The following is a 288,358-nucleotide window of genomic DNA, read 5'->3' on the forward strand; positions in this document are numbered from 1 at the left end:
TTGTGCCCCATAACATATTCATATATATATATATATATATATATATATATATATATACACACACACACATTTCTTTAGATAAAACAGCAAACATGACCATGTCAAGATTTTGACTAAGCTAGTGGTCAGAACACGGTTGTTTATAATTCTCTATAGTCAACTGTATATTTGAAATTTAAAAGTTTTTAAAAGTTACTTTCTTCAGTGACGAGAAAGAAAGAAAGAAGAGAAAGAGCACTTTGGCATAATGTAGCCCTGACACGTCCAGGAGAGAGGTGACAGGGATGTGAACTGCTGTGGCAGCAGCTGGAGGGGGAGAGGATGAGAAGTGGGAAGCAGGTGACTGTGGGGTCATGGGAAGTAGGAGAGAGAGTAGACTCCAAATGACTCCCTGCATCTGGCTTGTGTTACTGAGTGGGTGGTGGAGCCAATCACCAAGAAAGGGAATGTGGGAGAAGTAACAGGTTTGCCCGGGGTGTGGGAGGTGGAGATCAGTTTCAGACATGTTCAGTTTGAGGTTCTCCCAGGAAGAAATGTCCAGTATGCAATTTGCTTATTCAGGCCAAGATTTCAAGATCTGGAATAGAAAGACTGGGGATATAGCTCAGTGGCAGAATGCTTATCTAGCATGCGTGAGGCCCTATGTTTGATCCCCAGTACCATTTTTAAAAGAAAAGAAAAGAAAAGGATCTAGAATAGAAATAAATGTAAATTTGGTTATTATCAGCATTTGGGGAAAGCCATGAAAAATAAACGATATTGTAGGTTTTATCCTAGGAATAAATACAGACTAGCTGGGTGTGGTGGCAAATGCCTGGAATCTCAGCTACTTGGGGGACTGAGACAGCAGGATTGCAAATTTGAGGCCAGTCTGGGCAACTTAGCAAGACTCTATCTCAAATTAAAAATAAATAAAGGGTTGGAGATATAACTCAGTGGTAGAGTGCTTGTCTTAGCATGTCTGAGACCTGGGGTTCAATCCTTGGTACAGCCTATGCTCACCCTAGCATACCTGCCCCACCCCACCCCACCAAAATACAGGTGTATACTACACACGAGCTATGAGCTCAGGTACTCTAAGTATTATATGTGAGTAAAATACTAATCCTGACTGTTACCCGTTGTACTTAAAACTTTTCCAAGATGTGGTAACCTGCTTCTGACAAATGACATATCTGTGATTAGAAATGTGTTGTCTTAACTCCTTATCACCATGAGGAGGAACTTAGTGATCCGTCAGCAAGAGGCATTGCCAAATCATCAATATGAAGCCAAACTGATGTTGGTCACCCAGCTAATGCTCAGAATAACCTGGGAAATCTATAAAAGCAATGCAGATTCCAGGCTGAACCCAGATCCAGGGGATGGAGCCCAGGAATCACAATTTTGAAGAGCTCACTGTGGTCATTGGCCCGGTGTGGGAGTAAAGAAACAGCTCCCAGACAGCAGCTGTCACCTGCACTGGAGGAACTTGTCTGTGAGCACTGATCCTCCAGTGGGAACTCCAGTAGGCTCCTTAACCTCTTTTGTCTGTTTCTTCATCCATAAAATGGGAATAAAAATAGTACCACTCTTGGAGTTATTGTGAGAATTAAATGAGTTAATTTATCCCGAGTCCATATAATAGTGTTTGGCATTCTAGTGAAAACATGCAATGAAAGTAAGTTACTATAATTATTATTCTTATTAACATATATATCACAAGGGTTCTGGAACACCATTTCTGCTACTATTTTTGCTAACTAAAATATTGGAATGCTATTCTTTGTGTTTTTCTAATAATACTCTTTATTTCTCTAAGGATATTCTTTAAAAGAATGAAATTCTGTACTTGAGTCTTTTCTACTAAGTTCACCACTTCTCCTGGCTTCTCAGCCTCCTGAGGTAGTTGCCTTGCCTCTTTTATTTCTTTGGCACAGGACACTTATCCTGGAGCTATTGGAAGCACCAAGGCATATTTTATGCAAGAACTAGTTTATGAGGGTTTTGGCATGCAGTGGAAGGTAGATTCTTATTCAAATGGCTCTTATTAGTATCCAGCTGCCTCTGCAGACCCAGTGATACCTGGACTTTCTGGCAATTTCAAAGGCAGTATTTCCATGGTTAAGAAATATGCTCCTGAGTAATTTGTTGAACTTCAGGGGCCATCTATGCCCTAAAGACCTAATTATATGGATTTTCTGAGTTAGACATGTCATATCACACCCAGTTTTCTGAAGGAAAAATTCCCCGAATTATTGTAGTACATATAGATTTAGTTCACACAGGTTCATAAAGATTAAAAAGAACACATAAACATTATAGACATACTTTTTTTAACCAATTATACTAATCACCTCATGCTAATCATGAACCTTGGGTATATTATATAAATATTGTGTTGGCTTATTTTGATAATTAGAATTTTCCTATACTGACAATTGCTTGGTAATTTAATTTTCATGCCAATAATTCTAAGATTTTCACCTATTAAGTGGTTAATTATTTCTAAACTATTACTAAAGCATATTCAAAGAACAAAGTGAAAACATAGCCAAGTGAATTAGGGCACCAAATAATGCAACATTAATATCTTGACATATAAGAAAGACTCAACTAGCCATTAGGGAAATGCAAATTACAACCACAAGGAAATACCACTACACAATTACTAGAATGGCTAAAATCAGAAAAACCAACAATGTAAGTGTTAACAAGAACATGAAAGGAGCATGTTATGGTTTAGATATTAGGTGTCCCCCAAAAGCTCACATGTGAGAAAATGCAAGAACATTCAGAGGTGGAATGATTGTGTTATGAGAGCCTTAAACCAATCAGCGAACTAATTCCTTAATAGAGATTAACTGAGTGATAACTGAAGGTGGGTAGGGTGTGACTGAAGGAGGTGGGCATTGTGGGCAGGCCTTTGAGGTTTATATTTTGTATCTGGCTAGTGGAGTCTCTCTCTACTTCCTGGTAATGTTCTGAGCTGTTTCCCTCCACCATATTTTTCCACCATGATGTTCTGCCTCAACTTCAGCTGGAAGAATGGAGCCAGCTGTTTGGACTGAGACTTCTGAAACTTGAGTCCCAAAATAAATGTTTCCTCCCCTTAAATAGTTCTTGTCAGGTCTTTTAGTCACAGCAGTGGAAAAGCTGACTAAAACAGCAGAATACTCACCCATTGCTGGTGGACATGCAAAATGGTACAACCACTTTGGAAAACATCTGACATTTTCTTATAGAGTTGAATATAAACAACTAATTGACCCAGAAATCATACTCTTAGGTATTTACCCCAAAGAAATGAAAACTTATATTCCCACGAGTGCCCTTATACAAATATTTATGGCAGCTGTATTTATAACTGTCCCAAACTTAAAACACTCCTATAGTTCTCCAGGGATGAGTAGATGAATAGTTTGTGGTACAGCCAAGCAGGAGTCTGATTAATGGCCCCCCAGAAGATAGCCATTCCCTAATACCTGGGACCTGTGAATGTTACCTTATATGGCAAAAAAGGACAGCAGAAATGATTTTTTTTCCCCAGTGCTGGGGATTAAATGACTAAGGAACTTGAGATTCACATGTATCCTTATAAGAGAAAGGCAAAGGGAAATTTGACTCCATTCAAGAAAAGAGAAGTCATTGTGACCACCAAGGTAGAGACTGGAGTGATGTGACATAGCCATAAACCAAGGAATGCCAACAGCCACTGCAGCTGGGAGAGGTGAGGAACAGATTCATCCCTACAGCCTTCAAAGGCATTGTCAACACCTTGATTTTGACCCATGAATACTAATTTTGGACTTCAACCCTCCAGAACTCTAAGACAATGAATTTTATGTTGTTTTAAATCACCAAGTTTTTGGTAATTTATTATAGCATTCATAAGAAACTTAAGTATCCGGTGGAATACTACTCAGCATCAAAAAGAATGAGTCATTGACACATGCCTGTAATCTCAGCGGCTCGGGAGGCTGAGGCAGGAAGATCACAAGTTCAAAGCCAGCCTCAACAACTTAGGGAGGTCTCAGCAAGACCCTGTCTCTAAATAAAAATATAAAAGGGTTGGGATGTAGCTCACTGGTTAAGCACCACTAGGTTCATTCCCTGGTACAAAAAAAAAAAAAAAATTAAAAGAATGAGTTATCTAAATACACAACAATGTACATGATCTCAAAGCATTATACTTAGTGAAATAAGTCAGACTGAAAGACCACAAGCTGTATAAATTTATTTATATGACATTCTTGAAAAGACAAAACTGTAGTGATAGAGTAGCTCAGTGGTTACCAGGGTTGGAGCTGGTTACCAAGGGGCAGCCTAAAGAAGCTTGGGGGAATGATAGAACTGTTCTGAATCTTGATTTTGATGGTGGTTTATACATTCTTATTAATTTGTCAAAACTCATAAAACTATACTCATAAAATGTAAGAGGGTAATTTTTAACGTATGCACATATAAAAATAAAAATTTTAAAATAGCTCAAATTTTAGCAGCCAAGAAAAATGTGGAAGTGTTAAACTTCAAAGATCACATAACTCAAATCTCTGTCCTAAAAGGCATTGATTTTTCAGCACAGATCTCAATCAGAAAATTTCTCTTTCCACCAAAGGATAAGTTAACTCTTTGGTGGCTGACAATATATATGACATAGAAGTTGGGAACCAAGAGAACATTTTTATACTCAATTGAGGAGAGAACACAAAGTTCCCAGACTAGAGAGAAGAGAAACTTCTGGGCTATGAGAAAAGATGGAGACTCATTCATAGGGCAGGTCTGCCTTTGTAGGGTGTGTTGAAGGGAAGAGACTTCAAAAATTGTCAGTGGGCTGGGGTTGTAGCTCAGTGGTAGAGTGATTGCCTAGCATGTGTGAGGAACTGGGTTCTCAGCACTACATATAAATAAATGAATAAAATAAAAGTCTATCAACATCTAAAAACAAAACAACAACAACAACAACAAAAAACTTGACTGTAAGGTGAATTTTAAACAACCAGAGACTGAGAATTTTGACCAAAGGCCTGAAGCCCAGGTCTAGTTCAGCAGACTTGAGCTGGAGCTTCCAGAAGCCTTTCTGCTTTCCTAATGAAGATGACAGATTTGGCTTACATAGCTTTGCCCTCCTCTTCCTGTCATGAATTGGGATTTAATTTCTGAAATGGCAACAGCCACCTTGTGGTCCTGAGGCAACCAACACTAGTGGAATCACCCTTCTGCTAAAGCATCATCTGCAGTGGAATGGCCTTTCCCAAATCCCGCCTGTTCCTCCTGTGGAACCTGGCCTTCGAAGCCTGGGACTCGTACTTAACTAAGAAAGACACTGCATACCTTAAAGAGACAAAATGAACCTTTTCCTTTACTATACAAGTAATGCATCCATTTTAAATAAATTACATATTATAGATGAGTTTTTAAAAACCTAGATAGGACCTCTGGTTTTTCAGTCAGGCATGTAAGGAGTTTATTCGTCACCTCTCTGTCCTGCCTGAGCAATCTGAAATATCATCAATCTTCTGGAAAGCATCAGAGAACAAGATCATAGGGCGATCTGCTGCCCTGAAAGCTGGAGAGACAGACAGATAGATACAGAGAAACACAGCTTCCCTACTGGAGCAGAAACCTCGTGGGGTTTCCAGAGTAGAAAACTGAGGTACTGATGAATTGAAATTTAAAAACTCTTTTTTAAATTTCAGGGTGACAACTCTGAGAGTTGTCACAGAGAGTTTTGCCTACAGGAGCTCCCCAAGCTCCTCATGGCAAATGTTGGTGGAAATTCTCCCGTGCCTCTGGCAGCGTGAGGGAGGAGAAACCATTTTAGACTTTGTCAGAGCATTTTCTCCTTAGCAAGGCCCACCTCAGGAGAAACCATTCCCAGAGCCTAAGCTGCCTGGGCTTTATCAGAGCCTGAGCCACCTGGAGGAGGGACAGATCAACTCTAGCGGCTCTAGTCTCCATGTGGAAGAAGGGAAGCATCCAGTTCCTCCACATTCTGCCCCATTTCAGGGGAAGACAGAGGTACTAGTGAAGTTCATAGTCCAGGGACATGGGATTTCACCAAAAGAGGCTAATTACAGGAGTGTAGAAGACTTTCCCCACCTCATACCTTACCACTACATTTCTAAAGACCTATCTGCTGCTATATATCGATCCTTCTACAAAAGTTTACAAGCCACAGTATGAGGAAGACTGTTGGAAGAGATTGAACAAACCTCAGAACCAGATTCAGATGTGGTAGGAAGGTTGTGGAATTATCAGGCTAGGAATTTTTTTTTTTTTAGAGGAAAAAAAAACTTATTTTGGCTCGTCTGACAACATTGTCGCACACATAAGACCAGAACAGCATTCAATATTTTAAAACAATAAAATACAAAAGCAAGTTTTTATGGTGGAAAAGAAATAATTTTCATAATGAAGATTTTAAGTCTAGGTTTTACTCTTTCTTATTAGTATACTTTTCAGTAATATTTAAAAACCAGTAAATTATACTGTTACATGAAAGGAATAGTAAAATTTCTATTTATATCGCACATACTAGGATACACAATTGACATGTTCTTAGTAAATGCATTTTTTTTTATAAAGAGAAAAGATTGATTTTGGTTCATGTTTTTATAAGTTCCAGTCCATCAGGCAAACCCAACTTTTAGGCATCTGGTGGAGGAGCAGGGTGGCAATGGTGGGGAGCATAATGTGGAGCAAAACTGTTTGTCTCAGGGCCAGAGAGGAGCATGAAGGGCCTGGGTCCCACTATTTCCTTCAAGGGCACACCTCCAGGGACCTGAAGACCTCTCACAGGGCCCCACCTCTTAAATGTTCTGCCACCTTCCAATGGTCATGCTGGAGACCAGCAGGTCAGGAGTTTTTTAAACTATGATGAATGTGCTAAGAACCTTAATGATAAGACACTACGCAAGAACAGATGAATAATGTATGCACAGAGGTGGAAATTCTAAAAAAGAATCAGAAATGCCAGAGATTAAAAAATACACTGTCACAAAAGTGAAAAATACTTTTGATGAACTCAGTAGATGGCACATGACTGAGAAAGGAGTTTCTGAGATTGAGGATATGACAATAGAAACTTGTAAAACTGAAAAAGAGGAAAAGGTTAAAACAGACAAACAAACCCCAAAACCTATGCTGGGGATGTAGCTCAGTGGTAGAGCGCTTGCCTAGCATGCAGTGAGGCCCTGGGTTCCATCCCCACTACAAAACAAAACAAAACAAAAACAAACAGAAAAGAATATCCAAGAACTGTGAGAAAACTACATAAGAGGTAACGTGCACATAAAGGGATTTTTCAGAAGAGAGAAAGGAAAAGAAGCAGCATAGTGGAGCAAAAATAAGTACGATGTTTGACTTCTCAGACATCAGACAAGTGAGAAAAGACTGAAGTGAAATATTAAAATTATTGAGGGAAAAAGAAATTAAAATTACTGAGGGAAAAAGAAAACACCAAACTAGAATTCTGCAAAAATTATCCTTTAAGTAAAGGAGAAATACTTTTTCAGATAAACAGAAATTGAGGGAATTTGGTATTATCAGATACGTTTTGTAAGAAATGTTAAAAACACTTAGAAAGAAGGAAAATGATATAGGTCAGAAACTTGGATCCATATAAAGAAAGGGAGAATTTCAGAAAGCAAATAAATGAAGGTAAAATGATTTGGCGGGGAGAGATGGGGATCTAACCCAGGCCTCAACCATGCTAAGCATGTAGTACTACAGAACTACACCCCCTCCCTTTATTTTTCTTCTGAAAGACAAGGTCTCACTATGTTGACCAGACTGGACTTGAATTGTGATCTTCCTGCCTCTGAGTAGCTGCTACTACAGGTGTACACCACACTCGGCTTATTTTTCTTATTCTTTTTTTTTTTCTATTTTTAGTTAATCCAAGAGACAACAGGTTTTTTTTTTTTTTCAAAATAACAGTAGCAATATTTTAATTACATATGCTTGTATGAGCACACACACATTTTAGTCTATTCTATACATAGATACTGTAAAAAAGTTTAATGACTTTTCCATATATTTATTTTTTCTTGTGGCACTGGGAATTGAGCCCAGGGCCTCCTACATGCTAGGCAAGCACTCTACCACTGAGCTACATCCCCAGCCCTTAAAAGTATGGTTTTTTGGGGGAGGAGGGCAGGGGTGGTGGTGCAAGTTCTCCCTAAATTGCCCAGGCTGGCCTTGAATTTGTGATTCTGCTTCAGCTTCCTGAGTAACCGGGATTACGAGTTTGTGTCATTATGCCAGTTTCCATCTGAACCAGCATCTTGCACAGTAGAGATAACTTTTTCAATTTAAGTTGCAATAGAAAAGCTAGCATGAATTTCTTTTTCCTTGCTCATAATTTTGTGGAGGGAAGATTTGTGTCTTACTTTAGATCTTAGCAACCTCAGCAAATACTTTTTTTTTCTTTCCTTATGAAGTTGAGAACTCTCACTTTTTCACTTAAAGGAAGCACTTTATGGCTTAATTTTTGGACTTCCAAATTGCCAGTATCATTACTCTTGCACTTTGGAATCATTTTTCCTTAAAATAAAGGTTATTTAAACACTAGCTCTGTGATACTGTGACTGATCATCACGACAGCTGCTAAGTGGTTGTGTTAGTTGACTTTCAGTTGCTATGACAAAAGACCTGAGTTAATCAACTTAAACAGTGAAAAGATTTGTTTTGGCTTACAGTTTCATAGGTTTCAGTCTATAGTCTGTTGGCACTGTTGCCCTTGGGCCTGTGGTGGCACAATGCATCATGGCAGGAGTATGTGACAGAGAGATCTATTTCCCTCATGGCAGCCAGGAAGAAAGGAGAGAGGAAAGGTTGAGTTCTCTCTCTCTCCCTTTTTGTGGTACTGGGGATAGAACCCAGTAGTGCTCTACCACTGAGCCACATCCCCAATAGTTTTTATTTTTTATTTTGAGACAGGGTCTTATTGAGTTGCCTAGGTTGACCTTGAACTTGAATCCTCCTTCCTCAGCCTCCAAAACCACCATGATTATAGACATGCACCACAGCATCAAGCTAGTTGAATCTTTTCATGCATTACTGAGAAATGCACAAGATGAAAAATACTTTTCTTGCTAAAACAAAGAAATAATGCACCCAGCAGTTACCCTTATCAATTTAATAGACACTGTTAAATTACAACTTCTTGCAATTTAGCCTGTGAAAATAACTATTTAAAGACATTCAACACAGCATTGTTCATAATGTAAAGAGAAGTAAAAAGAAGTCTACAATTTAATGTTAACCTGTAAGAACAAAGTGCATACATACAATTCCATAATAAAAAATGTTGATGTAGACCTGTTTTTACATGCAAAAATATTCACACCATGCTATCACAGGAAAATAAAAATCACAGGTTATAAAATCTTACAAAAATTTGCCCATAGTCATATATCATAACCCTAGATGCTAGAATTTAGAATACCTGCCAATTATCAACTTTTTGTCTTTCAGCTCCAAATTTATACTTCATTATCTGCTCTTCAAAAATGGAGTTGATTCCTTTAGATATTTTCCATTTGCCAACTGGCACGTGTTGAACTTTATCAGCACAGGGATCGGGGGTTACATTGCCTGAGGGGAATTTTCTTCCTAGTTCGGTGTGCTGCCTTGGCAGGCTTCTATGATCAGCAGCTTCCCCTAATGCCTGGCCTGTCAGTTTGTTCTGTAGAAGAGTGCTTCCAGTGAGACATCTCCCTGTGGGCAACTTCCCCAGCGTCCTAGAGAGCAAATTATAAAGAAGTTTCAACACACAGCAACATAGAACCTCATCTGCCAGCTACTAACCCTAGCCTTATACCCTTGTCAACTAGATCTGGAGCTCAGGCCTCAGCAGGACTTGGTTTCTCTATCTCAGACCTGGGTGATGTAGCTGCTCCTTCTACCAGTCATTCTTTTATTCTTTAGAGTTCTCTTACTGACTGACTGACTGTTTTTCTGTTCCTCTGTTATAATAGTTCTTTAATTAAACTTTCCCTGCTCAAAAATGAAACAAAACAAAACAAAAAAAAAACCCACCTAGATAAAATTTACCTATGACCCTATTCTTCCTGTGGAAACTACCATTCACATCTTGGTGTCATATCTCCCTGGGATAACTACTATTCACTTTATGTCTTTCTTTGTTCTGTGAGTGTGTGTAGGTATGTGTGTGTATGTATACTGATGCATATATATTTATATCCATGTACCTATACATGTTCTTTAAAAAATATGAACACATTATGTTATATAGTTTTGTGAGCTTTTCTACATCAATATTTGGAGTGGTTACAAAGCATACACACCTTAAGTTGTTAAAAATTTCCTCCTAGTTTGGCTTGTCCAGGTTATTTCCAAGCGCATGTTTTTATAAACAGTGCTGCAGTGAACGTCTTTATGCCAGCTGGTTCTTATTTATTCTTCCAGATATGCTTTCTGCTCTTCTCCAGCCCTAGCTCTACTCTCTTTTAGGGGTTAGGTTTAGATTAACTGGTGCCTTTACCCCCTGGCTTCCAGTCAACTTCAGCCAAGGGCGAGATACTTCCCTCCTCCTGAGGTCTCCTAGAACTGGCTGTGCCCCTCCACTAGGGGGCACTGTTCTCAAAGTGGCCTCCCTCTCCACAATGCCTTCGTCCCCCTTTTCTGAACACTCCCTTCCTTATCCTTCTGGGCCTAAGGGTGGTGATAGCTCTGCTGCTGCTGCTGCTGGTAGCCCTGGGTACTGGCATAATTTCTTGTGGTTTTTCTACGACTCCTCCATATCTTTATAAATCAACCACCCTTGAGTTAGTCTAACTGGAGTGTGCCAGTTATTCTCTGACCCATGCAGCCTTTGTATATATATATGCTCATGCATATTTAAATTATATTCTTCAAATGAATTCATAGATGGAAACTTTGCTAGGACGTTTAGTACACTTGTTTTAAAAATGTGTGATACATGTTTATTCAACTTAATTATTATTATTACATTTTTTGCACCGGGGGTTGAACTCAGGGTTGCACATATGGTGGGCAAGTACTCTTCCAGTGAGCTTTTTATTTTATTTTGAGGCAGGGTCTCACTAAGCTTCCCAGGATAGTTTTGAACTTGTGATCCTCCTTCCTGCCTTAGTCTCCTGAATTAGCTGGCATTACAGATGTGTGCCACTATGCCCAGTTATTGGCATTAATTTTAGATCGACTCTCTATGATCCTGGTTTTGCAGAGTCACCCTTCAAAGAGTAAGTAATCTACACTTCAGATACAACCAGAAAAAATATATACCTAAGGATTTAATAAAGATAAAGAAATTTGCAAGGAATATAGTTCAGCATTTACTCTGATCCTTGAAAGGTTCTAGATACCTTCAGATATTTCTGGGCTTTTAAACAAACTTATTTGTGAAGGATTATTAGTAGGATCCAGCTATAAAGTGGACTAAAGCAATGTTGGTTTATAGAATGGGTAAGGCTTCTACATGGCAGTTAAAATCCGGGCTTCTGAGACACGGCACATCAAATTCCTAACACAAGTAGTTAGGTCCCTAACTTTGTCTTCACTTTTCAATTTAAGGCCAGACTCATTACGAAAATTTCTTACACATGAGCTTTTCTAAGACAATAAAAAATTTAAGGCAAGTGTGGCAGTTACAAATGTTTTCTATAAAATCAGGGGGTGCAGAGAATATTGCACTCTTTCTCATTTGAAGCATACAAATTGGATATTTTTGAAAGTCAAAAATTGTCTAATTTTGAGCAATTCCAGATGCTTTACCCTAGCAATTTTTCTCTAAATCAATTTAATTCTATTTTGAATCTTTGCCTTGCCACATTGGATAGAAAGTTAATTTCAGTCATTTGTCGGATTTCTCGACACTTTTCCTTTTCACCTGCGCCACCCTACCTACCTCTGACCTCCTCTCCTGCCTGGAAATATGCCAAAGTTCCAGGGAGAAGGAGGTTTGGAGGATAAGAGTGAGCATCTAGTCGAGCTGGCACTGGATCTTCCGTGACTTTGTCTACTTCTTTTCTTCCTGTGCTGTTCTGGAGATGGGCAGCAAGAGGGCCAGTGTAGGGACCTGCCTGCCTAGGCACACAGGTCAGTGGTTTGTTTTCTGGGGTCTTATTTCCATAGTAGTACAACTCAGAGTGCAAAGGGCTTTCTGGATGACCATGACAAAGCTTACTGTAAAGAAAATGGATCATTGTCCACAGTGCCTGGAACATCGTAGGCATTCAATAAATATTGATGGAAGAAACAAATAAATGATCTGAGGTTTCAGTCCAAGCATAGCAAGCAGAGTGAGCAGGAAAAGAGCAATAGCTGAAACTCACAGGGCTCTTAATGTGGCAGGCTATTGTTTTTATTTCTTTAAATATTTTAACTCCTTCAGTCCTCAGAATGGCCATATGAGGTGCATAACTGAGCAGAGCTAAAGTGACTTTTCAAGTTTGTGGCAGACTCCTAGAGTCTGACTCAAAGCCAGTAGATTTAAGTACTTGGTCCATTCTGCAACCCAAGCAAGGATTCAAGGATGCTGTTTAACTTCGTAGGGAAAGAACCAGGCCATCGATGTCCTTGAATATTGCATGTAGTTTCTGCAAGATTTCACCAGTGGCATCTATCTATGATACTTAAGATCACTTACAAATCCTGGTCAACATGCTGGCATGCAGCCAACCCACTGGCATTCCTATTTGGCACAATTTGCAGGACTGGTCATGTGAGAAAGACAGCTAACAGCAACAATTGCTGGGTGATGAATGGCCAGAAGTAGGGCAGCTCAGAGCATGACGGGGACAAGGAATGCAATCAGGAAATGCTGACCTGGAACTTGGAGTGGGTAAGTGAGGCTGTGATGGATGGAAGGCAGCAGCTGCACGTACAGCATGTTGGCACGCACAGCCAGGGAAGCACTGCTTAATCTGAATCGAAACGGGCAGCTTGAGAGGCAGAGAGGCGAGCAGCGACCAAAGCCACAAACCGAAATACAAACCTTTCATTAATCTTTCCAACCACACTCACACTCTTGGGAACACAACTTTCCCAAGAGTTGAATGCAACGCACTGTTGTCCTGCATCATTTTTCAATATAATGAAGAACTGTGATACAGGGCTATGGGCCCAGCACCATGCAGTATGAGACTTCTGATAAAAAGAGAGAGGAAGTGGCAGAAGAGGCTTCAAGCTGAGACTTAATGGGCATGTCTGAGCCAATCTGTGAACAAAGAGTTTTTTGAAATAGGAGTTCTGGAATGTTTTGGTTTGGGTCTTAAAATGACCCCCCCCCCCCCACCGCAAAGAACTCATGTGTTAGGCAATGTGGCAATGTTCAGAGATGAAAAGACTGAATTAGAGCTGTCATCAGATTAATTCATTGGATGGATAAATAATTCGAATGGACTACTGGGTGTTAATTGTAGGTAGGTGGTGTGTGGTTGGAGGAAGTATGTCACTGGGGGCATAGCCTTAAACTGCATCTGTCCTCTCTCTCTCTCTCTCTATTTCCCCTCCCCCTCCCCTTCCTGGCTGTCATGAGCTGAGCAGCTTTCCTCTATCATGCCCTTCTGTTCATGATGTTCTGCATCACTTCAGGCCCAGAGCAATGGAGCCAGCCAACCCTAGACTGAACCTCTGATACCTTGAGCCCCAAATAAACTTTCTAACCTCTTAGTTGTTCTTGTCAGGTATTCTAATCACAGTAACAAAAAGCTAACACAAGTGAGGTGCTCATGAGCAAAAGGAGGGTATTGTTGGTTTCCATTCATTTCACATCTCAAAGTGGAAGTTACCTTTTGTTATTTCCCTCCTCTCTGTTGTTCTTACAGCTCTTGCCTCTCAGCGTGGGTCAGAGATCTGGGCCTCCCTGGAGTCAGGAGGCTCAACCCAGCAGAAACCAATCCTGAATTGCCTGTGCAATGCTATGTTCCATGTTTTTCTGGATCCACTTGCCCAACTTGCAGGAGGAAGGTACTTCATGGATCTGTGACTTCTTCTACCAGACCTGGAATGACCTAAAATGGATGCTCAAAGTGAAGAAAAAAAAATCTCATTTAATTTTTAAACTTTCTAAGAATTTTCATAGAGCCAACCTCCAAAACAAAATTGTAATTTGAGTCAGAGTGACTTCACATTTATGAAAGTAATTCCAGATAAAGGTGCAAAAGATTTTTAATTTCCTTTCTGAATAAGGTCATATATGATTTACTATGGACCTAGTAATTTATGCAACCATACAATTCTAGACCCAGAATAAATTTCAAAGATGACCTCACAAAACCCCTTGGTTCAGGCAGGATGATGATACATAGGGTGTTAGGTGACTGGTCTAGCATCACACATCTGAAGAGTGGCAAATCCCAGTGCCAGAGGGAACGTGTTCCCCATTTCAGGTTTTGGTAGGCCACACCCTGGGGAGGCAAAATGACATGCTCTACCTGGCGTGCTTTAGCTCCACCTCCTTCCTCTTTCCCTCCAGGGGCTTTGCCTGCAAGTGAAGTCTGCCCTGGCCAACAATGCTGGAAATTCCAATTCATTTTCATCAGTTATGAGGTTGATACTTTGGCATCCATGTGACTCATATTTGTTGTGTTTTTTTTTTTTCATACCAACCTACTTTCACTTTATTCTCCTGCTTATACATTCTCCTGCTCCCAGTTTTGAAAGCAGAACATCATGTGAGCCCAGCCGTCCAGCTCAGAGTTATGCACCATATTTTCTCAGTTTCACTTTCTCCCCAGCCCCACCACCTGTCAGGCCCCTTGCCTATGTGTTCAGGTAAAAGACCAGAGAGAAGACTGGGATAATGATCTCCATCCTGATGCCCAATTGTAAGAGCAGTCCTGGGTAGGAAGGATAAAATTCCAATGAGGGATAAGAGCCTCTTTCCAAGGCACATAGGGCCATCTCAACATGGCCACTGGTTAGCTCAGATGTGAATGGTGTGCTGGCCAGGAGCTGGGGGCTGCAGGGCCTCCAACTGACTGAGGAGGAGAGAAACGTGAGGGCGTTGCTGGGGGTCCACAGTCATCATGGAGGCCAGCAGTTGTTGCAGTGCTGAAGAATGCCTGGGGCTTTGCAGAATGCTGAGTTGGTTCTGCACATCAAGGGTCATACTGTCACCTTTCTGAAAGACCATAAGGGCCTTCCCCAAACATCATGTCAAAAAGTACACAGCCTAGGGACCAGACATCAGTCAACTCATAGGTGACACAGTAGCTCAGCACAGAGAAGTCTCTGGGGCCAGGTAGGAGATAGTGCACCGCTCTGCTGCCCAGTCCTGCAGGGCCAGAGCCTGGCAGGAACCCTCCACCTGGATATGTGCTTGATTCATAGAACCCAAGTCCATTAAAACTGGCTGCCCCTCATCTCCAAGCAAGATATTAGTGGGCATAACCTTTGGCATGAATGACCTCAAGGCCTCTGCAGATACCCAGCGTCAGTCAAAGGATTCAATCCTCAGTCAGGAAGTTGTCTTTGTCTTCAGACTTTATGTCTCATTCCACAGTTACCTCTCTTGAAGGAAGGTAGCAACCAGCCTCATGCTTAGCACCCAGCTGTCTCAGACAGTAACACACAGGGCGAAGGATGTTGGGGTGGTGAAAGAGGCAATGCATGTCTGCTTCTTGCTGAGCCTCCTCCTGGTCCTGTTGCTTGTGACACAGGATTCGCTTTAGGGGGTAGAAGTGTCTATCATGGAACCCCTCCTCTAGGTCCATATAGCTGAACCCGCCCTCCCCCAGTTTCTGGATGAAGAGGTAACACTTATTGTCAATGATGACAGTTCCACGGGAGCAGACACACAGGGCATGTCCCATAATGTCTCAGTCATCCTTCTCAAGGATGGACTTTGGTTGCCAAAGGGCTCATCCAGAGTGAATGGGCTCTTCTAGGTGATGCCCTGGGGACCCAGTGGATCATGCTAGAAATAAATGGCAGGTCACAGGTCCAGCATAATCCAGACAGCCTGACTCGGGCCGGAATGAAGCACCAGGGTCACATGTTTTAATTTCAAAAATTTCAGAATCTGTGCTGGGAAGAGGAATGGTATTAATGGGGTTGCCTTCAAGGCTACAGCATATTCTAGAATCTTCAGATTCACAGTCTTTCTCCTGCACTTGGATGATTCCTATAACTTTTTAAAAAATTGTTCTAATTAGTTATGCATGACAGTAGAATGCATTTTGACACATTGTATACAGATGGAGCACAACTTCTCATTCCTCTGGCTGAACATGGTGCAGAGTCACACCAGTCGTGCAATCATACTTGTGCATAGGGTGATAATGTCTGTCTCATTCCACCATCCTTCCCACCCCCACACTCCCTTCCCTCCCCTTGGTCCCCTCTGACCAATCCAAACTTCCTCCATTCTTCCCTACCCACCCCCACTATGGATCAGCATCTGCTTAGCAGAGAAAACATTCAACATTTGACTTTTTGGGTTTTGCTTACTTCACTTAGCTTGATATTCTACAGCTCTATTCATTTCCCGGCAAACGCCATCGTTTCACTATTCTTCTTTTTTTAAAAAAAATATTTTCTTTAGTTGTAGGTGGATACAATATCTTTATTTCATTTATTTATATGTGGTGCTGAGGATCGAACCCAGTGCCTTACATGTGCTAGGTGAATGCTGTACCGCTGAACCACAACCCCACCCCAATTTCTTTCTTCTTTTATTTTTTATTAAAATATTTTTTTATTTTTACAGACACACATTCCATTGAGTATATGTACCACATTTTATTTATCCATTCACCTATTGAAGGGCATCTAGATTAGTTCCATAGTTTAGCTATTATTAATTGAGCTGCTGTAAACTTTGATGTGGCTGCATCACTGTAGTATGCTGCTTTTAAGACCTTTGGGTATAAACCAAGGAGTGGAGTAACTGGGTCAAATTGTGGTTCCATTCCCAGTTTTCTGAGGAATCTCCATACTGCTTTCCAGAGTGGTTGCACTAATTTGCAGCCCCACCAGCAATGTATGAGTGTACCTTTTCCCCCACATCCTCACCAACACCTATTGTTGCTTGTATTCTTCATAATTGCCATTCTGACTGGAGTGAGATGGAACCTCAGTATAGTTTTCTTATGCATTTCTCTAATTGCTAGAGATGTTGAGCATTATTTCATACATTTGTTTATCAATTGTATTTTTCTTCTGTGAAGTATCTGTTCAGATTCTTAGTACATTTATTGATTGTGTGGTTTTTTTTGTATTAAGATTTTCAAATTCTTTTTATATCCTGGAGATGAATGTAGTAAAGATTTTCCCCTATTCTGTAGGTTCTCTCTTCACAATCTTGATTGAAGTTTTTTAGTTTGATTCCACCCCATTTATTGATTCTTGATATTATTTTTGTGCTTTAGGTGTCTAGAATAGTGATACAACATATTAAAATCTCTGGAACACCATGAAGGCAGTGGAAAATTCATTGCATTGAGCTCATTCATTGAAAGAACAGAAAGTCAATGAACAAAAGACCATTATGTCTCAAAGCCCTAGAAAAAGAAGAACAAATCAACACCAAAAGCAGTAGAAGACAGGAAATAATTAAAATCAGAGCTGGAATCAATGAAATTGATACAAAAGAAATCATTCAAAAAGTTGACAAAACAAAAAGTTGACAAAACAAAAAGTTGGTTCTTTGAAAAAATAAATAAAATTGATAAATTATTAGGCACACAAAAGAAAAAAAGAGAGAGAAAACTCAAATTACTACAATTAGTGATGAAAAGGAAATATTACCACAGACACTACTGAATACAGAAGATAATCAGAAACTATTTTGAAAATTTATACTCCAATAAAATAGAAAATCTTGAAGCCATTGACAAATTTCTAAAGACATAAGACCTACCCACACTGAACCAGGAGGACATATACAATTTGAACATCTCAGTATCAAACAATGAAATAGAAGCTGCCATCAAAAGTCTACCAATTAAGAAAAGTCTAGGACCAGACGATTCTCAGTCAAGTTCTACAAACCCTTTAAAGAAGAATTAACACCAAATACTTCTCAAAGTATACCATGAAATAGAAAAGGAGGGAACCCTTCCAAACTCAATCTATGAAGCTAGTATCACTCTGATACCAAAACCAGACAAAGATGAATCAAGGAAAGAAAACTTCAGACCAATATCCCTGATGAACATAGAAGCAAAAATTCTCAATAAAATTCTGGCAAATTGCACACAAAAACATATTAAAAAGATAGTGCACCACAATCAAGTGGGGTTCATCCCAGGAATGCAAGGTTGGTTCAACAAATGGAAATCAATAAATGTCATCATATTAATAGACTTAAAGACAAGAATTATATTGTCATCTCAATAGATGCAGAGAAATCATTTGACAAAATACAGCACCCTTTCATGTTCAAAACACTAGAAAAACTAGGAATAGTAGGAACATACCTCAACGTTATAAAAAGTATACATGCTAAACCCAAGGCCAACATCATTCTAAATGGAGAAAAAGTGAAAGCATTCCCTCTAAGAACTAAAGGAGACAAGGATGCCCTCTTTCACCACTTTTATTCGACATCATCCTTGAAACTCTAACCAGAGCAATTAGTCTAGAAGAAAGAAATTAAAGAGATACAAATAGGAAAAGAAGAACTCAAACTATTACTGTTTGCTGATGACATGATTCTATATTTAGAAGATCCTATAACTTTTCAGAAGGAAAGTAGCAGGGGTCGTCATATCATTTCAGTGTAAGCAGGATCTCTCTGTTCTTCTTTGTATTCCCCTAGTGTCACACAAAGCTAAACAAACATTTGGTACTCAATCTCATTAAATGAAACAGGCCCAGCTCTGGAAAACTTCCTTCAAATGGAAGCTTTAAAGGTGAAAAACAGTGATGTGAAAGATAATGTAGTTTTTGGACTCCCACTCCATGATTATGCTACTTGTATTCACATATCTTGTTTCAATTACTCTTCACACTAACCCTCAGCTTTAGGTTTTATTTTCACCCTTTTTATTTATGAGGGATTTGAGGTTCTAAGAATCAGGAAACTGGTCCACGGTGTACAACATTTGGGCACAGAATGTCAGGGAAGTGGAATCTGATAGTACAAACATTTTGTTTCAGGCTTTTTCCACTTAGCATAATCAATTTTTTTCATATTTTATTGTGGCAAAATTCACACAACACAACATTTACCATTATAACCATTTAAAAGTGAACAATGCAGTAGCATAAAATACATTCACATTGTTGTGGAACAATTGCTACTGTGTAGTTCTTGAACTTTCACTCCAAATGAAAACCCCATACATATTAAGAAGTCACTTTCCATTTCCTCTTCCCCCAACCACTGATCTTCTTTTGTCTGTATGGATTGACCTATTTGAAATATTTTATATAAAGTGCTGACATGCAACATGTCACCTTTTGTGTCTGACTTCTTTTATGAGGCCAAATCTTTTTAAGGTTTGTCCTTGAAATTTGATTCAGCAATTTATTCTTTTTATGGCTGAATAATATCCCATTTAATAGACATACAGCATTTTGTTTATCAGTTTATCAGTCAATGAACATTAGGGTTGCTTCCATATTTTGGTCTTTAAATATAATGCTATGAGCAGCACAATTCAAAATAGCCAAACTTTGGAAAATGTGGCATATGTGGAAAAAACGGGGTTCTGTCATGTTGATTAATCACTAAGAAACTTATCTAATCAAATAAACACAAGAGCCAATAATCTTTTCAAATGGAAGGGGGTGTGACGGATCGGGTCATGCCAAGATCTGGCCTCAAAACAAGATGGAGGAACCCACCTTCCCTTTATTTATACTTGCAGGTAAAGGGGAACCAGGAGTGGCTTCTTCTGTGAGGAACAGGATGGGGTGGAGTTAGGGAAGTCATTTGCTTAGAAAATTAGCATTTCCTCAGACAGTGAGCCAACTCTGTACAGGGCCACCTACCCCTGGCTGTCTGAAACAGTCTCCTATGACTGCCAGTTCCTGGAGTTAGACCTGTGTGTCCCATGGCTCAGCCACGCCCGCTTCTGCTAAACATGGATGACTTCCCACAGGGACATATACACAATGGATTTTTATTCAGCTAAAAAGAAAAATGAAATTATGTCATTTGCAGGACAATGACGAAACTTGAGACCATATGTTAAGCGAAATAAGCCAAACCCAGAAGGTCAAGGGTCATATGTTTTCTCTCATATGTAGAAGTTAGAGAGGAGAAAAGAAAAGAAAGATGGGGGAATCACATATAAATAGAAGGGAAATCAGTAGAATAAAGGAAAGGGACCAGGGGGAGGCAGGAGGGGAGGGAAAGAGGAAATATGGGGGAATAATGTTGGCCAAATTAGATTGTTATATTGTGTACGTGCACAAAAATGTAACTAGACCATCATTATGTACGTCTCTAATGCACTGATAAAATGTGGAAAAAAAAATAAAAACAATGCTGCTATGAATATTGGTATACAAATATTTCATTTTGAGTCCCTGCTTTCAATTCTTCTGGGTGTGTGCTAAGAAGCAGAATTGTCAGATTATGTAGCAATTTATGTTTAATTTTTTGAGTAACCTTCATACTGAATAAATGTCCAGTTATTCTTTTACCCATTTTTAAATCAGGTTTTTGTCCTATGTTGTTGAATTATAAGAGTTCTTTACATTCTGGACACTAGAGTCTTATCAGATATATTATTTGCAAATATTTTCTCCCATTCTGGGGATTATCTTTTCATTCTTTGGCAGTGTACTTTCATGCATACAACTTTTTAATTTTGATGGAGAACAATTAATGTTTTTTCTTTTATTGCTTGTGCTTGGGTATCTAAGAAATCATTGCCAAATGCAAGGTTGTAAAGATTTACTTCTTATGCTTTCTTCGAAGAGTTTTATAGATCTTTGATATACTTTGAGTTAAATTTTGTACGTGGTTGCTATGGTTTGAATGTTTTGTGATCCTCCCCTAACAGGTGTTGAAGTATCCAATGCAATAATATTGAGAGGCAGGGCCTTCAGGGGGTGATTAGGTCAGGGCTTCTCCTTTTGAGTGGAATTAAGAACTTTATCAAGTAGACTGCACACAGAGTTTGACCCTTCTGCCTTCTACCATGTGAGGACACAGCATTTGTTCCTCTGGAGGGTACAGTAACAAGGCACTGTCATGGAAGCAGAGAGTAGGCCCACATTAGACAATAAGCCTGCCAGTGCCTTGAACCTGGACTTCCAGCCTCCAGAATCATGAGATGCTTCTGTTCTTTATAAATTACCCGGTCTCAGGTCTTTTGGTATAGTAGTGACAATAAAGTAAAATAATAATGTCAAGTAAGGGTCTAACTCCATTCTTTTGCATGTGGATGTCTAGTTGTTCCAGCGCCATTTGTTGATGAGACTATTCTTTCCCTCTCTGAATTATCTTGATACTCTTATTGAAAATTGATTGACCATAGATGCATAAGTTTTATTCTAGGTTCCCAATTCTATTTCATTGGTCTACATGTCTCTTTTTATATCAGTATCACACTGTCAATTACTGTAACTTTATAGTAGGTTAAAAAATGAGGACATGAAAATCCTCTAACTTTGATTTTTTAAGACTGTTTTCAATATTGACCAAATTATATTGTTGTATCATGTGTATGTACAGATATTTAGCAATGAATCCCACTATTAGGTACTATTATAATGCACCAATAAAAATATGGGAAAAATAAATATGAGGTAAACACAAGAAGAATCAGCCAAAAAGATTTGATGATTATACCTCTGGGAACAAAAATTATCATTGAGATGTAGGGTAGAACACATTGAAAAATTTTATTACAAGCCTTGAAGATCTATTTGACCTTTAAATCTATGCACAGTTATTTAATAAAATTGAAATAATTTTTTTTTTAAAAAGATCATTTGGGGTCCCCTGCTTTCTGTTTGAAATTTAGAATTGACTTTTCCATTTCTGCAAAGAAGATCAGAGGCCTTCTGATAGGGATTGTACTGAAACTGCCATTTTAACAATATTAAGTCTCCCAGTATATGAACACAGGCTATCTTTCCGTTTATTTACATCTTTGATTTCTGTCAGCCAAGTTTGGTAGTTCTCAGCATACATGTCTCTTATCTGTAAGTTCTTGTTATCTGTGAATAGAGATGGCTTTACTTCCAGTTTGGACGGTTGTCTTCACAGCTTCTAAGGTGGGAAGGAGTGAAGAGCAAGGGTAAGAGAAGTACCCAACGTTCTCCCACCAGGCTTCTCTGGTCTTTTTTATGGGAGCATTTACTTGCAACTGCCTTCCAGTGTTCTGACTCAGTTGATTCTGAAGGGTTTTGACAGCTCTTCTGTGTTTCTGTGGAGGGAAGGTCCTCAGAGTTTCCTACTCCACCATTTTTGCTGCTTCCATGCCAGCAAATGCACTTGAGATTCATGATGGTTTTGCTTGTACCATATATTCATTCTTTCTTATTGTAGACTAGTGTTCTATTATATTGATGTGCAGCAATTTAATTATTGGTTAGACAGTTATGGACACTCATTGTTTTCAGATTTTGAGTATTATGGGTAAAGATGCCTTATCTACACTAGTCTATAGACCTTTGAGTAGATATATATTTTCATTCATCTTTAATTTTCCTGGAAGTGAGAGTTCTGGTTGTATAGCATTCTGGGCTGAATCGTGTCACTTTCAAATTCATCCTAGCCTCCAGTACCTCGTAATGATTACATTTGGAGATTGAGCCTTTAAAGAGAGAAGTTAAAATGGGAAAATGAGAGAGGGCCCTAATTCAATGTGATTCGTGTCCTTATAAGGAAAGATTAAAACACTCAAGGAGACACCAAAGATATGCATGCACAGGGAAAAAATCATGAGGGTACAGCAAAAAGATGGCCATTTGCAAGTGAAGGAAAGAGTAGTCAGAAGAAACCAAACCTGCTGCTACTTTCATCTTGGGACTTCTTGCCTACATAAAGGTGAGAAAATAAATTTCTAGTGTTGAAGTTAATCAGTCTGTCCCCTGCCTTTGGTAGCCCTAACAGACTAATATATGTGGTAAGTATGTTTAATTCTTTAAGTCAGTCTATTTTCCAAAGTTGCTGCAACATTTTGCATTCTCATTAATAATCTATGAGAGTTTCAATTGCTCTGCATCTTTGTCAGCACTTGGTATTGTCAGAATTTTTAACTTCAACCATTATAGCAGGTATATAGTAGGATTTGTGTTCTAAATTTCCTTAGTGAGTTAATAACATTGAATACTTTTTATTCTTCTTATTTGCCATTTAATTTGATCTGTATAATTTTCTGATTAATGATATTAGACATGTTTCTAAAGTTAACTGGCCACTTTTAAAGTGCCTATTCAAGTACTTTACCTGTTAAAAAATTTGGTTGTCTCGTTCTTTTAGAGTTATAGGAATATTCACATATTCTGGAAACAAGTACTTTGCTGGATATCTGTATTGCAAATATTTTCTCCCAGACTAGCTTGCATTTATTCTCTTAATGATGCTTTTTGATGAAAGTAAATTTCTAATTTAATGAAGTATGATTTTAAATATTTTGTTTTGATTACACCTTTAGTCTCCTATTTGATAAATTTTTGTCTATTTTAAGATCTTGAAAATATTCTTTTATGTTTTATTCTAAAGACATTATTTTCATATTTAGTCTATAATCCATTTCAAATTAATTTTGTGCATGTGTAATGTGAGACAGTCATCATATTTTCTTTGTCCAATTGATCCACCATGATTTGCTGAAGGACAGGATGCATGAAATTTTAACTCTAGATAGTACGTGAGGAACAGTAGGCAGTGGTATTCCAACATGAGGAAAATGGACCCAATACCAATGAAATAATTATTTAGGAAAGAGCAAGTAGATCTCTCTGAGGTAGATGCCAAAATTTTAACATCCATGAGTATGATCTATTAAAAATGTCAGTTCCTGCATCTGCCTCCTTTCCCTTCAAATAATTAAGATCAAGAGGTGGAGTGTGGATCATGACTAATTTGTGAATTACTTTTTGAGAAATGCTGGTAAAATCAGGTACACTATCTCTGTCTTTTTGAGATTAAAACCACAAGTTTTACTTTTAAAGCTTCGTGAACTTTCTGAGTGTCCATTTATATTTTTATTTCATTTTTGCGGTGTTGGGGATCAAACTCAGGGTCTCATGTATGCTAGGCTGTAATACTGAGCTAAACCTTCAGTCCCTGAATATCACTTTATAATCTGCTATATTATATAAAAGCCAAGCCCATAAATCTGTTTGAATTAAGCTTTTATTCAACTTGGACTCCCTGTGATGCTACCATGGGACAATGACCTTAAAGTCTGCAAAGATCTGTGAGGCACCATCATAAGCTTCCCTGACTTCTTAATAAAATATCTTACAACTTTTTTGCTCTGAAGCCATTTGAGACTTGTTTATAACTGACAATAGATTCTTACTGATGGAACAAGACCAACTAAAAGATGATTCATGAAGAGAAGCTGGGAAAGAGTTTAGGATCATTCAAACCTGAAATTTCTTGTAATGCTCCAACTGTTGATTTGAACATTTCCTTTTAATCAAAACCTTTTTTTTTCTTTCAGAGATCTCTGTTATTTCTCTTTTCTCAATACTGAATGACTTTGACAAGAGTATTCGCACAACTTCTCAGTGGAGCATTAATGCTTGGTCTGGGATTTTGACTCATCTTAACATTGTGTCGAGCTAGATGCTGAAAGAAGTTTGTTGTTGTTGACCTCTACACTCCTGTAATCTTGCTTTTTTTGCAAACTCCTGAACCAATGGAAACTGACATTTCCTATAACAGTCCTAAAGCACTCAAAAGAAGAAAATAAAGTTATAAACTAATAAAAAGTCAAAAAAGGATGTTTCTGGTTTGAATGTGAGGTGTCCCTCAAAAGTTTGCATGTGAGACAATGCAAGAAAGGTCAGAGTTGAAATGATTGGTTTGTGAGAGTCTTAACCCAATCAGTGAGTGATAACCCAAGTAGTAGGGTGTGGCTGGAGGAGGTGGGAATTGAGGGCGTGGCTTTGGGGTATATATTTGTATCTGGCAAGTGGAGACCTCCCTTTGCTTTCTGATCATCATGTGATCTACTTCACTCTGCCACACTCCTCTGCTATGATGGAGCTGGCTGTATATGGACTGAGAATTCTGAAAACATGAACACTCCAATAAGCTTTTCCTCCTCTACAGTTGTTCTAGTCGGGTCTTTTAGACACAGCAACAACAACAACAAAAAACAAACAAAACAAAACAAAAACCCCAAAAAATGGCTAAAACAAAGGAAACAACAACAATGAAAAAATCTTCTATTACAAGATTCCTTCCTTCCTTCCTTCCTTCCTTCCTTCCTTCCTTCCTTCCTTCCTTCCTTCCTTCCTCTCTTCCTTCCTTCCTTCCCTTCTTTCCTTCTTTCTGTCTTCTTTTATGGTACCGGGTTGCTCTACCACAAAGTTACATCCCCAGTTCCTTTTATTTATTTTTAAATTTTTATTTGCCCAGGCTGACCTCAATCCTGTGATCCTCCTGCCTCTACCTCCCAAGTCACTGGGATTACAGGTGGATGCCACAGTGGCTACTAAGAAAGGGGAACCCCTGTCTCAAAATAAAAAATAAAAAGGGCTGGGGATATAGTTTAGTGGCAGAAGGCCCCTGGATTCAATCCCCAGTAGCATACTCAGGCACAAGCACGTTCGCTCACACACACACACACACACACACACAAAAAAAAAAAAAAAAAAAAAAAAAAAAAAAAAGAAAGAAAAGAAATTTCCTTTCTTTTCTGGCAGTTTCATGGGAGGTGGATTCTAACAAACTGGTGTGAATTTCTAAGCATACTGAATATTTCTTGGTTAGTATTTGTAATCACAGTTAATTGTTTCTGCAAATTCTGCTTTTCTTTATTGTCCTAGATAAATTAGAGCACTGATTCATAAGAACATAATAGAAGACCAGTGATCTATTAATGCCTTTATTTGGTTGAGAGTAGCATCAGTGGTTTTGTGGGAGGGTATTGTTTTATCACAGTTGTTTCTCCTCTGAAATGAAATAAATCTTAATCTTGGTTTTCGAGTTCTATTCTGTGTTTGGTGCTGTAGGCCAACTCCATATGGAAGCAGATCTTTTGACAATCACAGATGTCATTACCAAGACACAATAGAAAATGGGACTGATGTACAATCCTCAGGAGACCCAGTCCCCTCATCAACAAGGTTTCATTGAAAGTGATATTTGATGAGAGGCTACAGGACACTGAGGTTTTGAAAGTCAGAGTTCACCATTATTATCCAAGTGAAAATAAATTATACAGTGGATAAATGTACAAGGATAATCTTTGGTTGGTTGAGGAAATGAATACCTAGTGAACATGACAAATCATAAACTAAAACAAAATAAGGATTTTTAAACAATAGGACAATTGCAATGAACATAATATATTTGGGTTGGGATTAAATGATTTCTATGATCCCTTCCGGAACTAACATAAAATTTCCATAGTGCTTGAGAAATTATATTAATAAGAGAATTCACATGTAAAAGTAAAGCTCAAGTGAGTGCATCATTCCTAGGAAATACTGGAAAATATGAATAAAGAGCTGAAGTGTGTGACATGCATCACTTTCCCTTCAAGTTGCCAAGGAAGTACTACTCTGTTCTGAAAGGCATACAGCCCCCAAAGATGATGTCTATGACTAGAGGTAAGTCACTGAAGGGCAAATGTGTGCTATCTTCAAACATTTCTCCCTGGGATGCAAAAAAAAAAAAAAAAAAAAAAGTTTGAGTGTCATTGAGGATTTATTTTGGGAGGTAGGGATGAATTCTGCCTGATATAAATAAGATCCCTTCTAAAGCAAATGTACTGTGTGTTTTCAATATCTCAGGGAAACTGGTTGAATAACCAACTGTCTCCGTTTGCCTGAGACTAAGGGATTTCCTGTGATGTGATCTTAGTGATAAAACCAGGAAAGTCTCAGGCAAATTGGCATGAATTTGTTACTGTAGTTATGAGGGAAGTAAGCAGAGGTCAAATCTCTGCTGTCAGAAGAGCACATTCCTTTTTTGTTGTTCAGTGGCTTGAGAAACACAAAATGGTCAGATGGAAGCTTTGACTTTCAGTTCAATAGAAGCACGTTTGTATCTTAGTGGAAGCCATTCTCCTTGGGAACTAAGATTTCTAAGCCTGTAGAAATTAGAAGTGAAATTTTTGTAAGTAGATCATTAAGTCAATAATAAGAGCCACTCCTTCTTTTTCTTATCTATTTACTCTGTCTGTGTGGTTTCTGCACCTATTTCCTGTCTGCATATTGGTAGCTGATTTGGAGCATACTTTGTATCTTATAGAATGGCACTCTAATGTTGTAAGACCTTCTGTCTCTCACTTGTCACTCAAACCAGGTCTTTAGTAGCCATTCTAAAATTTTATTATTTATTATTTATTGTTATCATCATCATCAGCATCATCAGCATCATCATCATCATCATCATTTTGTAGTACTGGGGATTGAACCCTGGGTACTTTACCACTAAGCTACATCTCCACCCCTTTTTATTTTTGAGACAGGATTTTGCTCAGTTGCTAAGCCTGGCTTTGAACCTGCAATCCTCCTGCCTCAGCTCCTAAGTCACTGGGATAACCAGCGTGTGCTATTGTACCCCAGCTATATTCCAATCATTTTGTAATGTCAGCTACTTCTGGTGAATCTTTGGGCCTTAGCCCATTGCCACACTCTTTTTGCTGGAAAATGAGTTCCCTTGTCAAAAGCTGTGTTAAGCTTTTCAAGAAATAATCAATGGTGGGACATATGCCTGAAGGTTCTACCAGATAGACTGATATGCTGCATTGGCATTAGTGGCAGGAGGGTCTTTGGGAAGTGTTTCATAACCCATCTGTGGGTGCAGAAGCTGACTGCCATAGTATAAGAAATGAATGGGTGCTGAGAATACATGGCCATTTTGTATTTCTCAAGTCACTGGATAAGGAAGTGCTTTTTTTCCCAATCATCCAACCAACCAGAAACCTGACTTTGCAGGGGATAACATAGATGGAGTGGTCTGGGGTTTGAAAGTACTTTTAGAATTATTTCCATTTAAGTGGAGAGAGCCCTGACTGTACTAATGGCTGATAGAGAAGGAGAGGTTGATGATGCAGGCAGAAAGGGCATTGCTGATGGAGTGAGGTCCCTGAGGAGGCCCAGAGGGCTGACATCCAGAACTCTGTGTCATGAGACTTGGCATCCACAGGAATTATTCTAGAGCCTTCACAGAATAATGATTTGTAATGGAGCTTGGAATCTGTTTACTTTTTTCTCATACATATAAAAATTTCCAAACAAGTACCAAAAGGTACTTGAAAAATTGTTGATCCAGATCAAAGAAATTAGTAATTTGGAGACATATGATCAGAAGTAAATGGAGCAAAGCCTAGGAGGGTCAATTACAGGGATGCTGTATTACAGGGAGGAAAAACACTGGGCAGGGACCGGCTGAGATCTAAGAGTTACCATGGAGGAGCTGAATACGAGTCAGCAAATAGAAGTGTGGTTTAAAAAGTCAGCACCATTCTGGAGAACAGAAAATTTTAAAAGAAAATTTTACATTGAAACATCTACCATGATGTTGTGTACATTGAGAATGTCTGCTGATTTGATTTGATTTGTTGCTACATATTTGTCTTACAAGGCCATAATCTTACAAGCTTTTTACTGGCAGCAGTGTGATGGTTTATGCTGAAATACTGATATTCTCTTGCTTGATTCCTCAAGCCATGGCTCAGTCCTGGAATGGGGTGGTCCGGGTGAAGGCTGTATATACAGTGGTGATGGGAGAGAGGGTTTTCCCCTTACAAGACACTATGCACTTTGTATGTGAATAAAACTTTGTATTCAGGCCTTACTGAAGAGCTAATACCAATCAACTGAGACTAATCTCATCTACCAAACAAATAAAAACTTGTCATGTGAAGAGTAAAGAACCACTAAGTAATTTCCCATAACCATGGAGTTATTAAGCAATCTTAGTAGTAAAAAGTGTACCAGCCACTATTAAAGCGACCCAGGAAAAATGTTTAATACAGGAACTCAAGATGAGTAGGGAACTGGAAAAATAAGATCTGTGACGATGTTAATAAGCTCTTCAAGTATTTACAAAGAAATGCATCCACCCCAAAAGATAAAGAAAAGATTGAAAAGGATTCTGATTTTTGTCCTTAAACTTTGTTTTCTCCAATAGCCATCTCTTCCTTTTTGAGTTTTTCAATATTTATTATGAAAAGTATCAAACATACAGAAAGATTGAAAAACAGTACAATGTATACCTGTGCATCTTCCACTTAGACTCAACAGGTGCTGACATTTTTCCATGTTATCTTTTATCTATCTACCTAACTCTCTATCTACTTTCCTATCTTTGCTGAATAAATAAAAAGTAAGTTATAGACATCATGTTTTTTATTCCTAAATAGTTCAATGATGGGGTGTTTCTAAAACATAAGGGTATTCTACATATTGTTGGGATTGTCAACAGCATAGAAACTCCCTTTGACTTAAATGAGATTTCTTACAGCTATTTAGAGAAGTGGAAGAAATGGAAGCTGTTCCATTCTTCTATTACTGCATGACAAACCATTTAAAAAACCCCCACAAAAGGTGTTTCATTTCTATGGGGTCAGAATTCTGTGGGGTCAGAGATTCAGGCTTGTTTGGTGATTCTTCTGCTTCATGTGTTATTAACTGGATACACCCAGTGTGATATTTAGTTTGTGATGTGGTTTCAAGAAAGCTTCATTTCTCTCTCTCTCTCTCTCTCTCTCTCTCTCTCTCTCTCTCTGTATGTGTGTGTGTACACATACACATCTGGTCCAATCTAGTCTCAGTGCCTCTCCATGTGGTCTCCTCAGCAAAGTAGCTCAGGGCTAAGATAGATGGTTCCAAGAGACTGATGTAACTGCCTGGGTTCAGAACATGGTACAGTGTTACTTCTGCCACTTTGTGTGTGTTAAATGAAAATCACAGAGCCTTACCAGATTTCAAGAAGAGGGGATGTCAATTCCTACCTCTTTATCCTTAAAGTGGCAAATAATTTGTAGCCATCTTTAATCTGTCATAAATGCACTTGGATGCCACATGCTTGAAAAGACTACATTGCCAAAGGAGCACAATGCAGACCTCTATTTATGTGCCAAATACTTTGTTAAAATAGCTGGCTACTTTTTGCTCTACAGCTGGAGAAGTTTCTCAGAACCTCCTCACTCTCAAGGGTGAAGGTGGACTTGGAATCTTCACTTCTGGTTCTGTGTCTTGCTTCCAATGTAAGTTCATCTCTGCCATCCCTGATCTGATGGCATCAGAAGATGTAGTCTGTTACTCACGTGTTACTCAAATCTCCACATAACTCTATTTCTGGGAAGTCCATCCTGGACAGGACAGGAATAGGCAAGCTTTCTCTTCATCTGCTGGAGAGATATATACTATGTGTCTTTAAATCTTTTCCAAAACTCAGCACAAAGGTAATTGTTGCATGTTGAAAGTCAGAAGATAGTCTCCAATGAATTGCACTTTTGTAAAATAAAATGGGGAGGAGGGAGAGAAAGAGAGGTACAGAAGTACTCTTTAGGTCACAGCATTATACCTTATATTGTATTAAAGTTCAATTTATTAGTTGTTAAAAGAGATAGCTCAAATGGTGGGCGCCCCAATTCTTTTTAGCAAGTTAGTTGTGGGTTTCAGCGGCATTGGAGGGTAGTAAGTACCAGTCAAAGTTAATTATACCTTAGGTTAATTATATGTGTTAATTATGGTTAATTATGTTATATTACATTTCAAAACTTAAGAGTGTTGTTCTTAATTCCTAATAGGTCTTGCCATGCATAACATTTCTAGTAAATCTTTTTGTTTTGATGTGAATAATTAGAAAGTTTATAAAGAATGAAGCATCCAACCACTTTCCTTTTAGAAGTCAAAGTTCAATTATCCACAAAAGTTGAAGTACTGGATACATTTATATTCCTTTATTTTAAACTACGCAACACAGAAATAAATGGTACTTAACTATAAGCAGCAGTGCATTTAGGCAAACCATGTCCCTAAACTTCAACTCATTGTCTTATTTACAAGTGTACCTGAATATTACTGTTTCTAAAATGATACTGTAGTTTTACTGAAGCAAGGAAAATATTAGAAATTTTTATTTTTTAAAAAATTACACGGTTGTTTATAAGCTAATCAAGAGCCCTTAAACTCCATTATAGAAATGACACATTTCCACTTTGTATTAAGACACCAATAGCTTCACTTTCCAACGAAGCTGGATCTTCTGCTTTGAGGGCACTGGAGTCACTGAGAGGCTGAGTAATTCTGAGAAAGGAAAAAACGAAGACACTCCTGAAGTTAAAATGCAACAGAAGGTATCTTTGGAGAACAGTGAGGGAAGACTGGAAGAATTCTCAACATTGCAAGGTGCTACATAATATTCAGTTTTTACTGTACTTTAGAGATACTCTAGAAAGGTTACACAAAAGAATAATTAGAACACAAATGCACAGTATACTTTTAACCAGGGCCTATTAAGGAGATTCTGTGTGCAAACTGTTCCGCAGTTCCACCTTTCAGGATTGCTCCTATTCCCACCTTGGCAGGATGGAGGGGGAGGTGTTGATGGGGAGTCTCGATTTCATGGATCTCTCTGCACATTCCAGAACCGTTTTGAATCATTTTGGACTTTCCTTTGCATTATTTAAGGAGAGTTTGGAGTGTTTGGTACATGTCTGGGCAGTACCCAGCACTGTGAGATATTAATAAGAAATAAATAATGATTATCAACACATCTCATTTGCCCGTGAACCAGGAATTTCGCTAACATCCTCTTAGCAAAAAGCAGACATAAGCAGGGATTCTGTTCAATCCCTCCTTTCTGCTGCAGTTTCTGGTTATTTACCCCGGCTTTATGAATGGCCACCAGCTGGCAGACACAACAGCTTCATAATATTTGCACACAATTTATTTGGGTCGGTTTCTATTCCTCTCTCTGTTTGCAGCTAGGATTGCCCCAAGGCATTCAATGAGAGAAATTCCGGAGGAAGGAACAGAGGATTTCGTTTTCCAGTGATTTCTGGGGAGAAATCCGAGACGGGCAGAGAGAAGTCTACTAGCATTTACTTAGGGCTAAAAACAAACAAACAAACAAAAAAAAAAAACCACCTGGTGTGCGAGCCAGGTGGTGCTTCAGTGCTAGGGCCGCGTGAGACGAAACCAGCCTTGGGGTATGGGGGATGGAAAGCGAGAAGGCGGTGCTGCTGAATGGTCTTTAGGCTGAGCGTTCAGTCCCTAGTTTCCCACCCCGCAAAAGTGGGCAATCTTGTCTCGGCAGGAAAGCCCGCTAGCTCCAAGTCAGCCCGCTGCGGGTCCGACGCGCGTGGGCGGGCGCGCGGGCGCCTGTCCCTTTAAGGGGCCGGTCTCCCGGCACCGCCGCCCGGACGCCGGGACGTGCCGGGGCCGCCCCGCCCCGAAGCCGCCCGTTTCCTGCGGGGCGGCGCGACGGCACCTGAGCAACTGCGGCGGCGGCGCCTTGGAGCGGGCGGCCCGAGCTGTGGTGCCGGCGCCGCCGCGTATTCCCGGTCTCCTTCACCGGCGCGCAGGGTGAGGGCGAGCAGGCCGCACTGGGCCCGGCGCCGGCCGCGGCAGCGGCGTGGGGAGGGCGACGCCGGCCGCGGGGTCCCGGGGTAGGCGGGAGGGCGGGGGGCGCGGCCGCGGGGCTCGGACGCGATGGCCGGCTAGGCCTCGGGCCCCGGCTCCTGCCCAGGCCGGACCCCCGCGGTGGGCAGGCTTCGGGGGGCCGCTCGGCCTCGCCGGGCCGCCCAGGCCCGACCCGGACTCTGCGGGCGCATGCGAGTGCGACCGGGGACTCCCCTGGGGACATCTCCCGAGGGCGAGGTCGGCCCAAGAGGGCCTTGGGGTGACCGAGGCGCCTATTTTTAGCCAGGCCTAAGGGCCCCGGGAGGGAAGGCGGATTACCGCTCCTCGGCCGGTGGACCGAGGGAGTGCGTCTCCGGCGGCTCCCTGGGCCGGAGCTGGGCCATGCTTACGCCATGCTGGAATTTCGGCCCTCGCCGCTCCTCCCCGGCACTTAGGGCACCCGCTCTCTGGTGCTCGCTTCTTCCCTGGCGCCCCTCCCACCGTCCTGTGCATGCCCGGGTAGTGGTGGGAGGCGAACCCGGACGAGAATGCAGCTAGAGAGGAGAGTTGGAAAAATGAGTGGACCACTCCCGAGACGGGCGAAGTTATCTCTTCCTCTCCCCGAGGGGTGTGTCTTCCTCATTGATTCGCCCTGAGCCCCCGCCACTTCGGTTTCCAACAGTGAGATTTTTGGCGTGGAGGACCTCGAAAGAAAACCAAACTGGCAGTGTCGAGTAGTCGTTCGTCAATCCAGCACCTGGTGTGCGGTGTGCAACCCTGCATATTGGTGAAGGAGCGTGAGTGCAGCAGAGAGGGTGGGTCCCCTATGCGTCCTAACCTTGTCCAGCTGCCTCTGGATTAGGTTAAAAGTGGGCTGTTGAAGGTTAGCTATTCCTTCTGGGAGGAAACCAAATTCTTAACTCTGCTGGGCCTGTACCAGAAACGGATCCCCAGCAGCTATTAGAATAAGAACTGCTTAAAAAGCTACAGTTGAAGTTAACTGTTAAAAGTTGGGTTTGTTTTGAGTTGCTTTGAGCAATTTAGATACCCGTAGCAAGCTAAAGATAAACAGAAACCTTGGGGATCAGCTAAACATTTGGAGTCCTGTAGCTGTTCACTTAGGGTTTGAATTTTGGTTGAATTAGGTTGCACTTTTTCTCCCTACCTCACCTAGTGGGCAAGTGACAACAGTATCTTAAAAGCAGTTGTTGATGAGAATTCAGATAATTTTCGTAAGAACAGCAATGGAGTAGTACTCTTTAGCTGATCTGTATTTTAGGATGCCTTGCGATAGACTTTCATATTTGATATGTTGCCTCATAAACAAGGCTTTTTTTTTTTTTTTTTTTTTTTTTTTTTTTTTCTTTTTTTCTTTTTTCCTTTCAAGGATCTGACACCAAATAGCTGGGCCTATGTGTAGGTTCTAAGAGAAAAGTTAATACCCCCGCCCCCATGTCATTCCAACATTGAGTTAGAAATCTCTCAGCTAATTTTGTAGCCCTCAGCACATGTTAAGTGTCTCATTTGTCAGGTGCATTTAGGGAATAAGGTGTTCTTAATTTCCTGAGACATACTGAGACTTGAACTATAATAAGATCTATTGAAAAATTTTCTTCGGTGTATTCAACACTTCAAAATTAGAAAGGATATCCAGTATTTAACTCTTTCTTGATGATTCAGGGTTAGTCTTATGAAAAGCTGTTAGTTTTTAATTTTGTTTCCATCCAGAGATTTCTTTGTCCTTGATATCAGAAATCTTCTGCTGAATTGAGTGCTTTCCGTAAAAAAAAATCTCACCCCAGGGAGATTAAAGTAGGCTTTCATCCATGTTTGGTAGGGAGAGATTTTAAGAATTGTATGTTAAATATCAGTTTTAGGGCTTTTCTAAAGGGCCTAAGAAGTGAAGGCTTTTTTTCTGAGACTTAACTTCTGAAGGACCTATGTCAAGATTGTGATTGCTGGTAAGTTCTTAACTTGAATCTTACTTGAAATACTTGAAATGTTTGTGTGTATGTGTGTGTACTGTTGAGCTTTGAATGCAGGCCCTGGCTAGGTGAGTGCTCTATCTCTGAGCTACACCCCTAGCCCTGGATGTATGTTTGTGTGTGCACCATAAATTTTTATAGCAAAGGAAGTTTTAACCCAAAAGATTTCCAATACTTTGTAAAAATTTTAAGTTGTTAATAAACTTAATGGCTCCAAGAAGGTTTTGGCTTTCTTAGGAATCTGACTTAATATTGTGCTTAAACTGTGCTTTGTGAGAACATTTAAATATTTGAAGAATACATCTTATGAGCTGCTTGTTCTATCTACTATTTATGACTTTAGTTACTCTGAAAGTAAATCCAGAGTATACTTACAGGCTAGAAGCAAATAACTTTCTCTGCAACTGACACTGATCACTATGAACAAGCAGTCAGTGCATTTCATTGTTTCCCCTTTAAGTTCTTTGACTATGACTTTGGGTGTTCTGATCTTAAAATTATAATTTATGTGTAAATAACTGGGAAAATGTTAAAATATAAACTTTTTTTCCCTGTATGAATAGAAAATTGAACACTGAGGGGGAAATCCTTAAGTGCCGTGAACTTTACAGTTAAGTTTAATTGACTTAATGTTGTATCTGAGATGTAGAATAAGAAAACTACTGACAATTTATAACTGTATGTCAGGTGATTGAACTGGTGCTTAAATGTATTTTTGGAGGCAGTGTAAACTGTTTACAGATTTTATTTTTTTACTTTTAAAAAATGATATAGTTCTTTTCCTTGTTTTGATGTAAAAAAGAAAATAGGCAAGATAATTTTAAAACTAAGAATAGTTTTAGTAGAGACTAATGGGAAATTTTAATATTCCTAGGAACTGTGTAAGAAATGCTCAACTCCTTTTTAAAAAACTGTGCTTTGGAATTTACATAACCTCTTAACTACTATAGACTAATTAAGAACTTTTAATGGTAACTTCAGTCTGTTTCAGCAAAGTGATTTGTACCCTAAATGTAACAAGAAAATTGTTTACAGTCTTCCTCTTCTGGGATAATCTACATTTTGGGTTTTCTCCTTACTAATTGCTCATTTTATCTTTATAGATCATTCTCCACTTTTGAAGTTGACATGTTCAGTCCTTTGTTTATTTTTCTTTTTATATTCTTCCATTGATCCCATCTAGTGTTCTGGCTTTCCATACTTACATGCTGATGACTTCTGTATTTGTTGTCTCCAGCCTAACTTCTCTCCTACACTCCAGACAACCTGTTAGGTCTATCCACTTGAATGTACACTGAGAATAAACTTCCATATTCTTTACTTCTGGTGCAACTTAAGTCATCTGATGGCAGCTCCATTCAGTGCAAATCAAAAACAAGGACAAAAAAAAAAACCAAAAAAACAAAAAAAACAAAAACTGGAAAACCAAAACTAGAGTTATCTCTGACTTATCTTTTTCAGACTTGGCATTCTGTTTTCTTTCTTATCTTGACAATATATCTAGAATCAGTCACTTTTTACCACCCTTCTCACCAACCATAAGAATGGTCTGAACCATTCTTATCTCTTACCTAGATTTCTGCAATTAGCCTTCTAACTGGTTGCCCTACTTCTATGGGGCAACCAGTCTTTTGAACACTGCAACCAGATCATATCAGAGACTTCTGTAATGACTTCCCATATGCAGAATAAAAACTGTATTCCTTATGGCCTATGAGGCCTTTATAGAAATGGGTACTTGCATTCCTCTCATCTTCATTGCTTCTTAAGCTACCACTCTCCCCCCTGCTTGTTTCCCTCCAGCCTTCTTTGCTGTCCTAGGGTCTTTAGCAGTTGTCCCTCCCTGGAGCACCTTTTCCATAAGATATTTGCACAGCTTATTCCCTTCTTTGAGTCTTTACTCTTTGTCACTTTTTCTAAAAGGCTGCCTATATTCAAAACGGCACCCTCCCCACTTCTGATTTTTGTATCCTGCTCTATTTTCTCTATAGCACTTGTTATCGTCTATCGTACTATGTAATTTTCTTGTTGTGTTTTTTATTGCCTTTTTTCCCTGTCCCCAAACACATACTATAATATTATCTCTTTGAGGGCAAGGCTTTTTTGAATTTTTATTTTCTTAAACTGAGGGATACCAAGAGTTTGGGGTGTTGTTAGGCACATAGTAGATGGTCAATAAGAGCTTGGCAAATTAATGAATTAAAAAATCCTTATCCTACAGTTCCTTCTTTGATGGATACTACATTCTTGGATGCATGTAGTTTTCTGTTTGCTCCTTTGCTCTTGTAGTAACCTTTGGAGAGCAAAAGAAAATGGCAGGGAGCCTTTGGGAACCCTTTAGAGAAGGGGAGTGGTGTTAATGTGGTAGAGAATCTCTTACCACACGATAAAGACTATTGGTTAGATAATTTAAAAAGTTAGCTAAAGCAAGGACTCAAAATTATGTGCACCTTAAATGTTTGTACATAAAACATATTGTCTGTCTTTTTATTTGGACCATTGTTTTTGGAGAAAAAGAATGGTAAAATTAAAAAAAGGTCTTCTGTTTTTCTTTCCATAATTTGTACCCTAAAAGCATTACCTATGATTTCTAGTTTGGATTCTTTAAAATGGAGTGAAAATGTAGACATTGAGACACTCCAAAAGTACTTCTAGATTTTTGCAGTCCTTCATCAAGGCCTTCTGAAGGATTTAACTTAGTTTTTATAAAGTAACACTTTTTGATTTTTCATAGGTATCATAAGATCTTTGAGTCTACCATTAGTAGAGTATCACCCACATTTCTTTATTTTGATTGAGTACCTTTGCAACTAATTATCAGTTAATTATAATTAGTTTTATGAGTTGTAAGTACACTATCAAGAGAGATGATGTTATTCTATACTCACTGGAAAATGGACAATTATTCTTACACATGCATTTTACCCATTTAAATTACAAAGGAAACAGTCTAGTTTGGTGTGATAAGCTGAGATAGTAGTTAGGAGACATATAGGTCTTACAGCTTATTATCTGTAAGGTTTTATGCAAGTTCTTTAACACTCAGTTTTAAAATTATATAACTGTAGTGGTAGTATGAAGAGAATATGAGTGCTAGGGATTCTGCAGAGCTTGAACTTGAATTTGGTTTTGCAAGTTAGTACCTCTTATTGCATGTGTGGTCTTATCTTAATCTGCCTGAGGCTCATTAAGGAATTATGTTCTTATCTTGGTAGTTGCTACATAAGTAATAGCTAACTTTGGAGTGCTTATTTGCTGTCAGGCTCTGTAAATACTTTATGAACAGTATCATATTCGATCCTTTTAACAATCTTGTGAGGTAGGTACTATTTGGTGAAAACTTGGGTGAGAGGTTAGTTTGTCCAGAGACAGCACAGGAGAGGAAGAACCTGAATTTTAACTGAGTTACTCTGATTTTAGAGCCCATTCTTACCCTTGAACTGTTTTGTAAAAGTGCTGTGGGTAGAAACATTTTTTAAGGGTTATTGTCTGATGTTAGGTGTTAGAAAGCAAAATTAAGATTACAAAGATTTTTTTCCTTCTAAGAGAGGATTGACTTTTAAAATTAGTGACTTAAATTTGAAGGTTAGAAGTTTTCCAGATGGAGAAAATAATTAATAAAAACTACTTAAAATCAAATGCTATGTTTTAGTTACTTAGAAATCAGTGGGTAGTCTGCAATCCTTGTAGTTTACAAGAATTTTTTTGTTAGTTCTCATGTATGTGCATTATGAGTTGCTTGTGATTTTATGGACATTGTTCAGTGGTTATCTCAGACAGGTCCATGCTTATCACCCTACTTAAAATGCATATTCTCTATTCTTTGTCTCAGCTTGACTTTTCTTCATTGCACTTTTAGTCACTTCCTGATCACTACAGTATATGCTTATTTATATGCTTGATGTTTGTCTCACCTCAGAGTAGAAGCACTATGAGGTAAGAACTTTGTCTTGTTCATCACTGTGTGAACTTTATTTTTCTGGCACTTAGGCAGTGCTCACTTTGAATGGATGGCCTGATTTTTGAAGATGATTGGGACTCACTGATAGTTTCATTTGTGCGATCCCTCCTGTTAACATGGTAATTGAGTGGTATTTGGAATGCCATGTAAAGTGAAAACTCAAGAATAAGGGTTTCAGAATTACATTTGGAAGAGTAGAATGGAAAACAATTCAGAGCCCAATTTCAGCAGAATACCTCTGTAGTTCAGTTAATCTTATTGATCAGTAATTTAATTATTCTGAGTGGAATCTATATAAATAAGGGATTTCACGTGTTTAGATCCAGTTAATATTTGAAATAAATTTGGACAAGCTAAGTGTTTTACACTGAGAGCTCCATAGTGTTCCAAATGCTATGTTGATGAGCATTTAAGATGTTTCTTAATCTTTAATATCCAAATATAGGTTGCATTCATTTATATATAGACCTGTATTTACCTAGTATTTATATATAGACCTGTATTTACCTGTATTTACCTAGGTTCTTTAATTATTTTATATAGTTTTCATACCTGGATGTTTGAGGTTGAGTGAATGTCATGATTTCTGTGAAGTGAAATTTTCAAGCTTGTCATTATTTAATGCTCTTATTTTTGGGTACCGTTTCAAATAATGTGCTTTATAATAATCTTTGTGGTTGGTACTGTTACTGATGACTGGGGAATCATTTCTTAAATTATTTCCAGTTTTTGCTAAATGTTTGTAGTAATTTTAAGTTTAATTTGGATCCTTTGTAAAGGTGGCTTAGTCCTTTTTTTTTTTTTTTTTTTTTTTCCCCAAAATTGGATTTAGTTTTAATTTGAAGGAAGTATTTCTGAATGTGAAGTTTTGGGTACATTTAAGATTAAACTTTATCTGTGAAATACAGCCTGTGCATTTACCTTGCCTGGAGAGAGGGGGAGAAAATAAATCATCCAGAAATATGAATTTTACTTAGTTGTAAAATGAGCTAAATTGAATTTTTGTGTAATCTTCTAGCATTATTTACTTTGTATAAATAGGTAATTACATTTTATATCCTTTCATTGTTATTTAACCTTCAGTTAAGCAAAAAGTTCCAGTAGCATTTAATGCTTATAACATTATGCCTTTGGTACAAAGAGAAGCGTTAGTTACTTTTCCTGGTGCTATGTCCATCTGATTTCTTAAGGCAGCTTTGTATAAGTCAAGAAAACCCTAAGCATTTTCTGTGAGATTTTTAAAAACAGAATTCTTATTTTTTATTTGCTTTTCTTTTTTGGGGGGAAAAATTTGTTCCAAAGTATAGGTTTCTAGAGTTATTCAGCACTATTAACATAATTATGTAAATTAAAGAAGTAAGGAAGTTTATGCCATATTACCTGTTTGCTTTAATTTGCATTTCTCTTCCTGCTTGAAAATTAAATGTTAAATAATTTAGAAGTACAAGAGAATACAGAATGTGTATGTACAATTTGAAAGATTAAATGTAAAATTAATTCCTGTGTACTGAATGCCTGTCTGTACATCTTTCTCTCAGCTTTTTAAGTTTTTTCTTTTACATATAAAATATTTGTGAATTATGTATAAAATGTAAATACAGTGAATAACTTGGTACCTAACATCCAGTTCAAGAACATTTTCTTTATTCTTTTGTATACTCACTGTTGTCCCCTCACTGCTCCGCTCCCCCAAGTAACCACTGTTTTCTTACCTTTTCATTTTGCCACATCTACTTATATCTCTTAACCTATTTTAGTTTTGTGTCTTTTTGAACTCTGTAAATGGGGCCCTTTTTGTATGAGTTTATTTGTAGCTTTCATTTTCCTCCTCAGACTTTATGAATCACTTTATGGATATGGTATTTGACCATGTTGTATATAACTCTAACTCATTTACTTCTCATGGGATTTCATGGTGTAAATATTTTGCAATTTATGTTTCCTGTTGATGGACATTTGTGTTTCCAGTTCTTTTTTTTTTTTTTTTCCTTGTTATAAGCAGTGATGCTGTAAACACCTTGCATAGGTACATTTGTGCACTTAATTATCTCCAGGATACTGTTTTTTCAAACTTTATTTATTTATTTTTTTTACCATTCACAGTAAGAATACATTTGACATTATGAGTAAGTACATTTTTAGGTATACACATATGCAGCTAAATTTCCTTAAAAAACCTTTTTTGTGTGTGATGATGTTCTTACTACTGTTTCATTAAAAACAAAAATGCTAGTTAAGACCCACTCTTTTGCCTTTGCTCTCCACTAATGAATTGTGATTTACAGTTTGAACAAATGGTTTTAGTTCTTATATCTAGTTAGGAATTGAATTGCTAGATTGTGGGGATAATACATTTTCATCTCTAGTAGGTAGTGCCAAATTTATTTTCCAATGTAAATGTACCATTTATTCCCCTTGTCAGTGAAGATGTATTACAATATCTCCATGTTTTTGCCTATACTTGATACTGGTAAAAACTCAAGTGGGAGAATCTGTTCTGTATGAATTGCTACTACTAGGTTTTGAATTTCTAATAATTAAAAAACCTTTATCTTTTCAAATGTTTGCTGGACATTTTTGTTTCCTGGTCTCACAAATGACTGTTTTTTTCTGTTGGGTTGTTTGTCTTCTTTTTGGCTGGTAGGAGTTCTTTATATGTTCTGAATACTAATTCTTTGCCAATTATATATCACAAATGCCTTCTCCCACTTTGTGACTGGTCTTACTTTTATGGTGTCTCTATTAATAGTATCTTAAGCGTTTTAATTTATCAGTATTTTCCTTTTGTGATTTATACTTTGTGTTCCGTTTTAAGAAATCCTTCTCTATCTCAAGTTTAGAAAGATAGCCTTGGATTTTTGTCTTAAATTTTTTTTTTTATATTGTTTCACAATTTTTCCCTGAAGTTTTTTAAAAAATTATTTTCTCTTAAACTGTTGTTTACTTTCTCCAATCTCTCTATTGCTTAACATTACAGTATTTTTAAAGGCTAAAATATATTTATTTACTGGGTGCCTTGAAGTAATTCTTCGAGTTAATTATTTGCTAGAACAATATAGGTGATTTTGAGGCATGCATCTACACTTTGCTTCTAAGGCTGTAAGAAAATAATTATGTAGGAGTGTTTAAAAAAGTGTGTTATGTGCATGAACAAATTGTTACAATCAATCCCAATATTATTTATGATTAAACATGTACCAATTAAATAAAAGTATGGATAGTTCAGTAAACTCCCCATCACCTCTTTTTCTTTTTTGGTGGTACTGGGAACCAAACCCATGGCTACATCTTGCTAGGCAAGCAGTATATCACTGAAGCTACATCCCCAACCCTAGTTGGTAAACTTTGAAGTCTCCAACCCAATCCCCATGACATTGTTAAGAGATTTGTAAACATTTTGAAGTGATGTAGTGTTTGCATGTTTTTTCTTAAATTGTGAACTTTTGTTGTAAAGTACTTGGTGTTTTGCATTTTCACCACAATGCTCTTTAATTGTGAATAAATTTTTATATATCCAACTGAAACTTAAGAGTATATTTACAGTCTGAGGAACCAGCATTTTCTTCAATTTTGGAGAATTCTCAGCTCTTTAAATACATATTGCTTTTGTTATTTTCATTTTCTTAACTTTCAATAGACCTATGTTGGAGTCTTTTGGTTTATTGTTGGTGTCTCTTAAACGCTTTGTTTTTTTCTCTTTATTTTCTGTGCCTCATGGTGAATTCAGTAGAATTAGCAATTTAGTGAACCTTTTCTCTACCCAGCCTAGAGTTTATTCTATCTATTGAGTCTCTATGGCAGTATGCATAATTTTCATTTCTTAGATTTTTGAATTGCGTTTTCATATCCACCTGTTTCAATTTTGTTTTGTAACCTTCTGCTTTAAAAACTTCTCTTGTTGCCGGGTGTGATGATGCATGCCTGTAATTCACTCTGGAGGCTGAGTCAGGAGGATTGAGAGTTCAAAGCCAGCCTCAGCAAAAGTGAGGCACTAAGCAACTCGGTGAGACCCTGTCTCTAAATAAAATTCAAAATAGGGCTGGGGATGTGGTTCAGTGGTTGAGTGCCTCTGAGTTTAATCCCTGGTACCCTTCCTCCTCAAAAACAAAAAAGCAAAACAAACAAAAAAAGACCAAAAAATCCTCTCTCTTATTGATGAAGTCAGAGCATGACAAGACTGACCCCTTCTTCTTTGAAAGTCCTTACATAGTGGACTGCTATGGGTGCACCACTGATGGGAAGAAAGGAAGAAATGTCATGGTCAAGACCATCAAGAAGAAGCAGAAGCACAAGGGGCGGGGCACTGTTAGGACCATCACTAAGCAAGTCCCCAGTGAGTCATTTTTTACCTTCAATCCTCTGAAAGCCTTGGGGGATGGCGAATCATTGGATGAAGATTCTGAGTTCACATTAATCTTGGATTTTGAAGTTGGACACTTCTTCCTTGAGTGGATAGTGCTCTAGGGAGGCCAACAATTTTGAGGAAGGCTAAGAAGGAGAGGAAGAGGAATTGGAAGGTGATGAGGAGGGAGAAGACAAGACAAGGTTGATGCTGAAGTTAATTCCAAGAAAGAGCCCAGCCAGCAGTAGAGTACAGGCAACAGTGAGAAGCTGTGACCCAGTTGGCAACAGTAGACAGTTGTCAGGACGGACCTGGTTAATGCCTTGACCAGAGGGTGTGCCAGTGGGAGCACTGTATCCTGCCATGCTATGAGGGCAGGAACTGGTTCTGAGACACACAAACCTGGTGCTGCTGTTTGTATGGGTGGCAGCCAGAGGGCCAGGGTTCCTCATCCTCTGGCGAGCACTGGGCAACAGTGAAAGTCACGTCTTGCTTTCTCAGTAACCATATCTCTGGACCTCACCATTCATCCTGTCTTAAAAGCCCTGGGTGTGGTTGACCAGTTAACAGAGTGTGTAGCCTTACCTGTTAACACATTTGTGCCTGGATACAGTGTTTTCAGCTTGTACAAAATAGTTAGAATATTCTATTAAAGTTGTGAAACATGAAAAAAAAATTTTGTTAGATTATTTCATGAAATCAGAACCATATAGTATGAATTGATGTTTTTATTGATGATTTGTTTTTTCTTGATAAAATTCTTAGTGTTTTGGATTAAAAAAAATTCTTATTAGTGATGGTTGTACCAATTCCTTATTTTGACAACTAAAGAGAAATAAGCATTTATTGTATGTTTTCTGTGTTGGTAGTTTGGATAACTGAATTGGTCTTGCAAAAAGTTTCTATAGATGTATTCGAGCTAATAAAGAAGTGACATCCCCTTTTTGTATCTCCTAATGAATAAGGTCTAGACAAAGATCACCGATAGGTTTTAATATACAAAAAGATGTCCAAATATTAGGTACTTCCCAATGAAAATCTACCACACTGCATGTTGGTCTTGCACTCAGAACCCTGCAATTTGATGTATCTAGCCTTTAAACTTAAGTACCAGTTGAAGAAATAGAAAAGACAAAAGATTTTGTTGAATTCTGTGGAGATATCATCAACCAAATTCTAACTGGGAAATTTGACAACTACTTGTTGTCCCCATTCCCATTCAAAGAATTGAACAATAAAGAAATATAGGGACAGTAGATAAAAGGAGACGGGAAGTACATCAATCAAAGAATAACAAAAAATGTTTACAAAGCAGATGGGGAAAATGTGAGCACTGATTGTAGATAATAAAATATTATATAATATATATTATTTAATATATAATTATATATTAAATAATGTTATTAAATAATAATAAATTTTAATACTGGAGATTGAACCCAGGGCCTCAAACATGCTAGCCAAATGCACTGCCATTGAGCTACATCCCTGACCCTTTTAAAAATTTTAAGAAAGGTTCTTACTGATTTGCTGAGGTTAATCTTGAACTGGGGATCTTCTTGCTTCAGCCTCCCAAATGTTGATTTTTAAAATTTTTTATTTTGATACTGGATATTCAACCCAGGGGCACTTTAACACTAATATACATCCTCAGCCCTCTTAATTTTATTTAGTTTTAAATTTTGAAATGGGTTTGCTTGGTTGCTTAAGGCCTTGATAAATTGCCGAGACTGGCCTCAAACTTGCAATCCTCCTGTTCAGCCTCTTGGGTTGGTGGTATTACAGGTCAGCACCACAGTGCTGGGCCCCAAATGTTGATTTTTAATCCATTTTGAGACTGGGTGTTTGTTCTTTTCCACTTTTTGCACAGAATTTATGTAAAACTATTAACTCCAGATTGTAGGTTTACAGATTGATTTTCATACTTTTTCTTTTACTCCTTCCTTCTCCCCACTTTAAAAAAAAAAATGGCAACCATGAAGCAGAAAATGAGATCCACTCACCAGTGACAAAATATAAACCCCAAAGGCATGCCCCTAGTGACCTACTTCCTCCTATAGTTACCTGCCTACAGTTACCACTCAGTTAATCCATATCAGTGGATTAATCCACTGATTAGGTCACAGCTTTCATAATCTAATCATTTCATCTCTGAAAATTCTTGCATTGTGAGGGACAACTCATACCTAACACTCTTATTTTGAAACTCAACTTTATGTATTCTGGGTAATCAGTGTATCCTGAGTGTTTTAGTTTAGTGATCTTTTGCTTAAATATGTCATCTTTGAATCTTGTTGGAGTCTATTCAACTCCACAAAAACAATTTGATTTTTGAGTATCAGTATAATTATAACTAGTTCATGTGGTTTAGCCTTGGTGTGGTTATTGTTCTGCTAGTTGATCTTAACTTATTCTGTTTCTTCAGTTTGTTTTGTAGTTTGTTTGATAGTCCAACTCAAGCTAAATAGAGTTTATTCTTTTATGAGGTAGGATTGGTATCTCTTGTTATCTGAACCCTTATTGCTTGGTGTTTCAAACTTGAGAATCACGTTTAATGACTTGAATACAGTTTTGGAAACCCTGCTATTAAGTGAAAAATCATTAAGTGAAAACATTTCCATTCATTTCAATGGGAAATTATGCGTGTAACAGGATAGGGGCCATTACTGGTTTCTGTATTTTAGGTTTCTCATAATGATCACTATTCAGGCTCTTAACTCATTTTTGTTGTCTGGGAGAAGGAGTCTTTGCAGTCACAAAATTTGAAGGTATGTAGTGTTTCAATTATATTAACTTAAACCAACTTTAAGATTATGGAAATTTAGTTAGTGAAATCATAAAGACTATGTTTTCTTGGAGTTCATTCCCCAAGATTCTTCTTAATAAGATCATTTTTTTCTCACTGTTTTTTGCTTAGATTTCTCAATGGGAGTGTTGTCAAAAGAATGGAACCCACCAGGTAGAGTGAGACATACCTGTAATCCCAGTTACTTGAGAGGATCACCAGTTTGAGGACAGCCTGGGTAATTTAGGGCTATCCTGTCTTAAAATAAGATTAAAAAGGGTTAGGGATATAGCTCAGTGATAGAATGTTTGCCTAGAAAGGTCTAGTCCCTGGGTTCAGATCCTAGTATCACAAAACAAACAGCAGAGAGCCAGTTTTAAAAATGTTTTTATTAGCACATTATAGTTATACATAACCATGGGGTTCATTTTGACATGTTCATATGTGTATATAATATAATTTGCACCATTCCAATCATCAGTATTTCCCCTTTCCCTCCCCTTTGACCCACCTCCAGATTCCTTTCCTCTACCCTATTGGTCTTCCTTCTGTTAATGTGTTGCTTTTTTAATGGGTGCATTATAGACATACATAAAAGTGAATTCATTGTGGTATATTCATATATGCACATAGCATAGTTTTCAGTGTTTCCACATATGAGAGAAAGCATGTGACTCTCTGAGTCCAGTATAATGTTCTCTAGTTTTATCCATTTACTCTCAAATGCCATGATGTCATTTTATGACTGGGTAAAACTCCATTGTGTGTATATACCTCATTTTCTTTATCTTTTTGTCTGTTTTAGGTGCACATGGGCTGGTTCCTTGACTCAGCTATTGTGAATTGCGCTGCTATAAACATTGGTGTGCATTTATCACTATACTATGCTGATTTTAGTACTTTTGAATAAATCCCAAGGAGTAGGATAGCTGAGTTGTAAGGTGGTTTCATTTTCAGTCTTTTGAGGAATTTCTGTATTGCTTCCCAAGTGGTTGTACCTATTGGCAGCCCCATCAATAATGTATAAAGTATACTTTACCCCCACATCCTTGCCAGCATTTATTATTTGTATTATTTTTGTGTGTGTTACAATGGGGATTGAACCCAGGGAACCCTGGGTGCTCTACTTCTGAGATACCTGCCCTTTTAAAAAAATTTTAATTAAAAAAAAAAAATCTGAGACAGGATCTTGCTTAATTGCTGAAATGGGCCTCAAACTTGTGATCATATTGCATCAGCCTCCTGAGTTGTTGGGATTATAGGCATGCAGCAGGACACCTAGCTTTATATTTGTATTCTTGACGATTGCCATTCTAACTGGTGTGAGATGAAATTTCAGCATAGTTTTGATTTGCATTTCTCCAGTTGCTAAGGATGTTGAGCATTTTTTCATAGATTTGTTGGCCATTTCTGCTCTTGAAAAATGTCTGTTTAGTTCATTTACCCATTTATTGATTTGATTTATTATGTTTTTTTGTGTTCTTTATGTATTCTGGATATTAATTCTCTATTGGAAGAGTAGCTGCAAAGATTTTTTTCCCATGCTGGTGGCTTTCTCTTCTTACTCTTAATCATTTCCTTTGTTGTGCAGAAGCTTTTTAATTTGAAGCTATGTCATTTATTTGTTGGGAGTCTTATTAAGAAAGTTGATGCCTGCACTGATATGTTGGAATGTTGACCCTGCCTTTTCTTCTAGAAGTTGCAGTGTTTCTGGTCAAATTTAGGTCTTCCATCCACTTTGAGTTTATTTCCGTGCATGGTTGAGCAATAGGAATTTAGTTTTATTCTTCCATATATGGATAACCAGTTTTCCCATCACCATTTGTTGAAGGTTGTCTCCATTGTATGTTTTTGGTACCTTTGTCAAGAATCAGATAACTATCTTAAGTGATTCCATCTTGTTTTCTGTTCTATTCCATTTATCTTCATTTCTTTTTTTATGCCAATACCATGCTGTTTTTGTTATTATAGTTCTGTACTATAATTTGAGATCAGGTATTGATGGCTCTGGCAATGTTCTTATTGCTCAATATTGCTTTGGCTGTTCTTCAGCATGAGTTTTAGAAGTTTTTTCCTAGCTCTGTGAAGAATGTTGGTGGTATTTTGATGGGATTTGCATTAATCTGTAGAACGCTTTTAGTAGTGTGGTCATTTTGATAATATGAATTCTGTTTATCCAAGAACATGGGAAGTCTTTCCATCTTCTGAGGTTGTCTTCAATTTCTTTTTTCAGTGTTTTATAGTTTTCATTGCAAGAGGTCTTCCTTGTTTAGATTTATTCCCCAGTATTTTATGTTTTTGAGGCTATTATGAATGGGATTGTTTTCCTTATTTCTTTCTCAGCAGATTCATGGCTGAGTATAAGAAAGCTGTTGACTTTCGCTAGTTGATTTTGTATCCGTTTAATTTGTTCAATTTGTTTATCAGCTCTGGAAGTCTTCTGGTGGATATTTTTGGGTCTTGTACTCATCGGCAACAGGGATAATTTGACAAATTATTCTTATTGGTATCCCTTTAATTTCCTTGTCTTGCTTGATTGTTCTGGCTAGAGTTTCAAGAACTATACAGAATAGGAGTGGTGAGAGTGGACATGCTTGTCTTTTTCCTGATTTTAAAGGAAACAATTTTGTTTTTTTTTGTTCAGTATGATGTTCGCTTTGGGTTTGTCATATATAGCCTTTATGATATTGAGGTAAGTTCCTTTATCCCTAGTTTCTAAAGTGTTTTAAACATGAGTGGTTGCTGGATTCTGTTGAAGGCTTTTTCTTTATCTGTTGATGATCTTGCGATTTTTTTTTTTTTTTGGTCCTTAATTCCACTTACGTGGTGAATTACAATTATTGATTTGTGTATGTTAGACTAATCTTGCACCCCTGGGATGAAAACCACTTGATCATGATGTACCATCTTCTTAATGTGTTTTCGAATGTGGTTTGCTAATATTTTATTAAGGGGTTTTTAATAAACTTTTTTTCCATTGTAAATTTCATTGTGTTAAAAAATAAGTTACAGTTATTTTCAATTCATGGTAATTATTATCTACTTCTGACTTTTTTTGTCATTTTGTGGCTTTAAAGTTCATCATACTAAAATGCCTTGATTTTGTGTTTCATAGTAGTAGTGAATACAAATAGGATTGATGTGTACTGTATTTACGAAGTTTCATTATGAAAGAAGGTGAAGACTCACCAGGACTACCTATTTAGTTCAGAGAAGTAAAACTTCTTTTTCTTCCCAAGATATATAGTGAGCGCAACAAACATTTGACAGTGCAATGCATTGGGCACTGTGCTGGGCTCCTAGATGGTAGACGGGAGATAACAGATAAAAAGGCACTTTAAACTTTGAGTAATATAAATTGAACCTTGTATAATAAGTGAGTAGAAATTCTTTAGTGAGTGTTTTCCTAATCCATGGTTATAAAGGTACATTTTCATGAAATGATGACCACATGGTTATGAATGCAAAAGCAAATGGCTCTTCATTTCTTTAAATCAGAATGGGAAAACTTCTTAATTTTTAGATTTTTTTTTCTTTAACTTCATTATGTGGATTAATAGTCAAATGAGAGTTTATAAATAGTTTTTTTTTGCCCAATTTTAGTTTCTTCAATTGTGTGTAGAGTATGTTTAAGATTTTGTTTATTTACATTTTTATTGTTTATATAGACTTTGTATCTTTTTAAATGACAGTGATAGGAATTCACTTGTGGAATGACATTAAAATCAAAACCAGCATAGACTGTGAAAGTGTAGAAATTGAAATGTTGACTACAGAATAGATTATAAGGTTTTAGAAAAAATAGGTTTTCAAGTATTATTTAATTACTCCACTTGACTGTAAAATGCTGTGGCTTTGTACTTGGAAGCTTGTAATTGAGGAGATGCTAGCACTCTTTATCCTGGCTTCCTGAAAAGTTTATTAGGAACTAAAACAAAACAAAACAAAAACAAAATGTGTGTATTGGAGTAGTCTCACTCATTTTAGTTGGAAGGAGATGTATTGCTTACTTAAAAATACTACTTTTTAGTTTAGCATATTTCATATAAGTATTGTTTACGGACATTAACTGTCAGTTTATTATACATAACTGACACTTCTGATAACTAAAATTTCAATATTGAGCTTGGGTCTAGAATCCTATGTTATTGGTTATTGTTTCTTCAGAGATTTTATTCCATTGTCCTCGGCTTCTCTTGCTGACTAACGTGAACTGAATTTTATTTTTTTATAGGTAATCTTTCCTGTGTTGCTTGTAAGACTTGCTTTACATCTTTTGAATTATACAGTGTTACTACAGGTATGTAAAAATGTTTTATTTATTCTGTCCAGATTTTGTTGTCCTTCTTGAATTGGAGATTCATATTTTTCAACAATTTTTGGAAATTCTTAGCCATTCTCTGATCAGATATTCCCCTCATTCTTTTTTCTCCTTGAATTCCCATTTGACTTATTGAGCCGTCTCATTATATCCTACTTTTAAGTTTTCTTTCATATTTTCTGTGTATCCTTATATGATGCATTGTCAGTTTTTATCTGATCTGTCTTCCTATTTGATAATTCTTTAATTTTGCATAATTGTCAGTCCTTTAGTTTTAATTTCTGGGTGCTTGTGTGTGTTGTGCGTATGTGTTTATACATACACAACATTTTTTTTTTTTTGGCAGAACTGGGGATTGAACTCAGGGCCTCATGAATGTTAGGCATTCTACCTGAACTACATCCCCAGCTGTTTTTTTAATATTTTATTTTGAGACAGAATTTCACTGAATTGCTAAGGCTTGTGTGGAACTGAAGATTCTCCTGCCTTTACCTTCCAAGTAACTGAGATAACAAGCCTTAGCCACCACACCTAGCACACATGACATCTAATTTGCTTAGTTTCTGCAAGTCTTTCTAATCTTAGTTGTTATTTTCATGAGTGTTTTCTGATTTCTTTTACAGTTCTAATGACTGAAAAAAATTAATAATTTTTCATATACTCTTGTCTGGAGTTCTTTGGAATATATTGTTTGTTCCTTTTATGGTTGTTAAGTTCACCTCTACAAGAGTATATCTGCAAATACCATACTGTGCAGGCTAGACTGGATAGAAGGAATTTTTTTCCAAGAGGGATTTTGTTTTCTTCCTAAAAGTCTTAGGCTTTCTTGACCTTTGAGCCATTTTTACTTTAATATTTTTGGTAAGTATGGGGAGTGGGTAGTCTGGATTACATACTGTAGATCTGACTCTCAGAATCCATGGTTATACAATTTTTTTAACTTTATATTTTTTTAAGTTTTTATGTGGTGCTGAGGATTGAACCCAGTGCCTCATATGTGCTAGGCAAGTGCTCCACCACTGAACCACAACACCAGCCCCCATTATACACATCTTAATGGAAACTTTTTATTTGACATTTGGAAAACCAGACAAATTTTCAGTCTTTGTTCTTTTTTTTTTTTTTTTTTTTAACCCTCATTGTATTAACATGGGTTTTTTTTCCCCTTTAGTCTCCCATTCACTGATTGTAGACCCCTTGGAAAGTCTCTGTTCTGTGTAATTTGTATCATTTCCATTTCTTCAAGAAATTGCAGGCCAACATACTCCTCTTTTAACCTTAAATAGACATTAGCAGTCTATTTGAGCTTTCTCCTCAAGATAGGACTACCTTTAATTTTAGAAAGTGTGCCTATTTTTTTCCCCCAGTACTGGGGAATGAACCTAGGGCCTCATGTGTACTTAGACAAGTGTTCTACCATTCAGCTGCACCTTCAACCCCATACTTGCCTATTTTTTATTTTATTTTTTTAGTGTTTTCCTTTATTTATTATTGGTTCTTTTAAAATATTGACTGTTTTAAAGCAAATATTTATTGATTTTTAATTGAAATAGTTTTTTATTATTAGAAATAGTCTCCAAGTTAGTTTTTAAAAGTCGTGATTTAATTTGCAATTTCAAATACATGAAATTTGACTTTGTATTATAAAAGTAATTATAAGCTCATGTTGGGGAAATGTGAATATTCTGAAGGATACAAAGTTAAAAGTTACCAGAAAGAATACCCAGAAGTCACCACAGAATTAATGGTTTCTAATTTGTTCTTCCAGGAGTTTCCTGTGCCTATGTGGGCATGACTGTCGTGTAAAAGAGAATTTTTTTGTATGCTGTTATGTAGTTAAACTTATATAAACTTATATCGCATATATACGATATAAGGAGATATATATATATATCATATATATAAAATATAATTTTTTGAGAGAAACTGAACAGCTGAATACAGTGATACATTCCTGTAATTTCAACTACTTGGGAAGCTGAGGCAGAGGATAACAAATACAAGACCATACTGGGTAGCTTAGGAAGACCCTGTCTCAAAAAAATTAAAAGGACTGGAGATGTAGTTTAGTGGCAGAGCACCCTGGTTTCAATACCCAGTGCTGGAAAAAATATATATTTCAAGTATCTACCCATATTACATGTGAAGGTGTATTTCAAGCTATCATTTCCTTAATACTAGGCCAAGGTTCTTTCTAGAATATAAGTTGCATTGCAAATAATGAACACAGAGTAAGTCTCTGTATTTGTGTGATTGTGTCTGTAGCATAAACTACCAATTTTCTCTATTGAAGAAGATGCACTATTTTTGTTTTTATTTATGTTTTATTATGGAAATTTTCCAAATTTCCCTTGAATATACTAGTTAATACTCAATTGATAAAAATACTGTTTTTCATACTCTCTGGCTTATGCCTTTAAATATTTGCCAACCATAGTAAAAAGAGATAAATTTACAAACATCATTTTTTAAAGATGTCTTTATTGAGGTATAATTGGCATACAACAAACTGTAGATGTTTGAATTGTACAATAAGTGTTCTCCTGTGTACCCTGGTGAAATAATCAACAACCCTCCAGGAACGAAACATAAGTATCACCTCAAATTTCTGGTTCCTCCTTGTGATCCCTCCTTCCCATATCTTCCTGCCCTGATAACCTAAGGGAAAAGAGGGTGCATACTCTTAATTTACTTATCTTTAATGTTACTGAGATTTGTTTTTAAGAAATACACTAACTGGGTATCTCCCCCAATCCCCCGAAAACCTCCTAAATATGTCTTCTTCATTTTTCTCAAATTTTAAGTGATATTTGTAGGTTAAGGCAACCAGACCTTTACAATTTAAGGAAAAAAAAATTTACTTTGCTTACATAATGTAAATGTGTAAATATTGTTTTGCTTTGGAAATATTGTAAGCTCAAAGGGTTTTTGAGTTTAGTCACTTTTTTTTTCCTAAAAACCTTTATAATGTTTTCTTATCAGATTCACCAGTCTTTTTCTTTGTCTCTGGGTTTTATGTGAGATGTGAAAAGCCTTTTACCAAGTAGAATTTTAAAAAGCCCATGTTTTTTCCTCTGGTTCTTTCATGATTTAACCTTTGAAACTTTGATCTATATATAATTGAGATGTAAGGACTTAATTTCTTTCTAAAATGGGTATCATTTGTGCCAGTACTACTAACATTAAGTTTATATATCCGTATCTGTATTTACCTATTGATTTGAAATGGTACTTTCATGATATACTGAACTTTTCATATATATTTGGACTATTGCTGTTGCATTTATTTGGCTATTCTTGGGCAATGTTTATAAACTCTTGTTTCATAAGCAAAGTTTTTTAAGTAGCTGCACTAGGGTCATTTGGGGTTATATTTTACATCCTTGTCTTTCATGTTTGTGAAATTATATTTTAAGTATTATGTCTTTCTGGGGATAGGCAAGAAAAAATAAAACATTTGACTAGTAGTTTTCATTGTTGCGTGACCTAAGGTTATGTACTTGAATTATTTTATCAGGCTGATCATGTTCAACTTTAATACCCTAGTCAAACTTCCGAAGGGACAGTAAATATTTGAATAACAGATTTCGAAGTAGGTATATTTGTTTTCTAACAAATTTGATTGAGAACAAGTATCGGTTGTTAGGACTACCTTGTGATGATGGGATTGGATATATTTGGTAAGATTAGGGTAGAGAGAAGACCACAGGAAGTCTTAGGGAGATAAGATTTTGGATTAAAACTATGAAGAACTTGTCTAAAGAGGGTCTTTATGTGATGTTCATCCCTGATTTTCAAGTATAGGCTGACTAACCATTCAGATGGGTCCAGTCTCTTTTGAGTGTCTAGTTGAATTAGATGGCCCTTTCCAACCTACCAATCTTGTGAAAAGAAAAGGTACATCAAGATCATAGATTGTAGGGGGAAAAAAACTTCCATACATGGTATAGTTGTTTTATAGTTACATTATTGGTATGAATTTTATGTTCTAATGTTAACCTTCGAATAGTTTTGAAGACTTTATATTTGTCTTTGGAAACCAATTTTGTGTATTGATTTGAAAGACTTAAGTATTTAAAAAATGACTAGGGTCTAGGAGTGTAGGTTAGTGGTGGAGTGCTTGCCTAGTATGCTCAAGGCCCTGGGTTCCATCCTCTAGCACTGGGGGGAAAAAGTTGTTAATTTCTTTGGAACTAAATCAGTTTGTCTAATTAAGTTATCATAAATTAATTTCTTTACAGAATAAAGTTTTAACCGGGTGGGTTTTTTTTTTTTGGGCAGTGTTGGGGATCCAACCCAGGGTCCTGTGCCTGCAAGGCAGGCACTTTTCCAACTGAGCTATCTCCCCAGCCCAACCAGGTTGTTTTCTATGGAAGTATTTATAAATGAATAATGTCTTTTACTGAGATCCTGAGAGAATGGGCTAGTTTGGTCTTGATGGGTACTCAGAAGTCTAAAAGAGATGGATTAATTTTCAGTAGCTATGAACTGAGCAGTTTCTTAGAGAAGACTGACTTACCTGTTTTCATATTAAAGGAAAAACATAAATTTGATTTTAATAGAAATGTCAAGTTTTGTGGCATGAGACCTAATGGAGAGATTAAATTTCATTGTTTACTTCATTTGCAGTAGCAGTACTTCAGAGTGGATATTGCTGAAATAACTTAGGGGTATGTTAATAAGATGTTGGTTTTACAGATAGCTATGTGTTACAGTTGTACCGCATCTTTGAGATTTCAATGTAGTCTGAAAAGTTAATTTTTTTTTTAGGGTACCAGGGATTGAATTCGGGGGCACTTGACCACTGATCCACATCCCCAGCCCTATTTTGTATTTTATTTAGAGACAGGGTCTCATTGAGTTGCTTAGTGCCTCGCTTTTGCTGAGGCTGGCTCTGAATTTAGGATCCTCCTGCCTCAGCCTCCAGAGCCACTGGGGATTACAGGTGTGTGTCACCGCACCTGGCTCTGTAAAGTTAATTTTTAATAGAAAAGATGTTGTAAGTGGAGTTCCCATGGCAGGGAACTCAGTATTTGATTTACTAGATTATTTTGTTTTTTGATTACTTTGAAATCTTTTCTCCTCTTACTTTAAGAGTTAATTTTATTATGCATTCTGGGGGTGATTATACTTTTGTCATAGAAACTGACTAGGAGGATATGAATTTAGATGAGTTTTTGTATTTTGATGGACATTTCAGGAAATGGTTAATGCTTTATTTTTCTCATTGGGTTGTTTGTCTCTTTCTTATTGATTTGAAGGAACAAGTTTTTTTTTTTTTAAATGCTTACTACAGATGTAATATACTTTTAAACATTTAAACATGTAGAACTGTGTAAAAGGAATAAATCCACCTATTTTCTTCAGGTGTATACTTTTTCTTATGTATAAAACTTTTATTTGGATGTTCTTATTTGATCTGAATGATTCTACCTTGTCTCTACTGATATGAAATACTTAAACTAAACTTTTGTACATATTTACATTTTATTTCATTTTTGAATTCCATTTTTATCTGTTCTTTTATCTTTACCACACTGCACTGTATTGCTGCCTACCTGTATTTAAGACTGTCTGCTAGCTTGTAAAATTTTGTGTATGTGTATAGAGAGAGCAGTTGCTGTGGAATTATAGAACTAGCTATAGATATGTCACTTGAACTGGAAGAGTAGGGGATCACATCAAAGCTTGTGAATTTTTTTTATTTTTTATTTTTCCTCTGGTTTATAGATAACCATGTAATTCCCTTCTAAGCTAAATCATGGATTCATTTAAGGTCAGCATATGTATTTGTGATCACTGCTAACCATCTTGTGTTCAAATTTTAAAGTTTAAGTGGAAAATAAAAGTGAAGGGCTGGGGATGTAGCTCAGTGACAGACTGCATTTGATTTATTCTTTTCAGATCTATCTGAACTATTGAAGTTATTTTAATTGGTCTTCCTGAACCTATTTTGAGCTGATTTATTGGGTTTTAAATTTTGATTGTTTTTTTTGTTTGTAGAATCCTTAATTCAAACCTGCAGAGTCACTTTTGATAGTTTTAGTTCTTTCCTCATTTTTCCAGTTTCCTCTTATTTATGTTGTAACTTGTATTTGTAAATTGCAGTCTCTTAAGTCTTTAGGGATTTTAATTTAAATATTTATTCTTTAGCTTGCTTCCGCTGCCTTTTGCTCATGGTGGCTTATCACATGTTCTTTCATTTTGAGTCATGGACTCATATCTGCATAATAATATTTGAAAATCTTGTTTTGAGGGAGGATTTCACTCAAGAGGATATGCCTTTGCTTCTCCCACTTGCACCCTTGTGACTTCTTAAATTTTTTGGTTTGGTATTTCCAAGATGATGCAAATAGTTTGGTCTGTAAAGCTTTGTAAGAAGAAACCTGTGTATATTAGTTTTTAGGGAATACACTGAGTGAGACACAATTGGAACTAAAAGCCAGGACTTTTGATGTCCATTTTAGTGCATCATTATAATGTTACTCACCAATCTTAAAATAATTTGCTTAGGACATATATGGAGTATAACATGCTTACTTTATTTGAAGGTGAGTAACTATACAATGTTTAATTTTTAAATTCTAGTTTATAGTAATATAAATAGATTTTTGGTTCTTTCTGGAGAAGTTTACAAAATTTAACTCAGTGAATTGCTCAGTTTTTGTAAGAGCAAGTGTAAGTTATATAAAAGGACGAGTAAATACAATTTTAAAACTAGTTGGTTAGCATTCATAGTACGTACTCTGATGAAATGCAGAACTTCATTATTGTTTTTTAGGAGTGGTGGTGCTATGGATTAATCCTAGGACCTTGTACACGCTGGGCAAGTGCTCTACCACTGAGCTTTATCTCCAGGCCATTTTAATTTAATTTAATTTAATTTTAGTGTGTGTGTTATTTTATTTTTTTAACGTGGTGCTGGGGATTGAACTCAGGGCCTAGTGCATGCTAGGCAAGCACTCTACTGTTGTGCTACCCATCCCCAGACCCTCTGCATACTATTAATTTATTATCTTTTGAATTCTTTATGGAGAATGTAGTGATGAAAACTCCCATTCTTGTTCTAGAGCAGGGTTTTTAACCTGGGATCTGTGCATACCCTTCTGAGAGTCCAGAAGCTTGAAGTTAATTATAAATATTAGTGAGTATATATGCCTTTCTTTGAGAAAGAAGATTGGTATCTTTAATCAGTTTCTGGAAGGATTTATGTCTGAATAAAAGATGAAAGAGACTGATTTGTAATGTGGTTTGAGAATAGTTTGGACTTGATTTCTTGTGATCTCATGGATATTTCACTTTTGATTCACTTGACAGAGAAATTTTGTTTAACACTACTGGCTGTTTATTACATTCAAATCAGTGTCTGTTATTTAGACGTGATTGGGTTTAAAAGATAATTAATATTACAAAGGGCATCTGATAATATGGGAAAAGCAATTAACATTGGTGATTTGTGCCAGCTCAATTCAAAACTTGAACCTGTTTCTGTCTTTCTGTTATCAACTCAACATACATTTATTGAATTGTGTACCGTGGACTTAGAAAAATCTTAATGAACTGGAGCTTATCACCTAGAACCACATTAGCTTTCTTTCAGCCTCTTTCCCCTTTATTTTTCCATTGCCCCTCCACTTTAAATGTTTCTATTTTGCTCCTCACCCCGCTTACCCTGTATTTTGCTCCTAGTCCCTTTTTGCCTCCTCTTTTCCCTTATTTTCTGTAGTCTCCTTTGTTGCCTAAGGGTGTAATGTGAATTCAAAGTATATTAATTGCTTTGTAAAAGGATTTATTCACTAAGCACTCATTTTACCTTTTTTTAAAAGAAAAAATCAAAAACAAAAACAAGGAATTGGGCATTTTATTTGAAATATTAAGCAAGTGAGGTTGTACCCATGATGCTGTCACAACTCTTTATTCATCTTTAGTTATCGAACTCATTATATGTAACATGTTTTGATCATAAAGTACAATTTTGAGTTTGACTTTTTAGAACAAATAGCCTTAGTATTTATATTTCTAATAGCTATACTTTGAGTTAATTCTGAAGTTGGATGTTTTATGTCTCCAGTGTTATGTAATGTTGCTATGAATATCCTTATGCCTTTTCTTGCAAATACATTTCTTTTTATAAAGAATCAGGCTTATTGTTTTAAAGTAATGGAAACGTTGTCTTGATTCTTAATGTTTCTGCATTCTGGTTAGACTCCTCTAGATGCAGAATGAAACCCAGGTGAGCTCAAGTGAAGGGGAATTGTATGAAAGGAATTCCATGAAAATCTAAAGACAGGAAACATGATTCCTCCAGTTATGTATGGACCTGGAAAAGAAAACTAGAAAATCATCAGAATCTTTGAGGAAAAATATGTTCCGGACTTCTTGGGGTTTTATGTTGTCATATCTCCCTGAACATTTGCTTCTTTTCTTTTCTATACAGGTAGACATGTTCTGCTTGAACTTAAATTCACTTTCCTAAGACCTAGGTTTGTATATGACTGTAGCTTGCTTCCTTAGGGCTTTCTGACTTTGACTTGACCTCTTCCCCCACTCTCCCCTCCCTGCCCTCGCCACCACATCCTAGTTCTATTTCTCTTCTTCCTCCACCACCACCTCCTGTTACGGCTGCTGCTTCAGCTGTTGATTCTTCAGGGTCTGTGTCTCCCTTAGCCTCTTTTCTTCTCCAAAACTTTAAATATTTTCCTATTCATTGTTCTTTCCAAACTCTCCAGCCAAGTGAACAGGTTCTCTATACTATGGATGCTATGCTTAAAACAAAAGCAACCCTCTTACCCACTCCAAAACTCTGCTTTTTAAAAGTAGACATAATAAAAATGCATGTAATAATTTAAAAATAATTCATGTTAACATGAAATTATCAGGGAGGAACAATTCTGTGTTAGGTTTCTTTTTCTTTTCTTTTTTAAAATTTTAATGTTTGTTTTAGTTGTAGGTGGACATAGTACCCCTATTTTATTTTTATGTTGTGCTAAGTATTGAACCCAGAGCCCTATACATGCTAGGCGAGCACTGTACCACTGAACCACAACACAACCCCAACCCCTAGGTTTCTTTTAGTATTTTGGTGATTCCTTTTTCCCTTCAACTTGTTAAAAACCTTATCTTAGTTAAGGGTTTTGTTAATGCTATTTTAAAAATTGCTTATGAAAATGTGAAATGTTAAATGATGTTTCAGTCATCAAGGTTTATAGCGTGCCTGTTGAACAAACTACTTTGTCCTTAGGATCCATTTCTGTCTCTTTGCAGACTTGGGTCATTGGTGATATAACTTGAGTCAAGCCTTACATTCAATAAATTCAGATTTATTCAACTTAAAAGCACGTTTCCTAGGGTCTAAGATAATTCTCAGGATAAATGGCTCTTCTGTTTAGGTGGAATTTTTTTTTTTTTTCTAATCTTCTTTTTAACTCTTAAGATTGATACCTTAAACTTTAAGAATTTTTAGATTTCTTTGTACATTAAATATGCAAAAACTAACTTGCTTAATCCTAAGTCTGTCCTGGGTTTAATTACATCTGCATTTACACATCTTACCTTTTTTGATAATATATTTTAGAGTACATAAGTATTCAAACCACTTTTATGAGACTTTATACATATATTCTCAGGAATATTGAGATTTAGAACCTAAACATCAACATCATTTTTACTTTGAGATGTATAGCAAAAACTACTGCTTAAGTAAGAGTTATGATATCTATATTCAAGGTAGATATGACTGGGTAGTCAGATCATACCTGTTTACTTCCTGTAACTCTTTGGTTAATGTGAAATTAGGGCTTATGCACTATTGAAGAGAGTAAGCCTTTTTCTTTTTAGCATTTGGATAGGACACTGATGACCAGCCTTACTTTTGCAATATAACTTATTTTTTGCAATAACGGGTGCCTTGAATTAAGGAAAGCATCTACTTTGTTGTATATTTTATTGTCAAAGCTACAACCTAACATTCTGATATTGACTTTATTATAGTTCCATATTCTTGATGTATCCCACCACAACATTATAATGTGCCTTGGTGTGGATCTGTTGTAATTTTTTGCATTTGGCATTCTATAAGCCTCTTGTAGTTGATTTTCCATTTCATTCTTCAGGTTTGGGAGATTTTCTGATATTATTTCATTGAATAGGTTGTTTATTCCTTTGGTTTGTATCTCTGTGTCTTCCTTAATTCTGATAATTCTTAAATTTGGCCTTTTCATGATATCCCATAGTTCTTGGAGGTTCTGTTCATGATTTCTTACCATCTTCTCTGTTGGTAAGCTTTATTTTCAAGATTAAATATTTTGTCTTCATTTTCTGAGATTCTGTCTTCCAAGTGATCTATTCTGTTGGTGATGTGTTCCATTGAGTTTTTTTTTTTTTTTTTTTTTAATTTGGTTTATTATTTCCTTCATTTCAAGGATTTCTGTTTGTTTTTTTTTTCCAGACTCTCTCTTTGTTGAAATGATCTTTTGCTTCCTGCAGTTGCTCTTTCACGGCTTATTGGAGTGATCATTCATTGCCTGCATTTGCTCTTTTCTCATCCTTTGCTTTGCTAATCATTTTAGTTAAGTATATTCTGAACTCCTGACATTTCTTCTACCATGCTGTCGTTGGATTACTATAGAATCTTGGTTTGTTTGAAATACTTTCTTCCCTTGTTTTTTCATGTTGTTCACATTATCTTCCCCTCTAGCAGTGCAGATCTGGGGTATTACAGTTCCCCCTTATAGGCTTATAGTGACCCTGCAGGTTTCCAAAACCTCTTCTTTAAGGGGGAAAATCAATATTAGCAGCACCCAGTACAGACAATATGCAGCCCTAAACCAAGTAGTCCCTATGAAGACATTAATGATGTCATAATAAACAGAGAGGATGAGTTCAATTATTATCTACAGTATAACAAATAGATTTGCAATGAGGTGTGCAATTTCTAATGGAGGACAAAGAGGTTGGGGAGGGGTATAGGATGTAACTCTTAGTGGAATAAGAAAAGAATACATAGTAGTTCTAGAACATGGAAAGAGTGAAAGTGTAATCAAAAGAAGTTGGTTGTTAGCATGAGAAAAGGGAGAAAGAAACTCTGATGAAAGAGGTAAACAAAAGGAAAATAGAGTAAGAAAAATAAAGAAATAAAAACTTAAAAATTTTCAAAAAGGAGAAAAAAAAATCTATACTATAACAGTCATATACTATTAAAACCTCCCAGTCTTCAGTAGCCTGATGCATGAGAGGTACCTGACAGTGAGCTTCCAGGCTTCCCACCAGGCATCTCGGAATGGGATTGGCCCCACCTAAAGATAGCAGCTTCTGCTTCCAGGATAATCCAAGATGGCTACACTGGCTTCCAAACATGTTGGCAAATGGGGAGTTGCAGCACAGGGCATGGACACCAAGTGTGGGGTGTGGTTGGTGGGCTGGGGGTCCTGGAGGCAGGTTGTGGTCAGTCAGGCCGGGAGTCCTACAGGTTCTAGCTGTTGTCCCAAAATGGTGGCAGCCGCATGTAACCAAACCTGTGGGTACTATGACAGTGGGCTTCTAGGCAACAGCAGGCAGTTGTTGATCTGCTGGTGGTCTGCAGGTGGACCTCTGGCAGTGGGTGATGGGTAGGTGAAAGGCAGGCCATGGGCAGGCAAGAGGCAGGCAAATGGGCAAATGGAAGATGATAGGCGGCAGTCAGTGAGCAATCTGCACTCAAAAAGTCGTCAATATGCTGGCAGACTGCAGATGATTGAGGTGGACAAATGGGGTAAACAGCAGGGGATAGATGAGCAGCAAAGACTACCTCACAGAGAAACAGATTTTCCTCTGCTTGAAACCCGAGTTAGGGAGTGATGAACACAGCCTCTCTCTAGTCTGCCATCTTGGATCCTCCCACCACAACATGAAGCTTTTAGTAACAGAATAAAGAGAAGAATGGAGGAACTTTAGAGGGAAATGAGAGGGAGAGGAGTATAAAAATGGAATGAGACAAACATCATTACCCTATGTACATGTATGATTCCACGAATGGTATGAATCTACATTGTGCACAACCATAGAAACAAAATGATGTACCCCATTTGTGTACAGTGAATCAAAATAGTCTGTAAAAAATAAAACAATAAATTAAAAAAATGGGGTGAGAGTGTAGCTCAGTGGTAGAGCACATACTGTGCAGGAGACTCTGGATTGAATCCTTAGCATCACAAATAACCCCCTCCCCTAACAAATTAAAAATGATATTTGGGAGAAAAAAATTTCAGTTTCCTCCCATTAGGATCTTTTCACATGATTAACAAATGGAAGGATCTACTATAAACGATCTTTTCTAGGTACCTCACATTTCTTTTTGTAGTCAGAATTGTAGTTGGCTGAGTAACCAAGTACGTGATTTAAATAGCTAACTTGTTTACAGTGTTTAGATTTGTAGATCTGAAATGCCATTTGAAAGAGCAGGGGTTTTGTAAATTTAATTTTTTATGAGACTGACTGGGCTCGTTTTGTTTTTGTCCATTTAGGTTTTATAGGTTCACATTAATAAAAGCACCATGGAGTTTTATGAGTCAACATATTTTATTGTCCTTATTCCTTCAGTAGTTATTACGGTAATTTTCCTCTTCTTCTGGCTTTTCATGAAAGAAACATTATATGATGAAGTTCTTGCAAAACAGAAAAGAGAACAAAAGCTTATTCCTACAAAACCAGATAAAAAGAAGGCAGAGAAGAAAAAGAATAAAAAGAAAGAAATCCAGAATGGAAACCTCCATGAATCTGATTCAGAGAGTGTACCTCGAGACTTTAAATTGTCTGATGCTTTGGCTGTAGAAGATGAGCAAGTTGTACCTGTTCCATTGAATGTGGTTGAAACTTCAAGTAGTGTTAGAGAAAGAAAGAAGAAGGAAAAGAAACAAAAACCTTCACTTGAAGAGCAAGTCATCAAAGAAAGTGATGTATCAAAGTTACCTGGCAAAAAAGTAGAACCTGTCCCAGTTACAAAACAACCCACCCTGCCCTCTGAAGCAGCTGCCTCAAAGAAGAAACCAGGGCAGAAGAAGTCTAAAAATGGAAGCGGTATTGTAATATATTTAACTTTGTTGCATGATTGTATTGAGTCTGAACCAAAGATTATTCTTTTCACTGCATGTTTGCCTTCATTAACATTAATTACTATTAGAAATTAGTGTGATCATAAAATAGCATTTTAAAATTCTTATGAGTATAGAAAAGACCTTTAATGGAAATTTTTAAATTTGACTTTGGTTGTTTATTAAAACCACAAAAGGCTTATAATTGTCAGCATTTGGAAATGTCTACATTTATTTTAACCAGCACTTTGTAATCAGTGTGATAAGAAGTCAGGATGAAAAGATCGTTTTTTATCATATATTAATTATGCAAACATTTATTACATGTCTGTTTTACACTAGGTATTGTACTAGGTGCTGGGGCTGCGGAGGTGAATAGTGCATTTTCCAGGTAGTCACATGCTAGCTGTAGACACAAACATAAATAGGTTATTATAAATAAAAAGTTTATTATACTAGTCTAGGTACGTCTTAACCAGTGTCAGAATTCTAAGGCAAACCATTTACAGCAAGTAGTATGGAAATTAATTTTAAACTTTGAATAAATGCTAGCTAGGATTGGGGTAAAATAGGGTTATTATTGGGTATGATCAGTTCTTCGTATCCATGATTCCATATCCTCAGATTCAGTCAACTGTGGAGTGAAAATATTAGAAAAATATTCCATCTGTATTGAACATGTATGGACTTTTTTCCCTTGTCATTCAAATATTCCCTAAACAATGCAATATTACAACAACAATTTATAGTATTTGTATTGTATTAGGTATTCTGCATAAGCTAGAGAAGATTTAAACCTGTGTGGGAGGATATGCATAGGTGATGTGTTAATACTATGCCATTTTATGTAAAGGACTTGAGCTTTTGCAGATTTTGGTATTGGACAGGGGTTCTTGAACCAGTCCTCCATGGATATCAAGGAAGTTATACAGTAGAAAGAACTTGAGAAATGGGAAGCATGGAACTGAAAACAGTTTGCTTGTCATTTGTGTATCTTAAAAGAATATTATATTAAATTGGTTTTATTGGATTTTAAGTATTTGCTTGCCAGCTATGACCAACCACAGTACTAGAGAAATACTATATCTTTTAGTGAGGGAAGGACATGTAAGCCAGTATCAAAATGTGTTTTACGAAGGAAATGTATAGAAGAATACAGAAGCCAAAGCAACTGTTACTTATAGGAAGTAAAGGAGGGTAAGTCTTCAGAGAGGAGTCAGTGTTTAGCTGGGTCTTCAGTATACATCACTTCATCAAGAAATAGTGAGTCTCATACCACATTGACAGCATTATTATGTGTAAGGTCACAGAGGTACAAGATTATAATATATTGTTGAGCCTTGAAATAGGAGGTAGAGAGCAAAGCTGAAAAGATAGCAGTAACTGTGATTATATCATGGTGATTTTTTGTAAACTGTCCCAGGAGCTGAGACTTCTTAGGATAGCCATTGTTGAAGATTTTTAAGCAAGTTAGTTACATGGTCAGATTTATATTTTAGAAAGATTTCTTTGGCAGAACTTGTGAGAACAGATTTCATGGGGCAGTAGGCAAACTACTTAAGAGGTTTTACTTTTCCAACGTTAACATGTGAACTGTGGTAGAAGAAATAGAAAGTAGAGAGGTATACAAAGGAAGAATGACATTACTGACCTCATTATATAGGTGTCTGGCAGATAAAGGAGACAGGATCAAAGCTGATCTGCCAAGTTCTGAGTTAGTTCAGGGTAGGCAAACTGTAATCTGGTTAAATATGGCCTTCTTCCCGTTTTGTTGTGGTCTGTGAGCCAAGAATAGTTTTGTTATTTTTTTCCTTTTGTGATGGTGGGTGTTGAACCCAGGGCCTCATGCATCCTAGGTAAGTACTCAACCACTGAGCTACCAAGTTGTTTTTACATGTTAAATGGTTGGAAAAAAAATCAAAGGAAGAATCATACTGAGAAAGGTAGAAATTATGAATCAAACATTAGTGTCCATATAGTTTTTTTTTTTTTTTTTTAGCACATTTACCTACATCTGTGACTAGTTTTGCAGTGATGGCAGACTTAAACACTTATGACAGAATCTGAATGACTTGCTACAAAGCCTAAAGTATTTACTATCTGGCCCTTGACAGAAAAAGTTTTCCAACCCTACACTGGTACATGGTTCTTAGCACTAAGAGAGGGAATGTTGGAGACTTTGATATGAATGGAAAGGAGAATGCTTTTAGTTTATGGTTCAAGTGTATATGTCGGCTAGTAGGGTGTGTAAGTGAGGGTAAGGCTATACAATACATTTAGAAGCCTTGAGCATGATGGTAGTAGTTAAAGTCATGGGTATAGATAAGATCATCCAGGGGAAGTATTTAAATTGAAGGTATTGAGAAGCAGTTCACAAAGGAGTATTATGAGTGGAAGAATAATTATTGGAGCTGATAGAGAATTTTTTTTTAATTATAGTAAAATACATATAGTATAAATCCTGCCATTTTAACCATTTTTAAGTTTGCAGTTTTGTAGTGTTAAGTAGATTCACATTTGTGTAATCACCACCAGCCATCTCTAGAACTCTTTCATCTTCTCTAGCTGAGGCTCTTGACCTGATCCATTTAACACAATTCCCCACTTTCCCCACTCTGGAAACCACCTTTCTACTTTCTGTCCTATGAGTCTTTAGGAAGTTCAAGTTAGTGGAATTATAAAATTTTTATCCTTTTGTGATAGGCTTATTTCACTTAGCATAATGGAAAGGAATTTTAAGAAAAAGGTGAAGACAACAATGAAATGTTCAGGAGTAATCAAATAAGGACTAATGATTATTATATGTAGAGTATGGCATTTGGAACACTGGGTACCTCAGTTAATCTTTCATGGAAAGGAAGAGCTAAAAACCAGGTTGCAGTTTGTTGGAAGATGATGGGTAGAAAAAGAAGTACAGACTATTCTTTTGTCAGTATAGAAGGGAATGGGTGTGGGAGACTGGGAATTACAGTAGTAGTGAATTTTATATTTGAAAATGATAGAGACTTGACCATGCCACAGGCTAAGATAGGGAATGGCTCTGGAATGGGATATAAAAGAAGAGGAAAGTATATTGAAGAGCTGATGTAGTGGAGTAAGAATGCTGGAATGAAAAATTAATGGTAAGAGCATTAAAATTTTTATTAGATTTTAAGATTTTATTGGTAAAGCATTCTAGAAATTATTCATTAATGATTGCATTGTTTGTGATGTGGTCATTGTTTGCTATGATGATTTTCTTTTTCTGTTTGATAAAGATGACCAGGATAAAAAGGTGGAAGCTCTCATGGCACCTTCAAAAAAGCAAGAACTATTACCCCTCCATCAGGAGACTAAACAAGAAAGTGGATCAGGAAAGAAGAAGACTTCATCAAAGAAGCAGAAGACAGAAAATGGTGAAATATGTAGATACATGTTTTATAAAGTATGCTAATTCTAGAGAAGTTCATTAGCATGCTGAAGCATGCTCTTTACCTCAGTGTATTATATGCTACAACAAATGTAATTCTAATACAAGTCCGAAATTCTCTGGCCTGTGGCTTTGCATTGCTTTGATAGATGGGTCTAGTATAAGTTTGTGATGAAAAATGTCTGAAATTTAAAAAGAGAACTATCTGTAAATGTTCTCATTCTTGGTTTTGAAAAATAGTAGCATATAAACTTGTATAGACAAAAAATATTCCTGAAATATTTGTACTTTTTAATATCACTTAAGATAATAGTTGAGGACATTTGCTAGCTCTGGCATTACCTTGTGTTCCCTATTTCCTAAACAAAATTTGTATGTGCATATATGAGAAACATAATTAAAAGTGACAGAGCAATCTTAGGGTTTCTGAAATTTTCAGGGAAAACTTGACTATTAAATATATATATATATATATAGATTAAACAACAACAATTGCCAAATAATATTAGACTGTGATATCAACTAGTACTAGAAAATAGTAAATTTGGAATGTGAAGAGATGAATTTCTATTCGCATTAAAATTAGGACATCTCAAACAACAGGTGGAAGGGAAATATTACCTGAATATATTTGATAAAATTAAACGTGATCAATTTTAAATAAAAAAGGATTACAGTACATGAAAGATCTTTTTTTCAGAGGTAGGAATATAGATTTCCATCTGCATGTAGAAGTCTGGATCTCTAACCAGTAGATGTCAGGCTTAATGATTAAACTCTTATTCCTCACATTAAATAAGAACTAAATAAAGAGGCTTCCTTCCTTCACTTTTAATGTTATTCTGGAAGTTTGGCAAGTGTTGTAAGAAGTGCTGTGGAAATTAGAAACAACTTTTAGAATTGAGAAGCTATGTGCAAGGAACAATGATAGTGATTTTTGTATTTAGTTTGGGAAAGGAATTAAAATTATCAATTGCAATAAATTCAGTAAATTATCAGCATAAATAAAATTTAAGTTTTTCATGAGCACTAATTAAATGTGAATAAATTCTTATGTTAAAAAAGACAAAAGAGAACTAAGAGTGTCTAAGAAATATTGGATACTATTATAGGAGGTGCACTATCCATTTTAGAATTCAAAAGTGTTCTACAAAACAAGAATATTTTGTAAGAATATTGAGTTCGTACAATTAGTGTTTTATTTGTTAAATAATGATTTAAATTGAACTAATATTAGAGATTTGAAAATAACTACATTTATCATTAAATTTAAGGGTATTTATTTGCATGTTGTTTAATCATTGTTTTTAAAAACCCAAAGTAATTATGATTTTGTTGAACTTAATATTGCAGTCTTGGTGGATGAACCCCTTATTCATGCAACTACTTATATTCCTTTGATGGATAATACTAACTCAAATCTTGTGGTAGATAAGAGAGAAGTTATTGATCTGATTAAATCTGACCAAGTAGAAGGAATCCAGAAATCTGGGGCTAAAAAATTGAAGATTGAAACTGACAAAGGTAATATAATATAATTAATTACATTGTAATGTTATATTTTTGAGTCATTATGGAGTTAAGTACATTTTCTCATAGAATCAGTGTGTTGCAAAAGACCAATAGAACTCTTGTAGTAAAAGATCATTTGGTAGTCTTCAGTCTTCTAGTCTGTCTTTCTCAATGTTTTAGGCCTGGACACTGGAATTAGACTTGCTCAACATCTCCCTGCTGTTTTGCTATCTGGTGACTTTTCCCTGCTACTGTTATCTTTTGTGAGATTTCTAGGCTAATTGGGATGGGTGAATAAAGGAGATTTTTAATGTGGATTGTTCTAATGTCAGGATTCCTTGCATATATTTGGTCTTTGTTGAATCAGATTTCACTTTTACAATTTGGAACTCATTTTCTCAGTATTGTTAAATGCAAATATTATGAATATATGTAAAACAGATACTAGCATACACTAGATGCTTAAATGATTTCTTTAAAAAGAGCGTGCTGGCATTTTAGAGCAAATTTTTAGTTAGTGTAATTTTTCCATAGTACAAATGATACACACTTTTTTTTCCCTGTTAATATTTATGATTATTTAAAGTATAAATTATTTTCTGGGTCATGAATTCTTGATGTTTACCTTTGTTGAAGTTATTGCTTTTGTCTTCTATGCCAATTGCTTTCTTTCTTTTTCTTTTTTCTTAAAAGAAAATGCTGAAGTGAAATTTAAAGATTTTCTTCTGTCCTTGAAGACTATGATGTTTTCTGAAGATGAGGCTCTTTGTGTTGTAGACTTGCTGAAAGAAAAATCTGGTGTGTTACAGGATGCTTTAAAGAAGGTAGGTGTGTTTATTGATTATGGGCACATTTGTGAGCAGTAATTAGAAGTTCATCCAGCAGTACTTAACCAAAGCAATTAATTATTTTCTACTTCCATTCTTAATACCCTAAGCTGCATTGTCACATCTAAATTTTGGAATGTCTTCAGAAATTATTTCATAAATTCGTGTTAATCAGTGTGCTTATTTAGTAAAACATCTTTTATATCAACTGGCAACAAAAAGCCAGTTGCTTAAAATAAATAAGGTGATTTTAATTGCTTTAAAGTCATTTGTCTAAGCTATATAATGCTTTGCTCTGTCTAGAAGTGTTGAAGTCAAGATCAGATGATTTTTGGACAGCATGTATGGAATGTTTTTGTGATTGAAGATAGTGCATTCAAAGAAATCTAGGGGCCTTTGTTGTTTTAGTGTGCACATTTGTGGGTAGGTAGTATTCCCTTTCAAAAATAAGTTATTTGCATTGTAGAATTACTGCTATGAATGATAATTTTAAAATAAAAACCCCAAATGAAACAAAACCCTATGGAGTTAACATTATTTTTTACAGATATGCTTATCATAATCTCATGTGTAGTATGTCATACTGGTAAAAGTGACAAGTTTTCAAGTGTTATCTTACATAACATAAGATGACATAGTGTCTGGTATTCAGTTAGGTGGTTGACTAAACTCTCTTTGTTCTGAAAACATAGTGTACACATACATGGACACTCTGCCTGTCTTCTTACCTTCTTTAAAACCTTGAGTGGTTTAATTTTTTTTCTTTAAAATAAGGACCACTGTAGTCAGTCATCATCTCTCAACCTGATTACCTACAGTAGTATACAAATTGATGTTTCTGCTTTTCCTCTTAGCCCTCTGTTTTTCCCATATATCTGCAATGTGACTTTTAAGAGGTAAATCAGGTTACCTACTCACTGCTTTAAAAACCCTTTGGTGCTTTTCTCCTTGCACTTAAGCGTATAATCCTAATTTCTTAACAGGCCTATGTCTACTTTTCTCTACAACCTCATCTAGCAACATTTTCCCTGTCACCTCACTGCTCATTCCGTTTTATCTGTACAAGGTCTCTTTTGTGTCTTCTAACATGCCACATTTTTTCTTGTTTTCCCCCTTCCCCAGTTTTTTCTCATGCTTAATTCCTCTTTCAAGTCTTCACCTTAATATCATTTTCTCATATAAACCTAACCAGACTTTGCAGTATAAATTGTTCTCCCTGCTCTTTGCTCTCATAACTGGACTTTTCTTGTCATAGCATTAGCATTCTCTTCATTCTTCCAAGTATCTGTTAACAGTGCGTTTTATAAGTCTGGCATTGTACAGTGTAGTATGCTGGTTAGACGTCTGCATGTGATGACAGCAGTGGTTCAGAGTAAGCAGGTGTTTGAGGGCAAGTCAGTAAATGGTAACTCTGTGTGACTTTGATTACAAAGCCAGATTTTTTGTTTCTGTTTTTGGCAAGGAACTTTCTTGATATTTTTGTTTGAAGAATTTGTTCTTTGGTTTACTGTATTATAAGTGGTGAGTACCTCTCTAAAGAGTTCTTAGTTATTTGTGGGATTGGGAAATGCTCCTAGCAAGAGAAAGCCTCCAAGTTAAGTTATTATGTTACTCCCTAGCTGTTTAAAATTACTGCCTTTTAAAATTAAAAACAGTGCTTTAAGAGTTTCTCTTTTTTCTAAAGATGTTGATGGTGACTTATGGGCATAAGAGTAGTTATTTTATTGTCTGAGACAATTTTGAACTGTAAAGATTGAATGATAAGTCAGATTACCCTTGATTTCTATTTTCAGTAGGTCTAGAAAGAAGTTGTGAAAGATAACATTTAACATAGGGCAGGTGTTTTGAGTGTTCACATTATCCCTGCCCTCTTCCTTGGAGCTATTTGGCCTTAGATTAAAATCTTGCTTGGTTTCTTATAAGGTGGTTTTGTTCTCTACTGAAGGGATTCTGCTTTTATAGGCCTCCTATATCTGAGAAAGTCGAGGTAAGTTTAAGTTCTCCCTTTTCCTGCCATGGAAACTAAGCTGTGGTCAGACTTTTTACGATTTCAGAGTCCCAGAGGTAAATGGATCCTCACACCTAATTGAGAGCATTTCAGAGCAAAGGGAACATTAAGTGCAGAGGCACTGGCATAGGACAGAGGGAAGTTAGAGATCTTGCAGTGATGAAGAGTTAATGACTCTTTTCTCATTAGAGTAACTGAATAGGTGTGGCAACAGTGGCATTTGTGAGTAGTTTATAGAGGAAGAGAAAGTAAAGGATCATGGAATTTTAGAAAGTTATTAGACATCTCATGTGCCATTTAGGTGGACATAATTTATTTCACAACTGAATTTCTATTTTTCTTTTTTTAAATTCATTTTTATTGTAAACAAATGGGATACATCTTATTTCTCTGTTTGTACATGAAGTAGAGGCATACCATTTGTGTAATCATACATTTACATAGGGTAATAGTTTTTGATTCGTTCTGTTATTTTTTTTCTCTCCCCCCACCCCTCCCACCCCTCTTATCCCTCTTGTCCCTTCCTCCATTCTTGCCCCCTTCCCCCATTCTTGCCCCCTTCCCACCCCCTGTGTCATCATCCGCTTATCAGTGAGATCATTCGTCCTTTGGTTTTTTTTTTTTTTTTTTTTTTGCGGTGCTGGGGATTGAACTCAGGGCCTTAGCGCTTGCGAGGCGAGCACTCTACCAACTGAGCTATCTCCCCAGCCCCGTCCTTTGGTATTTTGAGATTGCCTTATCTCACTTAGCATGATATTCTCCAACTGCATCCATTTGCCTGCAAATGCCATAATTTTATTATTCTTTATGGCTGAGTAATATTCCATGGTGTGTATGTGTGTGTATGTATGTGTGTGTATGTATATATGTGTGTGTGTATGTATATATATATACATACACACACACACCACAGTTTCTTTATCCATTCATCAATTGAGGGTCATCTAGATTGGTTCCACAATCTGGCTATTGTGAATTGAGCAGCTGTGAACATTGTTGTGGCTGTATCTCTGTAGTATGCTGATTTTAAGTCCTTTGGGTGTAGGCTGAGGAGTGGGATAGCTGGGTCAAATGGTGGATTCATTCCAAGTTTTCTGAGGAATCTCCATACTGCTTTCCAGAGTGGCTACACTAATTTGCAGCCTCACCAGCAATGTATGAGTGTACCTTTTTCCCCACATCCTCTCCAACATCTGTTGTTGCTTGTATTCTTGATAGTCGCCATTCTGATTGGGGTGAGATGGAATCTTAGGGTAGTTTTGATTTGCATTTCTCTTATTACTAGAGATGTTGAACATTTTCTCATATGTTTGTTGATTGCTTGTAGATCTTCTTCTGTGAAGTGTCTGTTCATATCCTTAGCCCATTTGTTGATTGGGTTATTTGTATTCTTCATGTAGTTTTTTGAGTTCTTTATATATTGTGGAAATTAGTGCTCTATCTGAAGTATGAGTGGCAAAGATTTTCTCCCACTCTGTAGGCTTTCTCTTCACATTGCTGACAGTTTCCTTTGCTGAGAGAAAGCTATTTAGTTTGAATCTGTTCCAGTTATTGATTCTTGCTTTTATTTCTTTTGCTATGGGAGTCCTGATCCTAAGCCAATAAGTTGAAGATTTGAACATATTTTTCTTCTATAAGATGCAGGGTCTCTTGTCTGATTTCAAGGTCCTTGATCCATTGTGAGTTGATTTTTGTACAGGGTGAGAGATAGGGGTTTAGTTTCATTTTGTTACATACGGATTTCCAGTTTTCCCAGCACCTTTTGTTGAAGAGGCTATCTTTTCTCCATTGCATATTTTTGGCACCTTTGTCTAGTATGAGAAAATTGTATTTATTTGGGTTTGTGTCCGTGTCCTCTATTTTGTACCATTGATCTACCTGTCTATTTTGGTGCCAATACCATGCTGTTTTTGTTACTATTGCTTTGTAGTAGAGTTGAAGGTCTGGTATTGCAATACCCCCTGCTTCACTCTTCCTGCTAAGGATTGCCTTAGCTATTCTGGGTTTCTTCTTCTTCCAGATGAATTTCATGATTGCTTGTTCTATTTCTGTAAGGTACGTCATTGGGATTTTAATTGGAATTGCATTGAATCTGTATAGCCCTTTTGGTAGTATGGCCATTTTGACAATATTAATTCTGCCTATCCAAGAACATGGGAGATCTTTCCATCTTCTAAGTTTTTTTTTAATTTCTTTCTTTAGTGTTCTGTAGTTCTCATTGTAGAGGTTTTTCACCTCTTTTGTTAGATTGATTCCCAAGTATTTCATTTTTTTCGAAGCTATTGTGAATGGGGTAGTTTTCCTAACTTCTCTTTCTGAAGATTCATCACTTATGTATAAAAATGCATTGGATTTATGAGCATTAATTTTATATCCTGCTACTTTACTGAATTCACTTATGAGTTCTAAAAGTTTTCTGGTGGAATTTTCTGGTTCCTCTAAATATATAATCATGTCATCAGTAAATTTCTATTTTTCTGAAGTTGAAGAAAGGTTTCCGTGGGAGTGATTTGATACAGTTCACTATTACTAGTAGTACACATGGATCTGGAAAGCGATGAAAGCTCAAGAAGGAACCCTAGGAAATGCCAGGCATTTAAAGGGCCAGGGAAGTTACCACAAAGGATACTGAAGAGGAGCAGGAGGAGAAACACCAGGAGATGGTGGGATCTCAGAAACTTAGGGAAGATAAGAGTTTGGGGATGGGAGTGTCAACAGTGATGCATGCTTTAGAGAGACCAAGGAAGATAAAGCTTGAAAAACTGGGTTTGATATACTTAGAGAAAGCAGTTTCATTTCAGTACTAGACTATATAACTGACAAATGAATGGGAAAGGGTGACAGTGTGTCTACTATGAGTAACCTTACCTGGGAAGGGAAAAGCAGAGTGAAAACTAGAATGATTGCAGAATTGGAGAGGAGATATTGTTTTGTGTGTGTGTATGTGTCCTTGTGTTTATGTTGCAAGACGCTTGTATTTTACGTGTAGAGTGTAGGTTAATATCCTGGGCTGTAGAGTCAAGTTTTCTTGAATTCACATCTGAGCTCTGTCACTTTAGACTTTATGACTTTGGATAAGTCAATGCCTCTATTTCTTTGTCTCTAAAATGAGAATGATAATCAGGCTTTGAGAATTAAGTGAGGTAATGCTTGTTTAGGTGCTTGTTTCTAGCATATAGTAACTGCTTAATAATTGTTAATGTGATTATTAAGAAAATATTTGATTATTATTTTTAGCTTTGATATTTAAATATACTTGCTTCAATTATATAAATTTTTAACTTTAAACTATTAAGAGTTTTGACCCTATGCTATATAACAGGAGGAACTTCTGTTTATACTCATTTTTCCCTACCTTCTCTCCTCCTTCCTCCTTGATATTTATATTTGTTAATTGTAGTATTTCCATTTGTCGGTTACTTCATAATATTTAACATCTACCCTGATTATAATTTCCATGCTTTAGTCTTAATTCTGTAGGTCAGTGGTAGCTAAATACCAGTTATTTTGTTACAGCTTTTTAACTCTTCTTTAGATTGGATAAAGTTGTTTTTCTGGAGTTTCTTCAAAAAGATCTCATGGAAACTCTTATTTCCAAAATTTTGTCAAGTTAAGATGTTTCTTTATTGTTTTGTGCTTGATGATAGTTTGGTGGGGTATAACATTCCTGCATTTCACTCTGTCACCTTGAAAATTTTTTAATGGATTTATTATTTTACTGTTTTCCATATTCATATTACCAGGTATAGATCTGAGGCTGGCCTGAATTTTGTGACTTTTTCATTTATTTTTTTGTCAAACTGCACTCTGAAAATAAAAACATTTTTTGGGTAATCAACAGTGTTTATTTATTGGATTTTCTTATTGCTGTACTATAAAAACATCGGGGGAGTCAGTTTCTTGGAAGTTCATCAGTAATTTAACTATAATATGACTTGACATTGACCTATCAGTTTTCTCTTTCGTATGGCTTACCTTTCTAGTTACTAAATTCAAGTAAACCATAATTACGAGAAAGTTTTCTATGCTGTCATTGAAATAATTGAAATCATTTGTGTCAGTTAAGCACATGGTCTCCTTTGCCTATCTTCCTTATCTTGCTTATCTTTAAAAAACCAAAACATTACATAACCAAAGAAAACTTCATTTCTCCTTTTTATTTGCTTGTATCCACTTTGGACTCTGTGAGCATTACTATTTTCAGTTGCATGTTCATTTCAGTTTGTTGTGTTAATTTAATCATTTCTTGGATGTTGTTACTTTTACTTTCAGTGTGAGTTTTACCAGCTTTGTTTCATTTCATTTTGTGGTCTTATTCTTTTCTCTGAGCTCCTTTTTGTGAGCTCTGCTCACTAGTACACCTTTCCAAGAGGAATGTACCCCTTGGATCTTCTCCGTGTTGGATGTTGATAATTGTGAATGTTCAAGACTAGTTGGTGTTCTTCTTAGGGTCTGTATGTACAAATGAGCCCTTTTGCCTTTTTTCCAAGATACAAGACTTCGGGTCTTAACTATAGAGTCTCTTTTCATTCTGCCTCACTGACGATCAGCTGTCTTTAGTATTGTCTGTGTGATTTATTTTTCATTTTTCCTTCTTGAAGACTGCTTTAAAATAAAGTTCCTGCATGGAAACTTTGCACTTGTTCCTCTTGTCAAATGTAGGATTTTTGTTTTTACCTTTCCAGATATACCTGTTAAATTGAGAGAAGTAGGCACTTCCATAGCCTTGGACATATTTAGACAGAGTTTTTGAGTACCTATGTTTGATCTTTGCTATTTTTGTTAGTCTTTCCTGGTATTATGCTTTGAGATTACAGATGACTGTTTCATTGGTAGTAGATAGCATTTTGTTTTCCTAAACTCTTTTAATCTTCTAGAAAGGAATGATGGGAATTACTATTTTGATTTGGGGTTTAAAACTAGAAGCTCTGTGATTCTTTGTAAAAATCTGTGTCTTGATTGGTTCATACCTAGTGAAATATTGAGGATATATTACATATGTGACTTTTTTGAATTTTATTTCACTGATCAGTTTTTGGCAATCTTGTATATATGTAATACAGAGCTCTACATGGACTAAGGAACACTTGATATCACATACTTCACTTTTACACACTTAATCAGACCATGTTCAGTACTACTCATTTTGTATTGATTTCTCAATTGTAGTCAAGTAAAGGAGAATTGGCTGCACTTCTACATCAGCTTCAGGAAAAGGACAAGTTGCTCGCTGCTATGAAGGAAGATGCTGCTGCTACAAAGGATCGGTGTAAACAGTTAACCCAGGTGAAGACATTCTTATGTTCAAGGGATGTACTTCTTGAATCAGAAGCAATGAAAGGTTTAAAAATTGTCTATATTCCTTGATTTAATTATCTGTATAATACATTTATACTCCCCCAAAAGTAATTTTCTTTTAGTGTTTTGGAAGAGAAGCGTCTTAACTGTTTCATGATATAACCTATAGTTGAATTATCAATTTAAAGTAACAGTACTGGATATTCTAGTTACAGAATAGCAGCAGCATTCTGTTCAGAATAATGTGAATTTGTTTTAATTGGATCTGACCTAGGTTTATTCTCCGTAAAGGCGCAAAATTGATCTTTATAAAATTCAATTTGTGGGGTAAATGTGAAGCTTTTTTGTAGGTGATTTATTTATGGAGATGGTTGTGATAAATTTTTATAATTTTTTTTTTGTTGTTGTTGTTGTTGGTATTGGGGATTGCACTCAGGGGCACTTGACTACTGAGTGATATACCCAACCCTATTTTTGTATTTTGTTTAGAGACAGGGTCTCACTGAGTTGCTTAGAGCCTCACTAGCAACTCACGATTCTCCTGTCTCAGCCTCCCAAGCTGCTGGGATTACAGACGTATGCCATCTCACCCGATAAATTTCTTTTTTTAACTTGTAAAATTTATTTTTCACAGACTGCATTTTGATTCATTGTACACAAATGGGGTACATCATTTCATTTCTATGGTTTTACATGATGTAGATTCATACCATTCGTGTAATCGTACATGTATGTAGGGTAATGATGTCTGTCTCATTCCTTGATTTTTCATACCCCCTCCCTCTCATTTCCTTCTACATAATATAATTTTTAATCATGTTCCTCAAATCTGAGAACTTTTAACCTGAGAGGAAAAAGAAAGCAAAACAAACCTTTAAAACTAAATGTAAACTGAGAGAACAGAATTTAAACTCTAGAGAAAATTGGGTTCCTATCCTCCTGAAGCACTTGTTTCTCCTTTTAGCCATTTACGACCCTGTTAATCTAGCTACTTGACAATATCAAAAGAAAGAATGACCTTGTTTGAATGTAAATCCTTATGTGATTTTTGAAGTAAATAAAAAAGTCAACAGAAACACCTGATTAGATTAATCAAAGTTTTAAGTATGTTTCCTTACAATTGTAAATCTTAGAAAAATTTTTTGGGGATGGGTGGTATTGGGGATTGAACTCATAGGCACTTGGTCACTGAGCCACATCTTCAGCCCTATTTTGTATTTTACTTAGAGACAGGGTTTCACTGAGTTGCTTAGCACCTCACCTTTTGCTGAGGCTGGCTTTGAACTCTTGATCTTCCTGCCTCAGCCTCCCGAGCCTCTGGGATTATAGGTGTGGGATATTGTGCTCAGCTAAGTTTTACTATTTAGTATAGTTTTATGTGATCATCATTTTTTGACTATTTTTAAAAAGCTAAAAATAGTTTAATTACTTTTTGGTTATTTGTTGTGCTGTGTACTTAGGATGTATGTACTTCTTAAAGTGTGTTATATTATACTTCAGTATAACAACTTCACACATATCAATAAACACATAAATAAAAATATATAAACTAACTTTGCAAGCAACCACAAATTATGTAAAACTTAAATTTTTCAGTTTCTTAGGTTAGGGACATAAACTAATCATACCTACAGATAACTTTAAATTGTTCAGCTTTCATAGACTTTGATAATTGGTATTTGTTTTAGAAGTTTGTGACTTTATAAACAATGAAATCACCCTTTTAAGATTTGATTTGGAAAGGTGATAAACTTCACTTTCTGACTTTCCCTATTTCACACTTCTGTTCTACCATATAGACATGTCCTCCTTTCTTTCTCTGGGAGAGACACTTCTTTTTTAACCCTTGTAGGGCTTGCTTTTTTTTATCTCCTCCCTTAGGCCTTTTCTGTATACTTAAAGAGAACTGGTACTTGCAAATAACTCTTTTTCCTTATAATCAGATTAGTGTGTAGGAATTATTTTACATTCATTCTTTAAATCTCAAACCAGAAAGTGCATTTGAAATAAATTAAAGAGTGGCAAAATGTTCATAAAGGATGTTGTTGTGAAGAGCAGGTGAGAGGCAGAACTTTTTTTTTTTTTTTTTAGCACTTGACTTTGCTTTTTGCACTTGTTTCAGCATTCATGAGCATTTTATTGATGTTAAACTTGTATTATAGTTTTATAATTCCTTTTTAACAGGTTTTTTAAATTTCTGGCTTATTCTAGGAAATGATGACAGAGAAAGAAAGAAGCAATGTAGTTATAGCAAGGATGAAAGATCGAATTGGAACATTAGAAAAGGAACATAATGTATTTCAAAACAAAATGCATGTCAGTTACCAAGAGACCCAACAGATGCAGATGAAGGTACAGTTTCATTCTTTGAAAATAAGATGAATTGTGTACATTCATTTATTTAGCCAATTTGTGAGCACCTTGTATATAAATGTGTTGGACCATCTACATAAAATGATTAAACCCACTCCTTGTTGTTAAGTAAATAAATTTTCTTTGTGCGAATGAGGTAGGGAGGCTGGAAAAGCAAGCAGATGAATTAACCATGTCTAGAGGTAAGCATTGTGTACTTTGGAGTAATGGAGATGGGAGGTACGAAAGAGGATTGACAGGGCAGGCTTGTTAGGTGTGAATCCAGACTATGTTGTCTTCTTTCTTTTGTTTTCCCCCCATTACTGAGGATCAAACTTAAGGCCCTGAGTTTGCTAGGCAAACACTGTACCACTGAGCTATGTCCCTAACCCTGTATTGAATGTTTTGAATTAGTAGGCGTTGTCAACACTGAAACTAGAGTTTTGAGATGAGACTAGATTCCCCACTTGACCAGTTTCCTTCATGGTTCTTCTTTAACAAATTTGAAGAATAAAATCCAGGGACAGTCAAGAAAAGAAATGAAGCAATATTTATTTGAGCAAGAAGAGAGAGAGAACTCCGGTCATGTGGGAGGGGGCTTGATAGCAGAAAAACCCATTTTGGTGTGCTAGCTAGGGGTTTATATGATCTGGATAGAGCATGGAGCAAAACTTATGTTAAATAAGCATTGGAAACAGCCCCAAAATCATTGATCAAAATCTGTGTAAAACAGGCATTGAAAACAGCACCAAGGCTATGTCTTTGAGTTTTAATCCTTCCTATCAATTTCCATCTGGGTTTACCACCACCTCCCATTTTCTCACATTTGTTTCTGCCTTGGGGACAAAGGAGGAGTTCCCAGATGAGCCTTGAGGTCTGTTATATTTGAAATAGGCCTTGATAGGGCCCATTAATATTTCTTTGGGTTAGCCTCCAGATGTAATTTCTGCATTTGAACAAGACCTCAGTTGTGGCCCATCATTTCTGATTGCTGACCATTGACTATTCTTATTCCATAGGAGATTGAAGAAATGGACACTAGGTTTAAGAATTACTTGGTGCTGTTCTTTATTCCCATCTTTAGCAATAATGACTTAGTGGGTTGATTTTGGGGCGCAGGATTGAACTTTTCAATGAGTGCACCCCACTCTAATGCAGATTGTCTAACCCTATCACTTTGTGAGATATGCAGTAAGAGTTGTAATTGAGTACCAGGGTTGAAATGAAGAAACAAAGATCTAAAGATATTCGATAGGGGCCCCATGTTAAAGGGCCTGTGTGTCTGAAGACTGGGGAACAAGGGGAGGAGTTTAGGCAGTGTGATTTGTTAGTATTTCTAACATTACTTGGGCTGTACTATGCAGAATGGAACAAGAGGTAGTTGGAAAACATGTTGAAACTCAGGTCAGAGAGAACAAGGCCCTGAAATCAGATGCTGACTGTGAGGAGAGGAGTTGCAGTAAAACAAAGGAGTTTGTTAGATGGGGCTTAGTGTTAGTGGAGGAGAGAGAGGATAGTGAACGATGACTCCCACAGGTTTGGTTTAGGTGACCTTTTGTCTCTTGTGTTAGTTCATACTCTTTGGCCTGTCTTCTGTCATTTTTCATGGAAGTTCAGTTTTTACCATGTTGTCTTTTCCATGTTTTATTCCATTTGTATGATTCTAGTTAGGTCTTGATGAGTGAATTCTCTCTGTCTTCTACCCTCACCCCCATCACTGATAAAGAGACATTGAAGAACTTGGCATGGCTCTTCTTGTGAGGTGGGCTTATAATACTCCCCTTAGTTGAATGCTCTGAGCCAGTGACTTTCTGAAATTGTTATTTCCATTTGCTGACTGAGGCTTCAATTCAAAGATTCTATCCATCCCAGATTTAACATACACTTAAAGTCAAATTCTCTGTCGATCAGGTTGGTTTTGTTTTCTAATAGTTTAAAGCATTATTTTCCTTATGTTTGAATCCTTTAACTTCTTTTTGCCAATCTACAAATTGGTCTGAATCTTAAAGAGACTTTAATGTGTAGTATTCTTGTTCTGAGATACCGCAGTTTATTTCATATGTTAATAATTATAGCTCCTTATTAATAGGTTTCTCTTTTCCATTCTAATCTGTAACTGGTACCAGATTATGTTTTATAAAATATTTCTTTGATCATATTGGTAGTCAGCTAACATATTCAAAATTATCTAGAAGAAACAAAATCAGCATTTTATAGTGATACAGCTCTATCAGTATTTATAGCTGTGCAACTCAAAATAGGAAAGTTATGGAACCAGCCCAGGTGCTTGTCAACAGATGAAGGGATAAAGAAAATGTGGTATATGTACACAATGGAGTTTTACTCAGCCATAAAGAAGAATGACATTATGGCATTTGCTGATAAATGAATAGAAGTGGAAAATATCACACTAGGTGAAATAAGCCAGACTCATGAAGTAAAGGGTTGAATGTTTTCTTTTGTATGTAGAAGCTAGACCAAAATAAGGAGGAGGGGGACAAAAGGGGCAGGTTGGGGAATCTTATAAAAATAAAAGGAAGATGAATATGAAAGGGATTGAGGGGGAGGGCAAAGGGATGGGAAAATTGAGGAATGGTGGAATGAAATTGACCAAACTCTACTGTGTACAAATATGAACATATCACAGTGAATTTTAACTATATATGTATCTATAAAGCACTGATAAAAAAAAAAAAAACTATAACTAAATAGAAGGATAACCAGTAGAACAGGAGAATGGAGGCGGGAAGGGAAAGGGGAAGTACTGGGGACTGAAGTGGACAAATCATATCCAGTGCTTGTATGATTATGTCAGAATGAACTCCAGTAGTATGTGTAAGTGTAATGGTCTAATTAAAAAATATTCTTCACTGCTATCAAAGTTCCAACTCTTTTCCATTGAAGTGTCACTGATAACAAAAACAAGTGAGTGACACTATTGTAAGATTGTTACTGTCCACTATGTCTAGCTTTTATTTGGTTCACTCTTCCTTCTTCTTGTTCCCCAGCCATTTGAGATGTTCTCTTTCACATCAATCAGACTATCAAAGAACCTATTTTCCTAGCCTTAGGTGATCTTTTCTTAATTCCTTTTTACTATTTGTTTGAAAGTTAATCAGATATTTGTAGCAACATCTTTTATTGAAGGTGAAAGATATTTAAGCGGTTCATCATTCTTTTACTTGATTACTTATAGAGGTGAGGATATAGATTCCATATAGGTTCTGAAGTAGAAATACATACCTTAGTTTCTTTCTTTTTTGGGGGGTAGGGTGTACTGGAGATCGAACTCAGGGGTACTTGGCCACTGAGCCACATCCCCAGCCCTATTTTGTATTTTTTAATTCAGAGACAGGGTCTCACTGAATTGCTTAGTACCTTGCTTTTGCTGAGACTGGCTTTGAACTTGATCTTTCTCAGACTCCCGAGCCCCTAGATTACAGGTGTGTTCCACTGCCGCACCCAGCCCCTTAGTTTCTTTTAACTGAATTATTAAGATTATCAGCAACAATTTTTCTTAAAGAATATTTTTACATAACTAAATTAAGAAATTCTTATGTGAATATAAATGTCAATTTTCTTTATCTTCTTATTTTGAAATTCTAAAATTGAAAAACTAGATATGAGAAGAAAGTGATGGCTGCTGTGGGGAGGGATTAATGAGGAGTTATTGGTTAATGCACCTAGAGTTTCATTTTAAAAGAGTTGTGAAGATGAATGGTAGTGATGGTTGCACAATAGAATGTATGTATTTAATACCGTTGAACTTTACATTTGAAATGGTTAAGATAGTACATTTCATTTTATTTTTTTAATATTTTTTTAGTTGTCAGTGGACTTTATTTTCTTCATATGCAGTGCTAAGAATCAAACCCAGTACCTCACACATGCTAGGCAAGTGCTCTACCACTGAGCTGTATCCTCAGCCTGAGATAGTACATTTTATATTTACCACAATAAAAATAATTTGGGGTCAGAATATTTTAGCAAGTAGATTTTTGTGTTATCACCTATTCAATTATGGCTCAGTTTGTACCAATATTTATTGAATATATTTCCAGTTTTAAACTTGAGGTTATTAAAAACTTTTCCTTGAAAAATATAGCTAATGTAAAATTGATATAGTCTAAGATCAGGGCAGGCTTAATTCTATATGAATCTGGTGGGTAGGAAAGAATTCTTAAGTTGTGTATTAGTTTTGAAACTATGTGTTTAATTGTATTTCAGATATGCCAGCTAACATCTGCTTGTATTCTCCAATGCTATAGCAGCTTCTGCTTTGCATATGTCACAAAGAAATAACAATTCTTCCTTTAAATGTGTTCATTTGAAAAGAATGATTTAGATTTCATTATTGATACTTATATTTTCATCACAATAGAATATCTTTTAAAAGGAAGTTTTTTGATGTTTGCTTTTTAAATCTTAATATATTTAAAATAATTAGTTTCAGCAGGTTCGTGAGCAGATGGAAGCAGAGATAGCTCACTTGAAGCAGGAAAATGGTATATTGAGAGATGCTGTCAGCAACACTACAAACCAACTGGAAAGCAAGTATGTTTCCAGATGTTTTATTTTTAATTAAATGTTGAAATATTTTCTTGGATTGTCAAAATGGTGTTTGATAGTAATCAGTTAGGCTTTTGTTTCTTACATTTGCTTCGAAAACTGTGTTACTTTTCAAAAACAATTGTTTTGCTGTTTGAAGAACTTGAGCTATTTATAAACTTCATATACTAATATATAAATATACATATAGTATAATACCTATAGCATAATATGTATTTATGTGTATCATGTAAATATACTAATAGAAGTTTTGTGATAAATGCTACTGCCATCTGTGGAACAGTTTATAAATTTATGAGACTGAGTTTACAGATTTTAAACTATCCCCTAATACAGCAGTTCTTAAATTTCATTATTCTGAATAGGACCTGGCATACTAATAAAAAAAGCATATTCTTGAGTTCTACCTCCAAAAAATTTTGATCCAGTGACCTGAGGTGGACCTAAAGAATGCATATGAAGACACATTCCTTATGATAGGAGATAATCGGTTCTGGAGCCATTCTTTGAGAACTAGTACTCTAGCACAACTAGTAAGATGCTTGCACAGATAAGTACTCTGACTGGTTGATTTTAATGCATTTTCAGAGGATCAGTTTGAGGTGACATTGTCTACTCTTGCTCATGAGTTTGTGGTTATCCATTTCTCATGATACTTTATAATAGAGTTTGTGTAATTATCATTAGAAATATTTGACTGCTGTAGTCAACCAAACTTCAGTGTTGGTAGTTGCTTGTATTCCTTTTCATTTGTCTAAAAGTGGAATTATTAGTTCAGTAAAACTAATGTAAAATATGTTGTATATATTTGTTATATGCATTTATAATAATGAAAGATTCCTAATCCAGTTACTGTTTTCAGGCAGTCTGCAGAACTCAATAAACTGCGCCAGGATTATGCTAGGTTGGTGAATGAGCTGACTGAAAAAACAGGAAAGCTACAGCAAGAGGAAGTCCAAAAGAAGAATGCAGAGCAAGCAGTTACTCAGTTGAAGGTGATCGGTTACGGATTTTATTTATCATTTCATGAATAGCATGGTTATTTATTGTCCTAAATGTGTATGTAGGTTTGAGAAATATAGTTTGAGTCTTTGTGGGACACATAGTCTAAACGTTCTACCTGTACAGAAGCATGTGCCTTTATGAAAGAATTGAATATAGGCTTGAATTTGAAGCAAAAGGCCAAAGATAGAAAAAGGAAATGAGCTAATTAAGAGGTTTAAAAAAATACATTTTCATCATATATGGGGTTTAGGGTATAGATGTGTAAGGAAAAAGCATGTAGTTTTTTACTTTTAACATCACCTTTTATTATCTGTAGCTTGACTCTTACCAGTAAGTTGATAAAACCTGTTTTTCTTCCAGCATTGGAATAGATGCTGTTTTCTTTGAGCACAAGATGAAATACTGCTCCAGTGGCTTACACTTGAGCTTTTGTATACAGAAATCACATACTGTGTCTTCAGACATCAGAATGGCAGTTGGTATCATGAGGTGCTTTTACTGTGAGGAGTTGGTTGGGGTTGCTCAGATTAATTGAGGAAGTAGCAGATTCATTTCTCATCTGCACTCTAGAACCTATGCACATTAAGTGTGGAAAATAGTATAACTTGTTTTTCTTGAAATTTTCTTGGAACCTCTGTGAGGTTGATATAAATGTCTTTTTATTTAAGACGTTTTGCTAGAAGATTTGCTTCATGTGTTTATAGATATGGAAATCTGTTCTCTATAGTTATGGATAAATAGATAAATGACATTAAAGATTACTGTCATAATTGGAGTGTTGTGCAATAAATACATATATCCCAAAATATGAATTTTAGATTCTCACTGAAATTTAGCAATAAACATACCATCATCCTGTCTTTTGGAAAGCTTATCAACTGAAGAAAGATAAATGGAAAGTAGGTCATAGCTAAGTGGATCAGATATGTACATAGTAGTAGTTATCTTGATCCAACAGTACAAATATTGAATTTCTGAAATAACCTTCACTCTGTTAATCCTGTGTATTGGAGGATAGGATGGTTGTGGCTGATAAGTAAATGACTGTCAGACTGTACTTATCTGCCTACCTTGTTCAAATGCTGTTGAAATGTAGTGAGCAGTTTTGTGACAAAACAGTAAAGGCAGAGGATGCTTTTTTTTTTTGTATTTTTAAAGTTGAAATCTTGTGTTGATGGTGATTTATCCTTTGTCCCTTCTGAAATATCAAGGTTCAGCTACAAGAAGCTGAGAGAAGGTGGGAAGAAGTTCAAAGCTATATCAGGAAGAGAACAGCAGAACATGAGGCAGCACAGCAAGGTAAGGGGAAGGGTACAGACAGGTGAACTGTGTGTATAATTTTGGGTAAATTTCCTTCTTTCTCTGTCTGTGAAAAAAGTATAATTTGGCATTTTGGTTATAGCTCAATAAAAATAGTGTTTGCCCTTTCAGATTGTCTTTATTTCTTTGACATTTGTTAGGGTTTTTAAAAATAAGTAGCCTACTAGCTTTGCCTAAAGCATTAAGTTGTAGGCAAAATTATTGCATATAATTGGATAATGGGACCATAGCTGTGGGGTTGTTTTCTGTAATTCTCATTGATTTAACTCTTCATTTTGTTTTTTATTTCTAAGAAAAGGCTCATTTCCTATGTTGTAAAGAGAGTAACAGCAAGAGTGCTACTGTTGCAGTTAGTGCTGTCCCTTAATAAAGGCTAACTTTTACTCCTTTATTCTTAATTTGATGGATCCATCTAGGAGACAGTAGAGCTTATGTGTGTTATTTGTCTCCACTACTCCTTTCTCCCACAGCGGAGGGAGCTGGATAGAATATAGTTCCAAATAATAGTGTAGATAGAATTTTATGTCATTAGACCTTTGCTTTTATTTTACTCCATATTTCTAGACAAACGTAATATTGATACTTATTCCTCTCACTTTCCTCTCATTGTCTTGATATGGTTGTGTATACTTTTTGATTATATCGGTATTCATTGTTTACATTGATATCACCGTATAATGGAGTGTTGAACCAAGATTCATGTTAAAACTGTGATTCTTGAGCTAGGCGCATGCCTATCATCCCAGTGACTTTGGAGGTTGAGACTGGAGGATTGCAAGTTTGGGGCCAGCCTCAGCAACTTAGTGAGGCCTCACTAAGATCTCTTAGTGAGATTCTGTCTCAGAAATGGCTGGGGATGTAGCTTGGTGGTAAAGCACTGCTGGGTTCAGTCCCTAGTACCTAAACAAGCAAAACTGTGATTGTTTTCTTGAATAACTTTATTTCCTGGAGCTAATTATTGCTTTGTTTTCACCTGCTTAATCTTTTCATTTAAAAAATTTTTACCTTTACTTACAGTTGAGCTTTCTGAAACCTTCTCTTGCAATCTGCTGCCTTTCAGTATGATTAGATAGTAGACAGAGTCTTACAGTTTTTTCCTGGTGACATTCCTCCTGGAGTCTTCAAGCTTTCTGTTCTAGTACTTGTTGATTTCTTGGTTGGTTCCACAGATGTCTTCCTGAGATTTGGTTTTGTCTTTCTACCCTTCTTTCTGGATCCTATGTCATTGTCATTTTTCTTGCTTTTTTTAGTAAATCTTTGAAAAGCTGTGTGAGTACCTTGAAGTACAATTGTGGAGGCCCTGTGTATCTGAAAATGTCTTTATTCTCTACCTTCATACTTGATTGATGATTTGACTGGTTATCACATTTTAGGTTGGTAAATATTGCCTCCACAGAATTTTGAAGACGTTAATTCAGTGTTTTAACTTTTGTTGTTGATAATAGGAAATATGTTCTTTTGTGTTCTAATACTAAAAATGACTAGTACACATTTAATTTTTACAGATTCTCTTTTGATTTGTGTTATTCTTATAGAAGTGATATCTTACCTTTCTTAAAACGTAGGAACATGTGTATGCACACCACACACACAGACACGTATGTACATATACATTTTCTCTCCCTTGTGTTGTCTTTCTGTATGTGTTGGTGGTGTTTTCCCCTCTCCCCATTTTGGAATTGTTGATAGTATGGGACAGGGAGGTAGCTCTCATGATACTTGGTATCTCCTGTCATTATCCTTGCTTGGTTTTGGAGCACTTGTCCTTTCTCTGCCAAGTTATGACCATCTTTGCTTTTACTTTGTTTTCATTTATTGTGATTTGGAATTAGATAGATGGTATTGTTTCTCATTTTTCTTATTATTTGGGGTTCTCTCTAAGAAGAGAAGCAGAGGATTTATAAATCAGGGCTTTGTCAGCCCTCGGGTAATGAATTTCTTTAGCATTTTTGTGTGTAGCAAGAGTATTTCCAGATAGCCGACTTCATTGAATTTATAAGAAATTCACTAAAATAACTTTATTAAAGTAGCTTTGGGGAAATAGGAATGCTTTCAGGAAATGATATAATAATTTTTAAAAAAAATTTGTTCACTTAATGTATTTATTGAGTACTTTACTGTGTGTCAAACCTTGGGTACATCTCTGGAAGTAGAGAAAAGGCAATCTCAAAAAGCTCACCCTAAGACAAGAAATGAATTAGTACAGTGTAGCACCTGCAGGATTATTATGAGGGGAAGTAGCAGGGATTTGAAAGGAAATAATGCCTATACTAAACACGAACTAGCAAAGGAACAGACTTTTTTAAGATGTAATGTATAATTACAGATTTACAGAGTAAATTTGTGGCCAAAGAAAATGAAGTACAGAGTCTGCATAGTAAGCTTACAGATACCTTGGTATCAAAACAACAGTTGGAGCAAAGACTAATGCAGTTAATGGAATCAGAGCAAAAAAGGGTGAGCAAAGAAGAGTCTCTACAAATGCAAGTTCAGGTATCTATTTTTACTTTTTTTTTTTTTTTAAAAAAATGATATGTGTGATTAGACAAGAGAGCAAGGAAAGTATACGTTGACCTAATTCTGAAGGGGTGGTGAATATAACTTAATCTTTGAGTGTATAGCATAGTATGTTGAAGATTTGCTCATCCAGCAGGTCTTAGATTCTTTGTAGATAAGGAAACATCCTTAAACTCTGTCTTATAAATTAACTCAGGATAGTATGTCTAATCCTTGTTTTAAATCTGAAGAATCTAAGAATGTTTTTTTGAAGATGAACAGAGAACTTGTAAAAATTGTTATATTCATTTATGTTGAGATATTTATTAATGGCACACTTTTTCCTTTCCGTTTGCTATTTATGAAAGGATATTTTGGAGCAGAATGAAGCTTTGAAAGCTCAGATTCAGCAATTCCATTCCCAGATGGCAGCCCAGGTAATGATGTATTCTTTTTGTTTATGACTTTCTATGACTTCCTAGCCATTTAAGTAATTATATGCGTACCTGTTGAGGACTGAGCACTGGATTAATAGTTGGGAGACTCATCAGTGAATCAAACAAATGGTGATACTGAGTGCCAAATACTGATAATTACATACATTAAGAAGTCCAAATTCAAATTGAAGACGAGGGAGTTAAAGAGCTCTTACCATATGAAGAAAAAATGCCCCCAGTCCAATCACAAAACAGGGAGAATTGGCTAAATGGTGTTTAATATAGTTCTTTATGTATAAAAGGTGTACACAAAACACTCACCGTGAAAAACCTTGTATCCCCATTGGAAGTGTAGTGTGTTAACCGTAATTCTCAGATTACATTTGCAAAAGAATCAGTTTAGGGACTGGGGCTGTAACTCAGTTGCAAATCACTTGCCTGGCACATGTGAGGCATTGGGTTTGATCTTTAGCACCATGTAAAAATAAATAATAAAGACATTCTGCCCTTCCACAAGTACAAAAAAAAAAGAAAAAGAGAATCAGTTTAAAGTTGGTAGTTCAGTGGAAAATTTATTAAAGTTTTAGAAAATGGTATTGTTAAGACCTGTTCTTCGGCAACATTGTTCTATGACACAACTGATTGGTAGGTAGATGTCAGAGTATAAATGATATGACATTAAGGAAAAAGGAGTGAAAATTTTCAAGTACTTATTTCCATAATATACACACTGTTAACTGCAATTTCAATTGAACTTTAAAAGCTATAGTCCAAAGCAGTAACTTTTAAATATCATTTTTCTGTTTAAAAAAGTGATTTTAATATTAAAATCTTGTTTTTAGGGTATAGACAAGTTCAGACTTCTAAAACTTTGAGCATGTAAACATTTTTTCCCCCAAATTGCTTTCTTGGTAGAAACCATAATCTAATATTAATTGGGCAAGAGCTATTTAATATAAGAAAGGGAGTGTGGTTATGTATGTATGTGACTTATCAACTACAATTGAATTGAGATCTTTATCAGCTGAGAGGTAGATAATAGAACATTTATCAGGAATTAAATATTTATAAAAAGGTATAAATACCTTCTATAGAACAGAGACAAGCAATCTGCTCAATTATCATAATCATGAAGTGGCTCATATTAAAAGTTAATGCTAAGGAAAAGAAGCATAGGGATGAAAAATGGCCTTTGTGGCAGTTTTTCTTAACTAGTTGTTGTTTGTCAATTATGTAGTTTCCAGGCCTGCCAGTTTGTTTTACTCTAAATGTTTTGTGACATGTAATTCCCTAATACTGGCTGTTGATCAAATTTGCTTTCATAGTGATAGCTACTCTTTATTAAATATTCATCATGGGCCAGATACTTCTTTTACAACTTTGTATTCATTAATTTCCCATAGTTTTAAAAACTGTGTTGTGATTGTTATACAGCTTTTAAACTTTAAGTGCTTTTATGTTGATGTTTTTTCTTCCTTAGACCTCCGCTTCAGCTCTAGCAGAAGAATTGCATAAAGTGTAAGCCTGCCTTTCTGCACTTGTCTTATAACTTAAAATTGTGTAGTTATCACTAACCGATACTTGTTAGATACAGCACTTATAATTAACATAAGTGACCTGTTTGGAAAATAAACTAGATTTAGAGCAACTTTTCCCAACTTAATGTTTGTGTTAGGTGCCTAAACATTATACTGATTTTAGAGTTTCATCATTAAAAGAGTTGGGGAAACTTTCCTCCATTTGGTATGTTGGAAATTATGTGGAAGAGGTAATTGTGTTGAGAGAGTAATGGAGATAAACTAGGTTTTATGTTTATAAGTAATTGTAGCTACTCTGTCTGGCTATTTGGTAGAATACACAAAACCAAGTTCTGTGTTCTCTTGTGCTTTATAATTTTACATAGACATAGATCACTTGATTTCAGAAGACCTGAAATATGATTTGACATTGCTAGATTTATGTGCTTAAACAAATTAATTAATTTCTTTTAAGTTTAAAATAGGGGTATGTATTTTAAGGAGTAATGCATGAGACAGTTATTAGTAAACTGAAAGGAACCATAGAAATGAAAGGTACAATTATATGGGAAAATAAGGATGATCTTTTAAAGAAAGCTTTAGTCCTTTGATTTGTGATGTGATTTCTAAGTATTTATTGAAATGTGCAAATGTGTTTTCTCTTAAAGGATTGCAGAAAAGGATAAACAGATAAAACAGACTGAAGATTCTTTAGCAAATGAACATGATCATTTAGCAAGTAAAGAGGAGGAACTTAAGGTACGTAATTCTTACAAATGACTGCAATATTTTGCAGAACTCAAAATTAAATTACCCTGATTCTTGTTGGTATGAATTTATATGAAGTATGGAAAATGCTCTAGAACTCTTTTGAAAAGTGTCTTTTTTAAACTGTAATACTGTTTAGTTCTCTAAGAAAAAAAACTCAAATGACTTTTCTCACATGATTTAATTCATAGCAATTTGGGAAATACACTAACAGGTATTGATGATTTCTCTTTCTGATTTATGATATTTATAATTTGAGACCTTTGCTTAACTTTTTAAAAAAAAAAATTTTTTTAGATGTTGATAGAGCTTTATTTTATTCATTTATTTTTATGTGGAGCTGAGAATCGAACCCAGTGCCTCACTCATGCTAGACAAGTGCTCTACCACTGAGCCACAACCCCAGCCCATCATAACTCTTAAATAGAACAGATATCTTGCTAACTATAAAGTTAATTATATTAAATACTTCTAATGTAGTATTCTTTTTCTTTAGGATATACAGAACATGAATTTCTTATTAAAAGCTGAAGTACAGAAATTACAGGCCTTGGCAAATGAGCAGGTAGATCTTTATTGCTTTTGAACATTTATCTCAAAATTTTGTCTTATTATTTTCATTGGTACTGTGAGTGAACTCCAGTTTTATTTGTGTAAATATTAATGGTTGTGTTTGGCTATGTGATATGTTGCTGAAAGCCTCCTCTTCACAACCAACCTAGGTGTTACTATTTCATGTTATTAATGTTAGATCCAATGATTTAATCATTTTTGAGATACCATAGGAATAAGTTCAAGCAGTCCTAATGTGCTACCTTGTTTTAACCTTTTTCCATTTAAAGAGGACAAACCCTTTATTAGGATAAAAGTTGGCTAGTTTTTTTTTTTTTTCCTTTGTAACTCAGAAAAAATCTTTTAGTAGTTTGCTGTAAGTACATTGGATTTTATACCTATATCTATATATATTATTAAGATAAAGGTTGACCAGTGAGAAGTAAAAACTTATTACAGAAATGTGTGATATTGCTATTACTTTACATTAAATATAGAAAATAAAACTTAGGTATCAATAAATAGTTTGGGTGTTTCCCTGGAAATAAAATTCTCATTTTATTCCAAACACAGGCTGCTGCAGCACATGAATTAGAGAAGATGCAAAAAAGGTGATTATTATTGTTGTATGAATTCATACATTAATGTTCAAGTATAATTGTTGTGGAAAATGTTGCTACTTACAACTGATAATTGTGCACATAGTTTGTGTAAACTTTTGAACGTGAAGTGTTTTGATGATTTTTTTCTTACAGTATTCATGTTAAGGATGATAAAATACGATTGCTGGAAGAGCAGCTACAGTGTGAAATTTCAAACAAAATTGAAGAATTTAAGGTGTGTGATTAAACTGGTACACTTAGCTTTCTTAGAACAGCCTTGTGAAATTTTCAGTTGTAGTAAATCTAGAAATGCTATTTTTTATATGAAGTTGCTCTATATAGTGTCTCTATAGTTTTATTTCTGGTTTATGCAAATAGTGAATTATATCATAGATTTTTTGCCTAGATTCTATCTTATCTGTTTTTATAATGGACTTTTGAGATTTATTTTGCCCCAACCTTTCCTTGGCAGTTATCAGCAGGTATTTTATATTTGTGACTAAAGTATTTGTCTCCACTGTTGCTGTAGTGCTAGTTTCTGGTCATGGCCAACCAGTTTGAGTATCTGATTGCCAGGCTATGGTCAGTGAGATCTGAATTCTTACACCAGCATGCAGTTCTTAAAAGTAATAAATAATATGAGTGTGATTGTTAAAAAAAGAAAAAATTGAAATGATTCCTTTGTTACCTTTTTTCCTTAAAAAATGTAATAAATTGAGATTCTTTGTTCCAGATGCTAAATGACCAAAACAAAGCATTACAATTGGAAGTTCAGAAACTACAGACTCTTCTTTCTGAACAGGTATGGCTTTTCATGAATTATAAGGTAGAATTATCCAATATACAATAAGATCTGATTCTTCTTAATTAGTAACCAGCTCACTAATTGAGAAATTTGCTTAAACTTATTTTTTAATTGTATTTCTATTTCTCTTGTATTTATCATGTTTCTAAATTAAAGAAAACCTTCTTCTGTGAGATGAAACTAATACTAAATCTGCTCATAAGTACTTCTAAAAATAAAAAAATAGAGAAAAAGTCCTGTCTTATAATTTTGGAGCCTCACCTTTTTCTTCTAGGCAGCATGGTTTAGTGAAAACAAAATGAATGTGAAACCTACTACCATCACTTAAAAGCAGAGATGTTGATCAAGTTGCTTAGTATTTCTGACACCTTTTCTTCCAAGTTTTTCACACCAAGATCACACTTACATCATAAATTTGTTAGGTTTAAATGCTTACTTTAGTGCTTTGCATATGGCAAGTGTCTAAACCTTTATTCCTTTCTCTTAGAATATTTACTTATTTTTCCATCTCATTCCCACCCCAGATACCATCACTCTTCTTTCTATATTTACAGCAAGCCATGAAAACTAAAGCAGCTTTGCTGGGCCTGGTGGCACATATCTAATCCCAGTGGCTGAGGCAGGAGGATTGTAAATCAAGGGCAATTTAGTGAGACCCTGACTCAAAATAAATAAAAAGACCTGGGGATGTAGCTCAGTAGTAGAGTGTCTTTGGATTCAGTTCCCAGTCCTGCAAAAACCAAAGAAATGAAAAATGAACAAGTAAAACCATAGCAGCTTTGAATAAGCACTGTTCTATAAACTAGGGCTCAGTGTTGTCTGTTTGACTTTTCCTAAATATTGCCTTCATTTCTGTCTCCAACATAACTTTAAATTACTGTTTTAAAAAAGAAACTTTTGATATTAGATGACACATTAAAATAGAAGCTTTGCATGTTTCCCTGAAAGTAAGTTTTTGGAATGGACTTTTATTAGAAACTGAAATTTAAGCTACTGTAAATGATAGCTCTTCTTTTGGCAGATGCATGTGCCCTTTTCTATTTTAAAATCCACATTTATGGAAGTATTGAATTGATATAAGTAGCTGGGCCACTGGAATTATTTTTGTTAACATGTTTGCTTGTCAAATAATTCACTTATTCCCCCTTCCTTTGCATATTCTTTATTGCTTTATATATGCTTTGTCCTTGCAAACTAAAGGTAATAGAGGAGAAAATATTAAAGGAGCATTTATATTTATTTAAATGGTATTTAAGTCTTCTTATTTCCCTTTGTTGTGGTATAGCTTATGAAAGACAAAATATTCCATCAGTTATAAGACTTCTTCCCCCATTTACTATCTCTGAAATCTGGTTATATCCTATAGTCTGATCACAGTTTGGCACTATTTTTAATTTTTAGTATTAAAATACCAGCTGAAAGATGCAACATTGGTAGCTCAGATTAGATAAAATATGATTAATATGTTTTGGGGTGTTAATTCATATCTAGAATAGCAGAATTTAGTTTCTATGTGTTATCTGAGATTGAGATATCTACTTCAATATATAAAGTTTTAGACTTTCTAAAATTAACTTCATGGAGGTAAAACAAATGCATAGGAACTTCTGAATCTGACCTAGAATTCTAGTATTCCAACAGTATCCAATTGCTGTCAACACTTACCTGTTTAAACAGCTTGAATCTTTAAAAATCAGTAAATTTCTGTCATTAATAAAACAGGTGTTTTCCATCATTAGATAAGATTGAAATCATAAACCTTAATTTTTCCTTTTTTTAAAGACAGTACAATGCCTTCAGAATTCCCATTCTGACATAAAATTCTATATCGTATTCATGGAAATTATGTTTTAAAAATTCATTTCCAGGGCTCGGGTTGTGACTCAGTGGTAGAACGCTTGCCTAACATGTGTGAGCACTGGGTTTGAGTCTCAGCACCACATACAGATCAATGAATAAAGGTCTATCAACATCTAAAAAATATTTTTAAAAATTAAAAATTCATTTCCATATTAATTGAGTCTGTCTGTTATAATGTTTCTATACACTCTTAGATGTTCTATGAAAATGACGGTTTTTAGTGTGAGATAAAGTTCTTTTACATTTTTAGAACAAAATTCTATAGCCACATTTTTTGATTTATTTAAAAGCATTGTTTGATGAGAGGAAAATCTCATTTTGTGATGCCAATTTAAGATCTTCTGGTACTAATTTAAGATCTGCTATTGGGTTAATTCTTAGAATTGTTCTTTTTCTGGCTCTAAACCTTTTTTTTTTTTTTTTTTTTTAATAATCTGGAAAGTATGTGACTCATTTTTGGTTGTAGTTGAGACTTCTTTCATCATGGCAGACCAGAAAATTTTGGAGAGGGAGTGCTTTTTCTCTAGTCATTTAAAAAATGTCTGTCATTAATGAAAGAGCTAAATAAAGATTTGTATCATTTTAGTTTTCTCATTTCTACCTTTCTTTAACCCCTTCCTACCCATTAGTCAGAATTCCAAGTGACAGTTGAAAGATGAACGGCTTAGTTATGTAAAAATTTCAGTCCTCTTGCCACATGGATTTTATCCTGGAGTAAAAGATTGAGCTTATTAAAGCAGAAACTGATAATGGTGCCAAGTTGTTGTTTCCCCAGGTGTAGAAAGAAGAAAGACAACAGGTACCAGGTAAGGTAACCTGTTCATACAGGAGAGAAAGGAAGGCTTCATTTGGTGTAGGCCTGCAAATGGTTAGTAATACAGATAAATCAGTTAAGATCTCATTTATTCAGAACAAAGTAATTTGGCAGGGGGATACCTCCTGACTTTCACTTGTGTTTTCTTTTTTGACCTCATTTGTGGTACTGGGATTGAACCCAGGACCTTAAACACAAGTGCTCTACCTCATTGAGCTACATCATTCCCCATTCCCCACCCAACCCCTGTCTTTTTGAGACAGGAGCTCACTAGTTTGCTCAGGCTGTCTTCTAACATGGCAGTCCTCCTGCATCAGTGGCTTGAGTAGCTGGGATTACAGGCATGTATCTTGACACTTGTGTAGGAGCAGGCTGACTTTTAAAATTCTCATTTCAATGAATTTTTAAGATTAAGTGGTCAAAAATATTAAGTGAAAAGTAAGAGAATTTATTTTTCCTTTGCCTGACTGCCTGGTTGTATTGAATTGCAGAAGAGTTCCTTATTGTGTAAGATACAGATTTGAAAATCTTCTAGGGAGGAAATAATAAGATTGAATTAGACCAGTAAAGTATGAAGTAAAAATGTTGCGTGGATGCTAAGCTGTGTTATATACAATGGAGTACTGATGAACTGACTAATTAAGCTATATCTTCTTTAAAGGAAATTCATTTCATCAACTTTTTATTTACTAGTTGAGTATATGCTAGGTACTTATCTCCATGGTAAGGCTATGGAGATGAATGAGACTTGATTCTTGCCATCAGAATGTGACTGAATGTATAGGCAGAGGTATAAAGCAGTAAGTATGATGAATAAAATTCCTTAAATATGTGTTCAGGTTTAGGGGAAGGGATAATGCATTCTGTTGGAAGAAGAGTTGGAGAGGCAACATGTGGGACAGTTAAATCTGATTTTGAAAAATGGCTGTGAATTTGCCAACCTTGTAATTGGTGATCTAGGCTGAGGGAACACTGTTCAAAGCTATGGCAGTGTGTGGCAAAATTGACAGATTTAGAGCATATTGGTATATTGCAGAAGGACAATGTACCAGGTATGGGGAATAGAGGAAGATTTGCTGGGGCCTAATTATGAAGGACTGTTCTTTGTGTAAAGTTCACGAATGTGATCTCACACTGAAGGATGCTTGTGAGGATGGATGAGTCCTTAGTCAAATATTTTAGATTACTCTAGAAACAATGAGGTGTTTGGATTTATGAGAGGGAGAAGCAAATAGGACTAAAAGTACAATACAACCAAATAATTAAGGTGCAGGTAACTTGGACTTCATAATGTAGTTTTTTGTGAGATGGCATTCATAAAAAATAAAGGTGGACAAAATCCATCTTCATGGAAGATTGTAAACTTACTGCATGTTTTTTTTTAACAGTATAAACCTGTCTCCTTTCTAATAGTAGGACAATTTTTTTCGTGGGACATTCTTCCTGTGTCCTGCACGAATCAATCCATATGAACTAGCAGCAGGAATAAGATTAGGACCTTGTGATATTTGAAATGAGTAAAGGTTTAGACCAAAACTTAGGCATTAAGGAGAAGGGGTTGATTTTAGAAATATGTGAGAAGTAAAATCTTAGGACTTGGATTTGGTAATGGGAAAATTTTTATTTGTGAGAAATAGTTGTAATAAGATGGGTAAAAAGTTAGAACTACCAAGATTTTAGGAAACTAGGGGGGGAGAAAGATTGACTAGAAAGGTTGAGGGACCCATCAGACAATAAAGAGAATGTTTGTTACAAGCTTTTTAAAGCATTCTCTATTTTTAATAATATTTATATACTAAAAATCCGTTGAACTGTAAACAGGGTTTGTGCGCTTGCTGTAAGTATTATACCTTAATGTGGGGAAAAAATTTATTTAAAGAAAGAAAAAAAAAAATTCTCTGACTTCCAGTGCTTTAGAGGCTTGGAGTTTTCATATTTGAAGACTTTAATTAATATAAAGAAAGTGAAGAAAATTCTCCCTGAATTTTGAGGTTAACTTTCATATTGATCAAAACTTATTCATAAAGTACTAGTTTTATTTTGCCAGCACCATATACTTCTTTATCTGTGTTTGTTGTGTAGGTAACTTCTCATTTGTCATCTTGTATCTTTTGAATTAAATTCTGTAATTATAATAGCAGTCTTCAAATAATGGTCATTTTCCTAAATTATGGATTTAGAATCCTAAATAATTTCCACAGAGTTCCGTTTCTAATCTAGTTTTATCCCATGCAAACTTGGTAGAATTAAGCTTTTTTTGGTAATTTTTATTTTCAGCCTAATAAAGATATTGTGGAACAAATGGAAAAATGGTAAGTTTAAATTTGTCCTTTTTTAAAACAAATTTTAATGACTCATTTAAATTTGTGATAATAGGATTATTAATGACATTAATCTAGGTTCTTAAAAGTCTCTTTGTCCTTTGTGGTAGAAGTGTGTGATATGTTGTTGATTTTTGGGGATTATAGTATGATCTGTGGGTGTCACTGTGGTAGTGATTGACCTTTTAGACTAGTACATAAGCCTGAGCTTATGGTACCCTAAAACCATGAGTGGAGATCCTCAAGAAGCCTTTCTTGCATTAAAGTTTGTAAGGAATGATGGACAGAGGGGTTGATTCATGTAAAATATTTAGGAATGATATTATTTACCTTAAAAACAGTTTATAATTAGTTTTTAATTCATAATTTCAGCATTCAAGAAAAAGATGAGAAGTTAAAGACTGTAGAAGAATTACTTGAAACTGGACTTATTCAGGTGGCCACTAAAGAGGAGGAACTGAATGTAAAGCATTTTGTAGATTTGTTTTCCTTGTGCTTACTCCATGAACACGAAGGAGTTACACTGTAATTGTAAAAGGTTTTCTCATAGCTCTTAAACTTAACATTAGTTAGTGACATTTGTAAATTTATAACTTGTTTTTTTTTTTTTAACTAAGTTTAAATGATTTTTGAGAAATAGAAAAATGCATAGTTGATTGTAGCATTCACTGATTTAAAAGAGGTTGATATTCTTGCTACGGTTTGTAGTATATGCTTCTCCACTTGCACTCATATTCAGATTATAAACAAATGATTACTAGCAGGCTTCATAAGTCTGTGGATTAGTATTGGAGGCCATTCTATGTTACAGTTATCATCGTAACATATCATCGTAACTCTATCTTGATGAAGATAGAGTTGCTGGGTAAAGTAAAATAAAAGATATATTTGAATTTAGAGAGGATTATGTCTAAATTGACAAGTGGTATACTCTGTTTTTGAGGTTGTGGAAATCTAAGTAGAAATATTTCTGGGATAATTGAATTAAAAAACCATTTCACTAGCTAAAGAAGTTAAAGAATTGTAGACATGCAACAAGTGGGGTTTTGGGACTTTACAGAGGGGAAAAGCAGCAGTTAAAGGAAAATGAGAAGTGAGTGTATTTTGAAGCTATTTAGTTCTTCAGAAGATAAAAGTATATTGTACTTATGTGTCTTTGAAAAAGGCAATAAGAACAGAAAATTCATCTCTGACGAAAGAAGTTCAAGACTTAAAGGCTAAGCAAAATGATCAGGTAATGCATATAGTAGATCCTACAACTGTTATTTTTTAAACAATAGAAAGTTACATAAAAACATATCAAGTCTGTTTTCCAAGGTGGAATTTCTCAATTACAGTTTTTTAATCAATGAATGACTAGTTATTTGATTATCAGTGATATTGCTGTAATTTGTTGAAAACTGACTGCTTGCCAGTCATTGTCCTTTATATAGGATATCCTTGCTTTTTACTGCAGTTGTGAGTATACAAATAAAAATCGAGTCTAATATTAGAAGAGGCTGCTGAAATTTAGGCAGTTTTCTAGTTGTATTTTTTTCTTGTGTAGTTAGAATGACTAAGTGATTTAAAAATTTAATGATTTCTCTTTTGGCCTACACTTACAAGTAATCTTCAAGCTCTTTCAATATGCTGTTATTTTCATCATTAAGACATTTAAAACATCTAGAAAGAATTCCTGGGTTTACTTTTCTCATTCGAATTTGATAGAGTGGCAAATTTAAGGGTGAATTGTACTTTTCTACTTCTGACGCATTTATAGAGCAATTCACTAGTAAGATATTTTTCTATTTCCAGGTTTCTTTTGCATCTTTAGTTGAAGAACTTAAGAAAGTGTAAGTGATAACATCATTATAACGTGGTCTTTTTCTTTTGGTCTATTTTCTTTGCACTCATAAATCTAGTTACACTGTTTGGTTGGGATAGCTGATGTACACTGGTTTACTTTTACGACAAAATTTTTCACTAATGGACTAAGGAAAGTTAGTTTTCTTTTCCAAAGTAAGTATAATCTTAAAAATGTTTTCATAATTGATTTATTTTTGTATGCCATCAAACTATTAATTTTCTGTCTTGCAAAAACCAGATAATATTGTAAGACATTTATGTCCTTGTATTTGTCCTCTTCTTGAGGTGTCTGTAAAGTTTGATGCTGTAATTGTGTACAGGTTCTGCCATAACTTCAAAGCCCTGGAAAGTTCCCACTGTTGAGAGGAACTTGTTTTTCATGGTACAAATCTTACATTCCCTATGAACTGTTGAAGCATATCAACCAAATTCTTGTATTCATAGGCTTTAATGATCTGATTCTCCATTTTAGGACTAGATTTAAGTTCCTCCCCTTTTTTTCCCCTGCAAAGTTAGATTGCTCTATTACTTAATATAGGAGTTGATTTGAAGAGTCTTTTCATGATTCAGTGTTGTTTTTGTGTCTTAGTGATGAATCCTGGTAATTTCTATACAGATTAATACTGTGTATGTTTATTAAGGATCCATGAAAAAGATGGAAAGATCAAGTCTGTAGAAGAGCTTCTGGAAGCTGAACTCCTCAAAGTTGCTAATAAGGAGAAAACTGTTCAGGTATTGGGAGAGATTTAGAAAACGGTGTGTTTGGCGTTCTGTTTATCAACTTTAATATCATTTAATTTCATTTGTTTGTCTGTACATTGCATTTATGTCAATTTCTGTGTTCCATTGTCCAATCTTGTCTGTTTTGTCATTGTTAAGGATTTGAAACAGGAAATAGAGACTCTAAAAGAAGAAATAGGAAATGTCCAGCTTGAAAAGGCTCAACAGGTAAAAATCTCAGAGCCATAGCATGACAGATTTATAGTGTATGTTTTATTTATGAGCTACTTTTTTTTTCTTTGTAACTCGGAAAAAAATCTTTTAGTAGTATGCTGTAAGTATACTGGGTTTTATATATATGTATTTTTTTTTGACTGATTTGAGAAAGTGTCTGATATTATAATCCATATATCTTTTAAAATTTCTGTCAAAGATTCTTTTCTGGAAAGCTTTCTTTTTTTTTTTCTGTGTTAGTGTTTTATTTGTTTACAACTTTAAAACACAAAACATTTGGGCTAATTTTTCATTACCTCTCTCCCATTTACAAAAACCAGCCAACCAACCAGCAACATAGAACAACTTTTTTATAGAATACATCTGCTCAAACCTCTTTATCTAGAACAAAGCACAAATTTTATTGGGGCATTCTAGAAGTGGGTGAGATTACTGGAAATAGATGGGTTTTATTGAATTTAATGTGATAAGTCTTCATTGAAAAAAGATGATGAGATTGCATGGAAGAGATGATTTGTTCATGCAAAAGATTCATTCAACAGTATCTCTTGAGTTCCTCCTACTTGTGAGAAGGTCATAATTCTCTAATATAGATTGAGGATTAAGGAGTGGCTCCTCCTGAGGAACTGAAGTCAAGATCTGAAGGGACTGTGAGAATGGGGATAAAAGATAGTATTAGATGGTACATAATTTTTTTAAAAAAGGAAATGTAATGAAAGGATAATACAGAATATTGTTGAGTTATTGCCTTTTAAAACTGGGCTGGAAAAGAGCTCTGATCTTACGAGGAGGTATGTGGAGAGTTAGTTAATAACTAATTTTTACAATTATAGAAGTTTCATATTTAAACTTACCATTTTTAACCATCTGCTTTGTCTTTCCTCCTCCCTGTTATAGTTTTAGTTTGTTACTTCTATTGAATTTAGAGTCAAGGGAAGGTGAAATCAAAACACATCTCGTTTTGGCATGAAAAGTTCAGCTGGGGTTTTTGTAATTTGAAGTGTACAAATTATAAATATATCATAAAGCTTATTGGTGTAACCAGTTGAAGGGACTATAAATTGCTTTTTTCTGTCCTTGTATTTCAGTTATCTATTGCTTCTCAAGTTCAGGAGCTTCAGAACTTGTAAGTACTATTTGTCTTGTGTTCTCTTTTTCCACAAGTTAAATACAGTGAAAGTCATAGCTTCTTTTTATTTTGATTCAAATAATATTTTAGAAAATATCAAATTATTTTATAGGCCCTTACAGTCTTTAAGTTTTTCATTATGCTTTAACCTCTTAAGTTTTTTGGTGGGAATGAAAAAAGACAGGAAGTCTTTTTTTTATTGTTTTACAGTCTGAATATGACTGTAAGCTGAAATGTTGCTCTTTGCCTATTTTATTAGCCACATGAAATTGATTATATATTTACCACTTCAACCAGTGCCTAAATTTTTTTGTTTTGAAGTTTGTTTTTTATTGGAGTGACATAGTTAAGAGATTCATTGTATCATATTTGTACATGCACATTTCATAATTTGATCAGCCTCATTCCCCAGTACTTTGCCATTTCCTTCCCCTCCTTCCTCGGTTGTCTAAATTGAACAGGGTCATACAGCGTATGAGTTGGAACTACCCTATTTTATATTCAATATCTGCATATTCATTGGAGAATTTTCTTTAATCAGTCCTATACTTCTTAATTGGATTATGCCACCAAACTCTTATGTGCTTTTATACTTATCATAATTTATAGTTTCTTTTAATCACTTTCTTTCTCTGAGTATTACTTGAAATAAGATTTTTCCAATCTTAAGTATTTTTGCTTTTAATGGTCTTGTTCATTTATAGTTCTTACTAATTTATTGTCAGATTAAAAGGAAAGGAGGAACAGATGAATAACATGAAGACTCTTATAGAAGAGAAGGAGAAAGACCTAGCCAATAGAGAGAAATGGTTACAGGTGAGACTTTACAAATAAAAGGTAAAAAACACCTTTTTTTTATATTTGAATATCAGTTCACACCTATTCTTTTTAAGGATCTGCAAGAAGAAAATGAATCTTTGAAGACTTACATGCAGGAAGCAGCACAACATAACTTGCAGGAGGTATAGTATAGATAAATTACCAACATGCAACATAGGAATGAAAAATCTTTATGTACTTGGAAGTAAAGAAGTTAAAATGTTCTTAGTTTCTTTACCAGAAAAATCATGTTTTCCATTGTTACTGTTAAAATATCTTAACTTGTATTCCTGTCAAGTCGTATTTAACAGCCTGATTTGTCAGCCTAAGTTTATAAGCATTTCCTTCTTCCTTTTTCAATGCACAGTAGACTCATTCTTAACTGTGTTTAGTTTCTGTATTAATCTGTAGTCCTTTGAAAAATAAATAATAAAAATTAAATTTAATCAAGAAAACTCATTCTGTCTTTGTTTTACAAATGCCCTAGTCTTAAATTTACCACATAATTATGTTTTTATTTTACTGGCCAGTGATTCTGTATTATTTTATTGTAAAACCAGGTTTACTTTGATGTTAGCGTTAAAAAATGTGAATCTATTTCTTAGGCATGTTCTGCATCACGCTTTGAAGAACTTGAAATTGTGTAAGTATACGTTTAGCGAGCTCCCTACATCCCATATGTTTTTTTTGGGGGCATAATAGTTGTACATAATGGTGGAAATTGTTGTTACATATACATGAATACAATATAGTAGTATAATTTAGCCAAATCATTCCCTAGTGTTTCCCCTTTCCCTCTCCTATTCCATTCCCTGGGACTTTTCCTCTACTCTTCTGATCTCCCTTCTGTTTTCATGAGATTCCCCACCCCTCCCACCTTTTCCTTTCTGCTCTCTAGCTTCCACATGAGAAAATATGACTCTTGACCCTCAGAGTTCGGTTTATTTTGCTTGACCTAATAATCTCTAGTTTCATCTATTTTTCCTGCAAATGACATAATTTCTTTTCTTTTTATGACTGAATAAAACTCCATTGTACACATATACCACATTTTCTTTATCCATTTATTTATTGATGGACATATAGGCTAGTTCCATAGTTTGGGTGTTGTGAATTGTGCTGCTTTAAACATGGTTATGCATGTGTCAGCTGTTACATGATGAATAATTCTTCAGGTTAAATACCAAGAAGTGGTATAGCTGGTTCATACAGTGGTTCCATTCTTATTTTTCGAGGAGCCTCCATACTGATTTCCATAGTGAGTGTGTTAATTTACAGTTCCCCTAACAATGTAAAAGTGTTCCTTTTTATCCACATCCTTTCCAGCATTTGTTATTGTTTGTTTTCTTGATGAATACCTTTTTGACTGGCGTTAGATGAAATCTGTCTAGTTTTGATTTGCATTTCCTCTTTGCTAATGATGTCGAATGTTTCTTCATATATTTGTTGGCCATTTGTATTTCTTCTTTTGAGAAGTGTCTGTTTAATTCATTTGCTCATTTATTAATTGGGTCATTTGCTCTTTTGGTGTTCTTTGAATTCTTTATATATTGTGGATATTAATCCTTGGTCAGAAGAGTAGCTAGCAAAGATTTTCTCCCATTCTGGAAGTTCTCTCTTCATATTTTTTTTTTCATTTGCTATGCAGAAACTTTAATTTGATGCCGTCCCAGTTATTTCTTTTGGTATTATTTCCTGCTTTAGGGGTCCTATTGAGAAAGTTGTTGCCTGTGCCTATAGGACTGTGGACTCTGTTTTCTTCTAGGAGTTGCATAGTTTCTGGTCCAATTTCTAGATCTTGAATCCATTTTGAGTTGATTTCTCTTTTATTCTTCCAATTAAATTTTAGGACTTTTTTTCTAGTTCTGTGGAGAATGTCATTGGTATTTTGATGGGGGTTGCTTTGAATCTGTATATTGCTTTTGGTAATATGGCCATTGTAGCAATATTAACACTGCTTGTCAATGAATACAGGAGGTCTTTCCCTCTTCTTGTGTTGTCTTTTAATTTTTCAGAGTTCTATTGTTTTATTGTAGAGGTCTTTCACTTCCTTGGTTAGGTTTATTCCTAGGTATTTTATTTTTCTTGAGGCTATTGTTAATGGAATTGTTTTCCTGATTTCTTTTTTAGTAGATTCATGTTGGTATATAGGAAAGCTATTGATTATTACATGTTGATTTGTAGGCTGCCGCTTTGCTGAATATGTTTATTAACTTTAGCAGTCTTTTGATGGAGCTTTTTGGATCTTCTAGGTACAAATAGGATCATATCATTTGTAAACAGTAATAATTTATCTTTTTCCTTTCCTTTTTTAAAATCTCTTTTATTTCCCTCTCTTGCCTAATTGCTCTGGCTGTAATTTCTAGCACTGTATTAAATAGGAGTGGTAAGAGTGAACTCTCTTGTCTTGTTCCAAATTTTATAGAAAATGCTTTTTTTCTTTTCCCACTCACTCTGATATTGGCTTTGGGTTTTGTGTATGTAACCTTTATAGTGTTGAGATAGGTTCCTTTTATCCCTAGTTTCTTCAGTGTTTTTTTTTTTTTTTTTTTTTTTAATCATGAATGGGTGCTGAATTTTGTTAAAGACATCTATTGAGATGTCTAAGTGATTTTTGTCCTTAATTCAATTAATGTGATGAATAACATTTATTGATTTGTGTATGTTAACCCATCCTTGCTTTCCATGACTGATTTGGTCATGATGTACAATCTTCTTAACATATTGTTGAATAATATTTGCTAATATTTATTAAGTATATTTGCATCTAAATTCATCAGGGATATTGGTCTGTAGTTTTCTTTCCTTGTTATGTCCTTACCTGGTTTTGGTATGGGTGTGATATTTGCTTCATAGAATGAATTTTGAAGTATTCCATCCATTTCTATTTCATGGTATAATTTGAGGAGTATTGGCATTAGTTCTTCTGTAAAAGTCTGATAGAATTCAGCTGAGAATCCTGGATTTTTCTTTGTTGGAAGACTTTTTCTTATTGTTTCTATCTCATTGCTATTTATTGATCTGTTCAGGTTTTCTGTATCCTCTTGATTCAGTTTTGGAAAATTGTATATGTCTAGAAATATCCATTTCTTCTAGGTTTTCCAATTTTTTGGAGTATTAATTTTCAAAATAGTCCCTAGTGATCCTTTGGATTTCTGTGATGTGTCTGTGGTGATTTCTACATTTTCATCTCTAACTTTATTAATTTGGGTCTTCTTTTTCTTTTGATTAATTTGGCTAGAAGCTTATCAGTCTTATTTATCTTTTCAAAGAGCCATTTCTTTCATTGATCCTTTTGTATTTGTTGTGTTCTCAATTTCATTGATTTTTTACTTTGTTCTTAATTATTTCCTTCCTTCTACTGGATTTGGAATTGGTTTGTTCTTGTTTTTAAAAGGCTTTGAGATGCATCATTAGGTTGTTCATTTGGGATCTTTCTGATTTTCTTATGTAGGCATTCATAGCTATAAACTTTCCTCTTGGAACTGGCTTCATAGTGTCCCTGAGGTTCTGATGTTTTTTATCACTATTCTCATTTGATTTTGAGAATTTTTAAATTTCTCCCCTGATTTCTTCTCTTACCCATTCATCATTCAAATGTGTATTGTTCAGTTTCCATGTTTTTACATAGTTTCTGTAGGATTTTTTTGGTGTTAATTTCTAAATTCATTCCATTATGCTTTGATAAGATCCAAGGAATTTAATCATTTGTTTTGTATTTGCTTAGAATTGCTTTGTGGTCTAAAATACGCTGTGCTTTAGAGAAGGTTTCATGAGCTGCTGAGAAGAAAGTGTATTTAGCTGTTGTTGGATGAAGTATTCTATAGATGTCTGTTAAGTCCATTTGATTTATAATATTTTTCAGGTCCAAAGAATCTACTGAGTTTGTCTGGACGACCTATCTAATGGTGAGAGAGGTGTGTTGAAATCACCCAGTATTATTGAACTAGGGTCTGTGTGAGGCTTGATTTCAAGTAGTGTCTCTTGTGTAATTAGGTACACCAACATTTGGGGCATAAATATTTAGTATTGTTATATCTTCTTGTTGGTTTGTTCCCTTTATCAGTATGTCTATTTGGGGTTCTAAATGCTTCCTGTATCTGAATGTCCATCTCATTTTGAAGGTTTGGAAAATTTTATTTCTCTGAAGAGTTTATCATTTCCATTAGCTTGTACATCACAGCCCTCTTCAATTCCAATGATTCTTAAATTTGAACTTTTAATATTCAGAGTTCTTGTATATTCTGATCATGATTACTTGTTTTCCTTTCTTTAAAACTGTCTGAATGCTCAATGGCTGCTTTGTCTTCCAGCTGCGATTCTGTCTTCAGCATGGTCTATTCTATTAGACTTTCAGCTCAACATTTTATTTGATTGTGTCTTTCATTTCCAAGATTTCTGTTTGGTTCTTTTTCAATATGTCTATCTCCTTATTGAATTTCTCATTTGTAATCTGTACTTTCTTAATTCAGTTTTTCTGTGTTTTTGGAATTCATTGATCATTTTAAAAATCATTCTGTTGAATTCTTTATCTGATATTTCTTCCACTTGAATATCTTCAGAGTCAGTTGCTGATGAATTATGAACTTTAGGAAAATTCATGTTTTTTGTTTTTGGTTTTTTTTTTTTTTTTTTTAATGTATTCCTATGTTGGGTTTTATGCATCTGTTGGGATGGATTTCTCTTGCTTTCTTATGTGGGCCTTTTTAGAGCACAGCCTTCTCTTGCCAGAGTGTCCTTAAGTGATCTAGATTGAGACCCCATCATAAGTGTGATATCCACAGCCATTGTGTTAATTCTGTTTTGTTGTAGGTGTGGCTATCTGTGAGTGGGACTGAAGGCCCACCCCTTGGGCCTTCCAACTTGGGACCTTGTCTTTAGTTTAAGTTTTTTTGTCCCTTCTATTCTTCGTATTCAAGGATAACTGAAGTTTGAGTATTATTAATTTGTCTGTGGAACAAGGTGTGCCATCTTTTGGCTGAGTTTAGTTCCGCAGCATTCTCTACCCTGTGAACTTGTAGTGACCCAGTAGGTTGCTAGCACCTCACAGAAAAGGGGGAAATAATATACAGCATTCAAATATGGGCTGGGGTTGTGGCTCAGTGGTAGAGCGCTTGCCTATCATGTGTGAGGCACTGGGTTTGACTCTCAGCACCGCATGGAAATAAATTAAAAATAATAATAAAGGTCCATTGCCAACTAAAAAATATTTAAAAAAATATATATATAGCATTCAAATAAATACCCAGTGCCTACTGTGACTTTTACAACACTATCACAAAAACAAGAATAGTGGATGGAGTTTGCAATTGCCAACAGCACAAACAATAAATAACTCTAAACTAGATCTGGCATTAAAATAAACAGCGAGTGTCAACTATGGCATCCACAGCAGTAATAATTACAGTAACACAAATGGTGGAAACTGGAGTTATATAAAACAAATAGTTCTAAAAGATGGTAAAAATACAGTTCATTGAGAGAAAAGAATATACGATGAGGTAAAAGAGTTGAGAATGTTTAATTTACCATATCCATAGCCAGGCCAGGGTCTGTATCTTAATCTCCAAGCTTCCAAAGGCCTAGAGACAAATGATTATCTAGAACTGAGGGGTTCTGGGCCTCCCCAAGGCTGAGCAGCCAGAGAGCAAGTTTTCCTGGTCAAGGGGATCCCTGAGGTACCATCAGCAGCATAGCTGCCATGCACGGATCTTTTGGATAATGTGACTCATGAACCCTGGCCCTCTGGCTTACACTCAGCATGACCCCTGAACTGCATTCACAGCTGTAGAATATGAACATGCTGGGTAATTAATTAATAAAGGGACTATGTGCTGGTGAAAAAAAATGTGAACAGATAGAATGCAGAAGAGATAATAGCAAATAGTGGTTACAAAGAGGGGAAAAGTATGAAAACAAAAGGAAAAAAAAGGAACGAAAATTTGGCTGTTAGAAGAAAGGAGAAAGAGAAATAAGAAAAAAACAAAACAAAACAAAAAAAAACACAGATAAAAACCCTAAACCTCAAGAGACAAGGCAAGGAAAAGTAACTATATTTAAAAATACTAAAAATGAGAAAAAAATAAATATGGGTGTATGTTCACAGCTTAAAATTAGTATTTGAAGGATAACATCTCTAGAAAATAATTATAATCAATATTGGTAAAATAGAACTTGTCATATTCATAATTCTGTGCTGAGTAGTAAAAATATTGACTCCAGTCAGCATAGCAGGTGTAGATGCTCATCCTGGAACAAATTTTGTATACTATAAAGTCTGTTTTCTTAAGCTAAATGAGTTTGCACTGGTGAGGAATGGAATCTGGACCTCAGCTTTTTGCATCTCTCTAGAGTCAGTTCAAAGGGAGTTTTCTTTGATGTGATGCCCAGCAACCTTTATCAATGTTTGTTTTTAAGAAGTATCCCCTTTTGAAACTGATATCTTTAAAAATAAGTTAATGTGAATATTTACTATCATTTATCTTTATGAATACAAAGAAGATGACTTCTTGACAAGATGTCTTGTGTGTGCAACTAATTTTTCTCTTGGGCATTATGTAACTGTCAAGGTGCTTTTCTCATCTGCTTTCATATTTGTGGCCTCTTTGTAGTTGGTATATAAATTATGAAAGTATATAATTTTAGGTTCATTCTTGTCTTATATTTTCCTTGTATTTTCTTTTATTTTTAAATTAATAGACTTTATTTTGGGGGATGCATATTTAGGTCACAGAAAAAAAAAAAGAGAGAAAAGTACAGAGTTTCCATATCCCTCTTCCATTTTCCCTTGCATTAGCAGAGTACATTTAAAACAGTTGGGGAGCCAATAGCAATACATTGTTTTTAACTAAAGATGAATTTTTGGTTGGTATCTGCTCTAGGTTTTAACAAATGTATAATGACAGTATATTCATTATAATATCATACAGAATAGTTTTGCTATCCTAAAAAAATTGTGTTTCACCTGTTCTTTCATCCCACCCTCCTTTCATTTACCTCCCAACCCCTAACCTCCTCACCCTGAATTCCTGGCAACCATTGATCATCTTCTATCTCCATAGTTAATGCCTTTTCCAGAATGTCATAGTTGGAACCATATAGTATGTAGCCTTTTCAGATTGGTTTTCTTTCACTTTAGCAATATGTATTTAGTGTTTGTCTTTTCATTCTTTTATCCCACACTTATGTATGCTGCTTTATTTTTCATATAGACTTATAAGCATCTTGGTATTCTTTTTAGATTTAAATGGGCTAAAAACAGTGTCCCATTCGGTAAATAACCTGAGAATCTTCAGACATTGGAGATACTGAAATAAATTAAGATGGGTTCCTGCCCGAATGAAATGGATAAACCAAACAATTAACAGTGTCAAGTGTTAGCTGGTTGCTGTGGCACACACCTATAATCCTGGCTATTCAAGAGTTTGAGGCAGGAAGATGTGCAAGTTCAAGTCTAGCCTCAGCAACTTAGACCCTGTCTCAAAATGAAAGATAAAAAGACCTGAGACTGTAGCTCAACAGTAAAGCACCCTTGGTTTTAATCCCCAGTGGTCTGCTCACTACCCATGGAAAAGGTGTTAAATGTTGTGATAGAGGCCTATTGCTTAGATGACAGTCTGGTGGGATTTGCTTGGGCTTGATTGAGTAAAACTCATCAAGACTGAGTGACGGTGTACCTAACTAAATTATATGTAGCACCTCTTTCCAGCATAAATGTTGGGTATATTCTAACTTCCAGGGCCAGTGAATTATGGCTAACATTCTTGGGAACAATACTGATTTCTTTCTTTCTTTCTTTTTTTTTTTCTTTTTTTATTTGGGTGTACTGGAGATTGAACTCAGGGGCTCCACCACTGAGCCACATTCCCAGCCCTATTTTGTATTTCATTTAGAGACAGAGTCTCACTTTGTTGCTTTCCACCTTGCTTTTGCTGAGGCTGTCTTTGAACTCATGATTGTCCTGCCTCAGCTTCCGGAGCTGCTGGGATTACAGGTGTGCGCCACCTTTTAAGTGATACTTTTTTAACGATTTCATGAAATATACTTTTGCTTTTAGTTTTTGTTTTAGAGTTTCCTCCTAGATAAAATCATATGTTACATGTAAAATAGCAATTTTAGGATGTTCTTGACTTTGAAATACTGTCTTTTAAACAAACTCAGAAGTTTATAATATGGGGAGAAAGAGCTTGTAGGCATCGTTTGTGCTATCATTTTTCTTAGGGGTAATTTTGGAATCTAGCTTTCCTTTTCATTGCATGTTAGTAAAATAAGTTGTTTGTAAAAATTCTAGGTTGAAAGAGAAAGAAAATGAAATGAAGAGACTAGAAGCTATGCTAAAAGAGAGGGAGAGGGATCTTTCTAGCAAAACAAAGCTGTTACAGGTGAATATACTTAAAATTATTGGGTGAGTTATTATCTTTGGTGGTTTTTAAAACATTTTTACTGCTGTGAAAGGGAAGAGAATACTGAGTGAGCCTTCCTATCCATTTATTGCATCTCATTCCTTAGGGATAACTACTGTCAGTATTGGCTACTGTCTTTTGAGAAATTGCCAATACATAAAATATGTGAATGTATATTTACTTGTATTTAATTATATACAGTTTTTCATTTTGCTTTCTTCCATAATTACCAATGTTTTTGAGATCTCTCCAGGGTAGTACATTTCTGACTTTAACTTTAATAGCTTCATGGTATTGTATGATTGTATTATTTATATAACCAATCCCACTTGATGGATACCTAGACTTTTGAGTATTGTTTTTCCTGTTACAAACAATGCTGCAACGAATATCCTTGCACACACATTTTGAATACTTTTATTCGTATCTTTTGTGTTTTAAATTTCTAGATTCTGGGTCAGAGGTTTATGCAGGTATTTTGTTTTGAAAGAGGAATAGCTTAAATAGGAAGTCAGTATCTTGTCACCTTCATGTAGTTAATGTTTAGATACTTATAGAACTTTGATTTGGAGTGATTACATATTTGTAGATGCCTTCAGTGTCTTGAACTAGTTTTGCTCACATTTCATACTCTTAAGGTTTAGTTCTGTTACATGCCCTCTCTCCCTCCCATATTCAATTTTGTTGGTAGTTTTGCTCACATTTCATACTCTTAAGGTTTAGTTCTGTTACATGCCCTCTCTCCCTCCCATATTCAATTTTGTTAGGTAATGTTAAATTGCCCTCCAGAAATGTTCTTACTGATTTACACTCTTGCTAACAGAGGGACACTGCCCCTTATTTCTTTCCAAAACTGACAAAAGATAAAAACATTTGATATTATTCTTTAAAGATGGTAAAAGACCATTTTATATTTGTGTTTGATTATGAGAGAAGTTAAGCATTCTTTGTATGTTTACTTCATTTGTAATTTAAAAAAAATTTTTTTTAGATGTTGATAGACCTTTATTTTATTCATTTATTTTTTATGTGGTGTTGAGAATTGAACCCAGTGCCTCACACAAGCTAGGCAAGTGTTCTGCCACTGAGCCACAACCCCAGCCCCTATAATTACATTTTATTTAATTTTTTCCTATACTTTTTTTCTGGAATGACATTTCATACTAATTTATTTATTTTTTACTTAAAAAAATTTTTTTTTGGTTGTAGATGGACACAATACCTTTGTTTTTTATTTATTTATGTTTTTATGGTACTGAGGATGGAACACAATGCCTCACTCAGTGCTAGGCAAGCACTCTGCCACTGAACCACAACCCCAGCCCCCATTTCTTACTAATTTAAAAGGTACTTTTTACATAATAATGGAAATTAACCTTTTGTTATTATGAGTTGATTTGTTTGCCTCAGTTTTTCTTTTGACTTCTTTTGTGTCTTCCACTCCTTTGAAAGTTTTAAAACTTTCTGAGTACTCAAATAATAGTAATTTTCTGAGTTTAAAAGTCTTAGGAAGAAAAGTATTTCTTACTCTGTGATCATAAAAAATATTTGCTCATTTTGTATATTCACAATTTATTTTTTATTTACATTTTTAAATTTATATATAATTTATTTTGGTAAATTGTGAGAATAACATTTCTAACCATTAACAAGAAAGGCTAAGTACATTATTAAATAATCTATCTTTTCTGCAGTGACTTTATTCCCCAGGGCACATTTAGCAATATCTGGAGATAATCTTTCGATTGTCACAACTGGAAGGGTGCTACTGTGTCAACTGCTTGAAGGCTATGAATGGCTTAGTGTCTTATAGTACATAGGGCAACCTCCTACATAAAAGAAATATCCAGTCCAAAATGGCACTAGTGCTGATTGAGAAATGTAGTCCTACTAATGTGAAATGTCACTCTATACTAAATTCCTATAAATATTTGGGCCTATTTCTGTCTTCTATTTTGTTTCATTGAGTTGTACCACTGCCAGATTAGTACTAAATATAATTACTGTAATTATATACTTTAAGATAAGGCTTATTGCATCCTTTTTAATTGTTACTATTGTGGAATTTTTCTAGATTGTATGGATGTACTTTAAAAGCTTTTATGGAAAATAAAAATCTCTGTTGGGTATTCATGTTTTATTTTTGTTTAAACAGGAGGTACAAGATGAAAACAAATTGTTTCAATCCCAGATTGAGCAGCTTAAGCATCAAAATTACCAGCAGGTAGGTACTATTAGATGTCCTGCCTTTTACTTTTGTGATTAAAAAAGAAAAAAAAAAAAAAAATAACAACCAGTGACTATAAGTATACTTGCCATTTTTTACATTTTCATTGAGACTAAAGTGTTCTTTTCTTTGTAGAAGCATTTATCAAATTTCCTGTAAAACAAAGCAATTTTCTATGCCATAGCCAAGATAAAATAATCTACAATGTATAAAAATATACCCAAATAATGTTACTGTCCTGTATTCAGCTCTTTTTATATCTGTATGTGTGTTTTCTGATCTTCTACATTGCTTTTCTTAGGAAGTTAGTTAAAATCTTAGAGGTCAGTTTAAACATGTATACACTCTGTTTTTGCGTTCTCTTAAAAAAAAAACCAATAATTGGAGAAAAACAATTATTTTGTAAGTCATGATCTACCATTATTTAAAATATGTATTCAAGGTGGTAACTCTGCTTGGTCAAAATAAAGTTAAAAAAATTTAAAGGGCATATTCCCCACAGTTTAATTTATAAATGTAAGGATAGAACAGTATGTATTTTGAAGGGCAAAGAATTAGAAGCCTAGCTGACAGGAAGCTTCTAACAGTTTAGTCTGGGAGATTGTAGTCATCAAGGAATAAATAATATGTGCCTTTGCATATTAGGTAAAAATTAACTTTTGTTACATGTTAGGAAGATTTCCAAACTTTACTTTTGATTACATTTAAAGATTTTTTAAAAATTATTTTGGAAGCTTAAAATTTTTATATAGTGATACATGCATTATAAAATATGAAATTTAAGGTATTTCTGTTAGTGGAGTCCTAGACCAGAAGTCTGACTCCAGGGATCCAAACAAATAAGATCTGGCTACTTGCCCCCCCAACAGAAAAGTAATGGTGAAAATCAGGAAAGGAACTTAAATCTTGGTGACCATACCAGACAGTAAAAGGAAAATCAGAGTTTCTAGCCCTGTCTTGTGGGGGTACTGGCATGAGCTTTCAGATTATATAGACCAGGGGAACCAGAGATATGCGTAGTTAAGCAGTCTTGATCAGATTGTTGTTTGGTTTATCATTATTTCAGAATTGGTCAGGATGGCATCCTTGGGATAAGAAAGTCATTGTTGCCTAGGGAGTAGCTTTGACTCATTACAGGCTGTCTGTAGATTACATGTGTTGTGCCTGTAATCCAAGGTGATTCAGAACAAAGCAGACAGATGCAAACTGGAGGCAGAGATGCCAAGTTTTTCCTATTCAGGGCCAAGTGAAAAGTTAGCATTTTAGCAAAAGCAACCTGTAGTCCTTATTAGATTTCCTCAGTGCTTTGTCCATAGGAAATTAATAAGTATATGTTAATTGAAGAGTAAATATGTAATGACAATGAAGAGTAGAGTTGGTACTCAGTACAGTGTACAAATTTGAACATATTTTTATTAAAATTACAAAGTTAAGGTGCTAACTTGGGGAATAATGATATTTTTCACTTCTGGTATTGTCTTAATTTATATCTAAGAAGAATTTAACTTTTTTGTCTTCTAGAACATTTTGTTTGAAATAACATTTAAATCTTTCAATAGGCATCCACTTCCCCCCTCATGAAGAATTATTGAAAGCGTAAGTAATAAGTTTGATTCATACTTTGGGAATTGATAATGTTTTATGTGTTAAACAGTTCTCAGAGAAATAATTTAATGGAAGTAAAAATGATCTCCTAATTTTTTACAGTTCTATTTATATATCTTGAACTACACATCAGTAGAGTTCAGCTGTGTCTATGGCTGGTGAATGCTCCTTTTAATTGTATTTGGATTTCTTTGAATATCTTGTGAAGGGAAATGATTAGTTTCTTATTTTTTTTTCTTTCTTTTTTTAGGCATTAGGAAAATATCAAACTACACTTTAACAACTTGAATATTACCTCAGTTATCCTACTGAGTCTTCTTTATTCTAGATCTCATTGTGAAGTATAATGGTGCACATTTTGGATTAACTCTTGGATTTTAAAGAAAATTTATAATCTTTATAGTTGCTCTCTTTTCAGTAGAATTCTTTTTTTTAGCTGCAAGTTCTTTTTACCTATAACTTTTGCTAAGAGGCTATATTTAAGGTCGTTTAAGTTATAGCATGTGTCAACATGTTAAATATCAGCCACATTAAGAATAGGAGGTATAAGTAATCTAAAAAGTCTTTAATCTTGGCTTGTTTATAAAGTTGGTCATTTATTAGGTTAGAGTTATTTAGTGTTTAAATTTAGTCTTGAACATGGGTCTGTAAAGTTTTTCTGTGAAAAGGGTCTGATAATTAATATTTTAGATTTGGGGGTCCACATAGGTCTCTGTTTCATACTAATTTTTATACCTTTAAAAACATACAACAGGAGGCTAGGCCTGATGGTGCTTTCCTGTAGTTCCAGCTACTTGGTAGGCTGAGGTGGGTGAATTACTGGAGGTCATGAGTTTGAAACCAGCCTGAGCAATATAAACTTAAAATAAATTTACATACATGAACTTATTTTAAGTTTAAAATGTTGTATGAGCAACATAGTGAGACCCTGTCTAAAAAAACAAACAAACAAAAAGTTTAAAACGGCTCTTATTTCAAGAGCCATACTAAAACAGACTATGGGCTGGACACCTCTTATATAAGGCCTTATTCTTAAGAAGGAGCTATCTATGATATAACTTTCTACCCAAGCCACTCTTAACTATAATAGAATTGAATTATGAATCTTTGCCATTGCTTTCTGCATTTCTGGGAAATAACTAGTTTATTGGATAGAACCAAGGGGGGAAAAAAACCATAAATCCTAAAGATTGGTGTGAAAATGACAAAATTACCTTGCTCATTTTATATCATGCTTTATTGCCTTCTGGGGGAAAAATACATGTAGGGGACTGCCTTTGTATCAGTTTTCACTCCTCTGAAAATAGCTGATCCAAGTAAAAGAAAATAACTATGATGATGGTGGCTCATGTATTCATGAACTATTTCTTAAGAATTATTTTCTTATTAGAGCAAACCTTAACATGTCATGTGTGTAAACTTTATTTGAAAAGCATTTCTGAAATTAAGAATTCTTGGGTGGACTTTCTATGGTAAACAGAAACCAAGTAATGCAGTTTTCAAACATCTACTTGCAAATATCTATTTATAATAACAAATATTGATATATATCGGTATCTAAATTACATTGCTGTTTACTTAATATCTAAGTTTTGTTACTATTTATCTAAAATCACTGTTCACCTAAAATATGTACTAATGTTCTGGTTTAGAATTTCAGACAAAGAGAAGGAAATAATTGGTCTCCAGAATGAGTTAGATTCTTTGAAAGATGCTGTTGAACACCAAAGGAAGAAAAATAATGTAAGTAAATCTTTATCAAAATGAAACTTTTCTTTTTATTCAACATTGAAAAGTTGGTTCAGGAATTTTTTTTCTTAATCTGTGTAAGAAAGTACTATTGCTTTCTGTATTTTAACTTATTTGATTAGGTGCATTATTAATCATTTAATTAGAGAACAGATTTTTTTCAATAGGTGAAAGACAATTTTTACACTTAGAAGTATTTTGGATTTTTTAACTAAAAATGTAATTGACTTTTAATTGAACTTTTATTTGGAAAAATAATTTCTTTCAAACTCAGTATTTTCAAATCAAAGATATTTTCTCCTGTTTAGATCAGGCTAGCCTTTTTGTAGATTAAAAGTAATGCCAGTATTTCTCAATAATTAAGTTTTCAGAGCCTTCTATATCTTTCCTTTTTTTTAACCGAGAGGCAGTGCATATTTTGGTAATTAAGTTGTTAGATGCCTTAGAGCCTGAGTGCATTTTTACTAAAATGGGAAGGAACAGTTCTTTAGGAGCTCTATGTCCTAGTACTCTTTCTGAACAGACAGATGGTGAATTTAGGTGAATGTCATACATTCTCTCTTACCAGAAGGTGATACCTCTAAGTAGAGTCCAAGAATTGCTAGAGAATACATTTTTGTACATAAAATCAATAAGACTGAAATATTATTGAAATCTAAGGAGATATTGATAATAAATGCATATATTTTCTAGTATAGTTAAATGTTTTAAAATTTGTGTTAAATTGTTAATTTAACAAGTTGGCATTTTCCTGCACTCGAGTTTGTCAAAATTAGGTATGTGAATCGCCCTTTGTATGTCGTGTAACATTACTAACAGCATTGCTTAGCAACAGAACTTGAGGTGAACTTGCCAATAACCTGCTAACATCTTAATTATGTTTTATTATCGGGATTCTGAGATAAGAAAGGCATGGTAATGCTTACCAATTTAATACAGGAGCAGCAGCAATGGCAGCAGCTCTGGAGGCCTTGAAGCATGTAGAAAGAACCAGGACACTGGAGGCCAGCAGAGTGCAGTGTCAGTCCATTCTAGTTCTGCCACTTCATTTACTATGTATCTGTGGCCAGACTTCTTAACCTTCATTTATGGTTCCCTGTGTATAAAGTGGGAATAAATACCATAAATTGTTAAAAGCATTAATGAGAGTTTGTGAAGTGCCACATGTAGTATTTGACATCTAAATATTCAATACATGGTAAATATTGGCTTTTACTTTGGGGTTATATTTAGATTTCTGATTCTAAAATAAGACTGAAAAATAGCAGATTGTCTTTAATTATATTTGCTGTTGAAATGCTGTTAAAATCTAAATCTTTTGGAGCTCAGTTTTTCAATGACCTCTGTTTCTCCTGTAAGAGAACATGTTTTACAGCTTTCCAGCTGCCTTATTTGCCTCAGTCAACTAGTTTGTACAGTTTGTGTCAGGTTGGTTTTGTGGTATACACATTTGACCATGCCATGAAAGAAAGACAACACAGTGTTTTACTGTGTCATTCCTAGGTATATTGGAAATGTATTAATTTTATTAAAACATTTAAAGGAAAAAATGTTGTGTTATAGTGGAAAGTCCCATGATGATATTGGGCCCTTTTAAAATCCCATGCAAAGCTTTTTGCAATACTAGTGTACTTGCTCTGTCCTTAATCTTCTAATGTTCAGTGTACCTGAAATCATACTTGTAATCTTGGTTTGTGTGTTACTTTTGAATGCTTTCTTCTTTTTCATGCGTGCACAGTAATTATTTTAAAAGTTGGCATATTTGATGTGTATACTAAAACGTGGAAGGCGGGCATCTTTATTTTCTCATTCAAACTTCTAAACATTGCTTTTTATTTTTTTGCTAATATACATATTTCCCCATTGAAATGATTTTGCAGTAACCAGCATTTAAATGCAGTGCAAAATACTGATGAAGTGAAAAGCAAAAATCTTTCAATAATGGATAAACTGAAATCATTCTTTCTAAAAATGATTAGGACCTTCGGGAGAAAAACTGGGAAGCAATGGAAGCATTGGCATCAACTGAAAAAATGCTGCAGGACAAAGTGAACAAGACTTCCAAGGTTGTAATGCTAACTCCTAGAAACAATCCACTGAAAGAGAAAATCTGCAGCTTGTCTTAAAATCAGACTAAAGCATTTAATTTTACTGCAATTTAAATATAAAATCTTATCATCCACATTTATCATCTGTCATTTCTGCTTTTTTCATATACTCCTTGAGGCTTTAGTTTTGGGCATGCCAATTTGTTGAGATGATCTCTTTGTTGGAACTTTTCGGACATTACTTTAAGTGGAAGACTTTCTGAAGGCCTTTGAGGCACATAGGTTTCTTTCAGAGAGTATGCCTGCTGGGGAAGTTAAGAGAGAACCTCAGTGAAAACCCCAAACCAAAGAATCTAACTGTCTTAGCAAACACATTTAAGTACCTAGCATGTATCTGTGATGCTCAATGGACAAGATTTTGGGGGGTGCATCAGGAAGACTCAAAGTAGAAAAATGACATATCTTAAATATAGGAAAGATATCAGTTCTCAGTATGTTACTGGGGATGGTTCCTTAGAGGAAAGGGGCTTAAACTTTTTACATTTTGAGGCAACTGGACAGTAATGACATGTGTCATGTTTAAAATGGTATATTAGTATCAAGCGTAATTCTTTTGACCAGAGTTTGTAAAGTACTCCTGAAACATATAACCCCCATTGTCTTCAAAACAATGAAGGACATTCTCCTTGAGCTTAATTTGTCCATTGGCTATGAAGATTTGTAATGAATTATAATGGAGTAGTTTTTAAAGATTGAGAGAATTAAGTCAGTGTGGAATAAGAGTATTGAATTTTGCAGATAGGTTAATGAAGGAACCCATATGATTTACTTCAGCATTCTTAAAGTGGTTTATGTGCCAGGTAATTGCTGAATTTTAAATACAAGTCTTAAGACATTTGAAGGGCTTTTCTTAGCAGAATATAGTTCTACAAAACATTTTGGGGGAGATCAACTTTATGTAGTTACATTTTCTTTAGTGCAGAGGATTTGTTATTTACTTATATGCTTATTGACCTGAATTTAATTTTCACTAAAACTTAAATTTGAAATAGTTGGCAGGTATTAGGACTGGAGAAATTTTAGGCCACAGCATAGAAAAATCTAGACTAGGCAGGCCATTTTGTTTAATCGTGATTGGTTACAGTTGTATAGTCATGTTTCTGCTTGTTTCTGTACCTTCGTTTTTCACTGTTAAGAGCTACCCTTTAGCATTTATTTTGCTAGTAATACTGATGTCTAGAAAGTGCTGATCTTGCCATTCCTATAAGAAGCTACCTGCCACCTGCGAGAGGCATGCTTTCGTATTATGATTCTAAAGAAAGCTTGAATTTGTATGCATGATGGCTTTTACACAGCTAATGATCTACAGAGAATAGAATTCAGCTTCTCTATTCAGCAAAATTTAGACAGTCCTTAAATAGCATAGGTGTCAAATGATGTTGATTGACCCAGTGCCACAGATTGTATTGCAAGAAGTAACCATGTAAAACATTTCAATGATGTTGGTGCTAGAAATAAGTAACAGTCAACTTACCTAAAATGTAACAAAGGGTGGCATGCTGCCTTTCCAGGACTATTTTTAAAGTAAAGAATACTTTTGAGGAACCATTATAAATGACAGGTTTACATGAAAGATAAATATATATATATATATATCTTTCATTTAAAGATGGTAAGGAATTATAATGCAGTATCGAACATTAAATCTTTTCCTGGTGTTAAAGTAGAATAATGGATTACAACCAAACCATTATGTCAAATAAAAACTTTTTAGCTAAAATTGTTCATTCAGAATAAAAGTAACTTCTTGGTGGGGTCTGTAGCTCAATGGTAAAGCTTGCCTAAGCTTGCCTTGGATGTGTAATACCCTGGGTTTGATGCCCATCCATGAGGGTTGGGGATGGGGAATAAAAGTAACTTCTTATCTTTGTGGCTTTTGTTAAAAGTCGACACTTATTGCCCTAGTCGGGGACTCTGTTGGCTTAGGCAGGAGGATCGCAGATTCTAGCCAGCCGTACGTAGCAACTTGGTAAGACCTAACCCTAAAATAAAAAATAAAAAGGATTGGGGATGAGGATGAGTGGTAGAATGCTCCTAGGTTCAGTTCCTGCTACTACACAAAACAAAACAAAAAATGAAGTTAAACACTTACTTTAGATTCTTTTTCTTTGATAAGTTATCAAAAAGTTTCTGTTCCACAGTCTTGTCCTAACTAATTTTCTTTAAAGATTGCTTATGATAATCACTGGTCAAATGATAAAAAACTACCTCAGAATTGCCTCTGAAGTAGCAGTTAATTTTTTTATGAATATATTTTCTGCAGTTGGATGCATTTCTGCAATTTAGTGAACTTAGTTGAGTTATTGAAAATACTCCAGTAAAACACCTATTTCAGAATATTGCCACTAGTCTCTAATAAAATAACAGCATTTTGTGTGTATAGAATATGATGAAATCTGTAGCTTTCTGTTGTACAAATGTAGATTTTCATGTAATTAGGTTTTCTTAAATTGAAATGTGTGTACTTAAATCAGTAATGGATTTCAAAGATCCATCTTAAATGATCAGGAAAAGATATGATTGAGATGTTGCTAGCTTGTTTGCCTTTCTTGTCCCTTGTTGAACCTCAGGAGTGTTATTTTGTGATTTTTTCCTTTGCTTGGTGTGATGTGCATTTTTATATATTTTTTAAGAGATAATTTGTTAGATTTTGTGTGGGGGGGGCGAGGGGTGTGTGATCAGATCATTACCCTAATTTGACAAACCATGGTTTGAGTTTATAATCCATTGAGGTTGGATTTACAATCAGCAACTTTAGATTTATGCATTTGTAATACTTTAAATTTGCACTCCATGTATGTGTCCTCTTGATGCTTAGCATTACTTAGCATTAGTGAAATAATGTCATCAGTTTTTCCCTGTTCACTTTTTTCTTTTTCCATTTCTTCCACCCATGAAAATTTGATTGTTCTTTTGTTTAGCATAAATAGCTTCACCTGATACTGAAGATGGAAGTATGCAACTTCCTGTGGTATTAATTACCATGGCATTATAGTCCTACCAGTGATGCCTTTTTTTTTTTTTTTTTTTTTTAAGATAGAGATTAAGAACCAGTAAACTTCAGTTATGTTGCCCAGATGCATATTTCTTGGTATTTATAAAGTTTTAGCTCTAGGGAAGTATCTCCCCTGCCCCCGCTTTTCTTTGTGGGGTGTGTGTGTATTTGTGTGTTTGGAATTGTTCCTGGAGAGACAAATCACTTGATTTCTAATGCCAAGGAAAATGTCCATATTGTCAGATATTGTTTTGGCTTGATTAATATAAAACATTATTTGCTCTTTAGGATGCTTTAGAGATTTTGCAGATTTTTTCTAATTTTAAAAGCATTTTAATATTTTAAAATGGGAAATCCTGACATTTGCCAGTATTAAAATAATTTTTAATTGACTTTTTCCTCCTTTAGAGCTTAAAAGATCATAGGTTTTTCTCTTCTTTTTAAAAATTCTGTTATTTGCTAAGTTTGATTTTTTTTTTTTTTTTTAATCTTCTGCTTTAGGAAAGACAGCAACAGGTGGAAGCTGTTGAGTTGGAGGCTAAAGAAGTTCTCAAAAAATTATTTCCAAAGGTGTCCGTCCCTTCTAATTTGGTAAGAATAATTTATTACTTTTTTAAAATGACATTATTCAAGAAAGTTGCAAATGCACAGTATATGATATCGGCTCTTTTCCATCATTAGCCTAGGATGCTTTTGAGTAGTTAGAAAAAGTAACTTGGTTCAAAACTCATGTATATATTCACCTGAAACTTTTGTTGTATTCTATAAAATTTTAGAGAATTACAAACATATCTGGGGAAGAATGGTTTCTGAATGGTCAGTAAAATTAATAATATTCTTAATGGTTTTGCTCAAAATAGGACTTCATTTTAAGTGATTACTTCCTAGTTTTAACATTTTATTTCTTTATGTATTCAATACTCTGAACCTGATCTCTACATTGCAAAATTCAAGATTTTGGTCATCTATTCACTTCTTCAAGCAAAAATCTTAAAGATAATAGAAAACAATTTGATTTATATAAGGTTGTACATGTTTTAGTGGGAAAGAAAAGTTACTTGGCTTCAGAAAATTAACATAAAGTATTTGAGGGCAGAGAAGTCCAGTGAATATGGATGGATTTCCTTCAGTGGTGGGGTAGGTCTTTTTTATTTTAATGGAAAATGGTTTATGTGTCAGAAGAGGAGATAATAGAATAGTGAGTCCAGTATCTATTTGAGCAGTTATCAATTTTGCCATGCATCAGTATATAAAGTCTTGTTTTACCTCCCATCTTGCACTCCCTGGATTATTTTGAAGGCATTCCAACAACAGAGTGTTTCTAAAAGATAAGAATTCCTTTAAAAATAGAATTGCATTAAGAAATATACTCTTCATTTTGTATGTTTAGTTAATGCTTGCATTTCTCTAGTTGTATAAAATTGTTTCAATTGAGTAGTAACAACTCATTATAGTTTATTTTAATCAGAACCAAATTAAGGTCAACAATATGAGTCTTTTAAAAATTGTATAAATTTTATTCTATTTATCAGCATTCCTCCACCCCCATCTTTTAAAGTTGGTAGGTTTTCCTTTGCAGTTTCTGTAGTTTGAATTTAGCTGACTGCATTCCTGGCGCAGCATATTTCCCTGACCTTTGTGTTATCATAGAAGACTGATCAGATTCAGTTTCATTATTTTCCATTATGAAGTCAGTAATGTCTGCTTTTTTTAAAGACCCTTTGGAACTTATTTAGGCTCTGCTACAGTCATTTTAACACTTTGATAATGTCTGTACTTTGTGTTATAACAAGATGCTTTCATTTATTGTACCCATTTCCTGCCCAAACATGGCATGAAGTTTTTCCAAAGAGTTCTGGTTCCTCTAAGTGTGGGTGCTTGGGGTAGTGTAAGTAAACTTAACAGGCTGATCTGTGTGTAGTCTGAGTTTAGCGGCTTTGTCTCTTATACTGTCTACATTTAATTCAAGTAAAGAGAAAATTCTTTTGTTTCTATTTTAATTATAGAGGATACATTCAGGCTTGACCAACTTAGTAAGATTTCTACCACTTACTTTGAACTGGTAAAATATGTTGCCCTGGGTAAACGTATTAAATTGCGCTGTCAAGTCAAGTGCTGTTACTGCATTGAATCTAGGAGATGGGGTTAGCCTTAGTATATTTCATAATTTTCTTTTGTGGCCATGATCTGTTTTTGTTTCTACTTTATACTTTATTAATGGAAATATAAAGATTTATTATTTGGTGGTATTTTATTAGCCGATAGAGTTAATGATTGGTAGTTGCTTTTTTTCAAAGATTGTGAAGACTACAAATAGCAAAAATTTTCTTTTAAATGTAACTTATTGTTTTTTTTTGTTGTTGTTGTTGTTTTTTTTTAATTTTTGTGACAGGGATTGAACCCAGGGACCATTCACATGCTAGGATGTAGCTCTACCACTGAGCTACATCCCCAGCCCTTTTCTTTGAGACAGAGTCTTACTCCATTGCCTAGATTGTCCTAGAAATGTGTGATCCTCTTGCCTCGGTCTCCCGAGTATCTAATGTTACCAGGCATGTGCCATTGTGCCCAGCACAAATTCATTCTTTTTTTAATGTTTTTATTAGTGCATTATAGATATACATAATAGTGGGGTTCATTCTGACATATTCATAGATGCATATAACATAATTTGCTCCATTCAGTAAATTCATTATTAATAGTGGTAACCCATTGTCAGTAACCAAGTGATTAAAAATTTTGTAAATCACCAGTAAGATATGGATGATATTCTTTGGCTTTTCTTCATATACTTATTTTTTTATTTTTTATTTTTTTAGTTGTACATGGACACAATACCTTTATTTGACTTATTTATGCAGTGCTGAGGATTGAACCCAGGTCCTTGTGCATTCTAGGCAAGCACTCTACCAACTGAGCTACATCCCCAGCCCCTAATCTACTATTTTTGGGTGATGAACTGTTTACCTTATAATGTAAACTTCATTTGCATTAGCATAACTTAACATAATTATTAAGCATTAAAAGGCTTTTAATTTTTATTTGCTGTTGCTGTTTTTTGCTGAGCTGCTCAGCATGGAAAGATTAAACTGTATGACCTTGAGGTGAGGGAGATTTACAAATGTTAAGCAACTAAATCAGTTTTTTATCTAATTTTAATTTGTGTTAAGTCCCAGTATTTGAAGCTGTTAAGTAGAAGTTTAATCATATACTTGGAGTTATGGTTCAAATTTATAACGTGAGAATCTCATTCTTTATAAAATGGAAAGACTGTGTAAAAAATGTTGTATTGAAGATATTATACTATGGGGATGATCTCAGCATCCTCTCTTTATTCTTATTTGATAGTTGATAGAACATCCCAAATTCAGTTACATAAGTAAAATGCTCTGTAAGAGTTAATAGAAACTTAGTGTTCCTTTTTGAGTTAAACTAAACTGAAGACTTAAGAGAGATATAAGAGGAAATTTGATTTGTAGTGTTGAACAAATACTCCTTCATCAGTTTAAAATTCACATAGGAAGCTTCAAAGATTAGAAAATTTACTCTAATTTAGAATAATGGCTAAAGTTAGAATATGTGTTCTTTGTGTCAGTTAACCTCACTCACCTCAAGGTCATATGGTTTAATCTCTCCATGCTGATCTACGTAGCAAAACAGCAATAAGAAGAGGTAAAAAAAAAGCCTTTTTATAGCTAATAATTATACTAAATTATGCTAACAGCGAAGCTTATTACTTGATGTTTTAAGGTAAATAGTTTCTTCTTCATGTCTTTTAAAAACACAAGTTGAGTTTTTGTTGGATTTAAGGAAATGTTCGCATATGCATATCATTTCTCATTATGACTTTTAAAATAATTTATAATAGTTTTTTTAAATATATATGTTTAGTTGTAGATCGACATAATACCTTCATTTTGTTTAGTTTTTATGTGGTCCTCGGGATGGAACCAGTGCCTCACACGTTCTGGGCAAGTGCTCTACCTCTGACCCACAACCCCAGCCCCTAATAGTACATTTTTAATTTGATGAAGTATTTTCAGGAACCCCTAAATGCTCTGAAATTTTAAATACCGTGAACAAAACTGAACTTTCAGTTTCTAATTCAAAGTACTTAGTTTTAAGAACTGTTGTACTTGAAAAGAAGATTTAAAAAGTTACTCAATTTTCAGTTGTTTAAAGGTTGAGTTCACAGGTGCTGTGCTAGTCAGTGGTGAAACCAGGTTTGAGCCTAGGTCTTCTGTCTTTGAGTTCAGAATTGAGTTGCAAATACTGTTTGTCGGAATAAATAAGATTCTATTGTGATAGTACGGCATAGGTATATTTTTAGTGTGTAATTTTAAGACTACGGTAATTTGCAACTTATGAAAGTTATATTCCTCTTTGAAATTTCTGAAGAGATGTTATTATCTATGGAGTTTTCTTTTATAATTGTCTAATTTGGTTATTTTAAATGTTTGATTTATTTCTTTTAGATACTTTTTGGAAATCAGTGACTTTGTCTTTTCCCTCACAGAATTACAGCGAATGGTTGTGTGGATTTGAAAAGAAGGCCAAAGAATGTATAGTTGGAACTTCAGGTTCAGAGGAGGTTAAGGTTGGTTTGAAAAGTGAATTTGTCTGTATTTTAACTAAAATGGAAAAAAAGGAGCAAATCAGTTTTCATAAACTCTGGAAAATATAAAAAGATTATGTACCAAGCTAATGTCTGCCCTTTCTCTCTGTATCATAATCATTTCTAAAACAATGTGTAATTATCTCTTACTCTCTTCTTAGTTTAGGTTTAAAAAGTAATGATCAGTTGAGGTAGGTAGGTAGAATCTTCCTGGTGTTCTGCAGTGACCCCATATGTTCCATTAGTAGTATTAAAAACTGGACTGGATTTTATCTTTGGACCATTGAAAGTGAGGGGATTTAATATTAATGTTTTTCTTGTATCTCAGGTGGCAGGAGTAAATCCCCTTTCCTGTCTGTAACATGGACATTGTGACCTTCATATGTGTGTCTGCTTCGATTTTACCATCTGACTAAAAAGCAATAAGCCCATTGATTGTAAATTGTGTAATCTATTTTGAGTGAGTTGACTTCAGAAGTAAACACCAAATGACCAAAAAGTCATTGAACTTCAATTTCTGTTTTAGAAGACTGAAATTTAGTGGCTTCATTTTTGAATAGTTTGAAACGGTTTATTGTAATAGTAGCATTAAATACTGAAACAAATTTGAAGCACAAATCTTGTAAAATTAGAATTTTCTTTATTTCACTCTTTGCAGGTTCTAGAGCACAAGTTGAAAGAAGCTGATGAAATGCACACACTTTTACAGCTGGAGTGTGAAAAATATAAATCTGTCCTTGCAGAAACGGTATGAAATGACTTTTAATCTTCATTTTGATTTTTAAAATTCCTTCATAACCTAAACAGTTTATCTTGGCATTATAACATGAATTTTTCCAAACAACCGTACCTTTGTCCATAGGAAGGAATTTTACAGAAGCTACAGAGAAGTGTGGAGCAGGAAGAAAATAAATGGAAAGTGAAGGTCGATGAATCACAAAAGACTATTAAGCAGGTATTTAAAATAGAAAAACTTAAGCAGTAGTTTGAGTGGTCTAGACTAGAAGCATCAGCATCACCTAGGAACATGTGAGAATATTCTTTGCCTCTCCCCAGACTTGGAATCTGAAATGTGTAGGAGTGGCAGCAGTTTAGTCTAATGAGCCCTCTGGGTATCTGATGCCCACTCGTTTGAAAGTCACTTGTTTGACTGAAGGGTGGTAATATAGAATGTAAAGTGCTTTGGAACTTAGACAACTACTGTGTGATACCATAAGGTGAAGAATTTTGGGTTCGAAGTTGGTTTTAAAACATTGATATCCATGATATAGAATAGTCAAGAAAAAGTTAATAATTCATTTTTCTGTTCGTGGGACCTGAATGTTCTTGTGCATCTTAATTCTTTTCCCATTTGCTTGAGGTGGAAAGATTGCCATCTGTTACTAACTTACTTTCTGGGCCAATGTGTGCAGACTTTTGGATTGCTGGTAGTACTCTGTGTTAATGCATTTAGGGATTAAGTACAGCTGATTATCAGTTACTTGTTAATTGAAAAATTAGCCACTTTTAGCATGGGTCTAATATAATGTCATACAAATGAAATGGGTTTTAACCAACATTTACATCAAGTTATATGTGACTTATTTTAAGTTTTTTAAAAACTCAGTGTGACTTTAAATGAGACATTCAAAACCTCTGAAATGTTTTTTAAATGATTCAGAATGTTATAGGTGTTAATTGTATCCTTGGTGGTTTGCTTGATCTTATAATTGTTTCACATTTCAGATGCAGTCCTCATTTACATCTTCAGAGCAAGAGCTAGAGCGATTAAGAAGAGAAAAACAAAGATATGAAAATGTATGCTGATTATTTGAGTTGTAACTTATAAACTTACATTTAGCATTGTGGGTTGTCCAAAGAACTGCGTTTTAAGATCACTTTTATCTAATGATAGAGTTATGCTCTTAATATCTTGGGCAGTGCTTGGTTTGATATAATTTCATATTCCTAAGTGTCCTAACTTTTCATTGTGGGGAATCATTATAAAAGGAAATCTTCACTGTTTAACTTTTCCTTCTTTGTTTATTGCTAGCTGAGAAGAGAACGAGAGCATTTGGAAATGGAACTAGAGAAGGCAGATAATTGAACGATCTACCTATGTTACAGAAGTCAGAGAGGTACTTAAAACAGAATTTTTCAACTTTCTCAATTCAATTAAGCTTATAACAGTGGTAAAATATTTCAGTATAAGTTGTTTGTGGAAGAAGCTTCGAGTAGTGTACTAAACATGGGATATCATAAGGAGATCAATCTTAACTCTAAACTTCATTGCAGCTGAAAGATCTGTTGACTGAATTGCAGAAAAAACTTGATGATTCATATTCTGAAGCAGTAAGACAGAATGAAGAGCTAACTTTGGTAAGAGCTTGTTCTCCACTGGGTATCAAGGAGTCTCTGAAACACTTGTGTTGACATGTGGAGAAAACCATCCAAACTGGTCTTGCTAACCATCTTTAGCTTGGCATTTTTTGTAAGTTTAAGATAATCTTTATATTCTGAGGACTCCTAAGATGATTCTTCTTCTCTTAGCTCCTAACAATGGCATGTTTGGCTTCCAACTCTTTTTCAAAGTTTCCTTCATTTTATAAAGCCTAAATTTCTCCAACCACAGTATTTTCAGTGAATAAGAAAACAAAGATTGACTGAGTTTTGAAGATTTTCTTCTTTAACTATCACGGTTAATTGGGCCTCTAATTTTCTAATCTGTGAGAAGATTATTAAGGTTAAAGGTACCTGCTCTTTATTCAAGGACAGTAACCTAGTTTCTTATTCTAACTAGTCTTTCTATAAGCTACAAATAACAAAAACTTATAAAATTCCTTATGAGTATATTATTATTTAGCACATAGTGATCCACAAAGTACAGGGTTACAGATGCCTACAATTAGCTAAATGCATTCCCATTTTTCAGTTTTCTAGAAATTTATACTGATCATTGACAGGCTCAGTTATTAAATGAAGATGGCCATCTTACTTTGTTTCAAAAAAAAAATCATTGTTTTTTTTCTGTGACTTGAAAGTTGTTACAGTATGCAGTTAGATTTTTTTTTAAGTGTCTGAACATGTTTTAGGAAGATTATAGTAAGTTTCTCATCAGCAACTACTTTGATATACCAAGATAAAACTTCTTCATTTGTGATTGTTCTATGTTATTGCAGTGATGTATGAGAATCAATTTTTTTGAGCTGGGCTATATGGGAAATACATATAGAGCACTATAACACACATACCCACACACTATTTTTAAATAAAAATATTGTTTTATTTACCCATGCTTTAATTTTAATTGAACTCATTACCACTGCAGTGTAAGACTAGTTCTATCCATATGTTTTATCAGGATTGTGGTCTGCCACAGTTGTAAGGTCCTTACCCTATATGTGTGTGTGGTGTGTGTTGTGTTCTTTTCTTTTTTCTTTTTTTCCTTTTTTTTCTTTTTTTTTTTTTTTTCTTCTTTTAAATCATTTCTAACTAGCTATTAAGAGATTTTGCTTTAAACTTTGGTGCTCTGTGGCTGATTCAGCTTCTACGTGCATCAACCTAGAGGATTATGGCTGACTGCATCTCCAATTAGCCTGGTGTTCTCTTTTGTAATATTTTTTGCCCCCTACTTCTGTCAAGAAACCATTTCAAGTGGTACTTGCTTTAATTTTTCTTGAGTTTTCTTGAGTTTGAAATCTTATTTTAGTCTTGGTTTGCTCGGGTTAACCATTGCCACATTAAAGATAAATAATTTTGTTTGCCTATACATACTTTGTGTGTTCTTGGACCAACAGATTAACCTCTCTGACAAAAGTATTAAACACAAGTTAAATAAAGAAGCAAACACTACTTTGGTATTTAAGTTGAGTGTGCCCAATACAATTTCCACGTGGAATGCCCACCCCAATTAATTCATCCTCCAATTTTAAATGTCATTATCTTTTATTTCCCTTTGTAAGTCTCCAGAACTGTTTAGACAGTCGTACCTATGGGTGGGAGGCAAAAAAAGTTAACTTGGTGAGTTTAAAATGAAAGTTACTTTGAGGCAGCATGTAGTCCATTCCCCTCATATTTTATTGAAACAGTTGTCAGGAAAGAGGCATTCTATATTGGCACTAGAGTTTTATAGATTTTTTAAAAATGTTTTGGCAAGTTGGTTATTGAGAAGTGTGATCTTGTATTGCTTTTTTAGTCAAGCCTTTACAAGATGGTCAACATTTAAGATCATTTTAGTGGATTTGTAATCTTCTATTCAATGTCTCTAAAAATATTACAAAATTGACTCTTTAATTGAACTATATAGATTAAGAAAGACTTTAAAAACTAATTGATAACATTTTATTTGCCTTTTAATTAGAATGATTTCAATATCTTTTTGAATAGTAACTCCCTTAAAGATGCTTTACAGGAATTTGATGGCTTTGTTTTTGCATTTGCAGTTTTCTAGTCAAACTCCAGTTCATTTCTGTAGCTTTTCTTACGTTTAGCTCTACAGATGAGAACCTCCACTACTTAGCTTTTCTGTACATCTGGTATAGCCATGTTGGCTAATCCACTGTGCATAATAACTGTTAGTGATCCTGTTCTTTCATATCTTTTCAGGTCCTAGAGGTATCAGTATAATCAAAGAAGCATGCAAAATAAGTTAATTGTGGTATTCCTTTATTTTTTTACAGTTGAAGACACAGTTAAATGAAACAGTCATAAAACTTAAAACCGAAACAAAGTGAAAGACAGAAAGTAGCTGGTGATTTGCATAAGGTAAGCATATTGCTTAACATGGAGACCCCAGTATTATTATCCTGTGTTGTGCCTTGTATCTTGTGAAAACAGAGTTATTATGGGCTTGTTCTTTTGTATCCTATAAATTTAAGCTGTTTGTTAAACAGTTACTTTTTTGGAACTAAATTTTGACTTATTTTTCCATTATATTTAATTCAGTTCACATCACATTTTTTAAAAAATTTATTGTGTAGATGGACACAATGCCTTTTTTTTATTTACTATTTTTTAAAATTGGGATTTCACATGTAAGTCCTTTACAAAGTACATGCCTGTTGATCTTTATGGATAATACTGAAAGATGTATACATTTCTGTTTCAGAAATTGCTTTATTTATTTCTTTGTACAAATACGGTTCTCTTAATCTCATATATTAATGGATGATTTTTTTAGGGTTGCGTTTTTTATTCTTTGTATTATGTTAAACAGTTTATTTGTAGTTCTGATTTTTTTTTGTACTGAGGGCTGAACCCAGGAGTGCTTTACAACACTCAAGTGCCTCCCTTTTTTAATTTCAAGGCTGGGCTACATTAAGTTCCTGAATCTGGCCTTGAATTAGGGATCCTTCTGCCTCAACCTCCCAAGTTGCTGGGTTTATAGACTTGCACCTCAGCATCCATCATACTTTTTAATAGTCAAGTTCATATGTGCTTTTATCAGAACTGCTTTAGAGCTGTGGTAGTGTTTATGGGAGATATAGTCATTAACAAAGCAAATATGTCACTTTCTTGGAACTGCAACATCAAGGGGAATGCATATCCTTAATCCCACCCCACTCAGAATTGGGGTTTGAACCCAGGGGTGTTCTACCACTGAGCTACATCCCCAGACCTCTTATTTTTTATTTTGAGACGGAATCTCCCTAAATTGCCAAGACTGTCTCAAACTTGCTTCAGCCTCCTAAGTCTCTGGGATTATAGGTATATGTCACTACACCTCAGCTTAGATTTGATAGTTACTATAAATTGATATCCCCAAAATCCAGTAGTGATTTATATTCCTCCCTGCATGGTCTGAAAGTTCCTGTTGCCCTGTACCCCCACTAGTATGGTATAGTGTCAAACATTCTAAATATTCAATATTGTAATAGATTTTTTTTACAAGTATTTAAAAAAAATGTTACCTTTAAAGCTTGAAAGGAGTATTTTTGATGGTTCTATATGCTTATAGCTCATAATTATTGTTAGGAATCCAGAAGAGCTTCATATTATTTTAATATTATTAAATATTAATTTTAACATTAAAATTAATGTATTAGTTAAATGTATTAATTTTAATGTAGGAAAAATGTGAATTAAGAGTTTTAGAGTATAAACCTTGATACATGATACACTGTCAGGGTTGAGCTATGAATTTTTTTGATATGTTGTTTTAATTTTTGATCTCTGAGTCAAAATTTAAAGCATGCAGTTTTAATCTCTCAGTGTAGTTTCTTAGAGAGTACTTCAAGGATGTTAAACAGGTGCTCATAGATGTGGATAGACCATGTTATTTATGATGGCTAAAATGGCAGTGATAGGTTTATCAGTTATCTGCCTTAATCTATTACAATAGAAATAAATTATTTCTGTGCAACACTCAGTTGGAAATGCATATATTTATCGACTGAAAAATGTTAATTGAATACTTTGTAAAATAGAAAAGAAAAACAGCATGTATGTTAAACCCATTTATATTAAAATTTCTGCCAGTTTCCTGTAAGCACATATTATGCACAGAGAGGGATCTAGATTAGGAGTCAGAATATTATAGAATATGTGGTTTCTCTCAAAGGTTCTTGTTTGTTTCTTTTTAAAAAATGTTTAAAAATTTTAAAAAACATTTTTAAATGTTAGCTATACAAAAAGGCTGGGCTAGATTTCGCTGACCCTGAATCTGATACTAACCTAAATATTTATCATGTTTCTTTCTATTTTTAATTTCTTCATACAGTTTCTGGATTTGAACTTTGAAACAGTGAGCGTGTGTTCTTATAATCTGGTGGGGAATGGAGCTATTTTCATTTTAATGCCAAAATTCTACATTGTCTTGAGTAATGAAGTTACATTGAAGTTACATTACAAGAAATTACATTGTCTTGTAATGAAGTCACTCATTTTGTATGAATTTATTATTGGCTACCATATTGCTTTCCTTGCAGGCCAACAGTCACTGGATCTTATCCAGTCCAAATAGTAAAAGCTGCTGGAGACACTATTGTTATTGAGAATAGTGAAGTTTCCTCAGAAACAGTATGTATTTCCTTTAACCCAAAATCTCTATGCTAATTACCTGTAAACTATGTGAAGATTAAACTTGCTTTCCATCAGATATTTTGCCTTGTTGTTATTGTTGTTTTGATGCAGAACTGGAATTGAATGTTTTGCTCTTAACTGAAAGTCTTCTTTTCTTCAAAGTATCCTATCTCTCAAATGCACTGTTTTTATTGATGTTTGTTTTTACTGTTGCTTAGTAAGATATTATGTTAATTTCAAGGTAAAATGCTTAAAGGTGAAGGCCTCTGGAGTTTGACTACCTGTTTGAATCCCAGCCCTGTGACTTCGTACCTTCACGTGTAATTTGGGCATATTGCTTCATTACTTTTGTGCTTTAGTTGCCCATCTAAAAAAGGCAAATAACCCTGTCATGATAACTCTTGTCTTGTAGGGTTGTTGAAAGGAATAAATGGGTTTATACTTAATATTTCTAGGATAGTGGGTAGCACTTAGAGCAGTGCCTCACACCCAGTAAGAGTTCAATGTATGTTAATTGTGATTTGTGCTCTTATGTCTATGACTCTGCTGTCCTTTGTTGGGTTAAGTTTTTTGTTTTTGTTTTTGTTTTTCCTGAAAGAAAAAATGAATTTATTTTTGATATTCTTAGATTGTAGATTTTTTTCCTAGGTGGTCAAGTGAGACAACTTTTTTTGCAACATAGTTTTATTTGCACTAATAGTTAGCAAAAATCACAGAGAGAAATGTTGTTTGCTGTTATTGATTTTCATGTAATTTTTCAGATTTTCATGTTTGTATTTGAAAACCATAACATTTTTTCTGGTTTTGGTTGCACATTCCTTTTCCTTGTGTTGGAGTTCATCACTTGTGTCTTCTTTTCAGGAGTCTTCTGAAAAGGAGAAAATGTTGTAAGTCTAAATCAGACTCTAACACAGTTGCAGCAGTTGCTACAGTCAGCAAATCACAGCTCACAAAGGAGAAATAACACTACCAGGCCTTTGGTAAGGAGAACTGAAGTACAGCTGTCTAAGGATAACTGACATAGTGAAGGAGGGTAATGTGTATTTACCACAAATAAAGGAAACTCTTCATTTCACTAAAGGAAATATTCATTCTTTATCTGTCTTGGAAGTTCCAGATTACAGCCTTTTCTTTTCTTAGAGTTTTAGTTCCCTCTTGTGTATATTTTAAAGGTCTTTCACCTTGGAGGGGGAAAATTTTTTATCTTTGCCTACTTTGATCTTTTATCAGACAGCCTCTGTTGTGACTTGGCTTTAGGGTTTGTTCATTGCCATAATGCTTACAACTGCTTCATTAGTTTATTATGCTCTTAGTTCAGGTGAACTATTTGGGTGATATCTTCTTGTTCCCCTTCTGTTTATGACTTGGTAAAATGAAGTAACCACAACATTTTTATTGATGTAAGATTGCTGAATTGAGAATCAAGTCAAAAGAATTATATAACAAAATTATATGCCTTAGGCATATGAAAAATTTATTATATGCCTAAGGCATGTATTAGACTTCCATAATTTCTTCAGGTCAGAAGCTGTTTTGCTTACATTTTTGTGGGTAATCTAAGAAATCCATTTTTTAACACCTGAAATGAGAATTTTGAGGATAAATAAATCCAAATGAGTCTTTATTGTCTATATTACCCTAGAAAGCGCTGATTGATTAGCACTTAAAAATGACTTGTGACTTCTAGCTGTGAATGCCAGTTTTGTTGTTGTTGTTACTTGGGTTTTATTGTTTTATGAATGACTCAGGTCACACTGCCTAGGGTAGAGTATTCACATATGCCCTGAGTATCCTTCTTTTGGGGCTGTTTGCCCTAAAATTATCATAACTTACTAGAAACAGACCTGGGGCAACCCCTCACTGAATTGTGCCTTTCAGAACCATACCTAAGACTGTGATAGCTACATAGAAGCCTCAGGGCTAGGTTAAGTATCCTGGAAAAGTTTACGGACCTTCCTTTTGATGTTGGATTTACTGTCTCACTTTTAAAGACTGCTCATCCTGTGGCCATTCTGAGCATATGCTCTCTTTAAAATGCGAATTCAAGTCAGTTAACTCTCACAAGTCTTTCCTCATTCTTTAACATATCAGCAAAAACAATGACTCTTATTTTCCCTCTTTTATCCTTGTAAAATGACCCCTTCAGTTTCCTGGTGTCACACTTCTGCTGCATTCTCCTGTCTGAAATTAGGAAACAACCTAGCTTCATGGGGAAATTCTTCTGTATCTCCTTCTGTGGCTGCCACCTCACCCTCTCTGCGTGGTCCCTCTGTTCGATATTGAAAACATGCTCAGTGTTTATCTTGCTTTTCCTTCTAGACATCCTCCTATTTTTTTTACTTCACTTTTAACAAGGATTCTTAAATACGAAACTCTTCTCACAGTGTATCTACTTCTTTCTTTGCAGTTAATTCTTATATCTACTCTAGGATGGCTTCTTCTTCTGGTCTAGTACAAAGAAAGCACTTTTGCTGCAATTGTTAATAATATCCTAAACTTGGATCCATATTCTTTGCATATAATAATACCAAAAGTTTGTATGAAATATGCTAAATGTTCTAAAGTTAGTCAACTGGCTTTCGAGTTGTAAGGGAAGGGCTTCATTTCTAGAGGCTTAAAGAATTAAAAAATTGTCTTTTATCCCTTGCCTTTTAGGCCTTATCAATATTTATTGAAGCGGGGAAGAGTTGTAAAATCAGTTGTCTTTCTTTTTGGTGCTACTTACTTGCCTTAGGTTTATGTTCTCTTCAGTAGGGCTAATAAAAATGGGTTTCCAATGTTGTTCTCTTAAATATTTCCTAATAGGATTTGATTTACATTGTTAATTTTTTACTGAAAACTTTCGAATCTTGACACTTATCTTTTTTTTTTTTTTTTTTTTTGGCAGGGGGGTGGCTACTGGGAATTGAACTCAAGGGCACTGGACCACTGAGCCACATCCTCAGCCCTATTTGTATTTTACTTAGAGACAGGGTCTCACTGAATTGCTTAGCATCTCACTTTTGCTGAGGCTGGCTTTGAACTTATGATCATCTGCCTCAGCCTCCCCGAGCTACTGGGATTACAGGCATGTGCCACTGTGCCCAGGGAACCTACTTGAAAGGACCATGCTAGATCAAATGGAATGCATACACAATGAAGGTATTCTGATGTCTTTTGTTGCTTTGTTTTAAAATGAATTTCTTTCTGATCTTTTACAGAGTGAAGTGACTGGGAAACCGTTCATTTGAGGATAACAGAAGGCATTGTATTATATTTTGCCAAATTAAAGCCTTATTTATGTTTTCACCCTTTCTACTTTGTCAGAAACACTGAACAGAGTTTTGTCTTTTCTAAACCTTGTTAGACTACTGATTTAAAGAAAAACATTTAAAAAAAAGCCAACTCTGTAGACACCTTCAGAGTTTAGTTTTATAATAAAAACTGTTTGAATAATTAGACCTTTACATTCTTGAAGATGAAATAAACATGTAATCTTTTACCTTATTTTGCTCAATTAAATTGTTCAGAAGATCAAAGTGGTAAAGACAATGTAAAATTTAACATTTTAATACTGATGTTGTACACTGTTTTACTTAACATTTTGGGGAGTAACTGCCTCTGACATCAACTCAAGAAAAAAACAGTTTTTTGTTGCTAATGTAATCAGTTTTTGTAATGGCAGTCAGCAAATAAAGGGTTGCTTATTATTCAAACTTGACTTATTCTAATTTTCATTGAGTTTTAACATTGCATTAGCACTACAGATCAACATAATATAGAACACATTAACTGCAATCATGGAACAAGGTAAGATAGGTTTTGACATTCCTGTGATCTTTCTAATTGGAGCTCTAGGTCTTTCTCTGCTCTTTGCTACCAACTGTGGCCCAGTATGCTGGGGGCTACACAAAGGATGGGGCAGGTATTAGGGTTTCAGACTTAACATTCCACCTCTGGTAGAGATTCTCTAGTTTATTTTACCATACTATTTTTTTAAAGTAATAATTAACTTTTTAGTTTCCCTTTTCAGGCAGTGTATTATATAGTTTACAGGTAACTTTTTTACTGAAAGTTTTTTTTTTTCATTGCATGAAAACCCTGCCCCTCCTCATATGTCAGTAACCATTGAGAAATACCTCATTTAGTATTGAAGTGTCTTTTAGGCTATATTATGGCATCATTGCTATTTATTCAACATAACAGCCCTGCTTCTACCACAGGGTCTTTGCATTTTTCTGTTCTTTCTGTTTAGAATTCTTTTCTTTTGGATATCATCTTTGACTTGCTCTTTTACTATCTTGAAATCTGCTTAAATGTCACTTTTCTTTATGAGTCATTGCTGACTAACCAGTATCCCCCGTCCTTTCTTCTGCTTTATTTCATATGTAATACCTGTAGTCTTATAAAATATCCTTGATTCTTCCTTATCCTTCAGTAAAGGCCAGACTCTTTGACTCTGTGTTCATTTCTAGCCCTGAGAAAGTGCTAACAATTGTGCTCAAATGTTAAATGAATGGATGAAATTCATTTTTTGATTTGAAGATTAACTGAAATGGTGCCTGCTAACCTTCTCCTGATAGCAAACACACCAAATAACATTTCTAAAGTAGGCAGAGATGAACTGAAGAGGCTGTTCATAGCCAGTGATGATTGGCCAGGGATTCAGGCCACCTTAGCCCTTGACTGACTGCTTGCAGCAGACCACTGGGAAATTGATCTGCAGGCCCAGAGAGTGTATTATCAGCCTCTCTGTTTTCCTTTACCACTGCCTATAAGGTGCTCATGCCTCTGCTATCTGAAACCAACAGCTCCTGCTGTCTACCGTACAACCTCTCTTATTTTTGCTCTCCCTTTAAAACTAAGCTTTTCAGAAGAATTGGATAATTGTATTATTTTCAATCTTTATGTTTTGAGTTTTTAAAAAAATTAACTTCAAGGGACTCTGGGGTTACTAATCTCTTGAATTCTACCCCCCCCCCCACCTGCCCCCCAATATCACAGCATCACAAGTCATGCATCTTTTGGTTGCGAAGTAGCAGAAAGTTCACAACATTATCTATTCTAATTTGATACATTATCTACATTATCTACTCTAATTTGTAATTTTTAATGGTTTTTGTTTGAAATTATATTAAAAGTATTTCCCCCTGATACTTGGCATCAGTCTGTCCTGTTTCTTCACTCCAGGATCATGTAGGAGAAGCTTGTCACATTCCCACTCAGTGATTGTTCAGGTATACAGAGGTAGCTCTGTGCTCTTAAGTCCATTTCTTTAGTTCAAATGAATTATGAAAGACCAGACACTTCATCTATCCCAACTGTCTACCTTTCCTACTGTCTATAAGGAGTATAGTTGGGAGCAGACTTGTTGATAACCCCCAAAGGAAATGGTGAGAGGGTGACACCTGTAAGGCAGTCTGTACCCTTTGGTTTGGTATGGCAAAACTAATCAGATTTTTGAAGTCAGTGATGCTGTGTTCTAAAGCATCCAGGCCTCTGCTGCCTTGAGATTGTTCATTCCAGCAGCAAGAAGTTATGGGATATGTGGCTGCAGGCAATAAACTATGCTAACTACAGATTTTCCCCATGTCTTGTACCCTGGGACGGAGACTGCATATGGGCACTGCCACTTGTGGAATCTCCCTACATGTATGGGAGAAGCCATGACCACCAGAACCTGCGGGTAGCAACCTTAGTTAAGGGATGGTTTGTTGCTTGACCCTATTCATATGATTCCCTAGAGAAAGGACAGTAATGGAGGAATTAACAGACTCCTTGAATGCTACTAGTAATTCAGGAGAACATGATACCTTGATGTTACCCTTGTCTGAACTGAGGGCAGATGGATGGGTTATTAGACTGAAGTTATAGGACAGCTGTGGGATTTGCTCAGGGTGTGACTAGAGGCGAGGGAGGCTCCACAGAACAAGTTGAAGACCATGAGTGCAAAAAAAAGATCAGTTCAGGCTGTTCTACAAAACTGGTTGGTAGTTTTTTCTCATTCACTGTGGTTTTGTAATTTGTTTTCCTAGAAAATTGGCCATTTCATATTCACTGGCAAAGTTCTATTATATAACAACTACCATCACTTATACAACATGCCAGACATTTTAAAAGCACTTAACATTAGTTCTTTTAATTATCACCGGGCTTTAATGGGACAGGGGAAGAGTGTTACATCATCCTCTCAGTTTACATCTGTGGAAACTTAATATAATTGCCCAGAGTCTTAAGCTGCTGTTAAGCAGAGTGTCCAAGATCCTAACCTTCGACCTAAGCTATCTGACTTGATTGCCTTGATACATAATGTGTGAATGTGTACATATACATACACTATACATATGTGTAATAGAATATTGAATATAATTTTGTTACTAGAGTATATATAGAAAAATTACTAGATATACTAGATATTACTAGATATATAGTATATATATATACTCTAGTTACTAGAGTATACGTAGAAAAATTTTCAAATTATAAATATAAGTATATAGAAAATAATTATAATATATAATTAATATATAATATATATTATATAATTAATATATAATATATAATTAATAATTAATAATATAAATATATTATAAGTATATAGAAAAATTTTCAAATTATAAATATGCATTTCTGATGTTAATTTACCTTTTCTTACTTGCTCTTGATTTTACTTTTTCAAAATATTTTTTTTAGTTGTTAATGGACTGTTACTTATTTATATGTGGTGCTGAGAATTGAACCCAGTGCCTCACCCATGTTAGGCAAGCACTTCACCACTGAGTCACAGCCCTAGCCCTTGATTGTACTTTCTAAGGGATTGTCCACCTTGCTGAAAAGTGTGGTCTCTAATCCACTGGGCATCCCCCAGACCCTTTCTAGGAATTTGCAAGGTCAAAATTATTTTCATAAGACATTATTTGCCTTTTTCATTATATTGACATCTGCATTGATGATGCCTCAGCAAATATCAAACCAGGGGCTCTGAACTAGGCTAGTAGTCACTCTATTTTCACCATTCCTTATTCCCAGTAAATCAGTATTGGTCACTGAAGAATGCACTTTTTGATGAAATCTGTAGTGGTAGTGATGAATGTGATTTTGTTTGTACATATGATGAAATGTGTCAATATTTGGAGATCTGTATAACTCAACCAATATTTTCCAAATAACTAAGACTCGTTTCATAAAGTCTTGCAGGAATAAAAGACCCCTTCAAAGAGCAGGATAAACCAGTGAGTTTCAGTGTAACACTGCATAAAGTTCCCTGATAAGTTTCAGACTCCAAACTGATTGATCTCTAAGAAACTGCCACCTGTGGGCCATTGTTTAGTCAGCTTTTTTTGCTGCTGCGACTGAAAAACTCAACCAGAACAACTGCAGAGGAGGAAACATTTCAGGACTCATGGTCTTACAGGTCTTAGTCCATAGAAGGCTGGCTTTATTCCTTGCGACTGGAGATGAGGCTTAACATCATGGCGAAAACATTGTGGCAGAGGGAAGCAGCTTACATGATGATCAGGAAGCAGAGAGGTCTCCACTCTCCAGATACAAAATATATACCCCAGAACCACACCCTCAGTGAACCACTTCTTCCAGCCACACCCCACCTGCCTTCAGTTACCAATCAGTTAGTCCCATCATGAATTAATTTACTGATTAGTTTAAGGCTTTAACCTTGCATTGGCTCACATGAGCTTTTGGAAGACACCTCACATCCAAACCATAACAGCCATGGTGGTGCATGTCTATAACTTCAGCAACTCTGGAGACCGAGGCAGGAGGATGGCAAGTTTGAGGCCAGCATAGGCAACTGAATGAGACCCTGTCTCAAAATATTAAAAGAACTGGAAATGTAACTCAGTGGTAGAGCACTTACCTACCATGTGTAAGGCCCTTGGGGTGGAGACTGGAGGAGAAATCACTTGTTTAATTTGGCTGTGGAATCAAAGAATATCCAGAATTATCTAAAATGGATTCTCTTATTCCAAGGACATAATCTCTGTGAGGCTAGAATTTCTTTTCCTCATTTTTTTTTCAACCAAAACAAAAGATCACTCAAGATTGAATGTAGAAGCAGATATTAAAAGACTTGTAAATATGTAAATATGCCACCCATCTCTCCAGATCTTTTTGTTTAGGAAATGAAGTTAAAATTATCTTGTTATTTTAAAATAAATGAACATTTTAAATTTTCTTGGTTTTGATTTCTAGTACATTGAATACCAGACTTCCTTAACAGGACCCCCAAAACACAAGAAATAAAAGCAGGAATAAATATATGAGATAGATGCAAACTAAAAAGCTTTTTCTCAGCAAAGGAAACAACAATGTAAAGAGAGACTATAGAGTGGGAGAAAATCCTTGCCACACTTCAGATACAGCACTAATCTCCAGAATCTATAAAGAACTCAAAAAACCTTACACCAAGAACAAATAACCCAATCAATAAATGGGCTAAGGAAATGAGCAGACACTTCACAGAAGAAGATCTAAGCGCAATCAATAGATACATGAAAAAATGTTCAACATCCTTAGTAATAAGAGGACTGCAAATCAAAACTATGCTAAGATTTCATCTCACCCCAATTAGAATGGCTGTTATCAAAAATACAACTAACAATGGGTGTTGTCGAGGATGTGGGGAAAAGGGTACACTTCTATGTTGCTGGTGGGGTTGCAAATTGGTGCAGCCACTGTGGAAAGGATCTTAGATCCTTAGAAAACCTGGAATGGAGCCACCATTTGACCCAGCTATCCCATTCCTTGGCCTATACCCAAGGACTTACAATCAACATACTATAGTGATGCAGCCACATCAATATTTATGGCAGCTCAATTCACAATAGCTAGATTGTGGAACTAACCTAGATGCCCTTCAATAGATGAATGGATAAGGAAACTCTGGTTTGTGTGTGTGTGTATGTATATACACACACAATGGAATATTATTCAGCCATAAAGAATAAAATTATGGCATTTGCAAGTAAATGGATGGAGTTGGAGAATATTATGCTAAGTGAAATAAACCAATCCCCAAAAACCAAAGGCTAAATGATTTATCTGATAAGTGGTTGATGATACATAACGGTGGTGGGGGGGTAAGGGAAGAATAGAGGAAGGATGGATTGTGTAGAGGAAAATGAGGGGTGGGGAGGGGGCAGGGGGGAAGCAACGATAATAGACATCATCACCCTATGTACATGTATGATTACACAAACAGTGTGACTACTTTGTGTACAACCAGAGAAATGAAGTTGTACCCCATTTGTGTATAATGAATCAAAATGTGTCTGTAAAAATAAAAAATATCTTAATTTAAAAAAAAAGTTAAAAAAAAAAAACTTTAAAGTAGCTGGACACAGTGGCACACGCCTATAATCCCAGTGACTGTAGAGGCTGAGGTGGGAGGATCGAAAGTTCAAAGCCAGTCGACAGCAACTTAATGAGCCCCTCTCTCAAAATAAAAAATACAAAGACTGGGGATGTGGCTCAGTGGCTAAGCACCCCTGGGTTAATCCCTGGTACCAAAAACTAAATTATTATAAAGTCTAAAGTAGTACTAAGACCAAAAATTCAAGAGCCCCTGGTCTGGCTCCCCCGGCCCAATAGATGTGATTGTATTGGGTAACACAGCAGCACATTTTTTTTAATGTATTTTGTTTTATAATGAATTAATGGTTTTGAAATTTTCATTCTTTTGTTCTTTGCCAACTTATCTGTAAATTTTACTTTCAATTCTTGTGTTTCTAATACATTTTATGCTGTATGTTTTTCTTTGAACTTTTGTGTCTTTATGTTTTGAAAAAAATCATGAATATTTCAAGCATGTAGGAAAGTACAGAAAAAGACAAAATAATCTATGTACTCTTTATAAAATATTAACATTTTGTCATATTTGCTTAGTTTTTTTTTTTTTTAAATAAAACTAGGTATAGTTGAAACATCTTATACTCTTCCCTGACACAGTGTGAAACCTCCCTCTTCGGATGCAGCTGCTGCGCTCAGGTTGAGGTTTACATTTACTCTTTGTTGCTGTAAAGTTTAATACCTATGATGTACCCATAAAACAACATAATATTGTGAATATTTCAAAATTTGCCTCATTTGCTCATTATAAGCTTTAAAATGTATACATGTAATTTTCATTTGTTCATTTTTTAACTGTGAATATGCCATGATTCTTTTGTTAATTCTTCTGCAGAGAGACTTTTAAGTTGTCTCAGTAGTTTATAAAAATTTATGTAAACTCTCTTTTTGATTTCCTTTAAGCTCAGAGGTTTGTTTGTAGATGTGTTTTATGTTTTTCTCATGCATGAATTTTCCTGGGAATGTTTGCTGATATTGCATTTGGTCAGTGAACATGACCTGAATGACATCAATTTCCTGGATTTGTGTTGACTTCAGAAAAAGAACAATTATAAACCAAAAAAGAAGGGGGAGGCAGGCTTGGTTTTCAGTAAAAGAAGCTACCAGCAAGAAAACAAATCTTTGGTAGGAAAGGATTTTACTATCTGAATTAGTTTGCATTTTTTAATTACTATACCATGCTGGTTGTTACTCTTTTCAGCGAGAAAATGAGAAAGGAGTTAAGGGATATTTTCTGGTGGTCTTAGGAACATGGCAAACAAAGACAGGTGGGGAAAGGTTGTATTTACATTTAATTTCTGCATTGTCTCTTGCTTTTGCTTTGAAGAATCCGGGAGTTAGAAGTTTGTGAGTTAAGAGTAGGTTCTGTCTGAGCTATTCAACATAAAGTTCTTGGGATTTCATTCAATGCCAAATGCAAAGTTCTTGAATACAGTATTCATTTCAAGATATAAAATAAGGTGTTGATTTAAGTCATAGACTAAAGTTGTAGGAAATGGAAGTTTGCTTCCCTAACTTCTATGAATTGTGTCGACAAATTGTACAGGCTCTTTGGACCCACGCACCTCATTTTATTCCTTGCTAAACTATGCAAGTAAAAATGCGGCCCTAACAAATTCTAGCCCAAATGTGATGAGTTTTCTTCAGCAGTCCCTTTGTTGCCAAGCATATAATCAATATTTTTGAGAGGTTTCAAACAGTTTAAAAGAATGGATATTTTCTACTTGTTAATTTAAATTTGTTAGTTGTATGTGTATGTATATTCACAGTTCTCAAGCTGTGTTTTTGGTTTAGGAAGTCTGGGGTGGGGCTCAGGATTTTCCAGTTTGAACTTATTTTCCAAGTGATGCTGATGCTGCTGGTCTGGAGACCACACTTTGAAAATCATGGATTATGTTTTTCAAACTTGCTTTCTTCTTTAAAATAACTTTTTGCAGTTTCTTATGAAATGAATTCTTCTATTTCCATGCATTTGCTAAATATTTACTCTTTATTTTATATCATTCCTATAAATTCTATGAATTTAAGGAGGGAGAGAGTGCAACATGTGCTCAGGCCTACTACTTTGAAATATCGAGTGCTCCCAAACCTAAAAAGGATAAAATGCCAATTGGTTTTCCTGGTGGTATTTCGTTGTTTCTTTCCTTCTTCCTTCCTCCTACCCTCCTCCTCCTCTCCTTCTCTGCCTCCTCTTCCTCCTCCTCCTCCTGTTCCCTCTCTCTTCTTCTCTCTCTTTCTCGGTACTGGGAATTGAACACAGAGGTGCTTTACATCCCCAACCTTTTCTGTTTTTATTTGAACAGGGTCTCACTAAATTGCTGCAACTGGCCTCAAACTTGTGATCTCCTGCCTCAGAGTTTGTTGGAATTATAGATGTGAGCCACCACATCTTGGTATATCCTCTTTATGCCACTCCAAGAGTGTATTTATTTATTTTACTTATTTTATTTGGTATTGGGGATTGAACTCAGGGGCACTCAACCACTGAGCTACATCCCCAGCCCTTTTTTATTCTGAGACAGGGTCTTGCTAAGCAACTAAAAAGTGTAGCATGATATAAAACCCACTGTTTTCAGACAGACACTGGACAACAGATCACAGGGCTATAGTGATTGAGAGAAGAGACAAGATGAGCTCTCCCATTGCCCAGAACCTCTGCCTGGAAGAGATGTCCAGAATATGGTGTAAAGAAGGGGACATTAAATAGCATTGCAGGTCCACTGAGTTGAAAAGATAGAGGTCGGGGCTTGGGATAGCCAAAGCAGCTAAGGTCCGGGAAGCAGAATACTGCTGCAACCAGTGCACCAACTCTCGGGTCTGGCAAGGGCGAAGGGGGATTGGAAAATAAAGATTCACAGACACAGATCTTGAAGATTAAGCTGGGATCAGGTGGAACTCTGTTCTCTGATGGAGATGCAGGTCTAAAGAGTTACGTCAGCAATGTTTGTTTATATATGTCTCATTCTCAGTTTAAAGACTATTCAACCATAATTCTTGGTATTCAGGAAAGTTACAGAAACTAGGACATCCTACATAGCTTTTCTGTAGTTGCAATCCACAGTTGCAAGGTGCAAAGTTAGGAGCTTTGTGTAGCTCTCAAGAAAGTCCATTGTTTAAAGTTACTGTAAGGCGGGCAGGAACTGGAGAAGCAGAGCTGGTAAAACATTGTGGTTGTCTAGCATAAGAGAGTCTTCCTTCCTGGGAGCTGTGTGCCTGAGATGAAGGTTAGGACTGATGGGGCTCTTGCAAAAGAACCTCCTCATGCAGGGCATTACCACAGCAGTTAGGCATCTTATGCCCTTGCACAGAAACATTCCTAGGAACCAGGCATGCCACAGCCATGAGGGCATCAGAGACCCCCAATCTCAGTAACTGTTCTGCCATCCTCCATTACCGCTCTCAACAGAATACCCAAGAGGAGGGAGTTTTAGGGAATCCAGAAATCTGAATAGGGATCCCTTTAAGTCTTTGGCTGAGTACAAATCTGCTTGTGCGCTCTAGTGAAACCCCACAAAGTAGCTGACACAACTTCCAGAGAAAGAATAATTATTGTTGATGAACAATTCAACCGGTTGCAAAACAATTTTGCTTATAAACAGATGACTTGATAACTTTGAATTTGGTTCCTGAGGGCCTGTTCAACCTCAGGGTAAAAGATAAAAATCTTCTATCTTACTCCTGAAGAAAAAAGAAAAATAAATAAGCATGTGATTCTGAGCCAGGAGAGACAACATCAGAATACACATCATTATCCCTAATATCTCCTCCTCTTCCTCTGTGAGCCTTTCTCTGTTTCTAATGATGGTAGTAGAATTCCAGCAGCCAGGCTCTTAACCTTGGCAGATCATAAGTGTTACTGGACTCTCCCCATCTTGGTACAGATGAGGAAACCAAGACAAAGCCAGGCTGTATCTTGTTAGAGATGATGTGAAGTATGGGCAGTGAGCTGGAAACCAGACTACTGGGCCAAGGTTCTCTGCCTCACTTCCCCGAGCCTGAGGGTTTGTCAAAGCGCTGGTCACCCAGGCTTAAAAGTGGACAATGTCTGATCATGCAATTCATCCCAAGAAAAAGTGTTAGAAGCATGAGTAATTACCAGGAAAAATTCCATGAATGGCATTCTTGCCCTTGGCTAAATAATCTGCCAAACAACTTTTTTGGGAGGGTCTAAGGGGGAAGCCAGGGATTGAACTCAGGGGCACTTGAACACTGAACCACATCCCCAGCCCTATTTTGTATTTTATAGAGACAGGGTCTCACTGAGTTGTTTAGTACCTCAGCAACAGGCTTTGAACTTGTGGTCCTCTTGCCTCAGCCTCCTGAGCCACCCAAACACAACTATTTGAATTATTAGAATGAGGTTACAATATGGATCATTTGTCTTTATGCTGCAAAAGAAATGAAAGGCAGATTCAGTTACTACCATGTTCAGGACAGCTGTACTCTTTTACCTGAACTGTTTTGAGTGTTCCATGTCCTAAGCTTAAATGACTCTGATCATGATAGAGCAAATAGGCATATTTTAGTGATAGTCACACTTCCTGCAACCCTGACTCTGCAATTTTAACATTTGCCAGACCTGAAGAGTGAGGGCAGAGTTTTAAAAAACTTCATTAAACACAGAGAAGAATGAATTTGCAATTCATAGGAGTTTAGGTTTGATGTCTCTACTTCCTTGAGCGTCTATTTGATTAATTCGGCCTGTTCCCTGGCCTGTCTGATGAGGTCATATTTTACATGCCTCCATCTTATGGAGGTGGCTGAGGAATTCAAGGTTGAGGCATTCCAAATGAAGCCTGGGAGGGAACTCACCAGTCACTGAATTATAAGGTGAGAGATGGGATTTGGCATGGAGGCTGTTTTGTGTACTAGGACCGAAAGAAAATGATTCATTTCCCAGTGGTTATAAATTGAGGGGTGACCTAACTGGGCCTAGGCGGATAGTGAGCTGAATGAGACAAAGTGTAATTTGATGTATTAGACATTTTAATTGTCGAAAAGAAATCTTTGGCAGTTTATAGTGAATGTTCAGGTGTTAAACATAAGCCTGGCCTTTGGCTCTCCCCAGGGCACAGTCTACACAGGCCGAGGGGCCTGCAGGCTCGGCTGGGGGTTGCTTGTGCTTGTGTGCACCACCCTGCACATCCATGAGCTGTGGCTAGACATGGTAACTATATTCTAGAATTTTTCTGGAAATCAAGACAGATAAACTCACCATCTTCATATACTTTGGTCACTTGGTCACTACCCCCAATTTAAGGCCCCTCTGTATCAGTTTTATTGTGTGTTAAGTCCTTACCTGTCTTTCATTGTCTGCTCTAAAATACAGCCAGATCTTTTTAATGTTTTATCTTTTTGCTGGTGCACTATTGAGCTTTGTCAGTAGAATGTATTGGAGGGACATGGCAGCAGGGGTAGCTTCTCTTCCTGGTTCTGGTGTTTTCCATCTACTTCTTGTCCCCATGGTACAGCTGCCAATAGTGTGTGGGGAGGGGGTACACATGGTGGTGCTTGCCCCTATTGAGCAGCCTCATTGGAAGATTCTCTGGAGCCTTGTAGCCACCCTCGTGGCAACTTCCTTGCCTTATTCTGCCACCCTAAGGATGTTTCCTGGTTTCCAGTGCAGTAGGCAGAAGAGTGGCCTCAAAATGTTCATGTCCCAATCTCAAATGTGACTGTGTTATGTTACATGGCAAGGAGGAAGTAAGGATGTAGTTGGAATCAAGGTAACTGACAGATTATTCTGATTATGGAGGTGAGCCCAGCATAATTACGAGAGTCCTTTAAATGTGAAAGAGGGAGGCAGAAAATTCAGTCAGTTCATGAGAAATGTCTGTGGAAGTGTTGTGATGTGAAGACTCGACCGACCCTTGCTGATTTTGAAGATAGAAGCAGGCCACAGTAGCTGAAGATGTAGCAGCCATCTTGTGACCATGAAGTAGAGACCAAACAAAAATTGCAGAATAGCCTTCCAATTACTGAAACTCTGTCCCTCCCTTGCAACCTCTCATCTTCAGAATTCCAGGTATGTCAAAACAAAACAAAACAAAACCTAAACCTCTAAAACCAAATACCATTAATTTTGTTTAAACCACTCTAATGATTTGCGGCCCAAATCAGTCCTGATACACTACACCAGGAAGACTCTAGAAATCATTCCTTTGAGTTTCCAACTCTCGTGAAGCACAGTTTTCCAGTCCATTGTCATCAAGTGTTTCTTGCTATTGGCTTGCTTGTCTGACTTTCCCAATTCTGCAAGCTCCTTGGGATCAAGGATCATTTTATCCAATTGGGTGACCATGAAATCTACTACCATGCCTGGCACATAATAGTAGCTTAGTGATATTCTGTTAAATAAACGAGTGGTTGAATGTGGGTGGGTGGAGGATGCTGAGGAGGAGCATTAGTGGCAGTGAGACCAGTGAAGAGGTGATAGCAAATGAGAATCTAGGCAAGAGGCAGTGAGAGCCTGTTCCACAGCAGGACCAGTGGACAGATTCAGAAGGGATAGGACCTGGTAAGGGGTAGGTCACAGGATGAAGGTGGAGAAGGACTCAAGGCTGGCTGGCAGATCCTTAATGCATGGTAGGCTTTGGCATCCACTAGCTGTGGTCTGGGGCAAGTTTTCGAACATGTCAGTGGCCCAGTCCCTTATGTGAAAAGAAGGAATGGCACTAATATGCACTTCAGAGTCTTCTTGTGGGAAGTAAATGACTTAGTACGTGAAAATCGATCATGGTAGTGCCTGGCACATAGTAGATGTTCAATATATGTTCTCAGTTCTCACAGTCACAATCAACACTGGGGCAGGAGAGTAGGCATGGGAGCAGGCTGTTGAGAGAGGAGGGGAGATGAGCAGAAGAGCCCAGGAGGAAGGAGGCAGCAGAGTTCGATTGCCAGGAGAGGGAATTCAGGATGCTCAGCACCTCCTTCCATCCCTGGAAAGAAAGATTTCATTTAAAGTGGGACTGAAGGTCATTTAATGAGCTCAAGAGAAAATGGGGATTAGAGGCAGCCTGCTTTTATTCAAAACTGGTGTCAACTAGTTATACTACTTTGATTATTGTTTTAAACATGTCCCAGGGGGTTTGGGGTTTGAAAAGAAGTTAGGATGTTCACTTTTAATGTGAAGAATTGTAAGCCATTCTGGGGCACAGAAGGCATCTCAGGAGGTTTCTACCTAACAGATTTCTGCAACAATTAATGAAACCTAACAGCAAGAATAGTGTAAGAGGCACATTGGAGGGTCATCAGCCTGCAGGTGGTGGAGGATCGGCCTGACTAGCAGGTGAAACGGGGAGCAGAGACCCTCTCACACGGCTGCAAGCAGGGTCCTTGCACAAGTTTACACAGGGACAATGGTGAACACTCCCCTTTACTGGGGGAGGGTCAAGTGTTTTGCACATGTAACTTTCATTCCCCCAAATTTCTCTGCAAGAAGGAGATATTCTTATGCTCACTTTAAGGATGAGCAAACTGAGGATTGGTGAAGTTAAGGAACATTTTCACCCACCAGGAGGAGGTAGAACCAGGATTCCCACTGGGTCTGGCTATTTCCAGAATTGGCCATTTCCTTCTCACCATGTTACAGACCATGACACTGCTGCCCTGGATGTTTCATTTGGGGAGAGTCTGGGTTTGCATTATGAGAGGTGTTTTTCAGCTCACACTCAGTCTGAGCGCTTACTTATTACCAGGAAGGGCAGAGTACCAGCCCTTCATCTTGCCTGTCACAGCTGAAGATGGAGGAGCCAGGAGGACACAGCTACAGCTCAGGGGGCAAACTTCACACGGCATGTGATGGCTAATTTTATGTCAACTTAACTGGGCCATGGGGTGCCCAGATATTTGGGGTGCTCAAACATTATACTAGATGTTTCTGTGTGGGTGTTTCAGGATGAGATTAACATTTAAACTGAAAGACTGAGTAAAGCAGATTGTCCTTCCTAATGTGGTGGGCCCCATCCAATCAGTTGAAGGCCCCAAAGAACAAAAAGGCTATTCTCCTGAGCAAGAAGGAATTCCTTCTGCTTGGCTGCTTTCAAACAGGGACACGGACTTTTTTCTGCCTTAAGATTTGAGAGGAAACATGGATTCTTCCTCAATCTCTAGCTTGCAGATTCATCCTGCAGACCTTGGGGTTGTTAGCCTCCTTAATCACATAAGCCAATTCCTTATATATAAATATACGTACACACATGCACCTGAGCCTATTGGCTCTACTTCTCTGGGGATCCCTGATAAATCCGCTGTAGTGCCCTCTGCATCCATGCCAGCAAGGATTGGTAAAGGGCTTTCTCCTTCAAAATGCAATGGATGGAGATATATTTACAGTAATCTGTGGGCTTGGAGCAGATATTAGTTATTCCTTGCATTTATGGACTGTGATTCAAGGAAAGGGACCAGTCAAAGTAGCCAGGCTTCCATGTGCAGTGCAATTGACACTCTCTTGCCCTGAAAATGGCACTCACACCAGACCTCCATCCCAGCCCCTGTGAAGGCTCCATTGATCACACTAGTGTTTGTACCAGGCTGGATGCTCTACCCTCCCCCGCACAGGGGTGGAGAGGGGAAGGGGAGAGTATGTGTTGTACAGAACAGAATTGGCACGAGATGCAAAACCAAAGCAAAGGAGGACCTTAAAGTTGTTCTTAATTCCTAGCAAGGAGAGTTTGGAAATGACCAACTGAGTCTACCCCACCTAGATTATTTATCTTTTGTTGTATGTAATTATGATGGTTGGTATTAATAATAAAGGTAAACCTTAATTGAATGATTGCTATGTTCTAGCTGCTGGGCTGAGTACCTGAAGTATGTCAGCTCATTTAATCTTCACACTAGATGAAGTTGCTTCTCTTGTAATCCCATTCTACAAATGAAAAAACTGAGGTTCAGAGAGATTCACTGACTTGCCCACGGTCTGCAGCTACAGAGTGGTCCAAGCAAGGTTTTATGGTGACACTAGAGCCTATGCTTTCCAGGGGGGATGTGGCCATTCTCATCTGGTTCTTTAGGCTGGCTTCATAAAGTTAAATAGACTCTTCAGATTCCTTAAAGGGGTGGCCTGCAACTGACAATTATAGTTAAGATTTGGGTGTCTGGGCTGCCTGATCAGGTGCATGGCTTGCTTATTAAATGCTGCCTTAGCCAAGCTCGTCTCCTGACTGGGTGTGCCATCTTCTTAGAGGACAGTTCCCACTGACAGTAACATTTGCTGCCACTCAGGATATCAGCGCTGTAACCAGACCTCCTCTGAGTGTCCATGCTTTGATTCCAAATCCTCGTTCTGCCCTTCAAACTGTGTGTCAATGGCAAAGTGTCCCAGCCTTTGCATCTGTCTCGTGGAGATTCTAGCACTTTCTCATAGTCACTGTGAGGAATGAAGGAGGTGCTCAGTGAGTGTTCATACCCCGAGAAAGCACTGTCGCCTCTCAGGCCTGCACAGAACCCTGCAGTTAACTGAAAAGACATTTGTTGAGTGCCAATGTGATGCTAACCAAGGCGCAGCAGGCCTGGGGTTCCCGAGTCTCCCCAGCTCCTGGGTGGGATCTGCACAGTAAGTCATTGGCTTGTTCTTGTTCTGTCCATCCATGGTGTGGACTTGTAGGGAGGGCTGGAAGCTCTGAAGGAACTGAGAGCTGGATGGATTCTGCTGCTTTCCTGTTAGGCATTGGCAAGTTATCTAACCTCACTGTAGAGACACATCTAACAGTCTTGTTGGGCGGCTGGTGTCTCATATCGCAGAACATGAATTTTGGAAAGGACTTTCCTAGTGAGCAATAAAAAGAATTCTAGTCTTCTGCATCTCTGGGGGGGGACAAGGGTGAGTTTTCTTCAGCACTGGGAAGGAGGCATGTGGATAAAAAAGTTTCTGGGCTTCCTAATTATCTTTTCTACTTTCTCCCTTGTTTATTATCTCAGAAGACTCCAGAGGGACATGGCAGACTCTTGACTCCTCCAGGAAGCAGAGACAGGCCAGCACCTGTTCTGAGGGCTGGCTGGGCGACTCCTGGTTATGTCAAAGGTGTTTGCTCAAGAACAAGCTGTTTGCTCTTCACCCTGACATCTGCTCAGTCCAGGTGCTTGAGCTATTTTTGATAGCTGACTTCAGGAATTACTTCCCACCATCCCCAAGCAGATCTCATAAGCCTATAATTGCTCTGAACCTTGGTGTGTGTGTGTGTGTGTGTGTGTGTGTGTGTGTGTGCGCGCGCGCGCACACCTGTATGCTTCATAAGTCAGGTGCTGCAAAAGCTTGCTTGGTGATAATAAGCCTGATTCGAAGTCTTAAAGCACTCCCTGCCTGGTTGTCTGCCCTTTCTTAAGTTTACCACTCTTCTTTAACCACCAGGGGATAAAGTGTTTGAGGAAGTCAATTGCTCTGAGCAAAGCCTTGTCTGAACGTGCCCTTCTGGTTGTTCTTGGCTTTCTAGGTTACCCCGGGTGACAGGCAGACTCTTACAAGATCTGAAGAAGCATCAGGAAAGGGCGACCTGTGGTTTTGTTCTTCCTGTAATGCCAAAGCTCTTCTCCTTTTGAAATGAACTGTAAGAAAGGTCAGAAGCCAGACCAAGAAGAGAAAAATAACTAGAAAATAAGGAAAACTGAACAAGAGAACGAAGACTTAAGTAGTTATAGCAACACATCTTTTTTTTTTTTTTTTTTTTTTTTCAGTTGGATACAAGAAAGAATTGCCAACCCGCAGGATAAGAAACCAAAAATGGGACTGAATTCTAAGGAAGTGAAAGATGACATTCAGGGTAGCAGCAGCAGCGACAACCACACAATGTCTTAGAAGGTCTGACCTCGCAGCAGCCACCAGGCTCCAGCCAGTGATAAATACTTGCTTGTTATTACATCCCTATGATATAAGCAGCCTCGATCCTATTTTACCTGCTGGAAATGGAGGCTCAGAGTTTAAGCGGCAGACCAGAAATCCCAAAAGGTGCACTGCGACACCAGGCTTCGAGTGCAGGTTGATTCCGGAACTCTGCGTTATTCTCTTTCTCCTGTCATGATTAAAAGGCTCTGGAGCAATGTCAGAATGACATGATTTGGGGGGTAGAACATATCCGCTCATTTTCCAGAGTTGTCCATATACATGGGGTTTCCTGCATGGAAGTGCTGCGCTGCCGGGGACGGTACAAATCTAAGCCGCGTGGGGCTGCTCACCATCCTCTTCCTCCTAATCAAGTCACTAGATTTTTCCAGCTGGGGCCGATGGATCGTTGGGGTATCTCACACATCCAATCACTAGGGGGAGGCAGTGGACAATGCATGCAAGCAAACTTGGTCTTGGGAGGAAAGAATATTTTTCTTTTAAATCATGCAAAGAGATTTAAGAGAGATAAGCAAAGGTTTGTGCTGGGGACTTGCCACCATGGCTATCAGGGCTTCTGAACAGAGGGTAAGGCCCCACAAATGAGCCCACAAGTGGACTTTCCCCCTCGACCTTGCCTTCTAGCCCTGTGTGGCTCTATCTGCAGTCATTTCTGGTTTTGCTGAGATGCAGTTTCCCCTTCATTCTCTCCTTCCCATTTCCTGGGTCATCGGAGCCAGCCCTAGTAAGGGATTTCCCACACCCACTATCCCATGAGTGCACCTGCCCCGGGCACCTTTACCTCCCTTCCTCAATCCAGGGGTCTCTCGAGGAGACCTGCTTGTCTATTGTGTTTGCAGACCATTCTGAGGCTATTTCTAAGTCTTTTTTATCCCCACTTTTGAGGAAAAAGATTTGTTCTCTTTGCATTCTTCTAAAATTCCGCATCTACCTTTCTCTTCTGCCAGGTAGAAAGAATGCAGACCAGGAGTTCCCGCCTGGTGAATATCAACCAGTTAGTGGCCACTTGACCTCAAGATCCTACAGAACCCTCTGAACCTTTGTTTGAAGACCAATAAAAACCACCATGTTTACCTCCCAGGTAAAGATTCTGGCTGGTCTTCCTGCTGCAGCCACATAGTCCATTTCTCCCCCACTTCAAGCATTCCTGGAGTTAGTCCCAAGGCTGTAATGTCACCAGCCCTCTTTGTGCTGTCTGCTCTTTCCCACCAGGTGCAAGGGATACTCCAACTGAAGGGGATTCTTCTGTGGCTTCCCTGGGAACCAAAGCTACATGGGCTCTGCCTTAGTCTGTTAGAGCTGCCTTAACAAAGTGCCGTAGAGTGGGCGGCTTTCAAACAATCCGAAACTTATTTCTAGTATTTCTGGATGCCAGAAGTCCAAGCCAGGGTGCCAGCATGGTCAGGTTGGGGTGAGGGTCAACCTGGGCTACAGGTGGCCCACTGTTTGTATCCATGACTATGGATATCTCAGCTCACTTCTCTACGTGGTGGAAGAGTGAGAGAGTTCTTTGGGTCCCTTTTATAAGAACACTAATCTCATTCAAGAGGGCTCAACTCTCATGACCGAATGACTGTCTCAAACCCACACTTCCTACCACATCACACGGGGGTTTTAATCTTAACACATGAATTTTGGGGAACACAGATATTGTGTCTATAACAGGCTCCATTGCATGGTAGAGTGACTCTCTTTGCCTTTGTGTTCCCCCTGGTAAGAGTTGCCCAGTTTTGCTTGAGCCTTTGTGAGCTGTAGGACTCACCTTCCTCTCCATTGCCTCCCTCACCTTCAGAGCTGACTGAAGGTGATTCACACCACATGGTGGCTCAAACACTTTCATCTTGAGAACCTCTGCTCTGCTTTACCAACCAAGGACCAAACAGCTGTGCTTGATTCCTTCTGCCTTAGGTTGAATCCTATGGTCCTTTAGCCCTCTGAAAATGGACTGTTTGCAGGCATATCTAAATATTTTTAAGGCCTTTAGAGGCCACATAGTGGGTTCTTCCCAGGACATACCCCAGGCATGTAGACCACCGTCAGCCCTGTCCCATGGTTCCTGAACATATCTGAGTCCCAGTGGTGGACAATTCAACCAAAGACAGTATGATCCTTAATTGGGTGGTAAATATTGGGGAAAAGTCTTAGGACAGTTGAGGAAATTGTGGACTATAATAGTAGTACATCAATGTTAAAAACCATAACTTAGTTAATAAGCAAAAAATTAAAATAAAAAAATACTATTCATTTTTTATGTCACAGTAAAACAACGTCTGTGTTGCTCTAAAAGTCTCCATGTCTTATGGTGTGGTAAATATTCCTGCGATCCTTACTCCTTGTCTGATGTTCTCTCAATTTTATTTCCTTGACTTCTCTGTTAAAGGGAACTCAGAAAGAAATGAAGAAAAATTGTCAAGAAATGGCAGTTGGAAGGCACCATAGTGTTTCCCTTCGGGACAATTGTGGGGGACCCCCAGTCCTCGATGGCAGGAGCCATTTCTGTTTTAACTGGCAGGAGCCTGTATGGCACGGGTTTGGGTTAAGTCATTCTTATTTCCTTTGGGTTCTGAAAATCTGCTTATTTGAAAAGCATGGAATTTCCTTTCTTTGCTCGTTCAACCTTTATGCCCAGAGTAGAAGCCTGGGTCCAGGGGGCTCCATAGATGGGTCATGAGGACCGTGTTGAGCCCTAGGCTGCACTACAGGCAGAGAAGCCTGCGGTCCTTTGCCAAGAGGAGGAAAGCTGTTGCTAACCTTAAATTATTCTGTGCATTCAAGTCCCAACAGTAATAGACCTGAAGGAGTTTAAAGTCGATTTCATAAATAACAGAATTGGAAAGAATTAATCATTATGCAAGAACTTTTTTTTTTTTCCCTGCCAAATACAAACCTTTCCTTGGCTTTAGAGTGGTTTCTTTGGTTTTGGTTTTGAGTTAGGAGGGGAGATAAATTGAATCGGATGTCAGGAGTATTTCAGAGAAAGGGTCGCACTGTAAGAGCCAAGTCCCAGGTTTGGGAGGATGTTGACAGCACCCCCAGGAAAGTCTGGGTGACCCCTGAGCACAGGGACCTGGGCTTGCCTGCCTGTGGTATAGTTCAAAGACACCATGGCTTCTTAGAGCTCTGCACAGGCAGCCTGGCCAAGACATGAAGTCACAGCTGACAGTGGGACAGGCAGAGGGCTCTGGGGCAGCCTTGTGGAGCCCTTGCATCTCTCGGCACGAAGGTCTCTGCACCCCATGGAGGGGTAGGGTGAGGCTGAGGGAGGCTGGCAGTCGGGGTGGGCAAGACAAGTGTGCATGGACTTTTATTTAAATTTCACATGATTAATTCCCTAGCAGTGGCAGAATGGGGCCTCAGATTCATCTATGTGGCATTAAAGTTACACATTGACAGGCTGTTCCTGAAAGTCAAATGGGTGTAGCTGGGTCCTGAACAAATGAGTGGGCAATGTTCTGGTGTTACCCACAGCAGACAGTACCTGGCTACGCTGGGATTGCTCTGGTTTACATGATGTCCCAGGACACTGGTCTCTGTGAGACCCGTTCTCCTGGTCCACCTGGAATTCCAGACACAGACAAGGAGGGTTTTAGGGTGGCTCGTGGTGGTTCCTCCTGCCCTTTCCGCATCGGTCTGCACCTGGTAGCCTGAGCTGCAAGATGATGGTGAGACCCTGGGGTCACAGGGACCTAAGAATGCCCACAGGGAAAGCCATCCACGATTCCTAAGAAGCAGGAGGCGCTCTTCCCCCCCAGATGTCAGCAGCACCTGCTGCACATTTTCTTTCAGCCTCACAAAGCCTGCATAGCTTTCCTGGTCAGCAGGGAGGAGGCGCCACAGTGAGCTTGGAGCATCCGAGGTAAGAGGCATTGGCCGCAGCTGCAAGCCCTGCTCCCCTGCACTTTGCACTATTTCTTTACAGCACAAAAGTCTGTGCTGGAAGGCTCCCAGCTTGGAAAAGTCACCAGCCTGAGCTGTGGGGGCCCTTTGGTAGTTGTAAAGAAATCACACAGGTGAGTGTGACCTTTGAAGACACAAGGAGTCACCTGGGAGTCTGTAGCTTTAGGAGTCTTAGGAAGACGGTAATTCAGTCTGTATCCTGTGGCTTTGAGTTTTAAAGCTCAAATAATAATCTATCCATTATCTGAAAGACTGTGTTCCAGGAAACAGAATGCACCATTTGGGGGAGGAGCAGGGGTAGGGAGGGTGCTCCTGTATTTCCAGAAGTGTTGTCTCAATGGCTTGGGGGTGGCAAGGATGGGGAACTGGCTTTTGGGGGTTTCAGTGCTTTATTTTTAGAGACTCTTACTCCCTCTCCTCCTCAGCACTCTGCTGCCTTCAGTGTGTGCCTCACGCGGTGACAGCTGGGTCCTGCCTGGCTGCCCTCCTCTTTTAAAGGAGAGGGCAGCCTTCTCCGTCACACAAAAGGAAGGGTCAAGCTCCTACCCCAGAGGGTGTTGGCTGTGGGGTGCAGGCCAGCAGCCAGCTCATCTGGAAAAATGGGAATGGACATGGGGCTGGTGGAAAGCCTGAGGGGAAATGGGGTAAAAAGTTCAGCTTATTATAAAGGACATACACACGACAATGCAAATATAACAGAGCAGGAAGTCAGGACAAATAAAACAGTATGTGGGTATGAGAAGGGCGAGTGCAGTTGAAATTCACCTCCCAAATTTGGGGCAGTTAGAACAAAAAAAAATCATCATAATAATGGTCAAAGTTATTTCTATTTGTTAATAATAAAAGCTAATTTCTCATGTCTTGTAGGTACAAGGCACTGTCTGGGCCCTTGACAGGGATGGTCTTATTTCATCCTCACAAGAACTCTGTGAGGAAGTACTGACTTACACCCATTTTACATACAAGAGGACAGAGAGATTCAGGGTCAAGTGGGGACCTGGTTACAACCACTGACTTCACAGCCCCAAACTTTAAACCCTCAACCCAGTGCTGTACTGCCTCAATATAGGGAGAAGTGAATGCATAGCTCATTTTGGCTTCAGCATCAAGTCAAAATCTAGACAGGAGTCCCCCAGTGGAGAAGCAAATCAACCCTGATTCTATTCAGTCAATAGGATACCTGTACATGGAGAGGGGAAAGCTTGTCTCAGGGAGCAGGTGTCACTCAGCATTAGGAATCTCTATTCCAGCAGGTTACTTAGAAAGGCAGAGGGGCAGGGAGCACTTGCTACCCAATCTTCGGATTTTGCCAATCCCAGTGATGGGTTCAGAATTAGTTACGTTGAAAACTAGGTGCAAGGGGGAAATGGTTTCCTTTAACCAGGTACCATGTCATTTTATCTGACACATTCTCTTGGCCTCTCCTGCTTCCAAGACTCAGACTTACTCCATTGCAATTACTGCAGTGATGTGTGATTCTGGCAAGGCTATGATATGGGGCTAGTGCCCAGTCTCTGTCTCCTCCCAGGACTTCTGGGCATGAATGAGCATCAGGCTACAGGGTGTGAGAATCTGGCTTCCCCATGGGAAATCAGCCATTTGATGCAACTCAGAAATTGGTCAGTGAGACTCAGGATGGGTAGATAAATCCTCTTCTCCATTCTTTGATGGACAGTCTGGTAGTACACTGTTTTCCTTTATATGGAAGGAGGTGACCTAGGTCACCTGCCTAGGGGTGACCTGTGTGGCTAAGTAGGTACATTTGTTGAGAAATAGCTGCATCTCATTGAAACTTGTTGGGAAGCAGCAGACAGCACTATAAGGCATCAAACTGCAATTACTCCCTATCCTTCCCTGGGTTTCTTTCCTTTTTCCTTCCTTTTAGTGCCCCGGCATTGTATTTCCTAAAGCATTAGCCCTTAGTCCTTGCTTTAGGATATGTTTTCAAGGAATCCAGACTGGGAGTCATTGAACATAGGCCTTAGAACTGAAAATGAAGTTTCTTCTGAATTTTTCCTCTAGGTTACTGTCCTATATCATTCAGTTTAAAGGTAAGATTTCTTTGTCCATGGACCATACTGTTCAAGAAGACAGCCCAGTGACTCTAATGTAAAAGGTGTATGCTCTGCTCATGGGGCCTGCTTACCAGTATCTCCATGACAAGTTTGATTGGACTGGGGAATCCAGAACCAGAAGACCATGCATGACTTTGGTTACCATCTATCTTTCCTTTGCTACTTACCCAATCCTGCCTTGATGGCCCCATCTTTTCTCTTTTGTCTGTGTACTAGTAGGCCTGCCCTTAGCCTTCACATATTATTGTACTGAGATGGTCCAAATTCCTCTGGCTGAGCCTTATATCTCTATTTCCTAATAAGCTAAATGGTGACTCAGGCCCCCAGGATTGCAAATCTCTGTTGTGAATTGGTGGTATTAGAAAGTTATGGCCATAACTTTCCATTCTAATCACTCTGAATGAGTTCCCTTGCTCTGATGTGGCTGCCAAATTCCTGTGGGACTTTTCACAGATGAATTCCAGACAGCTGAACATCTTGTCAACAAACAGAGAAATAAGATCTGGAACCCCACCAGATTAAGAAAATGGTAAGATAATGCCCCTCTTTAACTAGTCACTTGGTCATTGGTTGATTCCCAGTTATAGAAAAATCTCACTGTGAAAAGCCATGGGGTCACTAGAGGCATATGTTTCAGATCCCTTTCCATTGGCTCAGATACAACAATGACATAACCTAAGAGTTCATGAGCTCATGAATCTCTAAAAACTCAATATAAATCTTTAGGGTTTAAAAAAAAAAATGTCCCTGAGTTCTTCTGTGGCTACCACAGTGAGAATACCAGAGCCAAATCATCCCATAGCAATGTGCTGAACCTCCCTTCTGAGCATAACCATGAGGAGTTGCCTTAGAATATCAGTATGAAAGAACTGGTTCTATCTGGGGAGAAGAAAGACTAGTCCATGGCTTCAGAGTCAATTAGACTGGGTCGCATTGATGGAAAGATGGAAAAAACATCTTTGAGGGTCAGAACAAGCAACTATCAGTACAGAATCCACCTTAATGTCTTTAGGTACACACCTTTGAGGCAGAGAAGTACACTGAGGCACAATGTCCTCTTTAGCTGACACTGGAGCTTCTGCTGGAGCCACCGCTCAGGAGAAAAGACACTTAAACTGATCCTCCCTGGGGGGTCTTCAAAGAAGACCCATTTTAGCATACGGTGTCTTGGGGTTATAGCCTCAGAACAATGGTCACCATGCCCACTCTGAAACGAGTTCATCAATATATTCAGTATAGGAGCTCATCAGTATATTCATCAGAATAGCAGGAGTGTTGAAAGGCAGCCATCTTGGTAGACGGAAGGTAGGGGGATGTCCAGGATGCCCAAAGTAGAAGTATTAGTTTCCGCATGGAAGGGTTCTGCTCTGACTCAGGAGCCAGAAGCGGGTGCAGAGTTGTGAGAACCCATTTTCTAAACCTTGTCTCTCTCCATCCCCTGTCAACTCCACCTCCCATTACCTTCCCTGACTGATGTCACTACTTATTCTTGTCTGGTTTCTAGGAGAGAGGATAGATTTGGGGACCTCATGAACAAAAGGATCCCAACCCAGGGTTTTCTAGAATCAACAGGATCACTTTAGAGTCTAGATCCTTTTGGGAAAAGTTTTCGACTTTTCCACCATGGATACCAATTTCTTGCTTCATGAATGAACCTCAGAAAAGCACAGGTCCATTTTCTTTTAGATGGGTAAGGGCTGTGTTGTTGCAGGGACAACCAGAACAAAAACAGATTGATGCATCTGAAGTCAAAGGTTTTTTGCTAAAGGGTTCTTTTGGGATTACAGGCTTATAAACAGAGATGTGTTCTCAGTGTTCTCTTGGTCATATATTTGGTGCCAGAGTGTCTGCTATTTCGTCAGGAGCTGCATACAAGATTGACTCCAGACTACTCAGGCTGGGCTCTAGTTTCTGTCCCTTGGTATACTCAGTAGGACTGTGAGTCAATAGGTTATATTTCCACAGACGTTGTGAATGCGGACATTGCCTTGACTCAGCTTCAGTCTCCCAAACTTTCAGTCTGCGTGAACCTTTTAGTAGCTGGGCTAGATTTTTATTATAGAGAAGGCTGGGTAGATTCCCGTAAAGCATGGTAATAAGACAGCATTTCCATGGTGTGGTATTTCTGAAGTTTTTCTTACTTATTTTGTTGTTTCTGGCTGTTTTGTTTTGTTTTGGGTGGATTACTTGTGTATGGACCTTCTCAAGCTGTTGAGGCACCAAAGATTGCTGGAGTGCTTAGGGGTAACTAATATTCAGTGTCACGAAAGGAAAATACCTTACTCTGGAAGGGCATTTCCAAGACACACTAAATATAAATTTTATTTTTCTAATAATCTGGGTACCTCCTAGAACAGTGGTTGTCTCCTAAAGTGAAAAACCATAGCCTTATTGTATTTAAGTGATAGAGCAGAAGTCCTAGTTGTAGAGGTGGGATAGACACTCTACCCTTTTTTATTTCCTCCTTTCCCTTGGGGTCCACAACTTCCTTCATGACCTCTGACATTCTTCAGAAAGGTGGAAACTACTATGCTAGCTGGAAATGTGGTAGTTATTGTCCAGATCATGATACTGTTAAGACTACAAATATGTCACTATTTTGATGAAAATATGTCTGGGTATCAGAGGTACAGGTGCTATAGCCTCTATTCAAAGCCTTTGATGGTCAGTGTTAGTTCCTCCCTGGAGGGAAGTAACAACTCACTCCACTATAATTGTCATAATATGCATGGTGGTGATCTAGAACTCTGTGACCAAGCTCAGAAAAATACAAGTGTGAGGAAAACTTTGGCAGAGCTATAAGTGTGCTCAGAGCTTCATCAGAAGAGGTTCTTCCATCACTTCTGAATCAAGGCTCCTTGACAGTCAAAAAGCCAAAGGGCTTCCCTTTTGGTTACCTTGATCCTTTGTTGGTCTATTCCAGTTGACTATGAAGGTCATTGATAGCAAATTGATAACTTTGTTGACTATCACATAATTGTTTTAGAGCATATGAGTTTGGATTAACTTCCACCTCCTCCATGAATTCTCTGTGCCCATATGTTTCTGATCTCCATTGCTAATGAATCCCCTGGACAATTCTCCAGCACTGCTGGGTCTGTGTCTTTCTCTACAAGCACTACTAAGGAGGTGTGGACAGCAAGTGGAATGTATGTATGATCTGAAGGTTGTTGACTGACAAAGTCCAATATGAGATACTAGCTATAGTTTGAATGTGGTTTGAGATTATCCCCCAACGGTTAATGTACTGGCAACTTAGACCCTAATGTGGCAATGTGAAAAGCATTTAAGTGAGGCTTGGTAGAAGATGATCTGGTTAGTATGGGAGCTGTCTTCAGAAGGGATTAGTAATGGTTCCATGGAATGCACTAGTTTTAGTGAGGGTAGACCCACCCAGGTATTCTGGTTTCCTGTCTCAACATGTGATCACTTCCTTTTGCACATGCTGCCACCATGATTCCATCTGCCATGATATGACGTAGTCAAGAGAGCCTTCACAAGGGGCCAAACAGAGACAGATGCCTAATTTTGGATTTTCATTCTCCAAAACTGAGCTAAATAAATTTATTTTCTTTATAAAGTATACAGTTTCAGGTATTTTGTTATAGCAACAGGAAATGCATGATACACTAACCTACCCTGGTCAACTGCTGTTTCCTGTACAGCTTCTGTTCAGCAGTAGTGATCATTCTTTGTGATCACAGAAATTGATAGTTGCGACCTACTCTGTCATGTGAAAGACAAAAGAGCAAGGTCTTGGAAATGGCTTATGGGTTTAGTATCATAAATCACATCCCATAAATTCCAAATATTTCTGAGAACTCAGGAAGGGGAATCCAGTAAGTTCTATTAATTTATGGCTGAGCGATTGCTAATTGGTTGTGCATTTAGAACACACAGTATTACATGAAATGCTGTTTTCATCTGGAGAGAAATTCGTTTTGTCTGACAGAGTTTTAGCCATGATATCTTGGGGTTAATATAAGCCACTTGACCCTACCTGAAAGTTCATATGGAATTTTAAAATTTCCTTTAAGTATGTATTAGAATAATAAATACTAAGTCCTCTCTCTAATTATTGTTCCCATAACATTTGGAGTACCTGTCAGGCCAAAGGGAGTCCATTACTCTATCTGTGAGGTATCCTTCCATACAACTCTATTCCAAACCGTCTTCCCTGGTGTATAATAAGGCAGTGGTGCAGTGAAGTTCAATATGCAGAATCTGAACATCTTGTGTTAAGGGTCAACAAAGTTGAAATAATGAATTTCACTTATAAAGGGAGTGTCATTGACTACCATTTTCAATTAGTGATAGTGAATTTGTCAGTCACTCATTCAGTAAATATCAAACCAAATTCTTAATGTTAGAATCTGCCCCATTCTTCTGATCTTTCCTTACATGCTGAAGGACTTAATTATTTGGTGCTAGGGAGATGCTGAGTGTAACCAAGAACAAAAATAAAAGAGTCTGCACTCTTCTTCTGCTGTTAAGACATGGCATACAAACTCTTACTTCCTAGTTCATATAATCTCTTGGGTTCTCTATATACAAATATATACACACAAAAATATACCTGATGGCAGATTTTTCATAAATATTCCATCTATTATAAATATTGGTTCCTCAGAGTTGCTTTAGAAAATTAGTGCCAAGTATTAAAATCAAGTGTTAGGAAATTTCATGGTTTCACCTAAGATAGCTTTTATTTTGGAAATGAACTGTTATTAAATTGTATCTAAACCTGGATTACAGTTTAATTATATTCAGTGCTTCTTAAGGCTTCATAAAGTAATTTTTCCAACCTTTTTTTTTTTTTTTTTAAATAAAAGAGTATGTTTGAATGAGCCTACACTGTTTAGCACAGTCCTTTAAACCATGGAGAAATTGTGTCAGCCCCCATCCTTTTTTTCTGGTAAGTAGGATTTCAAAACAATGACTATAAGTCAGATCCATAATGCTAAGAGCATGGAACCCCAAATAAAATAGCCTGTGTCAAGTCTTGAGTCTGCCACTCACTGAATAGACCTTGGCAAGATTCCGCACCTCATGGAGCCTCTGTTCTCTCACCTGAAAATGAAATCATAATGTTACCTACTTTCAGGGTTAGTGTGAGGTTTAATGAGACAATCCTTGGGAAGTATATGCAGCCTCCTCCATATGTGGTACAAGGTAGGTTCTCAGTAAATGTTGGCCATTGTGATGGTTATCATAATTGGAAACATTACCTGATCTTTTAGATTTTCCTTAGCTAACACAGAGAATGTAGAGAAACGTTGCATAGAGAAATCACGGCATATGGAAGATGGCAAAACCCTCTTAGATTGCCTGATTCTTGTCTGAAAGCTTGCTGCCCAAGATGCTGTCCTGGGATGTCATATGTTGTCCTTTCTTCTCCTTGACATGTGTGAAAAGAAGGGCATAGCAGTGACGTGGAGCATTGTCAAAGGTGTTGTGGGACACCAAGTTGGGTCTGTTCCACCTTCTTGACCATGGAACAATTTCAAGTTAATTCTTTAATCACTTTCAGATGGCATTCCCCATACGCAAAACTGAACAGTTAGAAACCACAGTATGTGGCACCAAGAACCTTGAGGCACAGATGCACTGTGTTTGAATACACATTTTCAAGAATTTTTGTGTATGATGAGGTGCCATGAGCAAAAGTGTATGTCCTCTCGAGCCCACTGGGCTACATGGAAGTCTTGTCTTTTAACTTGGCAAGAAGTCAAAATCCTATCACTTATAGTATGTATTAAGGGCTTTATATTTATCAACCTATTTATTCTTCAGAGCAACTTGATGAGTAATGGTATTGTTCCCATTTTATAAGTAAGAGTCTGAGCTTCAGGAGTTTTAGTGAGCACTTCAAGTTCACATGGTTGGTGAAAGTCAGAGAAGACATTGAAAGAAAGACCTGTGGTCCACAGAAGCTGTGTGTCAGTTCCTGGTGCTATTTCCAGGCCAGAACATGTCATTGCTGATACAATTCTTCAGAGCACTCTTTGCCCTTCTGAGGTGGCGACTAGCTTCTACATCAGCCTTCATCCTTGACTGGTAATGATGAGTGGGATGCCCAGCCAGCCGGAGGTGGATCTGTGGAGCAGTACATGAAAGAAACCTTTGTGGTTTTCAGTTATTAGGACTTTGGAGTCTTTGTTATTGTGTCCTAACCTGGAAGATCTTGAACCTCAAATCTTAATGCTTGTTAGACAGATTAAATGCCTGGTACACAGTAGTACTCAAATATTTTTTGAAATAGGAAGAAAATCCAAAATCCAGGAAAGTGAAGTGTTGGATTCTAAATTCTGTTCTCTTTGTTACCAATTTGGTAAAACACACACACGAACCTCAGAAATGATGTTTAAGGAGGAGTTGTCCTTTAACCAAATAAATTGTATGAAACTCAATTTGTTAGTTTTAGCATCTCTTTAAAGGGCTTTTCTCTCCAGTTTCTTTTGGTTCTGTATCTCTGTGGCTGAGGATGAATCTTGGCTAGGATGTGGTTTGGGCCTGAGCAAGCAGATTGAATTTATTTCTGGTGGAGCCCATTCCTATCTGTCACCCAATTATCATCAATAAATATTTAAATATGAGCCAGCAGCCCCAGAATGGAGCCCTGGGTATTAGGCCTTTGCAAGTCCCAGCTGATCGTTATTAATTCAATGAATGAAGTTGTAAATTGGCTAAGCACGCACAGTGGAAGTGATTACGAGTGCTCTTGTCAGCGTGGGCTCACTCCATTGAAAGATGTTTTAGATTTGCTTTTGCCTCATTCCAAGAAAGTATGAGAGGCAATTTGCTTTAAACTAAATACTCCTTGCGTTTTTGGCCCAAATATTAGACGAGAATAAGACAGGTTGGAAGAGTATCTCTGGAATGCTTTGTTCTGAATGACTTGGAGGTTTGTAGGGTCACTCTTTGAGCTAATGTGAATTGGCAGGCAAAATGCTTTCCACTGAGATGAATTATGTGCTCAGGGCTACCTGGTTTTTTATCTGAGTTAGAGAAGTCGGAGTAGATAAAAATGAAATGACCCATTATCAAATAATCAATGAAAAAGCTACACTTCTGCAATGTTTCTGGATCAATATACAAGTTACTTTTGAGGTAGATGAATTATTCTTGTGTAGTTCTGAGCAGAACAAAGCCAGAATCCTCAAATGCACTGTGTGCAAAAGCAGAGAAAGAGGTCATTAACCCATCTTGGACAAAAGAAGAGGGGTAATTTGCATAGCAGCCTTGCCAAAACAGTGCCCAATGGGACTGGTTTGGTAAACACTGATCAAAGGCACAAGCCACTGAAGGTTATGGGGCTAGTATAGATGAAATTCTGGGGAAAGGGATGTTCGCACCCCAAGGTTAGGAGCATGAATTGGCAAAGACTTTTTGAAAGGCAAATTTCAGAGTACCCATCAGAATTTAAATTGCTGTGCTCTTTGACCTAGCAATCCAATTCTAAGAATTTATCCTACGTATGTAGTTATACTTTGAAATATATAAAGATATTTGTATAAGGGTGTTTCCTGTTTGTAATGGTAAAGCCATAAATGCAACTTGAAAATGTCCATCAAAAAGGGAATGGTTCAGAAAAGTATATCAAAATACTGTTGAATATTATCAACCACCAAAATGGAGGAGGTAGGCCTATGTGTTAAAATTTGACCTTGGGAGAGTCTAGGAAGATGGTGGAATAGAGGAGGTCATGTTCCTGGTTGCTCCATGACTTGAAACCAAGAAAGCAGACAGGCAGCTTCTCCGCAAGGTAGGTGAACAACAACAACAACAAAAAACAAAAACAAAAACAAAAAACAAACCCAAACAAACAACAAATAAACAAACAAAAAACAGTGGGAGGACTTTACTGCTTTACTGGAATCTAGAACTGTACATTCAAAGTAGACCAGGGACACAGGAAGTTGGATATAATAAAATAAGAAAAAAATCCTCAGCTGCACAACCGCTGCCATAGCCAGGCCAGAAGCTCCAGGCAGAGAGGTCCCTCTGTGAGCAGTAGCGGGATGAGGGAATTAAAAGAAGCCACATTTTTCAGAGGCTAGAGGTGTGTCTGGGTACAGAGGGTTTAGAAACCAAGGACATTGCCCAACAAACCTGAAGGATGTGCTGCACAATATTCATGTGTGGGGAAAGAAGTCGCCATCTCTCCAGGTGGCACGTGAAGGACAAAGGAAGGAACCATTTTGCAGCTATGGTGTAGGGGCTGGCAGCTGAGGAAGTTGATTCCTGGCAAACCCAAGTTTGGCCAGAAATACAGACCCAGTAAACACATGCTGCATGACACAGACTGTACTTAAGTGACCAGGAGAAAAATCAAATGTGGAGAGAGGTTTACACAGGGGACAACTGGTTGCAGAAACCCACCTGGTTCTACCTCTCCCCCTCCAATCTGACTGCTTCCAGGACCCGCTGGGATGGATGCATCCGACTGGGAACTCGGGAGGGTGGGTGTGGGAGAAATTGGAGACTGAACCCAAGACCAGGAAATGTGGGGTCTAAAAGTGACATCAGGGACTAAGAATAGGCTCTCCCACCATATGAATGGAACCCAGGGGAGATCTTGGGGGTAACATTTTCCAGTGTGGACCCGCAAATACTGGGCAATGGAGGGGCACTGATTTAAAATCTCCAGAACAATTAGCATTTAGCAAAGAGCCTAAAGCCCACCTAAGCCTAAACCCTGCCTCCAGGAACTCCACCTAGGGGATGACCTCTCTCACTCCAGCCACCCAGAGGGTGGAGCACCACGGTCCAGATGACCCCACCTAAAGCTGCTGAGAAGAGAAGCTGAGAATACTTTGAATTCTAATAGAAAGAATTATTTTAACTTTTCATCAAGATTTTTTTTCTTTTCTTTTAAAATTCCTTTTCACTGGTTAATTGTGACCTTAAAGGTACATGGACATTTATACAGTCCTCTATTTTTTTCTTTTCATATCTAGCATTTTTGAAGCCAGTTATTTTACATGTGAACTGGGATGTTTGATTAGCATATTTTAGTTTTGCTTTATATTCTTTTATTTTTATTTTTTATTTTTTTGCATTGCTGGGGATTGAACCCAGGGCCTTGTACTTGCCAGGCAAGCACTCTACCAACTGAGCTACATCCCCAGCCCTTATTTTTAATTTTTAAAAGCCTTTTTGCAAACTTGCTGTTTTTATTATAGGCAATAACTGATCATATCATTTCTGTTTATTGTGATAATTAACATTGTAGACATCATAGTAGGAACTGTTTGGTTTAATGCTGCATATTGTTTGCATTGGTTGTTGTTAATATTTGTCTCTCCTTAAACAGTGAGGTACTGGAAACCTTCAGGGACACTATAAGTCCACAGGGTAGAAACTCTACTGCCTCAGATCCATACTGTTAGATGGGTAGACACAAACAACAGAAAAAGGCAAGGGAACAAATTCTAGGGAAACCAAGATACTCCAATAACAGAATCCATCAACACCACAGTGGAAGAAATGTCAGAAAAGGAGTTTAGAATGTACATAGTTAAACTGATCTGCAAAGTAAAGGATGATTTAAGAGAGCAAATATAGGTAACAAAAGATCATTTTCAATAAAGAGATAGAGATTCTGAAAAACAAAAAAACAACAACAACAAAAAAAAACAAAGAGAAATCCTGAAATAAAGGAAACAATAAACTAAATAAAAATTTAATAGAAAGCATCACTTGGAAGACAAAATATATAATCTTGAAAATAGAGTTGAACACAGAGAAATCATAAACAGAACTTCCAAGAATTATGGAATAACATGAAAAAAACAAATTTAAGATTTATTGGGATAGACGAAGGCATGGAGATACAAACCGAAAGAAAGCACAATCTTCTCAATGAAATTGTATCAGAAAATTTCCCTAAAGGATGAAATGGAAAATCAAATACAAGAGGCTTACAGAACCCCAAATGTGCAAAATTACAACAGACCCACATCAAGGCACATTATAATGAAAATGCATATCATACAGATTAAGGATAGAATCTTAAAGGCTGCAAGGGAAAAATATCAGATTGCATAGGGGGAAACCAATACAGATCTCAGCTGATTTCTCAACTCAGACCCTCAAAGCTAGGAAGTCCTAGAACAACATATTTCAAACTCTGAAAGAAAATGGATGCTAACCAAGAATCCTATATCCAGCAAAATTAAGCTTCAGATTTGAAGATGAAATAAAAACCATCCACAAAAAGCAAAAGTTAAAAGAATTTGCAACCAGAAAGCCTGCATTTCAGAATATTCTCAACAAAATATTCCATGAAGATGAAATGAAAAAAAAAAAAAAGTGAAAATCAGTAAGGGGAGGAATTAGACTAAAGGATTAGTCAATCAATGGAGAAACTAACTCAAATTAAAAACTAGAAATAAATCAAAATGACTGGGAACACAAATCATATCTCAATAATAACCTTGAACATTACTGGCCTAAACTCATCAATCTAAAAAGACACAGTTTGGCAGATTGGATTAAAAAACAAGACACAGCAATATGCTGTCTCCAAGACACTCACCTCATAGGCAAAGACATCCACAGACTGAAGTGAAAGGATGGGAAAAAACATTTCACTCACATGGATCATGTAAACAAGCAGGGATTTCTATCTTTGTATCAGATAAAGTGGACTCCAAGTCAAAGTCAATCAGAAAGTACAATTAAAGACATTTCATACTGCTTAAGGGAATTATATGTCAACAAGCCATACAATCATAAATATTTATTCTCCAAACAATGGAGCCTTTTATTCAACTTCAAGAATCAAATAGACCACAACACAATAACACTGGGTGCTTTAATACACCTCTCTTGCTACTGTGTAGATCTTTCAAACAAAAACTAAACAAAGAAGCTATAGAACTAAATAATACAATAAAAAATTTAGACTTAACAGACATATGTAGATATTTCATCTATCAATGAGCAAATGCACTTTCTTCTCAGCAGAACATGGATCCTGTACTAAAATAGACCATACCTTATGCCATAAAGCAACTCTTAACAAATACAAAAAATAGAGATAATACTCTTTATCCTATCAGATTATAATGGAGTAAAATTAGAAATCAATGATAGACTAAAAAATAGATACTACTAACACGTGAAGACTAAATAATATGCTATCGAATGATGAATGGGTAACAGAAGAAATCGGGAATGAAATAAAAAAATACTTAGAAGTAAATGAAACTAGTGATAAAACATATAAAAATCTCTGGAACACCATGAAGACAGTCCTAAGAGGAAAGAAAGTTCATTGCACTAAGCTCACTCATTAAAAGAATAGCAAGTCATCAAATAAAAGACCTAACATTACATCTCAAAACCCTAGAAAAAGAAGGATAAATCAATACCGAAAGCATTAGAAGACAGGAAATAATTAAAATCAGAGCTGAAATCAATGAAACTGAAACAAAAGAAACAATTCAAAAAGTTGACAAAACAAAAGTTTGGTTCTTTGAAAAAATAAAATTGATAAATTGTTAGGCATGCAAATGAAGAGAAAGAGCAAAAACTCAAGTTACTAAAAATCCATGATGAAAAAGGAAATATCACAATAGACAATAGAAGATAATAGATAGAAGATAATCAGAAACTAGTTTGAAAATTTATAGTCCAATAAAATAGAAAATCTTGAAGACGTTGACAAATTTCTAGAGGCATATGACCTACCCACACTGAACCAGGAGGACATATACAATTTGAATAGCTCAATCTCAAGCAATGAAATAAGAGACACCATCAAAAGTCTACCAACTAAGAAAAACCTAGGACCAGACAATTCTCAGCTGAGTTCTACAAGACCTTCAAAGAAGAATTAACACCAAATACTCCTCAAATTATACCACGAAATAGAAAAGGAGGGAACCCTTCCAAACTCATTCTGTGAAGAATGAGTATTACTCTGATACCAAAACCAAACAAAGATGCATCAAGGAAAGAAAACTTCAGACCAATATCCCTGATGAACATAGATGCAAAAATTCTCAATAATATTTTGGCAAACTGCATACAAAAACATATTAAAAAGATAGTACACCATAGTCAAGTGGGTTTCATCCCAGGGATGCAAAGTTGGTTCAACATATGGAAATCAATAAATATCATCATATTAATAGACTTAAAGACAAGAATCATATGATCATCTCAATAGATGCAGAGAAATCATTTGACAAAATACAGCACTGCTTCATGCTCAAAACACTAGAAAAAACTAGGGATAATAGGAACATACCTTAACATTGTAAAAGCAATCTACACTAAACCCAAGGCCAACATCCTTCTAAATGGAGAAAAAGTGAAATTCCCTCTAAGAACTCGAAGGAGACAAGGATGCCCTCTTTCACCCCTTTTATTCAACATAGTCCTTGAAACTCTAACCAGAGCAATTAGAAGAAAGAAATTAAAGGAATACGAATAGGAAAAGAGGAACTCGAACTCTCACTATTTGCTGATGACATGATTCTATATTTAGAAGAGCCAAAAAAATTTTACCAGAAATATTCTAGAACTAATAAATGAATTCAGCAAAGTAACAGGATATAAAATTAGCACCCATAAATCAAATGCATTCCTATACATCAGTGATGAATCTACTGAAAGAGAAATTAGGAAAACTACCCTGTTCACAGTAGCCTCAAAAAAGATACAATATTTGGGAAACAATCTAACAAAAGAAGTGAAAGACCTCTACAATGAAAACTACAGAACACTAAAGAAAGAAATTGAGGAAGAGCTTAGAAGATGGAAAGATCTCTGATGCTCTTGGATAGGCAGAGTTAACCTTGTCAAAATGGTCATACTACCAAATGGGTTATACGAATTTAATGTAATTCCTATTAAAATCCCAATGACATTCTTCATAGAAATAGAAAAATAAGAGACCCAGAATAGCCAAAGCAATCCTTAGTAAGAAGAGTGAAGCAGGAGGCATCACAATACCAGACCTTAAATTATACTACAGAGCCATAGTAACAAAAATGGCATAGTGTTGACATCAAAACAGATTTGTAGACCAATGGTACAGAATAGAAGACACAGAGTCAAATCCACATAAATATGGTTATATCATACTAGAAAAGGGTGCCAAAAACATTCATTGGAGAAAAGATAGCCTCTTCAACAAATGTTGCTGGGAAAACTGGAATTCCATATGCAGCAAAACGAAATTAAACCCCTATCTCTCACCCTGCCCAAAAATCAACTCAAAGTGGATCAAAGACTTAGGTGCTAGAACAGAGACCCTGTACCTAATAAAAGAAAAAGTAGGCCCAAATCTCCATGCCAGCTTAGGAACTGACTTCCTTAACAAGACTCTTAAAGCACAAGAAGTAAAATCAAGAATCAATAAATGGGATGGAATCAACTAAAAACAATCAATAACGTGGAGAGAAAACTTACAGAATGGAAAAAATCTTTATCATACACACCTGAGATAGACCATTAATCTCTAGGATACTTTAATTCAAAAAACTTAACACCAGAAAAATAAATGACCCAATCAATAAATAGGCAAAGAAACTGAACAGACACCTCACAGAAGAAATACAATCAATGAACAAATACATGAAAAAATGTTCAACATCTCTAGCAATTAGAGAAATGCAAATCAAAAGTACACTGAGATTCTATCTCACTCCAGTCAGAATGGCAATCATCAAGAATACAAGCAACAATAAATGTTGCGAGGATGTGGGGAAAAATGTACACTAGTATATTGTAGTGGGACTGCAAATTGGTACAACCATTATGGAAAGCAGTATGGAGATTCCTCAGAAAACTGGGAATGGAACCATCATTTGACACAGCTATTCCACTCCTTGGTTTATACTCAGACTTAAAATCAGCATATTACAGTAACACGGCCATATCAATGTTTATAGCAGCTCAATTCACAATAGCTAGATTGTGGAACTAACCTAGATGCCCTTCAACATATGAATGGATAAAGAAACTGTGGTAACAATGGAATAATAGTCTTAAAGAAGAATGAAATGATGGCATTTGCTGGTAAGTGAATGGAACTGGAGAATATTATGCTAAGTAAAATAAGCCAATTCCAAAGAACCAAAGGCAGAATGTTTTCTCTGATATGTGGATGCTCATTCACAACAAAGGTAGGGGGTGGATAGAAGTATTTTGGACTAGACAGAGGGCAGTGAAGGGACGGGAGGGGTATGGGAGTAGAAAGGATAATTAATTGGACATTATTACCCTAGGTGCATATATGATTACATGACCTGTGTAACTCTACATCATGTACCACCAGATGACTGAGAAGTTATACTCCATTTATGTATGATGTGTCAAAATGCATTCTACTGTCACGTATAATAATTAGAATAAATAAAAAATATATTTAAAAAGTATGACCTCTGGAAGTTATTCAATCTCCCACTGCTTATTCCATTTGTAAATTAGGTATAGTAATAACATTTAATATGTTTTGTTGAGTGATAGACTAAATGACTGTGTGTATGAATGTATGTGTGTATCTGTATAATTTTTTATTTTGGAAAGACAATTTTAGAAAAGTAACCAAGAAACCCACTAGATAGAGCTAAGCTTAGAATCCCAACTCTCAGCAGAGCTGGGGAGATGCAGGAAGAGGAAAACTAGCCTTCATTGGGTACAACACTATGTCAGGCTATCTGATATCTACTTTACATAATCATCTCGTTAAATTCCCAAAATTATCTGAAATAGGTGTATTATGGTTTGGAGGTGAAGCATCTCTCACTCAAGTGATAAAGGCTTGGTCCCAGTGCAGCAGTGTTCAGAGGCAGGGAGCTAGGAAAGGGACTGAATCACAAGGACTCTGAACCTCATCGGTGGTCTAATCCATTGATGGATTCATATTTGATGGCAGTATTAAGAGGTGGTGAAAACTATAGGTGGTTGCCAGATTGGAGGAAGTAGGTCATTGGGGGCATGCCTTGGAAAGACATATATTGTTCCCAATCCCTTCTTCACTCTTTCTTTCTGCTTCCTGTCTGTCATAACGTGAGCAGCTTTCCTCTGCCATACCCTTGCGCCATGATGTTCTGCCTCACCTCAGGTTCAAAGGAATGGAGCTGCCAAGCATGGACGGAAATCTCTAAATTCTTGAGCCAAAATAAATCTTCTCTTTTCTAAGTTGTTTTTCTCAGGTATTTTGTCCTGGCAATAAAAAACTGACTAACATAAGGTATTTCTATCACCATTTCACAGATGAGAATAATGAAATTTTGAGAAACATGCCCAAGATCATACAGTTGTAAGCAGCAGAAGTAGACTTCTAATATTGGTTTAATGTCAAACAAAACCCAGGCTTCCCACCACTTGCTTCCATGCTGAGACCTTGTCTTCTTCATTCTTGAATATTTGATGCAATAAAAGCACAGAGCCTGAATCTATAGTGCTTGTTACATTTAATTAAACATTTGCTGAAGAAATCGAGAACAGTGACATAGATTACCAGTTGATTTATGTTCTTTAACACATGGGAATAATTATTACTATATTTTCTTTAATGTTTAAGGATTCCTTTTGTATTTCTTTAATCTCACCTGTATCTAGCAACATAGGCTAAGATGCTGCAGTGACAAATAGCTCAAAAATCTCAGTGCATTACTACTTTTTTACATGTATTTCATATTATGTTTTCAGGCTACCACTTCTATCTCATGGGACAGAAGAATGCAGGACTATGCAATGGCTCTATGAGCTTCTGTACAGAAGTAGCACGTTACTTCCACTCCCATTTCATTGCCCGCACTGGGCCTTATGGTCAAACACAATGGGGTGGGAAGAGCATAATCTTCCATAGGGAGCGTCTTTGTAGACAAAGTCCAGTAAAAAGAAGCTGGTAAGACAGGTAGTGAATGTTTTGAGCAGTAATGCAACACATATCACTCCCTTACTGCAAAATAAATAATTAACTCCTTAGAATAGACACTGTATTTTCTATTGCTGTTTAGCTTAATATCTAGAATGGAAGTTTTATTTTTTCTAATTTCAGTGCTTTCTTCTCTAGATTATAAACTTAATTTTCCTTTTATGGGAGTCAGTCTTACTAAAAATCAGCAAAACTCAAAGTACATCAAGGGAATCCTAATACTCCCTGGGACATTCTCAGTGGAGTTGTAAGGTCAAAACTTTCTTAATAACACATAGATGCTATTTATTTGTTCACTCCAGTTCTCTCCTGAGTGTGCAGTGGGATTATCCAGATTCTACATTTCATGTGATATCAGAACAGGTTGAGTACAGAAGCGGATATGAGAGCCCAGCAATCTTCTATGAAGCCAGGCGCAAAAGAGACATGCAAAAATGTAAAAATTCCACTCTCTTCACTAATGTTTTTTGTTCTGTAGTTTTTTTTTCTAAAAAAAAAAAATTACCATGTAAGAGTTTTTTAAAATTTAAAATTTATATATTTTTTTTATTTTTTGCAGTGCTGGGAATTGAACCAAGGGCTTCGTACATGCTAGTGAAATACTCTGCCACTGAGATACATCCCCAGTCTGTTTTTTTAAAAGATAAGATTAACAAATACATGTTTATTTATTTTCTTCATTTTTCATTTCTAACATGGCAAGTATTAATTCTTATAATACTGTTACACAAAGGCTCTTTCAGGTCCTTTATAACTTATCAAAATATGAAGGATGTTCGCGAACTTACGTTGTAAAGTGATTGTGGCAGGCCCTGCCTATCTCAATGACAATGTTGGTTGGAAAGATCATTAAATACAGTTGAAGTTTTCTTAGCAATACCAAAGATAGCACTGAGCCCAATGGATTCTCAGAAATGTTGTTATTCTCCATAATCATCACCAGTTTTCCACACCTTGTACTTTCTAAAGGGGAGAGATGATTAGTTTGTTAAAGAAGATTGGTTGCATGCATTATCTCCAGCCTTGCAGAAGTTCAGTTTGATGTCGCATCAGTAATGAATAAGAAAAATGGTGGTACATAGTTCCAAAAAGAAAAATGCTGATTTGTAATAAGAGGCACTAGTAATTTAATGTTGTTTTGGAACTTTGTTATTGCATCTCACTAGCTTCAACACAGAAGAAATGAGAACAAGCCACACGTTTACACTGAGGAACAATAATGAGGAACACTTTGTATAGAGGCTGTGTTCAGAATCTGCAGTGCTTTTCACTTATGAACTCAGTAAGCCTCCTTTCACGTTGTGCCCAGGCTCGGCTGGTTTTTATCTTCTCACTGCTTTTGTCTTAGCACTATGCCAGTACCCACCTCCTCAAAGAGATTCGCCCAATAAAAGCAGTGGAAGGACTTAAATGTATGGGCAGAACCTTTTACTCTGTTGCAGACTTTTTTTTCTCTTTTATGCATTACTGGGGATCAAACCCAGGACTTGTGCATGCTGGGCAAGTGGTCTGCCACTGAGCTACATCCGTAGTCCCTGTTGCAGGCTTCTTATCAAGTAACTTTGCGTGGGACAATTCTGAAGGAGCACTTGGAGACTCTGTGTATGTGTGCATTGGAATTTAAGGTCAGGAAAGTCTTTGCTTCTTGTGAAAAGACATCAGTGCTGTTCACCAAGCAGTGAGCTATCCAGTGTGCTGCATTTTGTATTCTGCCTTCACTTCCAGGAAACTCAGTACTCCCATGATATTAAATTTTAGGGATTTTTATTGCTAGTTACATCCATTTTCGATGCAGGCACAGGATGTAATATTGATAAATGAATAACAACAACACCCCAGTCAGAAGACAGACTTTAAACATTGGTAGTGGTGTTAACTATGCATTTGAAGGACCCAGGTAGTGCAGAAATTCCTTGCCTAGCTTACTGTTTTAGTCAACTTTTTTGCTGCTGTGACCGAAAGACCTGATAAGAACAACTTTAAGGAGGAAAGTTTATCTGGGGTGGAGGCTCATGGTTTCAGAGGTCTCAGTCCATAGACAGCCAGCTCCATTTCTCAGGGCTCCAGATGAGGTTGAATATCATGGTGGAATGGTATGATAGAAGAACGCAGTGACGAACATCACACCAGGAAGCAAAGAGAGAAAGACTCCACTTGCCAGGGCAAAATATATACTCCAAAGGCGTGGCCCCAATGACCCGCCTCCTCTAGCCACACCCTACCTGCCTTCAGTTACCATTCAGTTAATCCCTATTAGGGGATTAATTCACCAATTGGGTTAAGGCTCTCATAACCCAATCATTCTACCTCTGAATCATGTTACATTGCCTCACATGTGAGCTTTTGGGGGACATCTAATATCTAAACCACAACACATACCATGTATCTACCACTATTACCTGAAATTCCTTTCATTGAAGTTACTCCTATCTGGTAAGATTATTTTGGTTTCAGAAAGATGGTACAAAGCAAACATGTTGTTGGGGCAGAACCTGCTTCAACTCATTGGTCCTTACCAACGTCCTGGTGGGGGTGTGTTTATCTACCCGCCTGGACAGACTAAAAGTTTAGTCCTGAGGGCAGGAGTAGGGAGTTACTGCAAATGACTGACAGTGGACACGTGGGGACATCTGAGGTTCCAGGGAAACATGGAGGAACTGACTGGGGCATATGGGCTGTGGGAAGGTTGGGCTAAAAGTGTGGAGAGATAATGAATATCAACATTCTTCATTTCATTGTTGTGCAAATTATAAGGCTATGACAGGTGTAGGCAGAAGGTGAGGATCTGGAGGATGAAGATTTGGTAATTTAAGACTTTTATAAGTTTCCTGCTGGTTCCATAGAGGTATCTACTAGAACAATGGCTGACACTTGTTGAGAACTTGCTAAAACTTGTATTTGTCTTCTTGTGTAACTTCATCAATGTCACAATATTGCTAGATAATAGCAGGATCAGTGGACAACTTTCCTTCTTTCTAATTTTGGCAGAAATATTTCTATGGTAATTCACATTTAAGGTATTAAACTGGCTCTTTTGAGATCTACATGTTTATCTGTTTTTCTTTCCTCTCTAAATGCTATTTTATAGCTATAACCACATATTCCTATACCCATATCATGCTACCTCTTTAAGAGTCTTTATGAGAAATGAGTATTAAATTTTATTAACTTCCTTTTTAAGCCTCTATTTATGTGATCACATGGCTTTTCTCTTTTGGCCTATTATTTTGGGTACTTATATGAACAGACTTCTCAATACTGAATTGTTTTTATGTTTTTGGAATAATGCTTGCCTAATATATTTGTCTCTTAATGTATTGATAGATTCTCTTTGCTAAAAGTCAGTGGTATCCAGATATTCTAAAATGACTTGGAGAACTTTACTTCTTTCTCTGTGTTCTGGAACAGATAACATTGGAATTGTTAATTCCTTGAATTCATCCATCTAGACCAGATTTTTTTTTTTTTTTTGAGGGCACTAATTTGCAACTTTTATAACATGTTAAAGGTATTGGTCATTTTTTCCTATACCACTTGTTTGAATTTTGATAAATAGTTTCCTAGGAAATTTTTCACTTTATACAGGCTTTTAAATTTATTAACATAGAGCTATATATTATATTCTTTTATCATTGTTCTATACAACTGTTTTTAATTCTGCATAACATTCTGTTGTGTGGATATGCTATGATAGATATAATCAGTTTTACATTTTTCTAGGAGTCTGAAGTAGCTGTTGACTGATAAATGAAGTCGGATTTTTCTTCTTGAGCTCTACTTACAGCTCTGCCCTGTGTAATCTTGCTGAGAAGATTTTGACCTTTGGATTCAAATCTTGGTTCTGCTACTTGATATCTTGGGTCCTGGTGGAAATAAATTAGTTTCTCTATACCTTGGTTTTCTCTTCTGGAGAGTGGGGGTAATGATAGCAATTCCTGTCTCAACCAGAGTTCAGTATAAGAAACAGAAACCCTTCCAGGTGTGTTAGCAGAAAGGGATTTAATATAGGGATTAATGTCCTTGTGCAATTTTTGGAAGGGCTGGAAGAGTAGTCACTGGTGTGGACCTCCTGAATGACTCCCCCTCACAGAACTGACCTACCAGGGGAGCTATTGCCTCTGAAGCCACTACCAGGGAAATTGTTGGGACCAAGAAGCTCAACTGAAATCTCTTGCTGCCACCACTTCTGCTTCCATTCCCAGGAAGTTGGAGAATTGCAGTTCTGCTGCAGAGAAAACTTACCTACCCCATCCTTGCTTGCCAGAACAGAACTTCCAAAAGGGTCAAGAAGCCTCTGCCTCACTTCCACTTCTTGAACCCATGCTTACATACTTATGACTTAAATACCTATGACTAGCGAAACTCAACTTCTATGCAAAATCTGGGCTCCAAAGACATCTGGGAAACACAGTTTTCAGCTTTCCAGTCTGAAGGTTTGTACAAGTCAATCCACAGTATCTACTGCAATATATTTCAGGAGATTCTTGCAGAGATCAAATGCAATAATTCATGTGAGTGTCTAGTAGAGAGTACAATGTAACAAACATGATTTATTATTGTTTACAAAGAGAAAATCATGTGCCAGGGATGGTGCTTATTTATTAGGCATGGAAATATTAATAATTTCTTTGCAGTCTTCAAAATATTCCCAGTAAAATAGGAAGTAGATATGGAAGAAATAATTATGTCACAACAATAAAAGCGTGCTAAGGCAGGGGGCTGGGTAAGTCTGTTGGCAGTTTGTGTTAATTCACTTATTCATTCATAAAGTAGATTTATTGACATGACTCAGATGGGCCAGACTCAATGCTAGGATGTAGAAGTGTTGACCCTGCTCTGTGCTGCATGTTCTTGGGGACAACAAGGGATATGGGGAGAAGCTGGAAGAGAAGGCTTCACAGAAAAGGGAACATTTGGGCTAGATCTTTCAGGTTGAAGGAGATTTGAGGCAGAGATGAGAAAGCAAGCAAGTGCAGAATTACCTAATGCCATATTTATGAAGGATTTTAGGATTCAGCTCAGGGTAGCATTTCCAAGGTGTGTTCAACAAAACACTAGTCCCCAGAGTGGCTCCAAGTGTCAGTTCTGGGGTAAGACAGCATTTGGAGACCATAACAATTATCAGCACTTTAAAACATTGAAAAAAACTTACCATAAAATACTAACTTAAACTCAGCATTATATATTTCGACCATGGAAACCTTCTTTGATACAATACCTATCAGCATAGTCTGCACTATGCAACACACAGTCCCAAGAGGATCAATACTGCAGTCTATGAAGTGAAAATGAAGCAAGGGGTTAAGGGTCACACTGCCGAAGGGTCAAGGAGCCACTGTCTCACTTCACATGATAAACTGAGAAGTCGGGCACTGTTTTTCTCCAGCACTTCTATTTCCCCAGCAATGAACCTGGAACAGGGTGTGTAGTCGATGTGCCAAGAATATTTGGGATGAAAACTTGATGAAGCAATAAGCAAGTGATCTAGAAGAGAACTCAGTTATCTCAATTCTCAGATTTATGATTTTATTAATACATATACCTCATTTCCAAAAGGCCACGAAGATAAATTCTCCCCACGAGAATTATGCAAAGCTTTTTGTTCAGAGGTAGGGTTGCAGGATAAAACGCAGGGTGTGTGCAGTATTTGGGACATACTTATACCCAAAAATTATTACTTGGCTATCTGAAATTCAAATTTAACTGGGCATCCTGTATTTGGATTTGCTAAATCTGGCAACCTTCTCGTCAGGGGAATAATACAGAAACTTTTCTACTTCTTAATATTACTCAGTAATCACCTGGAAAAATTATTAGTAGACTTGTATTTTACTTTCCAATATATCACAGGGCCAATCCTTTTAAGTGGATCTGAGAAAATAAACCGATTATGGGCAACTTAGTTTCTTTCAGGTTCCTGCTGAGAGGGAAAGCTTTTGTGTAAACAGGCAGGTGACATGGCTTTATTTCATCAGCCCATGCCCTACCACATGTAGGGAGTGCCCAGTGAATTCTCCTCTCCAGGGTGGCCTGTTATAATTCATCCAGAAGAAAAGTTTAGGCACAGACCCATGTGCATTTGAAGGAACAGCGAATATAAACTAAGGAATGAGGCAGTATGCACTTCACGAAGGGAAAGCACTTGCTGTTACACACCCCAAGCCAGGTTCATTCACCCAAAAGGTAATATTTACGGCCACAAAATTTCTGGAGCCTAGACCAGTGAATTCTTCATTTTGTGCAGCATAGACCTGGATACAGATGACAAATTGTACTCTCTTGAAAACTTTGCTGTTCCCCATTCATCCTTGTCCCACCCCACAAAGACACACTGAGACCTCACACAAACTATCCATTATTACTTTTCTGGGAGGATCCTGACCTTAAGACAATTAAACAATTAAAAAAGGGCAGTAAAAGAGAAAGATCCTCCTCTTTCTTTTCTTGGTTATTTAGGCTGTGCACTTAGTTTTCATTCTCAGTTTGGGTGGGAATTTGACATGTTTTTGTAAGCCCATAAGTCGAACCTTGGTGTCTTTGGATAGCTTTTTGCATTGCCTGCTTTTGTGTAGGTGATTTCTGATGATGCATTAAGGTGATTCTGCTTCTCCAGAGAAGGGCAATGATTTGCTTAAAGTATTGATTAATTGCACTTTCATTCATTGGTTTGCTTATTTTACAAACATTGAAAAAATACACATGATGCCCCAGGAACCACGTGCAGAGCACAAGGGAAACAGAGATACATAAGGCATAGTCCATGTGTTTAAGGAGCCATAGGGTTACGCAAATATTTGCAATTAATCGTGATGAGTCAACAGCAGTAACAGTACAGAGGTGTTGCACAAGGGGCAGGCACAGGGATCAGCTCCACCTGTGGGAGGTGGGTGGGAGAAAAACTGCACAGAGAAAATTTATGAGCTGGATCTCGAGAATAAATAGCCTTTTCCCGAGTGTAGAGAGGGAGGGTAGGAACAGCGTGAAAAGGCAGGTATAATTCGTTGTTCAGTGAGAGGCCTCCCCAGGCTAAAGATGATCCACTGGGATCCAGAAAGAAAATAGCATATCTTTTAAAAATTTTTTTTCAGGTAAAAATAAACTTTGCTAATATTCAGCATATAACTTACAGTTGGGCATATATAAATTATTAATAAGACAGTCCTGGACTTATGACTTACAGTATTTGGACTTTACAATGGTGCAGGAGTGGTACGTGTTCAATGAAAATGGTACTTCAGATTCTGAATTAGTGCTTTCCCCAGGATAGTGATGTGCAGGACCATATTCTTTTTTGATGCTGGGCAGTGGCAATGAGCTGCCATTTATTCCTAGTTGGCCCCGTGATCACAAAGGGAGATAACTGGCACTCTCCAGTGTACTATGTTGAAAAACTCTGGTGTTTGGTAGGTTAGGTGTATGAAATGTGCTTTCAACTTTATGATATTTTCAACTTATGATGGGTTTATAGGCATGTAATCCCATCATAAGTCATATAAGGGATATTTGCATACTGTACCTGTTTGGCAGGTTGCATGCTCAAAAATGCTTTAACAAAAGGGGCCTAATTGACTACCACTGCTGGAGTGGCAGAATAAGGGGTTCACTTCATGGCTCCCAACTCTGGTAGCAACAGAGCCTACAGGAGTTGAGATAATTAGATTTCTTTTAGTCCAGAGTATCTCAAAGTATGGTCCATGCACATAGAATCTAGAATGCTTATTTTAAAATAAGCAAAGTCCTATCTATCCCAGATTGAGGTAGGGTAGAAGAAATAAAAAGAAAGAAAGAAGACAAAAGGAAGGAAAAAGAACTCTAATTTTAATTTAGAGCTCCATATTCTTTTCCAGGTCTGTCATTCTCTGAGTTAGTTCTTCTCCCAGGACTATTACTCCCAAATTTCTGGGAATTTGTAAATTTTAAAGTTACAGTAAATTCACTCATTTATGAAAATTACTGTGTGCACTGTTAATTAGCCCATATAATAAAGAGATTAAGAGATATATGATGTTTTAAGAAACCTAGAATTTAGGAAACTTTTCAATATTATCTATCAGATGAGATAACAGAGACCATGTTGGGGATTTTGAGAATGACCAGACCACCATAGACCATCTTGTGACCCTAGACTGATGTCAATTCTACATACCTTCCCATGCTCACCCCTCCTTTAAAAGAGGAGCTGGAAACTCATTCTTGAGGTGGATTGCATTATTCCTTAAATGCATATTCCTCGATTTCCTAAATAGATCTCTGTGCCTCTACTGACACATGCTGAAATTCTTTTCCATTAGCTACATCTAGGATCCTACTTGTCCTGAGTTGAGTTCTTCTCTTCTCTGGGGATTCCTTGGGACTTTTTCATCTGCAGTGATGAGATCCATAGAATTAGCATCTTTCAGGAAATGAATCTAGGCACATGTGTGTCTAATATACTCCAGGTGATGTGTACTATCAGTTTATTTGGGCTGCTGTAACCAAATATTATAGATTGGGTGGCTTAAACCACAGACATTTATTTTCTCCAGTTCTGGAGGTTGGAAGTCTGCAGGGTCTGGCTCCTGGTGAGGGCTGCTGTCTTGGCTGGCAGATGCCCATCCTCTCACTATGTCCTTTTATGTCCAGGAGTGAGAACTCTGCTGTATCTTCAACTACTCACAGGGCCTCTCTCCTTTCAGATCAGGGCTCCATCCTTACAGCCTCATTTAACCGAAGTCACCTCTTGTAAAGGCCCTACCTCTAAAATAGTCACAATTGTTTTTCCTCTGGCAGTGATGGGAATGGAATTCAGGGCCTCATACATGCTAAGCAAGTTGCTCTACCTTTGAGCCCTATCACAAAAGATTATTAGTTGGATCTTTTATAATTTCTTGTGTGGAATCTTTGAAATTGTGTGTGTTTTATTTGGCACTTATAGCACATCTCAGCCTAAACAAGCCAGATTTCCAGCACTCAGTGACCATAGGAGGCTAGTAGCTACTGTGTGGGATAGGCAGCACTATACTATTTCAGCCCTTAGCTCACAGCCTGAACAGGCAAATCAGACAAGGTGCATTGTATAACATGCTGTACAAATAGCATCATTTCTAAGAAAAGCTTTATGCTTATGATTAGTCCTGAAATGTTTTGTTACTATGACTCTCATCTTACCAGCAGCTTATGAAGTCAAGTTCAAGCAGCCAACAGAACTTGACGGCTCATCCTTGCAGTTGAAGAAATTGTCCCCATTCACTGTTCTGTTTACCATTTACATAAGAAATCACAGGCTGCCAGAGCTGGCTGGTGACTGAGCCATGCTGACTTGATGATAGTTTCCTCTTAAATTAAAACTGAGTTGCATTTGATTTATCACCCTCTTGTCACTTCTCACCTCCACAGAACCTTTCCTGAGACCACAATAAATGTCACTTCAAAGGTTCAGAGCTGGATTTCAACTGCCAAGAGCATATTAATCCTGAAACAGGCTCCCTCAAACAAAACAGCGTTTGCCATCAGTTTTGGGAGTGGATAGAAGATATGGAGAAAGTTCCTTGAATTTTATACAGTGAGGAAAGCAGTAGACTAAACAGGAGTTTAACTTTATCCATCCTTCATACAACAAAACTTGGGATCCTCTGGAGCCTCAGATGTGCTGATTGTTCTGGGTGACTTGGGCCCTATTAGAGCCCAGAGTTTCGTTACTTTGGAGATGACACATTCTTGTCTTTTTAGAGGAACTTGTAGTATTTGACTGGAAAAAAAGTTTTGTGGGGAGGGCACTGGATGTCACTCTCATATATTTGAGGGCTTTTTGGAAAAGGAATTAGACTCATTCTGCTATAAGGGCCCCAAAAGAGCAAAATTAACAAACATCTTTAGCTGAACATGAAGAAGACTTTAAAAATGAGATTGTGCTGGCAATGTGGCTTGGTGATTGAGTGCCCCTGAGTTCAATCCCTGGTACTGCCCCACCTCAAAAAATAAATGAGGTTTTGATATCATTAATAAGACACAGACGTAAGATAGTATTTTCCTAAGGAAATATTTATTTATTTATTTAGGTTTGGGGGATTGAGCCCAGGTGTGCTGTACTATTGAGCTACATTCCCAGTTCTTTTTTAATTTTTAAAATTTGAGACAGGTTCTCACTAAGTTGCTGAGGGTCTTGCTAAGTTACTGAGACTGGCTTCGAACTTGCGATCCTCCTGCCTCAGCCTCCCTAGTTGCTGGGATTACAGGTATGTACCGTGTGCCCTTTCCTAAGGAAATACTAAATATCTACTTTAGCTCAAGCACGGTCACTTGTTTTATTTAATCAAATACACAATGTTCCTATCAAATAAGCATTATTATCTCACTTTTGTAGATGAAAGGGATTCAGTCCTTTCAGAATAGGTCCCAGCCATGAGGAGTGTTGAAGTCGAGGGGCCAGTGCTGTCTGCATTGTGACAAGCGAATAGTTATGCTCTTTAATTGTGTTTGTTTTGTGATAAAATATTTAGACATCAAAATGATCTGGCCAAAAAGATTATACAAATTAAACAATGATTTTTAACCATTTTTTGGATGCATGTTATGGTTTCTATCTGGAATGTTCCCCCAAGGCTAATGTGTTGAGCTTGGTCCCCAGTGCAGCCATGTTCCGAGGTGGGATTTTTGGGAATTGTGTGGATCATGAGTGTTCCGACTTGATCAATGGGCTAATCTATGGAGGGATTCATAGCCAAATGGACATTGGGAGGTAGTGGAAACTCCAGGAGGTAGGACCTACTTGAAGGGAGTAGGTTCATGATGATGTGCCCTGGGGGACTAGATCTTGTCCCTGACCCCTTTCTATCTATCATCTCTCTTTCTCTCTTTCCTTCCTTGCTGGCCGCCTTGAGATAAGGAGCTTTGTTCCACCACATCCTCTGCCACAATGTCCTGCCTCACCACAGGCCCAGAATCCAATGGGTGCAAGTGGCCACGGACTTGCATGAAGCTGTGAGCCAAAATAAGTCTTTCCTGCTTCAAGTTGTTTTTCTCAAAAACTGACTAACACAAACATAAATTCTTCTTCCCGTCCCCATACGGGAAGCTTCTGCAGCAAAAGCCAGTCCTGCCCCGCCCCCCCGCCCATTGGTCTGTGGTGGGGTCTAGTGAGACTCAGCCATCTGACATCCACATCCCTTGAAGGTGGCACCCGAAGTTTTCTCAGTAGCCAAAGGGCTCTGGAAAACTCAGTTTTAAAACAGTGAGCCAGAGTTCATGTTTTAGCCATATTGCCAAGTACATGACTATATACCTGGTTAATTTCTTATCCTTATTTTTTAAATTGATAATAAGAACAATAATAATAATTGTTGGGTACTGTGCCAAGCTCTTTGCATATTTTGTCTTCATTTAATCTCCACAACCACTCTACAATGTGGGTATTATTATTTGCACATTATAAAGAGAAGAAACTAAGGTTTAGAGAGCTCAGTAACTTGCCCAGAGTTGTACAGAAAGAAGGTGAAATTTGATCCTGATCTTTCTTGTTGCAAATCCTACTGCCTCCAAACAGAAGTGTTATTTTTCATCTGGACAGTTTCTAGCAGTAGCTATTGCTTCTATTTGCCTGAGTATTTCCACATCTACTTGCTATGCATCTAGGAAAGGACAGAAAACAGACAACCTGAAAGGGTGCTAAGATTGGTAGGGGAAGGAAACAGCAAGAATAATCTATTCCTAGCCTAGTTTATTAACTATTAGCCTAGATTATTGTATATCCTGTTCACATTGCAGGGGAGGGCGGGGTAATGAAAAACTACTTTAAATAATAAAATGAACATTTCAAAATAGTAATCCTCTGCTACCTTTGAGGAAGCTAACTTTCTAGATAGTGCTTCCAAAGTTCTCCATTCCACAGTCATTTTATTGGATATTTGGAATGAAGAGATCTGAGATTCACTTCTAGGAAACCACAGGCTCAGGTTACATCCTTTGTGTCTGTCCTCACAGGCTCACAGCAATGGAGGCAGATGACCAAGGATTGGAACCTCTGAAACTGTGAGCCAAATAAATCTTTCCTCCTTTAAGTTGTTTTTCTCAGGTATTTTGTCTCAGGGATGAAAACCTGACTAAAACAACCTTCATGATAGTCACAACTTCTATGTAGAAGAAGGTGGAGTGTGAGGATTGTAGGGCCAAGCTTTTCATTTAAAGACAGTACTGAATTCAAGCACATGAGGCAGAAGACTCTGAAATTCATCTGCTCTGGGACTTGGGTAATAAGAATGAAAATTCTCCTTGGAAAGGAAATTATTATCCCAAAGCATTATTCCCCTCCTGCTTTCTATTTGATTCTGGGTGGTAGACCATAGGATCAATTTCAAACATGATCCTTCTTAATACCTTTAAAAAGCCACCTACAAGGTGATGATTTGAGGAATGCTTGTTGTAAGGCACATGGCAATTTGAGTGCAAAAGTAGATTTGAGAGAAAGATGGATACAATTACCATAAAATCATTTAGTTTCTCAATGATTCCCCATACACATTCAAATATTACAATTGGACACCTGAATGATGAGGGCCCAAATTCTAATCTATAGACAAATGGGTGTTCCAGTTACCATCAGCTTCAGCCTCCTGTAGAAACTTCTCTCAGAAAATTCTAGCTTTGTCTAGTGTGTATTTTCAGGACATGTGTGAGCTCAGCACTTGCCATTAATCTTCCTCTACCAGGTTGGATGGGGACTTCTTAGAAGTTGGCAAATTGAGCTGCTCAAGAAAACCCCCTTGTCCTGCTTCAAATCTAAATATACCAGATAAAAGTGTATTGAAAAAATTGAGTATTTAGATGAATTTTCAAGTAACAAATCTGTAAGTGCCAAAAGTAAAGAGGGAATATCCAAGAGAGGGAGAAGAGAGAGAGAGAGAGAGAGAGAGAGAGAGAGAGAGAGAGAGAGAGAGAGAGAGAGAGAATCTATCCTGTAGCACAAACAAACATCCAGAAGTTGGAAAAGAATTTTAAATCCATTCACACTTTATTCCAACATGGCATGGAAGGGGAAACAGTTGCCCAGGGAAATGGGAATAGGAATTGGAAACTTGAGTTCTTATATTATTCAATTGGTGTGGAAAACCCAAGCAGGATCATCCCTAAAGCTCCCTATAACAACATCTTCACACACAGTACACATGTAGACACTAGTGAGAATCTTCCTATTAATGATGAACTCACAGACAAAAATTATAATGCACTAGAGTCAACAGCAGTCAAAAAAAAAAAAAAGGTAGATAGATAGTACTCTAAAGGAATCACAGATAAGAGGGTGATGTGAGAAGAATGTAATAGTAAGTATGTTTAAAAGAATCAAATAAATGAAGGGAAAAAATAGAATCCATATGAAAGAGAAATAGAAATAAAAACATTATTAAAATAAAATCAGTGCGCTGGGTTAAATAGTGAGCTAAATTAGGGATCAGCAACTTATGGTCTCTGAGACTGCTGTAAATAAAGTTTTATTGGAATATAGCCATACTCATTCATTAATGTTTTGTTTTAGGATGCTATTGAGCCACAACATGGAGTTGGATGATTGCCACAGAGACTATGTGGCCCACAAACTGAAGTATTTATTATCTGGTCCTTTAGAAACATTTAACAACCCTTTTTCTGGACTGAATTTAAGGAAGAATTAGTGTTTTGGAAGACAGAGATAAAAAGATGACCCAAGATACAGCACCAAAAGACAGACAAATGGAATATGAAATGGAGAGTTTAAGACATGAAGTACAAAATGAGAAGCATCCTGTGCCTATGTTGTCAGTATCTGCATCCCCCCTGTTCTGCCAGGGTACACTTCTAGATCACATAACTAGGCTGGTTGTGGTTAGGTGGTCTCTTGATTGAGTTCTGGTCAGTGGGATGTGGGCAGGAAGGAGTTCCAGTTTGCCTGGAAGACCTTTCCTCCAATCTCCCACACACTTGAAAGTTCTGGATTTCTGTGAGACCAAAGCTCCCTTCTCTCTGTTGACCTGCATCCAACTGTGATATGAACTATAAAGAAATCACTTTTAAACCACTGACATCTTGAGGTTGTTTCTTATGGCAGTCAGCCACCCTGTCTGGTACATTTTTGATAGAATTGCAGAAACAACTAGTGCTTTTCAAACTTTAATGTGCATATGGTCCACTTGGGCATCTTGCTGAAACGCTGCCTCTGATGCCGTAGGTCTGAGAAGGTGCCAAATACACTGAGTTTCTCACAAGTTCCTGTACAGTGAAGATGCTCTGATCCGTAGACCATATTTTAAGTAGCGAAGATATAGAGAACGAGGGAAAGCCAGCATTCAGAAAGGAGGGCAGATGAAGTTCCCAGAGTCTTAATATGCCAGAGACCATTCTTTGTCTGTTTTCTTCTGTGTTCTTATTTCCCAAGTGAATGGATACCTTACCTTCCTTTGACTATTAGGGAAACTAGTGAGTACATTTCAACAGATGGAGGTCTTTGACTCACTTTTGTCTCTCTGCAACCCACTGTGGCCATCTTGGTTACTCATGTTTGCACATAAATGGGAGTGCTTAAGAAAACCCAATGCCCATTTTTAAAAATCTTTTCCATATTTTATAATCGTTTCTCAAAGAGGCCTATCTAAGCATAACATATCATTTTGCCTTTCATGTCCACTCCATCTCAGGCCTAGATTTAGTGACTCTGGATTGCTGACTCTGTGGCCCCTGGACAAGAGATTGTCTAGAAAGCCTAGGTCTGCCTTGGTGTGTGCTGCCTGAGGCCCTGTCTGAACTGACATGGATTTTGAATGGGACAGGAGCTGCCCAGCTTGCAGGGGATGCCCTGAAACTGAGGAGGCTCGGTGCTGCCGCAGTCAACAATGCTGCACCTACTGATGCTCTTCCCCAAGTGTGGCCCTAGGACCTTGATGACAACTGCCAGGGGTGAGGACAGCATCAGCCCCATCACTGGGACCTGCTGAGTGCCCAGCTTTCCTGAGTAGGCTTAATGCCCCAGGCAGGAAATCCAATGTAAATGTCAGTTGCTATACACGTTGGATTGGAAAAGAGACAACTTGTGTATCTTGTGCAGTGGAACTTGAATTTCACAAATGAGAGATGCACGAAAACAATCTGTACAAAGTTGTAAATGGTTTTATTTAAAGTACTACTTTCCATTCTCTTGAATGATAATATGTGCCATTGGCAAAGTCTAAATTCTCATTTCTGTATACATCTGAAAGTTCTTGGTAGTCTGTTCAATTTGTATGTTCATAATAAATCATTTTTGCTAAACTATATCTTGCAGTGTCCATGAATGAATATGTTAACTCAGTTCTAAAACAGATATTGGTTTTTCTTTTGTTCTATCAGCAGAATGTATTGCTGCCCAGGCTGGCCTTGATCAGTATTGTAATGTATTGTAATTAGAGCTACCTCCAGTCTCTCGTGGCAGGAGGTGGAACATAAATACCCGTATATGATAAAAACATATAAAAACATTAATGGGTGATAACATTGAAAATTTATATCACAGGCATTATTTTAAGAATTTTAAGGGATTTAACTCATTTGTTCCTAATACAATCTTACCTACTGTATATACTGCCATCATCTCCACTTTACAGAAGAGGAAACTAAGAAGATTTTCATAGCTTGCTTAAGTTACATAAGTGGTAAGTGGTAGAGTCAGATTTGAGCCAAGCAGTCTAGCTCAGCAGGCTAATTTGCCTCTTGGTCCGGAACAGCATAATTTTTCTTCTTCCTTACCAGAAAGCAAGTGCACCAGAAAGGCCCTGCTGGAGTTTAGACTTGCATTGTCCACTATGGCAGCCACATGTGACCGTTGAGCACTTGAAATGTGGCCAGACCAAATTGAGATATGCTGTAAGAGTAAAATACATACTGTGTTTTGAAGACTCAGTGAGAAAATGAATGCAAAAATCTATTTTTTGTAATTACAGCATTTCATATTGATTGTTGAAATGATATTACAGTATTTCATATTGATTGTTGTAATTACAGTATTTCATATTGATTGTTGAATTTTTAGATAAAAACTGTCCCTGACTTATAGTGGTTCAACTTTACAACTTGACAAAAGCAATATGCATTTGGTGGAAACTGTACTTGGAATTTTGAATTTGGACATTTTCCTGGACTGGTGATATGTGGAGTGATCCTCTTTTCTAATGCTGGGCCACAGCAGTGAGCCACAATGCTCATGTGGATTACCAGGGGAAACACTACTGCGTGCAGTGTTGCTAAGTAAGATGTTTGGTAGGCTAGACACAGTTTTTTTTTTTTTTTTTTGGTTTGCTTTAGTATATTGGACATCTTTCTAATATAAACTATGAGAAAGTAATTCCAACTTAATGAAAGAGATGTTGAAAGATTCCAGATTAATGTTATCCATTATTAACATGTAAAACTGAGGGCAAGATCAATGAATTGTACTCATAGAATTCTGACCCCATGGGAAATGTAAGGGTCAAGTCCAAAGCCATTGATGGGAAAGATGACGAAAGGTGAACCCTCAGAGCTTGGGTTTCCTGCTAGGATTTGTTCCTTGCTCACTATGTCAATTTTTTCTCCCAACCCCCTCAGGCTGATTCTCTAGGTTAATATGGTGGAGGTCATGTTTGCTGTAATAGAGAAAGGAAGTGACAGGATAAACCCAGGGGCAGTTTTGAAAAGCTTCCCACATCACACTTGGCCCAGGCTTCTCCAGGGATGATGAACAGAGGGAAAGGAGGTGCTGGCACCAAGTGAGAGCTTGGCACAGGGCTCTGGAAAGTTCAGAGGAGCTGGAGGCCCAGGTGGCAGGATACGCCTGGATAGCAACAAACTCCTATGGCCATGCGAGTCTGCAATGCCCATACAAGGACAGCAGTCCAAACCCCAACAAAAAAAGCAGGGAGCCATATGGGAGATGACAAAGACTTGCCTTAAGCTGTTTCCCAGGTGAGACTGTCCCAGCCCCATTAAGCCCATGGTGGGCAACCCAGGAGTATGGTGGTCAGGGTAGCCCAGTGTTGGACAGGACACCATGGTAGACAGACCCCATCTGGTTTCGGAGGTGAACTGAAGTCAATGCATTTTTGACTTAAAATTTTCAGTTTATTGGGATGCAACCGTATGATAAGCCGAGGAGCATCTGGTACAAAGGAATAAATAAAACATTCTTACAATTAATTTTACTCCTTTCTCTTTACTTTTTAAAAACTGTGACTTCTAGAAAATTTAAAGTTCCATATATGACTGACCTTCATGGCTGGCATTTCTACCAGCTGTGCTGACCAAGTTTGTTCATTTACTTCTTCACCCATTCATTACATGTCCTGGACCCCAACCATGGTGAGATCAGAGGGTACTGCAGCTAACAAGGCAGATGTGGCTTCTGTATTCAGGTAGCTCAACATTTTAGAAAGGCTTGTAGGAACAGACCATATGGAATAATTATGTAAGTTGTTAATTAATTGCCATCATTATTCAGTGTTAAAAGGGAGGAGGAATAGTTGGGAGAGATTCCACTAAAGACACCTAATCCTTGGGGACCATTCAGTAAATATTTCATTCAATAAATATTTACAGAGGGAATGAATGAATATGGGAGATTAGAGGAGGCTTTCCTGAGGAAATAACTTCTGAACACTCAGGAGAGAGTCAGGTGAGACACTGGGAGTTTGTGCTGGGATCACAGGGTCTGCCATGGGTGACTGCTCTCCCTTTTAGGTCTTAGGCACACAGTCATGCCCAAGAGTTTTGTGGGGTGGGCAGAGACACAGGGGGCTTCCTTGGTATGCAGAGGAATGGTCCTCAGGCACTGGGGGCATGTGAGAGGTTGGACAGGTGGGGCCACCTTCCTATCCGTCTCCAGCATTGTGCAGCACCCAGAATACCAACACCTTGAGCCCAAGTTTCTCCCACGTTGAGGCTGCGGGTTGCTTCCTCTCCCTTTCCTCCTCACCCCCACTGGCTTTGCCTCTGTAGCATTTCCCTGCACTGGCACCCTCTGTTTGACAGGTTTTTATTTTGTTGTTCTTTCTGATCAGTGAAAATGAGATCTCCAGTAGGGAGAGTGACTTTTCAATCTTTTGTGACCTTAAAGTACAAAATGTTCCCAATTTCTTCCCCTGAGCAGTTTCCATTTCAGGGGCAAGTTGCAATTGAGTGCTTATTCTTGTCCATAATAATGTGGCAACTTGGAGAGGTGAGGGAGGCTCCCTAGCTGGGTGACAGGAGTTTGCTGCCTGCTACTAGCCCAAAGTGGGAGGAAGCTGGGAGTAGGAGCCAGGCTGGGGACAGAGGGCAGCTTTGGGTAACCTGGGAAGAATGTTGGGTCCCTGCACTTGGATCCCTGTGCAGACCCTGTAGGGTATTGATGGTTGGGTCTCCTTTGGTTCTTATAGATCTAACTCTAGGTTGCCAAGTCACCCAATGAGCCAGAAAATAATAGAACCACTCTAACCCAGTGGGGATGATTTTGCTGGGTTCTGAATTTGTGCATCTCACCTGGATATTATATTGTACTTAAATATAAAGTGGTCCAGCCCAGGGTGAGCAACTTTAGCAGCAGGAAGATTAGGTACTGGTATAATAATAGCTTCTCGAAAGCTATGGTGACAAGTAAAGGAGGTGACATTTCCAGAAAGGGTGTATTGTGACCCATAAATCCTCCTGTCTTCTGGGCTTCCTTCTCTTATCCACGTCCTTCTGTCTCTCTCTTTCTGGCTCCCAGCCAGTTCCCAGAGTACTCAGGTGCCCATGAGGTTGATGAGAGGTTGCCTCCTTTGACTCCCTATGATACCACCTGAGTTCCTGACACCTGGAAAGAACCAGTCCTGCACAGTTTTGAGGCACTGGACCTCAGACAGGGGCTCAGAGGGGTCTCCTGGCATGTTCCTAGAGACCAGCAGAGGGGGCCCGGAGTGAGCTGCCAGTGAGCATGCCTGACGGGGCTTGCTTTTATTTTTTATTTTTTTTAATTTTTATTTTTTGGGGGGTGCTGGGGATTGAACCCAGGGCCTTGTGCATGCGAGGCAAGCACTCTACCAACTGAGCTATATCCCAGCCCCTTGCTTTTATTTTTGAATGGGGGTGAGGATGGTGGTGAGGTAGGCCTTTGGGACAGATCTTGTGTACTTAGTAAGCCTGGGTTACCTGGGTCAGCTGAAGGTGACATGAAAGGGGGGTTCTATTCATTCTCTCACATGTTTCCTCTGAAGTTCTTTCCTTTTCAGAGGATCCCCTGCAGATGCAGACCCCTCAGAATTGGAACAATGCCTTGGTTATGTTTAACTAGGGAGTGATAAATAGCTTTGAAAAGAGTGCTGCTGTGAATATCTGCTGGCCCTCAGGGGGGCTACTGGCCAGAAACTAGGTTTAACCAGGGGTGAGTGGTCCTTGTGAACATTTGGCCTGTGCCCAAGTTGTAATGCTTCCCCATCCCCTGCACTGCCCGCTCCCTCCCACTTTATCAAGCACAGATCAGTAGCCAAGGATGTATTAGCATGCAGCGGAGTGGTCTTATAATTAAATACAAATGTGATTTCCCTAGTTCATTTTCTTCCCTTGAAATGTAGTATTTATTCAATGTAGGAAATGACTGTTTCCTTAGTTTACCAGAAATAGGATAGGTGATTTTTAGCCAGAAATTACTGGTAAATTCTTTCATCCTGCCTAAGAAACACATTATAAACATTTGATTAACCAATGATTCTCAACTGGTGATGATTTTGCCTTCCAGAGGACTCTTGGCAATGCTAAGACATTAACATTTTTTTATAAATTAGAGATGGACATAATACATTTATTTATTTATTTATTTATTTATTTATTTATATATTTATTTATTTATTTATTTATTTATTTATACCAGGGATTGAACTCAGGGGCACTCAACCACTGATCCACATTCCCAGCCCTGTTTTGTATTTTTATTTAGAAACTGGGTCTCACTGAGTTGCTTAGCACCTTGCTTTTGCTGAGGCTGATTTTGAACTCCTGATCTTCCTGCCTCAGCTTCCCGAGCTGCTGGGATTACAGGCGTGGGCCACGGTGCCTGGCATTATTTATCCACTTTTATGCAGTGCTCAGGATTGAACCCAGTGCCTTCCACTTGCTAGGGGCCAGGGCTCTACCACTGAACTACAACCCAGCCCTTAGTGACATTTTTGTAATTGTCACAACTAGGGGAGAAAAGACTGGTACAGAGACCCAGCGTGCTGCTAAACGTCCTGAAGTACACAGGACAGCCCCCACAATAAAAAGTCACCCAGTCCAAAATGCCAAGAGTGTTGAGGTTAGATGAAGGCTTGTCGCGTACAGGCTCTGGAATGTGAAGTTCAAGTGACTCAGACTGCCAGAATTCTGGCCTCACCTCTGAAACTGCTTGCTTAGCTTGGTGGCGCTCACAGTTAGATCTGCTGTGCCCCAGCCATGATGACAGCTGCATTCAGACCTCTATTTCATCAGCACCTACTCTGCCGAGTTCAGACTGGGTTCATTAGGGACATCACCTCACTGGATTCTCACAGAAGACCTGGACTTCTATGATGGAAATGAGGGAACAGTGCCTTGGACACCTGAAATCGCCTGGCTACTGCCACACAGCTGATGAGCACAGGAATTGGGATTTGTGCCCAGGTCTCCCTCTCCACAGTTTGGATCATCTAGTTCCAAGATCACCAAGGGAAAAGCAGTGGCTGAGCATCTGGATTCTTTCATTCAGGTTTGGGACAGAATTTGTCCGAGAGTTGGCTTTTCCTAGTTTCAGGTAATCTGCTATTGAATTAAGTCCTCACTTGGATCATTTTTTGAGTCCTCCTTTGATTCACTTCTTATGGATAGTGATTTTGGCCAGCATTCTTTCAGAAGTAATAATAATCTTATTTCACACCAGGGCAGGACTTGCCTGGGTTTCTCAAGTTGCAGGCTATCCAAGGAAAGTGGATGGTTGTTCCTGGGCTTTCTCTGGATACTTCAAAGTGTCCCTTATCAGCTGGGATGACGCTATTATTTTCCACATTGGCTGTGGGAGATGGAAGCTCAGGGACCCTCCAGGCTGCCCATGTGTGTTGCCTGGGAATATGTCTATCTCTCGCATGACTGGCATGGCTCTGAGGCAGCTCTGGAGAGGCCTCCTGAGACAATGGGCAGCCAGCCTAGATATAAGTGGTGGGGACACTTCTGAGGAATGTGCTGCTAGGAGTATTTGTGGTTGAACATCATCGAGTGTACATACACAAACCTCAACTGTATAGTCTGTCTACTACACACCTCGGCCATATGGTATCATTCATATGTGTGTGTGTGTGTGTGTGTGTGTGTGTGTAGTATAGTCTATTGCTCTCAGGGTCACACTGAACAAAACGACATTGAGATTAAACCAAGCACAAGAGAAAGATGTTCATTGAGGGTCAAATTTCATTTGTGATAGAACCTGGCAAGTCTGGATTGATCCTTTCCTGTCCTGATCATTGGCTGTATGGGACACTTTGGGGCAGACTAAACAAGTTAGCAAGGCCTCTGCCCTTAGCCCTGTGTGGTATGGGGTGCGACGTCCAGAAGGCAGTTTGTTTTCTGACTTGATCTTTGCTTAAAGGTCTCTTGGTGCAAGTGGGAATTTGGATTACATGAGGAATAGTAAAAAGCGTAAAATCCATTCTTTAAAGTCCAGCTTGGGGCAGGACCTGGGCAAAATTGTGTGTCTGTGAAGCTTGCTTCTAGTTCTACTAGGTTCTTGTTCCTGCCCTTTTCAATTTATTCTTGCATCTATTCCTCATCTATTCTTCCTGAGCTCCACAGCCTCCTTTTCCCCTTTACAGAATTTCCCTCTATAGTGAAGTAAAAATGACTGTTGAGACTGTTACTTACACACCTAGTAATTTCTCCTTTTCAGGACAAATGGCCTTAATCCAAGGAAAGAGTTGCAATTGTATAGTAGGAAGAACAATGCACTACATAAAAATAGTTAGCATTTATTCAGTACCTTCTGTGTACCTGGAGACCATGGTTGACACAGTTGCTTCCTTATCCAGCAACCATTTCACACCAACTCCTTCTCCCTGATAGAGGCCTGATATCCCACTTGACTCCTGACCTTGCTACCTTCTAGGATTGGTGACTATATTCCAGTGCTATTGTTGCCTGGGTCTAATTCAATCATGTGCCTGGATTCCTGTTGCCAAGGATTGGAGCAGGAATGGGAATGCAATGCCAACTGCCAAGAGACAAAAGGGGGCTCTGGGAAAGACTCTCCTCCTTGACAGAGATGGTCTCTCAGGGGAGAATCTGCCCTCCTGCTCTCTTGCTGGCTGTTGCCTGAGATAGTGCTGCTTGGTGCATCTTCAGCCATCTTGCGTGCCTTGAGGGAGACCCATTGAAGGAGGAAAAACAGAATGACAGAGAGTATCTGGGTCTTTGGTAACATTTAAAACCCTGCTCAATAGCCTTGGAACTTCCTGTTCTGTGAAATAATAAATTATATATATATATATATTTATACATATACAAATTTATACATGTAATTTTACATATACATGATTTTTAGTGATACCTTTCGTTGAGTCTTCTGTTATTTAGACCCAAATACATCCTAATGAATACTGTGGTAAATGGTTAATGTAGATCAACTCACTTCATCAAACAACTTTATATTGGGGCAATGGAGCTTTGAGAGCTTAAGTACCTTTCCCCCAATCACACAGGCAGTAAGTGGGGCCTCAGACCCAGTACCTGCCTTCAGTGTGCCTGATTCTCAACCACCATGGTCAAAAATCTCTCTCTTGCCTCTACCTCTGCAATCTTAAGTAATTCCCCTAGCTTTCCTGGAACTCAATTTTTCTCATCTGAGAAGAAAAAGACTATACCAGATGGCCTCAAATGTCTTTTCCAACTCAAGGTTTTTAGGAATAAAATTCTGACTCTGAAATTGTTGGTTCCCTATGGGGACCCAACTCAGGCACCAGCGTGCAAGAATGGAGGTGTGTATTTGTTGACTCCTTAGATGAAGTATAATGTAAGTAGAAAGAAATTTGTTGTAACATATCAGATGGATCAAAGTCATGACCTTGGAGTGGCCTGGTGAGGCAGTCACTGCCATCCCCCGGGGCTGCCAGCTGGATTTTACAGCTGGCACCCACACTACCACCTTGTTGGGCACTGGAGGCCTTGCTGGTGGCCTTGATCGTAATAGAGAATGTCCTTAATTCTTCACTTGCCCCAGGGTGAAAATCTCGGTTGGAAGTGTTTAGGTCGAATGGACTTAAGTTGTAGGCCCTGGTTCCCACACCAGGGAAATCAAGTGTCTGAGTTTGGCTTCTCCCAGAACCAGCACTGGAGCAAGCATTCAGTTATGAGTAGGTTGTACGAGAGGTAATTCAAGGAAACCCTGGTCAGGGAGTGGGGAAGTCAGATGGGGAAGGGAGTGAAACAGTGAAGGGTTTGTGATGGAACAAGTCACCCTATGAGCAACCAGGGCTTAGTCCTGCTGGGGAACTCTAGAAGACAGTGTAGTCCATGCCCCTCGGAGGGGCAAAGGAGCAGATTATTTATCCTTCAACTCTTGACAGTCATTGATTGAGGGCTTCTGGGTGCGGAGGGGAGGTGACATCCCCCGCACTCCCTGCTTGTCCTGCGTCTTGCACTAGCACAGTGGGCTGTGTGGGCCAGAGAAAGCCCTCTGGAGATGGCTCACCGGAGCTGCAGCTGGAAGTCTGCACAAGCACCTGGCACTTGCCCTTCTCACCAGAGTCCACACAGGGTAGGTGTGGGGGGCTCTGTCACATCCCGTGAGGATGAGAGGGAGAGTTTCTGTCACAGAATCATGGTGCCAGCGATCAATTAATTACTAATAAACTTATCTAATCAATAAACACGAGAGTTAATAATCTTTTCAAATGGAAGGGGATGTGATTAATCAGGCCATAGCAGATCTGGCCTCCAAAAACATGGAGGACCCTATCTTCATCTTTATTTGTAGTCGCATAGGTAAAGGGACCCGGGCCAGGAGGGGCTTCTTCTGGGAGGAACAGGATGGGCTGGGGTTAGGGAAGCCATTTGCTTAGAGAATTAGCATATCCTCGGGGCTAAGCCACTCTGTACAGGACCCTGCTGTCTGAAACAGTCTCTCATGACTGCCAATTCCTGGGAGTCAGACTGTGTGTCCCATGGCTCAGCCACGCGTGCTTCTGCTAAGTATGGATGGCTCCCCATAGTAGGGAGAGTGTTCAGAAGCCAGGTAGCCTGTGGCCAATAGCTATCACAGGGCCTGGGAAGTCATGTCAAATAGGAGGCCACACTGTGTCAGGGTCCCATACAGACATGGGTCCCTCAGGTGCCCCCAGTGACTGAGGCCTGTCCTACTTGCTAGCAATGCAGGATCATGGCATTCTGAGGCCTCCTACACGTAAGGACACACATGTGCACGCACACACACACACACACACACCCCTACCTACGTATATGGGGCCATAAGCTCCTGGAGGGCAGAAAGCATCTTTGACCTTTTTTACTCCCCTCCACCTTACCAATTTTGTATATAGTGCTAGGCACATAGCAGTCATGAATAAATACCATAATTAGTAGCGTAGGTAGGCTGGTGGGAAACTAGAATCATCAATATTTACAAGAACCCTATAAATTGTGTCGAGCGCACCCTTTCCACCCTGAAACCCTTTCTATAGTATCCTCGTTGTGACTCATGGTTGTTGCCCAAAGACAGTAGTAGACTGCCTACCTTGGATTCGTCCCCAAGACATTTATTCTATATTACTTCAGGCAAGTAAGGTTCCCAGCCTGAATTTTCTTATCTACAAAATGAGGATAATGGTATCCTCTCCTTATATAGGGTTATAAGGATTAAATAAATAGAAACATGTAAAAGTAAGTATATACACAAATAACATATGTCTGTATATCTATACCTGCATCCTTGCAGATACAGATATATTTATATAAATACACATACATATTTTTAGTTGTTGATGGATCTTTATTTTTATTTATTTACATGTGGTGTTGAGAATCGAACCTAGTGCCTCACACGTTAGGCAAGCTCGCTACACTGAGGCGCAACCCCAGCCCTGCAGCTACAGATATTTAACACAGAGTCAGCAAATAGCAAATACTATCAGGGTAGCTAGTAGTAGTTAGAAAGTGAGTCCACCTTCCCGAGTGTGAACTTCTTCATTTGGGAATAGCTGCTATTGATAGCGAGTGCTTGAATTCATCAAGCCCGAGTCTTTTGTTCTCTAACTTCCACACAAAGAATCAATATTGAAACAAAAATTTAAATTCCACTCTCTCAAATGAAGAATTTTGATACATGTGTTGATCTTGTTTTGCCTTCTGTAACTGTAAAGGATAATTTTTTTTTCCTTTGCATGATTTGCCTTCAAATAAGAGAAGTGAGTTATTGCCTCTAGGTCACTGTTCCCCAAACTGTCTTCTGAAAATGCTGCTCTACAGAAGACAGAAATCACAATGGCCATTTGTACATTAAAGGCTCTGAGAAGTCCTGCAATAAATGATTCCTGGGGGCTGGGGATATAGCTCAGTTGGTAGCGTGCTTGCCTCATATGCAAGAAACCCTGGGTTCAAGCCCCAGCACCGCACACACACACACACACAAATGTTTCCCAAACTAATTCAAACATGAAACTATTTTCTCCGGTGACATCCATTATTCATATCCCTGCGATTCCCTGGTATCTGTTTTGATTTGTTTGCCTTCTTTTCAGCAAGGTTCTCGGTATTGGCCACAAAGACTACAGACCTAGGAAATAAATATTTTATTTTCACAAAGACACAATTTAATTAACTTTTGTTTTTTAGCCTAAAAACATTTTTCCCACCTTTTCCTTTTTTCCTTTCAGGAGGACATTTTTCACTATCTGCACAGCTGAAAAGAAAAGGAAACGCCACAGGAGAGCCCCTGCTCTCCCTGACCCCTCCTGCTCCCAGGCTGCTAACCCCTGGCAGCCAGAGATCCGCGGGCTTGCACAGTGGAAGCCCCATGAACAATTACAACCCTGCTAAGAGCGCACATGAAAAATTATAACCCCCGAAAGAGGGCACATTTCACCTCTCATCTTCGACTTCTTCCCCATGCTCCTAAAAACCAGCGCTGGAGGAGAAAACCTGCTCTGTTCATTCAGTGAGTAACTGAGCTCCTCATCAAAGCTGGAGGTTAAAAATAGAAGGACATTTCCATGAACTGAACGACAGTGGCCCCTCCTCATTGTTTCTGCAGACAAACATGTCATCAGGTCTGAGGGACCAAGCTCTGGAAGGAAACCTGGACACCACCAAGCCCACACTTTCCTTTTTTACAAGTGAATCAACTGTAGCCCAGAGAGGTTAAGCGCTTTGACTCAAGTCACACAGCAAGGATAGATTCTTTCCACTGCTCTAAAGATACTTTTCCTTGATTTCTTTTCTGCATGTGTGTCTCTGTGTGTGTGTATGTGGGGCAGCTATGGGGATGTGGGGAACCTATGGCTTCACAATTTTTTTTTTTTTTTTTTTTACCTTTTCCCACTTGCAGCCAAGAAATGTATTGCTGTGCTTAAGATCTCTTTCATCATTCAGTAAATATTTATTAAGTGCTTACTGGGTGTCAGGCATTGTGCCAGGGTATGCTTCCACTGTGCTAAAAAACATGACTTATTTCCCTCTGATGCTGGTAGAATGAGGTCCTAGGCCAGCTGGATATGTACAAAAAATACCATTTTCTATTTTGGGGCATGAGATACTTTGGCTCCACTGCCAAAGAACCCCCTGCTCTTGCCAGACCCTTGGTGTTTCTTGAACCAAGTCCGTCTCTGCCTGAGACCTTTGACTTGAAACTTCACAGTGGTAGCCTGCAGAGTCTTTGTGCATCTGTTTCCTTGCAGGGGACAAGGGGCAGTCCCCTTCCTTGAGGACCAGGAGTAGGAAGGTGGTCCTGAGTTGGAGCACTTGGGCCAAACCCCATCTCCAGCTTGCAAGGGGCTTGGCTGAGGTGATTGGGACTGTCCCCCAGTCCTTTGACTTCTGGGGTTAGGGGTGGGGAAGGGAATGGAAGCAGCACGTTCTGGCCTGTAGGGGGCAGCACTGCTGGGCAGGTCTCAGCCTGAAGTGAGAAGCTCAATTTCCAGGAACACCTACCGAGCCCCTGCGGCTGTAGGCACTGGGATATGTCAGTGAACAAAACAGGCGCAGCTCTCCCGTCCTTGTGGAACGCACACGTGGTCTGGCTGGCACCTCCACGTGGGGTCACCTGTCACTGTAAGGGGGTTCCAGGACGTCTCTCCAGAGGCAGAGGAGACCTCTAATCAGACCTTCCAGACTCTTGACAGGTCTCGGAAAAAACTTAAGGACATGTCAGATTTGAGCAAAGAGAAATAACTTTATTAGAAAGTAAAAGGTTAAGACGAGTATTTTCAGGGCAGAATGTGGATGAGGTAGAGAGCAAGAAGCACTTTCTGGATCTCGGACTCTCCTTTCAAAGGAAACTTTGACATTACCCTATGTAAATTTATGATTACACAAATGGTATGCCTTTACTCCATGTACAAACAGAGAAACAACATGTATCCCATTTGTTTACAATAAAAATAAATTAAAAAAAAAAAAAAGGAAACTTTGTGGTGAGGGTGCACACAGAAAGGTCCGTGAAGCGGGCATCAGTCTGGGGACCACAAGATGGCCTTTAGTGGTCTGGCTTTTCTCAGGATCCACAGGTCCACAGCTCCTCTAGCTGATCAATTCATATCTTATTTGGAATGGACCTATATTAAGCATTTTTTCAAATATTGCATTTTCCTTTGCTTACTTTATTCTAAAAATACACGTGTTGATACATTGCACAAGTAAGTTTTATAAGTGAGTAACTTTAAAATTATGAATGAAGATTTATAGACTTCCCAGAAATTTGGGAGTGACAGAGCTAGGGGAGAGTGACTTGGGTAGTGACAGTGGAGAGTTAAGGAATGAGGAACTTTAGGACAAGGCTTTCAGGTTATAGACTCTTTTTCCTCCCATGTCCTTTTGGCTTATTTATTATTCTTATTTTTATATCATACCTCCATCCAGAGAAAGAATGAGACACAGGCCTGGCCCTGAGGCTGCTTAGGATGGAGTAAGGCAGAGACATGAGCCCTCCCACGGGAATAAACTCCCCCACCGCCCATTTTCTGGGTCCCGACTTCCCTGTACCCACTGGTTCTTTGTAACTGAAGACTCTGATCTCCAGTAGGAGGCTGCAGGAGGCCAGACTCAACCCCATCATTCCACCTGCAGAGAAGCTGGGCCTCTTTGGTGACTGAGGTCCACCTTATTTCTGCCATCAAGATGGAGAGGAATCCAGGATGCTCCTATAACATTCTAGATCTCAGAGACAGCAAGACCAACATTCCCCTGCCGAATAAAGTCGGGAGGTTGTAGAAGCTGATTGGTTAGAAGCAAGGTTTTCAGCTGGGTGCAGTGGCGCATGCCTATAATCCCAGTGGCTCAGGAGACCCAGGCAGGAGGATGGCAGATTCAAAGCCAGCCTCAGCCACTTAGCGAGGCCCTCAGCAACTCAGGGAGACCCTGTCTCTAAATAAAATGCAAAAAGGGCTGGGGATATGGCTCAGTGGTTGAGTAGCACTGGGTTCAATCCCCAATTACTGCCCACCCCCATTAAAGAAGCAGCAGCAAGGTTTTCGAAGTGTGTTCTTTCTGGACCAGCAGACTTGGCATCATCCAGCAGTGTGCTGGTCATACGTTATTGGCTCCAAAACTGAAAACAACAAACACTTCCTATCTTACAGCATCTGTGAGCCAGAACTCTGGTGTGGCTTTGCTGGGAGCCTCAGGTTCAGGATCTGTTGTCACGGGGCTGGAGTCCAGTGGCCACAGGGGCTATGGTCTCTTCTGAAGACTCGACTCAGTTGGGCAGATCACTTCCAATTCACTCTTGTGCTTGCTGTTGGGCCTCAGCCTCTCACCACACGAGCCTCTTCATGTGACTTTCATAACACGGCAGTTGGCCTCCCCTGGGACGAGTGATCCAAGACCCAACGTGCCCAAATCTGGGATTGACGTCCATCACTTCTGCCTTATTCTACCTGTTAGAAGCAAATCAGTTAAGTCCAGTCTATACTCAGGGAAGGTTTCCACCAAGGTGTGAATACCAAGAGGTGGGGATGATTGCCTGCCATCTCGTTGGGCTCCTTTTCAGACCTCCTGAAACCGAAACTATAGGGAGTGTGGTCTGTGAATGTGTGCTTGGACAATTCTGATACATGCTCAAGTTTGATAACATTGTCTTAGAGAAGGGGTCAGTGAACTCCATTTTAGGCATTATGGGCCTGACTTTATCTCAACTACTTGATTCTGCCATGTAGTGGGAAATGCTCAAGACAACACGTAAGTGAGTGGGTATGACTGTGTTCCAACCGAACATTATTTACAACAACAGACATGGAGAATATGGCCCCATAGGCTGCAGCTTTATGTGATCAGATATAGGAAGCATTACCTCCATGTTTCTTTTTTTATCAGACAAAGTTGTTTTCTCTTTTTCCTTCTAGGTTAGTCTAAGATCACACTACACCCTGGCTTCTGAGTGATTAGCAAAACTCAGAATAAAAGGTTGTACCTATGGCTGAGCTTTCTGATGCTACTTTTTGGTGGCTCCCAATAAATCATGAGTTCTTTGAGATAGGCTAGGAACATGGACTTTGGAGTCAGACAAATGTGAGTTTGTTGGACCCACCATTTGACCCAGCTATCCCACTCCTTGGCCTATACCCAACGGACTTAAAATCAGCATACTACAGAGATACAGCCACATCAATGTTCATAGCTGCTCAATTCACAATAGCCAGATTGTGGAACCAACCTAGATGTCCTTCAATTGATGAATGGATAAAGAAACTGTGGTATATATACACAATGGAATATTACTCAGCCATAAAGAATGATAAAATTATGGCATTTGCAGGTAAATGGATGAAATTGGAGAATATCATGCTAAGTGAGATAAGCCAATCTCAAAAAACCAAAGGACGAATGATCTCGCTGATAAGCGGATGATGACATATAATGGGGGGTGGGAGGGGTTAGCGTTAGGGTTAGGGTTAGGTTTAGGGTTAGGGTTAGGGAGGGGGGCAAGAATGGAGGAAGGAAGGACTGTATAGAGGGAATAGAGGGGTGGGTGGGGTGGGAGGGAAGGGGGAAAAATGGCAGAATGAATCAAACAACATTGCCCTGTGTAAATGTATGATTACACAAATGGTATGCCTTTACTCCATGTACAGAGAATCAAAATGTATCCCATTTGTTTACAATAAAAAAAAAATGTGAGTTTGAAAGCTGGTCCTACTGGTGTTGCGAACATGCTGTTACTTAGCCTCTCTGTGCCTCAGTTTCCTCATCTGTAGAGATAAGGAAAGCACGCACACCATACTCTTACCATAAGGAGTTGTTCTAATTACCTCTTATTGTATGACAAATCACCTCAAATTTAGTGACTCAAAGTAGCAACAGCTGGGCTGGTCTTCTGCTCCTCCAATGTACCATCTGGGGCTGCAATCATTTGTAGGTTGGACTGGGCTGCATCCAAGATGGTTTCCTCTGTCACTCACGCGGTTGCCAGTGGTGCTGGCTGTCGAAGCTCATCTGGAGCTGTCACTGGAGCAGCTCGGTTCTCTTCTGCATGGTCCCACCATTTGCTCTGGTGTTTCACAGTATAACATGGTGGCTGGTTTCCAAGAGGGAACATTCCAAGTGCATATGAGCCTTGGAGACTGCACAGCATCACTTTGGTAGCAAATCACAGAATCAACTCAGATTCCAGAGAGGAGTGGCAAAAAAAAAAAGAATTTGCAGCCATCTTTAGGTCTCTGTAGGAGTAAATGACATTAAACATAAGAAGGGCTTGCCGTGGTGCTGGGCTGTGACAGATAATAAGAATCAAGTACTTGGGTAGGAAGCAGAAGCTCTCCTGCCCACTCTGTCCCGCACACGAGTGCTTATTGTTTGCCCGAGAACAGAGTTTCTTCAGGGCCTGCTGGATGTGTCTGGAAGGTCCCAAATAGGATTACTCTTCTCTCTGTGCCCTTCACCCATTTATTCAGTTTCTCAACAACCCTTGAGTTTCCCGAGAGCTCTGCAGGTCTAGTTCCCCTCATTGAGTTTTATAAGAAAAGACATGAGGGTCTAGGAAGATGCTCCTTGGTGATTTGATCGGCTCAAGGTCTTGCCCTCCTTTCGGCTGATGAGAAATGGATCTTAGTCACAGACAAAGGCCCAGCCTGTGGGTAGACAGGGGGTCAAAGAGGACGTCAAAGAGAGAAAATGCCTTCTCATCCTCATTCTCCTCATTGGAGACCCCTGTGAAATCTGCCCTTTGTTAGGGACCAGTGGAGAGCAGCCACGGGACAGTGCTGATTATTTACATCCCACCTCCTAAGACTCCCCTGTTTGAGAATAAGCAGCCCCCAAATTTCACGGTGTAGGAAAATTAGGACTATATGTGGTAAGTTGATTTCAATTGGGTGTGAAGGTTTATTCCAAGCTAGAATAAAGTAATAGTTGTAAAGAAAGAACACAGATAGGTAATGTGAGTTAAGTGGTAGGGTGTGAGGCAGTGGGGACTGGTGAGGACAGGGAAAATGGAGCGTGAAGACCTCATTCAAGGGGCCAGTAAGTGAAAGGTGTCTTCCCTTGGGACCACAGAGGCCATTTTTTTTGTTTTGTTTTGTTTTTTTATTACTTTCTTTTTTTTTTTTTTATTATTGTAAACAAATGGGATACATGTTGTTTCTCTGTTTGTACATGGAGTAAAGGCATACCATTTGTGTAATCATAAATTTACATAGGGTAATGTTGTTTGATTCATTCTGTTATTTTTTCCCTTCCCCCCACCCCTCCCACCCCTCTTTTCCCTCTATACAGTCCTTCCTTCCTCCATTCTTGCCCCCCTCCCTAACCCTAACCCTAACCCTAAGTGAGATAAGCCAATCTCAAAAAACCAAAGGACGAATGATCTCGCTAATAAGTGGATGATGACACATAATGGGGGGTGGGAGGGGTTAGTGTTAGGGTTAGTGTTAGGGTTAGAGGCCATTGTTATAGGCTTTCACATTTTAAAATGAAATGCAGGCTTTCATTGAACTGTCCTGTTTACCAAATGTTGGGAGCTAATTTAAAATGTCAACATTACTATTCTGTCCCATTTTAAGCATCTGCACAGACACACATGATACACCCTAGGGGGCAAAGTGGCCCTGACTGGTGACCCCATACAACCAGCCAGCAATGCAGGAGGGCACCACAACGCTTCCTGAGAAGCCAGGACCCCATCACAGAGGAGGTGGGACGAGAGCTGGGAGACAGAGGCTTCTGACAGAATGCTTTGGGGCAAAACTTTTCTGAAAAAATAGTGTGAACCTTGATGCTTACTTAATCACCAGAAAGACGGTGTCGCCCTGTGCCAGCGTTGATCTCTGGGGCACCCAGAAGGGATTGAACCGAGGGCCCTGAACTTCCTGTGGAAGAGCAGACCAAGTCTGGGTCTTCTCCACCGGCTGTTTGCCGGCTGGAGGTGTTCCTGTTGTAGAGAGGAGGAGTCCCTGAGTTCCTCTGGGGACTAACCGGAAGTCCCGAGGGACTCCTGTTATTGACCCGAATCAGCCCTGAGCATCTGTGCTCCATCCAGAGTCCAGTGAGTGTGACTGATAGGAACTGGCAGAGACGGGAGGGCAGGAGTGACTCAGGCATAGGGAAGTGTTTAGAGATTCCAGGATAGAAGAGCTCTGAGACAATGGAAAGAAACTCTGAGCTTTTTAAAAAAAATTTTTAAATTTTTTAATCTGGAGTTTCTGAAAGAAAAAATTAAGCGTTTTCTTCTGATCTCCTCTACAATCAACCCAGTTCAGAGGGGGTGGGCCAAGGAGGCACCCTCTAGATCCTTCTCCATCCTGTGATTTCTTCTCAGGCTCAGCAAACAAAGGCCTCCGGATTTACTAACTCACAAAATGATTTACCAGCTGTCTCTTCCCCCAGGAGGTAAACAGGCAATAAAATAAATGAAATTCCTATTCTTTATGACTCGACCCCCATAAATCATCACTCACCCTGGGTGAGCATTTATCTCTAAAGCATTCCCAAATATTTAAAATGCTATTTCCTTTATTTTGAGTGAAATGTAAGAAGCCAGTGATGATGTGTTTTAGTGCAAGGACAATTCTGCCAGCAATGACTGTTGAGTTTCAGAAAATGGGAGACTTGGGCTAGGGATGTAGCTCAGTTGGTAGAGTGCTTGCCTGGCAAACACAAGGCCCTGGGTTCAATCCCCAGCACCGCAAAAAAAAAAAAAAAAAAAGATTTAGAGGTGTGTGTGAGAGAGAGTTGGGATGAGCGAGGATTCTTGAAGGGGGTCTTGGACTCTTCCATTCTGTTCCAAACCCTTCCTAGGATGACATTTGGAACTTTAGGCCCTCACAGAGAATTGCCAGATAAGATCATAAGGAATATTATTTGCCATATTTGGTTATTTGTGAAACCTATCTTGAACTAAAAGTTTATTGTGTCCAAATAGGGGATGTTTGTGTGGTGTCAGGGAATGGGGGGGGGGTGCTTTTGTGTCACCATGACAACAAACATTTGTTAAGAGCAGGCTCCTCAGGCCACTTAGAGTCATGTGGCCTGGAGGGACCCCTTTGAAGCCCTTGTAATCTTTTCCTAAGCACAATTGTTAACATCTGAACATAATCATTAACCATGTTCTGCAACAGATAATTATCCTCTGTAGTTAGCATCCCCACCCCAGAGTGCTCTGTGAAATTCAGGGAGTGCTAGACCTACTTGAGTTTTCCTTTGCCTAACCGAGTTCAAGAAAGCCATTTGGCTTCTCAAAAACTGGGAAAGTTTACATTTTGTGCAAAAATATTATGTTGATCCTGATGTCATGTGTATCTGTCAACCTGTGATCTGGGCTGGGTTTTGACCCCGTCTTTGTATACCTACAACAGGTAGCTTCCCCAGTGCCCTGGTCTTCTGTCTCTATCCCCTCTTTCTCCCAGTGATACCTACATGCTTATTGAACTTCAAGTACCAATTTGTGCTTTGGATTTATGGCACTCACTTGCTGGACATATAGGCTGTTTTTTTTTTTTTTCCTGTTTGTAGAAGTTCGCCTGTGAATTTCTCTTTATCACTTGATATCATTCCTTAAGACTCCTAAGGTTTGTGCCTTGACCCAGGGAATTCATATTTCTCTTTTGCCCCTAGTTTGCCCAGGAGAATCTTTCTTGCCCAGGGCAGGGCCTCCTCTTCCAAGTTTTCTAATCCTATTTAATATTTGAGGGATGCAGTCAATATTTCAGGGGAGTTAGATGAAATGAATGTTAAGAGTGTTTGACAAAAAAAGGGAAATGGAAACAAGAAAACTCCAAATCTCAAGCTGTGAGAGAGATCTATCTTACTAACATCTTTCCAAGGATATGATTGAAATATTGCACTCTATTTTCATGTTACAAGTAGGATGCAGGATTATTTTGATGATAAAGAGTGCTTATGTGTTTTCAGTGTTACCTGGCTGGAGGAGCAGGATTCTACAGGTGAAGCACCTGAGTGGGTGAACCCGGCTGCCTCTTGATGGACAGGGATGGGAATGTGAGGAAAGGGAGTGTGGATCACACATCTACCCCTTGTCCTGCTCATCTTTCTTTGCCAATAAAATTTGACCAAAATGAGCTCCCAGAGCTATCAGGGAATCATGTTTTATGAACTAAAAATCAGGATCCACAGTAAAGTATCGCACTTGTGTGGGTCATGGAATCGATGTTTCCAAACCCATGCAACTGAAGGAAGTAATTAAAGCTCCATTGCAAAGGGGAAAAGGCTCAGGAGAGGAGGCAAAAGCGAGCCTGCTGGCTGAGGGGTGTGGAGGTGCCCTGGCAGCTGGGTGGGGGAGCTATTCCACTCTAAATATATACATAGAGATGATACACATAGAGATACATTATATATCTTTATTACATTATCTATTATAATAAAGATGTATAATGTATATGTATATGTCCAATATGTGTAGTGTATGTGTACATAAACAAAAATAAATAAGTGTATATATAGTTATTTGTGAGCCATTCAGGCCTTTAAACAGCAACTGACTGAGCCACCTCTATCTTCTCAATTTGCCTTTGACTCTAGCTTCCTGGTTCCTATAGCATTACAGCTTTCTCCACCCTTCCCCCAAAAGCACAGAAAATGGGGCCAGTCCCCTATTTGTGCTGCTCTGCAGGCAAAGCTTCTATCATAATGAGGTCCCTTGTGACGTAGAAACCAATAAACCTCTAGCACAAATACCCAATAGTGAAGCAAATTATACGGTTCTCTCTCTCAACTGAGCATTGTTTTATTTAATATGTTCATACCTTATCCAAGGTAGGTATAAAATCATCACTTGTATGGGAAAAATTTCCCAGGCTTTCTCAGTTTTTGTGTGTGCCTATGTGTGTGTGGTACACTTGAACACTACATTGAGCAAGGGTCTTCGGGGGTAAGGTGCTGAGAGTTGGGTGCAGACACCTCATCTGGTCATATTTAGGAAGGCCTAAGGCAGAGGAAAATTTTGGTGTATAGAATATAATCTCCCCAAATGGAAGGTGGCCAAGGTGCTGGAGTTTAGACCTCTTATTATTACACATGGTGGGGTATTTCAAGACCCTCGCTTGTCATAATCAATTGAACACAATATTCAGGGACGAATGACAATTTGCCAGGGCAGGAAGGCAGCAGCTGGCTGTTTGGCTGATCCATTGTTCTGCATTAATTTGACTTTTTTTTGGTCAGAGCCCTGGTGGGGATGAGCTCATTTGGAGTCTCTCTGCCTACCACATGTCAGTTCAGGAATATTCCAAAGCAATGTGGCATTTGTTATGTGATGTGGGTTCCAGGCCAAATGATTGGATCCAATCAATGTGGATAATCTTTACTCATTGGCAAAATTAATAAATAATCACTGTGGCTCCACCAGTCAGGAGGCAGCTTATTCACAATAGTGCGATGCCTCCGGATGAACTGAACTGGTCTGGTCTTTGATTCACCTCAGCCAAACAATAGTTCTGTTAGATACACCAATCAGTGTGTTGGGGTCCGTAGGGGCACTGCCGCAGCTCTGCACTGATACCCATCAGATAAGCTGATTAAATCGGCATTAATCACAGGGCCCAGTGCAAGTGCTGTCAGTGCCCTTGAATATTGTCAGGAGGATCAATTGCCTCAGCTTGGGAAAAGAAATGTATTTTCTGTCATTGATGGAAGCTATCACCTGGTTACAATATCCTGGTACATTGGTATAATCTTTTGATTAATTAGCACTGAGAATACATTCTGACCATGATCTCATGTATATTCTATTCAGGGAACAAGAGAGACTGAGTCTCTCTATTCCTTGTATAGAGTAGCATGCAAACTCCTTTGATGGCCTACAGAACTCCACATTATTGACTTCTGTCTCCGTCCTGATGGTTCTCCGCTCCTCTTTCTCCATGTGCTCTGCTTCCCTGATGATGGTCTTCTTTTCTGTCCTAGGACTTTTTGCTTAATTGCCTCTGCCTGGAATGCTTTGCCCTCCAGATATGTGCCCGACTGCCTGTTTCTTGTCACTCACATCTCAGCTTAAATGCTACCTCCCCATGGAGTCTTCTCTGATTAGCATCCAGTAAGATCCCCGTATTACATCATCCTGGCTTATTTCCTTCATTGTGCTTATTGCCATCTGCAATCTTTTGTTGGAAGTTATTTGTCTCTAAATGTAGCTCCACTGCATTCACCACTGGATGCTTAGCTGCTGGCACTGAGTCTGGTACAAAGTGGTGCTTAACAAACCCTGTTGAATGAATGAATTTCTTTTGTTCTTTTTATTTTTTTGGACACGTCGATAGTAGTAGGTTCAGAGGAAGAACACTTCCCTAGAGGGCTTGGACACTCCTACTCTGGACTCTTCTTTAATTTATAGGTTGGCCTTAGGCAAGTCACTCAATGTTACTGGGCTAAGTGACCACAGTAGGGCTCCTCAGTTCTAAGAAAACATTTCCAAATGCTTTTAGTTGAGAGGAAAACAAGTTGGGTATGAGTATTTTGTTTTAATCATTAGTTATAACCTTGAAGCATATGGGAGTGAGCTATATAGAAGTTTGTGCCAGGATGAGATGGAAAGGAGTCACCTATGAAGGTCTCGGCATGCAAATCATTGAATAATTTCCATACTCTTTAGCAGATATCCAGTCAGGGTTCCCATCAGGGAGACCAGTCCTCTCTTTGATGACCTGTGGTCCAATGAATTGCTACAGGTCAATAAAGTTAGATCATTAATAAATGAAAAAATATTGAACAGTTGTCATAGAATAGTTTCTGCTTAGATTCCTCAAAGGTCCAGTTCCTCTCACAAGAACTTGTGAAGGGAGCTCAGGAAAAGCTGTAGGGAGAAGCTTAGTGGAAGTTGGTAGAAGGTTGCCATGCTTCTACCCCACTGAGACACAGGGTGGCTGTTTTCCTGAGTGACTGAAACCCTCACCCTTTTCCTTACCCAACCTCTTCAGGTTCAGGAAGCCTAGAAAGCAGGTTCGTGAGGTGAGGTGGCCGCATCATTCCCAGCTTTGAAAAGCACTGCACCTTAATATGTTTTGCAGGACAAGCAGTTTGAAAGGCAGCAAAACGCAAGTGGCAGAGTGCTTGTGTGGAAGTGGAGATGATTTCTGGGGGCGAGGGCTGAATGCCCTCTTTAGAGAAACATGAAAAATGAGGCTGTGAACTAAAACAAGAACGGGAAAATCAATGCCACGTAAATTCTTCAGTGAAAATAAGATGTGATTTTTCAATAGAAATTTTGGAGCAGTAGTTTTGTTTTAAAAGATACAAGTTGTACTGATGCAATTTTCTGATATTGTCACTTGCTTCTTGCACAACAGCCCTCCAACCTGCCGTGCCACATCACACACACTGAATGTGTGTGACTTCCTTTCTGAGGAAAAAAACATGAAAATGCACTTTTCAGAGAAACTTTCTATTGAAGAAAGATTGTCTACTGCCAGGGAAGAATTCTCCTTTGCTCTACATGGAAAAGAATCATCTTACGTCTAATCAATCTATGTTCCCTGAGAAATAATTTTATTGGAGGGAAAACACATTTTTACTGAAAACTATTTTGGTTTTTATAAATTGATTATTTTATATAGATGTACTAGGTTTCTGACTTTGATAAGCTTAACACTTAAAGCAGGTCATTGTCCCTGCCAGGACCACTTGGAAAACTTGAATCAAGTGCAAAAGAAAGAAAGGTTTGCTTGAAAGCATCAGGGAGCTCAAAATCTTCTAGGACTGGAAGGGTCAATTTTGGAAAGAAGGAAATTCAGTTAAATAAGCCCATTTTCATATGCTACTTTCTCCTTGGAAGTGGGACAAGATGCTGAGGATTTGAGCACCGGGTTGACGTCTAGGAGCCAGGAAATATTTCCAAGCTTTAAGCAATCCTATGATGTCAGAGGGACAGAAATTAGGATCCAGATTTGTAGGGCAGTCAGGATTAAGTGTCCAAAATCCTAGAGAGAAGTGGATCAGATGCTGCACTGACTTTCTTTGCAATGCATTTACTGATTAAGATCTGTAGGGTAAGGTGCAGAAAAGGCCATCAGAAAACTGATGAGACTGCATGGAATCACAGGCAGTGCTGGGAGACAAAAATTGAGTTCAGGGTCTATCAAGGAGGAGGAAACATCATAGATTCTCAACAGGGATGCTTGGGAGGGCTGGACTTCAGGAGTGAAACAGATACAGGGAGCTTGATAATCATTACTGAAAAAAAAATTCTGATCATGATTAGATCTTGATTGGGTTGAGGTGATGTGCCGCTATAGGGCTTGGCAGAGAATAGGGTGACCTTCTCTAAAGAGATAAAATGAATAGTCTCCATAAGTTTTAATTTACAGTATTCAACATTCAATAAAAATTATCAATCATACTAAGAGGAAAAAATAGACTTTAGAAAAACAGACCAAGAAGTGGCATAGATATTGGAATGAGCAAACATTTATTTTAAAATACTATCAAGAACACAAACAAAAATAGATGTTGGCACGGATGTGGGAAAGAGGCACACTTTTACATTGTGGGTGGAGTTGCAAATTGGTGCAGCCACTCTGGAAAGCAGTGTGGAGATTCCTCAGAAAACTTGGAATGGACCACCTTTTGACCCAGTTATCCCACTCCTCAGTTTCTACCCAAAGTACTTAAAATTAGCAGACTGCAGTGATGAAGCCACATCAATGTTTAAAGCAACTCAATTCACAATAGCTAGATTGTGGAACTAACCTAGATGCCCTTCAACAGAAGAATGGATAAAGAAACTATGGTATATATACACAATGGAATATTATTCAACTAGAAAGAATAATATTATGGCATTTGCAGATGAATGGATGGAATTGGAGAATATCATGCTAAGTGAAATAAGCCAATTCCAAAATACCAAAGGTCAAATGTTTTCCCTGAAAAGTGGGTGATGGTGATGATATACAATGGGGGTGGGCAGGGTAGGGGGTGAGAAAATAATGGAGGAACTTTATGTAGAAGGAAATGAGGAGGGTTATGAAAAATGGTGTACTGAAAGAGACATCATTACCCTATGTACATGTATGATTATACCAATGGTATGAAACTACATATACAACCATAGAAATGAAAAGATGTACCCCATTTGTGTACAATGAATCAAAATGCAGTCAGTAAAAATAAAAAATAATTTAAAAAATAAAATAACTGTGATTAATTATTCAAGAAAATGGAAAAGTTTTCACTGAGAATAAAAATTTACATTTAAAAAATCAAATAGAAATTTTAGGAAAAAAAAAACCCACAACAACTGAAATTAAAAACCAAGTAAATGGGTCTAACAGCTACTAAGACTCAAGTAAGGAGAGGGTAATGAGCTGTATGATAGTTGAGTAGAAATATCCAAACTGAAATGTGGAGGGAAAAAGACATAAAATAGGTAAAAGAGTATAAGAAATGTGGATCATGGTGAATAGAAAAATATTTGAATTTGAATTCCACAAAGGAGAGAGAATTGGGCAGAAGAATATTTGAAGAGATAACCAAAACCTATTTAAATTATCTGGTTTTAAGATATAAAAATTCACTGTGAACCCAAAGCAAGATAAATACAATGAAAACTATGACTAGGCACATTGTAATATAAAACTGATAAAAACCAGAGACGCAAAGAAAAGAAAAGAAAAGAAAAAAGAATTCCTTAAAGGTAAAAGAAAAAAAAATACACTTTACCTCTAAAGGGGCAACAATATGATAGACAGCTGACTTCTCAACAAACACTGCATGATCAAAGACAACCAAACTCATAGAAGCAAAGAGGAGAGCGGTGGTCCCCAGAGGCTGGAGGAGGAGGGGAAGGGAGATGTTGGTCAATGGATACAAAGTGGCAGACAGGAGGAATAAGTTTCTTGAGATCTACTGCATGGCATGATGACTATGGTTAATAAATGCATATTTCCAAACCTCTAAGAGGAAATTTCAAATGTTCTCATTGCAATAACATTTGAGGCAACGGATGTGCTGATTAGCTTGACTTAATCATTCCACGTTGTATATAGGCATCATATCATCACTTTGTACCTCATAAATTTATGCACTTAGAAGTTGTCAATTTTCAGTAAACACAACAAAAATAAAACAAATAAGATTTATTCATGGATTATTTGTGTGAGATCAGGAAAGAAAAGAGCCAAGGATAATTCCAAAATCCTTAGGAGCTGGAGGGTGGAGGGAAACTCCAGCCTTAGCAGTGCCTCAGGAAACACACAGCTGGAAGTGGGGACGATGGAGATAAGCCTGGAGTAGGTGTGCTGCCGAGTGGGCGAGGAAAGGCTCCCTGCCTCCCTCTATCTCCTAGTTTCTTGTCCTTTTTTGGCTTTGTCTGATCCTGCCTTTGTGACTTTGTGAGTTTTGTTTTTGCTTTTGTTCTCTTTTAGGAATTGTCACTGCCTGATCCTGGCCCACTAATCTTGAGACTAGATCTAGGCTTTGCAGCTGAGCTGATCCAAGATGGGGCTCCCTGGTCTCCATGCCTGGAATCTGGACTTTTGCTTTGAGCTACACAGAATCACCTGCAAAAGCATAAGCTGAAATCTAGCTGCCAGGGACAGAGCTGCAGGAAAGACACCTCCCATTCCTCATTGGAACTATGGGATGACATGACCAAGAGTGGCCCCAGCCACTCAGAGGACATTCAAATAGTCTGTGGTTTAAGGTAGTCAAGGTTCACCCTGCAGCTGGGGCCAGGGTTGGTTTTCCCCAATGCATAGGGTGGAAGTCAAAATTTGAATGAAAATTAAACTTCTTTTTCCAAGAGATAAGGGGAATATATGCTGATTAATCCAAACAGAAAATATCCACCCCATGAGAGGAGAGAGGCAGCATGCTTGTGGGATAGGTGGAGAGAAAAACAAGCACTTTGGGGCATCTGTGGTCCATGAACAACAGCCCATCCTAGGACTAGTTTTGGGAGGTCATGACATAGACAATCTATTCTGAGCTCATTTAGAGACTGACATCTCTGAGAACATGTACTTAAGTTGAACCACATCCTTCCTTTAGGCATTGTAAGGAAACTATAATGTATGTAACCAAGTCAGAGCTAGTCCTCCCAAAGAACAGAAACCTCTCAAAAATAACGCTCATGTTGACCCTTTTCCAGTGATCTTAGAAATCAGCCACTCCTCTCTCAGACTGAAGGCAGTATTAGCTTTTGCTTTACAGCAGGGTTCAGAGATGGGAATTGGGCTGGCCTCACCCAATGCCACATCACAGGTCAGATGATGTTGAAGCTGAACGAGATCCCAGAGGTTATCCAATCATCCTTTGATTAGGGAGAGAAAAGAGTTCAGATACAAAATTGCTGTACTTTTGAAGACTTATTTAACCTCTCTGGGTATACTACATAGCTATTTGTGTTCACAATTTGCTATTTCTATTGGGTCCATGTCTGGAGGAAGGGAAATTAGACCCTATGGTATACAGCTGTCTTTGCATTTTCAATAGGGAATTGGGTCCAGGACCCTTGACAGATACCAAGTCCATGGATGCTCAAGCCTCTTAAATAAAATGACATATAAACTATACACATCCTCCCATACACTTTAAATCACTTCCAGATTATTTATACATAATACAATGTGAATGCTATGTAAATAGTTGATATACCATATTGTTTAGCAATTAATGTCTAGGAAAATCATCTGTACAAGACCAACCACTAGGTCTAACTACACTGTACATGAACAAGAGGCAAGGTGATCCAGACTCAAATGAGAAGGTGCTGGAGAGGGACTGAGGTACTCTAAAATGGTGGCAATCTACGGCAGAGTGTGCCTGCACATTGCTTCAGCATAGTGAATTCAGCATACTGCTCAGCAGGCAGCATATTCAAGTTGTGCTTTCTGGAATTTTCTGGGTTTTTTTGTGGTTTTTTTTTGTTTGTTTGTTTTGTTTTTTGTTTTGTTTTTTTTTTAATTTTCAAACTGCAGTTGGTTGAATGCACAGATATAGAACTTGCAGATACAGAAGACCAACCATTCATTCTTTGTCAGTCATTCATTAATTAGAAACAATATTCATTGAATATCTAACCCAAAGCTGGAACTGTTCTCAATTGAGAGGACAGCAGAGAACAGGACAGACATGGAACTTGCCATCAGGATCTAGAGGGAGGAGTAAATAGTCAAATTATTTAGAAATGATCAATATTATAAAGACAACACTACAAGGCTGGTATAAACCAGTGGAAAATGGTGAGTTACTTTAGATGAGAAGGTGTTAAATGCTTCTGGAGGCCTTTGTTTTGGACTGGCCTTCAGCCTGTGCCCCAGCAGACTAGACTAAGTGCCACATAATCAAGTCCAACTTTGAAATGGGCCTGTTCCTAGTCAACCTGAGTCAGCGTAATAATGTTAGGTAGGAGTTCAGGATGCCAAGGTGGTGGAGGCAGAGCATATGGAGGATGCTACTGGAGGCCAAGACAGAGAAGAGACATGTCCCTATTGATGGTAAGTCCCATTACCATGACAACTCCTGCCACTGAGGACTTACCACATGACAAGTCCTGCTACAAGTCTGGTATTTTAAAATGGCCAGTAGGGGTAAATTGGACAGTATTCTAATTAGGTTTGCTCAAGTAACCAATGGGGGGGATTGGAGAATATTCTAATCAGGTTTCATAAGGTAATCAAAGGGGATAAGGTCTTCAATCAGGTCTGTGCAGGGAAGAGAACGCCTCACAGCTCAGCATCTGACACTAATTTCTAGACATCGGGGCCTTGAGCCTGGCTCTCTTGCTCAGGCCACTCTGCTCTACCTTTCAGGGTGCTGCTTCCACCTTCAATAAATCTGTACTTTGCCTGTTACTTCTGTGTGTCTTGCTCAATTCTTTGTTTGGGACCTCAAGGACCTGGACTCCAACTGGATACCCTGATGGCAACAAGAACTAGGGACTCACCTCTGTTTTAACCCTATACTAGACATAACTTTGAAGTGGCCAAATGATGTTTTTTGGTTCTCTTTGCTTCCTTCAGCCCTTTTTTGTCCACATGGTAAGGATCCTCTGCTTGGCTCCTTAGCGCTAGAGTGAGGTGTGCCCACGTGTAGAATCACAAATAAAACCCAATTAGATCTTTAAATTAAATCTGTTGCAATTTAGCTTTTGACAAAGGTCAAGGAAACATTCTTAGAAGAGCAGTCATTCAAAGAATTTAACTCAAGATAATCTGAGAAAATTTCAACAGGGCTTGTTGCTTCTAAAGACCATTCAGGCCTGGACATTTGAGATGATCCCAGATCAGTGTCTGATGTCCCTGGGGGTTAAGGGTGCCCTGAGTTGTTGGGCATTTCAGGAAATTAGCATGACCAATTCATAGAGACCATAACCAAGCATGGCAGGAGAGCTAGGCAAGGATTTTCCAGGATGCCAAATTGTACCCTGCACAGTGCTAGAGCCCATGATTCCCATAGACTAAACCAAATACAACTGTGCTTGGTGACCTTGATTGTTACTTAAAGACAAAATTTTGCTTTAATGTGATTTTTCCCCTTTAACTTGTCACATGTGTCATCTTCCTAGGGGGCTGGCTCATCCCGGAGGTGGGACCAGAGGAAGCAGGGTTGAAGAAGATAGTGGATTCTGCTCAGTTTAAGGTACCTTTCTCCCCCTCCACACCCCAGTAAGACTCCACGGTGGTGGTCTGGAGGGAGGGAGCATGGGGGCATCCAAGTTTTGTGAACTTCAGCCCTGTATGTTTCCAAACAGAATCATCATTGCAGAACTTGGACTCCAAAGGCCTTAAGGGGCTCTTAACTACTCTTTGTTCCAGGAAAGTTCTTGCCTTTGACAAAACTTTCCACTTAACGAACAACTTGGGAACGGAAGAGTGTCATGAGCAGCGCCCTCCTGCCCCAACCTGGTGATGACATGTGTGTGATCCACAGGGCCTCGGCCCTCCCAGCTCCTCTTCCCCCAACTCAGTGCTCCCCCGGCACAGAATCTTCCATCTACTCATACTGCCCAGCACCCCTAGAGCAGCTGCCTCACATGCAGTCAGTGCTCAGTAACTGTTTATTCTATCAACCTGGCAATTGGCAGAGGTGATGTGATCATGAGTCGGGGCTGCTTCAGCTGGGGCCTCCCAGGAAGGCTTGGCTGTGGGTCCTGCAGCAGAACAGTCCTGACTCTGGGAGTTGGGAACCACCTGGAAGCTCCCAGCTGGGGAAGCTGGATAACCCAGGATGAGGATCAGGATGAGGCTGGACCGGAAACAGAATGTCCTCAAAACATACATCCCTGGCAAGACCTCCCAGACTTTGAGTGGGAGACTGGGATGGGTGTCTTGGGACTCTTCCCACTCAGTAGCAGCCCTCTGAACACCTCGCTACCTCCAACCATCCACTCTCCAGGATTGTATCCCAGAGTCTCTGTTCCAAGTGAAACCCTGCTTTTTGTTTTTTGCCTTTAATTCTAAAGGAAAGTCATTCTAAATCATGAACAAACTTATTGACCTTTCCCAAATGGAAGGCAAGGTGCCCGTAGCCCACAATTTTAATCTAAATCAGTTCCTTTCCTAGCATAAAAAACAAACAAAAATAACTTCCCAGGAAGGTGACCGCCAGAAGGGACACTTACAGTGTTCAGTAGTTGCCACTCGGCAAAGGTAAACAGTACTTGCTTTGCTGGCCTCTGAACATACTGGGGACAGGTGAACCAGGCTTGGACAGAACACTCTTATGGGCTGAGAGCCAGTGCTTTTTGAGAAGGACAGGTCTGTGCTGGCGCGTGGTGTGTGACCACATTTGACCCAGGCCCTGATGTTTGGGAAGAATTACAGGGGAATTAAAAGACTTTTTTGAAAGTTGGTAATATTATTAATTCCTTTGCCATTTCATGTGAGCACGAGGATTAATTAGCGTTGGCTTTATGGAGTTATATCTAAATGCACATGTCTTGGGTTAGATATTTCTTTTTACTAGGTTAGTCAGATTTGTTCCCCACTGTGAAGGCCACCTCCCGAGATTTAATTGTGTCTGCCAGAGTGCCTCTTGTCTGTTGGAATGTTCCAGATCTGACATCGGAACCATTTGCAGAGACACTGGCTCTGTCTTCACCTCACAATATTACTTTTGAGAAAGAAATCAGAAGAAAAGTGGGTAAGAATTTAGAGTACAGGGGTGGACTCGGTCACAGAATTTCGTTTGTTTTTATCAATTTCTGCAAATGACTTTTAAAAACAAGCATTTTTTCCCAATTGTATCTCCTTGATATTTCTTTGTTTTTAGTCTTTGTAGAAGAGAAAGAGACAGAATTCTTTGTAGCAGGGCCATCTTTTAATGAAGCTCAGAATAGCCCTCCAGAGCTATTACCCAGACCTTTTCAGTGTTCAGATCTGAGCCTATGAAGTTCCCAATTCTCCCTTTCTCAATTAAGCCATAATTAGTAGAATAGTTTTTCTTTGGTGACCTTGGAAATGCAAGATATTACAGAAATAAATGTATTTGTGATTCTCTCTTATTGCTTATGGTAATGAAGGTAGTTTGTCTTAGTCAGTTTTCAGCACTGGGCCTGGGACATGGAGGTACACAGCCAATGTTGGTTGAATGAAGAAATATTTGGCTTGGTTGGTCCTTGGGCCATCATCTGGGGCAGGGGTTCTCAGCTGAGTGTGCACAAGGTTCACAGTCATTCCAGGCCCTGGACTTCAAAGTAATTATTCAGTAGTTCATAGAAAGAGTTCAGGAATCCATATTTTTAAGAAATGTCCAGATGGATTTGGATGCACTTGTCCTTTGGACCTACACACCAGGGGAGAAAAACTGCTCTGGGGAATAAAGCATTTCAGAACGTTGGAGGAAAACTTTCCAGAAACCCCTTAGGCTCCTTCCCATATTCATCTGAGGGTCCCCCTTGATGACCCCATCTCTTGTACAGCTGCTCTTGCAAGGTCTCCAGGTGCCATTTCCTGGGCCTTTACATCCTGACTTCTGTGGAGTCCGCTCTGCTCCAGATCAGGTTCTTGCCCATCCTCTGAAGCCACACAAGAGCAGCAGACTGGACGGCGGACTTGCTCTGGAATTGCACACATTTGCTAAGTGGCCTTGTGCACAGTCAGTCTGGCTTAGGTGACTTTCCAGGCCCTGTGCTGGGCGTTTGACACAAGACACTGAATGAGGTTAGACATGGGCTTAGACACTTACCCTTGGCACAGTGAGTGCACAACACAGGCTCCATGCATTGCAGTTGCTTTCCCCTCAGTGGGTTATAAATTCCAGGCCTGGGACCATAGTCATACAAGTGAAGAGCCACATATGACACTTCAGTTGAAGATGGACTGCATTTATGACAGTGGTCCCATAAGATTTTAATGGAGCTGAGAATTCCTATTGCCTGGTGACTTAGCTGTCACAACATGGCACAATGCATTACTCAAGTGCTTGGGTGATGTTGGTGTACACTAACCTATTGCACTGCCATTGATATAAAAGTATAGCCTATAGATTATGCACAGTGCTTAATATGTGATAATACGTGACCATGTTACTGGCTTATGTATATACTATATTGTTATTTTAGTGTGCTTCTCCTTATTAAAAAACAACTTACTGATAAACAGTATGCATGTGATGCCGACAGCAACCTCATACAGCTCCTGTTTACCATTCTACCTATTGATGAAGTAATTTTGCACTCAGGCCTTTAAGTAGATGCAGTCAGTAGTATATAGTAGGAAAATGTCATCTCTACGCTCAGAAACTGAATGTGCTCAGGACACTGATACTTCGGGAGCATGGAAGGCATTTTGCATCAGGCAGATTTTGTTGAGTCTGCATTAAAGAAGAATCACATTTTCTATAATGGCATAAATGTATGCATCCTGAGCAGAGGCAGAAGCGGCAAAGCAATAAAAATGTCTCGACAGAAGAATACATCGTAAGTCTAAACTAGGCACCACTGCAGACAAGACTGAGAATTCCAGTTTTGCCAGCCCTGATTCGCTTGCTGTGTGGGGCAGGTGGTGGTGCAGCTGAAGAGCAGCCACAAGGATGTTGTTTCAAGCCTTTGGGGAACTTGACTTTGAGGCGTGGTGGAGAAGCTGCCTTCTGCAAAGCACCAGTCAACATGAGAGGGGCTTAGTTCTGCAGGACAGCACTCTGGTTTGGTGATTCCTTAATTCTTTGGGTTTTTTTTTTTTTTTTTTAGCTTTTTTTTTTTTTATTGTAAACAAATGGGATACATGTTGTTTCTCTGTTTGTACATGGAGTAAAGGCATACCATTTGTGTAATCATAAATTTACATAAGGTAATGTTGTTTGATTCGTTCTGTTTTTTCCCTTCCCCCCCACCCTGCCTACCCCTCATTTCCTTCTATACAGTCCTTCCTTCCTCCATTCTTGCCCCCCTCCCTAACCCTAACCCTAACCCTAACCCTTTATCAAGATCATAAGTTGGTCATCACAATTCTGAGGATCTCCCACCTGACATGGCTGTATGTGGAAGGAAGGGGTTCGCATGTGGTCTCCCTTTCTCCCTTTCCTCTCTCCCTTTCTTCCTCTTTTATCCAGGAGAAAATTCCTTCTCAGAAGTTTTCCAAAAGATTTTCCTGAGTTCTCTTTGGGCAGACAAGTCACAGCTTGCCTCTAAAATGTGCCTGGCCAGTGCTCTCCACATCCTAGGTCTGGAGAGGGGTCCCTTTTCTGAGCTCGTAGTTGCCTGAATGATATTAAGACGTCAGTAAGTTATGCAAGAAGAGAGGAATGGCTATCAGGTGGGAAGTCGCATTAGTTTCCGGGGCTGCCCTCATGAAGTACCACGAGCAGGATGTTTTCAAATAGAAATGTATCATCCTGCAGAGGTGGAGGATGGGAGTCTGAATCAAGGTGTCAGTAGGGCTGGTTCCTTCTGAGGGTTGCAGGAGGAATCCGTCTCATGCCCCCCACTCACATCTGGTGGCTTACCGTCAATCTTTGGCATGTAGAACATCACCCAATCTCTGCCTTCATCTCCAGACGGAGTTCTCCTTGTGTGCATGCCTGTGTCCAACCCCCTTTCATAAAGATAGCAGTCATGGCAGATGGGGGCCCACCCTCCTCCAGTTAGGACCCCAGCTCAACTGATTATATTTGCAATGATGCTATTCCCAAGTACGGTCATATTTGGAGGGACTGAGAGCTGCGACTTCAACATCTGAGCTTTGGGAAGCAAGGTTCATCCTACAACAGCAATTGATAGTATCACATGGATCAAAGCAATCAGGTGCTTCGTCTTGAAAATTGGAGGTTACTCTTCTCCCCAGCCCGCCAATCTCCTGGCGATCATTAATCTGATTTCTGTCTCTATGAGTCTATTCTGGATATTCCATGTAGATATAATCATATAATAAATGGCCTTTTATTTATGGCTTCTCACACCATATTTTTTTCATGATTTATCCATGTTGTTGCATGTGTCAATATTTCATTACTTTTCAATAATATTCCACTATATGGGTATACCACATTGCTTGTATCCATTTATTCATTGATGAACATTCATTGATGAACATTTAAGTTTCATGAAGCAATTGAAGCCCAGTCTATACATTGCGAATCTCACCCTTTCAAAACTTCCACGAGTTCATGGCCAATGATTTTAGCCTAGCATTCTCTGCTCAAAAGAGGAAGCAAACAGAGGTGATGACCCAGCACGGGTGGTCGGCGGGGGAGGGATGCTAGCTCACCTGGACCAATCAAGCTCTTCAAACTCCAAGCTTAATAAGCCAATCTGAAGTGCAGAATTTCAATCCCTTATTTATGTAATTAAGAGAACAGGTCCTATCTTGTGGTTTGACATTGTGTTGGGGGAGAGGAAGCATCTTGGGTAGGGGTCTGCTTGTGGTTGTCCGTTGCTAGAGACAAGGGTAAGGGTAACTAAGGAAGGCCTGCTGTGGTTGCAGCCGTGAGGAACAGAAGCAGGCGTTCTAACTCCAGAGAAGGCATTGTGGTTAACGCTGGCAGGGACCAGCAAGTCACAGGATGTCTTTCAGACCCGCTGTCTCCTTGCAGGTTGCATGAGGTCCCCTCCCTTCCTGTCCTTTCCAAGGCCCTTATCCTGGCTGCCTACGGGAGACCTATCTTCCTGCCTCAATAGTGTCTGCTACACAAGGTGGATGAGGGGTGGACTCTTCTGTGACAATCTCAGCTATTATACTTTCTTGCTTGCATTTATTATTTAATTCAGTCTTGAGAAAACTTATGATCTTTAAATGTCAGAGAATAACAACAACAACAATGCTGGAAAAGGTACGAACTAGAAACTTCGGAGAACATAAAAAATTTAAAATGCCATCACAGGGCTGGGGAGATAGCTCAGTTGGTAGAGTGCTTGCCTCACAAGCACAAGGCCCTGGGTTCAATCCCCAGCAGCACAAATAAAATAAAATAAAATAAAAATACCATTACAATCATTGTCCTCACCATCGGCCCATGCATTTATGCCTCCGCCCACTTCCTTGCTCTAATAGCAGTAGAAAACCACAGTCTCTCAACCAGCAAATGGTGCTGAAGGCCTCAGCCACAAACCCAAGAAGCAATAACACCACACGGCAACTAAACTCGTTAAGGAACTCTAATCATTTATGAAATTTAGTCTAGTGGAGTCATAAAATTGATTTTTTTCAAACTTTTAGATTATTCAAACACTTGTTCCCAGACTTGGCCATGGAGAACATGTAGAAAAGTCAGTTTATTTATTTCAGATATTTTGGGACTACATATATGTCAAAATTCATAAATATTTAAAATACCTTTTAGAGCTATAAATGTGGTCATGTAACATTCTTCTCTTAAAGTAACTGAATCTGTGTACTTTTAATTTTATTGGAAAGTTCACTTCTAAGAAGATAAGAACTGATTTTCTATGTAAACACTTGAAAACTTCATTGAGAGGCATCAAATAAAGATGCTAAGAAACCCTGAGATAGGATTATTTTTAACCTATTGTAATCATTTCTCAGTTGTTGCTGCTGTTCTCTGGTGCTTTCTAATGGGGAGCTTATGACCTGCGGGAAGGTCGCCAACCTGCATTGGTGATTTGCAGGGAGCAGGAGGCACTGGCCCATGGACTGTGTCTGACCCAGGTAAAGGAAAGTGTGTGGTGGGCCGGGAGGTGGGCTTTCAGGAGTCGGGTGCTCTGTCTATGGGAAGAGGCCCAGTTCAGCGGGTGCTACCTCCCTCTATCATGAACTCAGAAGGGTCCCAGGCTGCTGGGCTCTCTGGTCCACCCTGTGTATGTGCTCTCTTTTTCCAGTGAAGTTATGCAAATGAGATCTTGGTCTGGCAAAGCCCGACTAGGTGACCCACAGAGTCAGGGCCACACTTTTTTTTGGCTGGGCCATGAGAAAAAAATGTATATAGGCTAAGAAAGAGTCTGGGTTTCAGAAAAAAATAGATTTTTCTCAAGCCCTTTCTCTTTCTCCAGTCTTTTTCCAAGGGAAGAGGAGTTGAACATTTTTATCCCCCCACAGGATATACCAGGCCCCCTTCTGAAGTGCAGAGCCTGGACAAGATGGACTGAGCTCCCCATGCCCAGCAGCCCTGCCCTTGGGTCGATGTAAGTGTCCTCAGCAGCTTTCTTTGTTCCTGCTTTGCTCACACCTCCATCATCTGCTCTAGCAGACACACAAAGAGGAGCATAACTTATTTTGGGGTGAAATTCATATAGAATATAATTAGCCGTTTTAAAGTTCGCAATTCAGTGGCATTTATACAATTACAATGCTGTGCAGCCATCATCTCTATCTAGTTTCAAAACGTTTTCATCACCCCATACCCATGAAATGGTTACTCTTCTCCCCAGCCCGCCAAGCTCCTGGCGACCATTAATCTGATTTCTGTCTCTATGAGTCTATTCTGGATATTCCATGTAGATATAATCATATAATAAATGGCCTTTTATTTATGGCTTCTCACACCATATTTTTTTCATGATTTATCCATGTTGTTGCATGTGTCAATATTTTATTACTTTTCAATAATATTCCACTATATGGGTATACCACATTGCTTGTATCCATTTATTCATTGATGAACATTTAAGTTGTTCCATTCTTTTGCTATTGCTATGACTATTTTTCAAAGGCTTTCACCTCTGTTTGCTTCCTCTTTTGAGCAGAGAACGCTAGGCTAAAATCATTGGCCATGAACTCGTGGAAGTTTTGAAAGGGTGAGATTCGCAATGTATGGACTGGGCTTCAATTGCTTCACGAAATGATCACCTGTCCCTCCCCTAAAGGACCTTTATCAGTAATATCCTTGGGTCTTTGCTCCAAGGGTCTCCTTCTTTATCTCAGTAGACTTGCATGTCCATGGGATGTGTCAGTCTCAACTTCAAAATGCCTCTCTTGCAAGTTGTCCTTCCTGTCCCGCAAGCTTGCCCTCTGCTTCTTCTTCTTGTTCTCCGATGGCTCCATGGCCTCAGAGCTTCCCATGCTTCAAGCACAGAGCTGGGATTCCGAGGTTATGATATAAGCCTGGCAAAGTGGCTAGCTCTCTTTGGCGTTTAAGTTTTCCTTTCTTGAGAGTGGAACCCATGGAAATGTTAAGCTGCCTCATGGTTTTATAAATACCAAGCGCTAAAACGATTAAGTGTAAAATGGAATGCTTAGGTGAAGGTGGTTTTGCAAAGCCTCAGCTGCTGGGCTCCCCAGGCTAACAGCAGTAACAAACTGCTCCCCAGCTGGTCTCTGGGCCAGCATTCCTGCTTGGGGTTCTGTTGACTCCGTAAGCCATCCCATTTCAGTCTTCCGTTCTGTAACGTCACCAGGACCCCACTGTGTTACAGCCATAGCTGCCTAAGAATTCTTCCCTGTTTATATGAAGTGTGTCCCCCCTAAGGCCTTGCCCCTTGCCTCCAGTCCCAGGGCTACGTGTGTTTTGCTTTGCTTCCCGTGGTGGGACAGTTTAGCATCACCCAGAAGTGACCGTACACATTTGCAAAGCCATAATCTGCTGACATGATTAAGTGACAACTCTTTAAATGTGTGGATTGTTTTTTTTACCACAAAGCCCAGAGGAACCCCATGACATATGGGAAAAGCACTTCTAGCTGTGGTGCATCTTGGGGGGCCTCATCATCCTCTCTTGCCCATCATTGGTGGCCCCTCTCCTTTGTGGCATTAAAAGAGTTGGAGTACTGTATCACAAAGGAAAAGATTTTAGTTCCATTCTGACTGAAAGAAAAAGTGGTCCCTTCCCACCCCACCAAAATACGCCTAAAGAGTTAGAAACAAAGACCTATAAAGTGTTCCTGTCACCCGGAGGCTCCACTCACCTGTTTGTTCAGGCTTTTCCTGAAGCTGCGTGACTGACACATTGAACGAGATGGAAGGGCCTCTTCGATGGCCCCGGGGAATGTCAGACTGTTGTAGGACAATACCCATCAGCTCAGACTTGTGCACAGGGAGGAATGTTTTCATCCCAAGGCTTTGTGCAGCTTTATGAGAAAAGGAACCCAAGGAAACTTTCCAACTCCCAAATCACACGTCAGGCACAAGACCAAATATGGTGGTGTTTCTCTATACCCTCCCCATCCCCCTTCTCTATCAGCACTGCCCCAATGTGCTCAGAAGCAAAACCAAGCAGAAGTTCTCCCCTACCACCTCCCTCCACGTCATTATCAGGGAACCTTCCAGAAAGAACATGAGGGCCAGCTTCAAGAATTCCCGGGCAACATGCTTAATGGGCCTTCCGGCTTGTGACCTGCCATGGAAGGAATTTGGGCTTTGTGCCCACAGACCGATGTCAAAAAGGTCAACTAGTATTGAAAACAGGGTGGGGACTTCGTCAATAAACAGGAGGAAATAAGATTTGGGACTGCTTTGCGGCCTGATGAAACATGGAGCTCTGTCTTAGGAAATCCTGCACCCACATGGGGCTCCCCTGGGTCCTAGGTGTCTCTTGCCCTCCTTCCCTGGCTCTCTCCCACCATGTGCATGGGTAATGGGGCCAGCAAGTTCACACATTCATGGTCTACTCAGGACAAAAAACAGTAAGAAATGTATCTTTGTGAAATAAGATCTGAGGTCCTTTGCTCTTACACTAAAGGCAGCAAGGGTGCAGGGGAGGGACCCCGCTCCCAGCCATCTCCACCCTTCCCTGCTCCTGGCTGGGCACATCCTGCTAGTCAATGTGATTTACCTTCCATGGGATCCTGTGAGGTTCCAGTTGTCATTGTCATTTTCTAGACAAGGAAACATAGTCTCAGGAAAGTTAAGTTTATTTGTTTTGTTTCCTGCTGCTCTTGAAGGATCTGAGGTACTTAACAAAAGTGTTTATGACTCAAAAGAAAAATAATCAAAACTTGATGGAGAGAGGTAAAAGCAGAACTTGGAAGGAACAATCAGCCACCCAGAAATGCACACCAGATGGTTGAGTTTTAGAGGTGGTCATGAATTTGACTCAAGTTTTCCTAGAAGCCCAAACAGAAGGAACGCAATCTACAGTTAGAAGAGTGAGGCAAATTAAATGGGAAGTAGAGGGTCTAGAATTTGAACCCAGGTTTTCCTGATGCCAAAGCTCATTCATCCATTCCTTCATTCATGAGGTGGGATGTGTGCTGTGGTCTTGAATGGAGTCCTTGGCCCAAATCTGAAATGAGAACCTAAGCACAACATCCTGCCACATGGTAGAGAGCCACCAGTGTCTGCCATGATTTGGGCCAGACACTCCAGGTTGGGCTTATCAAGAAGCTTTCCACCACTCACTGCCTCCCTGGGAAGCCTAGATGGGAAGAGAACCAGGAGACAGGACGGGGATAGTCTTCCCAGCAGTCAGGCTGTGTGTGTGTGGTGGGGGCTGGATTCACACCGAGGGAGGGGGTGCTCTCCCTTCTTCATTGACATATGTGAAGACTGGGGTTGTAACCAAAGGGAAACTAGCTGGCTGGAGGGTTCCTGAACTGCAGAACCCACAGTTTCACACAGTGATTTCACCAAAATCCTTCATGATGAGGGATTTCTTGGACAGGCCAACGTGGGCCCCCTGAAGGTGGGGAACATGGATGTAAAAGCTGGTGCCCACATTGGCCTAGAGAATTCTGAAGACAGAAGGCCCACTGGAGTCACTGATATCAGTAAGACTGAATGAGATTGTGGGGCAGTGTCCCTGGGAGGAGTAGGGGATGGCTCTTGCCCTATCTTGTTTCCCACATCCCTTGAGGGTACAAAATACCTTTAAAACATGTCTTCCTCTTTATTCATTCTTAGAAGAGTGACTTGGTTAGGTTAAACCAAAACCCAAAATCTCCAAACATCTTAACTTAGAGACTTTGAAAAAGTCATGAAACTGAAATTCACTAAGTCTTCAGTTTTGTTATCTATAAAATGGGTGCAGGATTGACCGCCACCCCCTTGTTATGCTTTTGGATCTTAAATGTTCTCCAAGTCTCCTGTGTTAACGGCTTGGTCCCTAGTTGATAGGGTTTTAGGAGGTGGGGCCTAGTGGAAGCAAGTTAGGTCATTGGGGACGTGCCCTCGATGGGGATATTGGGACTCTAGTGCCCTCCTCTCTCTCCTTTTGCTCCCTGACCACCATTATGTGATCAGCTTTGCTCTTTCATGTACTTCCACCATGATGTGCTGCTTCCCCACAGACCCCAAAGCAGGGCCAAGTGACCATGGACTGAAACCTCTGAGACTATGAGCTAAAATAAGTGTTTTTCATCCTCTAAGTTATTTATCTCAGGTATTTTGTCACAGTAATGGAGAGTTGATTAGCACCCCCACCCACACCCCAAAATTTTTGTGAGGCTTTGGTAACATTCTTTCATCATTTCCCCCCCGCCCTTTTTTGTTTGTTTGTTTACTTTCTCTGAGTCTGTTTTGTCCTGAGGAATATCCAGGATGTACTGTTCTTGTATATTGTAGCCCTCTTTCTTTAGGTCTCTTGCATTGGGATTTTCCATAGGATTAAAAATCACATTCTTGAGCCCACTCGCTCCAGGTGTTCTGACTCAGGATGCTGAGAGGAGAGTGCTGCTGTAGTCAGAAGTGTTAGGAGTTCCCCAACTGACTGCTTTGTAGCCAGGGTGAGTACTTTTGCCTCAGGTTATACTTGAAAATCCTGATTTTCGAGGCCAGCCGTATGTTACATTTTCCTTGTTCAAATAGCTCTCCTCAGGTTCTGTAAAATGTGTGAGATTCCCAGGAGGTTCTCACCTTTGCCTGAAAGGCAGAGCTATTTCAAAAGGTGGGTGCCAAGGGTCATCATTAGCTGCTAACACTTCATCTGAGGATGATTCTGAGCCCCACAACCCTAACTGGGAGACCTGAACACAACCCTGAGAAGCCAGGGCTCAGCCAGAACCTTCAAGAAGGAAGAGGCAGGAATGGAAAAGGCAGTCACTCTCCTTCATCTAATAAGTAGATTATTCGTGAATATGTTTTCATTTTGAAATAATTTTTGGCTTACAAAAAAAAAGTTGTTAAAATAGTACAAACACCTCCCTATACATTTTACTCAGTTTTTTCAAAAATTAACCTCTTCAAAACCAGCGCAATGATCCAAACCAGGAAATTAATATTGATATAAAACAATTAATCTATAGCTTAATTTTGTAAAATTAAATTAGAATTTAATTTCAAATTAAATCATTCAAATTTCTCCAATTATCCCATGAAAGGCCCAGGATCCAATCCAGGATGCTATGTTACATTTAATTGCCATACTTCCTTAATCTCCTTCAACCCAAGTTTTTTGAAGAATGTCTACAAGTTTAGGTTTGTCTGATGTGTCCTCATCATTAAATTCAAATTATTCATTCTTGGTAAGAATATCACAAGAAATGATGATTGTTTCTGTCTATATTAGTTCATTTTCTGTTGCTGTAAGAAAATACCTGAGACTGAGTCCTTTATAAGTAAAAGGGTTATTTAGCTTATGATTTTGGAGACTGAAAGTCCAAGATTGGGTACCCCCATAGGTTTGGCCTCTGGAAAGAGCCCCATGACAGCGTTAAATTATGGTGGATATTCTCATGGTGGGAGAGAGTGCAAGAAGGGAGAGATCACATAGTGAAATAGGAAGCCAGAGCGAGATGGTGGAGGGGCCAGGCTTGCTCTTTTATAATTCTCTTTCAATAACTAACCATGGTCCCTTGAGAACTATGTCAATTCCTACAGAGGGCCTGATCCTCAATGACCTGATACCTTCCCATGAGGCCCCACTTCTTTTTTTTTTTTATTGTTGTTTACTTTTTTCTTTTTTTCTTTTATCGTAAACAAATGGGGTACGTCTTGTTTCTCTGTACATGAAGTAGAGGCATACCATTTGTGTAATCATACATTTACATAGGGTAATAGTTTTTGACTCATTCTGTTATTTTTTCCCTTCCCCCCACCCCTCCCACCCCTCTTTTCCCTCTATACAGTCCCTCCATTCTTGCCCCCCTCCCACCCCCCATTACGTGTCATCATCCGCTTATCAGCGAGATCATTCTTCTTTTGGTTTTTTGAGATTGGCTTATCTCACTTAGCATGATATTCTCCAATTTCATCCATTTGCCTGCAAATGCCATAATTTTATTTTTCTTTATGACTGAGTAATATTCCATTGTATATATGTATACCAGTTTCTTTATCCATGTCAACTGAGGGGAGGCCCCACCCACTTCTTAAAGATCCCACCACTTCTCACACCACCACACTGGAAACCAAGTTTCCAACACATGAACCTGTGGGAGACAAGCCATAGCTAAACCATGTCACTTATCAGGGTACCCTTATAGGAGGTACAGTTTGCATTTTTTGGAAAAAGCACATTAGAAAAACATACACCCATTTTGACGACGAACAAACTTAACAATAACAGAGAGGGGAAGCTGCATCCTGAACCTGGCTTCCTCTGCCCTCCTGCCCCTCTGCCCTTCTAACCCGAGTGCTCAACCCTCCCTTCCACAGGTTCCCTCAGTAAGCTGGTCCACTCAGGGTGTGAGGCCTTCTCAGAGGTGGGCCGTACTTCTCTCTTGAAGTCTCTCATGAAAACATAGGTTCAAAAGTTACACAAATGTGGCTGCCACCTGTAGTTTAGCACAATTTTCTTTGGGGAGAAAACTGGATATAATAAAAAGAACTGAATGTGGCTGAAGAAACAAAGACATTTATATTTCTGTGAGATTTGCCAGCAAGGAAAATATTAGATAAACTCCCCAAAATGTAGTTGCTGATACAAAATTAGCTCATGTTTCAAGTGGGTAGGACTGAGAGACTTCAAAGTAGTGTAAGGAGAGAGGAGGCCAAGTGGGATTTTGATTGAGAACCAGGGCCAGGACAGTTTTTGCCTACTCCATTGGCCGTCACATAACTAGGAGAAACTGTGCTGCGTGACAGAGTTCAAAATGTGCTTGTCCAATGTGCATAAGTTCTTTTGCCTTGCTTGGGTCATTTTGGAAAAAATTAAGAGCTTTGACATAGGAGATGGAGTTGGTTTGGTGCTGTTGGCTGAGGGGGAGAAGAAGGTGGTAGGAAGAGGAAGCCTTTGTTCTTAGACTGTAATTCCCATATTGTTATCTTGAAGAAAATCATATTTGCTCAACTTAAAAGAGTAAAACCAAAGAAAATGACAAAACAGACAGGAAAAGGAAGTTAAAAAAAAAACTTCCTGAATCAAACACTTGTAGTATTTTGACATTTCTTAGGATCTCTTTTAATCCAAATACCCACATGGAGGTTTGCCGTCTTAGGATGCAGAACGCGAACGTCCCCAGGGATAACCATTCCAGTGGTTTCTACCAGTAGTGTATGTTCTGCCTGACTTTCCCTGACTCTCTTGGAACTTACCACTCCACATATCTTAGGCCCAATACCCTTCTAACTGGTGTTGGTGGGGCCATTGTTTTTCAAAGCTGCTTTTCCTTGGAACATGGTGGTTCCACATGGTCATCGATCACTGGTCTCTTAAGAGTTTCTCTCATTTCCTGACTTGATCACTCATTTGGGGCATCTGTCTCCACTGACACTGCCCCTGTCCAGCTCCCACGCCCTGCACATGCTTGCCTCTTCTTGAGCAGCTCCTTCCTGTTTCTGCATCCCTGCCTTCCTGGCCTGTTTCTTGCCTGTGGTTCCTTCCCTGCATTCGGGCTTGGATTTCCCTTTCCTCTGCGGGTCTTCTCTCAGCTGGACTGCTCGCCTCCCGCAGTGACAGCTCTCACAGGGATCCCTAATCGGGATTCTGCCTGTCCTAGTCTCTCAGGGCAGCTGTAACAAAGAGCCACTAACTGGGTGGCTTAAAACAACAGAAATGTATTCTCTCAGGTTCTGGAGGCTAGATGTCCAAGATGAGGTGAAGGCAGTCCACGTGCTCTCTGAAGTTCCCAAGGGACGGTCCGTTCTAGCTTCTGGGGGCTGCCCCCATCCTCCTCGGCACTCAGGGGCGGTAGGTGAGTGACTTCAGTTTCTGTCTCAGTTTTCACATGTCCACCTCCCGTGGCGTCTTTTTGCGACTTCACCTGACATCCTGCTCTTCTCTGTATGTACCTGTGTCTGAATCTCCCGCTTCTGGTAGGGACACCAGTTTTTGGATCAATCTGTTTGACCTCACCTTAATTGGTCTCATTACATTTGTAAAAAACCCTACCTCCCAACAAGGTCATATTCTTAGGCCCCAGGCGAGAAAAAAATATTTGGTGGTGTCGGGGGGCATTGTTCAACCCAGAACATTGCTTCAATTCTGAATTACCACTTTCCTTGTAGACATTCATTTCTTTTCTTTTTTCTTTTTTCTTTTTTTCTTTTTTTTTTTTTTTTGTACTGGGTATTGAACTCAGGGGACTTGGCCATGAAGCCACATCCCCAGCCCTATTTTGTATTTTATTTAGAGACAGGGTCTCACTGAATTGCTTAGCACCTCACTTTTGCTGAGGTTGGCTTTGAACTCATGATCCTCCTGCCTCAGTCTCCTGAGCCACTCCGGTTACAGGCATGTACAGGCGTGAGTCTTCAACTCAACCTTTCAAAGAATGAGCTTATTATGGTATCAATCCTCTAAGCAGAAGTTGCTCCTTCTGAGGGGATTAATGGAATCACCTTCCTTCCAGTTACACAGGCTAGAAATCTTGGCATTGTCTCTCTTCTTCCCAACAATCAACTTCCAGGCCCTTTGATGCCTACATCAGCCACGCTCACACCCGGCCCCTCTGTTCACGGCACAGCGCCGTCTAAGTGCAGAACTTTGACTCAGGTGCGTGGAGGAGCCAAAGAGAATATGCAAATAATTGAAATGAGGTCTCTGACACTATAGGAAGGATGGGAACTCTGGCTGAGAAGCTGGTACTCAATCAAATTCAGTTCCACTGCTTCCTCCACCTGTGATAGGGGCTGTCAGATTTCCCTTTTATAGCCCACATTCAACCTCCCTTTGTCTCCAGACTGGGCTAAAGCGAGAGCTTCCTCAATGTGTCCTGTGATAGCCCACTGCATCCATGACAGTGAAAATGTCCGGAAATACAGACTGGAATCTGCCGTTTCCCTCCTGAACCTGCAAGGGCTTTCCATCATCTCCAGGAGTGACTGGCCTCCAGAACGGGGCCCATTTGGTAGACCATGAGCTCGAGGAAGATGGGAGGCAAAGTCTGGAACTAGAGATGATGGGAGGTAAGCTTTACTAGCGTTGGTATGTGCACTGGCACCAGAACCTGTTTGGTCTGTTTGTGAGGCAGCCCCTGTCCCCTGGGTGCTAGGTACACTGAGGAGGAGCCATAGCTTCACTGTTCAAGGGGCACCGGTGGAATTCCTCCTCATGCCGCCAGCATGTGAGAGAGTGCAGGGATGAGGATTTAGTATCCAGTGTTAACTAAATAAACTCTAGAACGACGACTGTGGCAGAGTCTGAAGGAGATATGAATGATGAAGTACAAAGAGAAAGAAACCAAGAGGAAGCTTCTGCTGGGCCTGGTTCAAGCCCCAGTTCAGCCGCTTTATGAGGTCACAGCAGTGATAATCCCTGATGAGAAGTTGGCTAAACAAATTCAAAGTTATGAAGAAGACTCTTTGAAATTAAATTTTCAATACAATTTTTGTTGGTTAAGTGTATGTTGTGCTTTGAGGACATGCTTCTGCCAGTATGAAGCCATCACTATCAGCAAGACTTTGATATATTATAATCTTGACCTTTTCTGTTTACATAGTCTTACATCTTCTATAAGGTACATAGCATGACAAAGTAGTATCAGGTATATAATTTCTAAGTAAATGCACGTATCTCTATTAGGGCACAGACTTAGGAATTTTTTAATGAATGGAGTGCATGATCAAAAGCTTGGAGAACAATGGTCTGATGGTCAGGTTCACCTCCCTTAGCACTGCATGCAAAGCCTTTGGTTATACCCCCAGGCTTCTTTTCAATCATGTCTCCACTCTATCCCTCTCTGCTGGCCAGGCCTATGTCCCATGCACCTTGCTGTGGTGCGTGTGTCCCACCAAAAGCAAGTATTGGAAACTTAATCCCCAGGGCAACAGCGTTGGGAGGTGGGCACCAATAGAGAGGTGATTCGGTCATGAAGATGGAGTGTAGGGAGGAAGCTGTTATCACAGGAGTGAGCTTATTATTATAGGAGTGGTTTCATTGAAAAAGGGAGAGTGTGGTCTCCTGCATTCTCCTTCACCCTCTTGTTGCCCTTCTGCTTTGTGATGATGTGGGTCCTTGCCAGATACTGCCCACCTGATCTTGCATTTCCTAGTGTCTGTATCTGTGAGGAATAAACTTCTGTTCATTCTAAGTTGCCCAGTCTGTGGCATTATGATATAGTAGCACAAAACAGACTGAGACATACCCATCTGTACACTTTATTCCTAAGCTCTGGCTGTTTTCTCTCTGTCAGATCTCATTCTTATCACCCACGGCTATACTTTGGATGTTGAATGTCCCCCAAAGACCCATGTATTGGTTCTCAGGGCACTTTGGGAGGAGGTAGACTCTCCAGGATGTGGGGTCTTGGTGGAGCTCCTGGAAGGGAATTGTTGGACTCTAGTTACTTCCTCTTCCTTCTCTGCTTCCTGGTCATGAGGTGAGTCGTTTGCTCCACCAAGGGCTCCCTGTCAGAGCTATCCAGCACACCCAGCAGAGGCCTTAGCCCAGCAGAGCCTAAGGCAGTGGGATCCAAAATAAACCTTTTCTCCTTGTAAGTCAATTTTCTCAGATATTTTGTTATAGTACAGGAAGCTGTCTATTTTAGGCAGCTTTGCACTGTTGTGACCAAAATACCTGATGAGAACAACTTAGAGGAGGGAAAGTCTATTTGGGACTTATGGTTTCAGAGGTCGGTCCACAGGGAACTGAGTCCATTGCTCTAGGCCTAAGGTGAGGCAGAATATTATGGCAGAAGAACATGGCAGAGAAAAGCATCTCATCTTATGGTGGCCAGGAAGCAGGAAGGGGGTGGGGGTGGCTACAGGGAAGATAAACCCCTCCGGGGCACACCCCCAGTGACTCACCTCCTTCAGCCATGCCCTACCTGCCTATAGTTACTACCCAGTCAGTCCATGATGATGGACTGATTAGGTTTTAGCTCTTACAACCATTTCACCTCAGAGCATTCCTGCATTAACTCAGGAGCCTTTGAGAGACGCCTCATACCCAAATCATAGCGCCAACATGTCCACTTACCATCTGCAACTTTTCCCTTTTCTCAAGACGAGGTCACACGCCGTCTCCCTGAGTCTGTTTTGCTTCTCAGCAATCCTGCTCTTCCCCTCTCTTCCTGCAGCCCTGTGGAGCTTCTCCACCACGGTTGGAGTTGTTGGCTGGCTTGCATGTGTTGACCCTGCTCTGGGTGACTTCCTCATTCTCTGTCACTCCACTCCTCTGTTCCAACAAGGCACTTAATTTCCCTTCCATACATGTGGGCAGAATTTAGTAGTTACAAGTTCTCAAATGAAGGATCTTTTATATTTGAGCAAAGTCTACATTTTCTGTGCAAAGAATGGAGTCATTAGTAATTGAGGAAATGATCAAATCCAGCAGTGTGACACTGTGTTTTATCTAGAACCTCTTTCTTTTCCTCCCCAGAATTGCTTATTAGGGAAGTACTTACAGTGACTGAACATGGCAAAAAGCAGAGGACACAATCTCATATGGGACAATGAGAAAAAATTGAAGATTTTCCATTCATTCTGTGTGTGCTTATTTTTTATTTTTTAATTAATTAAAAAAAAATTTTTTTTTACAGAATCCAGGTTTTAAAAACAATCGTTCCCTACTTGTCAACAGCATTATCCACTTCCCTTAGCTAGAAGAGCGTTTTTATTCCTTTTTTGCAGTTTTCTAAAACTTATGTTTTATCCATCTTTAGCATTCCTTTTTTGGCAAAGAAAATCCTTTTTTAAAAAACTGGATATGAATAAATTGCAAATGTTAAATGCAAAAGAAATGAGCTTTTGTAGTCAACATAGCTCACATTTGTACACACCTCAGAAATGACTACTGAGGTGACAAGAAACTGCCAGCTATGTGGCTTTCTCATTTATCTGCTTCATTAGCTCTCAGTATCGCTTAAAATGACCTTCATTGGTTACAGTTTGGCTGCACATAAGAACCAGACAAAAAAGTATTTTCAACCATATCTCTCTTATAGTATATTCAAGCACAAATAAGAATATGCATGCATATCATGTGTAAAGATGATAAAAAAGATAGCAAGTTTTGGCTAAGTGATGGAGTAAAGCAGGCTCTTGGCTCCTGTTGGCAGGAGTGAATTGGTATAACTTTTCTGAAAGACAATTTGGAAAATGCATTAAACACTCATAAAATGTGCACATTCTTTGATCTAACAGTTTCATTCCTTGCAGTATATTTTAAAGATATTATAGTTTTGGAGAGAGATTTAGCTGCAAGAAAGTTAATTGTAACATTGTTTATAATAGTGATGAAAACTTGAAAATGCCTTACATGTGCAGTAATAGGAATTTGGTAAAATAAATGATAGTTTTCCCTTAATAGGGAGTACTTAGTGACCAGTACAGATTGCATCATAAAGAATGTTTAATGATGCAATATGTTGCTAAGTGAATCAAACAGGCTATAAGCATGTTCAGCTTGGTTGCAATTGGTTTAAAAAAAAAAAAAACCAAGTGTGTGCAACTTGATTTTCCTGTTTCCTCTAGCTGCAAAAAGGCTACACTTGCTTTCAATATTTGCATCTTGTGGTTCTGGCCCCCGTGTAATGTGACTGAAAAATGTCTTTCTTCTCTAAGACTGCCCTCCTGTCTCTCCTCACTTTAGCCTGGTTTCATTCTTTTGCATGCTGCCTCTTGTCTGGGGAAGCCAGTTTCTCCAAGCTAATGTTTCTCACCTCATGAAGATTTGCAGAAAGGTAAACAATTGGCTCCCTGAATTCCCCAAACATGGGTAAGAATGATCTGTGATGCTTAATTCAACTTTCCCGAGTGGCAGGTTGCAATTTATGGAGATTGAAAACATAAGAAAGGAGAACTTAATATTGGATACCAACTCTTTGCTGCCAGAAATCCTATTCTCGGATCAGTGTCACCTGCAGAGTCCTCTGCTCGCTGGTTCTTGCCTTTTCCTTCAACTCAATGCCACCATGCAAGAACAAACTTATTACCTCCTGGCAGGACTGTCCTTAAACTTATCTCCCCTCCCAGAAGTTCTTTCTACCAATCCCTCTGAGACCCTGAAAAGGGGAAAACAACTTTCCTAAAAAGAAGCGTAATTTGTAGAAATTAATTCCACCCACACTAAGGATAGCAACATTTACATTATTACGTAGAGTGACTGAATCTAGTGTCTCAAACCTCCCTGATTCAGAGCAGGATCTTAGATCCACATGACCAAAAGATCCTTAAAGACATTCCTCCTTCTCTACTCCCACTGTTCCCCAAAACCAAAGGACAATTTGGCCCAAAAAGAAATACTAGCTCTCATTCTGAAATTCAAGAACCGCTCCTAACAATAAATGGAAATATTGTACCTTTGTCGTATGCTTTTGTTTTTTACTGAAATTGTCAACAACTACAAAAAGGGAATTCAGTGCCAACTAAAATCCATTTTCTATGTCTATGTGGTTGTAGAAAACCTCTTGAAGAGATAGGCCCTAAAACATAAACGGCAATGCTCTCCAGGTAAAGGGCATTGTTGTGGTTTGGATGTAAGGTGTCCCCTAAAACTCAATGCAAGAAGGTTCAGAGGGAAAGTGATTGGGTTATAAGAGCCTTAACCCAATCAGTGAAGTATTCACCTGATGGGATTAACTGAATAGTAACTGAAGGTAGGTGAGGTGTGGCTGGAGGAGGTGGGGCATTGGGGGTGTGGCTTTGGGGTATATATTTTGTATTTGGCAGATGGACTCTCTCTCTGCTTCTGATCATCATGTGAGCTGCTTCCCTCCACTACACTCTTCCACCATGATGTTCAGACTCACCTTGAGCACTGAGGAAGGGAGTTGGCTGTCTATGGATTGAGACCTCTAAAACCATGAGCTCCCAAATAAACTTTTCCTCCTCTACAATTGCATTGGTTGGGTCCTTTAGTCACAGCAACCACAACAAAAAACTGACTAAAACAGAAATTGGTACCGGAAATGAGGTTGTTGTTCTGACTAACCTGATCATGTGGTTTGAAAGTTTTTTTTTTTTAATTTATTTTTATTGTAAACAAATGGGATACATGTTGTTTGTGTTTGTACATGGAGTAACAGCATACCATTTGCATAATCATACATTTACATAGAGTAATGATGTTTGATTCATTCCGTTATTTTTTTCCTGCCCCCCACCCCTCCCACCTCTCTTTTCCCTCTATACAGTTCCTCCTTCCTCCATTCTTGCCCCCCTCCCACCCCCCATTACGTGTCATCATCTGCTTATCAGTGAGATCATTCGCCTTTTGGATTTTTGAGATTGGCTTATCTCACTTAACGTGATATTCTCCAATTTCATCCATTTGCCTGCAAACGCCATAATTTTATTATTCTTTATAGCTGAGTAATATTCTATTGTGTGTGTGTGTGTATATATATATATATATATATATATATATATATATATATATATATACCACAGTTTCTTTATCCATTCATCAATTGAAGGGCATCTAGGTTGGTTCCCTAGTCTGGCTATTGTGAATTGAGCAGCTATGAACATTGATGTGGCTGTATCTCTGTAGTATGCTGATTTAGGCCGAGGAGTGGGATAGCTGGGTCAAATGGTAGGTCCATTCCAAGTTTTCTAAGGAATCTCCACACTGCTTTCCAGAGTGGCTGCACTAATTTGCAGCCCCACCAGCAATGTATGAGTGTACCTTTCTCCCCACATCCTCGCCAACACCTATTGTTGCTTGTATTCTTGATAATCGCCATTCTAATTGGGGTGAGATGGAATCTCAGTGTAGTTTTGATTTGCATTTCTCTTTTTACTAAAGATGGTGAACATTTTTTCATATGTTTGTTGATTGCTTGTAGATCTTCTTCTGTGAAACATCTGTTCATATCCTTAGCCCATTTGTTGATTGGGTTATTTGTATTCTTGGTGTAGAGTTTTTTGAGTTCTTTATATATTCTGGAAATTAGTGCTCTATCTGAAGTATGAGTGGCAAAGATATTCTCCCACTCTGTAGGCTCTTTCTTCACATTGCTGATAGTTTCCTTTGCTGAGAGAAAGCTATTTAGTTTGAATCTATCCCAGTTAATTGATTCTTGCTTTTATTTCTTTTGCTATGGGAGTCCTGTTAAGGAAGTCTGAACCTAAGTCAACAAGGTGAAGATTTGGACCTACTTTTTCTTCTATAAGATGCAGGGTCTCTGGTCTGATTTCAAGGTCCTTGATCCATTGTGAGTTGAGTTTTGTGCAGGGTGAGAGATAGGGGTTTAGTTTCATTCTGTTGCATATGGATTTCCAGTTTTCCCAGCACCATTTGTTGAAGAGGCTATCTTTTCTCCATTGCATATTTTTGGCCCCTTTGTCTAGTATGAGAAAATTGTATGTATTTGGGTTTGTGTCCGTGTCCTCTATTCTGTACCATTGATCTACCTGTCTATTTGGTGCCAATACCATGCTGTTTTTGTTACTATTGTTTTGTAGTATAGTTGAAGTTCTGGTATTGCGATACCCCCTGTTTCATTCTTCCTGCTAAGGATTGCTTTAGCTATTCTGGGTTTCTTATTCTTTCAGATGAATTTCATGATTGCTTGCTCTATTTCTGTAAGGTACATCATTGGGATTTTAATTGGAATTGCATTGAATCTGTATAGCACTTTTAGTAGTATGGCCATTTTGACAATATTAATTCTTCCTATCCAAGAACATGGGAGCTCTTTCCATCTTCTAAGGTCTTCCTTAATTTCTTTCTTCAATGTTTTGTAGTTTTCATTGTAGAGATCTTTTACCTCTTTGGTTAGATTGATGCCCAAGTATTTTATTTTTTTTGAGGCTATTGCAAATGGAGTTGTTTTCCTCATTTCCCTTTCAGCTGTTTCGTCGTGTGCATATAAAAATGCTTTAGATTTATGCGTGTTGATTTTATAGCCTGCTATTTTGCTGAATTCATTGATGAGGTCTAGAAGTTTTCTGGAGGAGTTTTTTGGATCCTCTAAACATAGAATCATGTCATCCGCAAATAGTGACAGCTTAAATTCCTCTTTTCCTATTTGTATCCCTTTAATTTCTTTAGTCTGCCTAATTGTTCTGGCTAGAGTTTCGAGGACAATGTTGAATAAAAGTGGTGAAAGAGTACATGCCTGTCTTGTTCCCGTTTTTAAAGGGAATGGTTTCAGTTTTTCTCCATTAAGAATGATGTTGGCCATGGGCTTAGGTAAGAGCCTTTACAATGTTCAGGTATGTTCCTACTATCCCTATTTTTTCTAGTGTTTTGAGCATGAAGGGGTGTTGCATTTTGTCAAACGCTTTTTCTGCGTCAATTGAAATAACCATATGATTCTTATCCTTAAGTCTATTGACATGATGGATTACGTTTATTGATTTACGAATGTTGAACCATCCTTGCATTCCAGGAATGAACCCCGCTTGATCGTGGTGCACAATTTTCTTAATATGTTTTTGGATACGGTTTGCCAATATTTTGTTAAGGATCTTTGCATGAAGGATATTGGTCTAAAATTTTCTTTCCTTGATATGTCTTTTCTTGGTTTGGGTTCTAAAGTTTTTTTAACTTTTTGAAATTGGTGGGAGGAGTTTTGAGATGCTTAGTAGTGCACACTGGAAATGCTTTGGATTATTGTAAGCTGAGCTTAATGAATGATTCTGGAGGGAGAAGACCAGAATGCCAATAGGACTGAGGACAGTGAAGACAGGGCTCAAGAAGGTTCAGTAAAGGAGGACTCTATTGGAATTTGGAGTAGAGGCCATTTGTGTTATGTTCTGGCTGAGAAGTTGTCTACATTTTGCCTATGTCCTGAGACTTTTTGTGAAGCTGATTTTAAAAGTGATGAACTTCTTAATCTGGCAGAAGAAATTTCTAGACAGCATAGCATTCAGGTGGTGGCATGGATATTGCTGGAGACTTTTAGCCTAATTTATTGTGAAAATCAGGAGCAGAAAGCAGAGAAGAAATGTTTGAAAACTTGGGCTTGAAAGGTGAGCATAAAACTGGAGCTAAGGAAGTTGCGGTTGTTAAAGACATTACCACCACTGAAGAAATGCTAAGACTGTGTCCAGAGACAATGAGAAAGATGGCTTGCGAGCATTTCAGGAGCTGGCAAGACCATATCCATTTTACTTAAGGAAGTAAAAGTAAAAGTTCTCTTGAGAAGAGACCAGTGAATCACCCTTCTTGCACAAGGGGGCCTAGAAAGTTTTTTCAATGTGCTCAGCCACTCAGGCACTTGGTGGCTGATGCAGCCAGGGTCCCTGGAGGCTTGGCTACTGCTCAAGATGGCAACAGACCTTGGTGTCAACCACACAGTGCTGGTTGGGCAGGAATGCAGGATGCTGGAATTCAGGGTTCATGGAGGCTTCCCCAAGATTTCAAAGAAAGACCTGGGAGGCCAGGCAAATTAAAGCAAGGTCAGAGTCCTGTGGGCAGCCCCTGAGAGGGCAAAGCATGTAGATGTGTGGAGGAAGCCAAAGCTGCAGTGGAGACACTGGAGATTAGAAAATGCCAGTATGTGGGATATTATCCTAGGAAAGTAGCAGGAATTGATCTGAGACAAGCCAACAGAAAGACATCTTGGGCTGTAACTAAAAAAGGCCACAGGGGCAGAGTTATACAAGCCCTTTGGAGAGGACATCATGCCATGTGCTCCAGATGCCAGACACAGACCTACAGGACTTGTTCGCCCAGCTGGATTTTGGTCTTGCTTTGGTCCCATCCTTTCTTTCTATGCCCCTATTTTTCTGAATGGAAATGTTTACTCTGTACCATCATATATTGCATACTCATAATTTGCTTTTAATTTTACAGGTGCTCACAATGTGAGATTGCTTTGAGTCTCAGAGAAGACTTTGAACTTGAACTTTGAGCAATCTTGGAACTGTTGAGACTATGGGGACTATTGGGAATGGAGTAATTATATTTTGCATTGCCAGATGAGTGTGAGCTTTTGGGGGCCAGTGGTGGAATGTTATGGTTTGGATGTGAGGTGTCCCCCAAAACCTCATGTGTGAGACAATGCAAAAAGGTTCAGAGGAGAAATGACTGGGTTATCAGTGAATTAATCCCCTGATGGGATTAACTGAGTGGTAACTGAAGGCAGGGGGATGTGGTTGGAGGAGGTGGAGCATTGGGGGTGTGGCTTTGGGGTATATATCTGTACCCAGCAAGTGGAGATCTCTCTTTCTGTTTCCTGATCATGTGAGCTGCTTCCCTCTACTACACTCTTTCCACCATGATATTTGGCCTCACCTCAAGCCCTGAGGAATGGAACCAGCTGTCTATGGACTGAGACCTCTGAAACCGTGAGCTCCTGAGTATAGTTTTCCTTCTCTACAATTGTGCTGGTTGAGTCCTTTAGTCACAGCAACAACAACAACAACAAAAAAAAAAAAAAAAAAAAAAAAAAAAAAAAGAAAAGAAAAGAAAAAGAAAAAAAACTGACTAATACAGACATGTAATTACTTGCTCATTGAAAACTCAATTCTCAATGTTTTTATTGCAGGCTGTTCACATCAGCACCTTCTGTCTAGGACAGACCAAAATTCCAGACTGCCAGAAGGAAGCTGGGTGCCTCACTGTTACCATGTTGTTTGCACAAACAGTTTAGACACAGGAGACCCTCCTTATCAGGGAATGGTGGGAACTTTTCTTTACAAAATTCAAGTTCCCAGTTGCCAGCCAAGGACCAGCCTCCTCAGTAGGTCTTTCTAAGGACAGCAGTCTTAAACGTGCTGTGTCAATGCTTCTGCACACCAAATCTTAGAAGCGATATCCATGACTTTTTCCATATTCTATCCATCAAAAGTGAGCTGGCCCTCAGCAAAGGGAAGCATCGCCAGGGCTGTCTTAGAGACTGTCTACCACCTGGGGTGATTTTATTTTTTCTCATCTCTATTCTCTATTTTTCTCTCTGGTGATAGGTTGAACTTTTATAATAAGAATAAGCTATTAACAAACCTACCATGATTAATTACATATACAGCATTAGTGGAAGAAAATTAGGATTTATGTAGATACCACCCACACTCAAAGGTGTGGATTTTTATGGCATGTTAACACTTGTTGGTGTTTGAGATGATGAATTTAGCTGTGAGGAAATATCAGAATGTCTCTAGTTAAAAGAATTAATACTGGGTTGAAAAGCAGTTTATCAATAGTAGGGGAGCTGATAGACAGTGATTTGTTTGTGAAATGGCAGGATGTGGAGGCCGGAGGAAATCTCACCAGGCTCCAGGAAGCTTCAGACCAAGACCAGCATTATACCTTGAAAGGCTTGGCAAGAAACCCACAGGTCATTGTTAACTGCAGGCCACTGTGGCATGCTGCGTGGGGCAGGATGAGGGGCTGGTGGCGGGTGGAGCAGGCACTTCTCTCTTTGGCTGGAGGCATTGGAGGGAAGAGACGAGATTTGGGAGGGAAGAAGAAGGAACTTCTTTTTCTTCTCAGCTCAGGATTTCAGAGAAGAAGGGAGCCTGGGTGGGAAAGGAAGACTGAGAGACCCTGCCCTCTGGGACTCTCCTTAAGCTTTAAAGGTGGGCAATGGCAGGGGAACCCAGAATGGGACATATAGGGTCAGGAGTACTAAGTGAGTTCTGAAGACCGGCTCTCTGAACCTGTGATTCCAAAATCTGCCCTTTCTCACCTACAGTCATTAAAAACTTCTATAAGTTTTTATTTTATCTTTATTTTCTGTCTGTTCCTCTCTGCCTTAATCCAAGTTCTATGAGGGCAGAGATTTTTGGCTGTTTTGAATAAAAGACATTCAATAAATGTAAATTTGAATTTAAAAACACATTATGCCAGCACCTCACATCCCTTTCCTGGCTTCTGTTGCTCATTGGTATTTAACTAAAACTGCATATATTTGCCTTTTGACTTAGTAGATTTCATCTGTAGGACTCCATGAACTTTAAAACAGATTTGTCAATATTATGCTAAGTGAAAGAAACCAGACGCCAAAGGCCACATGTTGTATGATTCTATTTATACGAAGTGTCCCGAACAGGCAAATCCATAGAGACAGAAAAATCAGTGGCTGCCAGGAACTGCAGGGAGGAGGACATAGGGACCTATGAGCACGGATTTCTCTTTTGGGGTAACAAAATTTTTTTGCTTTTGTAGTTTTGTCAATTTCCAAGTTGTCATATTCTGGGTTGGCATGTCCTAAACTCTGATGCCACCAAATTGTATATTTTAAAACAGTGAATTTTATGATATGTGAATAATATTCAATGAAGTTGTTATTTTAAAAGTTTGTTATTGATTTCCTTTGGGGGGAGGCAACCTGATTCTTTTATTGAAGTTTCACAGATAAATAAAATAGGACTTGTTGGCCATGTGTTGACATGCAGATAGCCTGGACACTGGAGTCAGACCTGCCCAGGTTTGTCTCCAGACTCCTTACCAGCTTGCGACCTTAGGCAAGTTATTGTCTCCCTGGGCCTTTAGGCTTGGCCTCCTTTGATCTAATACCTAAGGCAGAGGGCCACATGAAAGGTCAACTGCATTAAGCCATGTACAATGCTTATCACCATGCTTGACAGGCTGACAATGAGCATACCGTTTTCCTTTCCTCCTCCCACCCCAGACGACCTAAAAGGTTCCCAGGTCAGTGGCAAATCAAGTACTAGAATCTGATTACTAAGACAGGATCCATTTTCTGGCATCCAAACTAATGCACCATTTTTTTATGCAGTACTTCAGCCTTATTATGACCATTATTTGCCACAGAAAGTCATTTGCTATTTGGTTTTCTTTCTCATCACTTCCAGAAGAAGGCCCAGCAACTATCACTGATTATACCCAGGATCTGCCTTGGAAATTGGTGCTATGGCCCTGTCAAGACACCCAGCAGAACTCTATCATTGCTTGTGGTTTGCCAGGAAGTTTTGCAGTCCTCTCTCCCTTTCACAGAAGAATGCTGGAGAATGCTAACAAAACAATTCTATGGCACATGCAAACAGCCCTGATTTGTACTGTATGCCAATTTCCATGGTGTAAATACTTTCACCATGGCTGACTTGAAGCTGCCAATGTAGTCTTACTGAATATAACTGAATGAAGAGTTGGGAAGAGATGTGTACAATTCATTCCTTCAAAACCACAATCAGTTCTCTCAAAATGTGCAAATGAGCCCCAGCATTCCCTGCCTTTGTGGGTTAATTAAGCCATGTCTGCCCAGCAGAACCTGTAGGCAACTTCCAAACAATTCTGCTTAGAAAGAAGGAGTTTACCCACATGAATTTTCACAGTGTGACACCTCTGATGGTTTTTCTGCCTCCTGAGAACTCAGCACAAGATTATAAGCTTGAAGCTAGAGTTGGAAATCTGTACAAACTTTTATTATAGACTGGGAAAAGAGCCCCATCTAAGCCTGTCTTGGAGAGGTGTTCTTCAATTATATGTGAAGTTGCTTTGGAGACAGCTTGTTCAGTTTTTAGTTGTAACCTGGAGGACCTGAGTATATGCGTATTTGACAAAGCCAGAATCACATAACCAATGTCTAAGGATGCTAAGGCAGAAGGCAAAGGTGTTTGCTAAACTGGCAACCTTACAAACAGAAGCCATGCAAAACCAAACTAATGAAGCACCCGTCTTGCAGAGGGCTGACCCTTCTTCTTTTGGGTGGCAGATTACAGATGGAACATATTCCTGGAATCCAAAGCAAATATTGATCAAGGTGAGTATGGCAATAATCTCCAATACTGGGGTTGTTCAGAAGGAACTGAAGGATGAGATGTGAGGGTGGAGGTGTGCTGTCATTCAGTATGAGAATAGTGTCTGGGCTCATACTCTTCTAGTAGAGGGCAGTGGGTCAGTTAGAGCAAACCAACTGCTATACCAAATTCCAGTGACTTCACAAGTGTGTTTCTTCCTCTCAGGGCACTCAAATGCAGGAGTTACTTTTGGTTGGCTGAAAATGGGGTAGCTCTATTTCAAGTAGTCATTCAGCGGTCCAAGCTGACAGAGACTCTGCTAATTTCAACCTCTGACTCCCAATATTTCCCTATCACTAACACATGCCCAGAAAATGGAAAAGCAAAGAGAAGCCATGCTTGCTTTATAACCACATCCATTCCACTCATATTCCTTTATGGTCCCCCTTTTGCAAGAGGAGCAATTCTTTTTACTATTATTATACTGGAAATTCATTCTTTTCCCCCATATTTTTTATTGGTGTGTTATAACTATACATATTGGTGGGATTCATTGTTACATATTTGTTATATGCACAGGTCCAAGAATATAACACAATTTAGTCAATATCATTCCATAGTATTTCCCCTATCTCTCCCCCAGGTCCCTTTCCTGTATTCTATTGATCTCCCCTTGATTTTCATAAGATTCCCCCTTCCACTTTGCTTTCCCTTTAAGGGGAGCAACTTGCGAAGTGGGCAAGCATTTATTAAAGACCTTATGCATTTATTGCAAGTTCTATGACTTTAGGTTGTTGAGTAGTACCTGGCTAGGCAGCCACTTCCCAAGAACAATTCTACATGATGGAGAGGAAAGATAGGAGCAATTTTGTGGTCAAAATGGTGCTAACGAAGGGTATTCTTTTGTCAAGAGAGAGAATCTTTACTTGCATAAGTTGGGCAAGTTAGCATTTTATCTCATGTTTCCTTCAGGGGAAAATTTATGTTAGTCAATAAAATGTGGTACTATGTTAAGGCACCAGATCACCACAAAGTGCACTGGATCTGTCTTCCCCTGCTAGACAGTTCTTGAGGGCATGACCTCTCAGCACTGGGGGAGATGTTCACTGAAGGTCCCCTGACCTGCCTTCCATAACAACTTCTCTGATTCTTAGTCTCTAGGCTCTTGTTAAATCCACCAATTTACTAATTCACTGCCCTGGGGATTTTAAATTGAAGCCATCATGAAGAGCAGTTAAGATCTTCAGTAATTATTGGGGCAAAGTACACTCTTACCAACCCCAACTAAAGCCACTTGTTAAGAATTCTAATCTCATCCATCTTTTTTTCATGCTTGGAAATTTCTAGATTTATTTCCTTAGATTCAAGCCTGGAAGACAATGCACAGTGGATGAATACACTTACAGCTGACTTTTTGGCCAGAGGGACATCTGTGCCTCAGTGCTTCGTACATGTAGTGCCACAGAGACCCACTGCATTTGTTCTCATGGTACAGAAACACAGTCAATTTAGCAGGTGGCATCAGTGTAGACTTCAGATGTATCATCAGGTAAGGGCATGGTGCTGATGGCAGTGGATGGTAAGGAGAAGGGTTGTGGCCATGGCCACCTGCATGACACCATGCAGAACAACATGAATCTTCCCTTGTACCCTGTGTTCCAATGTGAAGCCTGGCAACCTCACACACTCAGTTTCTTTTGATGATGTTCCAAAAGCCTTTTGGTGAGTTTAGATATTTGTGCCGCAGGACAAAGTCTTTCAGACTTATCAAAAAGGAGCATGGATTAGTGCTTCCTACCATTTCTAGGTAGCTCAGTCAGTGAGGGCTAAAAATATTGGAAATTGTGCATCAAAAGTCCCTTCTCTCCATCTCAGTCTCCATTGTCTTTCTGTGACTTCTTTTTCCTTTTATTGTTGCTCTTGATATTTTACCTTGGTGATCTTGGTGGGAGTTAATGACCTTCAGAGATACCTGGTCCCAGACATTGAACTTTTCTAAACCTAGACGGATCAGAGGTGTCTCATTGCTGGAGTGGGGATATATGTCAAAGCTGGTCTTCTGCTACCTGATCAAGGTGAGAGATGGATATCTTCCACAGAAATCTGGAAATGTAAATTTTCCTGCAAGAATCCCAAGTAGCCTGTTCTTATGGGATCTTCACTGATCAAATGCATTTTCTGCTCCAATCAGGATAATAAAAATTCAGATTCTTATGCAGAGACACAAGCTCAAAATATTCAGTCGTGTTTATATTTATCTTCTCTGAGTGATAATTAGTCTACCTTTTAGTATTTCCTTTACCAGAAATTGAATTTTGGAAAATCCCAGAGCTTGCCCAGATATGACAAATAGATGTCATTTCACATGTAAGCACTAATCGATTGGTTGTGCCTGTCTAGAGTTAAGCTGAGAAGAAATCTGATACTGCATCTACTTTCACTATGAAAAACTAACACAATTGATTAGCAATGTCTGCCAGGGGCACAGGAGTTAGGAGCAATGACCTTTTTACCACAACCGTTCATTCATTCAACCACAAAATATTGTGTGCCTACCATATGCAAGGCATTAATTGGAGGCTGGGGTACAGTTAGTTGCTGAGTCCCTATTCTAGGTACAGGCCAGTGTTCTAAGAGATGACTTTATTTGCTGGTATTATTAAGGACCAAGCAATTTACAAGTTTGGCAAAAGCAAATGAATCATACAAAGTCACAAAATTAGATAGTAAGAGCATCAACCAGGCACAAGACTCTTGTTTTCCTACTGGTCTAGCAGTAGGACCCTCTCACTATCACTTAGGGGAGCTGTTTATATAAGTAAATTTTATTATGAAGGTTTAGTTGTTGAGAAACCTTGACCTGCTCCCATCTGTTTGGTCAAGAATTGACCCCCAGCTTAGGCTTCAACCCAGGAGGAAGGTGACTTTCCTTCTTTCTTGGAGCCTACTAGGCAAAATCATCCTCCATTTAAAAAACTGTAACCGAGGTAGCAATGTCTATGGAAAAATTCCTCTTTGTTGGGGGAAAAAAAAAGTCAATGTGGCATTTAGTTGGAGCAGGATATTATCTAAAGACCCTATAGGGGGTTACAGAGTGCCTGAGATGGGTGGGAACATCATGGATCAAAGTATCAAATGATAGTTGGGTGAATTTTTCCATGGCTGAATTCCAGGAAAAATTTCCCTGATACTGTTCTGTTGTCAAAGTAAGACTGTTCCCACCCATGGCTTTTGAAAGCAGGCGTGTCTAGATGAGAGGTGGAGCGGCGTTTGGGAGGACAGATTATTTTTTCTTGTTAGGATCCAGTTTATTCCAGCAGCTCCTGAGCTCACTTTCTCCCACTTGGGGGAAGGGCGTGGGTCTCCCCGCTGTGCATTTAAGCTAAACTTCAAAGCGCTGCAAGGAGGCTGTTCTATCTCTTTTTCCTGGACTCCTCCCACTGTTCAGAGCCTTTACTCAGACCTTTGAGGGCCCTAGATTAGAATTCCAGGGAGGACAGAGCTCAGGCCACTAGTGGGGAAGCCTTTGTTTTATGTCCAGGAACCTTTCGTTCAGAGAAATCACAGAGAAGCCAATTTATGTAACCATGTCAATTAAAGAAATTTTGAAAGTATTTCTAGGAAGTTAAGAATAAATCTGAAATAAATGTTCCAAACCACCTCTATCCATGGAACAGTGTTCGAAGAAGCACATTACCTGTCATTAGATGTAGCAGGAGTTGTTGCAGACAGGCTGAAAGCCCCTTGGACAACCCTGAATGTCACCCACGGACAGCTCCAGTGCAGGCTCAAAGGGTTTCCTGGGCTCTCTGCCTGAGAACATTCTCTGGCAGCTCTTCCTGGGGACAGACTCAAAGGACTGGAGAGTTAACCCCGGGAGAAATGCTCAGTTCTAAGGGAGAGGAATCGGTGGAAGATCTTATAGCTTATCCCCCCAACCACCACCCCCACACAAAGATCAGTTCTAAGGTGTGTCTCCACGATCTCCAAGAGATCCCCAGTGGGACTGAGTCCCAGCTCTCTGCAACAGGACATTTCTCTTTTAGGCCCCAACCATTGGCCAGCCTCCCTTTCCTATTGTTAGTCAGTTTTCCTTCTCTATAACAAAATACCTGAGATAATTAACATATACCAGAAAAGGGTTATTTTTGACTCACAGTTTTGGAGGTTCCAATCCACAATTGGCAGACCCTGCTGTTTTGAGGCAATGGTGGGAATGCATGGTTGAGCAAAATGACTCACCTCATGGCCAGAAAGCAAAAAAGAGAAGAAGCAGAGAAAGGGGCTGGTGTCTCACGACCCCTTTCAAGGGAGGAGTCTAAAGCTCTCCTTCTAGACCCTGCCTTCTAAAGGTCTTACCACCTTTCAACAGCCCCAAGTTGGGACCAGACTTTTAACAAGCAGACTTTTGGGGGACACCAGAGCACCTATCTCAATTTCCAGCTCAGTCTCTGATCATTCTGGTCACCTGCAAATAAACACTTGCACCCAAAGCCTGGTCTCAGGGCCAGTTTGTGGGGGAAGCTCTGTGTCTGCTCCCGCGGGAGCTGAAGTGACTGGAAGGCAGAGGGAAGTCATAGGAGAGCACTGGAGGCCACACGGTGCCATGGCAGAGCTGATGGCAGGTGGGTAGATAGACGTGTGCCCAGCTTGGGGGTGTCTCCTCCAGGGTGGGAAGCCCAACAACACAAACAAAGTAGGCTTTGCAACTAGATGGAGACATCAGGTTCACCCAGAGAAGTTAGATGATCACCAGGCACGGCATTTGCGTTGGCAGGAGTAAAGGGCAAGAGCTCCATCTCAGGGGCCACTGTTAGGATCCTCCCCTGTTCCCTGGAACACCACGTGGCATCTGGACCCAGAGCAGCTTCTGGTCTTGATGGCAGGTTAAAGGCTGCTGGCTGGCTTGGGAGGGCGAGGAGCTTACCGTGACCCCTCTTGTGGAGGGGTGCGAGCAGAGGGAGGGTATAATAAAGAGATAATCTTGGTCTCAGGGGTTACCCGGCCCCTTTTCCTTGTGAAAGCAGTGTCCCCATTTCCTTTCAGTCACCAGATAAACCAGTTCCTAGGAAATGAATGGCCCATCCCAAGACATAATGGCTTCATTTGCCTGGGTGGGCACATGAGCAGTGCTGTTCACTCGCACCCGCCCTGGCCTGTGGTTTCAGACCAAAGGAGGCTGACTTTCTCCTCTTCTTGCTCTCCCTGAGGTTGAATAACGTGCCTTAGCAGACATCTTCGTCTGACTTGCTTTTTGGTGTCACAGCAGGAGGGCGCTGTCCCTTGTCCCCAGTCTCTGGATTGGAATTCTAAGCTGCTATGTCCATAGAGCATCGTTTTGACCTTTGGACCCTGCTGCATGGTGACAAGTATAGGGTCAGGTTCAGTAGGGTGGTGTTGGCAGGGACAAGAGGAAAAAGAAAATGGGGAGGGAAAGAACCCTTTTGAAAAGAACAGTTCTTATTTGAGAAAGAGGAAGCATTACTTTTCTGGCCTCTTTCCATCAACTTTTCTGTGTTTTCCTCCCTTTTTCCACTCTTTCCTCCTGTGTCCCCTGCACCTGACTTTCCCCATGCTCTGGGCTTCTCCCCCTTCTTTCAGGACTCTTCTAGACTGGGAAACTAGTTAGTGTTAGAGGTGCCCAAGAGCAAATGGACTATAAGATTGACAGTGACAATAGCTAATGCTTTTAGGTGCCCACTCTATGCCTGGTGCTTGCAAAGGGCTTTATGGGATTGTTTTGTCTAATCTTCTTAACAATCCCAGGAATTAAGCATTATAATTATTTTTACTTTTAAGATAAGAACCTTAGGCACAGAGAAGTTAAGGAACTTTTCCAAGATCAATCAGCTAGTAAGGAGTGGGGTCAATATGTTCTCACCAAATATTTATTCAGCATCTACTAGGTGCCAGGCACTTAAGATAGGTGAACAAGACAGACTCCCACTCTAGCACGTAGTTAGGTAACCTCCTCCCCAAAGAAAACCCATAAAAAAACAAACCCTCAACCAGTGATCAATGTCATGCAGAGGACTCAAATGGACCGATGTGGTGGAGCCCCTGGGTGGCTGCTTGAACCTCAGCAGTCAAAGCAGGAAGGCTTCTTGGAAGAGGCATTTAAGCTGCAAGGTTAAGACAAGGAGCCAGCCTCTAACGATGATGGAGAGGGAAATTTCCCAAACAGCTGGTACAGAAAAAATTGTCAAGGTGAGAACAGAGAAGAGGAGAGTGACTCTGAAAGGAAGGTGGGACAGGAGAGGGCCTTCCAGAACCTTCAGTTAATGTTCTTCATTTAATTAAGATCTTTCCAACTCAAAGGGGCCTTGCAGCTCTCCGGTAGAAATTAGGAAGACAGGGACCATTTTACTTTTTAATATCAGCTTTATGGATAGAGTCTGTGGTTGATAATGGGGGGCTCCCGGCAGGGGTGCTGGTGCACACCCAATCTGCTCCCTGGTCTTTGCACTCTGACCTCGTGCAGGAAGCCAGGCAGCGTACAGGGTGGGATCCACCGAGAGGTGGTGGGAGGGCATTGTATCAGACTTGCACCACCTCCTGGCCTGGCAGGACAGGGCCCAGCAGCTCTGGGCTTGGTGCCAGTTCCTCTCATTGAAAAACAGTGGGACTGATTGCAGTGATGTTTTGCAAAGGAAACAAGGGAGAGAACGTGACGTGGGCAGAGATTACAGCTCACAATATTTCAGGCCCGGGCTAGCTCCAGTAGCGAAGGTTCAAATTCCTCCCCGAGACTGTTTCCAGGAAACCCCAGGGTGTGAAACTGTAGTGCCAGATGTTCTAGTAAAAGGAAAACCTCCCAGAACAAATAATAACAATAACAGAAGGGCAAATGAGTCCTGTAGGTGGGAGAGAGCGAGCGAGCGCACGAGCCTGCTCCAAGACTGCACCTTGCTGCATCGGTGGCCCTGGATGGACTCCGTGTGTCACATGTCACCTTTCTTTTCATCCTGAACCCCTCTCCTCCCTGTGATGTATGGGACAAGCCCCTCCGAACTGCCGAGGCGTAGGTCATGAAGAGGCAAGCAGCTGAGGAAGGGGATTCACAGCCTCCCACGAGCAACACATTGCACACATTAAGAACGATGCTCCTGATGGTGTGTGTGTGGACCGCGTGGCCAGGGAAAAGCTTACCATGGGTCTCGAACTGACTCTGAAGGTGTGGAGATGTGTGGCACATTAGGCCAACACCCCAGGGTGCCTGCATGGAACACGATCCCAAAAGAGACAGACAGAGGCGTGAGAAGTACTTTGAAGAATAAACACCTGTGGAAAAGGAGAGACGTGTGTGTGTGTGTGTGTGTGTGTGTGTGTGTGTGTGTGTGGTGGGGAAGAGCTGTTAACCACACATCATCAACCTTGGCTACTTTAAAAGCATTTCTAGAAAATTGTCACGTTCACACCAATTCCCTTGGAAGTCTGCGTTTTCCTTTTTCTTAAGTCTTAATGGTGTCTAATAACACCATTGCAATTTGGGCAGGGTTACAATTTTGACAGGATAGGCTCTTCTAGACTCTGTGAATTTGGTGATGGGAAGACATCTAAGTGATTACAGATTTGTATGGGAGCAAGTAGGACCTCCATGTGCAGGTTTCTTTTAATTGTAGTATAACTTTTTCTAATTAGGATGCCATTATGACTGTTGCCAGTAATTGGATTAGTATTCTTTTTTTTTAAACTTATTTTTATTGTACACAAATGGGATACATACTGTTTCTCTGTTTGTACATGAAGTAAAGGCATACCATTTGTGTAGTCATACTTTTACATAGGATAATAGTGTTTGATTCATTCTGTTATTTTTTCCTTCTCCCCCCACCCCGCTCACCCCTCTTTTCCCAGAGGAACTGTGGTTCCTCTTTCCTCCATTCTTACCTTGGCATTCTTCTAAAAGAGCTTCAGGTTGAGGGGAGTGGCCATTTTGCCTTTCTGCTTTGAGGACACAATGCTTGTCCCCTTTGAAGGATACAGCAACAAGGTGCCATCTTGGAAACAGAGAAAGTAGGCTCTCACGAGGCACTGACCTTGCATTTGCCTTGAGACCTAGATTCTTCAGCCTTTAGAACTATGACAAATACATTTCTATTATTTACAAATTACCAGTAGTATTTTGTTACAGCAGCAGAAACAGACTAATACTAGTGTTCTGTGAACACTTACAACAGTGTTTTATATTATTGATTCTTCATTTATTGATTAAGCACAAATTTCAACCTACCATCATGATTTCCTAGTCATGCCTTCTTGGTGGAAGAGACATCATGATGTTACAAAAGTACTCTGGAATATTTTTGAGGGTACACAAATTCTAGTACACAAAAAGGAATCTCCTTAAATAGAGTTGTGGTATAACCCACTAGACAGGATCTCCCTCATAGGATCTTTCAAGCATCAACAATAGAAATGGTCCTTAGGAAACCATTAGGATTTAGATCACAAAAGTCCCCCAAATCTCATGTGTTCAAAAGTGGAGTTTTTAGGATGTGAATCTTCCAAATATGGAGAAACATCTGTGACCACTCTTCCTCTATCAAACTAAACAAGAAGCAAAAAAGTTAGGATGTTCTATGCTCTTCTATTTCTTTCCCATGTATTTTACTAGAGTCACTATAGGATTGAGAGAAGTTCATGAAAGATTAGAGAGTTTCTAACCAAACTCATGGACCACAACTTTCCTTGAGCCCTGAAGACATATAACCCTGGAGGTAGAAGAGACCTGGATGCCAGGTGGATGCTGACTTTGCTCACACATGTTCTCTGCTCCCTGGGGTCATAGGTAGCGGGGAGGCCAGCCTGGGATCCAGCACAGAGTAAAATTTGAAAACATGATCTGTAGGAAGCTACTGCACCTGGAAAACTGCAGAAGAACAAGTTCTGAAGGCCTCTGAAGGCTGAGCAACTTGAGAAAAGCCTCCAACTTAAACATGTGTTGACAACCTTTGGATTATTCTTCTCAATTCAGAAGAAATTGCTTGTTATTTTATTTAGCTCATTCAACTCTGTGATTCATGCAAACTGGAAACATTCTAACCCAGAATATAGCAACTATCCCCCAAAATATAGCAACTATCTCTATTTCTTGCTCAAACATTCGTTTTGGCTTGTTCTCTTATGACTCTGGAACTAGCCAAAAAATTTAAAGGACATCACAGAATCATAATGATCACGACACACCATTGAGAGGTATTTCTGCTTTTGTGTTTGGAGAAGGGAAGATTTCTTACACTGATTGGAAAAGCAGATGAATTCAAATGCAAATCCCCTTGCCTACGTGTGGGATTAGAGGAGGTGTACATTATAACAATCTGAACACCCATTTAAATTCGGTTGTATTTGTCTTCCAAGATTTTTTTCTCACATCTAGCCTCTGTGTGTTTGCAATCCAGATAATGAAGAATTTGGGGAGCTTTAAAAGTAATTTCTATTTTTATACCCTGAGTTAACCCCATGGAAAAAGTTCTACAGATAGAGAATGACCATAGATTTCGGTGTGCCCAGGCAGCCCTGGTTAATGCTTGTTGATTGATTAGTGATCGTTCATTTTTCTTAGCTTTCCACTGCACTCTGCTAAGTGTCCTGTTTGGATGATGCATTATGTGATCACCCTACTCATGAGCGGGAGAAGTGAGCAGGTGGGATAAATGCCACAGTTGGCAAATCTCTGACTGTAAATGAATGCTTCTCAAAGGAATTACGGGCTCTCATTGGTATGTATATCAGGTGTTTGCAAGAGTATAATTAAGGACATAATAAAGATCTACTTGCAAAGAACCCAAAAGGAATGGTGTGAGTTTTGGGACATATGAATAGAAACACCTCCCAAGTGATGTGAGCAGGATGCAGAGGGATTTGGAGGATGTAGCAATGATGAATGAGAAGCTATGACCACATCAGAGGCTGCATTGTAGCAAATCTCATGATCAAGTTTCTTGCAATTCCTAGTGTGTTATTGCCCATCAGATCTTACATGTAGGAATAACAAAGGGCAAAAGCCCAGAGACAGGAAGACAGGAAGCAGTTGGCTCTGTATGCCACACTGTCATCATAGAACATTTGTTTTCTGCTGTTCCTGATTTGAATTTGAAAATCTTCCCCCATTCCCTCATTGCCATTTGCAGGAAACTGTGCTCTGATCATTGCTCCATCTATTCCAGTCTGACTTGTCTTTGTCATAAAAGTCATTATGCTAAATATATATTTATGGTTTCTAGTCCCAAATGCACCCTTTTCCCTTCCATATCTGCTATGCAATATTGGGTGGAATTGCTTTTTGTTCATTTCTCCTTTACAACAACAAGCACTGTTAGGCTCTCTCATTAGAGGGTGCCACAAGGACACTACAGGAGAAAGTCTTCTGGCTGGTTTTTGCTGCTACCTAATTGATGGTGGGGTGGGTACAAGGACATCTAAGTGGTGCTTTGCCTTAGTCATGACCCCAGATCCCTTGACAACCATGTGACCTGGCTCTCCCTGCAGCCCTCTCCTCGCGGACACTGTGCACTCCAGGCCTCCTCTGCACAGTGATGCCCAACTCCCCTGTCCTACTGATTATCTTGCCTACTCTCTCAGCTTGCTTCCTGTTTGCCTGGTGACCAACCCGCTCTGGCTGAGGTAACCCAGTAAACCACTCTGCTGTCCAATGAACTTCCACTCTGCTCTTTCCATTGTGGTCTGAACCTCTACCTCTTCCAAGGTCACCCTTTCTTGGTACTCTCCCTCAACCCTAGGATAGCCTTTAGAGTTCTCATTATATTTTTTATAGTTATTCTCCTGTCATGGCTTAATAATTCTTCATGGTAAACATTTCACCTTTTTAGATACATTAAGAATTTATTGTTAGAACCAAAAACTTTGTTAAAAATTGTTAGAACCAAAAGCTTTGTTAAAAATTTAAAAAAATGTATAACACATACTTATGCTAAAAACTTCAGTTATAGGTGTAAATTGAAAATTGAAAGTCTCTTTCCTCTCTCTTCTCCTCAGTTTTGCTTTAAAATCATTTCTACTTTTCAACTATAAAAATCGTTAATAAACTTTGGATTACATAGAGGGAAATGAAAAGGGGAGGGGATGGTGTATGGAAGATGGTGGAATGAGACAGACATCATCATCCTATGTACATGTATGATTACACGAATGGTGTGACTCTACATCATGCACAGACATAGAAATGAAAAGTTGTTACCCTATTTGTGTACAATAAATTAAAATTCAGTCTGTAAAAATAAAAAAATCAAATATAAATGAATTGTGGTTTAAAAAATAGTTAATAGCTTCTAAGTACTCTTCTTATAAACTTTCTGTGCATACATGGGCATATACAAAACTTTTAACTCTAAAAAAAATGTTGTGTTCCAAACACATTTTTTATTTCTGTTAATATTAATTCAATTAATATAAGTTGGCTATCTTTCCCTTTCAACATATCACATTTTTAAAGACTTTATTTATTCATTCACTGTTATTTTTATTTCTTAAGAAATACAAGTAGATAGTTAAAAACATCAAACATCATAGAGGCATTAATAGAAAAGGAAGAGTGTTCTGAAGTACCACTAACTCCTTTTAATCCCTTGTCTACCACCCTACAGTCAAGAATAGCATAACAACATTTCAGTCAATGATGGACAGAATACACCCTGGTAGTCCCATCTAATTATGTCACCCAGTGACATCACAGCTGTCTTAGTATACTCTGTAATGTTCACACAATGATAAAATTGCCTAACAATGCATTTCTCAGAAAAATCTCCATCATTGAGCAATACATACCTGTAATTTAAAAAATACACACATTCACATACCCACACATACATTTATTTCTTAAGTCAACAACTTTAGACAGTACTTATTAATTCCCTATTCAGTAAAGTGAGGAAATTTAGAAGATCCAGCTTTATTCAACTTCCATTACCCTTGCTCTTTCTGAGTTTTGGGGGTCATTACATGACTTTCGCATTGTCAAGATGTACATGGTGAGCTCTGTTGCATAGTTACAATCAAGCTTTCTGCTTTGTCTGTAAGTAGATTCTAAAGTAGAAAAGTAGTGAGTAACATTGGTAATATCATAATTATGTAATTATAATTCCATGTAGAACCGACTTGTAAAAATAAAGATTTAACAAAGGAAATGTCATACTGTGCCACAAACAAGAGAATGTCTCAAGCCAAGTGTTATTATTTTTTTACATTGTGATAATTGTTTACTTTTCTCACATTTTAATTTGTACCATATCTGAAGTGATTTTTCTGTACAGGCTTATCCTTTCACCCTGGAGTATTAAATTATTTTTTTTTCTTCTTCTTGACTGAAGAAACTTGTCTTTAGAGCTTCCAGGTTCTCCATCATAAATGGAACCCTCTAGTTCTTGAAGACCTTCACAGAGCCTTCTGATCTTTTGTTTTAATCTGGATCTATTGTTTTCTAAGTTGAAAGCATCCAAAATTTTCTTTTCACTGAGTTCTCATAGTTCGTTTTTTTTTTTCCCCAGTAAACATATATTATTCTTTTAAAATTTTTGTTGTTGTTGCTTAACTCAAGGCTATTGTCAAATTGTTACCAGAAATAGTATAAAGTAAAAATTTCTGCATTGCTAGATTTCTGAAAATAGCTTTATTTTGCCCTCCTACCTGATAGATATTTGTCTGAATCCAAATGTCTAGTGTATCAGTCTGGATCCAATCAGGGACAGAAACCACAGAAGAAGTAACATAGAGAAGTATTAATGCTAACGAGAATGAGGAATTGTCCAATAAGAAGTAAAGAGAACTCTAAAGAATATAAGAAAGCAGATCTGAAGAGCACTGCTACCACTGGTATGAGACAGAGCATCGGGAAGAGCCCTTCTCTCCTTCCCTGCTGGGGTCCGGGGCTTGCTGGAGAGAGTAGAGTCATGACTCACTGGATGCAGAGAAGTTGCTGTGCTGCCTGCCAGTTGGAAATCCACCTTGTAATGTGCTATAGAAAGCTGTCACAGGGAAGTCTCTCACCAGAGGCACTACACCACAAAACTGCTCTAAAGGTGATTTCAGGGGAACTTCTGGCCACTGGGTACTCTGCCAGCCTCACACAACAAACGGTGGGCGCTGGAAAAGCTATTCATTCTGCAGAAGCTTGGTGCAAGAGAGACTACCTGAGCAGCTGGAGCGCCAAGAGGAAGCAAAACCAGGAAGCACCCGGAAACCCACCCCATGATGTCCTTCCAGTGCCCTCTGCTGGCAATGCTTCAGTGACAGCAAGCAAGGAAATAATTTAAAGGGCCCAGATCCATTTTCACAGAGCAAGCAAAAAGGGAGAATTTGAAGCCAAGAGGTAATAACTCAGTAACTAGTACATCTGGGTTTAGAAGCATGTCATTAGACTGTGGAAGGATTTGCTCTGTTGTCTCCTGATAGCATGTGGTACAGATGAGAAGTCTGATGTCATCCTATATTCCTTCATGGGTAGATTTTTAAAAAACTGTGAAGTTTTAAAAAATTTTGGCATATCTTTAGAGTTTTGAGATTTCATCAGAGCTCTGTGTGTCTAGATGTCAATTCCTCATTTCACTTTTCATCTACTGGAGGTTGTGTGGGTGCTTCCAATCTAAAGGTCTGCGTCTTCATAAAATTCTTTCATTTGCTTATCCTGTTATCCTGCCAATTTCTGTTCTTTCTCCTTTGAACTCCCACTAAGCAGATGTTTGACCTCCTGCTTTGGTCTTCTCTGTCTTTTCAACTTTGTTTTCAAACTTTCTCTTTGTGCCGTGGTTGAAAGCTCTGTGAAATTCTCTTGGCTTTACATTACAGATCATCAATTTGGCCTCGGCCATGTCTGTGTTAACTTTTCACTCCTCTGTTAGATAATTTTGTTTTGAAAATCTCATTTTAAATATCCATGTACTCTTTCTTTTTTCTTGATGTTTCACTTTCGTAACAGCATTCTTATTTTACAAAAACAATATTCTCTTGAATCCTTCTGAGGATATCAACTTAAATTTTTTCCATTTTTATTCCTTGAATTTTCTGTTTTCTGAAGGGTTTAGTTTTTTTTTTCCCCCTGTTTATTTGATCCTTCCATTTCACGTTGCTGATTTTCCTAAGGATCTATTTTTTTCAAGGTTCCTTGCATGGATTAATAAAGGACTTGTAATGATTGATGTTGGGAGTGGATGTGCGCTTACTCTGTAGTTGTTAGGAAAGTTTTTCCAACAGATCCTTAAATGGGATGGTGGGCTTTTGGCTTTGTGCTAGAAATTTTCCCACTGTGTCTCTTGGCTGCAAGAGTACAAATTGAGTCCTCCAAGATGAGTTACAAGTGGCTGACTTCTCCAACCTTTTGTAGGAGATGAATGTAGTATCTTGAAATCCTTTAACTGAACTGTAAAGTTTTATCCTCTCAATGTGCAGAAGGGAATTCTGAGTTGATTAACTGATGATCAGACATCTACTTTAAAATTGGTAATGTCTTGTTTAGTATCCCATTTTGGAAAGCAATGTCCTATCAAATCTTGTTTTCTCAGTTGAAATTTTTCATTTTATTTTTATGTGAGAGGTATCTGAATATTTATGAATATATCATACATATATGATAATGTTATGGTTTGTATTTAAATCGTCCCCCAAAGACCGTGTGCTAAAGGCTGGGTCTCTAACCTGTGACCCTATTGGGAGGTGGTGGAAGCTTTAGAAAGTGGAGTCCAATTGGAAGAGGTAGGTCATGAAGGTGTGCCTTTGAGTGGTGTACTTTGTCCCTGGGCACACACACACACACTCTCTCTCTCTGCTATCCAGTCACCATGGGGGGAGCAGTTTGGGGCCACAGCAACAGGGTCAAGTGATTATGAAATGAAACCTCTTAAACTGTTAGCCAAAATATCTTTCCTTCCTTAAGCTGATTTTCTCAGGTATTTTATCACAGTGATGAAAAGCTGACTGATTAATTTCTAAAAGTGTGTCAAAGGGCATTCAGTCTTAACCCTGAGGCTCACTGGCTTGACCTATGGAAGTGGTTGGGTAACTCAATTATCAGCCTTTTCAGGGGTTTTAAACAATTGTAGTCATTGCGTTCTCCCCTACCTATACTTCCTTAAGTGACTGTCCAGAATCAGCAGGGGACATAGGTCTTATGCCCTCATTAACTTCATCCAGTAGGAAATAACCATACTGCTCCTGTGGGCAAAGACTTCCTATTGGCCAGGTGCTATAACAATGAATGTTTCTAATCATTTTTTACAACTGTGAAGCAGAAACAGACTAAAATTATGAACAATGTTAAATGCCTTTTCTTATGTTTAGCAGTATTTCCATTTTTATTTTCAATTCTTTTATTCACTTAAAATTGGTTTGTTGGTTTCATACATACTGATTCATAAGAGCTCAAGTTTGGTCTATCATATAAATTGCAAATAATTTTTCATTGTTGCTATTTGATTTTTTTTTTTTTTTTTACTTTGTTCATGTTCTTTTTCACTCAGCAGAAAATATCAATTTTTATTGAGGTAAATCCATCAACTCTTCCTTTACGGGCTTGGAGTTTTATGTCATGGCTATAAAGTCCTTCTTAACTCCACCATCAGCCTCAGGATGATTAGGGAAAAAGTACCCGTGATTTTCTCTAGTACATTTACGGTTCCTTTTTAAAATGTTTAATGCTTTACCCATCTGGAATGGGAGTAATGTGTACAAATCTAACCTATTTTTCTTCCAGATGGTTGACCAGCTGCTCCAACATCATTTAATGATTAATATGTCTTATCTTCATCCATTAGAAATGTCACCTCTGTCATATTAAACTCGCATGTGAATTTGGTGTTATGTTTACACCCTTTATTCTATTTCATTGATGTTTCTGTCAATTAATTCATCATACCAAACTTTTTTTTTATTGCCGTAGTTTCATTATCAATTTATAACATGGTTGAGTTCTATTCCTTTTGCTTCTGTGTGAGCATTTCATGGTTTGTCTCTTATGTTTATTTTTTAAATAGATACTTTTATTTTAAAAGAACAAATTCCAATAAAATTTTTGTTGGAATTTTTATTTGATAGCTTGGAATTTACACATTTAATTAGAGGCTATTCCCTACTTGGCTGAAGATGCTTTCCTCTTACCTCTTGTATCCCTTCATTCTTTGATGATCCCCAATTGTGACATCTAGGACAATTTTGAGATTAAACAGATTGCTAATGATAATTCTGTTGGGACTATAGGTGCAGATCAGGGCTACCCTGGGAAAACCCAGATGTTTCTGATTTACAACTTTTCTCCTTTGCGATCCATGGTGTCAACTATGACCTCCATGTTAATGATTCCAGAATTTGCATATGACTACTCTCTTGAGCTCCTGATTCTTATTTCCAACCCTATGCCAAATATCTCACTGCATGGCCCACTGTCCCTTCAAAATCAAGTTGAATTCAGCATTCCTTCAAAATAGGCTCTTCTTTTCTCATTCCTGGTCAAGTTAGCCATCTAGTTTTGAGAGCTAGATATCTTGCTGTGGTCTGGAATTCATCCCTCTCTCTCCTTTAAGCACTGTTGGTTTCCAAATCCTTTCATTTCTATCCTGAGATAACTTCTGAATTCAATCCCATGTCTTATCACCAGGCATTGTCTTTAATAGGGGCCTGCTTATCTCTTTTTTGGATTATTACAACAACATTCTCTCTCGTCTTACAGCCTGCAGTCTCCCATCAGGGTGATGATGTAAACCTGATATGCTTCATTCATCTGCTTAAATATTCATGCTGGCTCCATCACACCAAATTCTTATAATAGCGTGCAAGCTCATGACACTCTGGTTCCAGCCTCTAATTTTTGTTCTCACTTTGAAACTTACTCCAATTGCACTGAAGGTCATGTTATTGCCCAAATACCCCCTGACCCTTCCACCACTCCATCTCTGCACAAGCTGAGCTCTTTAAAATACCCTTCCTGGTCTTCTGTACACCTCTCTCCTCCAATACTAAGGGAAAGGCTTGCCTCCTTCATAAAGTCTTCCCAGATTCTCCCAGGCAGTGAACCCCTCTACTGTGATCCTGATGTTCCTATTCTTACCTACCTCCCACCCACTCCTCCACCATGACCTCCCTCTCTTCATATCTCCTTCAAGTGCCCAACTGGCTGCTCTTTAAGGGCATGGACTTACTTCCGCAGAGCCTGGTAATTAGCAGGTGCTTGATAAAATGTTATTGAACAATCCTATGACTGATGATGTGGTTGGTTTGTGGTTCTATAGGAGGACCGATTTTATCGAGATATTATTGTAGGCCCTTTAGAGCTGTTGTTACTGGACCAGGGTCCTTGGGTCCAGAAATGGTGGAAACTAGATGTGGAGGAATTAAAACACAGGCAAGGTTTTCCTGGGACTTCTGCTCAGTGAGAAGGGAGAGGTGGCATCAACCAACAGTGTGTCAGTCAGCTCCCCAAACAGAGAAAGGGGCCAATTTTGTTCATGTGTAGGGGCTGCAAGGGTGGCCAGAGCTCAGGAATTTTCATTGGCTTTGGGCCTGTTTGCAAAGGTGTTTTCTTTTCTGAGCCTCCACTTTGGACTTGGGGAATGAGCAGGCAGCACGGAGCCAAGATTGGCTATACCGCCTGCCTTGTTGCCACAGCCTGTGCACACATTCTTGCCTCTAGAGGACAGGTTGTTGCAGGGACTGTTAATAACGGGCAGGTTACGAGTTAAGGGTGCATTTGTCCTTTTTCATGGGGGCCTGACTGTCTCATTCCCCCCGGGAGATTGTTGACTGCCTTGATCTTAAGAGGTGCTGTTTTTAAGGGGCCCCTGTCTCAGTGTTACCTCCTTTAAACTTCAAAATAGCCCTAGCAGGTAAGTTTTCCTCTCCCCCACTTTACTATAAAGGAAGTTAAGGTTGAAGGAGGTTGAGTAGCTCTTTTTAGGAGCAATAGGTAGGAAACAGGATTGGAAACAGTTCTGGTTACCGCCACTTCCCCAAATCAGCCACAGAATCCATAGTCTTTTCTCCCTTTCTAAATCTCACCTTCCCTACCAATCTCTTTCTCACATTCTTCATCACCCTTTCTCTCCCTGTTGTATCCCTTTACCCAGAGGCTAGTTCTAGGCTGCCCTTTAGTATGACTCTCAACCACTGCTACTGACATCCAACGTGTGAATGAACTAATATGGGAAGTAAATTGGCTTCTTGGCTCCACTAAGACAGGGTCCCCTGCCTTCCTCCAAAAGAACATGAGCATTTCACGGCGGCTCCAGTTTTGTTCATCTCAGAGCAGGCGAGGTGAAATTGGGGAATTGGAGTGAGGGGAAGGACACATAGGAGCTGCTGTTCCCGTGTCTGGGGGTGCAGGAGGCTCAGGCCACAGAATCAGAGGCTGCCCGCCTGGCCTGTGGGCAGAGCAGTTTCTGTTGTACATCTTATTTCAACTTCGTTACATGCATACTTATTGTAGTAAACTTAGAAATTTCAACAATCATAAGGAAAAATACTCATAATTCTGCCAAATTAAAAATAATTTTTATGCACTCACCCTCCTCTTTTAACTTTATAAATAATAAGCTGCTCTGAATAAGTTTTGATAGGTGTATTTCATGCTTAATGAACTGTCCACTCGCCACACAATGTTGCATGTGTTCATAGAAGTCATTGGAACACTCCAGATGTTTTGATGTGGCCTCCTGTGGTTTGGAAATGACTCACTGGGGATGGACTTGGAGGCAAAATGGGCATCAGGATTAAATGACCGTCCTGAGACCACCACACAAATCTCGAACATTTGACTTAGACATTATAAGTTAGGACAAGAAGGAACTTACCCAATATACATGTATGATTACATGAATGGCATGAATATACATTGTGTACAACAATAAAAATGAAAATTTGTACCCCATTTGTGTGCAATGAATCAAAATGTGTCTGTAAAAATAAAAAAATATTTTAATAAAAAAAAAAAAGAAGGAACTTGGGCAGTGACTTCACTAGCCAGGGTCACTTTTGTAAACTGAGAGGTGAGCTCTCTTGCTCAGGGTCACTGAGGCTGAAACTGGCAAGATGGGCCTGGAACCCAACATTCTTGATGCTTCATCTGGAGCTTTTTCTGCTTTTCTAAACACCAACTTAGATTCTTAGAAGAACACAAAGAAGTTGGAGACATTTCCCTTACCACAGTAGTACAGAGTCTGGGCAGTGAGAGCTCTGAGGGAAGATAAAAGCAAACATTATTTAGACTGGAGAAGGACAAAGTGTGAAGGACCATGATGGTCCATGGTGGAGAGTTTGAGTTCAGAGTTTGAAGTTACTGTTCATAAAGTGAACCCTCAGGGATTCCAACCTAGGATAAACAGGAATTGGGTGGAAGGATTATTTTCTTATTGTTGGCAAGTGGGTTACAATAAGTTACATCTGATAGTCACAGTAGGTGACTCTCATGGATCAGGTAGGTGGTTTAAAGTAGACCTTCAAGGTAAGTAATAACATCCCCATTATTTTAGAAGAGGTCACAGAAACTTAGAGACCTTCTGCAGCTAGTCCAAGGACCCAGAGCCATGATTGGCCACTGCTAAGGTGACTGCTGGGTGCTCTATCCCATGGGACCAACTGAAATACCTCTCAGCCTCATTCATTTGGAGAAAAACAGGAGGACACATTTATCCATTGGCTTATTTCCCAGTGATCAAGTGTTGTTTCATGGGGCATTGAATCCCCTGCACCTTGGAGTGGCTATAATCTGGGCCCACACTTCAGAGTGGGAAGTGAGAAGTTTATAGGGAAGAGGTGCTGTCAGGTCGGGCCTGCATGAACTTGTCCAAACCTAAGTGCAACTGGTTGCTGCAGCTGTGGATGAATAAAAGGGGAGGCAGAGAGGATTAGGAGTTGTGTTTAAAAAGCATCCCATGTGTTTGGACTAGAATGTTCACCTGGCTGGTTCCAGATAGAATGCCCTGTGTGACTGAGACTTCTATTTCTAGAGACCTTTCTGAAATATCTTGCCTCAAAGCTTATAGTCTTTCCATTCTGGCACAGGGTATGGGCTGCATGGTTGTGCCCATCTAGGCTGTTAGGGTTCTGAAAATGACCCTCTAAAGTGCAGTGCTTTGCCTGCTGTACTCAAGAAGCAGTCCCACTGTCCCTCTGACCTCCTCCCTGCCCATCACCCTGACTTCTTTCTCTCCAGAAGCCCACAGAGGGGCTTTCCCTGAAGTTCCCTTATCTACCTAATGACAGGATCTGCCAGAGAGGAGTGTAATTGTCCTCCATCTTCCTCCTCAAATGTCATTAACCAAGAAGATTAAACTTGTATCTCAGAGGAAGAGACCGAAATCAAACATCACACCTAGAAATGTTATCCCAGGACACTGTTCTCCAGTTTAGTCTGTTCACTAAAAGCCACTTACCACCCCTTACCATTGCCTACAGCTCCCTTACTTCTCTCTCTCCTACAAAGAGGACATTTAAGCTTCAACCACTTCTCCCTTCTTTGAATTTTATATTTTGTATGGCATGGACGTATGAACATTAATACATTTGTATGCTTTTTCTTTTGTTAATCTATTGCAAGTTTATTTCAACAGACTCAAATATTGAACCTTCAGAGCGAGAATTCGAGCTGCCCTACGGGGTCATGTGCCATCTCTAGACCCATCATTGCATCTAGGGAGGCCTGTTTATCAACTGACAGATGTTTTCATTTAAGTCATTCAAAATTTGGTGAAAAGATACATTTCTCAGAAGACAAAACTGTAGATACCTATTATGCTAGCAAATAATAGTTCAATGATGATGCACTTTTGGAAAACTCTTTGATCCAAAGGCTCAAAGCATTTTCAATTTTATTTCATGCTCAGTCATGATAGGAGTTCATTGAGGTTACTAAGTAGAAAATGTTAAGAGAGAGAAAGAAAGCTGGCACCCTTTTGGAAACAAGTCTCTAATAATTTTGGGGTCTCCCTTATCTCTCTAATAAGTGCACAGAGAAAAAAAAAAATGCCTTGAGTGTTGCTTCCAGAAGCCTGGGCAGAATAGGTCTTGTTTGAGCCTAATTGGAAAGGAATGTCACAAAGACTTAAGAATAGTTTTAATGACTATATTCCACAATCATCTTCCAAGATAGATTCAATTCAGTGTTGCTGAGCGGATGCAAAGTTGAATGATACTCAGAGGAATCTTTCCACTAAATGGATTGAGACAATGCAGCCAAAGGTTGTGGGATTATTCCAGATATTCCAGAGCACCCCTGCCTATGGGCTAACTGGCAAGGACTGCCCGTCTGCGTGTCTGAGCTTCCCTCCCTGGCACCTTTGTGCATTATACTCTGAGTTTTTTCAGGGTGGGTGGGGGTGGAATGGGGTTATTCAAAATCCTTTGGCCTGTTTCAATTGGACCTTTTTTCTCGCCCTTTGTCCTGGTTGATTTTGCTGAATAAACCAAAGGAAACAGGTGGATTACAATGAAAGGCTTAGAATGAGATACATCTGTAAACCTAGTTATTTTGGGAGGGAAGTACTGAGGATTGAACCCAGGGGAACTTAACCACTGAGCCACATCCCCAATCCTTTTTATTTTGAGACAGGGTTTCACTAAGTTGCTTATGGCCCCACTAAATGACAGGCTGTCTTTGAACTTGTGATCCTCCCGTCTCAGCCTCCTGAGTTCCTAGGTTTATAGGCTTGTGCCACCATACCCAGTTGCAAACCTAGTTTTTAAATTCAGATCTACCTTTCCTAATCCCATCCCAAATCTTTTGTAGATTTTTTTTCTCTTTCTTTGTAAAATCAGCCCAGAAGGGACAGCTGCACCCCATTTGGCATTTTAGGAAGATTCACACCATTTCCTCAAATAAAAAGCACATTTGCTTTCAGTTGTATTTTCTGATTTTTATTCCTCCTCTTTTTCTTTCTCTTTTCCTCTGGAGTCCATTAACTTCTGACTTAGGTAAATGTTGGGGATCTTACCCATTGAGAGGTGTTGGGGATGTTCCCTCCTTCCTCTCAGCATTTGCCTCTCGATTCCTTTTGCAATTGTGCATCTCTGTCCTCCAGGATTTTCCTTCCCTACTCAGGCCTGTCCCCAGAAATTGTCCTATAAAACAGAAACAACAGAGTACATTCTTGATTCACTTTTGGTACTGGGGCATGAAGGCCGAAGACAGAGGCTTCATGTTAGAATTAAGAAATCTTAAGGGAAGGATGGGTGGGAGAAATCCTGGAACACTGGAGGTACTCTGTGGCATTTTTCCCAGGAAGAGAGTGAGAATCAAGGCGTTGGAGCCAGCTCCAGCTTGGGTTCAGTGGTGTCATTTTGGTAGCTTGACTTGGCCATGGTGAAAGTATTTATGCCATGGAAATTGACATACGCCACGGGCCTTTCTGGTGTGCTGGTTGTTAAACATCTGCTAGTGAATCACAGCTATCTGTGTGGTGTTTGCTTTCTTAGAGTATGGAGGCTTGGGTTGCACGGTCTTTGCAATAGATTTTAAACAAAAGACGGTTTGTTCCATTTCCCCTCCCCGTATCATATCCACTGGATGAGGTCTGGAAGGTGCACCAGGTGTGGAAGACAGGGCATGGATCCCAGCTGTTCTGGAACTCTCTCGCCCACATGGCAACTTGGTTCACATTCCCTCCTCCTCTTCCAGTCTTTGTTCAAAAACCACCATCTCAATGAGACACCCCCGACTGCCCATTTCTCTCAGTAACTGCTCATCACCCCTGCCATTGCACTTCCTGTCCCTCCCACCCTCTGCTCCACTTCCTCTCCATGTCCCCCATCATCTTCTAACTGAACTTCCTTGTTTATGATACTTATTGTGTGCCTCTGCTGGAAGGTAAGCTCTTTTTTTTTTTTATTGTAAACAAATGGGATACATGTTGTTTCTCTGTTTGTACATGGCGAAGGTAAGCTCTTTAACCTCAGAAATCTTTGCTTGCTTGCTCACTGACATATCCTAAGTGCCTAAAACATGGTCTAGCACATAGTAGGTCCTGAATAAATACAGGTTTAAAGAATTGAATGAAGAAATAGTCCTGTCTCTATGCAAGTCAGAATTGTAATTTAGGCAAAAGGTATATTTTGAATGATAATTCCAGTCTTTTAATCTGTAAAATAATTATATACTTTTTTATTTATTTTTTTAAACTAAGCACAAATGGGATAATATGCAGAAGAGGAGTACTCTCAAAGTACAAAACACTTAACCAAAGTAAAAAGAATTTGTATTTAACACAATCATAATTCTTCATAAAAGAAAAAATGACCACATATTCTGAACTCCAATTCATTTTTCCTTCCAGGAATTACCTTCAGAGAAGAGGAAAGAAGAAAGGATGAGAGGAAAGGAAAGAGGGAGGGAGGGAGGAAGAAAGGAGATTGGTTGGCTATGATGAGAAAAGAAAAGAGAAAATAAAAGAATAACCAAAAAAAAAAACAAAAAAAACCCAGGACAGGCTGCTCCAGCCTAAGTCTATTCCTGTTAATGTATCATTAATTTATTACCATTTATTAAAAGGAGGGTTGAAACTGTCCCTCTGGCTTGGCTGTGAATTCTGCTGTCATTCCCTGGGAATAAAATGCAACACTTTTAAAATCAAGGGATACTTTTGTAGCTTTAGAAAAAAAAAAAAATCAGTTGTTAACCAGTATTTGGAAAATGAGATTCAGCTTACACAAGAGGAAACCATTGACTTCCAAAAAGATACTTCTGTGCTCAAAGAGACCTAGTGCTGGTGGATTTTGTGTATTCATGAAATACCTGTGGCATGAAACACTCAGTGGTAGTGTGGTTTCATAGAGAAAACTATAAAAGTTGCCAAGGGGAACCAACCTCCATCCATCCATCTGTATTAGTTAAGAGCATAGACTAGGACTTGGATTTCTGGGTGTGACTTTTACCTCCATTATTTAATAGCTGTATGATCTTGGGCATGTCCTTAAATTCTTTACATACTTTACTCCTCTATAAAATTGGAAAAATGCTTGTTTCTACCACACATGGTTGGTCTGTGGATTACATGAAATACTGAAATATTATAAAGACTATGTAAATATTAGCTCTTTTTCATCTAATCAATATTTATAGAAACCCCACTGTGGACTTGTAAGATACGGGAAAACCCAGGGTTTTTCCTGCTCTCACACATCGCTCAACATACACTTCTGATAACAGATGTGTGAGGTTTTCTCCAAACACTTTCTCAAAGAGATAGTGGTAGCTAGGTGTCCTCCAATTCAATTCAAATCTGACACCATGTACCTGGATGGGGCTCAGATCCCACATGTAAAGAACTTAGTCCCACAAGGCTGCCTGCTCCCTTTAGATGTCAACTACACACATTAATAGATGGTCAACTACATTCCTGATCCACTGACTATAAATCTGGGTTCCTATAACCTTCTTCTCTGGCTCAATTTATTTATTAGGATGATTCATATAACTTAGGGGAGCACATTTCTTTTATTTACCCATTTATTACAAAGGATGTTTAAAGGATTCAGATGAACAGCCAGACGAATGAGATGCATAGGGTAAATCATGTGGGAGGAGATGTGGTGGAACTTTCAGGCCCTCTCTGGTATGCTACCCTTTGGGTACTTCCTTTTTTTTTGAGACCCCATTATGTAGGAATGATAGCTTCATCATTGGCCATTGGTGATCAATTCAACTTTTAGCCTCCCTCTCCTCCTTTGAGGTTGGGTGGTGGGGTTGAAAATTTCCATCATACCTTGGTCTTTCTTGTGACCAGCCTTCATTGTTGAAAGTATCTAGGAACCTCCACCTAACATTCATGTCATGCAAAATATACTGTTAATCCAAGAACTTCAAGAGTTTCAGAAACTGGGGACAAAGACAATTATTTAATAATTTAGTGCATAAAAATATGTCTCATTTAAAATTACAATCTTATAGCTCTAGGCACACTTTTCCTTGCCATTAAATATTCATCTATAAGAACAATTTTAATATTGCATAGTATTATAAAAGTGTATAGATAGATAGATAGATAGATAGATACAGATATAGATATATTTTAGTACTGATGTTCTCAAATTTCAGCCTGTATCACCTGGAGGGTTCATTAAAACATGTTGCTGGGAGTTTCTGATTGAGTAGACCTGAGACATTTCCTAAAATTCACATTGTTAGTTCTCTGATTCCTGATAGTCATGTTCTGAGATGTTTTTCCTCTGCCATGCCCTTCTGCCATAATGTTTGGCTTCACCTTGGGCCCAGAGCAATGGAGTCATCTGTCTATGGACTGAGACATCTGAAACTGTGAGCCCCAAATAAAGTTTCCCTCTACTATGTTGCTCTTGTCAGATATTTCAGTCACAGTGATAAAAAAGCTGACTAAAACAAGTTGGTTCTGAGAAGTGGGGTTGTTGCTGTGATTAATCTGACCATGTTGTTCAGAAACTTTTGGAACTAGTTTGTGGGGGTGGAATCTTGAAAAGCTTAGACATGCAAGCTGGGAAAGTTTTAGAATATTGTAAGTGGAGCTTAAGGAGAAATTCTGGTGGGATCTCAAAAAACCAAAATGCTGATAGGACTGCAGGCAGTAAAGACTGAGCTCATGAGGCCTCAGAGGAGAAAGAGGATTCTATTGGAAGTTGGACTAGAGGCCATTCATGTTACATTATTGTAAAGAAGTTTACATTTTTCCAATGTCCTAAGATTTTTTTTTTTCATGAGGCTGAACTTAAAGGTGATGGGCTAATTAATTGGGTGGAGGAAATTGCAAGACAGTAGAGTATTCAGGTGGTGGCATAGATTTGCTGGAAGATTTTATCCAATTTTACTGTGATAATCAGGAAGAGAAAGAGGGAGAGAAATGATTTGAGAAACTTGGGGTTTGATTAGAAAAAAATGCAAGTGAAACGGGCTAAGGAATTGTGGTTGTTAAAGATATTATAGTCACTAAAGAGATGCTAAGTACTTTCAACAGCAACAAAAGGAACGGCCGCTTGAGGACAATGAGAAATTTTTACTTTTAAAAGTAAATATTTCTTTGAGAGGAGCTCAGGGAGCTCCCTGAATGCACAGGGTGGCCTAAGCATCATGCTCAGCTTCCCAAACACTCAAAGGCTACAGCAATCACGGTCCCAGGAGGCTTGGCTACTGCTGGAGATGGTGGCAGAACTTGGAGTCAACCACGTGATGCTGGCTCTACAGGAATGCAGGATGCAGGAGTTAAGGGATCATGGGTGCCTCCACCAAGATTCCAAAGGAAAACCTTGGAGGCTGAGTGAAGCGTAGATAGGTCAGAGTCCCTGTGGACTTCCCCTGTGAGAGAGATGTATGAAGATGTGAGAAGGAATCCAAAGCTTCTATGGAGACCCTTGAGATTAAGAGATGCCAGTAATATGAGACATCTGCCAAGGAAAACTACAGGAATTGAGCAGAAACAAACCAAGAGAGAGGCCATGTGGGCTAAACCAGCAAGGTCATGGGATGGAGTTGCATAAAACCACTGGAGACAACAGGAAACAACTCACTCATTAAAATTAGAATAAATATCGTGGTATAGGTATAAGACATAATGTTATGATTCAGATATGACATGCCCCCCCCAAAGCTCCTGTGTTAATGCAGGACACCTCCTGCACTAGATGATTAGATGATAAGAGTTGTAGCCTAATCAGTGGATTAATCCATTTGATGGATTGATAATTCAAAAGAACTATTATACTGGTTGGTAACTGTAGGCAGGTGTGGTGTGACTGGAGGAGGTGAGTCATTGGGGGGTCTGCCCTTGGGGATATATCTTGTCCCCCAGCTCCTCCTTCTCTCTCTCTGTGTCCCTACTGCCATGAGCAGCTTTCCTTCATTGCCACCCTTCCACCATGTTGCTCAGCCTCACCTCAGGCCTAAAGCGATGGAGTCATTCAACGATGGACTAAAACCTCTGAAACCATGAGCCCAAATAAATCTTTCTTCTTCTAAGCTGGGCTTGTCAGGTATTTTGGTCACAGAAGCACAAAGCTGACTAACACACATGCTATACAGCAATAAGAAAAGATAACTTACTGATACATGAAACATGGAAAAATCTCACATAATGATGAACAGACGATGCCAAACTAAAGAGTACGTGTTGTATATTTATAAAACTTAATAACAGACAAAACTTATTTAAGGTAATAAAAGTCAGAAGAGTGGTAACTTTTTGGTGATTGTTGAGGGGCAAAAGGGAGACCTCTTGGATATTGGACATGTTTTATATCTTATTCTGTGTGGTGTTTCCCTAGAAATATAAGTATGTATGTTGGAAATGTACAATTTTCTCCCTATAGCAAATATCTATTATACTTCAATAAAGTAAACAATGACTGCAGCAACAAAGGATTTACATTGTTAACAAGTTCTCAGGTGCCATGATGTGGTTGGGGATCATTATGGTTTGGATCCAGGATGTCCCCCAAAGTCTCATGTGCTCAGAGGTGGGACTTTTAGGCAGTGATTGGAACATGAGGGTTCTGACTCACCTCAGTGGGTTAGTGTATTTGATGGTTTAATTCATTGGTGGCTTAATGGGCTACTAGAAGTTGGGACCAGTTGGAGAAAGTAGGTCACTGGGGGTGTGCACTGGAAGGGTTTTTATTTTTCTGGTTCCTTCCTTTTGTTAGGTAGCTAATCAGCCATGTACAAGTGAGAGGGGAACAGGCAGTGAACGCAACTGGAAACCACAGGGAGTCTTACCACACAGATAAGCACTGAGTGATGGAGGCAGGTATGTAAAACCTCCCCCAGCCATGGTAACATCCCCTTCAGAAAGACTACTGTTTTAAGATCATGTCACAGCCTACCTGGTGGCCTGGTCCTGCCCTTATCACTGAAACCATCACAACCCCCAATCACTCCTGCAACTAAAACATGAAGACCCTCACAAAGAAAGCTTGCTGAGGGTTATTTAAATTGTAACAAATGGACTAAGGGGGCAGGAAGTTGAGGCAAAACCGGGGGACTCAATTTCCTTAAAATCTCCAACTCCATGAGCTCCACACCATCCTCTCTTGGAGGCGGTCCATGCAGTTCCTAGGCCGTCAGTCAAAAGTCAAAGGGCAGAACTGACTAGGACTCTCTGGAAACTTTCCTGGGATTACCAATAAAGCTGGAGGGCTTACCATTCTTCTTCTCTTTGAGAGGACCTACTCTCTGCCTTGAGAGTATCCCCTTTTCCTTTTTCTCTCTTGTCTAATAAACTCTTTTTTGCTGGGTGTGGTGTTGTACACCTGTAATCTCAGTGACTTAGAAGGCGGAAGGAGGAGGTTTACAAATCCTAGGTTAGCCTCAGATTCTTAGTAAGGCCCTAGGCAACTTAGTGAGACCCTGTCTCAAAATAAATAAATAAACAAATAAATAAAAAGGGTTGGGGATATAACTTAGTGGTAAATCGCCCTTGGGTTCAATCCCCAGTACCAAAAACCAAAACCAAAACAACAACAATAGCGGTAAATAAATAAATAAATAAATAGAACCTCAGAGCAACTTGTCTGAAAGCTTTCTGGCATAATTCAAGAATCAGGCTAAGGTGGGCCTCTGTAACTGCCTCAGCTTTACGGTTGCCCCTTAACTCTCTCTGCTTCTCAGCCTCTGTGAGCTGAGCAGCTTTCCTCTTCCATGATGTTCTGCCTCGCCTCAGGCCCAAAGCAACAAAGCTGTCCAATTATGGACTGTAACTTTTGAAATCATGAGCCAAAATAAATCTTTCCTTCTCTAAGTTGTTCTTGTTGGGTATTTGGTCACACTGACAAAAAGCTGACTAACACAGGGGTCATGCTTTGAAAATCACTCTTAGTACATTTAACTGATTTAGTACTTTGAGATATTTAGATTGTTTATAAGGGTTAACTCTGCTTCAACGCTTTAGCTTCAGGAAACTTCTGGGCAATCAGAATTCTTATCAGTCTCTGATAAATAAGTGTGAGTTAGTTTCTCAGACAAATGAGGAAAATGAATTAGACTGTCCTGAGATCCCTGTGTCAGATGCTTTAGTATTGTTTTAGATTCTTGTAGCCTCTTCTGTGTCTTCTGGCCACTGCTGTGAGGACTCATTTCAGGGAGAGCTCAGACCAGCTTCAAACAGGTTCAACAACTCACCTCAGGACCTGGCTCCTATATCTCTCTACGCCCACCCCAGAGCCTCCTTGTTCATGCCTCAGCTTGGAACTCCTCAGGTACGTGCTAGGCTCTCAGATTGTGCCATTCGAGGAGTTGATCTCCTGGAGGTCACGCTTTCCAACATGCAATTGTCTAGAAGAATTCTCAGCCTCTGCTTTGTGCGTAACTGGGTTGGACAGTCCTGCTCAGTGCAAAATTTAAATGCCATGACCACATGCCTCTGTGATTGATTACTTGGTGGGAGAAACGCATAAAGCAGGTGTTCTTAAATTGGGACAGGTGAATCAGACTTCAGGAGGTCTGTGAACTCTCTAAAATGGTACACAAAACTGTGCATGTGTATGCATTTTTTTCTGGGAGTCTCCTGTATTCAACTGAACATCAAAGTAAACAACCAACAGCATACAGAGAAAACAGAGAAGAAAGAAGAAGAATATTTTAAGATCTAGGTCAGTGTTTGAAAGGGTAGTAGAGGAAACTAAACTATATCTTCCTAAAATAGAGAGGACTGTTGAATGGGTGAAAATCAAAACTTGAAGGAGCTCTGCCTCTCTGCCTTTACCTAAGAACAGGACAGAGATTTACAAACAAAAGCTCTTTTCTGCCTTTGTGTCCCTGTTGACCTCTCAGGGGTTGGATGTGAATTCTGCTTTTAATCCTTGTTTATCTGCTCCAAGAAGGCATCGCAAGCACACTTTCCCTGATTAATTTACCTTCCCACAGTTTTCCTACCTCTGAACCCTGGGACCGCTTTTTCTTTCTTTCTTTAGTCCCTACGTGGTGGCTTTGACTTTTCCCCAGGGAGATCTGTGAGACACACATCAGACCTGCTTGTTTTTCTCTTGTTAATCTGCCATTTGTTCGAAGACTCTGTCTCAGATGGTCACCTGAACTTGTGAGGGTTGAGGAAAAATTGAATTTTCTCCCCCCCAGTAGATAGAGATGGGACATGACATGTGGACTTCTGGGGAGTGGGCAGGCTGGGATAGGGTGATGCCACCAGAGAGAGAAGGTTGGAAGGAAAAGCAGGCACGTGTAGGGCAGAAAGGTGTGGTGCCTTTCTCGCTCATCGCGAGCACCATGACTGATACTCCAGTATCAAAAGATAGGCGAACAAGAGAAAAGCTTGACAAATCTGTTTAATAAAATTTTATGTGACACTGGAGCCTTCAGAAATGTAGACCCAAAGACCCAAAGAAAACTGTCTTTTGTTTCCCCTGCAATGCTGAAGATTGACCCCAGGAGCACTCTACCACCAAGCTGCATCCCCAGACCTTCCTAGTGTTCATTTTGAGACAGGGTCTTGCTAAACTGCTGAGGCTGACCTCCAACTTGCCACTCTCCTGCCTCTGCCTCCTGAGTCACGGTGATTACAGGTGTGCACCACCCCACCTAGGGAAAACTGTCTGCTTTTAAACTGAGGTTGGATGAAGTATGGGCGGTGGTGTAGAAATGCGATTGTACAAAATGTGTGACTGAAGAGGTACAGGCTGAAGGGAAAGCCCAGCAAGGCCTCTGCGCAGCTCCCTGGGCTGCTCTGTGCAGCTTTCTTTCCTCCTGGGTTGGGGCTTGGACCCCTCTATGAAGGTCTTCATGGGAGAAGGTAAGAAGTGGCCTTTCTAGGTTTTGTGGATTTGGCAGAAAAGCAGTCTAGTTTCTATGACCTGTCTTGGAATAATTCTGCTTTCTATGACTTGCTTTAGAGAGATGGAGGGGTGGGGATGGGAGGGCAGGAGAAGGTCAGAAAGACTTTGCTTCTGAGGTTCTTCCAATATCCTTCAGTTCAAAGTTCTCAACATTGCCATACTCCGGGGTGTCCCATTCTGAACCCAACAAACAGGTGGGAAAACTGTTTCTCCAGTGTTTACCTGGACCTGTGTTGGCAGCTGTCTTCGCTCCAGGCCCCCACCCCACCCCCGTGCTGAGACAATCCAGACTGCACATCCTCCTGAGAACATCTCCGTCTGCAATGGAGGCCTCAGTTCCTATTTGCCAAAGAAGATGATCAGCAATGGTGATTTCCTAAATAATTTCCAGTGAGAAAATACTGGTATCATTTACTGCCTGTCCCTGTGGACTGATTTCCAGGGGGCTGTTCCTTTAGGATGACCTAGTGTTTCATTGTCCTGCCAGTAGTAGAACAGAAAGAACAGAAAGGACTTTCTTGAGAGCCCAAAACAGAACTCAGCTTGGGGCCCAGTCAAGTCCTCACTAGAATAAAGTCGCACTGGAATAAAAACTACGTTAATTGAATTGTGGGTGCGGGGTTGTGCCTTAGAGCAGAGGACTAGAGTCAAAATCTAATTTACATACTGATAAGAGTTGAAAAATGATGCCTTCTACTGAACGAAATGCCTGCAACTGGTCTGGCTTGATATTAGCATAAACGTGTTAATCATATTGGCATATAGTTAGAAGGATGGGTAAGCTTGCCTCTGAAAATCTCTGGAAACACAGGGCTCTCTCCACTGCAGTTTCTAGGTAGTAGGACAGGTCTGAAAGCAGAAGCCAGAGTCTGATCAGAGACCAGTGTTCGCCTGTCCTATTGGCTTATTTTCATTTGGTTGGTAAAAGCCCTGAAGAATGAGAAGGAGAACCCCCAGCATCTGGGAAGTGGCAACTGGTAAGGTCCTTGGCAGGAAGGTGTTAGTGAGTAAGGACCAAGTTTCTTTTCCCCCCCTTGTGAAGTGAGGGCTCAGCAGCTCCAGGCTGGCCAGACCTCTATAAGAGTCACAGAGCTGTTCAGAAACTAGAACTATTTTCATAAAGCCATCTTGGTACTGTGATTGACTTCTGACTGCCACCAGAATTGTCAGGTTGGCTCAATCTCTTTGATCTTCCTGTTTCTCTCCCCATCTTCTGTTAAGGGAATGAAGTCATGATTAGGGGTGTGTGTGTGTGTGTGTGTGTGTGTGTGCGTTGTTACTGACTTTGTACACGACCATTAACAGTAGTATAATTAGTAGTATCCCAAAGTAGATATAACTCAAGTGTCTACCATCAAATTAATAGATAAACAAATTTTGCTATATTTATAAAATGGAATATTACTCAGTCATAAAAAGAAATGAGGTACTGGTATGCACTATAATGTGGATAAACCACTACACTATGTGAAAGAAGCCAGACACAAAAGACCACATATTTGATGATTCCACCTATGTAAAATATCTAGAGTAGGAAATCCATGTAGACAGAAATCAGCTGGGTAGTTGCTAGGGGCTGGGGGTAAAGGGAGGAAAACTGGAATGATTGCTTAATGGGTACAGTTTTCTTTGGGGGATTATTAAAAGGTTTTGGAAATTAATACAAGTGGTGCATACACAGCATTGTGATTATATGAAATGCCAATGTATAGTAAACTTTAAAATGGCTAATTTTATGTTATGTGACTTTCACTTCGATAGAAAGGAAAACCTGATTATTCTGAATGCAGTGTGGGAGATGGATTAGAAGGGGCAGGTTTCAAGGTTTGACAGTTGTCCATTGCGATTACTTGGATGATGATGGTGGCTATGAAGGTAGAAGAGAATGGACAGATCTGAGAGATATCTGGAACTACATTTGCTAGAGTGATCAATGACCCTCATCACAGGAGCCCTAGTATGGTATCAGAATAAAGGGGAAATAGGAGGAATTCTTCCCTGGAATATTCCAGTGAAATTCCTTCCTGTAAGTGCCTAGAACCCCCTTGATTTTATATGTGTATGTATAGTATAATGTTAGACACCAGCTATTGTGCTGCCTTGCCATCGGAGAATTTTAGGTTTCTGATGGGAGAAAACATCTGGAGTTTTGTGTGTTGGTCACAGTTTATCATCACATCGCAGATGCCTCCGTGGAGGTGAGGGCCAGCTTTACCTGCAGTACATGCCCAGCCCTGGACGGGTACGCTACACACATCACATCACTTTACACTCACCTGGGAGGCTAACAGCATAGGCTTTGATGTGCAGTTGGAACAGGGAAGTCGATACGCTTGTTGAAACCAGAGGGAAAATCTATGAGGTATTTTTCCTGAACACTCTGAAGAAAGTGCAAATAAAGAGAAAATCGTTCAAACTGACCATAGGCAATTAGACCAGGTGAATTCCCTGCTTTCCTCATCCCCATATTGAGTTTCTTTTGATTATATATATTCTCCACTATATGTATGTATTCCAATATATATAGTGGAATATATTCCACAATAGGAGAAGAAGTTTGTCTTTAGTATCTTGTGCTTTTATTGTGAAAATAGTCAGATTAATGGGGCATCAGCTGATAGTGGAACAGTCTAGCAGCACTTATTAGTCTGAATGCATCACATCTGAAATTGTTATTCAAAGTCTTCTTCCCCCTCCCCGTCTTATCATCTTTCTCCATAAAAAAAAGAATAGTATTTTTTTTTCCAAAGCAAGGATGGTCCCAGTGAGTATTTATCATGAATTCATCTCCTTCCTGGGAGATTGAAGGCCCTCCAGCTGGGCCTTGCTGCTGATACCATCCTGAGTGTACTGTTATCTTCTAACAGGCGTATTTGCCATCATGATTGCTTCATAGATTTTTTGCATCATGTAGAATAAAGGCTGTCTTGCTCATAGTCAGAGACAGTGCAATAGAACTGGCATCCTGGAACAGGAAGACATTCCTGGACTGCAGGGTTGAATGGAGGAGGCATCTCAGACCCTTTGGGCCAGCTCTGCCTGTAAAGCACTTAGCACGTGGCTCAAGGACTGGCATTCCCCAGGGCTCCGGCCGTGCCTGGGGAGTACTGAAATGTGAGTAAGTGTTAGGGTGCTCCTAACACCCTTACATGTATTTCCTGAAATAGTGAGAAGTCTGGGAAGGGGTCGCACAATGAAACAGACCAGAAATCAGCACTGAGCACTGAGACCTAAAATGTATTTAAGGGGGAAAAGAAAGAAGAGGATAGAGTAGGTTTTTTTTTTTTTTTAAATACAACTTTGGAAAATTTTGGAAAAAAAAAATCTTTATTTTTTTCTTTCCTTCTAATTGTTTTCAGTATCCAAGTTATGCACAAATAAATCATGGTTATAAAAATTTCATTTGTACAGATGGAGATAATTATTTGCATCTACTACCCACATAGAGATCATCCTCCGCCTCCTTCCACCTCCTCCCTCATATAACCCCCAAATTGCCACTAAGAATAGAATTGTGAAGGAAAAATGAAATTGTTTGTACATTACACATGCATTGAAGCAATTTGAGCCTGGCTTGAACTTATCACAAGCTGAATATTTCTTCAAAAAACTTCATGTTATTCCACTTTAAAGAACCCCTGGCTTAATGCTGGCATAGAATTTTTATAAGACCCTGAAGCTTTTAAAAGGACAACAATGTTATGAAAAAATCCAATGACCTAGAGAGACTGTAGAAGTGATTACAGTTTAAATGGAGAAAACAGTCCAACTCTTGGAACAAAAAGACAACCATGATAGAATCGTGAGAACTGGAGCATGTCATTGAGGCCATCCGGTCTGACTCCCTCAGTGTACAGATGAGGAAACTGAGGTCTTTCCAAGAAGAGACTTTCTCAGCACTGATACCCCTGATATTTAAAGTGGTGACTTCTGCAAATCAAATCAAATATTCTCTTACCTTTGGATTGACTCTGCTTGGTCATCCCATTGTCTTCAATAGATTCTGTTAATGTATCCAACAAATATTCCTGAGCACCCCTGTTTGTCAGCATGGGGAGTGGGGACCAAGACCTCTACACTCAAGCACTCTACCAAGCACACAAGTGATTGCATGATATTTTGCCTCATAACAAAAGCAAAACCAAATACAATCTTGTTTTATGTAAATTTTGTTAATTTTTTTTCCTCTAGTTTTCTTGCTCTTCCTTTCTATTCCTTGTATTACCCTTTAGGACCTGTTTCCAGACCACTTTATGATTTCTCACCTCTTAACACCTTTTTTATGCTTATAGTGAAGGTGACAAAATTTGAGAAATTGACTACTGTATAAGTCACAATAGGCTAGGGTTACACTAGAGTAACAAACAGCTCCACATCTCTGTGGTTTTTGTATAACAAGAAGTAGGTCTCATGACATTATATCTACCATGGAGGTCAATGGGAGACCTCTGTGGTTGTCAGTCAGGGGAGTCCAGGCTGACAGAGGTTCTATTTTGACATGCGCTTCCATGATCAATGCCACAGGGAAAGCGGGGACTGGAGGTGAGTTCTAATAATTAAATGCTTTCACCAGGAAAGGGCACTCATCACCTCTACTCACATGTATTGTCCAAAATAAGACCTATGGCCAAATTTTACTCCAGGATGGTAGGTGGTGGTGGTGGAGAAGTGATCCTTTCTTGTGAATGGAAGGAGGGGCACCTGAATATTTATGAACATGTTAAGGATTGCCTCAATTATACAGATTTTATTAGTGACTGCTAGTAGTTCAAGTATATTCATCGTACTTTTTCAAATTATAAGATTCTTGAAGGTATTTTGTAAAATACCTTATTTCTTATTTTGTAAAACCATGGTGTCCAGCAGAGGGCACAGAACTAGGACCGTAATACATTTTTATTTGATGTTTTGATTTGAGGTTTTGTGAAATCTGATTTCGTTAAACTCAGTTTTTGCTTTCTTCAGATCCTGGACATAACCAAGTGGTATCTAATACTTACCTTGGTCTGTTCTTTGCTAGCAGAGTTGAGTGAGGAGGTTCGAGGCAGGAAAGTTGGGCTCACTGAGGGCTTTTCCTAGTCTCAGACCTGTCTAATGTCCCCAGGGATCATCAGTCATTTAGCATCATTCCCAGATACAGTCAGCTAATAACAAAACAGGCAAGGTGACAACTCACATTTATCAAGTGTCAGGAGTATGCACACAGATGACCTTTGGCATTCCTTCTGAGACCCTTTGTAATTTCCTTCAGGGAGGATGGTGATGAAATGGCACCTCTTCCTCCAATCTTCTGGAAATACCCCTGAACCTCAGGCCAGCAAGCCATTGGGTGCTCAGCTTTAGGAAGCTTCTATACCTTGGGCTTTCCAGTCCCATCCACTTAGGTCTGTTCCTTCACTAGTTGTCTGTGAGATCGCCAAAACTGTGGGCACTTTAGACAAATGAATGATTTAGTCTCTTTTCAAATTGATTCTTTAAGATTTTGTTCAACATTTATTTTAAGGAAAGTCTTCTTTGGAAAGAATGATGAAGCAGGATTACTGATGGAAGCACTCACTCTCCTCTGTGGCCTATAAAAATCAGCTCTGGCCCTGTAGCAGTTGCCAACATAGGACCATGTAACAAGCCATCCCATTAGTGGCTTAAAGAAAGAGCCATTTATTATTTCCTAGTCTGTGAGTTGGGCTGCTCTTCTGATATGGCCAGGCCAGCTCACTTAAGCACCTGTTCAGTGGGTGAGTCAGAGGGAGGCTACCTGCTCTAGGGTGGTCACAGTTGGTACTACTTAGACTGCATGGGTGTGTACATGGTTGTGTCTCATACATCCCTCTGTGAGCTAGCTCAGTCATATTCTCAGGTTAGCCTACCCCTGGTCTTGTGACCATCTTAGAGAAATGAGAGAAAAAGCAAAAAGGCTTAAACATTATTTTTATGGCTATTTAAAATATGTATATTTATTATTTTTAATTGACAATAATTGTACATTCCAATGGGATATAATGTGATATTTTGGAACACATTGCAATTTGTAGTGATCAAAGCAGGGAAACTCACATATCCATCATCACAAACATTTGTCATTTTTTTGTGTTGAGAACATTCAAAATTCTAGTTCTTTTGAAATTTTTAATAAGTTATTGTTAGTCACAGTCATACTGTTAGAACTTGCTTCTCCCATCTCACTATATTTTTGTACCTGATTACTGGCCTCTCTCCATTCCTTCCTACTTCCCAGTATCTGGTAACCACTATTTTATTTTTTATACCTATGAAATCTTAACTTCCACATATGAGTGGGAACATGCAGCATTTGTCTTTCTGTGCCTGGTCTATTTCATATAACATAACTTTTCACACCTTTTCACGTGTCTGATTTGCTATTGTCTCATTGGCAAAAGGAAGTCACATGACCTGGCCCAGAGTCTAAGTGAACAGGGTCTGTAAGGTTACAGCACAAAGATCTACCACATGGGTATCTCACATCACAAAACCAAAGTCTTATGATGATCAGAACCCACTATCTCAGAAGTCAGTTTATTGTGGAAAGAAATGTGGGTTTTATTTACTGCACATTTGGGAAATTACCAGGAATTCACTGGTGGGAGATTGGGTACCAGCTGGATAGGTAGGACTCAGGGCAGGGAATGGGACCATTGGGCATTTCTTTCATTTCAGTTCAAGGCTCTAGCTGCTCTGAATTAATAGAGCACTTTTGTTGAATAATGACGACTCACTGACTCACTTAGACATTATCATTATCCTAGTCTTGGTGATGCATTTGCAGATAGATGGTAAATCATGCCTTTCCTCTTACTAGGACTTGAATTTAGAAGGGAAGGGCAGGTCGTGCAAGCTTTTCCATATTATAGCTTTATCCCCTGAGGAAATGCTTTCCATTTTGGAAAGCTGATAATGTCCTGTTGGAATTCAAGAGCCACTAAAATGATGTCATGCAAACAGTTTTGTATCAAAGGCCACAGAATCCAATTTTTACACTGTGATTTTCTGACCCGACCTTCCTAACTACAAGAGATAAATGATAAATATTATTAAAATATCACAGTTCCAGAGGGAGCCCAGAACCTCTTCAGAGCTGCATTTATATCATGCAATAAACCTTCTTTTTAATTTGGCAGGAAAAGTGTTTTTTTTTTTTTTTTTTTAAATAGGTTTTGAAGTCTGTGAAGAAATGCCTTGTTTAAAGTAAGTTCCTTATCTCATCTGAACTGGGACCTGACAGTTAGGTGTGCCACATTAACTGTATCTTACATGTAGCACCAGGGGCAACCAGGCTGTTGCTTAACAAGAATGCATAATAGCTAATTGCATTTTGGGCCATTGGTTTGTCTCTGTGATGGTGCCAAGTACCAGTTTCAAAAATGAAGCAATGAGGCCAATTCTGAGTCACTTATGAGCCTGAAAACCATAAAACAGCATGCTCCCCAGGAATATAATGTTCCCAAGGATTTTGGCTTGTACTGTAGTATATGCTGTCCACTGCTAGACTTGATTGAAATCTGCACCTGGAATTTATTATGGATCTTTGGTGTCAATCATCAATTGTCATAATCCTCAAATGCACTTGCTCAGTCTTTTCCACATTCTGCGTCAACAGCCTGTGGAGACAAAGCTTAGATATGATGAAGGCAATGTTTAACCTTCCTAATTAACAGCTTTGGATGAAAGACCATCTCCAAGGTGCTCAGAGGAAGAGAATCTAAGGAGATTTACGCATCGCTCTTCTGAGATGCTTTGCATGCTAGTGTATAATTTGCCAGTACATAAAGGAAGTGAATGTTCAGAATATAATATTCAGAGCTCATCTATTTATGTTTGTATTTATTAAGTTCTTTGTAAATCTCAATTTAGCAGATGTCTTCTGACTCAAAATAAAGCTCTTCATGAGGGAGTCAGTATGGCTGTACAACAAAAGTCACATTATCATTTGAGTACAAATATTTGCAAAATAGAACAAACTGGAAAATTGAGGGAAAAAAATATCGCCTGGAATTTGTGACTCAGTAAATTCTCATGTGCATGACATATTGTGAAAGCGTTGTTCAATTCTTGGTTCACAGGCTCTTTCCCCTCCTCCTTTCTTGGCTTTTAGCACTAATACAACTTGTGTAATGAGTGTGTACGTGTGTGCCCCCTCATGCTTCACTCCACGCTTTCTGTGCTAGGATATGTTCCTAGAGGCTGTTATAATATGTGTGTTGCTTCTCATTTTCCAAGATCCAAAAAAATACACGGAAAAGTCACTGATCCATTGGTGAGCTTTATCTCTGAAGGGTGTGCAATGGTTCCATGCCCATAACAGTCTGCTCTACTCCCCTACCAAAGTGCTTGACCTTGAGACAGCTCCTATGTTTGTGTTTGCAGACACATCTCTGGTTTCCATTTCCTTTCTGTCTTCTAAACTTGCCACTAAGTGCCTTTCTGTTGCTGTGTATGTGGTGTTTGGATTATCTTGGTTCTGCTTTTAGTCCAAGATATTGACATGCAGGTCTGTGTCAGCTCCCTGTTCTGTAACCTGTGGGCAGTCTTGTATCACCTCTGCATTCACCTGAGGCTTGAGAGATCCTGGCTTCTTCAGAAGGTGAATTTGGGCAGAAAGTGACGCCAGGATGGCATTTGTTAATTTCTCCAGGGCTTCAGTCTTACAAAGCTAGTTAAGTCCCTCCAAAATAAAAGTCTCTTGCTAATTCACTGTGGTGCCTCTGCCAAGGAAAGGATCCAAATAATTCTCAACCTGATGCATGTTTTTGGTGTCTGTTATCTCTTGAGCTAACTTTCATAAGTTTACTACCTGCTGTGTGTGTGAAGTAGTATTTTTACTTTCACTAGATATCATCCTTCAAGTCTTGGCTCTAGAATTTTGGAACTCTGGACCCTGAGGACTCTATCATTACTTTTCTAGATTTATAAGTATATGTGAGTTTGCCTCATTACTTTCTTCAATTTTCAGAGTTTCCAGATGTGAGGATCCTACTTGTTATTATTATTTGACAGTGTTCTTCTTTATGAATACAGATATAACTGGGAAGACAGATGCCTGGCCAACAATTCTTCTCTGCATGGTGTTCAGAAAATAACTGCTTTATTCTAGGTTGTCATCAGCAGGAAATGCCTCTGGTTGAGGTTTGTTACCATCATTTACTGTCTTCTCAGAATAAGCCCATCATGGCTCATATTCACCTTTCCTATCCAATTATATCCCCCTGCCCTTTGGTACATGGTCCACATTTTCTGATAATTGTAATTAAGCATCATATTGAAGTATTAGTTTTTGCACTGCAGGTTAATCTACTCCTATAAGCATGTTGACAGAGGGCCTCACATGTTATGAATCATCCTAGTAGAGATGGGAAGCAGTACTTGCTTATCAAGTTCTGGAACTCAAAGGAGAGCTCACAGGCGAAAATAAAAAGTTGGAGTCCTCAGCACTGGATGGTATCAAAGTCACAGGAGTGGATAAAATTCCCTAAGGAGATAATGTCAAGGGGCGAGAGGAGAATGTTGGTTAACTCAACTTCACAAAGAGCTTCAGGTCTTCTCACCTGATGTTCTGCTCATCACCTGGTCATCCGTATTTGTTCAAGTCTTCTCTTGTACCTAATGATAAAAATGTCTTAGTCTCCTTTGAAATCTTGATTCTTTAGTGTGATTGGGGGTTTCTTTCTTGGTAATTATAATTGAATTGAAAATATTGCCCAGAAAGTATGGGCTCCATGAACAAGGGAGA

At 38.6% G+C, this 288,358-nt stretch overlaps 1 protein-coding gene and 1 pseudogene across 1 annotated transcript; one reads left to right on the forward strand and one right to left on the reverse strand.

The window, feature by feature from the left end:
• Nucleotides 1-14,896: 14,896 nt before the first annotated feature.
• LOC124972233 (serine/threonine-protein kinase 16-like) lies at nucleotides 14,897-15,785 on the reverse strand (annotated as a pseudogene).
• A 16,671-nt stretch (nucleotides 15,786-32,456) lies between these two features.
• On the forward strand, nucleotides 32,457-201,076 carry Ktn1 (kinectin 1). The gene is given in 51 exon segments (XM_047539394.1): nucleotides 32,457-32,604; nucleotides 49,948-50,013; nucleotides 62,535-63,087; nucleotides 66,359-66,496; nucleotides 67,864-68,034; nucleotides 68,716-68,846; nucleotides 76,027-76,143; nucleotides 78,367-78,507; nucleotides 82,955-83,061; nucleotides 83,939-84,071; nucleotides 85,293-85,380; nucleotides 87,728-87,894; nucleotides 88,266-88,334; nucleotides 89,815-89,852; nucleotides 90,520-90,610; nucleotides 91,116-91,184; nucleotides 91,745-91,782; nucleotides 91,927-92,008; nucleotides 92,507-92,575; nucleotides 97,530-97,564; nucleotides 97,946-98,036; nucleotides 98,739-98,807; nucleotides 99,368-99,405; nucleotides 100,060-100,150; nucleotides 100,298-100,366; nucleotides 101,461-101,498; nucleotides 102,227-102,317; nucleotides 102,395-102,463; nucleotides 102,926-102,963; nucleotides 110,611-110,701; nucleotides 112,878-112,936; nucleotides 112,939-112,946; nucleotides 114,509-114,545; nucleotides 116,207-116,297; nucleotides 118,283-118,369; nucleotides 121,908-121,997; nucleotides 125,923-126,003; nucleotides 126,680-126,769; nucleotides 126,884-126,976; nucleotides 127,747-127,818; nucleotides 128,054-128,101; nucleotides 128,103-128,138; nucleotides 128,296-128,379; nucleotides 130,680-130,724; nucleotides 130,726-130,807; nucleotides 132,962-133,017; nucleotides 133,882-133,903; nucleotides 133,906-134,000; nucleotides 156,674-156,833; nucleotides 157,125-157,215; nucleotides 200,914-201,076. Coding segments are annotated over 49 exon segments (4,482 nt in total). The 5' UTR covers nucleotides 32,457-32,604; nucleotides 49,948-50,013; nucleotides 62,535-62,564.
• Nucleotides 201,077-288,358: the final 87,282 nt, after the last annotated feature.

Source organism: Sciurus carolinensis, chromosome 2 (genome assembly GCF_902686445.1).
Source record: "Sciurus carolinensis chromosome 2, mSciCar1.2, whole genome shotgun sequence".
NCBI classification, from domain to species: domain Eukaryota; kingdom Metazoa; phylum Chordata; class Mammalia; order Rodentia; family Sciuridae; genus Sciurus; species Sciurus carolinensis.